At 37.0% G+C, this 248036-nt stretch overlaps 3 protein-coding genes across 7 annotated transcripts; 2 read left to right on the top strand and 1 right to left on the bottom strand.

The window, feature by feature from the left end:
* The first annotated feature begins 1918 nt into the window (after positions 1-1918).
* LOC140141977 (protein lifeguard 2-like) lies at positions 1919-20012 on the top strand. Its single transcript, XM_072163872.1, has 9 exons — positions 1919-1963; positions 4800-5048; positions 5760-5970; positions 6407-6460; positions 7302-7392; positions 8041-8078; positions 9875-10061; positions 10778-10825; positions 14570-20012. Exons 2-9 carry the CDS (start codon positions 4832-4834, stop codon positions 14720-14722), a joined length of 999 nt encoding a protein of 332 aa, XP_072019973.1. The 5' UTR covers positions 1919-1963; positions 4800-4831; the 3' UTR covers positions 14723-20012.
* A 6792-nt stretch (positions 20013-26804) lies between these two features.
* LOC140141976 (uncharacterized) lies at positions 26805-52236 on the bottom strand. Of its 5 annotated transcripts, none has more exons than XM_072163871.1 (18): positions 51856-52236; positions 48474-48538; positions 47672-47810; positions 45087-45215; positions 43868-43918; positions 43162-43287; positions 42719-42841; positions 41801-42011; positions 39260-39547; positions 37722-37821; positions 36079-36898; positions 34678-34727; positions 33758-33810; positions 32843-32922; positions 32254-32355; positions 31222-31414; positions 30114-30795; positions 26805-29442 (listed from the first exon to the last, which is right to left on the bottom strand). In XM_072163871.1, the coding sequence occupies exons 1-18, from the start codon at positions 51943-51945 to the stop codon at positions 29367-29369; spliced, it is 3378 nt and encodes a 1125-aa protein (XP_072019972.1). In that variant the 5' UTR covers positions 51946-52236; the 3' UTR covers positions 26805-29366. The 5 variants fall into 5 exon arrangements, with proteins under 5 accessions (XP_072019972.1, XP_072019969.1, XP_072019970.1 ...); XM_072163868.1 differs by having other exon boundaries at positions 26805-29439; positions 48474-48549; positions 51868-52236; XM_072163869.1 differs by having other exon boundaries at positions 45087-45212; positions 48474-48549; positions 51868-52236.
* A 7150-nt stretch (positions 52237-59386) lies between these two features.
* Positions 59387-207288, top strand: LOC140141985 (ras-related protein Rab-27A-like). The gene is made up of 5 exons (XM_072163883.1): positions 59387-59522; positions 141746-141952; positions 169394-169476; positions 199287-199514; positions 206914-207288. Exons 2-5 carry the CDS (start codon positions 141776-141778, stop codon positions 207119-207121), a joined length of 696 nt encoding a protein of 231 aa, XP_072019984.1. The 5' UTR covers positions 59387-59522; positions 141746-141775; the 3' UTR covers positions 207122-207288.
* Positions 207289-248036: the final 40748 nt, after the last annotated feature.

Below are 248036 nucleotides of genomic sequence, written 5' to 3'. Positions count from 1 at the left end.
AAACAGGCAATGTTACCTTGTTTTTATGTTTGTTTGGACGCTATGACGTCAAAATGACGTCATCGTCAAGTGTCCCATATTACCTGCATGTGCAGGTAATATGGGACACTGTGTTATCTCTATGGTGAAATCAAAAAGTTCAGAAAATCACTCTTTTGTTCTAAAAACATTTTTGTTACATGATTTTGAATGTTAAATGCAAATTTCTACAAGAAAATTCAATTTTCTAAATAGTTTTGCTTTTCGCATTGACAATGCACACAATTTCCTATGTGTCCCATATTACCTGCACCCATTCAGTTGAAAATCAGAGAAAATAATCATTTATAAAAGGAAAGTGCCACATGTCAGTGGAATTTTACCTGCTGATAAGCTTAACCCATCACCTAAAGATCATAAAAAATGACAAATGCCCCCTCAGTACCAGAGTTTTTGGATACACAATCATAAAATGTGACGTCATTGATTTTATATCAGGCCAAAAAAACGACATAATTGTTTGGGCAATTTCACTCTTTTTGGCATTGATTTCCAAGAGTTTGATACACAGACTCCAAAACTGCATTTCTAAAAGCACAATTGATGTCTCTAAACACTTAACAAATCAACTTAAAGTGTTTACCTTCTCTAAGCTACTTTTTGTTAAAATGAAAACAGGTGTCCCATATTACCTGCTGTCCCATATTACCTGCACCTACCCTATATGCCTAGGCTGGGCCTACATTGATCAATCATTCAGTCATCATGCCTGATGCAAAAAAGAAAAAATTCACAATTTCAGGGCCCTTTTTGCATCACTCGGACCCCTTACCAGTGTTTGTGAACGGTCCCTTTATGACTCCAATGAGTAAGGGGCTAGGCCTATAGGCCTATATCATATTCTTCGGAGGGTTTCGGGGTCGATCGAATTTTTAGACATAGGGGGGTTATAATTTTTAACCCCCAAAATAGGGGGGTTATAGAATTATAAGGGCTGGTGACTCAAAATTTCTATGCGCTGCACGCATTTTTAACTTAACAATTAAAATGTGCGCACAATGTTTCGTTAGGCCTATAGGCTATAGGCTAATGCAAAATTTTTGCCTTCTTTACACTTACGATCGAAATTTGAACACACTCTGCACTCTGCGCCTTTCAAAACTTTGTTCCGGCAATGAGTAATTTGTCTTGAGTCTGTGTAGGCAGAAGGAAGGGGGGTCATAAAAAATTTCGACCCAAGATAGGGGGGGGTCGTAAATAAATTTAGACTGTGACTGGGGTCATAAAATTTGACTCCAGTCACCGACATATTCAGGACCCCCCGCCTCTTTCCAAAGAAAATGACATCCCGATAGATAAAATCGCTTGCCCCCCCCCCTCTCGGCCGGCCAAAAAATCTTCGCCCCCCTTACACTTACTGTTTTCCTAAGCCTTTTTAGAGCATTTTATTTTTGCGCCCCATGAATGTGTGCCAAAAATCGCTTGCCTCCCTCTCGGCTGGCCAAAATTGCTTGCCCCCCCCTTCGGCTCGCCAAAATTTCTTGCCCCCCCCCCCAAATTTTACCCTCCCCCAGGGCTCATAATCATTACACATATGACATATTTCTGGTTTCTTTTTTAGGACATGAAGGGGGGATAAAAAATTGACCATAAAAAGGGGGGTCAAAAAAATCCACCCTTTTTTAGGGAGGGATCAAACAAATGTTGATGTCTGAGCTGAGGTTCCAACTTTTCCAACCCAGCTTTTCCACCCCTGCTTTTCCACCCCCTTCCCCCCGCTTCTCCCTCCCTCCTTCCCCCTCCCCTCCCCCCTAAAGTATTATTTATGAACAATCCCTAAATCACAAAATTATTTCGCGACCCTTTCATTCTCATATGCACACACCATTATGAATTGCATACATGTTTTGGTTTCTGGGAATGCGAATACTGTGATGATGTCATTGCCAAAGCAATTCCGGGAAGGACGTCGCCTAGATTTTCTGTGAGTATGAGATCCGGTATGAGATCTGTGTGTTTTTCAGTGTTTTTATGCTTTTTCAACAACTTAATTTTTTTGAGAAAATCATGAATATGTTTTAGTTTACATATACATAGAAATCACTTACATAGAATCTTTTAGCAAATAGCTATCGGCGTGTCATGTGTGTAGAATTTTAGTAAGCTTATCCACCACCATCATCTTTAATACTTTCAATTTTAATCATATCATGGCATTGATTTGCTCTGTATTTGCTGAGTGAGAGTCATATGCTGAGAATCATCATACAGTTACAGGTAAATCCAGTAATTCTTGGCCAAGCTGGAATATGCATGTTGCGTTCATGTAGCAATACTAACTAAAAAGTGTGTTTAAAAGTATTATTCAGATTAGAACTAGCCCCGTTCCACAAACCGTGACGCCTCTCGATGTAGACACAATACCCGGGACTGTCACCCTGAAATTACCAGAAAGTACGTCCCCGGTACCCGGGACTATACCAGGGACTGTACCCGGGATGTACAATCAGTCGTCCCGGTAGCGGGCCATGATACCGTTATGTAGCCGGGCTGTTACCCGAGTGTTACTGCTGATTTCATAGTGGGGAAATCAGCGACGTTGAAACCCGGCTGCCATGGGCGGGGACAGTACCGGGGGTTTCACCCACAATTTGTGCCCCGGTACCCGGGGCATAGCGGGGATTATTAAAATTTCCTTTGGTAATCTCCCCCGCTACGTCCCCGCTGTGCCCGGGTCCCTGGTAGCCGGGCTTGCAATTGACGGAAGCATTACAAATTAAGCGTACTGCTAGCCGTCCAGCGCGTATTATTTTGCACATGGTCCAATGCACGCGCTTGACGTCGCGCGCACGTATACGCGATGGTTAATTTGTAAAAGGAAATCTGAATAATACTTTATGCAACGTGTAAGGCGCATGTTTACTGTTATCATATGTCTGTGTCCGTGTGTGTTTATCGCGGAGCCACTAGCATTCATAGTGTTCCAGTTTGGCCAAGAACTACTTAATTTACATGTAGCTCGAGATGCTATCTGAAATTACAGGTCTACATTTACAAACTGACATTTTCTTTACTGTACTTTTCTTCATGGAACATGCATGTTGCGTCCATGATTTCAGCTAGACTAGCTAGGAGCTGCATGTCAAAAACCATGGCGCAATATATAGAAAAGTTGGTACCGTAAATGTTATTACAATGTATATTGCGTTTAAATAGTCTTGTGACTTCTACATTGTCTAGCTCAGCTCAGCAATGCGACCTTGATGATTATGACAATGATGACGATGATGACCATTTCTATTTATCATGTTGATCGTGTTCATTCAAGTGATCGAGAATTGAATATTAAATGGACATATTTAATTGTACAACAGTAATTAACAAAATGGAGATACGCACACACAGTCTATTGTAATTTGTGTTAACTTCAGGGCTTGACATAAGCAGGAGCAAGGGACAAATTTACCCCTGCTAAAAGGCAAAATGCTCCTGGTTCTGAAACAGAACTGAGTGTATTTGTATAGACCAGGGACAATATTTACACAAATACACCCAAAATTGCTCCTGGATCTGAAATCCTTATTTCAAGCCCTGGTTAACTTTGCCCCACTTTTCAACAGCATAGCATTGGCTTGTATCTATAGGGCGCTTGCACGAAAGGTTAAAAGGTTGATAAAAATGACCTGCATTGAGAGTCAGTCAAGTGTGGTGGAGGACAAACAAACTATTATTATCCTCTGTGAATCTTTGGCACATTATTCAAACCCATGCTTTGTAAGGAATATTAGCACTCTGTAGGTGATATTTCATTTTCATGTGCTCCAATATCGTTGTTGTGCCTCCAGGGCTAGTGACCCGTGGCGTACATGAAACCTCCCTATAATCTAGCTGACATCCGAGATACCAAGGGACCGTTCACAAATACTTGTAATGGGGGGGCTGATGCAAAAAGAAAAATTCACATTTTTTTCAGCCCCCCCCCCTTCAGACCTAAATCATGGCATGTACATTAGGAACCAAGGGAGAACAGTGCCAGTGCATTGATTGGTCACCCCAGGTTAAATAAGAACTAAATAAATAATATATGAATGAAAATTGAAAGTGAAACTTCATATGTGTATACATGTACACTAAGGCGAAAACTATTTGGCAAAACTTTTATTTGCCTATATTATAATGTGTTAAAAATGAAAGTAGCATACATTGCTTAATATTGTGAAACCGATGCTACATGTTCATGTATAAATCAGGTAGAATAAGAGGTAAACTGTTTGGGCAAATGGGCACCCTGTATATTCACCTCCCCATTGCCTCAAAATACTTATTTTGTCCCCCCCCCCAAAAAAATTTTTTTTTAAACAATTAGGCACCATACAATAATAATCATTAAAAAAAATAAGATGTTGATCCACAACCCTCAGCACACTTTACAGGTTGTCGCCAAGCACTACAGCCCCAATGATGGTCAGAGTTTCTGCGAAGTACATTTTGTATTTTGTGACACAATGCCCAGCCAGGATTGCCAAAAAATATAAGCCCAAGTCGTGGGTAATAGCCGTGAAATGTCGCCCAAATAGCCAAGCTTGGCTTTTTTACCAAATATGTATGAGACAGATTTTCTATTTTTATAGCCTTAGAATTCCGGACCTAAGGGTAATTTTGGATACTGGGCCATATTGAAACAGATAGCATTCCAATAATAAAAGTCTTCAAACATTCATAATTTGCAGTCTCTTTCTATCGCTTGGATACCTTGCCTGAGGATGATATCTTTCACAATAATAGCTTTATTATGTCTCTTTTTCTTTTCAATTTCATAGATAAAATTATAATACGAATATAGCTGATCACCATGTCAAATCCACAAGCACCACCGCCATATTCAGAAGCTACAGGACCAGGGTATCCTCCACAAGGGGGTTACCCTCCACCAGGTGGTTACCCACCGCAACAAGGAGGCTACCCGCCACCTCCCGATGGACAGTTTCAGGGTTATCCTCCTCAGCAGGGCCAAGTCTACAATGATCCAGCATATGCTCCAGGAACAGCACCACCTAGTGTTGGCTATGGTATGTAAAAAGAAATAATAAAACAGTGTAATTTAGATTTAGGGCTCAACCGATATGGCATTTGTCTACCAATCCAATATCCGATATCGATTTTATAATATCCGGTAAATATTGGTAAAAAAATTATTTTAAATATTGTTTTCAATGTTTTCGGTGACTTTGGAGAACCACTGGACCTATTCTGAAGTGCTAAGATTATTAGGATCATTCACAGTCAATTTGAAAAAAAAATCTGTTATAATTTGCAGTGGTTTTCCATTTATACTATGTGATAGATGAAGAGGTAAATATTAGTTTGGGCTTTGTGGTTTGCATATTAAGGATAACAAACTGTAATTTTTTCGTAATTTTTTTTAATTTCAAAAAATTAGTGCTGTATTTTTCTGGAATCTGCAACTCACAATCACCTGCTCCCACAAACTGAGCACTAAGTTGACAGGACACTGTAGAAGATACAGTCCATTAGTCATGAAGAAAATAAATAGAAAACAAAAGAAATTAAGGAGAAATATTGATTTTTGAAGACCAGGGCAAGAAGCCATCCTAACAAGTTTGGTATGAAGTTTAAAGGGTATAAAATAAGGATTGCAAATCTGGAATATCTCAGAAGTTATTTTGCCAACTTCACGCTCATTTTGTGAGAGCTGGTCATAGTGAGTTAAGTCTTTCTGGTTCTCTGAACCCTCAATATATCTTCATGTTTTCATATAGTTGGTACATCCCCATATCCTCAAGGAGGAGTGGCACCAGAGCCTTCATCAACAACCCCCATGGCAAGAGGAGGAGATGAGGAAGAAGGCTTCACTACAGGTGATATGTCGACTGATAAAAACATTCGCAGAGTTTTCATTCGGAAAGTCTACACAATACTTACAGTGCAACTTCTGGTAACAGTTGGAATCGTTTGTCTTTTCTTTTTCCAGTAAGTTTCCTAATTCTATTTCTAACGACCAATAATTAGGCAAACTTTTCCCTGAAACAGACCTAAAGAAAGATAGACAGGATGTTGTTATATAAGGGTAATTTGCCAGAAGATCATTGTGAAATCACTTGAAAATCCAGGATGCTCCAAATAAACAGGCCTTATGAATGGACATGTTTGATCAGCCAGGAGACCACAAAATCTAGGCCAGGAGAGCCACAAAATGAGCTCTAAATTGTATTATTCTGATGTCTTTCAACACCAATGGCAATCTTTTTAACTGTAAGAATTGCACTTCCATGTTACAAATTGCTGTGTTACAATTATAAATTGAGTTTAGGTCCCCAATTTTTAAAATAAGTAAGAGCATATATACTGAACCCTCTCCAGATATTCTCATGACAAGGTTAAATATTTTTCTTTCTCATCTTTCTAGTGACGGGACAAGAAACTTTGTTCAGCAGAACCAGGGTGTCTATTGGGCATCATAGTAAGTATAATCTGTTATTAATGACAGTCTTTCTTCATCAACTATTATTTACCTACAGATCTCTGTAACAGTTTTTTTTTAGCATTGCAGATCAAAATGGTATGTCAAGCCATATTAGCACACAAAGTGAAGGCCACTTTTTAATTCAGGCAATACATGGTTATACAATAGTATAAACAAAAATTAATATACACAACATTTCCTACTCACTACAGTCACATCAATCATAAACCGTGCAACTTAGGCTCACCAAATTGATCCTGTACAAAGGGGTTTGAACCAGTCTTTGATTTTGTGGCACATTGAGAAGTGGACAAGGATTTAGTTTCTTTTATGATCTTTGGCATTCCCAGGGCATTGAAAAGTACTGGAGTGTGCTGGCACCATGCTGTTCCCAGAAAAAAATCAGAGCTGCAGAAAATAAATTGGGTTCAATTCTTGATTTGCCTTTACTAAAAATATAGGCTACAAGTTAGTTCCCTAGAATTAGTTTTCTGACTGACAAGCCTTATATTAAGTATGCCTGGACCTATAGTTTGTAGTGTAAAATATTGGACACACCAGGAGCCAAAACTGGGCAACCATGGGGTAAAAAAAGCCTGGGTGGCTGCTTCATATAATCCTTGCTGACTGAAAAAAGTATGAAATCCCTGACAATATGACATTCATACTTTGAACTCACAGAAAAATTTTGATAAAGACTCAAAAGTTCTCAGAGATAAAATATATCATATTCCTGGCATACTATTGTGATTTAAAAAATACCTCCCCCTTCCTTTGCTGCTTATCTCATTCAGAGAAAATAAACTTAATTTGTGTTTCTTTTTTTCTCTCCCATCAGCGCCATTTTCCTGGCGACTTACATTGCCTTGGCATGCTGCCCATCAGTTCGACGCAAATTCCCTGGTAACTTCATTGCTCTTATCGTATTTGTAAGTATCATGATCAAAATGTTACCTATATATTTATCAAAATTTTAACAATATATGTGACATGATCTGGTCTATGGACACCAAAGGATGCATTTTTGAAAATTGAGTTACTGTAATTATTACCTTATACAAACTTTAAGCTAGCATATACTGAAAAACCAAAGGTCTACCATACTTGGTTCTAAAGTTATGAAGTTTTGTGATGTCTATTTTCTTATGTATTTTATTGGTTTTTATTCCATATTTTTTGCCCTTATTTCAATTTCAAATTTGCTGCCCTCTGGTCTCCATGGACCAGATTGTGTCACATATTATGTTTACATATACTGGAATCCTATATTTATAAATACAGCCCTTTATATATGTTGCCACCTTGGGATTTGGTTGCTGTAAAAAATGGCCAAGGATGTTAAAACATTTACTTTGTGACATTTTTAAGAACAGTACAGTTTTGAATAAAACAATTTTAAACCATGTGTCTAAGTTAATTGAATGATATTATAGATTGTTCTTCATAAAGCTTTACTTTGTTGCTCACAACTAACATGAGAGGGGCTCTGATTTGAGCTAAAAATTATATATGCTACCAAGTTGAAATAGTAAATATTTTGACACTTCTGTTACATTTGATGTGATATTTTGTTGCAGACATTGGCTTTATCCTACCTTGCGGGAACCATAACAAGGTGAGTAAAGCTTAAGGGTTTGCAGTGGCGTAGCTGGGATTTTTTCCATGGGGGGAGGGGCAAGCCTGTATGGGGCGGGGGCCCAAATCCACCAAACAAAAATTTTGCCGCCCCTTCCTCAACAGCCCAAAAAGGTTGACCCAATAAAAAGGATTATAGGCGCTAGCGCCCTAAAAGCAACACATTTTGATATATATATATATATATATAGTACCATTTTTCCCCTCCTCTCCCTCTCTCTTCCCTTTTTTCCTCTCTCTCTCCTTTTTCCTCTTTTTTCCTTGTGCTAGGGGGCGGGGGCCCAAACAGGCAATTTTTGCCAGGGGGAAATTCCCCCCCTGCCCCCCTGGCGGCTACGCCACTGAGGGTTTGTGTGTTTGTTTGAAAGCAGTTAGATGATACCATATCCTGATTGTGCATACAATACCATTATTCAAACATTTACTTAAAGAGCTTGAAATGTCACTCTATGGGTCTTTATAATGCTGACAGCTAAGCCAGTTAAATATTCTGTTTACTGGTTTCTTCAACTGTAACATCAGGTTTTTTCACTGTATAGTGTAGTGTGTAGTGTGTAGAGAGAGGTATAGGAAGCAAGATTCTGAAAACATAATAATGGTCGAAATCAGTGTAAGAGTCTGACACTATTAGCATTTTAAAAGTAGATTTGACCAGGCCATTGCAACTCATATACCAGCGCAATACAAAAATGTGTGGACACTGTCGGCTTCCCCTGTGTATTATCTGCTGGTGCCATTATCACGTGACTGAAGAAAAATGCTGCTGCCACCACAGAATTAGAGACAGAGAACCGGGACTCGACCGCCATCTTGATATAATATGAATATATAATTACAGAAAAATGCTGCTGCCACCAACGATAGCTAGCGAACGGAATCTCAAGTCCATCGCACTACGTGCTCTATATTCTTCGTCCATGATTTGACTAAAGAATTTGAAGAAGAATTAGAAGATTCAAGGGCTTCACAAAATAGAGTAGTGCATGCATTGCACCTGAGACGAATATAATTTAAGTTATATTCATCTTAGATAGCACCACCTATATAAAGAACACCAACCCAGCAGCTATCAGGACTCAAAACTATCAACTTGTAACTTTACGCTTATTTGGAGAGAGCAGGTTACATACAAAGAGTTAAGATGCAATATAAACCATTGCCTGCCGTAAGTAAATTGGCTGCCTTGTGTTGTTCATTATCAATAATGTTTATTAATAATAGTAATCATCTGAAGTTTTTACATTTGTGACCAGCTCCAACAAAACCGGGAACAAGTCGCCAGACATGTCTTTGAGTTATATGCCATTAAAGATGACATTCCCATCAAAAAATTAAATTTTGGAATTCTTAATTTCATGGTATTTGAGTGTGGGACTAAGTGGACTTTCAAATCCTTGAAAGTACTTATTAAAAAGAGGTTTATTTAATCAATAAATAACAGTTGAACTATGATAATCCCTATTCAATCCTGTGTAAGGCAGGAAACTAATTGGCCCATTACTCAGAATAGCAATTTGGCAATAATATCAAGGTATCATTTACAAAATTGTCCATATCTTGAAGAGTATTTATGCTATTTATATAATTTTGGTATCATTTTAAAGCTTATTGTCTAGTGCTCCTATTTTTATTCAAATCACGAAATATCCAAAAATGCAACTTGTTCCTGGTTTTGTCAGAGCAGGTCACATATTCATTGCAAGTGGTTAAGGCAGCATACATCTAGTATTTTGTTTGTGTATTTTTATTGAATGTTTCATTTTGATTGACTCACAGTTACTACGCGGATGGTGCTGGTCGATCAGTCCTGGTGTGCCTTGCCATCACAGCAGGTGTTACTATTGGAGTAACCATCTTCTCAATACAAACCAGATTTGATTTTACTAAGTGTGGTGGATTCCTGTTTGTTGCCAGCTGGGGACTCTTTCTCTTTGGGTTCATTGCTATCTTCACCTACAGTAATGTAAGTTGCCATCATTTAGAGGTTAATTATTTATTTATTTATTTATTCTTTCTTTATTGAGGGTTATACTGCTTCAGTGACAAGCACTGCTTTTCAAGCAGGCCCTCATTGTATAGGCCTACATGTTATAGTTATAAAATATATTACGATACACAATATTTACAAAATATCATACAGCATTTACAATGTTTTTACAATATATTACAAATAATTCATTGCTGCGCATCAGTTGTTCTGAGGGTATTGTGAAAAATCTAAACATTTTGCTTTGTGACCATCCAAGGAAAATATTTAGATTTTTCACAATACACAAAAATAACTGATGCAAATTTCTTAACCTTCACTTTTTATGTTTTTAATTCCATCTGCATCACATTTTCTTCCTTTGAATTTGAAAAGCTGCTAGGAAATTTTTGTCTCAAAAACTTAATTGGAAAAATAATTTGAAATCAAGAAACATACTTCAGTATCATTTCAGTCACATGAAAAAATTAGGCATGAGAATTTTCAGGCTTTGCCTGAATTCAGGCAGTTTTGTTGTCCAATTTTACACATTTTTATTTATTTTCAGCCTGTTTTGTGCCTTGTAAGGTCAAATTCACATGCTTTTTCAGGCAAAATAGCCATTCGCATGCCTGAAAAATTATCAGAAGATTTTGTGTATTTTAATCATAAATGTAACTTCATTGTGATTTATCTTGTGATTTTAATTTCAGATCCTGTACACCATCTATGGTTGGTTGGCTGCCGTTCTTTTCACTATGGTAAGCTTTTATCCTTTTTATATTGCATGTTTGTCAACAGTAGCAATAATTTAGTAGACCAATGTCCAAAGCAAACAGAGAAAGATTAGCGATAGGGAAAATAACCAAGATAGCTCCATCAGTTAGCATTTTACTTTAATGTTATGTCACTTGCCAATGCATAAATAAGTCCCTGCATTTGTGTCTAGTTAAGCTGAATTTATACTCGAGTGCCGAGCGATTGTGATGCACCGCTTTTGAAAAAAAATGCAGTGATTTATAGTGCGCTACGCACAGGCACAACGCCTAGACGTTGATCCAAAAACCTCAGCACACTTTACAGGTTGTCGCTGACCACTACGGCCCCACATCATGTGCAATTACCAAATTTTGCAATGCATCGCTTGTCGCTTTTTCATTTATACTTATCACGGCGTAGCGATTGCAGATGACAATTAAAATATTCTAAACTAGCGGGATACCCGCGCTTCGCGCGGGTCCCCGCTAGATGAGTAAATGGGAGCGATCACTAAAACAGGAGGAATTACTGAAAAGTAGAATCATTGAAAAAGTAAATTTTATTTTTCTAAACCTGCCCCTTCTGGCAGTTCCATTTAGCTTCTTTCTTTCTTTCAGTTTCTTCTACATGGGCCTAGTTTGTTCCCATTTAAAAAAATTGCTATTTAGTTAGTGATTTTCCGTTTCCATGTATTTATTTATTTAGGCCTAACCGAATTCCCATTATGTTCCAAATCTGTCCTTTCTTACGTTTCCCTTTTAGCTTCTTTTTTATGCTGCTTAGCTTGCGATTTCCCGTTTCCATGTTATTTATTTAATTCTGTTCTCATTATTTTAGCTTCTTTTTTCTTATATTTCCTGATTGATTTTAATCTGATTTTAGCTTTTTTTTCTTACGTTTGCTGATTAGTTTTTGCTCACGTTTCATTTAGTTACTGTAACCTTTTCAGTTTCTTCTACATAGATCTATTTTGTTCCAATAAATATATGCTGTTATTTTCCGTTTCCATGTTATTTATTTATTGATGTTATTTATTATTATTTATTATTTTATAAATCTACCCTTTCTTACGTTTGTCCTTTTAGCTTTGGCTTTTTTCTACATATTTTGTTCCCAGTTTTCATATTTCCTGCTTAGCGTGTGATTTCCCATTTGCATTTAATTATGTTCTCATTATTTTAGCTTCCTTTTGGCTTTTTTCTACATATTTTGTTCCCAGTTTTCATATTTCCTGCTTAGCGTGTGATTTCCCATTTGCATTTAATTATGTTCTCATCCTTTTCTCATGAAGTATTTTTCTCAGGCACGGAAGTTGGCCTATGCATATGCGCCCCGTGCGTGCGCGTCACATTCCTTGTACGCCAACGCACTAACGCCAACGCACTGCCAGTTAGTTAACGATACGCGCTACCACTGAGTTTCGACAATAAAGAAGCCGGGAAAAAACACCCGGTTTTAACCATATTTCTTGACCGTTTTCAACCAAATGCATTTCCGTATATATTCCTCAATCTCCGTATGAATTTGGCTGTAAAACTAAACGACGTTTCATAGGCCTAGAATAAATAATGAAATTGTACACTGACTGCCTCCACCTCGGGTCTCCTGATTCACGCGTCGTAGCCTTAATCTCTTGGCTGTCAACCTCGATGCAGTGGCGGAAAATGGGGCGCGTAGCTCTGCGCTGCTGCCAGTTAGTTACGGTACGCGCTATCACTGAGTTTTGACAACAAAAAATCCCGGGAAAAACCCCGGTTTTAACCCCAGGTTTTAACCATATTTTCACTGATTTTGAGGCCAATTCTTGGTCTTGACCGTTTTCAACCAAATAAAGTGCAATGCGTTCCCCGTATATACCTCAATCTCCCGTTGGCTGTAAAACTAACTGACGATTCATAGGCCTAGAATAAATAATAAAATTCGCGCGACGTAGCCTTAATCTCTTGGCTGCCAACTTCGGTGCAGTGGCGGAAAATGGGGTGCGTAGCTCTGCGTAGGGGCGAACAGCTCGTAAGATCATTATTAAAGTACGCGATGTTGTGCATCTAGATAGCCTGAATCATTTCTTGGCCACCTCGCAGTTGGCAGAAAACAGGGCAATGTTGCTCTGCGTATGTTTTTTTAATGGAAATATTATTACTCGGTTCACACTGTCCTTATTACCCACAATGCCACTGCATGCGATTTTGCATAGCAACACGACAGTTTTTTATGTTATTCTCTTAGTTACCATCAATTTTTGCAAAAACGAATGTCCGATGGAAAAATGGCAATATGTACCCGATCAATATACCACTAAATCAAAGCCGAAAGTCTAGGCAATTCGGAGAACACTCGCGCACAAGATGGGCAACCTTCCTTTTATTTATATAGATGCCACAAAATATTTATTGCTATTTATTGCAATAATTATTGCTGTGAATCAATTCATCACCGAAAGTTAATAATCGAGAAAGGTAATTAATAAGCAAAATAATAGATCCAGTTGATAGAAAATGATTGGTTGATGCATTTACATGTCAAGCGATATTGCTCGAAAGTTGAAACTCCCCAAAGCAACATCGTTTTTGCCTTGGCGATTTGTATCAATTGATTGGCTTGCTTGACGCTTTGAAAATGAAAGTAAACACTGAGCATGCATGAGAATCGCTTTTCTGCAAAAGCGATTGAGTATAAATTTAACTTTACTCTTATGTGACAAAAATGAGTTACAATGCTCAACAAAAGTGTTGGCACACTTTGAATAGCATTACATAACTGTCAATGCTCAGCATGCTGGTCATAGATTTCAACATAAAAAGTTCAAGTTTTGAGATATTTTTTCAAAATATCAAGAGCTATCTCAAGAACCAATGAAGCAATACTGGGCTTGTTTGTATTCATTTTAATGCATTTGTCATGCCGATTACAAATATGGTCATGAAAATGTACAATTATGAAACTTGTGAATTTTTAAAGAAAATTTTCAACTTGTCGTCTGCGGTCGACACTCGTGTGGCGAGAGTTAATCTTGCCATGTTGCTCATTTACACCTAGTTGTATCTAATATTGATTGCATTGGTAGGGATGAAAGAGGGATGGTAGGGTAGGGACAAGTTTAGGCTTGACACCAAAGAAAGCATCATTTATAGCAGAGATATACCCATGGTATAATGCAAGTCAGAGGATGTTTAAAGACATTCCCACAACCCAATGGGGTTTCTGACCTTGTATGTCTGGCTTTTGTACATGTGTGGTATAGTTGATCATGCCTTGCATTGGGATTGTGTGCAAATATCTGGTGTTTTCATCCTATTATTTAACATTCAAAACATCGAGACTTAGGAATAAAATTAATGCAGTGGGACAATATGAATGTTTCCTGTAAGAAAATCAAATATCAGTCCTAAGTCTCAACTATTAGCTCGTTGGCTGCAGTTTTAAAAATACCATTTTGTGTGTGTGGCAATGGGGACTTTGCCTTTAAAATTAGGTTATATTGATCAAATTTCCCAATCATAGTGCATTGTAGGAATGCCTTTAAGCCTCCTCTGAATGCAAGTTTTCTGTAGGTAGATTGTAGAAAGTAGTTCATTGACTCCTTCCCAACTGTACCACTGTAGCATTCATATTTAAAAAAAGTTGCTTTACCCCGAGTTGAGATCAACAAGAATTAATTATTTCTTTATAATACTAGTCCTTAGCTATTCCCTAGATGACTTCGGATAAACATTAATTCACGATACTTTAATTTGTTAACTTTGCAGTTCCTTGCGTACGACACTCAACTGCTAATTGGAGGGCGTCGATATCAGCTCAGTGAAGAAGAATACATATTTGGAGCAATGAATCTCTACATCGATGTCGTATATCTGTTTCTCATAATACTCTCACTTTTCGGTGGTGGAAGAGGTGGATAGACTGGGGGCGCTTTTCAGCATTATGTAATTATTCCAGTGGACAGATAAATGTGACCTGGCTCCACAAAACCTGAAACAAGTTGTCAGATGTGTTGTCATGTTGTCAGATTGAAAAGATGGCATTCCTAAAGACGTACAATTTTCAAAGTTTGTGTTCTTATTGTTATTGTGTGTGGTCAAGTTCAAATGGACTATTCAAGTTGAAATCCATACTCCCCCATAGAAGACATGACTTTAATCTACCACACATGGAGTGTGAATTTCAAATTGGGTTACCTGGTGAATGTGTGACTCCATTTGAAATCTACACCCCCTGTGTGGGAGATTATGGTCATGTCTTTCATAGGGGTGTATGGATTTTAAGTGGAATAGTGCAATACTTAAAAAATATATTTCAATGTGTTTATTTCATCACTAATAAAAACAAATTGTTGTTAGGTAGGAAAAACTGCCAATATGTCATTGGCCCCTGAACATGTTTAAAGCAAAACCTCCTAAGTAACCTCTCGGCATTTTTGTTTTAAACATGTTCAAGGGCCACAAGTACATACGACGAAATGTTGATTGACTTTTATCACCATGCACTTGTGTATCATATAGATGTCTAATTGGTTTTATTTCTCAAAATACTTGTAGCACGAGGTGTAAATTTGCAAGTATCAGTTACAAAATTACTATAACTCAAAAATTGAACATGCTATAAACAGGGTTTTTGTGTTCCTTATACCTTCCTTTTGTATCAAAATCTGTATCATAACCTGAGAATGTCAAAAATACAACTTGTCATTGGTTTTGTCCGACCAGGTGTTTTTTAATGTAAAAGAGAATTATCTTTTCTATTCTAGTGCTATGTATATGAAATAATGAATGTTTTAAAATCAATTAAGTAGATAGAATTGTTCAGTTTTGGTGATTGTGTATTACATAGATGGGTTTGATTGTTTTAAGTGTGACTATACTCATGATGTGAATATACTCAGATTTAATGTTAAAACTTTTAAATTAAAAACTACTTAGTTTTATTATTGTGTTAGGCATAGACCATCCCCTATGATACTTTTGGATCTGATCATTAGTGCAAATTTAAGTATGAATTGGGCAGTTCCAGTTGAAATCCATACACCTGTATGATAGACATGACCTTAATCTCCCATACAGGGGGTGTAGATTCAAATGGAGTCACTCATTCAGGTAATCCCATTTGAAATTACCTCTCCCTGTGTGGAAGATTAAGGACATGTCTTCCATAGGGTGTATGGATTTCAACTGGAACAGTGCATTATCAATGCTTGGGTAAACCCATGGATAGAACATTTATTTCTGAGGTAGATGTTATACAAAAATAATTTTTAAAAACATCCCAGTGGTTTTTTTAGCTTTAACAAAGGGGAAATAAGCTGATAATTTGGAAGTAGTGTGTTACTAACATCAAAGTTTTGATTGCAATATTAAGACATTTCTAGTACATCTATAAAATTCATCATGCTTGGATATCAAGGGGTTAGGCAGCCAGCCGTGTAGGGGGTGTTTTACACACCCAAATTTGTAAATACACACCCAGTTTTTGTCCACATGGCCTATACTTTGTACACAAATCTAAAATTTACACAGCCAAACCTTCAAATCCTTCCTAAGAACCTGTTGGATATATAAATTACTGCCACATTCTGAACACATTGGGCATGTAGTGTGCAATATGGCAGTCTATAGTTGCTTTAGCGCATTGTAGTGGGGTTAGGGGACCACTTATAAGGGTGACCTTCACCTTGTTGGAAAAATTTATCGACATGTTGACAATGTGTAAAAGTACGCCCAAGACTTGGTCAAGAATATCAGTGAAGTTGAATAAACAATCATACATGTAATATACCACAGTAAATAACACAGTAAATGCAAAGAATGATGTAAGCTTTATTGCAGTGAAGCTACCTACTAAACGTAAGACATGGTAATTTTTAATTAATTTCAGCACTATTTCGTAAGTATCAGATGTCATCTGACAGTCCTGATAAACTTATTCAAGGAGTATCGTGTGTCATAGTTAAATAATGTTGATAAATGTTGTAATCCAAATTTTATGTTGACATCCGCAACTTTTTTGCATGTCAATGACAGCACTAACGATTACAGGTATAAATTCCATTGGCTTTCTGACTCAAAAACTATGGTGCAAAGAAGTCATATACTTCAATTATTATTGTAAGACCAATTAGTGTAGTTTATATTATAATTATGTACTGAGACTTAATTCTAAGATTTTCCAAAGCAAGTTTAATTATTGTGAAAGAAGCACTGTCTGATTTGAAAGTTAACCAGTGGCTACTTTTTATGATACTATTTCCCATGTAATCATATTCATTTGAATCACTGGCTACAATTGTGACATTTTTATAATACAATTTTGAGTATGACCCGTTAAGAAACATCCTTATCAGGTGGAAAATTGCTATGTCTCTTTGCAAGTATTTCTTTTATCTCATTCTACGCAATCATTTTATCAACTTATCAAGACAAATATTGGCTAAACAGCAATAGCAGGAATATTGCTGCTGATTATCAGGGCCTCAGTTTCGTTCCAGCTTGCGAGAATCAAAAACATCGGAGTCGCTTTACTTACTGCATGATTCAATGAAAGAAGTTGATTCTCACAACAAATTTTACGAGAATCATTACGAGAGTCGATTCAGTGATTCTCGTCGAATCTGAGGCCCTGATTATCATATCGGTATGCCAGATGTAATGGTAATATGTTATTCAAAATAAATTCTTATGTTCAGAACCACCTTGTTAACATTGAATATTTCAATTTTTTTAAAGTTTAAAATTCTCATAGTGACTCCTGTATTGTGACGGGAAAGTGTACATCATGCCAACAATCAGACCATGCTCCTAAGGAAAACATGATCTATATATTCAAAGTATGATTCTCTCGTCTATATATATACAATATCATTTTTCCCAGTGTAATACAAGAATGCATGTGAATAAAATATTGATATATTTTGTAAATAATTGAATTTCAAATGTGTAACTTAAAAATATACAACTATGAGGCTGCAAAGTTAAAATATTCATATGACTTTGCATCTAGTAGTTTAGATAAGATCAAAGTAGTTTTAAAAATGTTGTCTTTCCCTTTATGTTATTTAGTAATATCCAGAATTTCTGACCAATCAGGAGACATAATTTATAAAGCAAATGTAATCATTGACTGATGGATTGATTATTTTATTGATTGATCATCAATTTATATATTGACTAATCAATTGATTAATGACATACATACAGATAGATTTATGATATTGGTGACATATATCATCAACTCGCAAGTTTTGTACAGTTATCAACATACCAAATGTATCCAGAATTGGTCAGGGAATCAAAAGATTTTATATGCTTAAAACTATTATTCAGAAGTGTAGATGTAAGTTTGTAGAATTCTTTTTGTACACCCTACCACCTCATCCACTCAGTTGACTTATAGAATGATTCATATTTGTGCACTATCACTCAGTGGTGGCAACAAGGGGACTTTGGGGAGGGTATTTCCTCTTTGTCCCCCTTTCAAGCCAAACAAATCGCTAAAAATCCACTATTTTGGGCCATAATCACTGGCAATCATTCCGCGTGCAATTGTTTCAAGAATTGGGGGGGGCATTATGTATCCTTAGCCCTGGGCGCCACAACCCCTTGCTATGCCACCGCCGGCGTCTAAGATATTCTCGGGTGGGGGTAGGGGCGCCAATTTTGTTTCTTGCCCTGGGCACTACCAACACTAGTTACGCCACTGCACTAGTATGACTGGTATGTGATCAATGTGAGGTTTGCAGACACAAGTGACATGGAATATCAACATGGATGGTGGTAGGGTATTTAATAAACAGCCAAATTTCATTTATAGAGCTTAAATGTTTTTTCTCAACCTGTATATATACTATAGTATATTTTTTACGGTGTTTATTTATTTACTATTATTTCGCCAAACTGTAGTAAAGGGTAATACGTAGATGTTGTGTTGTAATACTTATTGAATCATTCTCGAAAGTTATCATGTGTAAAACTATCTAGTTGTATCTTCTAAAACAAATAATTTCTACTTTCCATCATTGTTATACTAAGGCATATACACATGCAGGTGTTTTTTTTAAGCGTGTGAATGATATAAATTGAATTATTATGAAATCAATTACAACATAGATTCCACAAGTATTGATTAAGACACCTGTTTCATTGAAGTGTGATGCTATAAGGCAGTATGGAACAGTGTTTCATGTGGGCAAATTTGTTGTGTATTTTGATACATACATGTACCTCCTTTACCTCCATAACACTTTGAGTGTGATGATGCAGTCATTTAAGTGACAATAAATAAAATAAAAAGGCAAAATCAGTTATTCCCTTCCAACTAGAGCTAGCAACAAATGAAGAATGAACGTTATAGAGGCTGTGTGTTGTTTGCTATTGGTATTTAAAAGAAAAGTCAACCGAAATTTTTTTTTTTTAACTTTTGTTCGTTGTATACAATTGAGGTATCAAAATGCGCATGACAAATTTGCTAGAGAACTCTTATTTAGGGGATAAACATTAGGAATTTTTGTTTTTAATCCACTTCTATAAAATATTGGACCTGCCTGTCGTCTATCACACGGTAGAGGATAGTTAAAACAATACTTCCTATCATTTATTCTCATTCTTAGTCAGTTAATTATTATTTTGATAACTAAAACTAGTTTTATTTAGGAAAAAATAAGTAACTAAACTTATGGTCATGAAAACTCCCCTTATTCTAAAATGAACGAAGCCCGTTTCATTCAGTTGCTGGTACTGCATGGCGTATTAGTAACGGTATTACGCACTATGCTTACAACACGCTACTTGCGCCCAGCTAGTGCTCACCTCAACAAGCGTGTTTTCAGCTCTTACAAGCTGGAGCACTCCCACTGACTATGAATTTCTGTTTGAATGTTAATACAGACCTTATATCAATTGCAAGTGTCACACTTCTTTTTGTGCAAGATATAATTTGCTTTGTAAAGGCTAACATGACTTCAATGGATAAATAGTGCTGCCTTTGTCTCTCCATGCTTAAGAATTAGTGTACTTTAGTGTTATTTGTAGTTTTAATTGGTTGATTATCATGTTGTGCCACTATAATTGCCATGCTATTTTATTATACTAACATGCTAGAGCAAACTTACCAAATGTAAAACTATAAATTTAATAGTAGCTCTGTGTAAGAAACCAAAATGTATGAATTAAAATAAAAAAGTGATTGTGAAGGTGAATCAAACATTTGTGAACATTCTTGTGATGTTTGTTTGTTTGTTGTTTTTGTTTTGGTCAAGTTTTTACTCAAAATACTGAAGTGGAAGATAGAGGTAGTCGGCCATTTTCCATACTAGCACCAAAAGATCCGAATACCAGGGCCTAAGTCTTGTAACAGCAGGTCTCGCCGTTTGAGGTGAGTGATTGCTCTCGCTTGCCACCGCTTGCCCAAACTCGCTTTCAATATTTGTATTGATTTGAAGTAAGCGCGAAGATAATGGCGGGCTTTACGTGTTTACAGTGCTGGCATTATAACCATTGATCGCTGTAAACTGCAACTGTTAAATTTGGGTATTTTTCTGTAAAAGAACTACGGTGTTGTTAATATTGAAGGACATTTGACGAATGGGGTATCAAAATGCGTGTAAATAAATCATCCTTCTCTCTATGTTGAAATATTGTGAAAACAATTATTTGTTCTGAATCTATAGGCATATTTATAACAGCTGAGTTACTTTTTGTGCAGACTTTACATAAATACCGTTTTAAGACCAAAGCTCTACTTAATTATACCAAAATAAGTGGGATAATGGTATTTATCATACCACTAAGGGAAACATCAAAGAACACCGCTAACCTGATATATTTTCGTATCTAGTCAGTGACTGCGTATTTTACGCTTTATATCTAGTCAGTGAGAGCGTAATGCGCAAGCACGATACGCGTATGCGGCGAAGTACGCGTATAAAGGCAATTCGCGTAAAATGGGCGTGTAAAATGCACGCGATACCGTAATACGCGGAACAGTCATCTAATTTTGTAATGTTTTTCCTATTTGGCAACAATTAAAATGATTAAAAACGTAATTATTTCAACATTTAGAATGACTTAGTGGTATGATAAATTTGTTATTAGGTTCAGCGTCGATATGGTACGGAAATTATCGTGCGCTCATGTCATACTGGGTTCAGCCTTCGGCTTCACCCAGTATGACACTTCGCGCACGATAATTTCCCGTACCATACCTCCGCTTCATCTAATAACTAATAGTATCACCCCCATGTTATGCGCGGCTGCTTTGTCATCGTGCAAAACTATAAGACTCCGATCACAACCACCTAGAGATGCGGTTAGCTACATTTAATGGCCACACTACATGGAGGGTAGTACACTGTGTCTAAGATATAGCCTACACTATTGTATGAGAATTTGGCCCCAGAATAACTAAAATATTAATGGGTGGTGTATCTTATTGTAAACCTATCCAGTTTGTTGTCAGGTTTTAATAAAAGTATAGCCTTTCCATATTTTGTACCCAACACATTCCAACTACAGGTGATTTGCCTTATTGGGACACCAAATAGAAAGTGCATTGAATTTTATACACCGCACAAAAAAGTGACATAAGCAAAGAATCCGGGATTTTTTTACAAATTTTGGAAGTAGATTCTGTAATGTTGAAATCAGAACAAACGCCTACAATCTTGAAAATAGTCTTGGAACGCTTGTGTGTAAAGATCGGAAAACCGTCACCCCCTCTCCCCCGTTCAATGTTGAGAAATGCCAATGTCTTCAGCGGTTTCCCAATGTGTTCCAACATTGATTGATGTGGAGAGGGAAGGGTAAATCATTGTTGTATATGTCATGTTTGTTCCCATGCACAATATACATCATTTCCATGATCATAAGAAATTCTGCAAGGAATTTCAACAGTGTGCCAAGCGTTAAATACTTTTTTCCCAAGATTGTAGTTACAGACGCTGGCACAGATAAACTTGGGGAGTAATACTAATTGCGTCAATGTCGATTGTGTCTGACATCATCCTGGAGGCGCATGGCAAGCACAGGCTGAAAAAATGTTTTTTTCCCTGCAAGCAATCCAGAATTTCCCTCCAGCTTTACCAAATTTCCCTCCAGTATGACAATTTCCCTTATGTATTTCTTTATTTTTTGGTCAAAACCAAAATTTCCCGCAATGAGCTTCCCAGATTGCCCATTTTTTCCTGCCATGATGGCAAGATTCTGCTCTCCAAGGATGCCACATGTATCCTGACCCAGATCCAATAAGGTCAAGCAGCAACGAGTTTCTATTTTGAGTGACAGGTTACGAGATACAATATTCCGAGTTCATCTCTGCCCACGACTTTATAACCAAAATATTTCATTGTCAGTATGGGAACAAATGGTTGATAATTATGTCAGGTCAGTGGGTGGCAAAATAAGTTTTTATCTGGAAATAACATTGGGCTATTCCAGTTGCAATCCATACACGCCTATGGAAGAAATGACAAAATCTCACACATAGGGGGTGTATATTTCAAATGGATCACCAATTCAGGTAGCTCCATTTGAAATTCATACTTCTTGTGTGGAAGATTAAGGTCATGTTTTCCATAGGGGTGTATGAATTTCAACTGGTATAGCCCATTCTTTAAATCCTTCATTCATTTTGAAAATAAATGGTGCAACAAACAAAGGTAGTCAATACATTTTAAAGTTTTTATTTCTTTTTAAATTGTTGCTGTACATTATCATATTTCATTTTGAGAAACAAATTATTACAAAACCTACATTATTTGCTGTGCAAAGCAGTATGAAGTGGTTCTTCTACTACAGTATTTCTTTCAAATACTTTATTACTGATTCAACCCACAAAGAAAGGCTACATTACATGTATTGTGTAAGCCAATATTTTTGGAGTCGAGACAGTTTTGCGATTTGAAGCAAAAGTAACATTCAGCAATTGGATCATTTTGCGGTTGCTCAATCTTGCCACACAGTGCAATGCATTATTGAACATTTGTATCCTGCTCTGACAAAATGAGTATAAAGTTGACAAAATAACTTTCTGAGATATTCCCGATTTGAAATCTTTATTTTACACCCCATACCAAACTTGTTAGGATGGGGTGGCTCCTTGCTTTGGTCTTCAAAACTTTCCTCCAATATTTCTTGTTTTCTAATGAATTTTGCCATGTCTTATATACTGCCCTGATGCAATTATACTCATATAGTGAGAGCAGGTCACTTAAGTTTGCTGTTGTGGCTGGATTTGCAAAATTCACACAAATTAAACCTTTGTGCAATTAACAACATGAACAGTATGTCCAGAGCTTGAAGACTGTGACATGTCCACAGAGATTAGAGTTGGGGAGTCTGTACTCAAATGGATGCAAATATCTGCATCTCCAGATTTTTTTTCAAATATTTCAATAAGAGAGAAAAATGAGATGAGGTGATATATCCCCTAGCCTTTCCAAATGTTCGAAGCACAAGCCCAGGGCCATCTGGCCAAGGGCAGTTTGATTTTCAGGAAATTTAGCAAACATTTTACCTACTTACATCCCAGACTCAGTAACACAGTTAAACATACTGGTTGAAACTGACTCGTTCAAGTCTTTGGTAATTTGCCTTTAAAAAAGGATCCAAATATCTGAGTTCACAACTATATAGAGAGCTGTAAATCAAATTCAGTATTTAACAAAAGTCAAACATAATTGAGAATGGGCTATTCAAATTGCATTTCATACACCCCCAGAGGAAAACATGATATTAAACTTCCACTGAGGGAGTGTGAATCTCAAATGGGGTTATCTAAATTTGAAAATAAGGGGGCGTATGGATATCAACTGGAATAGCCTAATGTTTGACACTGCCAAACGCTTGAATGGGCCCTTTCTACCATGTCTGGAACAATATGTAATACAAAATCTGTTACATAAAACATATTGTTATGCGATGGCAGATATTTTAACAGAGCCATTACCTCTACAATACCTCTCGTCCAGTTAAAATCCACACACCCGCTATGGAAGACATGACCTTCAAATCTACACCCTGTATGGAAGATAAAGGTCATGTCTTCATAGACGGTGTATAGATTTCAAATGGAATCGCCCACTGTGTCTGTTACTTTTTTGAATACTATTTGCAACATTTGAGAATACTAGCATTCCAATACAAATAAATTTTAATAATAAATCTATGGGACCTCTAAATGCACTGCCAAGTCGGTTGTAAAATTGGGTTTTCGACATCATCACCTTTTTGAAAGATATCTTTGTTATGGAATTAAAAGAGGAATTGTATACTGTTTCAAATTTGATTACACTTTATTCTTTTCCAGCCATTGACAGATACTATTCAATTTTGAACAAGACTTGAACAGGGAACCTTGGTTATCTGAACTGTTAACCTCAAGTATTAAATAATTTGAAATCTATTCCAAATTGCATGTTATCCATGGGGCATAGACCATGCTACCCATGGAGGCATAGACCGAGTACCGCCCTGTTGATTTCTCAAGAAATACCAGACGTCTGGCTGGTATCAACAAAGTTATGATAAACCCTGTAAACACAGGAATCACAAACATGTCACAATTGAACTCATGAGTAAGTGGTTTTGATACTACTGTAGTTGTTTGACTGAGTGGTTCACAACACCAGACCTGGGATTTTAAACAGCGACAAGATCTTATTTTCCATCTTCAAATTCCTAAAAGGATATCATACTAGCATTTAAAAATCACTAGTGATCAAACGCTGGAAGGCCGGGTTTTCAAAATCGCTACTAGCGTTCAGTTGTGACTAGCGACAAAGTTGCCTTCAAGTAAACTGTTGCGATTTGACGCTAGGTCATGCTTAGCACCTTATCCATCAGATATCTGCATTGCTTTTCCAAAAAACGCTGCTTTGCTAGCGATTGCTAAGTACATGTATGATATGGCCTTTATTTGAGTACATAGCAGGGGTTCAATTTTGTCACATTTTGCATCACTAATGCATGTAGCCAGAATCAAGTGATGTGTCTAACTTGCTGTATGCAAATGGCAAGTAAGCGAATCTCACAATTCAAGTTTAGGAGAATCAATCAAACCAAATTTGAATTCCTGTCTGGATCTCATTATTCTCTGCAAAAGCTAAAAATATGAAAAAAATTACAATTTTGTGTGTGAAAGTTATTTAAAAAAACCACAAACAACAATGCCCTTCTGTCATGATAATACATGGATAAATAATCCAACTCACAACAATGTCTTTGGTTGTATTAAATTAAGTATCTTGATTCTTTTAACAAAAGATCAAAATTTGGGAAATAAAAAAGAAGAAAAAAGAATATCTACGCATAGAAAAGTCATTAAAATACAAGAAAATCAAACACTTTGTCGTCTGAGAATGTACACATTTGCAAAAACAGATTTACATACATACAACACCTATTTATGGTCACAAAATAGACCAAATCTGTGCACCATGGAAAATTATCTACACTATAATGAAAATGAAAAAGTGTGAGTAAACATAATATTTTTTTCATATTCCAAAAATATAGATATATTTCCAATTCTTACATGCTCAATCTGCAATAACATTGGGTTATTCTAGTTGAAATCCATATACCCCCTGTGGAAGACATGACCTTGGTCTTCCACACAGGGTGTGAATTTTGAATTCCCAATGGGTGATGCCATTTGGTATCTAAACCCTGTGTGGGAAATTAAGGTAATGTCTTCCATAGGGTGTATGAATTTCAACTGTAATAGCACATTACACATACATAATATGCACACAAAATTGATGTGTATTTATATCACAGCTATTAAAATGGGTTCCCAACTGGCCATGTCAAATGGCATAGTCAGGCCTGAGGACACTAGAGTACTTGGGGTGCTCATATTGCATGCCAAAAGTGTTGGTAAAGATAGGACCAATTATTCTCCATCTTTTATACAGTAAATGAAACAGTTGCACTTGTCAATAGTATTGAATACACTAATTGTTGGAAGTTTTCATAAATTTAGATTTAAAGAAATGGAGGGCCTATAGTTTGTCAGGCTTTGCTGTTTGAAATTTGCAGGGGAGTTTTTAATTGCTCTCCTTGAGAGCACAAGGAGAGCATTTTTATTGTACTGTATATATGTGTTTTTTATTGTTGCAACAAAGGTAGGCAAGCAATAAAAAGCTCTCCTCGGCTTTATTTGAGGGGAGTGATGGGGAGCAATCACTCTAGCTCTCCTCACACGGCAAAGTCTGGTTTGTAGTTTGCTCCGCTTATGCGGCGAAAATATAACTCATGACATGAATTGATATAGAATGGCATACACACAGTTGGGCACCATCACTTACGCAAGTTGCACATGAAGAAATGTGTGACTGGCGTTATGTGAATTTACTAGAGCTTAAGTTGGAATTTTAGTGCCACACACAGTAACAAAATCCGAATATTTGTCACCAATTTAAAATATAAGCTGAACAAACTTTACATAAAGTTGCTACCAATATTATGTTTCAATGTTCCACTGCCTTAAGTGTGCAGAATGTATTAAACATTACCACTTATTTATTTCTGATGTTCATCAAAAATAGCAGTGCTTTGTTCTTATACGTCTAGCCCTATTTTGCTGTTGAAATTCCCAGGATTTATCCTATGTTGCATTTTGATGTGGAAGTCATGTCCATAATCACTGGAAACTGATGGGAACCAATCATTTTGATACAACCTGTATTTTTACAAGAATGAGCAATGTCTCGCCACATTACCAGCTGTGACTTTATTTGAACATCCATCATAGGTAAGATAACATTACTTTCCAAGTTTGATATTAGGGACCGTTCACAAACACTTGTTAGGGGGAGCCTGATGCAAAAAGGGGGGCCCAGAGAAGTTTTGACCCAACTAAGGGGAGGCCTGAAAAAAATGCCCACACATTTTCCTGTGAAAATTGAGTTTATATGCTTTTCTATGGGGTTGACCCATAATTTTCATGTCAAAAGGGGGGCCTGAAATTTTTGAGGTCTGTAAGGGGGGGCCCAAAATTTTCGTGATGAAATTTTTTTGCATCAGCCCCCTAACAAGTGTTTGTGAATGGTCCCTTAGTGTAAAAAAGGTCATGTGTGATGTGATCAAGGTAAATGACTCTAATGTCAAAAACTGAAATTCTTAATATCCCCAATATACAGGCATTTTATCAGATGCAGAAACCATTAAGAAACAAAAGAATTTGAGCACACAATAACTCAAAAATCAATATTAGTGAGATTAGACTCATTGCCCTTGATCACATCACATGTGTACAACCACTGTCTTATCTTGGATTTTGAAACAGCATAATACAACACAAAATACAAAAATTGGTTAAGATGCCAGTCAGTTGCTGTATGAGCCAGCTTGAGAAACCACTACCCCAATTTGACACCGTAAAAATGCTACAAAGTTTAAGAAAATAGCTATAATTGGAGATCTGACATTCTTACACTAAAATGACAATTTATGCATCAATCCGTTGTGATCACTGCATAGTGTTGAATATCACCCTCTATAAACCATCCTCATCCCTTTGTAGTGTTTTTACAATGAAAAGACACTTTTTTCATTGGTCACTACTCAAAGCATTTCACATGTTATGTAGGGATGGTTTGTAGTACTCAGTTATTCAACATGATGCAAAAACCACTATAGTCCGTCAACTCAGAAGTACAAAGTAAATATGTGGCATCGGGTCAATGCTTTGCGTCACACGTGTAGCGTGTTAAAAAATGTGACGCTTAAAGTACAAATTGTGCAGCAATTGGCATTCCAAAGAAGCATTTACACACCATTGCACTGAAATAATTATTCTTATACCTCCAATTTCCAAGGTCTATTTACTTTATACTTCTGAGTTGACTGACTATAGTACATATTTCTCCACACTCAAGTACACATCATCAATTTCAACTTTACCAATTGACCTTTTCGGTAAATCCCGTAATTCTTTGCGGTTAGACCAGATATGTTGTCTTGACGTCACGCTGATGGCAGATGTGCATATCGTTTAGCGAACACTGTTACTGCACATTGCAAGTCGGCATGACGTCAAATTACGACATCTCAGGTCCAAATGCGAGGAATTATGGGATTTACCAAAAAGGTCAACTGAATTGAAGGTACCCATTGCACAAAGAGCATTTTTCATTTACAAAGTAACTTTTAACTTTGTTCTATCTGCAAGATATAACAAAAATTGTGCTGCGTTCATTAGTCGGATCCAGCTACAGCGATATACAAAGATGTCATGCCCCTGACATAGTCATACTCGAAAGAGGCCAGGATATAGTTTGATGTTTTGCTTACGACAAACCCAAGCCAGCAAGTTTTCTGCAGCGATTGCTTCTGCAGTAAAAATGTGCCATGGGGACAACTGGTCGAATAAATCATCAAACCCCGAACGAAGCCAATCATATGAGCTCAAAATTGCATCAGGGAACTGAAAGAGGTTATACCAGAAGAGAACAGACTTACCCATGCGTATTGCTGTGGTAAATCCACCATATTAGAGTGTCAGACATGGAGGCAAAACCCAACATTAAATGATAATTTGCATCTGTATTGATAAGTGCTACAAAGGTTTGCGAAATAACCAGGTATACTATAGTAGGAATTCCAGTTGAATGAAAGCAGTTTTTAACAGCTGTACTCGATCCAACCATGATCGTATATCGCATATTTCAAACCACTGACGCCTAGACACAATATTAGATACAATGCTAACTAATCACAAATGCGTTGGCATGGTTGGATTCACTTCCCCGTTACTCATGCACAGTCGCACACACTGGCGTAGCTGTTGAAAGCTGCGTTCATTCAATTGAAATTCCTACTATAATAGCCCTCCATGAGTGACATTCAAACATGGCAGAGTCTCATCTCTTTGGACCTAACCTCTGGTTGCATCAGACTACATACTGACCCTAAACTGAATCTCTACATTGATCACATATGAAGATATGCACATTTCAACGGGACTCTGATGTGGTGCTGAATACCTATAGCTCCATTTCATTCTGTCCACACCAATATGCGAGTCTAACCCATCTCTATTCCATCCCTTATATTCAAATACTAGGAATACGCTGTCTTCTGTACCAAGTCTTTTGCACCAAACAGGTGCATGCATCCGTTTCACGAGGCGTATACCTGTGAAGATACATCATGTCACTTTGAGAAAAAACACCTTCTGATATAGGATATCAACACGTCTATTTTATACTCTGTGTGCTAGCCATAGGCTTCAACGGGAGATATTTTCTCAAAATATCAAGAGCTATCTCAAGAACCCCTCCAATTCATTTTTTATGCTGATTCCAAATATGGTCATGAAAATGTGCAAATCTGAAATTTTTTTAATTAAAAAAAAGGTTTGTAACTTGTTGTTGAAACCCGCTTGGAGAGAGTTAACCATACAGACATGTGCTTCACCTGTGTAGATACAACATTCCATCTCATTCTTCATAAAACCTGCTATGTAGATGTCCCTGTTAGGTCACAGTATTTGCACCGAGGCAGATCTTGAGGTGGTACATTGACTTTGAGTTGGGATACCGATTCCTCGTCATCATCAATCACTCAGATCCATGTTATCATCACTGAAGGCTTGGTCTATAGCACTCATGTCCTGTGATCGTGAACCTCTACTGTGGGAATAGAAATGGTTAAACCAATGTTTAGTTTTATCTGGACTGAAAAATTTCATAATGCACAAGTCTGTATACCTTTCTCGAGTAAGCAATTTAGATACTCATTTTTATTGCATCTTTAAATGTAATGATGAGAAGTATATAAATGTATACATTTTCAGAAAGGAAATGATGCAAGGAATCCAACTAGCATAACAGATTCCTTTTTGAGAAAATCTCAAAATTTGATTTTACTCAAGGAAGATAACAGACTATAGCACATCTCTCTCACTCACACAGTCACACATCTGAACAATTTAAGCATACTCTATTTCTCCTCTATGCAGGCATGAAAGCGGCAATACAAAAACACTGAAAGTGACAAGCTCTTGCGGGCGGCAGTGAAAATATATTAGGAACTTGTCCGGGGAATAGGCTACGGCAGGGATTAATCACCCTGTAACAAAAGTTTGCTCTTTTTATGCTGAAATACATCAATTCCGGAAACGTTATAACAATTTAATGGGAAACACAAATTTCCGTGGAAACTTTTCATGCCTTTCTTTGTCTCGCTCCGATATCCCTTACCTCTTGATCTGCATGTCTGTCTGTTCTCCTGAACTTTCTAACGTTTTGATTAAAAATTTTTATTCTCAATTTCACCTTTGAATATAAAGAATCATACCAACCTGTGTCTGTGTTTCTTGCCACCACTCTCATAACCCATGGGCCCACTGTCATCTGACTGTCCAAACAACCCTCTCATCTTGGCTATTCTCTCCATCAAATCCTCTCGTGGTGCCTCGTCAAACATCCCTCCACCGCCTTCCTCTTCCTCCTCCGTCTCCATGGCGTCACTACGCCTCCTACCATAATTATCATCATCTCCGGCACGAGGATCATAATCCTCAGAGTCTGTGATTGGAATGGCGGGATCATACTCTTCAGAGTCATCAATAGGTGCTGCTGGATCATATTCTTCTTCCTCAGGATCTGGGGGTGTCTTAGGCCCCCTACGGTGTGGCTCTGCTTGCTGTGCTTGTGCATTTTTAAGGTACCTCTCAACAATATTGTTAACCCCTGAACTGGGTTGAGGAGGTGAAGGAGGATGAGTCCGTAGTGGAGGTACTGAGGAATGTCTTGACGAAGGTTCTGTTACAGAAGTTTTAGTCTGTTTCAGACCATTTTGAGGATGTTCACTGTTCCTTTCTTGATCAGAGTCTTTATTCAAAAGATCAAGTCCTGGTATAACAAAATCCTTATGTACATCAAATTGAGTCTCTTCACTCCTGCTTGACGGCTTTTCACCGGAATCTGTTTTCTTGCCATCGACTTCTGTCTTTCCATTACTTGCATCCTCTTTTGTATCATCTGAGAAGAAAAGGAAGGCAATACATTTAATTTTTTATCTCATAATAAATCATAAATATTATAGAGATGCCATGCCATGTTGCCCCAAAATAGGCTATACATACACCCCTATGGAAGACATGATCTTATTCTTCCACACAAAATTTCCTGAAAACTGGCATTTCTGATAATATATCAGAAAGTAGTCCTGGTTTACAATTCTATTTATCATTTTCCCCAAAGGCCCTGTAACACTGGCTGCTAGTTTACAACATGGCCATACGCAAACTAGTCTTTTTAATTCGGTCTTTAATTATATTGATAACTACAATGTATGCTGTGATCACAATGACATACCAAATATGTACACGGTTAAACTATTCAAATTTCAAAGTTGCCATGCAACTGCAGCATATTTCTACTTTTTAAACCTGCTTCATCACTTGCCTGTCTTTGCATCAGTAGTCTTTCCATCAGTTGTTGTCTCTGATTGTTTTATGACAGTGGCGTCTGGTTGCGCTTCACCTTCCTCATCCTTCTTTGGCACCTCACTCTCTTGCATTAGAAATATAGACTTAAGTTTGTTGTAGAGGTAGTCTGCTTTTTTACGTACTCGATCGCTTGACTTGTATTTTCGAATCTGAAAGAAAAGACAAGTTGCATCAAAATCCACCTAGTAATATTTCTTATACCCAGAATTACATGATTTGCAGATTGCACATGACCTTTGACCTAATGGACCTAACACTTGGGTCTTCCTTGAAGAATTATTTTGATTCCAGGTTGTGAACATTTATGTAGAAATGAATATCAGTGGGCTATTCCAGTGAAATTCACATTCCCTGTGTGAAAGATTAAGATCATATCTCCTGGGTGTATGGAAAACCACATAAATTGGATAGTATCTCCTTTCAGCCACTGATGTTTGGTTTACAGCAATGATTTTCAGATAAATTTACTTGGCATGATGTCTACTCCGACTGATGGAGCACTACTATTTCAAATTGAATTATGAGGATATTGTGAGTGGAAAACTTTATTTAATCTATAGACGTCACCACTAAAAAGACACCCCTACCCTAAAGTTTGTTTGGCTTATAATAGGGGAAAATACATTGTGTATTGATATAGAATGATGTGTACGCAAATGGGACGCAGCACTTACGCTAGTTGAGCGTTGCATAATTGGTGCATGTTATGTGAAGTGAATTTATGTGAGCGTGTTGTGACTTTGTTGACGTGCAGTTTAGCTGAATAATTTGCATCTATTATAAGGCGAACAAACTTTAGCAAGTTGCCCTACATAGATTGAACCACGCATCATGCATTACCACTCTGACATACTCTCTCTACATCTGATGGATTTGACCCCTTGTCATATTGTAACTTTTAACTGCATCACCATCTCATTCTTTTCAAGAGTCCAAATCTCTTTTCATTACTTTTACACTGACACTCAAATATATTCCTGCAACTTACTCTTTTAATCGTCTGTACAAAGTCTGTGTTCTTCTTGAGTAATCCTGGTGTTAATTCAAGGTTCTCAATGTTTGTCATGATGTCTACACATTTTGTTGGGTCCTAAAAGACATACCAAGCAAAGACAAATGTTAGTAAACACTTTTTTCCATTTAAGGCTAAAAAATCAATGTGTCTGTTTCACAAAGATTGAATTTTATTTATCTATTTTATTTATTTATTTAAGAATGAAAATCAAGATATTTTTATCTTTTGCTTTTGAAATCCTTAAATCACCAAACGGGATTCCTGATGTCTATAGAAAAAGAAATGTCTCTTTTTCCTTTTTCTGGCCTTTTATTTGTATCTAATGTAACATTTCAAGTAACACTGGTGGTATCAGATATCCAAAAATGTGAAACAGGCTTCCCAATCATTAAATATCATAAACAACAGCTTTGTTTCATACACATGTTTGTGTCTTGATCTAGCTAGATGAGGACAACATGGCGACAAATATTTCCGAATTGTATGCTAATTAAAGTTTTAGAGTTTTCAGTACCATTATTTTACAATTACAAAAAAGAAAATGTTCAGAAAAATGACTTACAGGGCTTTCTAATGATAATGATTTCTTCAGTTGGAAGTGAAGCTGCTCTAGTGCCACCTCAGCACTGTCTGCCTTCTCCACTGAAAAATAAAAGTGTCAAGAAAGGTTATAGGTAGAAGAGGTACAGATTTTGCCAGATAATTTTGGAAGCAGGCTCCTTACCTTTGTTGGTAGTTGTGTGAGATGCTGAGATATAAAAATTCTGCATCTTCAATACCTTGCACAATCAATGCTTTGTTTATTTAATTTGTTCAATGTATTTTACTGTTCTCCCATGATGCCCAAGGTAGCATATACAGACAGTCTACAGCAGATTTCTATTTGAGTGCAACACTATTGTATGTGGCACATACAATAGTGTTGCGCTCTACACTAATTTCTATTTGAGTGCAACACTATCGTTTGTGGCACTTACAACATCTAAATCAGTAAATAATTCATCTATTTATTAACTTTAATACCATTTATATAGTTTATATTATCAAAATTAAATTGCTTTACATTCTCATTTTATGGCTACATGGAAACAAACAGCTATGCAAAACACAAATATGCTCCTCCTGAAAAATTGTCCAAACTGCACTTACAATAGTGTAGCACTCTGCCGACAAAATAATAATTAAAAAAATAATAATAATAATTCCAATGCAGTAAAGGAGAGAGCAAATAATCATTTTTGTTTTTATATTTGCTTTCACTGGGAATTGGAATGAATGAAAGGAGATTGATACAGCGCATAAGAAAGTCTTGCAAGCGCTTTCCAAAATAATAACATGAAATACAAAGGATCTTCCAACTGATTTTTACCACCTTGTTATTGAAGGAAATCATACAGTGACCTTAAGCAGAGGAAATTAGACAAAGCTCCTTTTTCAAGTGAACAGAAAACACTTTTGAGCATAAAAATCCACTTACGTTTTTTCTTCAATAATGCTCTCTTCTTCTCCAGTTTCTCCAGCCTTTCTAACCTGTAATCAACATGAGATTCATACATTTTATTCATTTCTTTCTTTAGACTTCTTTTAATACACAATATAATATTTTTAACAAAAAACATTAAACCAAACAGTCTGTGACTCAAATGACATGGTTATTCCATATTACTGTAACAGCTCCCCCAACATAGAGGCTATTACGAGTACATACAAATTGAGAACAGGTGTACAGTCATGATGGCATGAAAACAGCTAGGATAGGTCACAATCATATGTTATTACTATTTTTGGCCTTGGCAAGGCAATGATGTCAACGCAATGAGGCAGCTATTTCGCATGCATATCTTTAAACATGTGCATATTCGCTGTCGTAGTACACGTTAGAGGTGTATGAGCCCAGGCTAACGTGCACTACGACAGCGAAGGCCTCTTTAAACATGTGCATACATTGCATGTTCGACCAACGGGTTGAGCTGCCCCAGTGGTATTACTACCTCGCCAAGGTGAAAAATAGAATATAAAATTGTGTTGAAAAAATGTGCCAGCAATTTTTATTAGCACCTCATGTATGTTCTCCTTTTTGATGATAAAATGCATATGTGACACAATCTGCTCCATGGGGGCCAAAGGAAGCATTTTTGAAAATTGAGTTACTATAATTATTATCTTAGTAGTAACATTAGGCTATCATATACTGAAAACACCAAAGGTCTAGCATATTTGGTTCTAAAGTTATGAGGTTTTGTGATGTGTATTTTCTTAAGTATTTTATTGTTTTTGTACTCCATATTCTTGCCTTTATCTCAATTTCAAATTTGCCGCCTTTGGCCCCCATGGACCAGATCGTGTCACATATAATACATCAATTGGATTCATTTCATTTACAGACTTAAGACTTACTCTTTCTTTCTCTCTGCCTCTTCCTTCTCTTTCTTTTCCCTTTCTCTTTTCTGTAAGAAAAGTAACAATTTAATTAATGAGGATTTAGATAGGCCTACATGTAGTTAACAAATGTGATCATCAACCACAGAAGTGTTGTAATGTTGGCATTTTCACTTTTTGAGATATTGGACAGAAAAATAAGCTTTACACTTATCTCGTATATTACATGTCCCTGTTGCTTGCTTGAAAGGTAGAAAAAAAATCAATAAATGCATTGGGAAATTCCTTGCTTACTATTGTTTTTAAGATGTTCAATGGACAATATCTCACTACTCTATGTTTGGTATTAACCTGTTCCCATCACACCTGTTTACTGAACAAGAGTTCACTGAGCCATTCAATTTCCATGCCTCAAACACTCCGTCCCAGTGCAACCCAATACAGCCATGCCATCGTACAATTCTGGGCATTTTTAACAAATTAAATTGCACAGAATAAGCATGTATTTTATTTGATGATTATAATTCTAAGTTGTCTAGTTGTGAGAATATTAAAACTAAAATAGTGGTGGCTATGCAAACTATGTTTGATAGAAGTGAATTCTGATTGAAATATTGGGCTGAAATCCATATGCCCCATATGGCCTTTAATCTTCCACAATGGGGTGTGGATTTCAAATGGAGTCACTCATTCAGGTAACCCCATTTGAAATTCACACTCCCTGTGTGGAAGACTAACCCTAAATGCCTAAGGGCTTTTTGGCAACAGGAAGGGAAAAGAAGGAAGGGAGGAATAAAGAGAGAAAACAAAGAAAGAAGTTGTTTGCTCTGGGTGGGATTCGAACCCGAGACCCCTCACATGCCAAGCACTGGGTTGGCGCCACTTTGCAACGGGTCTTGAGCTTTCCTGGCCAGCAAAACCGTGCCTATATATTACTTAGGGCGATTGCGTCATCACACCATGTGGGATGCATGCACGAACAGCACATATATCAAGTAATACTTTGTAGTACACAGTCCTCTTAGGGTTAAGGAAGCTTGTAGTACACAGTCCTGTTGGGGTTAAGGAAGCCTATATTGAGTTTGATTGTAGTAATCTAACCCTAACCGCCTAAGGCCTTTTTGGCGACGGGAAGGGAAAGAAGGAAGGAATAAAGCGAGAAAACAAAGAAAGAAGATGTTTGCTCTGGGTGGGATTTGAACCCGAGACCCCTCGCATGGCAAGCACTGGGTCAGCGACACTTTGTCACGAAACCGTGCCTATATCACTTAGGGCGATTGCGTCATCACACCACGTGGGATGCACACACAAACAGCACATATATCAAGTAGTACTTTGTAGTACACAGTCCTGTTAGGGTTAAGGAAATGTTTTCCATAGCGGGTGTATGGATTTCAACTGGAATATTCCAATACTCACCTCTGCCTCTTCGTGTTTCTTCTTGTCCTTTTCTTCTCTTTTCCTTTTCTCTTCCTGTTTCCTATTCTCCTCGTCTTCCTTCTTCTTAGCTGCAGCTTCTTGCTTTTTCTTCCTTTCTTCAAGTTCCTTTTTCTTCTCTTCCACTTTCTTTTTCCGTTTCTCTTCCTTTAATCGTTCTTTTTCCTCTTGCTTTTTCTTCTCCTTTTCCAATCGTTTCTTGTCCTTTTCCTTTTCTTTTTCTTCTTTTTTGCGAGCTTTGTCTGCCTTCTTCTCTGTTGAGTCCTGCTCACCCTCCTTCTCTGACCCACCACCTGTTTCCATGGCTTCCTCTTTCACCGCATCTTCATCTTTACTCTTTTCTGATACCGCTTTGTCCTCCATTTTAGATTCTTCTTTTACTTTGGGTTCATCTTTCACAGGTTTTGTCTTTGCTTTTGATTTATTTGGCTCTTCTTTTGATGACTTCTCCTTTTTCTCTTCTGGTTTTGATTTTGCTGGTTTTGTTTTCTCTTTTTTAACCTTAGGAGTCTTCTTTTCAGTTTTTGAGGTATCAATCACCAACTCGGCCTCACTTTCATCTGAGTCTACTTCTTTCTTTTCTTCTTTTACTTTCTTCGTTTTCTCTTTCTTTTCTTCTTTTTTCTTGCTCTTCTCCAATTTTTCCTTCTCTTCATCCTCTTTCTCCTTTTCTCTCATCAATTTCAGTTCATTTTCTTCCTCTTTCTGTTTGGCTGCTTCGATTTCTTTCTTCCTGGCCTCATTTTTCTTGCGGATTTTGGCCAAGATGTCCTCCCCATCACTGCTTGAGTCAGTTGATAAACTGAAAAGAAGAAATTCAAACAATTTGAGGATGGTGCAACTTATGAAAATGAACAGAAATATTCCTTGATGTGACTGTTCTTGTACTTTGTATTGATTATTGGTAATTCATAACCTCATGAATATATGCAATGCATCAAACATGCTTTTATGACAACCATCCTAAAAACATGCATAAAAGACAACCATCCTTTTTAGTGATTGTATTTCTGATTAGTATTTTTTTCTCAATATTTGTAATTTTCCTATAATCATGAAATAACAGTCCTGGTAAGCCCAAATTAAGTCTTGGTTCCGGATAAATTCAGGTTAACCAGGACTCATATTTTTTCCCAATCTGAGCCTTGGTAACAAAGCTGTTAATTTAACTCTTGCTTTCCATAAACCTTAACTAATGCCCAAAGGTTGTACATTTTTGTATGTTTAATTAAATAAACAAGTTCTGGTACAGATCCATTAGAAAAGAAGAGATAGAAAAATATAGAAAAGAAACCACACATTGGCTAAAAGAAGGCATCTGGATCAGGAGCAGGGGCAAGAACACTATGAACAAGGACGAGGGGGCATACAAATTGGACAGAATCTATGACCAGATCATCTCAAAATGGCAACCTACAAATGTGGCAACACCATCACAGCCACCAAAGAACAAAAAACACTACAGCCATTGCAGAGTGAACAAGGTTCCTGATAGGAACTGGAATATATCTAGTGAGTACTTTCATTTCTATTGGATCTGTACCAGAACTTGTTTATTTAATTTGACTTTGAACGATCCTGATGAATCTCATCAATAAGGTTATTTGTTTGTTTGCTCTTTTTACCTAAAACTGTCCTCACTGTCTGCACCTTTCTTGGCTGGTTTACTCTTGGCTGGTTTCTTCCTAGCAGACGAACTCTTTGGTGTGGATCTTGGTTTCTTCTCTGTAAATAAAATAAAGCCAAGTAATAACATTATTATGTTTTGATGAATCCAAGTGTGTGAAAATATTGGATCCAACACATAATAATGATAAAATTGGATGTTTTACACCCAATATTTATTGGTCTTGCTATAAGTTTTAAAATATTGGACTCGACTAAGTCTTGTCCAATATTTTAAAACTCATAGCTCGACCAATAAATATGGGCTCAATTGACCTAATTTTATGTCAAAATTGGCAGTCTTGTCTTCTACATAACTACATCAAACTTGAGATTGTTGGCACTTGAAACAGGTTCATATTTTTCTCATAACCTCATAAACCAGACAAAATCAGACCACCTACCTTTCTCTGAGGAGTAGATTCAAAGTTACTACTCAGGCCTTGGGAGGTTAAATCGCAGGTGAGCTATTCATCACTCTCTTAGGAAGTGTTGGAAAGCTATTAGGAGAGTGATTCAAAATGACTTAATATTTTTCATAAAACACACTTCCCATGACAGAAGGTGATGACTGACTCTCGCTTGTATCAAAACCCAAAGCCTGTTGACTACTGTTACCAAATTCTGGGCTTCAATTCCTGGAAGTGTAACCCTAGGGACACTACTGACCAAATTATTGGGCTCTAAGAACTATTTTAATTGGTTAAAAAAGGGGCTTTATCATGTATTGAGCCAATCAGAGATATGGTACTGTAAGAATGGTCAGTAGGGCTTTTAAGGGATTAAGCTTAAATTCCCTAAAAGCTTGATTCTGAATGGACACTCATATGATTATATCACATAATTGACCAATCAGCGGCATTGTAAGAAAGGTAGTAGTGCGGACTAGTGCCCATGGTGTTTTAATGGGTATTGAGTACAGAATTCTGAGACAAACTTAGCTTGAATCAGGAACTAAATGGGTTTAAACTAAAACACATTCAAATTAACTATTATCACATAAATTTGAAATTATAAGTAAAACAAATAAACAAATGGAAACAAATAAACAAAAAACAACTGAATTAAAATGGACAATAACAGGGACAAAGAAAACAAAAATATTCAAAACAAACTGTCTGTGAAAAACATAAAATGTACATTTAAATAGACTCAAATAAAGTTAACAGATATTTGGGAGAGGGGGAAGAAAGCTAGTCAAAGTGATATCATAATGAGAGGAGACATAAGGACACTTTCTTTTCAAGACCATACATAAATTGATTTTTGTAAATGAAATACGAAAGTGTATGATCTTGCAGAAAAAGTGGGGTTACCTTTAAGTATATAGAACACGAAATGGTGAATAATTTCATTCAGTATTAGTAATTATTAGTAATAGGAATGTGCTCATATAATTTACGTTACATACAAATTCTGAAGGAAAAATAAATAGTAGAAATTTTAAATTTCATCCCTGGAAATTTATGCTGTTTCATCCAATCCCCTGGGTTCCTACCTTTCGGGGTTTTGGACGATGTAGACGGAGTTCTCTTTTTTCTTGGTGTCGTACCATCCTCTGCATCTTTAAAATGAACATCTTCTTCATCAGGCTTTGGATGACTATGCTTTGCATGTCTGACAATTGCCTCTCCGCTTTCTTTATCGATCACGGCGCTCCCGCTGCAACCATTTTTGCGTTTCTGGCACCTGAGGTTGATTTTTGTTCCGGTGTCGTTATTTCTGATGTAAATGAAGCCCTCTATAAACCATCCTGTGCTATTTCTTACAAGCCAGACCTCACGGGCTTTGGGTGGAAAAATCAGACGGGTGTAACAGTGTGTTAATACATGCAAAGGGGATCAAATCAAGCAGATTAAGTTGTTGGTTGCCAAAAGCAATTTGAGATCTGGTCAAAAATTTTGTGTTTTCTATCATCGAATTAATTGAATACTTTTAACTCCCGATATGATATCATAATAATGGTTAACTTGTTCAACTTATATATGACCTTTTTTTCTTCACCAAAACATTTTCATCCTGAGTAAGATTTGTGAATCCTTGAGTGCATGCTAAGCAGGAGGATTCCTGTTTCTTGTCTTTGTCCTGTATAAAGAATTTCACTAATCCTGATATCAATAATCATACCGTCATGCCGGAGCGACAGTGTGATGCAAGCTTGCCACCACAGCGTCATGACAGTCTGACAGGGGTGTAAGAGCCCTAATTTGCTTTTAACCTACAACTTGTTCTACTTGATCATATCACACAAATCTGAGAGGGAATTGAAGATGAAAAACAACATCAACCTTAAGTATGACATGAGACAATATGTGTGAAGAATGGTAGTGGTTTAGTATGTCTTTGACATGCTTATTTTGTAATAAGGTTGGGTTGGGAGAGCCTGAACTCTGCCATGTTTATGTGTTACTCATGAAAGGGAAGAAGAGTAATTTTTGGTTGGAATGTTTCGCTAAGTGGTCAGCACACACTTGTAATGATTTTTTTAAAGATACCAAATATTACTACAGTTTTGGGCTTCACTGAAAATGCCACAGGAAAAATGTAGATTTGTTTCCCATGAATACTGATTGCCCATGCATCACATAGGATACACAGAATCCAATCTATCCAAGTTTAACCTTTGTTTAATTTGAAATGTGACAGGTATTCTATCAAAATATTTAAAACTTCTCTCTACCAGGGAAGTTCAGCACTTGCTGACATGTATATCAACATTTTTATTGCTGAAAATGACAGGATTACATCCATGTCAAACTAATACGAGCTAATATTTTATGACATGATTCAATTTGCAACTCAAAACCCCACTTCTGTTTAATAAATTGAATGGGAGTGCACCAAACTGAATGACTAAAACAGAAATTTCACACTTTTTAAAGATTAATATTGTCTTTGCATTCCAGAAAGCTACCATGCAAAATAAATGCAAATACCACAAAGGTTCGCCTAATGGCGCTATGCAGTGTATGGGCTACAAAACAAAACATTAGTGGAATTTTAAGCACCACCTAAAAGTGCAACCCGTAAAATTCCCACCAGCAAGTAAGGACACAGAACCTTAATTCTTATTTTGATTTTAGAGTAGGGAGCTCTCTATTTGCACATGAAATTTACCCCAAGGCAAAGGAGTCCAAGTGCACCATTAGGCGAATCTTTAGGGTATATTCTTTGTTTATGGTATAAAAATGTAATAACAACCTGTCAAAACTGTAAAAAACTTAATTACATGATACTATGCACAAGTTATAATGTACAAGGCAATTGCAGACACGAAGGCATAAAACAAACGAAGGCATAAAACAATCCAGATGAATTAGAGAGAATTGGGAGAAGCAGACAGATTTACATACTAGACACATTAACTCACATAACATAGACGAACTCACACAAACATATAGACTAATGCACACAAACATAAAATAATTCATACAAACATAGAGACTAAATACACACAAGTATAGACTAACTCACATAACATAGACTAACTTACACAAATAGACTTAACTCATACAAATATAGACATGCACACAAACATAGACTAATGCATATATACATAGACTAATGCATACAAGCATAGACTCCAAAAAATAAGTCCATGTGTTATATCACCACAAATTGAGGAAATAAACATGCATCTATTGCACCAATTAATTATAATTAAGCAATTATGTTTCACCTCATTAATGCAACAAGGTAAGAATCCAGGTTATATTGACCGCTGCCAGCTTGATTTTGTCATCCCAAATTCATGATACAAAGAAATTATTGTTCCAAAAAGCCTCCACATATGAAGCAAGGTTCTATATGTAGCTCACAACATGACCCCACCAAAGATTAGGTCACAAGACTGTTCAATTATCATTATCAAAACTGGAAACTTTGCACCAACAGAAAAATTCACAATTGTAATATCGATTTCCTGGAAATGCATAGTTAACACGCCAATTACTTTGTTCCATTAAGATTGATGATTTTTTTTCTGGCATTATCTTACTGCATTGCTTTAGGCTCCTAAACACCATGCCATACATCTTACCATTCTTAAGTGGAGCTTTTGTTTTACTCTTCTTTTCCTCCTCATCACTATCTCCTTCGTCTTTGTCTTCATCATCGCTGTCTGACGCAGCTTTTGACTTCCGTCCCCGCTTTTTAGGGGGTGTCTTCTTCTTTTTCTTCTTGGTCTTCCGACTCCCAAAGTCTTCATCACTGCTTTCTTCTTGGTCTGAGCTTTCAGACGGTTCCACAGGCTAAAAGAGAAAATTGTATAATTTTTTTAAAATCATAAATGCCCATCATTTCCTCAGGGACAGAGTTTTGAAAAAACCTGGTGTGCTGCAAACTGCACACCTGGTTAAGCTGAGGTGTGCTTTTGATGTGCGATTCTGAGTGGTGATTCCTTTGATATTGGGATCTCAACAAATAGCATTGAGGTTTTTCCTGCACACCATACACCAAATCTTCTCAACCATTGCGATGCCATCCTTAGTAACAGCATCGTAACCATAAACATGCAAGAGATTCCACTCTTTATATGTTTTAAGTTTCACTGCGTTTGGCATTTTGTTAAAGAGTAAAATGATAATGTGAAAACTTACAATGAATGCTTTATTTATACGCTCCACGCTCACGCAATAGCCCACAGCAAAAGCACAATTTATTAATAAGAATATATTGTGCTGTTGGTGGATGTCAACAAACTTTCTGGCCATTATAATGCAGTAGGTATGAAAGAGAATCTCAGACAGCAACTGAACGTCGAAATTTTGCTTTGGAAAGGACCCGGGGCAATGATACTTTTGCTAGAATTGGCCACGGGTCACAGGGAAATACCTACCGAAGGTTGACTCGTTAATCTTCGACAAAATCCGGATGTAGTAAACTACAAACTTCATTCATAAAAATGCATGTACAGCCATCGAAAACATACCGAAAATACATAGTTAACAAAACGTACCTCAGATTCCTGGTCACCATCACTGTCTGAACTGCCCACTTTGGATTTCTTGCCTTTCCCCTTTGCACCAGAAGGACGTCCTCTCTTCTTCTTACCGGTAGACTTCTTATCAGGAACAAACTCCTACAAGCAAAATGAAAAAAAAACCCACAAATTTAGCCAACAAATATAAAAAAATAACCATGAAATTTGGAAGTTTATCCTCAGTTGGAGAGTAAAAGGTCAAGTGAGTCCATGGATTTGAAATTAGGTTTGGGTGAGCAAGGTCCTTGATTAAATGGGAAAAAACAACAACTACATATTGAAAGATTAAAAAAAAATTTCAACTGCATAATGACAGAAAAGCAAGCAAAAATGACTTACTATCATCTTAACTTAATTTGTGCAAGTTCTTGTAATCTACTGATTCTAATTTAAATTCCAATATAGGGAGGATGACTTACATCACTACTGCTTTCCTGTTCTTCAGATGAAGGTTCTGCATCATCATAATCACTCTCATCCTCCTCCTCTTCTGATTCTACCTTGGAGCTTGCCTGAGAGCCCCTCCTTGCTTTCTTGCCTCCCTTCTATAACACAAAACATTTCGGGTTACTTAAAAAAATTGTAAGTTTCTTTCTAATATAAAATGGTAATAAGTACCATATTCCACCTAATTGACAAGGCTTAAGTCAGGTACTTTCAGGGAGCACTATTAAAAGAATGAAGTCAAAATTGGGAAATTACAGTCATATAAACATTAAAAATACACTGTATCTGAAGTCAAAATTTAAGCATTGCTTATTTAGGGTTGCCCAATCTTTGCTTTGCCCCTCCCTATTTTAAAAATGCCACTTCCTGGCTCTAGTTCTAGAAACACTATCTCAAATATTACTCTTTCAAACATAAGTGAAAAACCTTTAAAATTGGCAAGTGGCAAGGAATTGTGAAATATTTTGTCAAAATATAAAATATTTTTTTGAAGTTATCAACAGGTTTGTTAATAAAATAATTTGGCGAACAATCTGACCCTTCCAGCTAGCACTTACCCTACCAGAAACACAATCATTTTTGTCCAGCTTCATGAATTCAGTTTCCAAGTCATCCTTTTTTCAAAAACTGCAGAGAACTGTAATTATTTAGGCTAATTAAGATTGAATTATAACCTACCTTTGCATCCCCACTTGCTTTTCTTTTCCTCTTTGGGGTTGCCTTCTTTTGCTGCAAAAAACAAGTATGAATAACATTACTTCTTATGACATCCTATACCTAATTTTCAGTGCTTACATCAGAGAGCCCCAAGAGAATGATTATGCCATGTTTGTGTGTTGCTCATGGATGCCTGGACGGTAAAATAGTGAACCTTTGGATTATTTTGTCATGAATCTGGTGAACTTTGATTAACAGTGTGTGCTTGATTGCGTTCTGAATTCTCTTGGTCGGGCTGACGGCACAAAAGGGAAATAGCCTCGCAAAACCAGTGTACGCACTTGTAGTTCCCCTTCGTTGAGCTGCGCACACTTGTGTAAAGAGGACAATGTTCCCGGATGTCCAACCGAGTGAATGCAATGCACTGTGATCATAATGCACATTAACTGCTAAATGCACAATACCATTGTAACACTCAAGCTTTACTCTCACCATGGGAGTGTCGACTGCAGACGACAAGTTTCAATTTTTTTTTTAATTCAAAAATATCAAAATTGTAAATTTTCATGACCATGTTTAGAATCAGGAAGACAAATACATTCAAATGAGTACAAACAAGCCTAGACTTATTCCAATCAGCCGTCTACACTTCGCATATACTGTGTATGCTTCGTAGTGACGACTGATTATCTTACAGCCAATATCATGACGGACTTCTGAAAACTATTCAATGCGATTCAGTTGTGCGCCGTAGCGCGACTGACTAGCGGCGCTCACAGTAACGCGTGTCGCTGTACCCGCGCCGCTGTGACAAGATCGCGCTCTGAACTTCTAAAAACAACAATCTCGGTCAAAAGGTCAATTTGGACACAACTGCGCATGCTCTATGCCACAGGAATCCTGTTGCAAAATCCGTCACTTTTTTTCCACGTAGTTTTCTCAGTCGTCAATCCAGACGGTTGACGACTGAGGGCAGCAGTCTAAAACAAGCCTAGTATTGGTTCAGTGTTTTTTGTGCTACATTTATTTTCACGGTTTTCACGTTCCAAGCTTCTACCACGAAAATAACAATGTGCAAATATATTCTTTTGTGTATAGGCCAATGTAAGGAAGCTTGGAATCGCAAATTTAATAACAAGCCTTAGAAAACAGTACAAAATTGGTAGAGCGCAAAAAAATTAATCGCATGAAATTTACACTTTTACAGTATACTTAAGTTGGAAGAGAAATGTCTCCTCACCTTTGCTGCCTTCTTGGTTTTGGTTGCCAAGGGTACATCTTCAGAGGACTCTGATTTCTGGTCTCCGTCCTCCTCCTCCTCCTCTTCAATCACTTCAACCTCCTCTTCCTCTTCTGTACTGCCTCCCTGCTAGATGAAGAACAACAAGCCATGGTCAAAATCAAACTCATCACCCCAATCATAATCCTTACTAATCTCTTATTCCTAAACCTAGTCCTCACCTTAAGGGTTTTCCGTCGTCACCCGATTCGACTCGACTATTGCGCCTCTTTTCAACGCGTGCGTACTCCGCGTCGTGCTCGCCGTTGCGCTGCAGACATCGCAGAAAACGATGCGTGTTGTGCGTGTCAATGCTATTTTTAAGCGCCGGCGATAATCAGGGCCACAAAATAAAGAAAACAATGTTTGCTGAGCGCAAGAAAAGTGGCCGCTTAAATATAACATGTAGGCCTACCAACCAAATTTTGCCAGCGTGCTTCCACTGATAACGGACCTAGACCCCTCCCCAAAGTAGGCTTACGACAGTAGGGTCCAATGGTATGAAGTTATAGGCCTACCCAACAAACACAGAATCAATTTTTTTTATTTAAACATTAGGCCTAAACGAGTGTTGGATAAATTGGTTAATTCGTTTTAATAATATTTTGGCCTAAATGTTGGGTAACCACTACCGGTATATTATAGGCCTATTATTAAAGGTTATACGTTTGTAGAACGTTTCATAATAGAGAGCTTGCGAAATGACGTTACTTTAACTCTAACTTTAACGTCTAGAGGATTATAGAGCATTATGTATTCAAAACCACCTTGGTTTTGAATACATAATCCTCTAGACGTTAAAGTTAAAGTAACTTCATTTCGCAAGCTCTCTAATGAAACGCACCACATGGCAAGTTTATAATCCAACATTTAAATCTTTAAGGGGGTACTACACCCCTGTGGTCAATTTGTGACTATTTTTGCATTTTTCTCAAAAAAAATAACACACTGGTAACAAAAGTTATGTATATTATTGGGGCAAAAGAATCCAATTACTACACTGAAATTTCAGTGACTCAAGACAAGCGGTTCAGTATAATATGATAGGAAATGAGGTACATCCTAGCGGTACCTTATTTCTTACCATAAATAACGAACCGCTTGTCTTGGGTCACTGAAATTCCAGTGTAGTAATTGGATTTCTTGCCCCTATAATATACATAACTTTTGTTACCACTGTGTTATTAGTTTTTGAGAAAATGCAAAATAGCCAAATTTATCGAGGGGTGTAGTACCCCTATAAAGCATTTTGTGTTTTGGGTAAAGACCTAGGCCTACTACGTGCACTGAATTCATACTGCATGCGATATAGACAACACCATCAAAACTATTCAATTTCAAAAAAATGTGTCATACATTTACAAAAATAATATCATAGCCTAATAGGCAAAATGTTTTTCTACAGCTATAGGCAACCCAGTGTTTAACTTTGCTTTAATTGAACTGCTTTGTGATATGAATCCACCTCGAGATAATTCCGTATTACTATTATATAGTTTTTGTGACCAAAAAAGTTTTCCTCTCGGTAAACGGCACTAAGCATGCTAAGTAGGCCTATGCCTATAATAATTGTAGTCCTATTATAGTCAAACACTTCCGGCCATGGTGTCAAACGCTTCGCTTTAACATGTTTAATAAATCCTCTTTTTGGTCGATCGAGTCAGGTGAACATGGTGAAAGCTGAAAATTCCTCACTTTGTGTAACTTACTAACTTGATAACTCTTTGGTCCAATATCTTTGCAGATTGCAGAATGGGAGTCTTTCTTACACCCGTTTATGACCAAAATACACCAAATTAGTAAGAATATTAAGGCATGAAATCTTAATAATCGACATCATTAGAATAATTGTTCCCATTATGGTAACTTCTTAGGTAACTTTTTTTACAGTGAAAACTTTCCTGCGTAAACAGACAATTCCTTTTTTGTGGCCATATGCGTAAACGAACGCTTATCCGGCATCAGATCGCGCGTGTATACCAGCGCGTTGGTACGCACTTTTCAAAATATCCATGTACGCAATTAACTACGCATGGTGTCGCAGAAAAATGCATTTTTGACCTATTTTGGTCAATTTACGCATAAACAAGGTCCGGTACCCCAATTTTTTTTTACGCGATTTACAGAGCTTTTTATTTTTCATAACATATATAAAATTTAAATAATTTGATTGATACAATTTTTTTCTACAACGCAAAAGGTTGTCTATTTTGAGAAAATTGCTGATTTTGCCATTGAAGTGTACAGAGAATTTTGGAAATGTACACCTCTTTTAAAACGGCTGTAGCTCAAAAGTGAGGTCCGGCACCCCACGTTGTTTTTTTTTTCTGATTTATTATCTACACATATAAATGTACAAAATATGTCAATTAAAAAAAATTTGATCGAATGGTTTAGTTACGACGGTAAACCCTTAACTGTTAATCTTAATCATACCCTTTTTGGGATTTGTAAGAGTTTGATCAGCATTTTTTGACTTATTCTAAAAAGTATTAGGGGGGAACTTATAAGTTGTGGACCGTATATGTAGTGGACCGTATACTTACAGCTGCTTGGAAAGTTACTGTAGGGTTATTTTCTATCTCCCATAAGCCTTGGTTGAATGATGCGTACAATTTCTTGGGTTTGCCGTACTTCTCTTTGTTCTCTTCATATGGGTAGATGTCTCTGGTATACATAAAAGCCCTGAACAAAGAAACAATAAGTAAAACACATGACCAATTACAACAGTTCTGATGTTAATTATTTCAGTTTAAAACTGATTCAAATGACCAGATAAGTGTGAATGTTTTGAGTGTGTTCAAATTAAGTTCCTTTTCATGGATTACATTATAATTATCCTAAACTGACCGAATATATTCTAAGGCAAAGTTTCTATTTTATATTAAGCACAGGCATGAGAATGGCCTAAAACAGACTGAAAAAAATAGTAAAAATGCGTAAATTTGGACAACAAAACTGACTGAATTCAGGCAAAAGCCTGAATTCATCAAGACTTTTCATGGCTTTCATCAAGAAAATGTGCAGAATCCAGAATTTTCTTCACAAGTCGAATTTGAAGGCAATCAACCAAAATGACCAAATAATGAAAAGATTTTATAGTACCCTCTTGACTTAATAAAGCCTTCCTAGGAACTAGGCATTTTATCTAACTTTTGTAGATTCTACATGTCTATGATTTAATTGCTCAACCAAACTGATTGATTTTTTAAATATTTATTTGAAGGAATAGGGTGTGCATGTGTATATGTGAAGGAGGTGGTTAAAACATTCACAAAAATCACTGTTTGCATAAATGTGATTAGATTGATAAATGTAGCTTAAAATATATACGGTACTGGTACTTACGTTTCATGGGTTCCAAAAAAGAAGATGGGCAGCTTATTAGCTGGAGGCTCTTTACCCCCTCTGCAGTGTCGTTGACCTGCAATGGGAATAGAGGTTGAACACAGTGAAAAACAGCTCAGTAGACAATCAGTTTACAGAAAGGCTCTTTAGGGATATTCTGGAATTTTGCCAGTAAAATAGATTTCAAATTTGATATCCGTAACTGAAAATAAAAAAGCTGGTCTCAGAAATTGTCCTAAAAGTTATGATGTTGGAAACTTGTAATGACTGCATAAAATCGATGTGCATGCATGAAATGAGCAGATCATATCCATTAGTACCAGACTTGAGTCCTGTTTATCAGGGACAGTCTGTGTAGCTCAGTGGTTAGAGCACTCGACCGACAAGCAAGAGGTCTGGGGCAGGGGTAGCGTTAACCCCCGATCGGGGGTGAATGACCCCTAAATTAAAAAAATATTAATTTTTCACCCTCTATATTGGGAATATGTGCAAGTTCAGGGGTGAACTCTGACCCTCTACTTTTGGACCTTACTCCTACCCCTGACTACACTGCAAAATATCTTTCACCCCCGAGATTAAATTTTCATCCCATGTATTTGGATTTTCTGCAAGCTCGGGAGTGAAAAACACGGGAAAACAACCCCCGACTTTAGAGCCTTAATGCTACCCCTGGTCTGGGGTTCAAGTCCCCACACAGGCAGGTATGTTTGGAGTTTTTACTCTAGTATATCTGTCCCTATGTATGTCATGTTTCCATTTGTAAATTCATGTTTAATTGTGCTAGAGCCTGAATCGGGAGATCGATTGATTTGCCCAGCATGCTTGGCTTTTCCCAAACACTAGGTATGAAAGGCAAACCTCAGTTAACACATTTGCTAGTCAGCCAAATTGGCCCAAACCAGGGCCCAAACACAATACATGTATATTTTACATAGAAAATTAAAAGAACAGATTTTTCAAGGAAACCTACATAAATATGTTGTCTATACTTCACTTGACCCAAATATATGATTTATTTTTGTTCCACATAGAAAAGCTGCTCTATCATGAGACTATGCGGTTTTGTTTTTTAATTGATGCATTAAAAGTTGGCTGAATATTTTTGATGAAAGTCAACCTTTGACAAGATGTAACATTGCTCATTGTTGCTACGGAAAGTGCAATGACAAAAAGGTTTTCAGTTTTGGCTTTCTTTACTCAAGAGCTTTAATTTGATATAAAATGATGTGGTTTTAAGGCAAATTTGAATTCACCTTTCATACCTACATTTACATGATCAAAAATGACGTCATTTAATTAAATATGAGTGGCGCTGTTTACAATCTGTCGTATTTGGATAGCGATCTACCTTACAGTTCTTCATTTCTTTTAATTGCAGGAGCTCTGTTAATCACTCTCCGAGTTTACTAAGGTGCTCAACAAGGAGCTCAATCTTTTAATATCTGTATAATAACATAGGGATTCCAGTAGTGAGGTGCTCAGTCCTGGAATGTTGTTAAGCCCGTGAGAGCTGTAGGAGCTCTGGTGCAAGCAAGCTCCTTAGAAAAGAAGGTCTGACCTTATTTCAGGATACGATCAGATTTATGTTCATGAAATTCAGTACGGTACAGTTTTGCAAGTGTAGAGAAGACTGACAAAGGACTGAGTACACTACACACGAATGAACTACCCCCATTCACGCTGTACAAAGTTAGAAATAAAGGAGCCAGTTAGCACGCCAGGCACCATTAAGCATGCAAAGTGCATAGCATCAGAATTTTGGTGATCCCCGTTATCTTTTTTACCGTGTGAGGCAGCATTGTGCTGCTCATTAAATATTCATGAACCCGACACGTCACATACATGTGGTCTCATTCGGCCGATCAGAGTCGTCAGAATTGACCCGACGTGGTTTTATGAATGAATTTATGACCTTACAGCACAATCAAACTTCTTACCAAGTCTAAATTATGCAAATTTCCTAGCACTGCCCCACCCACGCACTGACTGCATGACATCACGTGCACAGAACTGACGAATCATGTGCGTAGGATCGGTGAAATTTGTGTAAAATTTGGTAAAAAACACCACATCATGCATATTGTTCATCTTCGTTGAAAAACTGGATTCTCCAAAGTAAAATCCATCATGACCACTTGAAATAAGCTTTCAGTTAAGTCAGAAAAAATATACCATGACCAACAAAAAATTATAACCAATATTACAGATATGAAATTTTAGTAGATCTTCAGTCATCAAAATTTTTGCAAGCCAATCAATGAACACGACAACCTTCATGGGTAATGTAGATCCGACCACGAAAAGCAAAGTACGTCTAACCTGATTGGTTAAAAAACTACTTTCACAATTGCTAAGCCAGTCACCGTGCTCAATTCTGAACAACCACGCATGCACATGGAGGTGATTTCCTGGTGGTGTTTCAGCGATTGTGTATAAATTCAACTTGACAACTCATCTTGCAGCTGCAAGGACAATACACGGAGACAATCACTGACACTACAACAATGAATATATTAATGGCGTGTTTATGACATGCATCGGATGGATTTACGATCGAGGTAAGGTTTTCGGCCTGTCCCTGCGTGAATATTCTCATTTTTCTTCAAAAGATGCTAGCGATGACCAGTTTTTTGCGGACACTTTGATATAAACAAGAAACTTTCGAACATCATAGGATAGAAACGATAGCTGTACAATTGTCAAAAATATACATTTTGATAAAGGCCTACAATTATGTGCACAAAATCTTTGTTGGTCCATACATTGGCAATGCCAATGGCTTGGGATGGATGCGGATATTCATGGACATGGGTTGAGTCTAGACTCGCTGAGTCTCATGGACGCCGTTCCTATGTCCATCAGACTCGTATTTCCCATTTTGGATGTCAATGGGAAATACACACTTAACGATTTATACGCCGGTTAGAAACTTGAAAAAAAATCTTTAAAATTTCATCAATGTATATAAAAGTGGTACCAACCGTATTGTGCTTGCTAATTTAAGACTCGGTTGAAACAAAATTAAGGATCGAAAGCATTTTAGTGTCCAAAAGGCAAAATTATCGTCAAAGTTCTGCGAAATCGGCACCCTTGCGAAGGGTTCAGAATTGAATCGAAGCGAAAATATCCGATCTTTGCGATCAAAAACACAAAATTACAACTTTAAACATACTATTGGCAAAAGACATTATTACCAAACAATATAGAATAGAAAATTTGACATCATTTTCTCAAAATATTGAAAAAATTTGCTCACTAGACATCGAAAAAGTACGCAATCCAATTCCCGTTCAAACGCTGGGAAACTGAAAGTGCGATAATCGTGACTAGTTGAGTCTCTCACCTCTCACTCACTTGTTTGTCGTTTCTTATCAACTATCATCAAGTTACTTACCCTTGCTGGCCAGTAGGGCCATCCTTTCATCTTGGCGAATACTTTGTCGCCTAATTTGTACTGCCGCTTTTCAGACATCTTGATTCATCAATGTGAAATCGAATCGAAAACAACGTCCAACACGGTAAGCTTACTTAAAATTTGCACTACGCGCTTTTCGCCGAATTTAAACGAGGTCTAAAAGGATGTTCACAAGTATCTATTGGCTAAAATGATAAAACGACTAATAGACTGATTTACTCCGCACGCATAAAGTACGATATCATGAACGTATAAATTTATTTCAGTGCATTTCAGGCCTTGTTTTATGCCTCATCCACTCACACGACTTCGCCAAATGTAAGCGCCATTTTGGTGACCTCGCTTGACCTAGGCCGAAATTGGACGCGGATTGCCCAAATGATGGCGCTATTTTAATAAACGGAACGGTGGGACTGGGAACGGTCACACAAAAAGTACCCTCTCCCTCCTGAAAGGGCATTCGGTGAGAGCACATTTTTTGGGTCATTGGGTGAGAGCATGATGTTTGGCATTCGGTGAGAGCAAAATGTACAAAATATGGGGCCATTGGTGAGAGATGGACCGTTTGGACATGGGGGCATAGTATGAACTTTTTCAAAACTTCCGGTCCGAGGCCTATAAAGGCTCAAGTTGTGCATGGTGAGACTGAGCCAACACTAGTTCTTTTTTTCACGGCAGTGAAATGATGCCACTTGCACCCACATCTCATATGCACAGTTTATCCCTTACATACCCTGTGTCTTGAATATCTATATACGGCCCACCAACCATGTGCTTTAAGAGGCTAGGAAATATTTCCTAATATCTCATACCGTAGTTTGTATGCCTTTATCTCAATCTTGCCCAACATGACAACTTACTATTAGCACTTAACCTAGCCAAGAGTCTATCCAGCGTAGGAATTTTTTAGCCTTTTTTAGAAACATGTTTGTAATTGGCTTATAGCCATCACATGCTGACAATACACATAACTGATTGGTTAATCAAAACTAGCAGGTCGAGGTCAGGCCTCATCACAAAAGGCCTCATCATTCTGTATAGAAAACTGTGTAGCATGTTATTTACTTCAGATAAAGTTCAATATAACTACATTGCACAAAACTAAGTCCATTATCTATAGTTAATTAAATGTTTATTGACTCTTGTAATAACCCATGTGTAGGGCCTATAAACCTGTATAATATTGACAAAGACAAATATCCCTGACACCCTGACCCTGACAAAAGTTAGCAATGAGTTAATAAAAATTCCTTTAAAAAAGGAATGGGCACCCAATGTGAGCTTGGTCGTGATATGGTGAATTTCATGGTCTTTATCTCTTGCAAACCTGGTGACACCTCATTACAGAAATCAGACCCGTTGATAGGTTGTAAGAGGGGATAGCCTTTTCCAGGCACGAATTGGGCTACTTTGCAACGCAATAAAAACCTAAATGCAAAATGAGATCCTGTAGGTGGCTCCCGAGCCGAGGTGGCTTAAAAAACTAAATGCAAAATGAGCTTTTTAAAAAATATTGTTTTCCAGAGTCAAGACGCAGGTCTAAGCCTCATATCACTTATTTATTGTCGAATAAGTGCAGGGTAGGTTAGATATGAATATTAAATGTTAGATCAAAGTACATTTACTATACACTTGATCCGTGAACTTGCCTTTTTAAAGACAAATTCTTGTTTGGTTTTAAATGGCTTTGTTATTAATTATCGGTTAAATGCACTCGAGCAATGAAAACGCATGCCTTTACTTTAATTTCTATTACGGTTACTTAGGGGATCTAGAATGAGCGTTTATGGCGTTTCGACAGTATTTTTTGTGGGACATGAGAGCACCTCAGACGTATCGAATTGCATTCTGAATACGAAGCATATCTTTCTGATATCAAATATCAAATTTTTTGAAATTCACGATATAGGCCTAATACAAATTTTATGACAAATTATTAAAATTTGATATTTTTCAAATTTTTGATATATAACAGTCCTCGAAATAAATTTTATAAATCTAATGATATATTCTTAAAGTTATGTAGCTGGGAGGAAAAGCCGACAATCAATTGAAAATTTTGACCTTTTATATTGAAGATATGGATTTTTTTTCCAAAAAGACCTAATTTTTTTTGGTGTTTTGGAAAAAAAATTCATATCTTCAACACGAAATGTCAAAATGTTCAATTGATCGTCGGCTTTTCATCCCATCTACATACACTTTAAGTATAAATCATCAGATTTATAAAGTTTACTTCGAGTACTGTTAAATATCAAAATATCAATTTTAATCATTTGCCATAAAATGTGTATTACATTGCGAATTTCAAAAAATCAAAATTATTTGATATCAGAAGGACATTCTTCGTATTCAGAATGCAATTCGATATGTCTGATGTGCTCTAATGTCCCACAATAAATACTGTCCAAACGTTCATACCCCTTCCCTTAAAGGCTAATTTAAAAAATCTGGCTTTGTTACACTCAGGAAACTGTTAAATTAAAAAAACTGCCGTTAAAACCGCGTTTTTTCAGCTGCGCCAAAAACACTGAAACCTGAAGGGTTCTTTGGCGTTCTTTGGGTAGGCCTATGACATGTTTCCAAAAACATGTTTCCATATGTGGTCTTTGGGTGACAGCGATGCTGAAAAAGGCTACATACGTGTCATCTCCAAAGTTTGAGTGCCCGTTTTCGTTTGTTTCGTTTATTTATTTGTTCGTTTATTTATTTGTTCATTTGTTTGTTTGTTAGTTCATTAATGGTTTATACAGGCAGAGTCTTGTTTAAACTTTGTGGGCATTTCTAAAGTCATTGTTCAGTGGCGTAGCGTCATATAGGGGCACGTGCCCCTTCCAATCTATTGCCAAAAATGGCTCAGTTGTGCCCACTTCCAATCATAGTCGGTGCCACCCCTTCAATATGATGACCCATGCTACGCCACTGTCATAGTTGAACAGACATGCTATGATACTAAAATTTGATCGATCAAGCCAATAATAAATATTTAGCTTTAAGCATCCAATTTCACTCATTATTAATGTTTTGGATCTAATATTTTCACACAAGCATAAACATCCCAACCTTACCTAACGGCATATCATCCATCCCAACCCTACCTAGCATCCCAACCATCACAGCCCTACCTAGCATCCCAACCTAGCATCCCAACCATCCCAACCCTACCTAGTATCCCAACCATCCCAACCCTATCTAGCATCCCAACCATCCCAACCCTACCTGTCATCTCAACCATCCCAACCCTACCTAGCATCCCAACCATCGCAACCCCTATCATCCCAACCACCCCAACCCTACCTATCATCCTATTAAACCATCCCAGCCCTATACCTAGCATCCCAACCATCCCAACCCTACCTATAGCATCCTAACTATCACAACCCTACCTAGCATCCCAACCCTACCTATCATCCCAACCATCCAAACCCTACCTAACATCCCAACCGTCCCAACCCTACCTAGCACCCAACCATCCCAGCCCTACCTAGCATCCCAACCATCCCAACCCAACCTACCATCCCAACCCTACCTAACATCCCAACCCTACCTAGCATCCCAACCCTACCTAGCATCCCAACCATCCCAACCCTACAAAGCATCCCAACCATCCCAACCCTACATATCATCCCAACCATCCAACTCCTACCTATCATCCCGACCGTCCCAATCCTACCTATCATCCCGACCGTCCCAATCCTACCTAGCATCCCAGCCATCACAACCCTACCTAGCATCCCAACCATCCCAACCCTACCTAGCATCTAGCATCCCAACCCAACCTAGCATTCCAACCATTCCAACCATTCCAACCCTACCTAGCATCCCAACCAACCCTACCTAGCATTCTAACCCTACCTAGCATCCCATACATCCCAGCCCTACCTAGCATCCCAACCATCCCAACCCTACAAAGCATCCCAACCATCCCAACCCTACAAATCATCCCAACCATCACAATCCTACCTATCATCCCGACCCTACCTATCATCCCAAACATCCCAGCCCTACCTTGCATCCCAACCATCCCAATCCTACCTAGCATATAACCATCCCAACCCTACCTGGCCTCCCATACATCCCAAACCTACCTAGCATCCATCCCAATGATCCAAACCATCCCAACCCTATCTAGCATCCCAACCCTACATAGCATCCAACCCTACCTAGCATCCCAACCAGCCCTACCTAGCATCCCAACCCTACCTAGCATCCCATACATCCCAATCCTACCTATCATCCCAACCATCCAAATCCTACCTATCATCCCGACCCTACCTATCATCCCAAACATCCCAGCACTACCTTGCATCCCAACCATCCCAATCCTACCTAGCATCCCAACCATCCCGAACCCTACCTGGCCTCCCATACATCCCAACCTTACCTAGCATCCCAACCATCCCAGCACTACCTAGCTAGCATCCCAACCATCCCAACCCTACCTAGCATCCCAACCATCCCAACCCTACCTAGCATCCCAACCATCCCAATCCTACCTAACATCCCAACCATCCCAACCCTGCCTAGCATCCCAACCATCCCAATCCTACATATCATCCCGACCGTCCCAATCATACCTAGCCATCCCAGCCATCACAACCCTACCTAGCATCCCAACCATCCCAACCCTACCTAGCATCCCAACCCAACCTAGCATTCCAACCATTCCAACCCTACCTAGCATCCCAACCAACCCTACCTAGCATTCTAACTCTACCTAGCATCCCATACATCCCAGCCCTACCTAGCATCCCAACCATCCCAACCCTACAAAGCATCCCAACCATCCCAACCCTACCTATCATCCCAACCATCCCAACCCTACAAATCATCCCAACCATCACAATCCTACATATCATCCCGACCCTACCTAGCATCCCAACCAGCCCTACCTAGCATCCCAACCCTACCTAGCATCCCATACATCCCAATCCTACCTATCATCCCAACCATCCAAATCCTACCTATCATCCCGACCCTACCTATCATCCCAAACATCCCAGCACTACCTTGCATCCCAACCATCCCAATCCTACCTAGCATCCCAACCATCCCAACCCTACCTGGCCTCCCATACATCCCAAACCTTACCTAGCATCCCAACCATCCCAACACTACCTAGCTAGCATCCCAACCATCCCAACCCTACCTATCATCCCAACCATCCCAACCCTACCTAGCATCCCAACCATCCCAATCCTACCTATCATCCCAACCATCCCAACCCTACCTAGCATCCCAACCATCCCAATCCTACCTAGCATCCCAACCATCCCAACCCTACCTAGCATCCCAACCCTACCTAGCATCCCAACCATCCCAATCCTACATAACATCCCAACCATCCCAACCCTGCCTAGCATCCCAACCATCCCAACCATACATATCATCCCAACCATCCTAGCCCTACATAGCATCCCATACATCCCAACCATACCTATCATCCCAACCATCCCAACCATACCTATCATCCCAACCATCCCAGCCCTACTAGCATCTCATACATCCCAACCATACCTATCATCCCAACCATACCTATCATCCCAACCATCCCAAACATACCTATCATCCCAACCATCCCAACCATCCCAACCATACCTATCATCCCAACCATACCTATCATCCCAACCATCCCAACCATACCTATCATCCCAACCATCCCAAACAGGCTATCATCCCAACCATCCCAACCATACCTATCATCTTAACCATCCCAGCCCTACCTAGCATCTCAAGCATCCCAACCCTACCTAGCATCCCAACCATCCCAACCCTACCTATAGCAACCTAACCATCCCAACCCTACCTAGCACCCCAATCATCCCAACCCTACCTAGCACCCCAACCATCCCAACCCTACCTAGCATCCCAACCTTACCTATCATCCCAACCATCCCAACCCTACCTAGCATCCCAACCTTACCTAGCATCCCAACCCTATCAAGCATCCCAACCATCCCAACCCTACCTAGCATCTCATCCATCCCAATTATATCTTCCATCCCAACCATCCCAATCTACCAACCATCCCAACCCAACCTAGCTTCCCAACCAACCCTACCTATCATCCCAACCATCCAACCCCTACCTATCATCCCAACCATCTAGCATCCCAACCATCCCAGCCCTACCTAGCATCCCAACCCTACATAGCATTCCAAACACCCCACCCCCATCTATAGCATCTCAACCATCCGCCCTACCTGTGACCCTACCTAGCATCCCAACCATCCCAACCCTACCTAGCACCCCAACCATCCTATCACTACCTATATCGTACCTTCATATACTTCCACCGGGGTTGTGCAATGTGTACCCTGGGTGATGAATTATAGGGGGGGGGGGAGCGGGAGTTTTAAAGATTTTTGGCAATTCAAAAGGGGACAAAGATTTTTGACAGGCCAAAAGGAAGAGGGGCAATCGATTTTTGGAACAGATTATGTGGGCACCATTTCAAAAGTAAAAAGGTGTAGCAAAAATGTTATGAATAATGAAACGTTCAACAAATATTAATGTATAACGTTTTCTGCTCGCTGCACTTCCATCACATGATTAGACAATATTTCTGGATAAATTGGGTTCCCCAATGGACCCCCCCCCCCAATCTGGCATGTGTTGACAGAGGAGGGGGGGGAGGCACAACAATTTGTTGGCATGTCGAAAAGGGGAGGGAGTGGTCAGTTTGGGATGCTACAATAATTATGCCTACACAGGGTGTTGAATTATAGGGGGGGGGGGTGGCAGGCTAAAGGGCAGAGGGGCAAACATTTTTGGCTTGTCAAGAGGGGGACAAGCGATTTGTTTGGCACAGATGCTTTGGGCATCATTCCTATATTTATGTCCCGGGATTACGTCCTTAAAAGGTGTAAAAACACTTCGAATATGCACAATGCGCTTCCAAAAAATCTTGCATGTATAAGGGGCGGGGGTGCGTTGAAAGGGTTTTAGTCGTGTCATCGCAGACCAAGGTTTTGGCCTCGTCAAGAGGGGGGGGGGGGGCAAAGATTTGTTGGCACGGGCAATAAGCCAAGGAAGGGACTAATCACATCACATTTAACAATTTGACCTCACGTTTCAATTTCATTTTGAAAAATAATGAAAAAATGGGGTCATTCAGTGAAAGATTATCAGGAATTTTCTCTAAATGTATAAGGGGGGGGGATTTTTGGTGACAGGAACTTGGATGAGAGGGAGTTCAGAAAAACAAAAAAGGGGATCATTGGGTGAGAGGAAGTTGAAAAATTAATGGGGTCAATGTGTCCGCACATCCCCGTCCCCCATTTTTAGCGAGTCCCAATCATGTCACTTTCTGTTCCAAGAGGAAGAGTTAAGAGTATTAAACAGTAATTCAATGGCTCCAAGTACGACCGATGACAAAAAACATAGGTCCAAACATCTTTGCAAAACACTTCAGCTGACCAATCAATTATCTATCATAGCGCCCTCTATCCGTACAGGTGTGATGCTGTTACCACCTGTTTAGGGATTTTCTTCTCCTTCCGCTGTCCTCTTTTCTGTGTAATGTTTACGTGCTGTAGACCAGGACACCGCTAGCATTATCGCTAGCTAAAGTTGCACCAAATATCAAAGCTGTGGAATTATATAGCCGTTGGAATTTATCTAATTGCTGTCATGTAAGTTGTGTTATATAAACATACTAGGGTAGGACTACCAATTATCGGACACTTAAGCAATTTGCTCAATATTTAAAAAACTGAAGAATATTTTCCCAACTATAGAACATCCACGTAATGACCAAAGGCAGCCCTAAATGTAACATACAATTTGAATTGATGAGACAAGCCATTATAGATATATGGATTGAAAACCACATTGAGGCATCTTGCCAGTTATCGGACGCCTATGCCAGTTATCGGACACTACGCAGCCAGTTACCGGACACCCGCAAAACTAACGGCACACATCTATTTTTTCAACTCAACCCAATGCAGTTAAGTTTGTGTCTATTCCTTCATGATTGTGGGTTATATTTGGACATTGTCTGATACTTCACGGTGGCATTTTCCCCACCGCAAACCACATTTAGGTACAATGTAGGCCTATACATTGTAGGCGCATCAACTATTTTAATCATAACATTATAATATAACTTAAACTTAACATCAAACCCTATTTGCGTTCTCAACTAAGCTAAAATAAGCTAAAATACACCAAACATAGTGCAACATGTTAATTGACATACAGCGCCCGGCTGGCTGGCAACTGTTTATATATGAAGGCCAGAGGGTGTCCGTAATTGGGCATGCGCAAATTTTACAAGCCAATTATCGGACACTTCATTCAGCCGAAGCGTTGTTAGCAACCGGTCATGTCAGATGTTGCTGCAGAAACTACACAGTTTTACAAACATAATAATAAAAATATATCAGTTTTAGTAAATTATGAAAAGCTCAAGACCCACACAAATTGGTCATGCCGAATTACGCTACCTCATAAGTAACATGTTTTTAATAATAAAGAGGCATACTCAGTCCATTCACGCTCGTATTTGCGAAATAATAATAAATGGAACCAGCTGCAAGGCAGCCATTTATGCAGGAAGTATCCGTTCTTTCATTTGATGCGATATAAATTCACGCTGACTTGAAGAAACAACTCCACATGGTCCAAACCATGTAATCGTCCGATAACTGGCATTGTCCGATAATTGGTAGTCCTACCCTATGTGGAGATATTTTTAGGCATTGCTATCATGCATAACATGGTAAAATTGGCTAACATGTTGTGCAATAAAACAGTGCCAAATTATGCATGCTGCATTATAGATGCTTTGAATATATGAGATGCATGTATAAAACTGCAGCATGCATGCAGCTAGAACAGGAATAAATGTCAAATGACAGCTAGCTGTGACACGAGAGTTTAATGTCACAATAAGAGGAGCCAGGCCAGGGGATGAGATGATCGAGCCCCGGCGGTTGGACTTGGTGACTCGCCATTTTCTTCGGAAGGGGCCGGGGGTCATATACCTGAGTCATTTATTATGACCCCCCATAGGCTGAAGTTGTTTGTATGTCCCCTATTTGAGACTCGGAGTATGCAAAATTTTATTGTAAGGAATATTCTATGTATTCCTAAACCGTGTGACTTTGGGATGATATGAAAATTAAGTGACCTCCACTTGAGGTACCGTAGTGTTTATTCCTAGCTATTTAAGTAAAAAGAGACACATGTAGCAGCCGACAAGTGCATTGTTTCCTCACATCGTTTGATGGAATAACATTGTTGTACATTGCGTTGTTTATATTGCATTGACCGATTATTTTCCCGGGTTATTTTCATGATTTTGTAATGCGCATCAACAGAAGATTTCTTGGGTTTTCTGTGTCATAATTGGTTCCTTTTTTGTATCAATTCAACAATGACGACATTTTATTATGAGCAACTCTGCAAAGGATTCATATGAATTTCAGCTTCTGTACATTGTAAAATTGAAGGGGTTCGTGCATTTATTTGGACCCATGGTCAATTTCGACTTGTAATTTAAAACCGTCCAAAACAAAAAAGGTGTGAGCAATTTTTGTCAACGTGTTAAGGGGTACTACACCCCTGGCCAATTTTGTGCCTATTTTTGCATTTTTCTCAAAAATTATAGCGCATTGGTGACAAATAAGATATGTATATTAAAGGGCAAGGACTACAACTACTGCACTGAAAATTCAGCAACTCAAGGCAAGTAGTTATTGATTTATTGATCAAATATTGGTTTTCCTCATTTTTGACTGTAACTCCACAACTGTTGTTTGTGCTGAAATAAAATTTCCACTGCAGTAGTTGTAGTCCTTGCCCCTATATACATATCTTACTTGTCACCAATGCGCTATAATTTTTGAGAAAAATGCAAAAATAGGCAGAAAATTGGGCAGGGGTGTAGTACCCCTTAAGGGGGGGTAGGTGCGTATACAGAACTTCAGCAACCGTGGGGTGCAAATTTCTTGGTGAGCTAAGAGAGGATCATGAAACATATAACATAATTATTAAAACTTTATATAAATGGAACAAATTCGCACTTGAGTGCCTAAATTTGCTTTTTTAATGGTCATGAGATTAATTTTGTCAAAATCACAAGCACACAGGCATTATTCTTCTCTTTTTCTCCAATTTCTCTTCTCTTTATTTTAAGCAATTTTTGGCATGCCATTTGGAAATTTTACCCACCGGTTAATTTTTGCAGGAATTATTGTATAATATAGTTTGCTTTAATATTAAATCACAATCTACTATGTTTATTATATGATTGCATTCACTGTTCAGAGGTTGTTGAGCTGAGATCCTGATTCATTAAAAGGTGGCTGTCATTTTTGCAGAATAGAGAGGGGGTGGAGGTGGGGGGAATTGGAGGTAGTACCAATATTTCAGTGATCAGAGTCTTAGGTTTGTGTGAGCCCCATTGGAACTTGAACACTTTACATTTGTATGACCCCCCCCCCCCTTCACACATCAACAAATAAATTCTAAGTGCTGCAAATGATGAAGCGAGACCCTAGGTCACAAGTTTTTAGATTTTTTTGAAGGCATAAGTGCAAAATCCATTTCTAAAAGCTTTACAACACTTACAATTTAGGGTTAGTAACTTTTTTGAATCGCCTCCCTATTTTAGTTTAAGTCTAAGTATTGGGGGGGGGGGGGGCACCATTGGGGGTTAAATGCACCTTGAAAACTTTCAGGTCTGATCATAATGGTGATCATCATGCTGAAATCAGCAAGAGGAAGCATAATTTCCTACCTGTGTTTGTGGGGGTGGGGAGGTGTGTGGTTTTGTTGTGCTATCTACTGAAGATAGCATAAAGGAAGTACCACAGTAGTTTAGGTATAAATTGATTTATATCAATGTTTCTCTGACCTGCCTGTGTGTGTGGGTGTATTGGGGGAGGCTATGGGGATTTTTTTTTTGGGGGTGGGGTGGGGGTGATCTTGGGTCTGAACCTGAATTTTTGATTACATTTGTTTTGATAAGATTTCACAGAGATTATGGAGAATTAAAATTTGAGCATTATTATTAGAGTTCCCCCTGACACAAAATGAAAGAGAAAATAGGCCCCCTCCCCCACCGACACAAAATGAAAGAGGAAATGCCTCCTTGACAAAAAATTTAAGAAAATCAGGAAGGCAAAGAAAAGGAAAAGGGCAAAGGAGCAAGTTTGCCACCATAATTCACTCTGATCATGGGCCAAAATAATGTAAAATATACCAACCAAATTTGTGCACACTACACACGCACATGGTCCCAATGTTAAGCCCATTTTGTTTTAAGATCAGAAACTTTGCTTGTACAGTCTCTCTAAAATAATATAACCGGGAATGTTTTTGTATCCCCCTCCCCCAGCTAAGAAAGCTGGCATGTACAACCCTGACCCTAGCCAAATAAACGCCCCATGTGTGTGTGCTACATTGTAACACAAAAGATATTTAGGCAAGAAATCTGTGTTTCAAATGCACAGGAACTGTGATCTTGGCTGGTGTTACTAGATATCTAAATACTGAAAGAATTATAACTTCTTAAAATCACTAGACTATGAAGGTCATCAATTATCATTTATAAGTGGTTTTTGAATTGAGTTATTTGTTGGTCATCTGAAGGTTATTTTTTTATTCAGTGTATAGAAAAGAATGGCATTTAACAATGAAACAGAAATTATATATGATAATAGTAGGCTACTCAGTTTACATGATAATTGATACTAAAACCCGGGGATAAAACAGAACTTTCTATATTTACATAGCATTTTAAAAGACAACAACATTTGAGAATAATGATCGTTTTTCTTAGTATACAATAACATGTAAATGATATTAGAGAGCTGAAATCTGATGATAAATCAACTTAGAGGTAGGGGTACATGGTAAAAAAAATTGCAAAAAGATAACTCTGCAAGATTGTCTGATTAGTTGTGGCCTGGGTTGTGGCACATTTTGTGGCATTCAAAAAGGTTGTTTTAACTTGTTTGGTACTGAGAAGGGATGTACTATCAACTTCAACTCAGTCCTGTGGCATTTATTTTATTTCAATGTACAATGTGTTACATTTCCGGTTACATCCTTAGTGCATTGTACAGTAAGTAAGTAAGTCAAAGCCTGTATGTGTACATAGACAGATGGAAACCAAGTATGTGATATTTACACAACATGCAATGTCAACAAGTATCTGTCTAGGATAATCAGTCTATCAAGTTGTCAGGTTATCTGGAGGTTACTTCCAGGATCTGTGACCAAAAACAAATACCATGCATGTACAACTACCATACCATACGTATGTAATTAAGTAATGTGGGTGGTTGAGGGTGTGTGTGTGTGGGGGAGGGTACAGACATTTACTTCATTTAAACCTGCAAAAAGAGGATTTGTTATTTAGTGTGGAAGACATTTTTTTGTGGTATTTGCATAGTACCAGCAGTGGTGTAGCCAGTGGGCAAGTGGACAGCTGCCTCCCCCTGTGGGAGTGGGGGGGGGGTGCATATTTAAAACACCTTGCTAAATAAAACCTTGTGACCTATTTGAATCTATGACCAATTTTAGGCACTACTTTCACTAGTTAATTTGACCTGAAGTGTGCAATGGTGTACAACCCGTCAGTCTGAAACACTGTCAGTCCGAACCAACGTCAGTACCCTAACACTAACCATAACCCTAACCCTAAAAATTCGGACTGACAGTGGTTCGGACTGACGGTGTTTCAGACTGACAGTGTTTTGGACTGATGGGGAGACCCTGTGCAATGCTATGCCCGATGCTGCTCCTACTCAGTACAAAAAGCATAACACATTGGAATTAGATCATGGATGCCATTATCATGTAGGCCTATTCTTGACTGATTAATGATCAACTTTGTGTAATTATCTGCCGTCCAAAGGCCTGACATCGCTACTTGATTGCAATCTATTAGGAAATTATCAGCATTCAAAAGAAACAAATAAAGCTGCTAATTATATTTAGCAAACAGTATGGCTTTAATCATTTAGGAATAAAAGCTGTGACTTGCGTCCCTAGATCAGGGAAGCCCACGCATTGATAAGGCAGTTGTATGGTCTCATTTGTAACATCACACAAGCCTACAGTTTTATCATTGGCTGTTTTTGCTTAAAATTCTTTTTGTGAGCAAATATTTTGTGTCAACATATGACTGCCCAGGGGCATTGCATTTTCTAAATGATTTTGTTCATTTTATTTTCAAAATAAAATTCCCATTTGAATGATAAACTTACCTTCATCATCCATTTGGAATGACTTGAATGTAAGCTCTCAAAGTAAATTGCATACTTTCAAACATATTTCTGGATAAATTGTACACGGCGAGTAAAATTTTGACTTAATAAGTTACACAACATCAGCTCTTCAAGTTGTACAATGAACATCTCAATTGTTTTAATGTCCCGAAGCTGTTAAATGACAGTAGCTTGTTTTTCATATGATCAACCCAAAGAAGATATGTTACTCTTCCCAGAATCCTTTGCAAGATTATACATCACCTTATTTCTTCAAATGACACTCCCATTAATTTGTACAGGTTCCCTTTGATTTATTTTGAGAATAGACTGGCTAAACATGGATCGATAGTCAAAAAATAAACATATTTTGCAAGATCTGGATGTGCTCTGTTCATGAGTTACATTTTGTCAGTATCAATAGCAGCAAATCAGTACCGGAAATATAACTGGAAGCAATGCATTGTAGGAAGTGTAAGATATGTTCTCTGTGATCAATGAATGCAACTCAAATATTGCAGTGTATCAATATCTACACCCACTGTTCAAATGAATTATATGTAATCCCTAAATGCAATTAAGTAACCAGCAGATGTAATTTACATGCAATCAATAGCCTGTTGAATTATCAAGCACAGATCCTGAAAAGAAATTATATATGGATCTGTGCTGAGGCAATCCAGGGTTACAACTAAATAAAAGAGTTCTCAATTTTCTATTAGACGATTTAAATAAGTTTCTGTTTTTCAATGTTTTTGTAAATTAAAAAAAATAGCAAAAAAGTTAAATTGAGAATGAAAGCAATATATTTTCATATAATTATAAATTCAGTTTGACATGTTCTGGAAACCTTGCAAATTGTGCATGTATTGTCATAAATTATGCCTTCCTTTCAACAAACCATAGCTATGCCCCTGCTTCCCATGTTGGTTAAATGCTTTGAAAGTCACAATGGTTTTTAAAAAGTAAAAATCAAGCTGTCTCACAATACATCTAGAAGGATTTGAGGAAAAATATCAGAAATTTCAGTAGATTAGCTATAAAACTTTTATTATTAAGAGTTTTGGTCATGATTTTGCCATTACATTTTGTTTTCAAAATACATCATACAAGTGCAAAATTATGCATCTTTGCTAGATGAAATCAGTCAGAATTGATTAGAAAGTTGACACTATGGTTGGCGGGATGGTTGGCTATTTGGAGACAAATATTATGTTCATCATGTTATGCATATATATTACATTTTTAGACCATGATTAATGAATTATCTGTGTACGACCAAACTTGACACCCTACTAGCTATAACAATATGGTGAGAAATTGAGTGGGTGTGCAGGTTTGATGCTAGTGAAAAGAGTGAGAAAGAGAGAATATTTATTAAACCGGACACAGGGTAGCTGATTGTTGGCTAGTTATGTGGGTGGATTGCCTTGAATAGTGGAAGATTAGTTCGGCTAATGGATTTCAATTTATTTTCAAGTGATACTATCGGACTTAAGAGTAGTAAAGTTGGCTCTGGAATGGCAGACATTTGGCTTTTCTAATTGAAATTCACACACCCCCTATGGAAGACGTGACTTATGATTTCCAACACAGGGAGTGTGATTTCAAATGGGATTACCTGAATGGCTGACTCCATTTAAAATTTACACCCCCTGTGTGGGAGAAAAGATCTTTCCATAGAGTGATTCTTGCAGGGATCAACATAAACTCTTACTTAAATGTCCTTGTTTTTTTTAGAATGATGATTTTCACTGCATTCAGGGGAAAGAGTGTAGCTATTTCAATGGGTATTTTACATGTGAAACAAGCTTAATTGCCAACATTCCTGAAAAATGAAATCTTGTTTTGAAGAATTATGACAAATATAATTTTGGTCCATCCTGCTTGGTTTTTAAAATGTTTGAATGTTATTCAGAGAGATAAGGTTACACATGCACAAACATGTAAAAAAAAGTCGAAACATCAGCTATTTGAATGTGAAAAGTATTGTGAAAAGTTCTGGAGTGGATAATCATGCAACCCTTCTTCACAAAGATTAAGAGTATTAAAGTAAGTGAAATATTTGTAAAATGAATGTTAAGGGGTACTACACCCTCGATAATGTGTGTCTATTTTTGCATTTTTCTCAAAAACTAATAACACAGTGGTAACAAAAGTTATGTATATATAGTTATGTATATTATAGGGGCAAGGACTCCAATTACTACACTGGAATTTCAGTGACCCAAGACAAGTGGTTTGTAATTTATGATAAGAAATAAGGTACCGCTAGCACGCACTACTTTTCCTATCATATATACTGAACCGCTTGTCTTGAGTCACTGAAATTTCAGTGTAGTAATTGGATTCCTTGCCCCAATAATATACATAATTTTTATTACCAGTGTGTTATTATTTTTTGAGAAAAATGCAAAAATAGTCACAAATTTACCACAGGGGTGTAGTACCCCCTTAATGAACCAACATGCTCATAAATTCCTAATAGCAAAAATCTGTTATGCACAAACGATTCCTGCTTTTACATTGTACATGTTGGCTACATTGTACATTTAATAGCATGTGGGTGCTGTGCAAAGCATAAACTTTGCAGTAAAAAAATTGCCTATGTCTTCGTGTATCAAATTTTATGGAAATGATTCATTGATTTTACTCAATAGTCTGGTGCCAAGGCACTTCAGAAATATAGAGCATGACATATTCTTGCCTAAATTAGCACATTATTGCAATTTTATGCTTGATATAATCACATGTAAATTGGTGTGTGTTGTACTATGGAGCCTAGCAGTGCATTAAAATGCTAGTTGTTGTGTATGCAACCTGCAGGTAATATACAAGGGAATAAAATGGGGTGAAATGTATCTGTCTGAGAAATGGAGCTATTATTGATAGCTCACTAAGTTATTCTTTTTATTGTGTCTACTTTATACGACCCAGTCACAATTGTGCAAACCTTGCATCTGCACATATTTGCCCTGGATGTGATCTTTTAGTTGACTCTACATATGTAGGGTGTACATTTGTGTGTGGGGGTGCAACTGTGTGTGTTTGCAAATGAGGACACACACAAGACCTTACATTTAAACCGTGGACCTACCTGCAAACAAGCACTGTCCTCTGTCCGCAGAAATGTAGGCCGCAATTGCACACTGAATGCATTTAAAAAACAAACTAACAGTTGGTAGGCATATTTTGTAATGTTCATACTGAAGCAGAGTAAAACAAATGCAGGCATGGAATCTGAAATTATTTCCCCTTAGAAAACTTAGGACATAAATGTTTTTACATGTTTTTATCTGAATTAGTTGTATTATTATTATGAGAATATGGGCTGTTAAAAACCCCTCAAATCCATGAGTTTCCATAATATAAACATAAATATAAGTCGACAAATTGCCGCAAAAAGCGGAAATTTACATAATTTGGGGACTTTTTGCCTCAAAACTGGGGGGGCAAACTGGGGGGAATGCGACTTCAGTAGCGCTGCCACTGAATATAAAATAATATAAATCAACAACATTAACAAATTTTTGTGCAGATTGTGTTATTTATACACACAATTTTCTTTTTCATTTAAATCTTTTAAAATAGATTTTTGCCCTTAGTAGTGCTTTTGAAATAAATGTTCTTTTCCTAAAAAGTGTTTTAGTACTATTCTAATGATTGTGAAAGCTCAATTCAGTAGTTAAAATTGTTGGCTGAGTTTCCTGATTTATTTGATTGATTAGTTTGGTATGGGTTCAATCATGTGAAGTGGTAAGTAAATGTTTGAATGCCACACTACTGTACATGGAGCTTAACTGTGCCTCTATATATAATTTATCCGAACTATTTGCTCAGCAGTTGACCTGCCTGGTTTGTATTATACTAATTTGGTTTAATAAAGTTTCAGAATGGCATTTTAGTGTCAGGTGGTCAACTACGTGTAGACATTTGTACATGTAAGTTAAAATTCGACTTTGAAGGCCTGAAGTGAAGCAGTACTAGAAATTATCCAAATTCACATCTATTTGGGCTATAATTTATATTAAAAGCTAATTAGGCAAGTACATGTTTTGGCTGCGGCCTTTATAATCGGATCCGACTGACCGTCCCTACCCCTTGAAGGGGATGGACAGTTAAACAATATTATATTTTGCCGAAATGAATCACCATGATGCAAAATATGTAGTGTAAATTTGACATTTGTATGCAAACATTTAAAATCGTCTACAGTAGATAGCATTTTAGTTTTAGATCGCTTTATGATAATGATTATGTTGTGATGAACATCCAGAGCATATATCTTATATGAAGTGTCTGCTTCATGCATGTTTAGAATAACAAACAAACAAACAAAAAGAAACAATTTAACAAAATATGCTCTAGATGATGTTTCAGAATCTGAGCTTTGTCACAAAGACCTTCCCTTTAGCTTTTTAAATGGTAAAGGTGGTGAACCTGTATATAAACAGTAAACGGAATACCCATCTCTCTTTTATTGGTGATTGGGCTAGACTCCTCCATGTAATGTTACTATAGGTGGATAGCTACACCTCCACAGCAAGTTTGTTACTTTCCCAGCATAAAAGCTACCCATTTATAAACCTACATAGGTAGAAAGGTAAAGTATCTTACTCAAGGACACAACATGCATGGCCATGGTGGGGCTAGAATCCACAATCTCTGTATCATGAGGCCTGTGCTCTACTGCCAAATCACACATTATTGTACATTAGCATATACAGTGAAATATGCACCAACATCACTACCACTTTTGAAGTGAAAAAGTATGGAAACTACCAAATTCTGTAGTAAAAGTCAGGGATGTGATAATAGGGGATCATATTCATTCAACAAGTGGGTCAAATATGATTTGATGTGAAGATGAGTTACATCATTGCAATTCATTAGTCATTTCTTTTACAGTTACAGCAATACATTATTTCATCATAAATGTATCTCTGGAATCATAAAATCTAATCTTAATTGGATTTTCATTATTTAATGTACAATCAATAAATGAAAAGAAATAGTAAAAGATAAATGACCCATATTTCCAGGGCATAATATAACCAGTATCACATCACATTTTGCTACACAATCTAGCCAAATTGGTATGCAATCACACAAATATGGCATTGCTATACATAACTATTACTATACAAATTAAACTTTGTCATAATTTTGCTATGTAAAATTCTGACACAAAATTATGCCCTGCATATTTGTGATTAGTAACATCACCAACACATTGTGAAGCATGAAACATTTGAGTGCATTATATCTTGTGAAATATGCGAGTGACATGGATTCACAAAATCTTATTATTATTTTGATACAAATTAACCTACAGAAATGGGCTATTCCAGTTGAAATCCATACTACCCCTGCGAAAGAATTTGGAAATATCTTCCACAGAGGGAGTATGTTTTTTTCAAATATAATTGGTCAGAATTAATCACTTTGAAACTCATACTCCCCTGTATTATGGCGTTACCTATATCTTCCACAACTGGAGTGAGTATTTCAAATGGAAGTTACCCAATTGTGTATTCTATTCAAAATTGATACTCCCTCTGTGGAATACTTAAGTTAAATCTTCCACCAGGGTAGTGTGGATTTTAAATTTAATAGCCCATTGCAACAGTTGCTGGGAAACAGTGTGCATAAATTATAATTATAGGTTAATGAAGAAAATTGTATTATCAAATATAAGCTGCCTATATTATAAGGAATTTTCTGGGGGCATTTTGAAAAGCAACACTTCGTAATATAGATTGCAACATTTGCAGGAAAGCTGTAGGTTGATGATGAGTTATAGGAAATTTATATTGTCAAAAATAGGGTATGTATTATTATTTCATATTTCCTTCAGTCGTATGTATGGGATGCAACAGGATGTGTAAAGAGCTCTGTCTCATGGATATGTTGCTATTGATAAGAGAGATGGATGAGATGGCTGCCATATTGAACTACCTCTGATAGCACTGTGGATGAAGAAGAACTACCTCTGATAGAACTGTGGATGATGAAGAACTACCTCTGATAGCACTGTGGATGAAGAACTACCTCTGATAGCACTGTGGATGAAGAAGAACTACCTCTGATAGCACTGTGGATGATGTAGAACTACCTCTGATAGCACTGTGGATGAAGTAGAACTACCTCTGATAGCACTGTGGATGAAGAAGAACTACCTCTGATAGCACTGTGGATGAAGTAGAACTACCTCTGATAGCACTGTGGATGAACAAGAACTACCTCTAATAGCACTGTGGATGAAGTAGAACTACCTCTGATAGCGCTTTGGATGAAGTAGAACTACCTCTGATAGCACTGTGGATAAAGTAGAACTACCTCTGATAGCACTGTGGATGAAGTAGAACTACCTCTGATAGCACTGTGGATGAAGAAGAACTACCTCTGATAGCACTGTGGATGAAGTAGAACTACCTCTGATAGCACTGTGGATGAAGAGGAACTACCTCTGATAGCACTGTGAATGAAGAAGAACTACCTCTGATAGCACTGTGGATGAAGAGAACTACCTCTGATAGCACTGTGGATGAAGAACTACCTCTGATAGCACTGTGGATGAAGAAGAACTACCTCTGAGAGCGCTGTGGATGAAGAAGAACTACCTCTGATAGCACTGTGGATGAAGAAGAACTACCTCTGATAGCGCTGTGGATGAAGAAGAACTACCTCTGATAGCACTGTGGATGAAGAAGAACTACCTCTGATAGCGCTGTGGATGAAGAAGAACTACCTCTGATAGCACTGTGGATGAAGAAGAACTACCTCTGATAGCACTCTGGATGAAGCAAAACTACTCCTGATAGCACTGTTGATGAAGTAAAACTACCTCTGATAGCATTGTGAATGAAGTTAGCACTGTGGATGAAGAAGAACTACCTCTGATAGCACTGTGGATGAAGAAGAACTACCTCTGATAGCACTGTGGATGAAGAAGAACTACCTCTGATAGAACTGTGGATGAAGTAGAACTACCTCTGATAGCACTGTGGATGAAGTAGAACTACCTCTGATAGCACTGTGGATGAAGAAGAACTACCTCTGATAGCGCTGTGGATGAAGAAGAACTACCTCTGATAGCACTGTGGATGAAGAAGAACTACCTCTGATAGCGCTGTGGATGAAGAAGAACTACCTCTGATAGTACTGTGGATGAAGAAGAACTACCTCTGATAGCGCTGTGGATGAAGAAGAACTACCTCTGATAGTGCTGTGGATGAAGTAGAACTACCTCTGATATTTGTTTCTTTAGTATTTCATTCAGAAAAATATTTGAGTTGAAAATATTTATTGTGTCATAGTGTGGGAGCAAACTCTTGGATGATCAATTCAATATGTTACAAAAGAGCAGAAAATAACCAGGATCAGTTTTACAAAATGCATATATTACTTCACACCCACTGTATGTATATATTGCCTGTTATATTGACTCTTCAAATCAGCTGTATTATTTGCATTAGTAATATTACCATAGTTTTAAATTCCCAATCTTAAGTTATAAATTTGACAAACAGACCATATTGAAGAGATTGAATGCGTAGGATTGATATAATTAGGATGAGGGTAAATAGATTTCAATGTTATTGTTATAATAATAACTGCACATTGTTTGAATACAACTTGTTATTTCTCTACATGTGGGTGTCGAATGCAGATGATAAGTTTTAATTCAAAAATTTTGGAATTGTATTATGTTCATGGCCATATTTGGAATCGGCATGAAAAATGCATTAAAATGAATACAAATAAGCCTTGTTTTGGTTTAGTTGTTCTTAAGGTAGGTTTTGATATTTTGAGGAAATGTCTCAAAACTTGGGGACTTGTTATGTTGCAGCCTGTGGCTAGCAAGCAGAGCAATATATTCCAATGGCATACATATCTGTAATGATTCTAAAGCCCACACGTTGGCCATTGCAAGAATCACAGACTAATATTTTCAGAATTTGATTGGTAAATAAAACTAGCAGTCGTACTGCATGCTAAAAGGATGCTTCGTAGCCAACATGCACTATCCCCTGTACGACATGATCCAAAAAGTGAGCCAAGTAAACTGGAATTGATCCTAAGCATGTCTATGTCATGAGGCAGGCAATGTATGGATTTATTCACACAATGTGCATACTCTAGATGCTGATTGGTTGTGTTCTTCTGGTAAATTCGTATTGATCAATGAGCCCACCTGTGGGGATCATCTTGGCTCAGATTTGGTTGAAAATCAGTGTTTTTCGATGAGTGTAATAGAATTGGGTTGAGGCATAGCCTATCAAACATTGATGAAACACAGATGCTAGCTATAATTGAATCTCATGTGACCCAAGTTGGCTTTTTTTATTGTCAGAATTTTTGTGTTTTGTTTTCTTTTGTGTGTGCTTGATTCATAAATATAATTCACATGCATGTTATTATAAATGAAGATAACATTATATATGAGTTATATGAGTATATATTTCAGCAAAATACAAACACTGTATGAAAAAGAACAAATTACAGAATATGGCGCTAGGGGCTGTGGAAATAAAGTAAAATAAACTCAAGATTGAGAAGCTTGGTGAGCCACTTTTACGCAAACCTGTATTTTACCTCATCAATTAGTATTTTTACCTCATCAAAGAACAAGTATTGAATATAGGTTTATAATTTTAACATACAAAACAGCACAATACAAAATAAGACTGCATTGAAATTGATTTAAGAACCACTTTAGGCAATTGAATGTGTCTGAAATGTGCTGCAGAATCTACAATCAATTTTCATCATTTTAAAACAAAAATACACATTTTATCAGGTTCTATTCGCTACTTGCATGGTTCGCCATTATGCACTATGTGGGTGGGAGAGCCTCGAACTGGCAGCATACATGAAAGGAAGAATTATGTAACCTTACACAGAATGTTATATAACTGGTTCAATTCCCATTCATGTATGCTGCCAGTTTGAAGCTCTCCCTGCACATACATGTAGTGCATATAATGGCAGAACCATGCAAGTAGCGAATGTTATAAACATCTCAAAAAAAGTAACTGACCCCCCTTAAATAATGACCATTATTCAAAAACGGGTGATTGTATTACAAATCTGTAAAATGCGTTGGAAGTGGAATTTATTTCTGCACATTTTGACACCTCATTTGTAGCAATTGACTAAATATTGACGTCACAGCGTACATTTAAATCAATGTAGCCCAAGATCTAAAAGTTGCAGTAAATTCTATTGATTTTGCATTCAGTGTAATGGAATGAAATCTGTGTAATGATATTTGAGTGTTTTTGTATTGTAAAAAATTGTATGTAAGTGCAACTTTCAAATCTGGACCTCACTACATTAAATTAGCCGGTGTTTTATTGTTTTCTAGGCTATCGTATCAAATGAGGTGTCAGAATGCGCAGAAATAAATTCTGCTTCCAACGCATTTTTCAGATTTGCAACACAATAGCCCATTTTTGAATAATGGCCATTGTTTAAGGGGGGTTAGTTACTTTTTTTGAGATGTTTAGTTGGGCCAGACAAGCAATATAATGTAGACTTCTACAATATTAATGTACTATTATGTTTAGCCAGACAAGACAAACACTATATTGTATGCTACAATATATGTTGTACAAGACAAGCATTATATTGCATTGGTATTTGATTTTGCAAGGTAGAAGTATCTACTGTCAGGTAGCGTGGACTTGCTCTATCAATTTAACATGAAGTACCTGGTATTCATTGTTGATTACAAATAAAGTCGGGTTTCAGTTTGCATCACAATTTGTGACCAGTTATAGCAACAGGTATAGACAAGTAATTTTGAAGTTTGTAATTTTATGTATTGGTAGACAAGAACAAGTTTTAAAATGGTACAATTGTAGTTTACATTGTGAGAAAATATGAGGAAAATGGTTTACATTGCGACGATATGAAGAAAAACAAGTGAATTTTATTACTATTTTCTTTGTATTTTGCAAATTATAATCACTTAATACATCTTGGAACTAGTCTGGCCAACTGTAGGTACCATTTGCTGCTTAAACAGCTTTTTAACTGCTGTGTTTTTGCAGCCACCTATTTTTAACCCATCCTTGAAACTTGAGTCATAAAAACGTCTGATGTTTTTTTGCTGGAGCTGCATGCAGCTGCTATATCATGGTTGAACAGTGTGGGCGACTTTTTTCAGCATTCTATAGTTACATAGGCATTATGCATAGTAACATTAGGTATTTACAGAATACATGGTTGCACATTTTTTGGCTTTCGTACTTATTATTACTATGCGTACAAAAAGCCATACATTCTGCATCACACGTTTGTATAATTCCCAATGTACTATGGGAAAAGTGGATAATTGACGATTTTGGTTTGACTTTTTACCCATTTGTGTAATTAGGTGTAACATATTCATTTCATTAACCGCCCAGGGTCATTTTAGGTGGGCGCTTATTTTTTATGTTGTTTACATAATTGTATGTACATGTATGTGAAAATGGCTCAAAATATTCATCCATCATCATCAGCAGGCTTATATATCAGACCGTGATCCAGATTGGCATAGGCAGTTCTATAATATCACAGTTTGTTTGTTGTCAAGTTACTGGGTGGGCACTTACAGGGCCATGGGCGGTTAATGGAACAAATATGGCAATTGTAATGAGGTATTTTCATTTTGCTTGATCATGCATGTCACATATTATCAAGTGAACTTTGGCAACATTCTTCTAGACAAAAGGGGTTTAAATTACACACACATAGTAATAGCTTTAGTTGCATTTCATCAGTAATTGACTGGGTAATTGTTATTCATATAAACATACTTTTATTGCCACAAGTTCTATCTGTATGCAGTGGCATATCCCGGGGGCATATCCAGCCTTTTGGTGTGGGGCAAGGACAAATGTTTGTCCCATTTGTAAATTTTCATCCTGTTTTTAGCAATTTCTATGACATTTTACTCTTTACCATCCCCATTTTTATTAACCCTGTATAATTTCTATGGGGAACTATTTTCCCTTCTGGCTACGCTATTGTCTCTATGTTCGAGATAAAATGAAAAATCCTGCAAACAAGATGTGCTCTCATATCAGACATTGTCATGCATTTATTGTATTTCAGAATATATTACTTGCTTTGTGTTTATTGAAAACTCCCATTTAAATTGGCTGTATCTATATTTTAGGTCTACAGGGTGCGCACCTGTAAATACACCACTATAATATCAGGGATTTAGAGCAAGAAAGGCCTTTCTGCAATAGCTGCCAGGTGTCATGTGTGTACAATATAGAATGCAGAAATGGTCAAATTGTCTTTAGGGCAGCTATTGTAGATAGGCCTTTCTTGCACAAAACCCTCGATATAACAAGAACAATTGAAAAGGCAAAATACCAGATTGAAATGTCATATTTGCAGCTTGCGAGTTATCAGATCATTTCTACCTTTATCTCAGTGAAGGAACAGATTTTATCATCTAAAGTAGCATTTAAAAACATTAGTTCAATAGCATTTTCATAAGAATAGAACATCTTGATTTTCTACAGATCTGTTGCTTTCAGCTACACTCCCAGTCGATGAACATGGGGCTATTCCAGTTGAAATCCATACTCCTTTAGATGGTAGTGCATTTGGCAGAATGTTGCCAAATATTTTTGAAACTGACAGAACACACAAAATATTTGACTGTTACACATTGGGCTATTCCAGATGAAATCCATATGCCCCATGGAAGACATGACCTATAATATAATACACAGGGAGTGTGAATTTCAAATAGGGATACCTGAATGGGTGACTCCATTTCTTCTTCTTCCTATATACATGCATACCTCAAATTGAGTATTGTCGGACAGGCTTAACATGCACAGTTTTTTTTACCTATGCACTATCCTGGAACCTGAAATTTACACCTCTGTAAGAGATTAAGATCATGTCTTCCATAGGAGGTGTATAGATTTCAACAGGAATAACACATCAATTGTTGATGAGGATGTAGAAAACTGGGACAAATGATAATAAACACATTCCACTCCTTTTTTAACCTTGTGTGTGTGTTTTACTTGGGTATAGAGATCAACACATAAACACACATTGCCTATATAATGCTATGTATGTGTAGTTAGCTGTCTACTGAAGATAGCAATTAAAATTCCTGAGCAGAAAACCACCTGTTATGCCTATATGGATGCTATGGTGTCAAATGTCATGCATGATGAGCACTGCTATTTTTTGTAATGGTTTATATTCATGAATTCAATGAAATCAATGTTTTTACAGATATTTGAAAATTTTGGAGACATATGAAAACAATGTAAATAAAAACATGAAACAATTCTCAAAAATAAAAGTGCATAAGAACAGCCTAAATGCTGTGTAGTGCATGAAATGAGACTCAATTTCTACAAACTAGCAATTTGATGGCCCAATTTGAGTTTTTTTTTTAATGTTTCACTGCAATTTGTCACCATTCCTTATGGTTATGTTAGAAATTGTGTGACCATTTTGGTGATTGGTAAATTTACCTATGATTTGGGCTGAAAATATTGGCAAACCTATTTACATGTATATCAAGTAGACCTCTTATATCCAGGTGATATAAAGGGAGAGCGTTGCTCAGTTTTTAGAATTCTCGCTTCTGACATATGAGGTCCCAGGTTCTATTCCCAGCTGTGGAAACTTGCTGGGATATTGACCTGGAAAAATAAAGTCTGAATTTAATTGGCAATATGGGTAGATTAAATTCAACATTTTTCAGGCATATCTAATTTTAGTTATACGTCCTCCATCTGCACTTGATGTTTGATGTTTGAGGTTTGATGTGATTGTGTTTTCAAATTTTGATGGAATTAAAATCATATGAATATGAGAAATATACATTAATTTCCATCAACAGTACTTTCCCATGAGAACTACCTGCCGATTGGTCAGAATGGACATTGTTTCATTTATTGTACCAGTCAGTGAAGAGTCATTTAAAATGAATGGGGTGAAATATTTTCAAAACTGTATTCTTATTAGCTATTCAACTGAATATCTCTTGTCATCAACCAATCAAAGTTGTTGTTAGAAAGGCAGTAGTGCTCAGGGGGTTAATTACGGTAATTGAAAAATTATGGCAATTACCGTGGAATCTTGTCAGGGTTCATACTACATGTTATGTATGTTCATGTATACAATGAAATTACAAGTAATTGCATTGATACCGTAAAATAATTTAATGCTATACACGGAACACTGAGCAAGCTGAATTCAATGCAAGCATGCATAGCATGATATGGGAAAATGCGTATGTATAGGACTGTATAGGAGGATATTTTAGTAGTGTTAATTTTCATGAATTTTGTATTTTATAGCAGTTTTTGGGTTTGTTTTATCCAGTTTTAAAGACCTACATATTCAACCGCACTAGTCAAAAATACCTTATTCTATAAAATCAGGGTGTCCACTTCCTATTCACTCTATTATAAAAATCAGAATTTTAGGGTGTCCAAATTAAAAATAGGGTGTCCAAATGACACCTGGACACCCCTCTGGCTAATGCCTTGAGCTAACACCAAGCTACCTCTGAGGTAGTTTCGTGTTAGTTCCTGTCTGAACAAGTATCATGTTAACTATTAAATAAACACGAAGCTTAACACAGGAAATTTAGCACAGAGAAATCTCTGTGGTGCGCCTAACACAGACCAATCGTTCCATTTTAGCATCTGTGTGAACAAGATTCCGTGGTAAGCTTGACCTTGTGGATACAACTCTTACAATTTCGCAGTGTTTTAAATTTTCTTTTGCAATAAATTCACAAGAAATTATCTCTGTTTCTCACCGAGAATGAGCATGATGAAAGAAGAAGCACCAAAAAACGTAAACTGGTCAAAAGAAGAAACAGAAGCACTGATAAGTGTCTGGAAAGACGAAGAAATTGAATGGAGAAGAAAACAATGTCAGCTAAAAAAACATATTATGCAGGACATAATTGCCCTGAAACTAAGAGACGACGGCTTCCGCAGCGTACTTGTAGGTAAATAGCAAATGGCCCTATTTTCCTATTTTTACCACAAAGCAAAGACTGAGCCGTGCAGCTAACACAGACTACTTAAGAGTTACAGTCCATGAGAAAGGATCGTGTGGACAAGTATCTGTGTCAACCTTGCACTACCTCCATATTACGGTAACACGGAGGTATAAGCTCTCCTGTGATCATGCCTATTGGGCTCTTAAATTAAAAGGGGGCGCCTAACCCTAGTTAACAACCCCTTGATAGATCGACATACCTTAACCAGCACCTCGCAAATGTTTTTTCTAATCCCTTGACAACCTAACAATAGGGATGAACTTGCCTATTAGTCCTTCACAAGTGGTGCATGTACCAGGTAAAATGTGTACTGCATAGTGCACAGTACATACATAACATATGGATTGTAAAACAGGTTAGCCATCTTTTACCAGAATTCTATGGCAGATGACTCTTGCAAATCAAATTAAATATCTCTAAAAATATGATATCCTTATTTGATAATTTGCATCAGTGTATTTGGTGGGGAAATTTGTGGGGAAAATGGTCACCAAATTAATACAGGATTTAATTTAGGTTTGTGCTAGCTAACTGCATAAAAATATTACCCAAAAGAGTAAACTCAGTGATTGATTTGGGGGAAAATAAGGGAATAAACCCTTTCAGATTCAAATTAAATCGGTCTTGTCAGTAAAATTAGAAATCTAAAATTAGATTTTTCTGACTTACGGCTTTTACTTGATCACTTTCACTTGATTTGTATATGTATAAAGCGAGCAGGCAGCAGTGAGGGTTTACCTACTACTGCATACATATACCTGATTTATGCATTGTGTACGAGCTATCAAGAAAACGGCTATATTATAGATCCGGATATACATACTTGGTGGTGAATGTAAATTAAACTGCATGTATGTAATATAAGCGGGGACCAAGCGTGGGATTACTATTAGGCCATAGAAAAAATATATCTTGTTTCCTGCTGCATTATATGTTTTTAGACCTGTATGAATTTCATTGCATTATTTTCGCATTAACTACATTGAAATTTAATGTTCCACAAAAATTTCCATGTTTGCAGTGCATAATGTGTAGAAAAAATAATAAAATAATGGATTTTTTTGCTCATGGTAAAATTTGATGTGGCTACCAAAGTCGTCAGGATCTGCAGAAAACAGGAAACAAAGAGTAGACTTTGATTGGCCTGACTGATAATATGAGATGCATTTATATGATGAGTTTTCCATATGGTGGTGTTTGTTGGTACCTACCATCTCAATTAGATGGACGCATTATTATGGATCTTAAGGGAACGGATAGCAATGTTTGCACACTTATTTTTTGTGGGACATTAGAGCACATCAGAGATATTAAATTGCATTTTGAATACGTGAATGTCCTTCTGATATCAAATAATTTTTATTTTTTTAAATTTGCGATATAATATAAATTTTATGGCAAATTATTAAAAATTGATATATTTTTTTATTTTTGATATTTAACAGTCCTTGAAGTAAGCTTGATAAATCTAATAATGTACTTAAGGGATCTACAATGAGCGTTTATTATGTTTCGACAGTATTTTTTAGGGACATGAGAGCACCTCAGACCTATCGAATTGCATTCTGAATACGAAGCATGTCTTTCTGATATCAAATAATTTTCATTTTTTGAAAATCACAATATAATACAAATTTTATGACAAATTATAAAAATTTGATATTTTCAAATTTTTGATATATAGCAGTCCTCGAAGTAAATTATATAAATCTAATGACATATTCTTAAAGTGTATGTAGCAGGAGGAAAAGCCGACGGTCAATTGAAAATTTTGACCTTTCATATTGAAGATATGGATTTTTTCCCAAAAAGACCTAATTTTTTGGGTGTTTTGGGGAAAAAATCCATATCTTCAATACGAAAAGGTCAAAATTTTCAATTGATCGTCGGGCTTTTCATCCCACCTACATACACTTTAAGTATAAATCATCAGATTTATAAAGTTAACATCAAGTACTGTTAAATATCAAAAATATCAATTTTAATGATTTGCCATAAAATGTGTATTAAATTGCGAATTTCAAAAATCTAAATTATTTGATATCAGAATGACATTTTTCGTATTCAGAATGCAATTCGATATGTCTGATGTGCTCTAATGTCCCACAATAAATACTGTCCAAAACGTTCATACCCCAGCCCTTAAAGTGTATGTAGCTGGGTGGAAAAGCTGTCCATCATATGAAAATTTTGAACTTCATATTGAAGATATAAATTTTTTCCCCAAAAGACCTAAAAACTGGAATTTAGTGTTGTCTTGTAACAAACTTTACCCCTAAACAGGATTGTATTTGATGGTACCACTAATGTAGTAGAGATTTTTGATAAAATACACACTTTGTTACATGTTTTTTTAAACATTTTCTAATACTTTTAATGTTTGGATGGTGGTCCTGATGCAAATCAGAATTGGTTATAAATTACCTTTAATTATTTCACAGAAGACATTAAATATTAACACAAATGAATAACTGCAAAATATGTTTGTGTGTTAAACATGGGCATACATAAATCATTCTATTACTGCCAACGTCCATTATTCAAAATTGCATACTGTGGTTTGTCCAAACACAGAATTTTTTCAGAGGGGCATGGGGGAGGGGGGCGGCAAAGAGAATTGCGTAAGATTGATGCGAAAATTGGACATTTTCATAATTTGGGGTTTTACTGGAGGGAGGGGGTGGGTAACTGGGGAAGAAAGAAAAATATTTTGGGAAATGCTTCCTTTTACCCCTGTAGTTCCACCACTGAATTTGCTCTAATTATATCTGGTATGCAGTAAACCATGCACATTCTACACGAAACATTATTTGAGGTATGTTACACGGGCCAAATCTTTAACTTATGATGTAAAGAAGTTTTAAAAAAAAAAAAAAAAAGTTATATTTACTCTTAAAATTTAGTCTAATGCGTACATGATGTTCATAACACTGTATGTACGGTACATGATGAGCAGGATTTCCCAATACATCAAGATCACCAGGCTGCAAAATAACTGAAGGCACAGAAGGCAATTGCAATTGCCTGCATATTGAGTATTGTATACAGTCTACTAGAGACCATTCGCAACCAGTCAAAGTCCCTGTGTTTTGTATGCTGTGAATTCTTGCATCTTCATGATTGTTTGATCGTGCATGTTTAACAATCATGCCAGCATTGCGTGCCTTCACGTATATGTGATAGAGTTTTGCCGGGAGTTTTGCGTGTCTACGCGAAAGATCATAAAAATACACGGTACATGCGTAGGAAATCGCCTGTCGCATTTCATGGAACAAATTAACAATTGGCCCTCATTATATTGGGTGTTGCTGAGACTTTGACTGTTTGTAGTTCATTTGGTCTATAAATCTCTTGTCCATGATTGTATGCATGGATGTAACTACGTACATGTACAAAATTTCAATAAAAAGAAGAGCAACTTTACAGCCTTCAATAATGTTTCCTAGACTTGTCTCCACTTGTTCCTAAATTTGCTAAGTTTGTATTACAAATGTAGAATATCAAAAGACAATGAAGCAAATATAACCTAAGTTTAAACTCCTGCCAAAACATGCCAGTGTAATATGTAAATGCCATCAAATGCAAGAGTCACTCATGAAAATACCACCAAAAAAAATCCATGCAGATTTTTATTATTTTTAACGATAAATATTCATATCACAAAACTGCTGATTCATGTTAATGGTATTCAGCAATGTATGAAATAATTTGGCAGAAAAGTTGAAATTGAATAGTAGACTCCGACTCATTCTGCTTGATTGCATTACTTGTAGGATTTACTTTTAGCAAAGTAGTCTGTAACATAGACTAGTAGTGTTTATTGAGATGAAAAGTAGGCTGTGATAGAGACTTATAAAACATGTATGCTTTAATAACAGACTGTGTCATAGACTAGCAAAACCTATTATTAGATATAAGGATTTCCCCACAAGGAAGCTGGGAGGCCAATTTCATCTTGAAAATGGTTTCCGCAAATCACATAATATTGACTGGATTTCAAGTAGAGTTGTAAGCGAGCAAGAGAAAAAGATGAAAATAAGAGGAGAATTTCTCTTTAGAATATATGTAAGCTTGCAGGGTATTTTATTATTAAATAGATTGATGCTCTTATATGAGGTTTGTCAAAATGAGGACTTCATGTTTAGGGTAAATTTAGGTAAATGGCAGAGGGTTGTACAAGAAAGCTCAGCTTTTTCAATACATGTCACTAGGTAATGTAATTTTCAAACAATTTTCTTGTCGAAATTGGGTCTGTGCATTTGTTTTAAGTTCTGTGTTATATTTATCTTTTCCAGCTTGCATGGAACATACATTGTACATTCAGGGTTCTGGTATAGAGTCAATATTTTTATAAGGAAAGGTAAAACTTTGGTGTAATGAAAATGTCATCAAACTATTTTTGCCTCCCAGTGCCATGTGGGGCATAACTATTAGACTGAATCCTTTGGACCACTGCACGTATGTTATTATTGTGTGAAAATAATGTTTGCTACTGAATTTCAAAACAGAACATTCAAAAAGTACTGGACTCAAGAAAATATTACTGCCTAATTTTGATAGGGAACCATAGCGCAACTTTTGATTAAACTCAAATCGATGTGATTTTTCAATTCTAATTTAGATTGATGGAAGGAAAAAGGAAAGGAAAGAAACAAGTAGACCTGTCAAAATGAGTTCAATCAATTAAGACCAGAATGGGATCACTCTATTTGGTTTTTAAATGTCCCTACTTCATATGCAACCAGAGCCTGAACTTAAATTAGGTCTATTTCAAAGTAATCGATTTCCTGATGTCCCATTTTCAAATCTACATTTTTATTTGTACTATTTTGTAGTTTCAAAATATTTTTTAAGCAGAGCAAATTTCAACTTCCTTCATCATTTCTTATTTACCAAACATGAAAATTCAGTGACCTTTGAAAATAAGAAAATATTATGCAAGAATCGTTTTCAACAGTTTGTGAGTCGCCCCAACATATCACGGTACCCAGCTATGAGGGGGCGAGACAAAATCTATATGTTTATTGGATTTGCCACATTCATGTAGCCAACACGATATAAAGCTGGAAAGGAAAAGGTTTTTGTATTGAACTTTGGCGACTAGTAAATTAAGTCTACTTACAATAGTGTTTCTTGTTATTTCAGACTTGCCTTACTTGATCTAAATTCTTGAAATTTATAAAAAGGTCTGTGACTTGAAGGTGGACAATTGTTAAAAGAGAGTAGTTCATGTAAGAAAGGATGGTAGAGAGACACACACAGAAAGACAAATATAAAGAAAAACATTCATGCAGTGCTCAATTGACTGAGATTTATTTATAACATTCGGCTGAAGCGGTTAAACCCAATAGTACTCAGAGGCTACTATAAAAGGGAATCTACCCAGATAAGATGGGAAGAGGTCCGGTTTTTACACTTGTCATGTTAAAGGCATACATGTCAGCATACTTCAGAATAACTGCATAAAATTGCTAAATCCTATAACACAACTTTTCACTGCAAAGTACATGTACTTGTCTATCTAAAAAAGCAAGATGGCCTAATTGTCTGACAAAATAGCTGCCAATGAGGATAACTAAAAACACATTGCCCACCTTTAACACCTGATTGCGTGTAGTAAAGTACATTTTTGTACCAAATTATTTTCATAAAAACAATACAAAATGGGATAAATTTGACTCTTTTGTGCAAAATTGTAGATCAATAAAAAGTGGAATTGATGATCGTAGGTATTATAATGCAAGGTACATTTGAAATAGAATTATTCATAAGTTTTAACTAATGACAAAGGTTCATGAAATAAAATTGTCATGAATTTTAGTAAGCTTAAAATCCCAAGAGATGCAGCTGTTGACGCTTAAGCTGACACCTAAATGGTACGGTGACAACGGACTGCATTCATTATCGTACCATCATCACATCTATATTGGGGTCAATTACCTTATAAGAGTGAAATGATGTCAGCAAAAGGTATTAGGTTTCAAATTGTATTAAAAAATTGGTCACAATAATGAGAAAAATGCGATTCTGTACCATTTTATATGGAAGCCAATAAGCATATAATCAGTCTATTAAAAAAAGTCAGGTAGTCTATATATGTGGACTGGTTTCTCAAAGCATGGCTAGGTCATGCTTCCTCAGCCATCAGGCTTGAGCCCAATTTCACATTGTACATCAGCCAGAAAGATAAATCAATAAAATGGATGGTAGGGCTGCTGGCTTAGGAAGTCAGACCACTAGCCAAGCTTAAAAATTGGATTGATTGAGCCCATTATGTTTGTCGAGCTATGAGTTTTAAAATATTGGACGAGACGTAGTCGAGTCCAATATTTTAAAACTCATAGCAAGACCAATAAATATTGGGTGTAAAGCATCCAATTTTATCATTATATATGTTTTGGATCCAATAATTTCACACACTTGGATTCATCAAAACATAATAATGTGAGATATCGGATTTGATTTGATATAATAATGCCAAATGAGACAATTTGAAATTGGAGTTATTAGGGTGAAAAAAGGTGTCCTGAAAACCAAAATTGCGGTATATAGTAAATCACAAATTGTGGCTTCGCATTTATTTAATGTCAAATCAGTACAGAGTAGGCTGTAAAAAAAAGGTAAGGTTTAGGAAAATTATGTAATAATTTCTACAGGATTGATTTCATATATTGCTTATAATACCAAATGTAGGCAAAAATCTTATGAACAATTTTGTCATTCAATATTTGCTTGAAAATATCATGTTTTCTGGATTTCTGAAATACAAAATGTAGCAAAAAAAGTCCCAAAATGTGTGGCCAACAAGAAAAAAACTTGATTTTAGTGTGAGGGGGCAAAGCCAAATTTTGTCCCCATTGTCAATTTTTTGTCCTGTTTTTAGTAATTTTACAGGACACTTTAATCTTTGCTGTCCCTTTTTTATCCTTGAAATGTTCAGTTTTCCCCCTCTCCCAGTCCCCCTGGTTGCGCCCTGTCAGCAATTGCTAAAATCACACATCCATTCCTTAGCATACTTGTTCCAATAGGAACTTTTATAAGCCAATTTTTTTTCATTATCTTTTGCCTACATGTATGTATGGGTGCTGGTCGATCATTGTCTGGGCCTTGGGCCAGGCTAAAATTAAAGGCCCTATTATAAAGTACAACATTTCAATTGGAAAAAATTGGAAAAAAAATTGTAAAAATGCTAGAATGATGATATTAAAAATCAAAATACTAAATAAAGTAAAAATCAGTACTGAAACATAGAGTCAAAAAATTATTTAAAAAAAAAAAAAGATAAGATTTTAATAATTACATACCCAGTAAGTACTACTTTAATCCATCATGTTTTCATGCTGATATGAGACATAGCCATGTTATTGCAAGCCATTAAGTCGTCTATAGAAAGGCATTGATCTAAATTTAGATGACAAAATAGGAATCTGTAGGTGGTGTCATGCTGGGTTCTTAGAATTATCACATCATATGCGAGGATATGATGTCTGAAATGACATCAGGGTTTTTGTCTGGCTAATGATTAGTACCACTTCAGTTAAGAAGTATATATTGACTTCAGGTAGGTAGGTTTGTAGGTAGGTTTCTAGGATTTTCTTTTTTTTATAATGTCTCTCTTTTCCTCACTCAAGCAAAGTATACTGCTGACTGAGCAATAGAGTTTACATATATTTTTTTGTGTGTGTCTGCAAAGAATTTTTGATAAGAATTTTTCTATCTTTGATTTTGGATGAAAGAATTACTTTATTTTCCAAATTCTTCTGCTCTTCATGATATTTACTGTATCTAGTAAGTAGCATGTGTGCTATCTTCAGTAGATAGTATGTGTACTTTCTTCAGTAGATAGCAGGTGTGCTTTTTTCAGTAGATAGCAGGTGTGTTATTTTCAACTGATGTGTACTATTTTGGTAGATTGCACTTGAGCTATCTTCAGTAGATAGCATGTGTGTTATCTTCATATGGCACTTGAACTATCTTCAGTAGATAACATGTGTTATATACTTCATTAATATATTCTTGGTTAAAAGTGGATCACATGACCAAAAATAGTTCTACCATCAGTACTCCTATCCGTAAATAGTACCTCTAAGCCGTAAATAGTATTTTCAATGTCCCGGATGAGCCGTAAATAGTACCTCCAATCCGTAAATAGTACTTTTGACCATGCCTTCCGCGTGCGCGCATTCGATGCGACGGAACAGTTCACGCACGCAAAACTGCCATAGCGTGATTTCGCGCTGCTGTAATTGGTTAGCCCGATTTTAGCCTATTCGATTTTTTGAAGGGCAAAATATAGGTTGTGCTTAAATTGGGATAGAAGCTGGAAGTCAAAACGTCAAATAATTTTCTTTTAACCAATCAATGAACAAAGAACATATTAATTAAGTATATAAAAAAATATATACTGCCTTTATTGAAGTTCTGGTTAAAACTATGGTCCTCGTTGACATCAATTAATACTATTTTCCTTCGGGCTGCGCCCTCAGGAAAAATAGTACTATTGATCTCACCTCGGGCCCATAGTTTTAACCAGAACCTCTCATGGCAGTATATATTTGTATACTATCTTCAGTAGATAGCATATGTGTTATCTTCATATGGCACACACTTGGCCTTCAGTAGATAACATTGTGCTATCTTCAGTAGATTTATGTTGTATCTTAAATAGATAGCATTGGTGTTATTTTCAGTAGATAACATGTGTGTTATCTTCAGTAGATAGCATGTGTGTTATCTTCAGTAGATAGCATGTGTGTTATCTTCAGTAGATTGTATTTGAACTATCTTTTATATAGATAGCATATGTGTTATACAATTGGAAGTGAATACCTATGGAACATAAAAACACAATTTGTTATTGATTCAATGGTACCAAATATATAGCATGTATGATGTGAAAGAATTCATGCATACACAAATACATCATGCATGTGCATTGATGCTTCCACCTGTACATTGTTAGCTCATTAATTGCTCGATAACACATTCATTATGTATTAAAAACCACATTGACCTAAATGCCAAGCTACCTTCTATTGTTATCATGATTATGGTCAATTTTAATATTTGTGGTTGCAATTTTATGCATGTCACCTTCACATAACCTTTTATTTTATGTGTCAATTTTGCAGCCAGAGGCATAAAATAAACAAATAAAAAATGGTTAAGTGCTGTTTTATTTGCTTGTGTTGCCCTAAATAATGTGGCTATATATAATAGCTAAACTAATTTCTGGAATTCCAAGCTGACCTCACAATTTTTAGGAATTTGAATTATATTTAGATTTTGAAATTAACATTTTTTGTAAAGATCTCTCTAAATGTGGAGCAGTGCTTGGATTTAATTTTCAAAAGTGTCAAGCTAATTTTCCAGCATTTTAAAAATATGATTATTGTCCTCTGCAAAAATTCTTACATAGTAACACAGCTGCATGATATGTAAAACCCCATGAAAGGTATTTATACATTTAATGTCAATTGGTAGTTGGTATATAGATATCAGTGATGGATCGAAGATTAGAAATTTGTGCAGATTTGTTTTTACCTCCCCCCGATGCTCGCTGCCCTGATATAAGCCCCGATGCTGGCTGCCCTGATATAAGAATTTTTGATCACTTTTGTCAAATGTTGCTCCTTAAATGTTGCCTTGTCCTCCCCCTAAAAATCCTGTGAATGTTCTGACTGTATCTCAAAATCATATTTAATGAAATTGTGGCTTATTTTGTTGGATCATACCGCATTAATTTTTGATCCATTATAGGCCAGGCTAGGCAGGCAGCGTAATCAAACCGAGACATCAAGTCTGTAATTCTTATTAAGAAATTTATTTATAAATAAAATATTACCACAAGAAACCACAATTTTTCTAGTGCGTTTGGTTTTCATTAAAAATTACTCAAACTGAGCAGTCCAAATTTGATATCAATTGACAATGTTCATTTTAAGTTATAGATAAAAAATTATGAATGTATCATGGTATTATGTGGAACATTGAGTTGAAGTCAAAATTAGTACACATATGAAGAAGACCATTATTGAGACCTGTACCCACAAAATGACTGGAAAGAGATGTGGTCCATTGAACATACCACAAATCAATAGACATGACAGAACCCAAAGGTGTATCCTGAGGAGATACTGACTTTGAACACCAAGTGCTAGGGCCGCTACAGACTCTGAGTATTTGATATAAATAATCTATTCCCATTCTACGGATATTTAAATTCGAATGAATGTTTGATGATGTGAGATAATATGGTATGTAGAATTATGTAAATTACTGGAAATGGAAATAGAATGGGAATATATTAAATAATGAAGACATGTAATACCAAATATTCTATGCTCACTAAAAAGTCTGTAGCAACCCTAACCCTTCACATGTCATACATCTTTTAAAGCCCTAGATCGGGAGAATAAATTTGTGGCCATGTTGTTGGAAATGAAATTTAGTGATTTTCCCATCTTTGTGGGAACAGGTCTCATTTCTGTTCATATGATAACATTTCTAGTGATCTTTGAAGCCACAATGTATGCTCTTTTTCCAGACTAAATTTTATGGCATATTTGCAATGTTTACACAGTTGTTCCAACTGGAAACAGCCAACTTTGTTGTTTTAGTAGGTGAACATTAAAAATTGCTTATGCAAATTTGGGCCTTTTTAATACATCTTTGCATTTTAAACGATATTTTATATGTCAAAATCAGCTGTTTAAGGTGAAAAACCTGGGAAATAACGACATGGCTGTTTAATCATAGTGATCTGTGTATTGGGCTATTCCAGTTGAAATCCATATCCCCCTATGGAAGACATGATCTTTATCTGTCACACAGGGGTGTAGATTTCAAATAGATCCCCCCATTCAGGTACTCCATTTGAAATTCACACTCCCTGTGTGGAAGATTAAGGTCATGTCTTCTATAGGGGTGTATGAATTTCAACTGGGATAGCCCATTTATTAAACTCGCTAAAAAAGTGTGCACTCGTGCCTGTAAGTAAAAATGCGGAGTAGTGTTGATGTGCAACCATGTGCTTTGTTTTGTCACTGCATATTTAGTAAATGTTATATCATCGATGCATAGACCATGGATTCTTATAATGTTGATGGCTTATGTTCGGAATGCTCTCAAGTGTTTAGTGGAAACGGCTGTTAAGTAAGGATGAATGTAAGACATGGCTAAGACGGCAGTAAAACACTTGTGTTTATGCTCCATTTAATGTGGATAGTTGTTAAAAGATAAGGGAAATAAAACCAATGAGAAAATAATCTAATTTTAAAATTTCTTGTTAAATTGCATCTACCCATTCTACCACACCATATTGCACTTATGTGGGATTAATGGTTACTTATAGAGAGCATCATGAAAGAATCTAAAACAGGTGTATTTGAAGTCACCAAGGCTCGGGTTTCTTGTAGAATGTATGTGGCTTTTTGAAAAGATCTCTCCAGGAAGTCCCAGAATCCTTTGCAGTCGATGCGCACATCATAACTATATTATTACTGTGTACGTTGTTACTGCTTAATAATGATAATGCGGATCGGTGTGGCATATTTAAGGTTACTTTTGTATCTAGGCTTTCAGGAATTTCCTATATGGTCTATTGTATTGCTCTTATTAGAAGTAACATTTGTAAGAATATTAATTTTAGCAACATATTGCACCAGGTTTGTAATTAAGCATTGATTGCTATCAGCAGAAGATAGCTTTTAAGCTATCTGCAGTACATAGCATATTTGCTAATGCCAGTAGTTATTGTATGTTATCTGTAGTAGATAGCATACGTGTGTGCTATCTTTGGTTGGTAGCATATTAGCCATCCTCAGTAAATAGCATGCATGCTATCTGCAGTAGATAACATTTATACTGTTCAGTAAGTAGCATGTGTGCTATCTTCAGTAGATAGCATGTGTGCTATCTTCAGTAGATAACATATGTGCTATCTTCAGTAGATATCATGTATGTTATCTTCAGTAGATAGCTTGTGTGCTATCTTCAGTAAATAGCACGTGCGCTATCTTCGGTAGATAGCATGAATGCTATGTTTAGTAGATATCATGTGTGCTATCTTTGGTAGATGGCATACATGCTATCTTTGGTAGATAGCATGTGTGCTATCTTTAGTAGTTAGCATGTGTGCTATCTTGTCAGATAGCATGTGTGTTATCTTCAGCAGATAGCATGTGTGCTATCTTCAGTAAATAGCATGTGTACTATCTTCAGTAGATAGCATATGTGCTATCTTCGGTAGATGGCATGCATGCTATGTTTAGTACATATCATGTGTGCTATCTTTGGTAGATAGCATGCATGCTATCTTTGGTAGATAGCATGTGTGCTATCTGTAGTAGATAGCATGTGTGCCATCTTCAGTAGATAGCATGTGTGCCATCTTCAGTAGATAGCATGTGTACTATCTTCAGTAGATAGCATATGTGCTATCTTCGGTAGATAGCATGCATGCTATGTTTAGTACATATCATGTGTGCTATCTTTAGTACATATCATGTGTGCTATCTTTGGTAGATATCATGTGTGCTATCTTTGGTAGATAGCATGTGTGCTATCTTCAGTAGATAGCATGTGTTCCATCTTCAGTAAATAGCTTGTGTGCTATCTTCAGTAAATAGCATGTATACTATCTTCAGAGATAGCATGTGTGCTATCTTCAGTAGATAGCATGCATGCTATGTTTAGTAGATATCATGTGTGCTATCTTTGGTAGATAGCATGCATGCTATCTTTGGTAGATAGCATGTGTGCTATCTGTAGTAGATAGCATGTGTGCCATCTTCAGTAGATAGCATGTGTGCCATCTTCAGTAGATAGCAGGTGTGTGCCATCTTCAGTAGATAGCTTGTGTGCTATCTTCAGTAAATATGCTGCTATCATTGGTAGATGGCATGCATGCTATCTTTGGTACAAAAGCATGTGAGCTATCTTCAGTAGATAGCATGTCTGCTATCTTCAGTAAATAGCATGTATACTATCTTCAGTAGATAGCATGTCAGCTATCTTCAGTGGATGGCTTGTGTGCTATTTTATAGTTCCTGTTACCATTATGTGGTTTGCCAATGGGAGATGAAAATAGACTTCTAAAGAAAAAGAATACAACAATATACCATGCAACATACCCTCAATTGTATTATCACACATGAATGGTAGCATTTTGAAATATTATGAAACGCAACCTTACCTGTACTTTACAAATTCAATATGGTATTAATTTTATGTAATTTCACTTGAATTGGTACCAAGGTTTATAATTAGTCTGTGTATTCATTCAGCTGTGCATGTATTACTAATATCTCCTTTCCAAGAGCAACCAAGTGGAAAATAATATTACATCACAATATTTACTGCTAGACACTTAAGTGTCTTTGGATGTATGTAGCTGTAGGTGTGTTCATACACTGTAAACCACAATATTTATGCAACACCAAAATTTTGCAATTTAAAAAGAGTCTTAATTTTTGTGGTATGTATATTTGTGAAATTGATTCATTTTTTAAAAGCCTATATGAAATAGAAATATCTGCAAGCATGAAATTTAATGATTTAGCAAACCCATGTCACTTTCGCTATCTGTGAAATTTTTATACATGTGAATATTTCATGCTTTACAGTATGCTATTGACCTCTCTCTCTCTGACTCTTTCTCTCTCTACCTCTCTTTCTACATTAGAGCGGTATTATTGATAGTTGATGTGGGCAGTTACACACAGATAATTTAAAGGATTTTGTAGATAATTTAACAAATGTTTCCTTTCCTAGCATCACTGAACTTTAATAACATTCCAACAAATTATACCTAAAGTCAGCTGCGCTCATTTTGAGAAATGGACCAATTATGCTTTATAGGCTGTTTATGTATCTAAAATAATATAGTTAAATTTTCAAACACAGACTATCATTGAAACACTTTCATACGCAGGCTATCATTAAAGCCTTTTCAATAAATTGGTCAATCTCATTTACTTGAAAATGTTAGCTGGAACAGGTTACATATTATATTGCAATTTACTGAATATGATAATGACCTTGACAGACTGATCACTTCCCATAATGCATTTCTTTCAATTCAATTTTCTGTACTGATTTGCTGTCTAGTGCAACGTGGGTCGATAGTGAGAAAAAGTACCTGAACAGATCACATCCAGATCTTTTTTCTTGACTATCGAGCCATGTTTAGCCAGTTCAATTCTCAACATGAAAACAAAGGGACCTGTACAAATTAATATGAGGGTCATTTGATGTAATGAGGTGATGCATCATGTTGCAAAGGATTCTGGGAAGTGTAAGATATCCTCTCTGATCGCTAAATTGTGTTGACGATGACGGCTGCCATGTTTGACATTGCGGTGTTTACAAATTATGTGATTATAAAGTTCTGAAAAATTAGAAATCAGGAAAACTATTAGTCTTCCAGTTTTGACGTAATCTTGAAAATATAATGGCCACAAACACGGCTGGCTCAGTGACTAGATTCAGGTATGGTGGATGTATAGCATCGTAAGTAGCCTTAATTGAACATAAGCAGTTCTGGCTTTAAGCCCTCAGCATGTACATGTAGGCTTACTGATAAGTAGATTGTACAATAACGGATTCCATGTCTAGGAATTTTCTCTATTACTAGAGCATAAAATTTGATAATACGGTGTGAATTCAATGCTTAGGTTAATTTATTCGGGCCATGTCAAGTTAAAATTTCATGATGAATTTAAAATCCAATCAGAAAGTAATATATTCTTTATGGTTATATTGTTATGGTGTCAATTCCCCTCCATAGTAACATTCACCAGGGCCATATCAAGTTATCTGCCAGGGAGAATTTAAAATCCAAACCAAAAAATAATATAGAAATCTTTTTGTTCTCACAAAGCTGTGCCAGTCGCAAAATTTGTGAACATTTTCCCGCACACAAACATTTCATGGTTTTCATTATATTGATGATATGGTGTCAATTTCACTCCATGGTAACACAGACTAGGGCCATATCAAGTCAAAATATCACAGGGAATTTAAAAATCCAAATTAAAAGTAATAATCTTTCATTATCCCAAATTTGTGCCAGTCGCAAAATTTGTGAACATTTTATAGCTTCAGTATAGTATTGATGATAGGGTGTCAATTACACTCAGTGGTAACACTAACTAGGGCCATATCAAGTCAAAATATCATGGGGAATTTAAAAATCCAAATTAAAAGCTATACTATATCTTTCATTATCACACAATTAAATTTTTGCCAGTCGCGAAATTTGTGAACATTTTTCTGCGTGCAAGTATTTTATAGCTTCAGTATAGTATTGATGATATGGTGTCATTTACACTCTATGGTAACACTAACTAGGGCCTCATCAAGTCAAAATATCATGGGGAATTTAAAATCCAAATTAAAAGCTATAATACATATCTTTCATTATCACAAAATTAAATTTGTGCCAGTCGCGAAATTTGTGAACATTTTTCTGTGCGCAAGTATTTTATAGCTTCAGTCTAGTATTGATGACATGGTGTCACTTACACTCCATGGTAACACTAACTAGGGCCATATCAAGTCAAAATACCAGAAGGAATTTCAAACCTCGGCAAGGGGAGAAAGTGATAGTTGGAGCTATATAGAAAAGCAGTGTGATATAATAAAATTACATCAGTTTTTATTAGCAGAGTAAAGCTCTCATACGTGTCTGTGTATGTGAGTGCCAATGACCTGTACTATGGCAATAGTAATAGTATTGATATAGTAAAATGAGACACTTTATAATCAAGTTATTTTCTACATACTTTGAAGTAAAATATAAATCTTTTAAATAAAAATAAATTTTTGAAATATAAATTTTTTATGGATAATTTGAACAAATTTTCAAGTCAACTCTTCATTTAAAAAAAAAATTAAATTTTCAATTTTGTTATACGGAACCCGACCTCTAAATTTTCGAATTGAATTGAATTGAATTATACGGAACTGGACCTCTAAATTTTCAATTTTGTTATACCGAACCTGACCAATATGATTGTTTCATACACTCCTATCAGAGCCTCCATTAGTAAATTACTAGCCGTGCATAAATATTGTATAATTGCACGGGCGCGCACTCCGCGTAGTACTCGCGGTGCTTTCGGATGCGTTCATTTTTCTTGCTGGTGAATGCATTTATATTTGCTTGCCTTTTCCAACATTTTTAGTGACAATTTTGTTATAAAAATAGCAAAAATCATGAAATTATTTTTTGTGTATGAAATACATTGTAGGTTTTGGGGCTTGTGCATTAGACGCATCAACATCTCAGTACGCATGCATTATTTTGTATAATTTCACTCCCAACAAGTGATGGGCATTTATTAACCTATAATTAGTGGATAGGCCTCCATGTAATGTAGAAAGCATCATGAAAAAAATAGTCAACTTACCTTTAATTTACTCATTGAAACCTGAAGTTTTATTTTCAGAAATGTTAATATGCTCATTTAACATAAACATAATTTTTAGGTTTCAGTCAGAATTTGTTTCAGATGATGATACATTTGTTTTGTTTTGTAATTTGTAAAAACTGTCATGATACCAAGAAAGCAATACCGTATAATTCCATCTACAACCATATGCCTCTAAATGAGAGTTTATTGACAAAAGAGACGAGAGGCAGATACCCTCCACAAAAACATAAATAGATTGGCCCTGCAATAACACATGTTTGTACAACCACCTGTATCAGTAATATAGTTGCTCAAATGCCAAAAAATATTTTTGTGGAGGGTGCCTGTCTCTTTCGTTAAAAAAACAACCACTCATTTAGAGACATATATGCTTATAGATAGAATTCTGCAGTATGGTATATTTTTTATAATTAGTGGAATTCTTTCTGGATGGAATTCTGCAGTATGGTATATTTTTTATAATTAGTGGAATATTCTTTCTGGATGGAATTCTGCAGTATGGTATATTTTTATAATTAGTGGAATTCTTTCTGGATGGAATTCTGCAGTATGGTATATTTTTATAATTAGTGGAATTCTTTCTGGATGGAATTCTGCAGTATGGTATATTTTATAATTAGTGGAATATTCTTTCTGGATGGAATTCTGCAGTATGGTTTATTTTTATAATTAGTTGAATTCTTTCTGGATGGAATTCTGCAGTATGGTATATTTTTATAATTAGTTGAATTCTTTCTGGATGGAATTCTGCAGTATGGTATATTTTTATAATTAGTTGAATTCTTTCTGGATGGAATTCTGCAGTATGGTATATTTTTATAATTAGTTGAATTCTTTCTGGATGGAATTCTGCAGTATGGTATATTTTTATAATTAGTTGAATTCTTTCTGGATGGAATTCTGCAGTATGGTATATTTTTATAATTAGTGGAATTCTTTCTGGATGGAATTCTGCAGTATGGTATATTTTTATAATTAGTTGAATTCTTTCTGGATGGAATTCTGCAGTATGGTATATTTTTATAATTAGTTGAATTCTTTCTGGATGGAATTCTGCAGTATGGTATATTTTTATAATTAGTTGAATTCTTTCTGGATGGAATTCTGCAGTATGGTATATTTTATAATTAGTGGAATATTCTTTCTGGATGGAATTCTGCAGTATGGTATATTTTATAATTAGTGGAATATTCTTTTTGGATGGAATTCTGCAGTATGGTATATTTTATAATTAGTGGAATATTCTTTTTGGATGGAATTCTGCAGTATGGTATATTTTTATAATTAGTGGAATTCTTTCTGGATGGAATTCTGCAGTATGGTATATTTTATAATTAGTGGAATATTCTTTTTGGATGGAATTCTGCAGTATGGTATATTTTATAATTAGTGGAATATTCTTTTTGGATGGAATTCTGCAGTATGGTATATTTTTATAATTAGTGGAATTCTTTCTGGATGGAATTCTGCAGTATGGTATATTTTATAATTAGTGGAATATTCTTTCTGGATGGAATTCTGCAGTATGGTATATTTTTATAATTAGTGGAATTCTTTCTGGATGGAATTCTGCAGTATGGTATATTTTTATAATTAGTGGAATTCTTTCTGGATGGAATTCTGCAGTATGGTATATTTTTATAATTAGTGGAATTCTTTCTGGATGGAATTCTGCAGTATGGTATATTTTATAATTAGTGGAATTCTTTCTGGATGGAATTCTGCAGTATGGTATATTTTTATAATTAGTGGAATTCTTTCTGGATGGAATTCTGCAGTATGGTATATTTTTATAATTAGTGGAATTCTTTCTGGATGGAATTCTGCAGTATGGTATATTTTTATAATTAGTGGAATTCTTTCTGGATGGAATTCTGCAGTATGGTATATTTTTATAATTAGTGGAATTCTTTCTGGATGGAATTCTGCAGTATGGTATATTTTTTATAATTAGTGGAATTCTTTCTGGATGGAATTCTGCAGTATGGTATATTTTGATAATTATTGGAATATTCTTTCTGCAAAACATGTCATACCATTACCATTGTGGTCTTGTGAACATCACTGCCATATATTTGCGGATTATACCAAATATCTTCCAGCAGTAGGAAATGTTTTTCCCATGCATTATAAAATTAGCAGGATGCTTGCGTACTAAATATTGTCATGCTTGACAGTCTTGTGAGCTACCTAGGTTGTACGGACGACATGCACATATTAATTGTGTCAATGCCCAGTAAATTGAGTCAAGTGTACATGTGCTTGTGTACATGCGCTTGTGTGTATGTAATATTGTAGAAATATCTGCTCTTTTATGTGTTAGTTAAAAATAAAATAAATTCAGTGAAGCGAGTTATTGTTTTATCAGTTGGAAAATATCTGATATGATTTTTGCAAATGATGGTGGAGGGAATCTTTGTTTGCCCAAAAAGAATATTAATAAATAATTTAAAGCAGAATTGAATACACTTAACAGAATTAATACAAATCTAACCAAACTGAAGATTATATTTTATGCACCAAAGGTAATAAACCAAGTGTCTGTGGTAATTGTTTGCTGACATTGGGCTATTCCAGATGAAATCCATACACCCCCTATGGAAGACATGACCTTAATCTTCCACACAGGGAGTGTGCATTTCCGCATTTCCGATGGGGATTTTTAAATAGGTGACTCCATTTGAAATCTATACACCCCATGTGTGGGAGATTAAGGTCATGTCTTCCATAGGGGGTGTATTGATTCAAATGGAATAGCCCGTTGCAGTTACTGTGAAAACAATTCCTGGAAAGCCATGACATTAAATAAAGGCTTGCGCTATAAATAGCAAAAATAAGATTGACTTGCTTATTACTGCAAACTTAGAAATACTGTTATTTCATCCATTTCTTAATCATGCTTGGTGCATAAGCCTTGACCATACTGACTAACCATTATTCATAACATCATGAATATATGCGATGCATGAGACCCAATCAAACTTATTTGTTTGCCAAAATATGAACCTGCTTTTGCCGTTACTAATAAACAACAGTGGACCTCAGCGTAACATTAATGTCTTCTAACCTCTAAATAACCAACATGTTTGCATACTTCCGATATAAGTCATATCTTCAGTAGATAGCATACATCCTTATATTTGATACCTTTCACTATACTGATTGTTGCTATCTTCAGTAGATAGCATACATCCTTATATTTGACACCCTTTTACTGTACTGATTATTGCCATCTTCAGTAGATAGCATACATCCTTATATTTGACACCCTTTTACTGTGCTGATTATTGCTATCTTCAGTAGATAGCATACATCCTTATATTTGATACCTTTTACTATACTGATTGTTGCTTTCTTCAGTAGATAGCATACATCCTTATATTTGACACCCTTTTACTGTGCTGATTATTGCTATTTTCAGTAGATAGCATACATCCTTATATTTGATACCTTTTACTATACTGATTGTTGCTTTCTTCAGTAGATAGCATACATCCTTATATTTGACACCCTTTTACTGTGCTGATTATTGCTATCTTCAGTAGATAGCATGCATCCTTATATTTGATACTTTTACTATACTGATTGTTGCTTTCTTCAGTAGATAGCATACATCCTTATATTTGACACCCTTTCACTATACTGATTGTTGCTATTTTCAGTAGATATCATACATCCTTATATTTGACGCCCTTTCACTATACCGATTGTTGCTATCTTCAGTAGATAGCATACATCCTTATATTTGACGCCCTTTTACTATACTGATCCTACTCTCAACATTGTCAATAATATTTTTAAAGGCCAATATCTCAATTTCCAATTTTATAATACCATAACTTACGAACATAATATCTTCGCTTAGGAATGTCAGATTTCATTGGGGAAACGGCATTGTGGAGCAAAATATCACTATATTTAAGATGCGTAAAACACTCAAAATTGATAACCTGCCCAAAAGTGTCTCTTTTTAATATACCACGTCACATACATATTTATAATTGCATTACATGTAGGTAATAGGTCACCTGTTGCTAAAGTTGCATGTATAAGTGACATTAATTTGAGAGATTCTTTAATTACTAATTATCACTACAAATACATATCTAAAATGTCAACAGATCTAGAGTAAATATAGTACGACAAGTAGGACCTGTTTTTTCTTGCTTACCTATACTCAGATTGTGATTGTGCGAGAACGATAAACCGCGAAAGTCCACTAACCCACACGATGCAGTCATGGACATTTGTGATCTTCCTTGTGCCATTAGCGATACATTAGTGATAAGAATCTGAGTTGATAAGAAAAACAGATCCTTGTCGGACTAAGTAAAACATCTAATTTTGAAATATTATTACTATAATAGATCTTATGTTGAGATATTATTTTTGATAAGATTCATCTTGATAGGATTCATCCTTGTATTTTTTTTTAATCAGCTGATAAATCGCTTCATATAGTGTGGTAATAGAGGAATTATATGAAACATATGATCAACCTGAATAATAAATTTGTGTTAACCCCCTGAGCAATACCTGCCGATCTAACATTGCCTCTGATTGGTCAATTACATGATATCTTCACTTTAATCACCAATCAGAATGAAGCTTTGCAAATAATTCACCCCAATTACCCTAAGACAGAGAAATTTAAGAAAAACAATCGGACGCAAAATTGGCATGCATATTGGCAATCGGACACGACAACCATTTATTGACTTTTGTTTAGGACCCGCACCAAGTACCTACACTCTCAGCCGTACTATAGCAAAATATATCATAGGAGATTCTCTAATCGAGCGAACAATACCCAACCCAAGACTCTAGCGATACAACGACCAAAGGCGCAGAGAAATCTCATTTTGGACACTCTCAGCCGTACTATAGCAAAATATATAATAGGAGATTCTCCACCCGAAGCCAATACCCAACCCAAGACTCTAGCGATACAACGACCAAAGGCCGCCACCGAAGCTCAAATTCTGAGCGTTTGACCCCGAACCCTTGGATCAATAAATCAAATATAATGGCTGGAAACTCAACAATAAATTACGGTACTGGTGCATACAGGTCAGACGCTCCCGAGTGTACCAATTCTCGAGACTCTCAACAGGTGATTGCCCTGAAGTTACAAAGGATAAAGTATTAATGTTAGCATTCTATGACATGTACATATATCATAATAAATAAATACAGAAAGATAATTCAAAACCCCACCTTATTTTATTTTGCTTACTGTGTGAAGTCTTTGACCCTATAAAAGAAAGCATATTCTATTAACACTGTCTTTGAAGACACCTGTGCCAGCATGTAACAATATGATTCTCAATTCCTGTAAATATTCAGAAATATATAAGTTTGGTGACTTACTTCCCTCTTGAACTGTTATCCTACATACATTGGTTAATACAGAATAAATATATAAATTATTTGTAGCATTTCGATGGCTTACTTCCCTCTTGAAATGTTATCCTACATTGGTTAATACAGGACAAATATATAAAAATTTTATGTAGCAACATATTGAACACATGATCTATTCGACAGTGTACATTGTACTTTGAAGATCTGAGAAAGGGAAAATAATTGTAAGTCACATGTAATTCTAATGATTGGCGTCAACACTCCATTCCTTCCTCCGTAACTATATGAATCATAATTCTTGATTTTTAAACTTGCAGACAGTTGAATGCTTTACTTAGCTATTTAACACACTACTATGTAGTAGATGAATGTACGTAAGTAGAAAAAAATTTTCTGCTGTTAAACGGGTCATTACTTATGACTGTCACACACAATTATATTTAAAACTCCTTCTCACACGCTCATAAAGGGAGCGGTGGGTGGGAAAATTTGTGTTGTTGTCGAGTCCGATACAAAACCAACAGTGAATAAATCATCACCTAATCACGCCCGAAACCCGCGAAGGCGACAAATCCCATTGGTTCCCGATAGAGACAATCAACACAAATATCGGCATGACAATGATTGACCTCTGACCCGGTAAACAATAACAAGGATCGCCCAATTTCTCAGCGGTGGTAAATGAGTTTAACTGGTTGCACGGTGTTAAACTTTATTTTTTTGTGTGGTGAAATTATTCTAACAATGTTGCTGATTGGGCCAATTGATTATTAAGACTCAGTACACCGGTCGATCTTACCGTTTCCGATGTTGATTAAGATACTTCTTGCATCGATCCCGAGATGCGGAAAAAACCAATAGTCATTTTGTCCCACATAAATGAATAAATAACAAAAAAACCCGATCCCCGAGTGGACTCACCCATTCGGTGACGTCACCACGATAATCATCCCTTATCCTCCTTGGTTTCTAGATGAGATAGACGTGTGGATTTTTCTTTACCAACGCTAAGTATCATTACGAACCAAAGGACGAGATATACAGTTTGTTTGTTACACTGAGGTAAAAACCAACCAGTATAGTACGATCCAAAAACTTAGCTTGTATGTGTGTTTCCGTTCAGATACGGGACACACGTTTTCAAAATAGCCGCCTTAGGGCGCCATTTTATTTTTGTTCTCACGTAAAACAACTATAGCAGACTAGTAAGTTACAATAGATGTTTGTACAGTACTGTGTATACATGTATGGTGAGTGATTATCGCTATGTTTATGGTGTGCTCTATCGTTATATCTTTCAGTGCGGCGTCTGATGACGAGTTACTGCTAAGAGTTCGTGGGTTTCGAAGGACCAGCCTGACAAATCTATACCAAAAGGTTTTCAGTTTTTCATCCCTTTGTTTATATATTTTTATATCATACCACTACATCAGCGACAGCCACTGTGCGTGTGGGTCTTTTTATTGGGCTTGAGCTTGTGTTCGGGGGTAGTGCTGTACGCTCCCGATTACTACAATGTCCAGGCCTTGTCAATCATGCCCTTCCTTGTGGCAGAGTGGGACCCGCATCCACTCTGCTACACCCACAGGGATTGCTCTAAATCAAATAAGTGTGCTTCCTTTTGCATAGGCTTATCGGACATCCACTTCGAGGATTTAGAAAGTAGCGCTTCGTTTAGGTCTTCGACACAGACAGAAGGCGAAGACTAAGAAACAGAAGCCTACAGGTAAGATTGATATGGTAGGTACTAGCGCGGCGGCAAGGGCCACGCTAAGGTAACCTCTGGGCCTCCGGTCCCGGGCAAGCAGGCGGACCCTCCGGGGACTGCTAGCGAGCCCGAAGGCCTAGCAGCCAGCGAAAGCACTGACTTAACGTCTAAGCTAGTAGCAGGCAGCAGGGCGGTACTTGCCCCAACAGGCGAGTACCAGTCTACCAGTGAGATCTCTAGCGAGTTTCTTGCAGGTGGACACCCGTCTATTGCTGGCGAACGAGCGGGTCTAGCACCCGCGGAAGTAGCCGGCGACGGACAGTATGCCAAGGGTACCCGGGCTTGCCTGGGTTGAATCCTAGCATACAGCGTGCAGCGGACTTGCCTCGGCCGGTCTGTAGCACGCAGCGTGCCAGTGGAAGCCCGGGCTTGCCTGGGTTGATCCACGGCACGCAGCACGCTTTTCGTTCCCCGCAAGGGTCGAATGAAAACGTGCATGGGTTTAGCAGAGACGATACCGGGGCTAACGCTTCGGGTGTAGTCTTAGCAGAACCAACTGGGGTTGTCACACGGCAGCGTTCCATGGTGGGACCGCCGAGTGATTCCCTGGGCCTTGGAATGGCTGCCGGCTGTCCTCCGGGACTGGCTAGCGGCTATCCCGGGGTTGGGCTCGCAGTCTCTCACGGGACAGCGACCCAAGTGCAAACAGTGGCAGCTACCGGGACGAGCTCCGGCTTGACTTCAGTGGTGGCCACGATGCACGCGCCCATAGCTGCCGTGAGTGGTCCGCCACACACAGCGACCTTGGGCGAGGCTCAAGAGGTTAGAGTAGGTAGTTTGAACAGCCTGGCTGATCAACAACCCACTTATGTCCTCGAGAGCCAGCGGAGCGTGGGTGATCCATTACAGTCAATGGGTCAATTACCCTCTTATGATCGATCACTATCTATTCAGCGGAGCATGGCTCCATTGATTGATACTGCCTATTCAGGTAGCGAGGTGACTGATCGAGGGTATACACGCTCAGCTACCCGTGATACTAGGCAAGCTCCTTTTAGCCAAGGGACAGCCAGTATAGCGGGTACCCATACACACGGCTTGATCCTCTAGCGGGGAACGCTGTGAGGCATGGGTACAGTGGTGCGCGGCCGGGAGCCCTACCGGGCACCTACGCTACAACCACGCAGGTACCGCAGTACTTTCGTCCTGGTTACCACAGTCTCTGTGGCAACAGGGGAGGCGGTACTGGTACTACTGTTCCATGGGGTTTCCCTGGTGGCGGATCCTTTCAGGGTCAGCTACCAACAGGGTATGCCCCGTGGTATCCGCCGCAGGGTGGTTTCTTCCACGGTCTAGCACCGTGGCAAGTGCCGCCTAGCGTTGGGCAAGCAGTACCACCAGTTGTTACCCAACCCGGCGGCGAGTGGCTAACCCTGATACAGCTCAGGGTAGGCCGCACACTGCTATGGCTAGGGCGACAGCAGCGAGAGCGTCAGGATCCCGGGTGCTATAGCTAGCATCTCGGGGTCTAGCGGAGTACTCCCTCTTCTGCTGGTGTTCAGTTGGCTAGCCACACGGTGGCGACACCTCCTGTCCACCTTCAGATGCCCGTCGTCAGATCTCTTCCTCATCAGAGAGTGAGTCAGAGTCTGAAGGCGAGGGAAAGGAGTCGGAAGATGAAACCAGTAGCGACTCACAGTCTGATGGGACTGCGCAGCTAGCTTCAGGTATCCTTCCCCGCTTCCCGTGAGGAACTCGCTAGCAATGGTCTGCCTGCGGACACCGCTGAGGTGATGAGCCGTGTGGCCCAAGGTTTGGGCCTGGCTTTCTCTCAGGAGGAGTCCGTTCAGGAGGACCAGGGCATCTTTCAGTAGGATGCCCAGCTAGCGCGTCCACACAAGGGTCGCCCGCACTTGCATTCCCGGCGGACCTCAAGGGTAGGTTTCGTGGGGCTGTCAGGCTCGCTGGAGCTTCGACGCCGCGTGCTTGCACGCTTCCACTGCGTGTCTCGCAGGCGGACTACGGAACCTACCTCAGGGTCCCTGGCATGGATCCAGACGTGGCCCAGCGCCTGCCGCTAGCGGCCAAGGCGCGCGGGTCGTTCTCCCCCAGTGGGAGGAGGAGCTAAAGCTCATCGATAAGCGAGCACGCCGCTTATCAGAGTCTCTAGCGTCGCTACCACGCTTGCCGAGCACCTCGGTAGGAAGGTAGCGAGCGACCACGGGCAACGTCGAACTCTTCCGCGAGGTTAATCTGTTAGCGGTGCTAACAGCTAACCTCAACGAGAGTTCTATGGGCCTAGCCCATAGGGTGTCATCTCGCCGCCGGGAGCGTGCCTGTCTGTCCCTCCAGTCAACTTACGGCTCGACTTTGCTGAAGCAATGAAGAAGTCAGACTCGGTGGGACAGGGGCTACTTTTGGACAGGCCTTTGCGCTACGGTGGAGGACCGGGCGAAAGAGGCCACCAATGAGAGCACTCTGAAGAAGTCAGAGGCTGCCCTGACCAAGGGAAGGGCAGTAAGAAGAAGAAGCACAAGAAGAAGAAGTCTTCTAAGCGTTCTTCAGCGCCAGCTCCGGCTTCAGCAGGACGCCAGCACCACAGACTACACCCGAGCCGAGGCTACTCCAGCACCTCCCAAAAAATCTGGGAAGCGCAAGAGTAGTGCTGGATCGTATGGCAAGCCCCCTAAGAAGAGCCGTTCTTCTAAGGGTGGCAAACCAGATCGGTCCTGAGGGCACGGCGGTCGACAGTCCATGCCGGCAGGTTTGGACTTCCCACAGGATTCCCCTGTGGGCGGCCGCTGTTGCATTACGCCCAGAGATGGCATGCCATCTCACCGGGCGCCTGGGTATTGTCAGTGGTCAGTGGGGGTTACAGGCTGGAATTTACCAGCCACCCCTCGTGGCGCCTGCACGATTCAGAGGTCCACGGTAGTGCCGCCAGACGGCCCCCAGCGTCGGGCACTACTGTCAGAGGTCACTCAGCTTCTAACGGCAAGCGATTGTCCCGGTCTACCCCCCTTTCACCAAGGGGTTTTGGAGCACTTTTTTCTGGCTCCAAAGAAGACCGGCGCCTGGAGGCCCATTCTGACCCTCAAGCCGTTGAACGAGTTCATCAGGCCCAAGAGGTTCAGAATGGAGACTCTCGCTTCGGTGCTAGCCTGCCCCATCAAGGGTATGTGGGCGGCATCGCTAGATCTCTCGGACGCATATCTGCATGTTCCGATCGCACCTCAAGATCAGAGGTTTCTACGCTTCAAGGTACAGGGTCAAACTTACCAGTTTCGATGCCTGCCATTCGGCTTGTCCACCTCCCCAGAGTGTTTACACTCCTGGTCAGGGCGGTGGCAGCGTACCTGAAGCGCAGGGGAGTCAACATGTGTTGCTACCTGGACGATTGGTTCATTTACGGACGCACCCCACTGGAGACACAGTGTCTCGTGGAGTTAGTAGTCCGTGCGGTGCGGGACCTGGGATTTCTGATCAACGCCAAGAAATCCAATTTGGTCCCGACGCAGACACCACTATTCTTAGGGGCCCAGATCAACCTCAAGGAGGGGATCGCGGCGCCCTCACCCGAGAGGGTGACGAACATGGCGAGGTGCGCCCGACTCTTGGCCGAGTCAGAGGGAGCACCCGCTGTGGCATGGATGAAGGTTTTGGGCCTTATGGCCAGTATGGTAGACCTCGCACCGCACTGCCGCTTTCACATGAGGCCTATACAACTACACCTTCTAGCCTTTTACAGGCCCAGTCGTCACCCAATATCCCTCGCGGTTCCGATGTCGGAGATCGCGCGAGAGGAACTCTGGTGGTGGACCCATCAGCCCAATTTGACTCAAGGTGTCAGGTTCCCTGCACCAGCGGTGCGTCACGTAGTGACGACCGACGCGTCAAAGCTGGGCTGGGGGGGCCACATCCACGAGGACTCAGTCTCGGGCCTATGGTCGGCCACGGAGACGGAGTTCCATATCAACCTTCTCGAACTTTGGGCAGTGGAGAGAACTCTCCAGCATTTCGAGCAGGTGACCGGGGGATCTCGTATCGTTGTCCAAACGGGCAACACAACCGTGGTGGCCTACCTCACAGACAAGGGGGCACCAGGTCACCACGGTTGTGCCTGCACGCACTACGCCTGATAGGGTGGTGCAAGGCCAGGCAGATTACGCTGAGAGCGATGCACATAGCGGAGTCACCAACATCCTCGCGGACGATCTGTCACGAGGAAAGGTGTCGGGACCTACAGAATGGTCCCTTGCTCCGCAGGTCGCCCAGACGATCTTCGAGGTGATGTACCACCCCTCGATAGATTTGTTCGCATCTCATCGCAATCATCAGCTGCCGGTGTACTGCTCGAGGGTCGCAGACCCACAGGCATTCGCCGTGGGCGCTCTGTCCGTAGACTGGGAGGAATGACTGCTTACGCTTTCCCCGATCTCATTGCTCGCAAGGGTGGTGACCAAGATCGGGAGGGAGGATTGCAACGTCATTCTGATAGCACCGTTCTGGCCGAAACACCTGTGGTTTCGACCGATGGTGGATCTACTAGCGGCACAGCCGCGAGTACTCCCCCGAGTTACCGTCTACTCCGGATGCCCGGAGGAGAGGTACCAAGTCTACCACTAGAGCACCTGCAGTTAGCTGCATGGCCCTTATCAGGAACGTCGCGGCGGAGGGAGGCTTTTCATCAGAAGCTGCTTCTCTCATCGCCGGGGTAGACGAGAGTCTACCCTCCGTGCGTATAGTCAGCGTTTGGCTCCCTACTACGCATGGTGCGATGAGAGAAATACATCTCCCACTAGAGCCCCTGTGCCTCTAGTGGCAGATTTTCTGACAGAAAAGTTCAGGTCAGGACTTCAGCAGGCAACGATAGCCAACTATAAGTCAGCCATTCTCTCGATTCATCGGGGATTTGAAGACGGGTCGACTATTCAGATGGGTCCCTAAGTCTTCTTCTCGACGGTATGTTCAACGAGCGCCCGCCGGAAAGGAAGGTGGTCCCTCCATGGGACCTCAACACAGTCTTGGAGTATATTAAGGGTCCCCTTTTGAGCCCCTGTCAAAAGCGACCCTTAAATACGCACTCTTAAGGCGGCCTTTCTTCTGGCGTTGGCTTCGGGACGGCGCTGCTCAGAGTTGCACGCAGTCTCGAAGTCAGCCTCCGTATTTACTAACAACGGAGCGACGCTGTTTCTTCGCCCGGATTTCCTTGCAAAAAATGAGCGAAGTACATTCCGACACTCGCCCTCTTCCTACCCAGTATTGGGCAGGGTTCATCAATAGTCGAAGACAGGTTGTGGTGCCCGTGAGGGCGCTTACAGCACTACCTTGGCCGAACACAAACCTTAAGAGGGGCTCATGACCGCTTATTTATCACTCACGCAGAACCGCACGGTCCAGCCGCTAAACAGACTCTGGCACGGTGGCTGGTCCAGGTGTTGGTGGACTCGGGGGCGGCAAAAGACGCTCGCCCCAAGGCCCACTCAACCAGATCTATCTCATCTTTGTGGGCCTACCATAGGGGGGTCCCCATTGAAGAGATTTGTCAGGCTGTGTCTTGGAAGAACCCGTCGTCCTTTTCCACGGTTTACTACAAAAACGTAAACCAACGACCAGGCGATAAGTTCTCCAGGGCTATTCTCGGAGATAATATGGTGGTTGGGTATCAGGTGTTTTATGGACAATCAGAATTCCAACATGGTAAGAACCAGTGTTTCTATTCTTAACCACTGCACTTTCAGTTCAGGGTTTTTGTCTGTTCACGTAGTCTTTCTGTTTCCCGGCCTTGAGGGGGGGAAATAGTTTGACCTCGCGATTACCATGCTACCCACTCTCCCGATCCTTATCAGATGCTGGCCAATCTTGTACCTCCATCCGTCGGTTACTTGCTAGATCGATCTTTCAGATGTTGATGCAAGAAGTATCTTAATCAACATCGGAAGCGGTAAGATCGACCGGTGTACTGAGTCTAGTCCCAAACAAAAATGTTTGGTAGACTCATAACCGTGCGATCTTACCTTTCCGATGTTGATTATCCCGACCCCGCCGCCCCTACAAGTTTGGCCGGTAGGGGCTGCCCAAGTCGGATAAGGGATGATTATCGTGTGTGACGTCACCGAATGGGTGAGTCCACTCGGGGGATCGGGGGGTTTTTTGTTATTTATTCATTTATGTGGGACAAAATGACTATTGGTTTTTCCGCATCTCGGGATCGATGCAAGAAGTATCTTAATCAACATCGGAAAGGTAAGATCGCACCGGTTATGAGTCTACCAAACATTTTGTTTGGGACTAAACTTCTTTTTGGCCAATCGGCAGGTAGTTCTCATGGGGTTAAAAAATACAATCTAAAATGCCATCAAATTTTGAGATGTTTTGAGTGTTGTTATCTCCAGTTGATAGCATTCATCGTTGTGTTTATATTAGCAGGTCAGCTGATGATGTGATTATAAGTGACATCAAGTAGTATTAATATTATGAGATCATTGATTAATAATGATAAGTTTAATGATGAATTTGCATAAACTGATAGGTCTCCTTGTGATTTGATTATTATAAGTGGCATTAATATGAGATATATGATCAATTAGTGTCTCAAAGCCCAATCGCGCGTTCGTTTTTCTTAGCACGTCCATGTCAGCTGAAACGGCATATTCATTTTTTATTTTTCCAAAAAGTTTTTTTTATAGTTTTTTTTTAGACAAATTTGGAAGAAAAATTACTTGATTCGTTATGTCCATTGTTTAGGTATAAAACAATTGATGTTTGTTCTTCAATTGTGTAAATCAACCACAATTTCATACTGTGTACTTTTGAACACTCGAAAATGACATCTTAGTTCATAATTTTGTTTTAAAAAATCTAATAAAAAAATCTAAAAAAACACCTCATTCCGCATTTGTTTTTGAAACTGCTATGGGCTTTGAGACATAGCATTATTTTTTTTAGCCTAATACTAAATGAGTACTAAAATACAATTTAAAATGTTAACTGACATGTAGTAAATAATCATTTGATATCATTACAATTTTCATTTTATCTTTTGTCCTTTTATTTGGGTTATCGGGAATCAGCATGAAAAATGCATTGAAATGAGTACAAACAAGAATAGTATTGGTTCAGTGGTTTTTAAGACAGCTCTTGATATTTTGAGAAAATATTCAAAACGTGGACTTTTTATGTTGAAGCCTGTGACCAATATGCAGAATATTAATGTTTAAAATCTTTGATTAACAAGTAATGCCAAGTCAGTAATGAAAATGCAGTCTATTGTGTTTTAACTGCTCAGCAAAATAGACTTATCATGATATTATTACTATCTTCAGTAGATAGCATTCATCCTTGTATTTGCATTTAACGGAGGCCACCTGCCCACTTTATGATGTGATTATATGTGACATTAATATGAGATATACGATCAACTAATAATACTAAATTAGTAGTAACAATACACTCTAAAATGTTAATTGGTCTGTAGTAAAAGAGTAAATTTTGTGATATTATTACTATCTTCAGTAGATAGCAGTCATCCTTTTATTTGTATTAACTGATAGGTCACCCAATGATTATGATTGCATGTGTCCTTAAATAGCATTAATAAATCTAATAAATCTTTAATTAACTGATAATACTAAACTAGTAATAAGGCCAAAAAAAGGTTGGTCTCAAAGCTCACAAGTGGTTTCAGTTTCAGTTTTATTTCATCCATTCAATTATAAACAGAATACAAAGAAAAATAATTTCTTTTTGCAAAATAGTGACGAACATTGAAAACAAGTGCGAAATGCGATTTTTTTTATTTTTTATTACTGACTTGGTATTTTTATCGTATTTTGAGAAAAAAATCTGATTTTCGCCGAATTTTTCCGGAAAAAGTTTTTAAAAAATTTGATATAAAAAAAAAAATCTGCATTTCTTTTTTTTTTTTCAAATCGCGCAATTTTACAAATGCGTGTGCGAGCTTTGAGACAAACCTTTTTTTTTCTTAAATATGCAATATGAAACATGAAGTGGTCCATATTAAAACATTTTTCATCTTATTCTGTTTAAAAAATAACTTTCTTCAGAAGGTGGTAAACATTTGTGTACCGTATTCGTTCCAATAAGGGTATTTTCAATTTGCTTAAGGGTACCATTAATGTTGAAGTGACGGATAGACGTTGATACAATGAAATGGATGGGGGATTAGACATACATAAATTTGTCTCTAATAAACGCCCCTTACAAAAAAATTAGGTAAACCATATAATAAATAAGTGCCCACCCAAAATGACTTTGTTAAGCGCCCTGGGCGCTTATTAGAATGAATATTAGAATGAATATGGTACATTAGCTTTATAATAAACTGATAACTAATGGAATGTGAGAGCATGGTTTAGTGGTTAGAGTTCTTGCTACAGAAGAGCCATACATGTAGCTTTCCAAAAGAGTAGGGTATTAACCTCTGACTCTCCATACCCATCCCAGTGTTCTAATGGACCACAATGGAAATCATGTTCACAAGAGGCTTTCTTTGGTGATACAGGGTTGCCAAAACTGGAACAAGTCAAATCAAATCAAAGTTTTCAGACATTCAAGCATTTTGTCCATTGTTTCCGATATAGATGCAAAGAAAGAAACTCTGTGGATAATTAGATTTTCCATCCATAGACATCTGCATTTGAATACATTATAGATTCATATATTGATCTGTAGATTGTAAACTTACATTTGACCTTTTAGCAGTTTTGAACGTTTCACCTTTTAAAGTAAAAAAACACTGTAAACACTTTTGACGTGGTATTAGCTCAAGAAACAATTTTAGCCTTTTACTCTAGTTTAACCAGGAGGATATACAAACTACATAGTAGTACGTCATGTTGCTATGTCATATTGACATCATCCATCGTAAACGGCAGGTGATTATTAAATCAATCTTCATCTAGCAGACTGTGTGTGTTCGCTTTGCCGTCTACAGAAGCTACAATGGAGATGACCTGTGAAATTACAACTAGTAGTCAGGCAGACACTCGCCAGGCTCACTGTGACGTAATGATATTCGCTGGCTTGCTACTTGTTGTGTTGCTCTGTTAAAGGGTACTTAAGATTTGTAGGACACCTAACCAAAACATTTGGTAGTTTGCAGACGATGGTGGACTACATTATTCAATGTGGCAACAGCCAAAAGCGTAAACAAAACAGACAATATGACGGCAACACTGCCTGCACGATGGACGCAATTATTTTTTTCCCGGAGCCAAGATCCTGGCCGGGTGGCCCCATTACAGAAAAAAAATGCACAAAATATATTTCCCAGTGCAATATATACATTTTCACATGAAAATAAATAATTTTAAATTTAAAGAAAAAGAAGAAGAACAATTTTAATCATCGCCGGGATGGGAATCGATCTCGGGACCCTTTATGTATGCGGCGAGATCCATAGATCCGCAACCACTACACCACGTAAACTCACTGATACACGTAGGGGAAATTTTAAGTAGTATCCTAACATATCGTGCGTTATTCATACAAAAAATTCAAAAAACAGTACTTACAATGAGGTTCACTGGCGAACCTCAACGGATTTAGACTGACAAAATAGTGCTTAATAACATACGTACAGTTTTGGAATAATTTGAGACATTTTTGTGTTTACGTGTAAAACCAATGACAACGTCAAAATTGAGCCAATCTTGGCCGGCCCCCCCTGGTAGTTTGCTAATAGGGTGGTTAGTTGCATAGATAAATTTAGCTACTTGAGGATTTGCTTGCTGTGCCCGAAACATGGCTTCTTGCAAATGCCAAGACCAGGCATGAGAATTTTCAGTTTTAAAACTGAATTCAGTCAAAATTTCCGCAATTTTATTTAATTTCAGCCTGTTTTGGTACTTTTTGCCAAATTTCACATGTATTTTCAGGTTTTTTAGGAAAGTGTGGTCTCATGCCTGCAAGACATAGTAGTGTGTGTGTTAATTAAATTACAAGGCTTCTCATTATTAGTATTAATTAACAGTTCAGTAATTATACTTGTTTATCTTATATATATCAATATTTATGAGTCTGTAAAGGTGACACAGTCATTACAATGCGTAAAATTGGTAATCCATTGGTTATAAAGAAACAAAATTCAATCCGGTGTTCTTATGTATTAAGGTGATTTTTTCTAGATATAAAAAAATCATCATCCAAGTTTTGAGGGTTTGATGCTTTTTGGTTGCCTTGTCCAACTTGTTCACAGTTGATATTGATTTGCTATTAGTGGGTAAAATTCACAATTTGTACTCTGATTTATTCTATGAGGTCTATTTTGGTCGTTAAAGGGGCATTTCATGATCTATAGCCTCATCCCCCACTTTTCTCAAAAACAGTTGAGATTTTCATACAACTGGAAACCTTGGGCCACATAATGTTTGTGTGCAAAAAAATTGTGTAGATTAATTCGCTTAGCAAAAATATTGTCAACTTTGTATTTATGTTCTGTTAACAGAACAAACTTACAACACTGACAGTAGCTTGATTTGCTTGATTCCACCTGTATAATATATATTTTTTTAGAAAAAATACAATTTTAATGTTTTTTTAAAATTTTCCCTTAAAAAATTGAAAAACTGACCGGCTAGTAAATTACAAAGCGCTTAATCATGCGATGTACAAATACGGTAGTTGGGTGGGTGTAAATTGTTTGTTCACCTAGGATACACATACCAGAGAGTCATTATAGTGTGCAGTTCATACCATGTCACATACAGAGGTCCACTTTAACATTAGTAACCGCATTATTTGTGTTCATGTTTTTTGCAAATACTAGTAAATAAGTTTGATTTGGTCTCATGCATTTTGTACATATTTATGAGGTTGTGAATATAAGATTTATAATTTTGATTATGACATGACTTACTACCGTACTTCTTTTTATTGACAAATTTTACCTGTCTGTATTTTATGTATCTAGGATACATGTGTGATCGGTTATTACACTCACTACATGTTTTATGGATGAGCTGTGGATACATTCAAAGAATACTGACATCATACAATACAATGTGGGATTGAGCCAATTTTAATACAGGCTGTATCAAAATGATAGGTACCCATCAGTTGTGATGGTTATCGAAAATCCTGCTTCTTCCAAATGCAACTCGTGGTCTTCTTGAAATGACCCTAATTTAGTATATGACTGTTTGTGAAATAAATCAACAAATTGGGCTTTTCCATTTAAAATCCACACTACCCCTGTGGAAGATTAAGCTAAAGTTTGCCACAGAGGGAGTATCAAATTTGAATAGAAGACACAATTGGGTAACTTCCACTTGTAATACTCATTCCAGTTGTGGAAGATATAGGTAAAGCCATAATACAGGGGGAGTATGGGTTTCAAAATGATTACCTCTGAACAATTTGAAAAACCTATTCCCCCTATGGAAGATATTTCTAAAATCTTCCACAGGGGTAGTGTGGATTTCAACTGGAATAGCCCATTGTGTGGATGTTGGAAACTCTACTGGAAACTGATGGGTACCAATCATTTTGATACAGTCTGTATAACAGCGGTTATGTTGCTACCTACTGAGGACAGCTCTTGTGGACATTGAACCTTTGAGTTGTAGCAAATGTGCGGGCATTTAATGGATACCAATCATTTTGATACAGTCTGTATAACAGTGGTAATGTTGCTATCTACTGAAGACAGCTCTAGTGGACATTGAACCTTTGAGTTGTAGCAAATGTGCAGGCATTTAATGGGTACCAATCATTTTGATACAGTCTGTATAACAGTGGTAATGTTGCTATCTACTGAAGACAGCGCTTGTGGACATTGAACCTTTGACTTGTAGCAAATGTGCGGGCATTTAATGGGTACCAATTATTTTGATACAGTCTGTATAACAGTGGTAATGTTGCTATCTACTGAAGACAGCTCTAGTGGACATTGAACCTTTGAATGGTAGCAAATGTGGGGGCATTTAATGGGTACCAATCATTTTGATACAGTCTGTATAACAGTGGTAATGTTGCTATCTACTGAAGACAGCTCTAGTGGACATTGAACCTTTGAATGGTAGCAAATGTGGGGGCATTTAATGGGTACCAATCATTTTGATACAGTCTGTATAATAGTGGTAATGTTGCTATCAACTGAAGACAGCTCTAGTGGACATTGAACCTGTGAATGGTAGGGTAGCAAATGTGGGGGCATTTAATGGGTACCAATCATTTTGATACAGTCTGTATAACAGTGGCAATGTTGCTATCTACTGAAGACAGCTCTTGTGGACATTGAACCTTTGAGTTGCAGTAAATGTGGGGGCATTTAATGGGTACCAATCATTTTGATACAGTCTGTATAACAGTGGTAATGTTGCTATCTACTGAAGACAGCTCTTATGGACATTGAACCTTTGAATGGTAGCAAATGTGGGGGCATTTAATGGGTACCAATCATTTTGATACAGTCTGTATAACAGTGGTAATGTTGCTATCTACTGAAGACAGCTCTAGTGGACATTAAACCTGTGAATTGTAGCAAATGTGGGGGCATTTAATGGGTACCAATCATTTTGATACAGGCTGTATAACAGTGGTAATGTTGTTATCTACTGAAGACAGCTCTTGTGGACATTGAACCTTTGAGTTGTAGCAAATGTGCGGGCATTTACCTCTCTGTCAATTGTTCTATTCTGTGCAACACAATCATGAATAGAAAAAGATAGGAAAAAATAAACCTTCCCCCTGGAATTGTGGAAATAACAAAAACTGTAACATTCCATGTTTAAGAACATTTTGCATTTTTGGATAACTACAAATTAGGTATTGGTAATGTGATTGACTGTGTCATCTATCTTGATTGATTTTCACAAAGCCCAGAGAATTAGCGCCAATCCGGCTTGAAATGTGTGTGACGGGGGATATTCACCCTGAATTGTCAAAAAGTGGCTGAAAAGAATAAAAAATGGGTAATTTTGACAAAAGGTGGGGGATACATCCCCCTTTCCCTCGGGATTGACGCCCATAGCACAGAGTACATTTGTAACCGACTAGATATAAACTGTCATGTCATTGTAACAATTTGACATCAATTTGTGAGGAAGATCTTCTGTTTTTCCACGCTATTAGCTTGAAATGACCTCATGCTCAGAATGGTCCTTAGAGGAATATAAGCAATCTATAGGTTCAGTCATGCAGTAGCAGATACCATGCTGTAACATGTAGAGTTGGGTAAAATAAGAGTGTTTGCTTGTCAGTCAGATTAAAAATAAATTTAAAAAAGAAAAAGAAAAAAATCTTAGCCAAAACGTATTATAATTGATTCCATAATACATTGGAGTGGTGAGAAAAGGTTAAAGAGCATTGACCCTCTGAACCTGTCTGAATTAGTATTATCGATCTCTTCCTAACTACGTAGTGTGGAATCAGTGAGCCCGTCAATTGATATTCAACAACTCTTGGCAACTTCTGTTTGAGACCCCACTACATTCACAAGGCGTGTACTCAGCCGTGAAAAATTTTATTGTTTCAAATGGGGTGTCATTGTAAAGGGGAGTATTGTAGCTATCCATTGATATGCAACACAATATGAATATGTCACAAATAATTTGAGATACAGATGCTTGAAATAACTTTCCAAACTTTTGTTGAGGAGTTTATAATAGCTTAATTAACTTAATTGAAAAAAATGGTTGTGTTAGTTACAAAACAGAAATTTTGATTTACTATTGTATTATGCTAGATCCCCATAGAGCTCCATGGTTATATGCTCGGAATACAGTGTAGTAAATGCTTCAACAAATTCATAAGTGTAGGAAATGTTTTTCTTTCTATTTACTGGATTATATAAGCTTAAAATTGATTGGAAACCTTACTGGCAGTTATTACTATAAATATTATTTTACACTGCAGTTTTATGACAGAATCCGAATTAAAAAATGGACAGATATGATATATAGTTCGGCTTTAGGCTATGTACGTAACTGATAGTACTACCTTGTATGCAATATATAGTTTGGCTTGTTAAATCTTGTCATACCCAACATGATTTGTTTTGTTATAATTGGCAATTATGAGGTGATCAAACCAAAGCAAAATCAATTTTCATTTTCTTTTATTTAGTTTGCAGACTTGCAGTAGTCCCAAAATACAAATGGGCTATCCCATTTGAAAACTGCACCCCCTTGAAGTGAAGATGTTTCAATCAAATTCAACTCCAGATCCAACATCCAAAAAATGATGTGGAAGATTTGAAATTCCAAATAATTATTTTTTTATGTTTCTGTGTTTTTTATTTTTACAAGAAATCATACAAAAAAGAATTACATTGGAATCACACACACACACACAAAAATCACAAAGATCACAATTTACAAAATATTTGCACAAATTTAACATCTATGATACCATACCATTCAGCATGAAATACTGAAAAAACCCATAACATACCTATTATAATAGATCATGCAGTCATCAATAATTTATCAAATAAATTTTAAATTCCAAACAAAATTGCAAATATTAATGTCAAATGATCAGTGCAAAGTAGGTTGGATATGAACATTATAAGTTTTAGGTTAGATTCAATTTCATAGGATTTATTATTTTTATAATATTGCTTGTAACAAAATCTTTTTCATTCATTTTTGTTTGAAAATGTGATTTTTTTTCTGGATTTCTCAAGTAACTAAATGAAATGCAGTAAATATGTTCCAAAAGCTTAAGGGTAGACGAGGTATTGTTGGTCGAAGCAACCTAAAAATCGATTTTCATTATCTAGATCAATATAATTATTGAAAAATAACACCTTGATGTTTTGCAAAAGTTCATTCTACAAATTGTATACTTTGCAAACTTGCTTAATTTATTGTTGTTAATGAGTTATGTACGTTTTACAAAAGTGTTGTTGTTTCAGCCCTCTTTACAACGTAACTCAAGAACCGCAGTACCTGTAAAAGTATATCTGTGATATTTTAATTCTTCTACACACTCGCTATGAATTGAGCAATGCAGTTTTTGCCAAAGCTCACTACCATTCGTAAGATGCTGTGAACTACCAAATCACAACAGTTTAAAATAATTAATAACCTTAATGGACGTGGCTGATTGGAAACAGACTTGTTTCTTTTAGCCTTATGTAGTTTCTGTAGTTTGAGGTTCATGTTTCCATATCACTATGGACCACAATGGCCTCATCCCAATGGTATAGTTCAATAACCTCAATTAAACAATCATAATGCAAAATTTGACCTCACGTTGCAGAGTATGAGTTTTAATACCCAAATTTTCAAAGGTCATTCAATGAATGTACAAATGTATTAGGGGTAAAGAACTGTGCTCCTGATAGATGAGCATGTTGTGAATCCTAGTATATGAATCCATTTTGTGATGACTTGTGATGATCAATTTGTAGATTGCCATATCAGCATAGGTATGAATCATGGCTGACTGATGAATTACAAGCACGTTATTGGAAATAAGAGCCATAGAGAGAGGAGATTTGAAATCTTTAAAGGAATCGTTTTGCTTTTTCAATTCAGTTTCCAATGTAACTTGAAATTGATTCTTTTTAAAATCATTGTGTGGTATTTTCTTACCAAAAGGAAATCATAAAGTAAAATTAAAGGAATATACAGTGTTAGACACGCCACTAGTCCGAAAATGAAAACCACTGCGCTAGTCCGAATTTGGAAAACACTTCTTCAGTCCGACACTGCGCTAGTCCAAAACTGAAAACCATGGCACTAGTCCAAAACTGAAAACTACAGCGCTACTTCGAATCTGAAAAACACTGCGCTAGTCCTGAATATCAGACTAGCACAGTGTTTCCCAAATTCGGACTAGCGCAGTGTTTTTCAAATTCGGACTAGCGCAATGGTTTTCAGTTTCGGCCTAGCGCAGTGTTTTTTAGATTCGGACTAGAGCAGTGTTGGACTGAAGGAGTGTTTTCCAGAACACTGCGCTAGTCCGAATATCAGACTAGCACAGTGTTTCCCAAATTCGGACTAGCGCAGTGGTTTTCAATTTTGGACTTGCGCAGTGGTTTTCATTTTCGGACTAGCGGTGTGGCAGAGTGTATTTTAGATTCGGACTAGCGGCGTGTCGGACTGGTGCAGTGCATTTCAGATTCGGACTAGCGGCGTGTCGGACTAGCGGAGTGTCGGACTAGCGGCGTGTCGGACTAACGCCCTGTACCCGGGATAATAATGCATCGTTATAATGAAGTATAAACTATAGTCCACAATGTGAATCATCCATATCTCATCTCCAAATTGCAAGGTTGTGATACCATATCATATGAAGCCTGCCAATGTGTGACTGATTTTAAAGTATAAACTATACCACAACATTGACATTATATGAATCATTAAGACCGTAGACAGTGATGTGTTCATCTTATGAGGCCTGTCAATTTGTTACCAACCACAACATGAATTATATGCAATTTCAAGTTGGTAACATCCAGTGTGTTAGCTAGCCACCCATCAACATCTCATTTTGGAGGGCAGTTTGCTTCTGGGACAGGCAAAATGATTCTGTGCGGACAATGATACTAGATTATAAAAATAATGCTTTAATAAGTTCTGTGAACTCAAAAGAAGACCAGACTAATAATCCAAGGCTATAGCATGCTATTTGAACTGACTGAAACTCCAGAAGGGGCTGAATTTTGGTTTGTTTTCAGGATCAAATTTTGGACAGGTAGGTTTGGTAAAAGAGACAGGCACTTGTCAAATCCAACTTAAAAGACCCTGGTAACATAATTTCTTGATGTCTGCATATTTAGTACTGAATAAAGTATAAAATGCAAACAGACCGCAAAGTGAATCATTCATCTCCAAGATGATGAACTTTGTAAATTTCTAACCAAGCAAATTATAAAATTTAGGCCAGCCTGTGAGTCACCTGTTTCCAATATTGCTTGCATTATGTGATTGATGACTGCTTGGTCATTTGGCTATACAGGGTGATCAATTAGTAGCTAGGGTGGTAATAGGGTTTTCATTATGTCAAAATCAGTCTTAATCATTTGGTGCAGGTGTTGAGGTGCAATAAAGATTTAGTTTTTACACCTGCAAATTAGTTTCAAATATGACCTTCGGGTGATTGTATGCAAGGGCTCACACTGTATATTCACATCCAAGGTTATGCGGAAGTATCAGAAAACGTTAAAATGGCTTCTTCATCTTTGAAATTATAGGTCCTGGACAGTGGTATAGATTTCTCTTTGACAAAATGGGGGGGTGAGATTAGAAAACAGTATTAAATTGAAGTAATGTGAATCCAGCTCCTTTTGGTGACAGAATAAATTTGTGGTAAAAATAAGCACAGGAAATTTTTTGCCATATTGGAGAAAAATTGTGAAATTTGGTGCATTTGAAAGGACATCACTTCCCTCCATATAAATGACATACAAACATGGCAGAGTGCATCCTCTTTGGGTATTGTCTCTTTGGATGTTGTGGAGAAGTGAGATGAATACCGTACTAACTCTATTAAGCTATAATTATATTCCATCGCTGAGTGATGAACGAGCGATTGGTATTTGACCAATAAGGTAGAGCGCTTTTCCCAACGCAACAAAAAGCGCTCTACCTCATTAGCTAAAAGCCTATCGCTATCGCTCAGCAATGTAGTATAAATTCAGCTTTAAACACCCAGGGGCGCTGTATTTTTCAAAAGGCGGCATTTATTAGAAGTCATTTTTACAGTGATAAATCGCAAAAAAAATTGTTAGGTAAGCTTAAAAATCATGGAAATTTCTGCATTTTTTAAACATCTTTGTTGGAAAAAAATATGATGGGGGCGTTTAATAGACGGGGGGACTAAGTAATAGAATAAATACGGTATGTGTTTTTACCAAAAACACTTTACAAGACATCCTTGTGAAAAGGACAGCAATGATACAACTGTAATTGCTGCAAACATTCTTATATTTTTTTTCCATTAGTATCAGTGACAATCCTTCCCACTTGCACTGCCAGCAGGCATTGCCCTGCAATCTTGAAAGTAAGTTAAAGGCACTTAATCAGAAAATCATTGAAAATCATTTATTAAATTTTTTATTATGACTATAAATGTACTAACATACCATGCACATGTTTATGACTGAACACAACCTAATAAGCAGTCCAGTTAGCTCAATCAATGTGTTCAACTATGGTGCGAGAGGTTGCAGGTTTGAACCCTGTAGTGGTTAGCGACAACCTGTAAAATGTGCTGAGGCTTGTGGATCAACGTCTAGACGTTGTTCCTGTGTGTAGTGCATTATAAATTACTGCGCTTTTTTAAAAAACATAATAGTCAATGTAAGAGGAGTTTAGTCTGTTTGTCTATATGGGCATGTACATGTATAGCTAAACGCAATTGAATGGAGTTTCAAATTTATTTATTTATTATTTTCATATGAATAAACATCTACTGATAATTTTATTGACTTATTTGTCACTTTTAAACCATTCCTAAGATTTTTAATCCTTTGCAGGGATCACTAATACCGGGGCCTTTAATTGTACATCTTATAATGCAATAGAGGCTGTCAGCATTTTTCAAGTGTGACACTTGACAATAGTGTTTTTATACATGATTCGTACCCACAAGCTCCTCATTCACTTGCTTGATATGATTGACCTCTATAGATTGACTGACTGCTGGTTTTGCTCTATACCCAATTCACCTGTTGTTCATGCCCTGAAACTTTTAACAGAGTTCACTATAGTTTGTTCGGTTTATATATTGTGGAAATTATTTGGTTTTTGTTACTGCGTGCGTCCCCACACACATTCGCGTAAGTGAGCACCAGTCACATATTACGCAACACACAACTAGTGTAAGCATTGTGCCAAACTGCATGCCATTCTATTTCAATACATGGTGTTATGAGTCTTATTTTATCTGCCTAATATAAGTCGAACAAACTTTAATAACCACAAGATGGCTACTGTGACATCACACTGACGGCTTCTATTCTGGAAAATTTTAATCCAGTTTTGTTATCTAGAATGTGCCTCTCATTTTACAAATTGGATTTTCATTCCAGCAGGTTGCTGTTATGAGTTGTTGACTTAGGAATGATGTTACATTTCATCTTACATCGTTATGCCTTACGATGTATTTAAACTCAATTTTGATATTTATTTTGAAGGTCATCATGCAGTTATTCTTTAGCGCTGATGTTCCAATACTTGTGTGAATAATACTCATCAGGAAATGTCAAGAACTTCAAATGACAGGAATATAGGTATGACATCTTGTGTGCTATTTGCCGCAGTATTTATCAGCTGCGGTAAAACATTGAGAAAAACAAAGCCCCGGAAAAGAACATAAAACAGAGAGCCGGAAATAATATTGTAGAATGCTATGAAAATGCTGGTAGTAGCGGAAATCGTGTCAGACTATAATATGCTGGCATTCGGCATTCAGTTATTAACTGCAAAAGAACTTGTTATGTGTTTGCATTTTATGTACCATAAAATTCCATCTACAAATGTACAAGCATATATCCTCTAAATGAATGTTTTTTTGACAAAAGAGACAAAGACAGACACTGAGACACCCTCCACAAAAACATTACATTAGATTGGGTTTTGCAATAATACATGATTGTACAGCCACCTGTATCAGTAATATAGTTGCTCAAACTCCAAATAATGTTTTGTTGAGGGTGTCTACCTTTCATAGTAATTATCAGGGCTCATCATAAGCGCTAGCAGTAACTTTGCCCCTGATAAACGTGCAAAGGAGCAATTTTCAACAAAAGGTTGCCACTGGTTTTGAAGTTCTTATTTTGGCCTGGTAAGGATCCTGGGTAATGATGTCATTTAAAATAACACAGAAGACTGAACAACAAAAGGATAATTTCCAAGGGTGATTACCTCTATAATCTCTATAAATTAATATATTAAATGACAATATAAGTACTTTTGTATCCTTTTAATTTTACTGATACTGTGATCATGAGATTATATGGATGGCATCACAGACTACTTTCCTATCTATCTATAATGACATCATGACACATTGAGCGTGTTTATAGTGAGCCAGATTATCCGGTATTTGGCGTATAATAGCGTACAAGTACTGCAAAATAAATTGTTATTACAGTATAAATCTTTCCATATACAGCCACTATAAACATGCTCTATGATGACATGGGCAGACAGATTAGGTTTGAATGCATCAGTACTTCTGTATCATTTGTGACTTTGATCAGTTTCAAATATAACGGTATTCCAATCCACTAAGCTGTCAAACGATGAGTTCCCTTCATAATCTGTCTCCATCTTTGTATTAAATGACAATATAATGTACTATATGCAGTATTTGAGGTCAGTGCTGCCAAATGCCAGGTACTGGTACTCACTTTACTGGTATAACAAAACCTTGGCGCAGTCCATGCTCTGTTACAAATGGGTTTGTCCCTTGACATTTGCCGTTGCGGTATATATACTCATCCGCCTACTGAATGTTGCATTTTATTATGCTGATATTACTGAATTTTACATTTCACATTGTTTGGTGAAATAACCTCATACGTTTTATTTGATCTTGTTGGCAGGTTTTATTAAGAAGGGTTTAAGATAAATAGAATCGGATTACTGTTGCGGAATTGCATCTTTTATGGATTTAAAAGATTTATGATGGCACATTTATATTTAATGAAGTTGAACTTTACCAAAATGCAGAGTAGCAACAAAGATGAATGTATATTTGGTAGCAACCTGTCTAAAAGGTAAATGTGGCTTTTTAAAGGGAAGAGGGTGAAAGAAAAGATGATGGTGTTGATGGTGGAAGATGATGCTGTTGATTTAGGATATACATGTAGAGCAACTGTGGTGGTAATGTTGCTGATGACATGGTGGTGATAAATGTGGCTTTTTAAAGGGAAGAGGGTGAAAGAGAAGATGATGATGGTGTTGATTTTCCCGTAAAAAAAATCCCAGTGGAATTCCCCCTGGGGGGGTCAAAGTGAAATTTTCGTTTTTTGGCCACAGATTCCATATTACTTACAACTTTTTACGGAAAAATCAGTGGAGGTGTGCAGGAACATGACTCAACATGTGAGTATACTTCTATTGGGAAAAATGAAGTGATTTGCGAAAAAACAGGAAAAACCAACTTTTAATGTGATTGGTCAGAAGCCAATAGCAACTGCTTGGTTACCATGGCAACGGTGTTATTATTTATTCATAACATGGCCAACATATCCCTACATAAGCACAAACTCACTTGAGATTGTATCATGAAAGGTTTTGGAGATATTTGCAAAAATGTTGGAATTCATGATTTCCCTAAACCTTGCCTTTCGAACCACCTTAACTGTAATTTTATTATTATTTGTAAGTTTTTGATGTGTCTGATGACCGGCGTCAGTATTGTATTCTCAGTTAGATTGCCTTTTGGCAACTTAACTGAGTATCCTGGACTGGTAGATGTTGATGTAGATGTAGATTGAGTGGTCATTTTCACGCTGGGTTTATTTTTCATGCTTTTTGCATTCAAAGTAGCTATAATAGTAACGCTTGAATATATTTCTTTTCTATATAGAACAATGAAAGGAAGCTTAGAATTGAAAATACAAATAAAAATAATTCAAAATTGGCAGAGCAAAAAGAAATAGTTCAGAATTGGCAGAGCACAAAAAATGAATTGTTTATAAATAAAAATAAATTGCTGTGGGCAAGAAATAATATCTTGTATTGGGCTTCTCATCTTCTCTGCTTTATCATACTAGTATGAATAGTGAACTATAAAAGCTTCAAATAGATAAAGTGATCATCCAGATATTTTCTTGATATCGTTTCTCATTTATGGAGGATTGTTGTGAGTATTTGGATGTGTTTTTGGAATGTTATGGTAAAATAGGTCTATCTATTGTATTTTTATTGACTTTTTCTTTTTCTTTATGTACCATTTTATATTTAATATGTGACACGATCAAGGGAAATGAGTCGGATGTCGCTAATATTGATTTTGAGATATTGGCAAAGAAAGTGTTTAAATTCTTTTGTTTTATACTGTTTTCATCGATTGATAAATTGACATAACTTCCTAACGAAAAGTCGTATTAACATGGGGTTTTCAGTTTCTGAAATCTCTAAATGTCCTCTTAAGAAATGTATATAAAACTCATTTTCGACCAGGGTCGACATGTGACTCATTCCCCTTGATCATGTCACATATAGGCATACATAAAATAATATATTTGAAATCTTAGTAAAAATTGTGACATCCAATGTGTGAAGCAATTCTTGTTGAAATTATTACTGTCTTCAGTATAGATAGCTCAAAAACTACAATTTTCTGCAATTTTCTTTTTACAAATAGATACCAGATTTTTTGGGCAACATTTTTAAAATGGAGACTCCTTTCGTAGGCTGACTTAGAGCATAATTTTAATTAAAACCCATGCTAAAGGGAAAAACATTATTTGCCTTCTTTTTAGGCTACAATATGTTGAAAAAAATAACCATTAGAATTGGATTGAGGTACTTGAGATGTGACAATATTATTGCTACTGATAGCAAAGAACAAGCGTATAAGAATTCTCTTCCATACTGTGTCAAATCAGTATTACTGCCATATGATTCTGCTTAAGAAAACTTCACATATTTTCAGCAGGCTGCTATCCCCTATGTGATATTAAGTATATGTAAACATAGCTGGATTGAAACTACTTGTTTTAGACTAACAGTGCTTATTTTGTGTCAGTTATATGTAGCTACAGTTATTGGTGCAACTGAGGCATGCTAAGGTGATCCTAACTCAATGACTCAACAATTTTCTTGATTTTGATTCTTCAATTTTGAAAATTTGGTAAAATGAATTATTGAAAGTAGCATATTGAAGAAAGTAATGAATACTAACTAGAGGATATATGGAAGTCATTCCTCAGGTTATCTTGTTGTTCTTGAAATAAGTAGTCTGACTATACCTTTCTGCCCAAGAAAAAGTTGAAAAATATGTAGTGTTATTGCAATGATACCCGGGGGGGGGGGGGTGGTACTCAAGTTTAGTTTGGGTAGGGGTGTGCCACTGAGAATTTGAAAGTGGCCCAAAAAGCCGAAAATGGCAAAATGCTACCCATGTTTGTGGCACGTCCCTGTATGGTCATTTGAACTGAGTACCCCTGGGTAAAAATATTCCATGGACTCTGAATATAGAAAATGAAATGTAAAGAATAAAATAAAAGTGGGCGATTTGGTCGACATATTGATAAAAACTGCTGTATCAGTGTCACCTTAATCTTAGAATTGTAACTTGAACAGATAAAAGTAAATATTGGCAATCTACACTGCAAGTATTTGATCAGTATTTATGCACCAGGTAATATACTTGGCTTGATTTTATGTTTTCATGAGTTACAAGTGCTGAATATTTGAACTAGCATACTGTATATAGTGATGGGATAGTTACCATGTTATTTCTGAGATGCTAGAGACTGACTTGTAGGGACATGTATACTTTTTTAAACCACTTTAATTTGCAGGGTATCATTTTCTTTTTTCAAAATTTTGTGTGCAGCCATGATTTGCAGTTTATGGGCACTGCTGGCCCAATTATCAGTCTATAAGAACTATTTTGATTGGTTACAAAGAGGGCTACATCATATATTGAGCCAATCAGAGATATGGTAGGAATAGTTAGTACATGTAAGGCTGGAGAGCCGGGATGTAAGCTTAAAATCGCAAAGAGAGCATTAACCTATAAGGACTCTGTAAGGAAAGCAGAAGTATCATAATGCATGGGGTTAAATCAGGGCTGTAGTAAGGTCGAAAATATTGGGGCAGCCATGAAGAAATTTAAGTGGCCAAAATTAGGTTTTGGGTCCAAAGTGATATGATGGCAGGTAGCGGGGTTTAGGGGCACTGGTCATTGACCAGGGGGTATCATGCATGACCAAAGATTCACGTAAAAAGGGTCTTTTTGCATGATTAGGCACTTTACACAATTTTTACTTTTTTACACCTTCACTGAGATCACTTACTGGGCCTTTAAAACAAAGTCAAAGTTGTAAATATCAAAATCTGACACCAGGATCTCTCAAATGCTCATCTGACTAACTTGCATGTGATTAACATCTTTATATTTTCTAGTTCATACTTTACTGCCGCTTGTTGCTTTGCCGCTCTGCCGACAATTTTGATTCACTGTGCAGTCGCACCATAAACACTAGCGGTGGCCAGCGGCAAGCTGATATATAGATCACTCCACAGCTTTGCCCAAGTGGCTGCAACGCTAGGGGTTCAACTCAAGTCAACTTCGGAGCGGTGCTGCTCTGACATATGAGAACAAGGTACGATTTTTGGTGATGCTGACTAAGCGGCAACATTGGCTTTCATAGTCATTTTGCTGCTGCTGCTGCTGAACAGTGTGCAAGCTGCATGATGAAGCGTCACGCCGCTCAGCGGCAAGGAGCTGCAAGCAGCGGAAAGTATGAAACCAGCATAACGCCAGTACTCATAAAAAAATTTATGGCATTGTCGGGATGCAGTTCTTTAACCCCAATTATGACCTTTGAATGTGTTGGGTTCAAAAACTCATACTTTCACAACATGAGGTCATATTGTGAGATGATCTTTAAATTTCCAACTGTGCCATTGGGGATGAGACTACTCTGGCTTATGTGACTTTATGGCAAATCATAGATGTGATGTGGAATATATAGATCTTGCATTAAATTCAGTGTGCACTTCTATCTTATTTATAAGCCCTTGTCACATTTTGCAACTCTTTGTAACAAAAAAAAAAGGAAAAAAAGTGGAAAACTGGAACAAGGTGGTGGAAATTTGATTGGGTTACACTGTCCATGTGCAGAATAACACATGAGTGCGTTCTCTCAGTTGTCTGTATGTTATTATGGCAGACTTAAAGGTTACATTCATGATGTACAGGATAGATCAATAGTCTTCAAGGTTTTAGTTTACATAGATGTGAAAAGCTATTGCATTTGGCTGAATGTTGCCAAATATTTGTGAGACTTTGACAGAACACACACATTATTTGCCTTTACACATTGGGCTAATCCAGTTGAAATCCATATGCACCCTATGGACGACACAACCTTAATCTTCCACACAGGGAGTGTGAATTTCAAATGGGGTTACCTGAATGGGTACTAGTAACTCCCAATTGAAATCTACACTCCTGTGTGGGAGATTAAGATCATGTCTTCCATAGGGGGTGTATGGATTTCAACTAGAATAGCTTACTGCATTTGGCAAAATGTAGCCAAACATTTGTGAGACTTTCACAGAACACACAAAATATTTGTCCTTAAATTTACACGTTATCTGCTGGACTTGACACTTGATATCAAGGGTTGGATCTGTGTGTGTTCTTTTAGAAAGGTTCTTTGTCCCCTAAAGCAAGATTGCATTGGACATGTTGGGAAACTACATTAATGTGGTCAATCTGTCCTGGCTGATATTCATCGTAAGATTGTAATGATGGTGTTATTGGAATTTGTATTGGTTTTGTGTTAGTGGTGGTTGATTGCTTTTGGAAAGTAGTTAACCAGAATTTATCAATCATGACAAGCTACATGTATGGTGCTGTTTAGTTAAATTGTATTACATATTTGCATGTCAATAAACTAATTTTCATATTTCTCATAAGGCACCGCCGCTCTGTGTATCTGTGGGTACTCGTGCCGGGACTCGTGCTTGTCTGCGAACTTCGAGGAAAAAAATCTCATTTTGCGATGTAAAACACCCCTATTGATTTCACTAATTTTTTGTCTTTCAACAATGCCCCCTTTTTTGCTATCACCTTTCTAAAGGAAACACGTAGGACACATATGATGCACAGCGGCACCCATGGTTGTATATGTTGTATAATTGATGTGATATAATATGCGACAAACGGAATAATGAAACTGAGATGATTTGTGCGTGGGATTTGTAAATGAAGACCACCTTTTGTTCAATTTCACTAACAAGTGGTATATGAAAAATGACACATTTCTGTATCCGAAAATACCTGCTAATTTCACGAAATATCTGACGAGCATGAGTACCCCGCAGATACACAGAGAACTGGGGCTGCACCACCCCAGGGCGCACCACCCCGGGCACACCACTATCAAAACACAGATTAATTCAAAACTTCTTGAGTTGATAAAGCAAGATGAACTGTGGTGCTATATCAAAGTTTTTGTTCTCATTTACTTAAGATTGATGTAAGAAATGTATATAACCTGTTGCAGTTGTATCGGAGGACATTTGTAAAGGAGAAATGTACAGCATACCCAGAAAACAAAATATATTTGGGTTAAAGAAGACAAGAAATCAGAAATTTGATAAAATGTCTTAGGATATTAAGTATGTTTACCTAATGATGGATATCATTCCAAAATTATGGGACACAACGAAAAGTAAGATAATCACCTAAAACTACCAGTTTTCCATACTCTGTAGTATTTATTCCATTAGTATTCTTTCCAGAGTCTATGGTTAAAGTGTCCAGTATTCGTTTCACAGATAGAAAATATAGAGCTCACAGATTATGTGGTATACCAGTGCAGGTGTTTTCTATAGTGGCCTATGGGTTGTTGGTTAAGCCTCAATTAAACAGAATCTTAATGTGCATGTTTTATTTAGTAGTCCAAAACAGGTGGAAATAGAGGAAAGTATTACCTGGAAAATTGTGTGTAAATTTTGAATGAATTAATATTGTTGAGATTGCTTCCATCTCTCCCTGAGACATATAAACAAGTGAGTCCATTCAACTGAGACAAGTGTGCATTAAGTCAGCCTATTACACAACCTGCACATCTTAACACCCAATACAAACTGTCCCGGGTCTGATCTCCCCCGACGAGCATGGATGAAGTTTAACAAACTATGCACTGAATTTGGGTGTTTCATTGCCAACATGGGGAGATGGCTGTCAGAGCCCAGCCTGTCAATACATACACATGTAGCTGTGTAGCAGACGGCCAACCATGTCATCTCTGAGTGCCTGCTCCATCACCCACCAAATGGAGCCCAGGGCCTGACAGACTTAGCTGCCCAATACTAAACTTGACTATACCTCTTGGTTTCTAATGTTCATTCACAAGAAGGTGGATGTAGTGTCAATACTGAAAGACAAAGTAAGATGCTTCTGCTAAGTTGATATGAGATGAGAGATGACAAGAGCAAGTCACTGTGGCAGCAAGTTGGCGGGTGTATACTGTGCGATGAAATTTCGTACAAGAAGAGATAACAGGTGCCATGTGTGTGGATAGTGGATGTGATGGGAAGGATATTTATTTTCATCAAAAGAAATATGACAATCTTAACATGTATGTTGGCAAATTATTAACTTGTGATTTTCCCCATGGGAAATTACAAAAAAAGTTTTCATCATAAAAGCCCAATTTCAAAGTAAGGAAGTTCTACATTGTGCACAGACCAAACTTACCTGCATAGACAAGTATGATTACTCTTATAAGGCTAACTTGTGCCGGAGCAATGCTTACAGACTGAAAAATGCCTGGCCATCTCTTTTTCCTTAGCGTTTGGATCAGACTTCCCTAAATTAACGTGTTGCAAGAGTTTGCTACCCCTATCGCTGTACAACCTGGCATCTAGATTTTTACTCATGTAAAGTATTCCCCTTCCTCAAAACAAAAACAAACAATGAGCATCAAAGCAATATATAGCACACTACCAGATTCCTACTGCCGCTGACCCCAGAGCTACTTTGTGACTACTCTAGAGAACCCATGCAGTACCCACACAGTTACTCTATGGTATCAGTCGCTGCACAGCAGTGTACCTCTGAGGCAGCCGCAATAGGAATCTGTTAGTGTAGCCATGGCTTGATGAAGCTCAAACTGCATGGCTGTGATTGTGTATTTGCTTGAAAGGAGGTTGAAAATTCTGAATTATGTTTGCTCATTCAGTAGTTGGGGATGATAAGTGTATGTTGTAGGTTGAAGCAACATTCAACAGGATGTATGTATAATTCATTCTGTAAACTGTATAAAAGATGATGATGTGAGATACAGCTATACACTGCTTGTGTTCAAATGAATCACATATACTCAATTTCTTGTAAGATATCAATTTTAAGACTTTATGAAATCATTTTAAACAAGTGTAAATAATAGTGGTTCTTGTAGATTTGCACATTTTGGGCCTCGAGGCAATACTGGAATGTGGTTCATTGAAAAACATTTTGTACTGTAAAGTTATTTTTTTATTTTTTCCCTGGTCGAGGGACGCACACCGACATCGCCTGGCTAATAATTATTGGGTGCAGCAGAGACATTAAAATGAATACACGGATCGATACACGTGAATTGCTATGCACGATTTTGATATCAGACGAAAATCTTCGGATACTGGGTTAGAAAATGTTGAATATCTCCGTAAATGAATTTTTCTCAAGAAACCAGATGTGGTCTCATACACTTGAAAATACGTGTTGAACAGATATTATAGTCGTTAGCGTTAGCGCTTTGAAAATTGGCCGTGTGCTTTGAACTCAAAATTTGACCAAAACTCTCAATTTTATATTGCGTTGGTCCTGTAGGCCTATGGACTACAGCGCAGCGCAGCAGGCTATAGCGGCACTCACTCAAGTGGAGACAGTATATTAACCATTGACCGCAATGTCGTATACAAGCTTGCTCACACAGCGAAAATCAATTACCCGCCTATTGTCATAGCCTTAGTCAGGTCACTTCGCTAATAATATGCATCTCATAAGGTCCGAATAAAATAGCCATGTGTGGCTGTGGATTCAACCTACCATGGCGATTTCTACTATGAAGATATCGGGGCGATGTCACTGTGGGACGCGCTGGTGCAGTGATTGGTGATCGCGTAGAAGTGGCGAGGTCTCCTCTCCTTATTATGCTCACAGATGACCAATCACCCACAGAACAGAATGGTGGTAACTACCATGGAGGATGAGGCTATTAATTTCTCATTCATCAAAACAGAATATGTGACCATCCAGCACAACTGAGCCCTGAAGTCACCAATCATCATTTTTGAGATATTCAACCAAAATATTCTGCTTGAAATTAGCTTTAAAATGATATATCATGTCTATAGTACTTGACATTTAAGTAGTGAAAAATCAATAAAACAGTCAATAAATCCTTCGTTTCCTATTGTTTATTGTTAAGTTCAATGGAGCATATCTCAATAGTGGCACTGGCGACATCCGGGCTCAGTTGTGGTGGATGGTCACATATATTCAAGCCTAAAATTTCACTTGGATTATGAGACAAATATGAGCTTGAATTTAATCTATTTTGATAGGAAAGTGGAATGGGAATGCTTATGAAATTGTCAACCTGGTCACACACCTTTAACATACTTAAAATACAGAGCGTCCCTGAAAGAACTGTATCGTTGGAATAGTGGATTTTGTACTGAACTGTTTTTGAAATACAAGAATTTTACGAAATACCTCAATACCCAAACAATTAAGTTTCGGAAGATATAGTTCTTTCAAGGACACCCTGTATGATCTCAAATTGTGGAGTATGACATTTTGTACCCCACACATTCAAAGAATATTAGCTGAAAGTGCAAATATATTAGGGTTAAAGAACTGTCGTGATGAATGAATATGTTTGGCATCCTAGCTTAACCCTCTCTACGCAGGTGTCATCTGCAGACAACAAGTTTCAAATTTTCTTTAGAAATCCACAAAAATTACAGAAGTGGTCATTGACAAGACCATATTTGGAATCAGCATGAAAAATAGATTAAAATAAGTACAAACAAGCCTGGTATTGGTTCAGTGGTTCTTGGGATAACTTTTGATATTTTGAGAAAATATCTCAAGATTTGGACTTTTTATGTTGAAGTCTATATATATAGCCTGCACGCAAATCATTAAAGTAGGTGTGTAGTAATTGCCAGCTGCATACATGCATGTATTCTCTAGGAGATTCTAAATGTCGGAAGACATTTAAGAGGCCTGTACAAGAAGAAAGAGCAAGTCTACTTTGGAGTAGACCTTTTTAAATCAATTTTGGAAACGTTCATTTCGTATACGACCATCCTTATGCTTGTGATGATCTGGAATGTTATTTATAAACTGGGTCATCATAAACAAATGGCAGCTGTCTTCAGAAAATTTCGATTTGAAACCGTCTATGAAAAAGAAAAATTGAGTTTTCCCTGGACAAGGAACCTATAGGCCTACTGCTAATTGTCTTGTTGTAACCCGAATGAAACTCAGGGAGCTGATCCTGTTTGCGAAGATCAATTGTGGAACGTCTAAGGTGTGTGCTTCTATAAGCAGCAAAGTTCCTTGTTTTGGTTTATGGAATGATATGGCGCCATAGTGGTCGGCGACAACCTGTTAAGTATGCTGAGGCTTGTAAATCAATGTCTAGGCATTGTGCCTGTGCGTAGCGCAGTATAAATCACTGCAATTTATTTTTTATTTATTAGTTTTACCTCAGGTTTTTGTTCCTCAAATTTGTGTGCTGATCAGACTTCAGTAACACAGAAAATGTTGACGTCATGTTGAATTTAAATTATTGATTCAGACATGACAACATTATCTACAGGACAGCACTATACACAGACGATAGATCACGTCAGTTGGCCAAAAGGTTCAACACCTATAATCTTCACACGTACATAAATGTTAACATACCCTATGCGATAGTTGGCTATTTGATCTGTCAAAACAACCTGTTCCCTTATGTCTACTACAGGACATCTTGATTTAACACTGCAAACATGTCATTCCCACCAGACCTGATTGGAAATCCAGTAATGTCAGGTCTGGGGAACACTGGAATAGGGTTGCATGGGCAAGTGATGATAGTCGTAATCTCCAATAAAGGGTTTACTTTACCGCACAAATCACACTTTTCGTACCCCTTCAAATGCAAAGTGAAAAGTCCAGCATGTACAAAATCTTAAAAATGTATGCATTCATATATTCAATGATTTGATATAGAAAAACCCGATATTTTCATCTGGTCGTGATAGATGACAAAAATATACCCTTCTTATTATGAGAATGAATCATGGTATTTATGGCAGTGGCTAGTGGTGGCACAAGTCAGTATAAATAGTATTGAGTAGTAAAGTTTTTTGGTCTACATCCCCCACCCACTTTTTAGATTCTTGAGTATCCTGGTAAAAACAAATTAGGGTTAACAATTCAGTGAAATTGAAATACATGTTTTTTCCAAAAACACCTAAAAATGTTCTTTTGGAAAAAAAAGTATATTTTCAATACGAAAGGTCAAAATTTTCAAATGATGGATGGCTTTTCCTCCCAGCTACATATCATTATATTTATTAAGTTTACTAATTTGCCATAAAATGTGTATAATATCACAATTTAAAAAAAATCAAAATTATTTGATATCAGAAGGCCGGACAATGGACATTCCTCGTATTCAGAATTCAATTTGGTGTGTCTGATCATAGACCATCACATTATTAGATGGTCTATGGTCTGATGTGCTCTCACGTCCCACAAAAATTACTGTGCAAACGTTGCTATCCATTCCTTATAATGTTGTGTCAGGAAGTTGCTTCTCCCTATCCACCCACCATTTGTTTAATCAAGGCATTATGCTGTCAACTTCAAGCAGGAAATGAATCTCAATCATTTCTACATTTTATGATTTGTATCATAGTGCTGAAATAGAAATTTCCTTTTTTATTTGACAATCTTTCTTTTGCAAATTAAGAGATGAACTGAATCTTTTCCGTCAACTTTAATCATGGTTTCTTTTTCAGAAGTATTTCAAATATTGATATAGCCGTGTTTATAAATTTATAATATCTCTTGTATATGAATTAGCCTCAAATATACCACTGATATGTAATTATAACAGAATTTCATGTCTAACGTTATATTTAAACGATTAATTATTCGTCTTATTGGATACTACTCAACATCCCTTAGAGAAACCATCCTTAATGGTAAACACAGTAAAAATCAAAGAAGTTCACCAACAGGTACATTGAAGAGAACAGCTGCACAGACCCTGGAAGAGACAGTTGCTTTCACTGCAACTTTAGCCAACATTAGCACCCTGTTATTACAGGCACAGTGAAGAGAACTGCAGTGCAGCACAGATCTTGGAGAAGACAGTTGCTATCACTGCATGAAGAACTGTAGCCGACATGTGCACCCTGTTATTATGTAATAAAAATTGGGTGAGGCCAGGCTCATCCAATGTATGGGTGAAAATGGCCAGAAAGACATGCCGTTCTTCTCTGCAAGCAATTGTAGTCCAACATTGCTCATGCAACAGTTGGCTGTAATACCAATTAGGTTAAATGAAAACAGGATGTAATTTGGTAATCTACAAGCCACAATATTAAATTCTAACTCCATGCTGGTTGGTGGGAATTTCCATAACCTGACCACTTTTTCTGACTACCTTTTCTTGGTTGGTAGTGGTTGGAAGATTAATATTTTTTGGTGCAATCTTGGAATGGTGTTGGGTGTGAGGTGTGATAGCAGAGGAAGATAACATAGGAGCTGTCAAAGCCTTGCAGTATAGTAAGTAAAGCTAATGCAAACCCACCATCACCATACCATTGTGAAGCTTGGAACACTACCTGGCACCCATCATGTATGACTCTCGCACATTTTAAGCATTGTATGATGGACGCGTAGTTGACACTTTTACAGCAGCCCGCCAGCACTCCAATGGCAGCCCCCATGAGTGTGTCAAATTTCTGATTCCTAGCATTTTGGGTTTATTCAGGCTCTGTAGCATGCAAAAGATAACCAGCCACATTGAGTCCTGGGATTGAGTCGGAGTCATAATGATAGTCTCCTGTTGAGTAGACATGAATATGGCTTGAATTCCGTCAGTGGTGGTAGAGTAAAGTAGAAGTGAAACAGTTTTGTGCTGAATAAAAGTGGTACGGGTGCGGGTAGATTTTTCTCACATCAAAAAATCATCAAAAAAATCACTGATATAAGGTTTTCAACAAAAGCAGTTTTTGGCGGGATGCTTGGGTAGGATGAGCATCCCGCTAAAAACTGCTTTTGTTGCACCCCCTTGATGGTTTTTTTTATGTGTTCTCAAAATTGCTCTAGTGGATGTAAGGGGTTTTGAAACTAAGCTCTTCATATATTGATAACTTATTTCTTGCAATAAGTCTCAATACATCTCAAACTGGCATCTGCATATATATGATCAAACCCATAATCATTTCCTAGTACTACTTGAATGAAGTGCAAACATAATGGGTGATCCTTTCTAGTAAACTCATCAAATGATTCAACAATAGTGTAACTTTTTCTGTTGAACTCAGCTTATAAGGTACATGTAGATGTGGAAATGCTATAGTTTTGAACTGTTGCTTCTCAACCAATCGAAGAGCATCAGCAATTGTCCCTCGAAGTTTCTTTTTATTGTCAGTCACCAGTAGGTGAAGGATGTGGTGTGGATGTTGCAAGTTCCCTGCTCCAGTTAACACAATACCGTTGGCTACATTCCTCTCTCCTTGAATTTTAGCATTTTGGTATTCCGCTTCAACGCCATCTCCAGCTGCCTGCAATATTCTCAATGAATCGCCCTCTGCAATGTCTGTAACCGATGACCTGAAGACAACTGCAACATCAGTATTTTCTTTAGTAATATCACCCTGTAGAATTTGAAGGTGCACACATTGACTTGAACCTTCTTGTATTGGTATATATGCATCAAAACTTCTGATTTGCTTTGAGTTGGTGATATCTGTGCTACCGGTTGCCATTTTGGTTTTATGCTTTTGTTTCCTTACTCACAGTGGTAGTGAATATGACATACATTAGTTACTGGCTCACGCTTGGTTTGCATATGTGTAAGCAACACATTGACCTTGTGTTGTGATCATTTTGATAGCATGAATCAGTTGACCTGGCAACGATCGATTTTGACGTCACACTACGACAGCAAATTATGTTGGGATTTCCCATTTGTGACTTTCAACAATTTTTGGAGTCAATTATAGGTTAGTTTCCACTTGTTCAAGCTTCAACAATTTTTCAAGTCAAGGTTAGTTTTACGTTATTTGACATTCTTGCTCAGTGACCTGTTTAATATGTATAAGTTGTTGGTCCTGTTGATAGGTTGCTTTCCCGCTTGTTTTCATGTATACGAGAAGCTGGACTTGAAACATGCTCAAAAGGGGTGGGGGTGGGGTAGAAGATTGTTGCATGTGCAAGAATCAGAGAATCAATTGAGATTCTTGCAGTGGTGTAAGTAGGGGATGTGATGCCCAGTGCCAAAAATGCATATTGGCCGCCCCTCAATTCTTAAAACAACTTGTGTGCGTAAATATGCACAAAAAAATGACCATTTGTACTGTAATGTGTACGAAGCGCAGAAAATTTGAGACTTTCATCACTTGGAAAGGCACAAAATTGATGCTGAATTGGTTAATTTATCGCCCCCAAGATGGCGCCCAGGGTATGTGCCCCCCTCGCTATACCACTGGAATCTTGCTAAAGAATTTCAAAAAGCTTGGGATTCCAGAGTGATTCTCCTCCTTTTACATCATGTAATCACACAAAACTTCAATAAAAATCTACTTGGATTCTCACAAATGTATTCTCGAGAATCTGTGCTAGAACTGATTCTCAGATTCTTGCCATATTACTAGCCCTGTAAAATTGGATATAAATATTGTGTATTTATCATAAAGAAACTAAATTAGTAAAATCATTTGTAAATCTTCATTATTTCTTTGTTGTAAATGATCAGCCTTTATCTGTCTTTATTTTATTTGGGTTTTCAGTCAAACTAAAAGCAGTTTCATTTTTATCCTCTAATATCTTTGCCTTAGAATTATCAGGCAACATTGTGCTGCAAATTCTAGCCAAATAGGACCAACTTTTCATGCTGCAAACAACAATGATTGAACACTTTTTGAACATATAATCCCAAAATAGATTTTAGATACAAATTACTCATATTTGTGGGTGTGGTTGTTTGTGCACAAACTTGCCCCTTGCATCTCATTTCACAAAGTTTTTCAGGTAAAAATCTCCTCAGTTAGCAAAACTTTTGCAGTGCAGTGCGGGGGCAAGCAACAAAGTCCATGACTCGGTTGATACACATACAATCAGTTATTTATGTTAGATCACTTGATACTTGTAACACTTGTCACAAGATCTCTAATGTCCTTTTGCTCATTGACCCTCTCCATGCTGGTGTCGACTGCAGACGACATGTTTCAAATTTTCTTTAAGAATTCAAAAATTTCAGAATTGTTCAATTTCATGAACATTTTTGAAATCAGCATAAAAAATACATTAAAATGAGTACAAACAAGTCTAGTGTTGGTTGTGTGATTCTGAGATAACTCTTGATATTTTAAGAAAATATCTCAAAACTTGGGACTTTTCTGTTGAAGCCTATGGCTTGCATGAAGAAGAGCATTAACACTTTCTTCTATTCCTTATTTTGGCATGTAACTGGCAAACATGGCTTGTTATCCCACGAAGTTTCATGCTAGTCACATAGCGTACAAAGTGCATCTGGTGTAGGTGCTGTAACTATGTACATATATCCCATAGGGAGAGAAACTACTGGGAACTACATACTCTTGGAAACCATACTGGTTATGCTCGCTGCTTGCTGTGCTTGCTACTTGAGGGGCTAGTTCTAAATACTCTCCACTTCTAAATACTCTCCGCTTCGCTGATCACCCCCCCCCCCCAATCGCGAGCAGTCTTTGATAAAGACTAGAAGACGTACATGACCTTATCTTCCACACAGGTGGTGTAGATTTAAAATGGAGTCGCCCATTCAGGTAATCCCATTTGCAATTCACATTCTCTGTGTGTCAGATGGTAAGGTCATGTCTTCCATGGGGGTTTATGGATTTCAACTGGAATAGCCTGCTACCCAATAAGGGCTGCATTGCCATCTTTGAACCACCAAAGACATCAAAATTTTGAGGATGGTAGATATAGAATTGATAATGCGAAGACACTTTAAAACTGATTAAAATTCTTTGCAATATAAACAAGATAAGATGTTCCACCCAAGAGGTCCAGATAGTTTATATGCAATTAAAGAAATAAACAAATGTTTTGGAGCTAGATTATTGTTTTCAGTGTGAACTAAGTGGTTTTTGATGTTGCACTTTTAGGGCCCTAAGTCATTTCTAAAGTCAGTAGCATTGGTGACTTGATCTTATTTATAAAACTCAAATCAGATTACTTCACCTTGATGTAAACGCCTCAATAGAAAGATCCTTCATGCAACAAATGCAAAGCGTCATTGTTATATAATGCCATTTTCAATTGAAGCAGTACTTATCGCTAAGATTTCGACCATTAGTGTCATTTGAGACATCTGTGCTGACCTCAGATGCCTCTTGCCATTGAACAGTTGGATCCACCTTGACCATTAGTGTGGCATTTGAGACTTATTTGTTAACCTCAGATGTCCCTTGTTCTTGTACAGTTCTATCCCCCTTGACCATTAGTTTGTGATTTAAGACATATGTGTTAACCTCAGATGCCCGTTGCCCTTGTACAGTTCTGTCCTCTCTTGACCCAATGGTTTGTGATTTGAAACATCTGTTTTAACCTCAGATGCCCCGTGCCCTTGTACAGTTCTATCCCCCTTGACCATTAGTGTGGCATTTGAGACATACATGTATGTGTAAACCTCAGATGCCCCGTGCCCTTGTACAGTTCTGTCTTCAGGGGAGGGGGCAAATTTCATGGATGAAAATGGGGATGGCAGAATGTAAAGTGTCATTAAAATGACTATAAATGGGACCAAAAATTGAAAAATGGGGATGGAAAATTTGGCTTTGCCTCCTCACATAAAAAAAGCTGGCTATGCTGCTAAGGATGGGGTAGCTAATATCACTAGGATCCATATCAGGCTCATCTATCAGGGCATAATTCATTAACCCCAAACATTTCATACTATTCAACTTGAGGTCAAATTTTGCACTATAATTATTTTGTTAAGGTTATTGAACTATGCCATTGGGATGAGGCCATTGTGGTCCATAGTGTATAGCTTGTTCTCATGAGATCCATCGCTCCAACCCAATACTAACTTATACATTTTAAATGTAATATATTATGGGCTGATGGATTTTTCAACTCAATCTATAGAAACTAACCGCTAAAAAAAGGTAAATGCGTTGGTTGGTTAGACAATGAGACGTTGATACATATCACTTTAGCTTCAATGCCAAGGTCACTTGTACTAAAGAGAAATATAAACCGCATGAGAGGAATCAAACGGCAAAATATCAAGGATTGTGTCGCCACACGTACTGTTGCCATGGGAACCGAGACATCTATATCAAGTAGTAAGATGGATTATTTAATGTATAAGTGTGCCCCATACACAGTAACACAGTTAGGTGTTTCATGTTAGTGGGCATTTGAAATTAATGATTGCTTGAAATTAATGTGATCGTTATTGATCTCTTGATTTCTTCCTTGTGGCAAGTAAAATCTAGTTCTTCATAGCGTTATTGCATATGCAATATGATCTTAAGAGAGGGTATCAAAATTAGTAATGACTTTAGCTTGATTTCACTAAACACTTCATATTTCTATCACCTATTGTTAGAAAAGTATTCGAAGGTTACACCTCATAGAAACAAAGGGATTACATACAATTTACAGAATACCGACATATTTCTCCCTATATCTGCAAACTAGAATGTCTCAATTTTAGTAGTCATCATAAAAACAAATGGATTTGGCGACAAAAACAACAACAACAACTCCGTTTAGACAGGCTTTTCAAGTTTTTTTTCTCTGAAATATGAATATTTGCAAACTTAACTAGAATTTCTCATTTTGCTAGATTCTATTTGCTGTGATTCAGTAGCTTTTGGCCTAACAGAAATTTCTCATTTTGCTAGATTCTATTTGCTGTGATTCAGTAGCTTTTGGCCTAACAGAAATATAGCCACCCACCTGCATGTACATCTTTTGAATATAATGAACGCAAAAGCCAAAAGCCGCAAAATACTATTTGTAGCTGGCATTAGAGGCATTAGTTTACCCATCTTGTGCCAGACAGCATAACCTAAAGCAGACAGTTTGTCACATTTTCTATATTAGCATTAGCAAATCTCCAGTTTTGGTCAATTAGAGAAAGCTTCTAGAATTTCTCTATTTCTAGGCATGGTAGGAAAAAGTAAATTTCTCCTGTTTGTAAGAATATGTGTACATGTATTTGCATTGGTAGAATGTAGTATAAAGTTACCGCTGGAAAGTCTGCCATATGGGAAAAAGTCGTCTGAAGTTTTGTAAAGTAACATCTTGCATCAAGGGAACACAGTGTGTGCACTGAATGATTGAAAAATGGGGAGATTGTAAATAAGATATTTGCTCTGGAAAGTATAGTTCAAAGTGTCCACTCTGATGTGTGACACCATCTGATGCACTCAGACCAAAGTTGGACATTTTGAATTTTATTTTGAAATTTATTAGCATTACTAATTGGCTCAGTACCAGTATGAAAATTTTATATGCCAATTTTCATATTATTTTTTATTGTTTATTGCTCCTTAATTTTGCCTACATGTCAATTTAATTATTGCTAATTTTGGTCTGATTGGATCAGATCATGTCACATAATAAGGTATTTAAATACCAAAAAGTTCCTTCTCCATAGACCTAATCTCCATAGTTAGACCAGATCTAAAGTTGGACTTGGTCTAACTTGTTTTGTGCATATAGACCCTAAGGTCTAGTGTACTTAGTTCTAAAGTTCTAAAGTTTTGTGTGATGTCTATTTGCTTATTCTTTTTTACTCCATATTTTTGCCTTTATCTCAATTTCAAATTTGCCGCCTTTTGGCCTCTATGGCTCAGATCATGTCACATCAGTAAAGACCACTTGACATGTACATCATTGTTTATCAACAAAGGTGAAAGACTGGTCTATTGATATGATTGAAGGAACCGCTACACTGTTCAATGGATTTCTTGTACTATATGAAACGTGGTGGTTGATTTAAAATGCATGTGCCCTGAGCAAACTACGACGCATTCGCACACTGCAGGACAAAAAACAATGAAAATTGCCATAATTTGCTCGCATACTGCCGGGCAATGACGTCACATGTCAAGTTGTCTATAGATATGGTTTCAATCAAACTAACCAACATTGTCTTTTGTTTTCTTTCTCCATACAGACTGAGCATTGAGGGTGGCATCACAGTGTTATGATGGGGGACTCTACCACACAGTCAACTGGTGGGGAGTATGATTTCCTGATCAAATTTTTAGCACTAGGTGACTCCGGTGTAGGCAAAACCAGTTTTCTCTATCAGTATACAGATGGCACATTCAACTCTAAGTTTATATCTACAGTAGGAATTGATTTCAGGGAAAAAAGAGTGGTGAGTAAGAAACATTTTTTAATCTCCAGGGTTAAAATTCAAGTGCAAATCCATGACCATAGTCTTACACAAAGATTTATGTGAATCAAAGTCGCTTTGCCAGAATCAAGTAATTCCCACAAAATTTCTTATAATGAAAGACAGAGATAAAAAGACGAGTTCGAATCGGTCGTCAGGGCAAAGGTGTGCCGTGATACGGTGATTGGTTGCCGACCTGCGCAGTATGGCATTTTATGTCTAGTTGTCAGAATTTCAGACGCGAAGTAGTCTTTTTATCTCTGTCTTTCATTATGGTCTCCACTGCTGTCGGTTTGATTCTGCTCACTTCGTACAAACCATCTGCCAATGATATCATAACCCCTTTTTGATTGGCTGAAGTCTCTCACATGACGTTATCAAACAGAAATTGAAACAAGGCTTTCAATACAATACTTAATATTCAAGAGTCATGAACATTGGTGACCAGAATCATGCATATCGATCACATACCATAGAGCCCTATTTTCAGTATCAAACTCAGACACTGCAAAAGTTTGCAGATGTACCGTTGGTCGTTAATCTTTAGCCAATCAGAAACATTGTCATTTGTTAAAATTGTCAAACTGTTTGTGTGGATTGCGTACAATGAGCAGAATCAAACTGGTGGAGAATAAAATTTGATTCGCTAGAATCAAGATTGATTTTCATAATGTGTAACAAACTCTAGCCTTCAATCTGATTCTTCATCAATCCTGATAGTCAGGCATTGCAGGTTTAACTTTTCACCAAGTCGTGCCTGTCTGTCAGCCAACCTCAAACATAGTGTGTTTGTGATGTAAGGCATGATATTACCATCACTTTTTCAATCAAGGAATGATAAGCTCCCGCCCTCCCATGTCTCTTGTTTTCTCCATCTGTATTTATTTCTTTCACACACACTCTCTCACGCTTTCTCCATCCTGCAGTTGTTTTTCTCAATTTCCTTTTCTGCCAACTTTCATTTCTCATAATAAATTGTTAATTAAATCACTCTGAAGGTAACCTTGGGATTATTATTATTATTTGATTCCAGATTACACATTTGTACTCCTATTATTAAATTATTTTCCGTTTTATGGAATATTAGCCTTTGATGGACAGGATGCAATGATATAATCAGGATTGGTAATTCAAGTGTGGACAGTTTCATTTAGAGTGCACTTGAGTTTATCTGATCTACTCTCAGAGATGTGATAAAAAGCAAGATGTGTTCTTATCAGTAGGTTCTTTCTTGGTTTACAAATGAAACTCCCCCAAAAAAAACCCCATGTTATTGGTTTTTGACAGCACCAGATTAGCTGAGACCCAGTCCCTACTGGTATTTTTTCGTCATCATGTCATAATTTCTCGTTTATGATACAATTAAAATGAATGATGAGAGCATTTACACGGTCAGCACCTCGTCATTGTGTCATAATCATGTAGATTTATTCGCTATCGTAGTGTGGCGGCAAACTTGATTGTTGCCAGATCAACTGGTTCACACTATCTACAATGTATGTTCGGAACCCCGATCAAAATGATCGCAACATAAACTTATTGGGATGATAATAGGTATGCAAACCAAGCGTGAACCAGTAAACAAGGTATGACATATTCACTACAATGGCGAATATACACATCACAGCAATTAAGAAGTCCAGTGATGGAAAATATCATCATTCGCGGATTACCCGAGCTGATGACATTGAACGGACACATGATACTAATTTTGTAATACGATTATTCACAATCGCAATCGACAGGGAAAAAACACATTCATGTGGACCAACTGGATTTAAACTACAGGAAAATAAAAATTGTAGCCACACCAACAACAATTATTGGTCTTCTCTTATGTATCAGTGCAAATCACCTTGTTCAAGTACAATGTATGTGTAATCTTTAAACTGCATCTTCATCTTCCCTCCACACCCATCATTCAACGCGCAAGGTACTGATAACAATGTGACTGCCTGACTTTTACATTGTGAAAGTGGGAGTGGTGAGTGGGATGATGTTACGTGTGTAATAAGCTCCTTTAAAAGTTCACCTGGTACAACCGTGATTCTGGCAGAAGGTTACATATTAGAAGCAATTCAAAATGATATAAAACAACTTTTACTACATTGAGAAAAGTGAATTTTAAACAAAGTCCTCACAACTTACATTGTGGAGGTTGGTGGCCTGCAACCAGCATCCACTACTGGTCTTCGATGCTGATGTTAGATTTGGTTGTAGCGGAGATCATATCCACAGAAATGCCCACTTGATCTTAGTCATGGCATTGTTTTAATTAAAGAAGAAATATTTATGTAGGTTGAGCCCAGAAGTTGAGGATATTACATTCAGTCCTGTAGGCACTACTTACATTTTCCATATCTTGATCGATCAAGAATCTTTTCATTGCACCTACTACACATTACAAAATTTCTCATATATTTCTTATATAGATTTGCCTCGGATACTTATGTAATCAATAATGTTCACCCTGTAGACTTATATTCTGGAGCAAAGGTGAAAACATATTGCAATTTTCATTATGTGTAGCATTTATTTCATTATTACACTACACTCGGTTTCAGAGAACGGCAGTCCCTTGTTCAGATTGACGCGAGCGCCCTGTTAATGAGGGACATACACAGAGCTTTGTTTGCGCTGACTTGATGCGTAATCGACCAATCAGATTATTGCAACTGTTGTTATGATTGTCAGACCATTGAATCAGCCAATTAAAACCTGACTTCCATGTTTAAGCCTGCATGCTCTCAAAATGTAAACTGCTGCATTCTTCTTTTGCAGAAACTAGCTCCGTGCTCAGTAGTACCATGATGATACTCGCGCTTCGCACTTGCCGCATACTTCACGGCACAAGCGCTTCACGCTTGCAATCGGAGCATCACGATCAGTGGGAAATGAGCCAGTTCTAATTTCATTGTGTGCATTTAAAGGTGGGTGGTCAGATGCTGTTTTCTACCTTGCATTGAGACCATCACGCAAACATTCTGATTTCAAGTTTAGAGTGAAATTGCTCCAGCAATTTGAATTCTACAAGCAAAAATCACATGGAACAGAACACAACTTTGGGGGGGGGGGGTGTGTATTACAAATTAACATGTTTTTGTTTATACCGCTTAGCGCCTAAATGAAACACATGCTTAATACAGTTTCACAGGAGTCAGGAGAAAAATCTTAGCTTTCACCTGATGCCAAAATCTGTATTTTGATGAGGTGAAGTGGGGATGAGGTTGTCAATGGGTCATCCACCTTTAAGTATCACCTTTAGATGATGAGAGAGAAACCATCTGACATACAGCTTGGATGTACAGGTGTTTGGCTTGTGATTCCTCCATTGCTGGTTTCAGCTTCAAGGGTCACTTTATTCATTCAAAGAAACTGGGATTGAGAGAGAAGCATTGACTTGAAATTGAATTTTAAATTGGAAGTTTAAGGGAACAAAGCGACAGATCGATGAAGCCATATAAATGTAACTAGTTTTGTTTCACAGCTGATCCCTCCTTATCTGTCTGTAACAAAACTGGAAATGGGCCAAAATAGGATCAGTTTTGTTTAAAGGAGGATAGTCTGATTAACAACCTCATCCCCACTTTTGTTACCTTCCCGGGGTTACCTTGTGAAATGTTAGAGCTGAAAGATGTTTTGCTTAGATTTTGAAGACCTTCAAATGCACATGTTTGTCTCTTGTGTCCTAATTAATTGGAATACTGGCATGAAACTTCACAGGTGTGTAGGGGGGGGGGGGGGTAATAAGACTTCATAGATTATGTTGGTTTGTTCCTTAAGATAATAATGTGTTAGTTGAGTGCAAGAACGGTGTAAGTACTTTGTTATTAAAATGCACCTTCTTGCACTTGATTTTGAATAGTCTTGAGATGGATATGCCATAAATAAGCTGATATGACGCTGTTGTTTTACCTTGGAGGGTACTATTCTGCTTACTTGGCTATTCTTGTTGCTATTCTGATTACTTGGCTATCTACTGGGTCGCCAAACCATTTCAGCCTCGGAATCGCGGGTCAAATTATCGAGAAGTCGTCTAATTTTTCTCTTAACAATTAGTTTCTAAGTTGCAGGAGCCAATGTTTGATAAGTCACCCAATTTTTTTATAACCATTGGTTTCTATGGAACAGGAAATCACCACAAATAAATTGCAGGGAAAATCTTCAAACGTCACCCAATTGGGCTACCGAACCATGGGTTTGGCAACTCTGCTTATCTACTCATAACACTCAAGCACAGTTTATAAACAACACCAAGTGGACCATGTTGCAGCATCATGATCAATCATGAATCTGTATTCATTATACCCACAGTCGACACTACCCACTTGAACAATATCTTCTATAGACTCATCTCAGTAGCACTTGTGATCAATAATGTTCACCTATAGACCTAGATTTCATGTTGTATTTTAGCCCAGGCTTGCTAGATAATTGGAAGGATATTAATATAGCCACTGGCTACAAACCTGCTAGTTAGAATATTGTCTAGAACTAATTTGACATGGATGGTCCACAAATGTGATTATAAGTGCAATGTAGACAATGAGCTAAGAGTCTGAACATTAATGTTATAAATACTTTTGATGCATCGATGTGTAATAGGAAGATAGCCACAGGCTATTAAGTACGGCGTTAAGCCATGTTGAAAAAGATCATGTGCTGTTTAATTGGATTTCTAACTAGATGAGGACAATTAAACTAAGCCAGTAACATGTTACAGGCTTTTCAAATGTGACTTGAAGTGTAGATATATTTGATTTGATTTGATTTGATTTGATTTTATTCAGTATCTCCATATTGCACATACAACAATACAAGGTAAATAGATATAAAATGCATTAAGATAAATAACATATAATACACATAAAAACAAAGCAAGGAGATATCACAGGATAGCCCTTTAAGCCCAAAGGCTTATTTCCGAAGGGGTCCTTTATACATAGAAGGGCAAAAGGCATAAAAACATACAAAAACATACAAATAAATATATATATATACAAGTGAATATTAAAAGTTTTAAAAAAAAAAGTATTTAAACATGATCAAAATCATTATAAACTAAATTTGGTTTAAAAAGATGAGATTTTACAGACTTTTTGAAACTTGGTTTATTAGAAATTGATTTGATTGCACTTGGTAAGTTGGCCCAATCCTGAATGGCATTATAATAAAAAGAGCCAGAAGTGATGGTAGTGGATTTTGGAACACCAAAATTTTGAGCACTGTTTCTAGCACTGTATTGGTGCACGTTTGAAACTCTGGTAAAATTTGAACTAAGATAGTCTGGGCCAACTTCATTAAAAATATCAAAAACATGGTTCAACCTGAGTTGTTTTGCCCTATTTTGTATGTTAAGGAAATTAAGATCTTTAAAATCATCTTCTGTAATATGATTCATATTCTCTTAATATGTGGTATAAGAATTGAATAAAATAGCAGTGGAATATATAAAAGTTGACTTTATAACATGAGAAAGTAACCAGATGGTATTATACATTGTAGCTTTGAGGCAAACTCTGACATTACTCACAATTAAAGCCAATTAGTCTATAATAGGCTTTAGAAAAGTTCAGCTTAATTTGTATTTGTGTATGCACAGTTCTGCAGAATAATATTGCATAAATGCTGAACTATGAATGCTCTCTATTGTACATGTTCATATATAGCTGGAAAATTTGAATGCTATCTACTGTAGATAGCTTATTTATGCTACAATCTGAAGGCTGTCTACTGTAAATATTGCTTGAATGTAGTTGTAAGTGCTGAATGCTATCAGATAGCTTATATAGTTTGATCAGCTCGTAATCGGCAGTAATAGTTCTGCTACGCCGAAAATGGACCCATGTTAAGTGTGATATAGTTGGCCTATCTGATCGATTTTGTGTATGTTAAATACATGTAGATAGAGTATTGGACTTTGAATTCAGAATTTGTCATACTTCTGGTGAAATGTCACAAAATATATTGATATTAGTCTGTGATGTTATAAGGCCCGCTGATTACGGAGCTGATCAAACTGTAGTTATAAGTGACATATTATGAAATGCTGTCTACTGTAGATAGCTTTTGTATAATTATAAGTGCTATACTATAAATGCTGTCTACTGTAGATAGCTTATCTGTAGTTGTAAGTGTTATACTATAAATGCTGTCTACTGTAGATAGCTTTTGTATAATTATAAGTGCTATACTATAAATGCTGTCTACTGTAGATAGCTTATCTGTAGTTTTAAGTGTTATACTATAAATGCTGTCTACTGTAGATAGCTTATGTGTAATTATAAGTGCTATACTATAAATGCTACTGTAGATAGCTTATCTGTAGTTGTAAGTGTTATACTATAAATGCTGTCTACTGTAGATAGCTTACAATGTATCTGTAGTTGTAAGTGTTATACTATAAATGCTGTCTACTGCAGATAGCTCATGTATAATTATAAGTGATATACTATAAATGCTGTCCACTGTAGATAACTTATGTGTAATTATTAGTGTTGTACTATAAATGCTGTAAGGGGGTACTACACCCCTGCCCAATTTTGTGCCTATTTTTTTGCATTTTTCTCCAAAATTATAGCACATTGGTAACAAGTAAGACTTGTATATTATAGGGGCAAGGACTACAACTACTGCACTGGAAATTTTATTTCAGCACAGACAACAGTTGTGGAGTTACAGTCAAAAATGAGGAAAACCAATATTTGATCAATAAATCAATAACTACTTGCCTTGAGATGCTGAATTTTCAGTGCAGTAGTTGTAGTCCTTGCCCCTATAATATACATATCTTACTTGTCACCAATGTGCTATAATTTTGAGAAAATGCAAAATAAACAAAATTGGCCAGAAATGTAGTACCTAAATGTCTAATTATAAGTGCCATACAATAAATGCTATCTGCTGTAGATAGCTTACATGTATAATCATGTATAATAATAATTATTTTGCTATACTATAAATGCTGTCTACTGTAGATAGGTTATGTGATGTGTACCTAACTTGTGGATGCCAAATTATGAAAGCTATCTACTGAAGACAGTTTATGTGGACACTGTCATCACTGACCATTGTAGCCATTTTCTTTCATGTGTTGTAGAATATAAAATGGTTATCACAAGTCTTTCGTAATTCCAGATCATGTGTTGTGCACAGTGACTGCCCCATAAAAAAGTGGTGGGACAGGTGATACCAATGTGCATATTAATGGGATGCTTAGGTGATGATATTTAAAGGTAGTTCATCCAGTTCATTAGGATATCACCTTTATTTTAATGCTCTGCATCTTAGCCATAGACTTCAACATAAACTTCCCAAGTTTTGAGATATTTTTCAAAAATATCAAAAGCCTTCTGAAGAACCACTGCACTAATACTAGAGTTGTTTGTACTCATTTTAATGGATTTTTCATATATTATACATATGTTCATGGAAAGGTTAAATTCTGAATTTTTTGAATTAAAAAAAATTGAAACTTGTCGGCTGCAGTCGACACTCGCATGGAGAGAATTTTAAAAATGGGCAAAGGATTCTGATATATAAGGATCAGGAGGAGGGATTTGGAGCTCTTCCAAAGACAGCTGAAAATTCTGAAGAATGCTGCAAACAAGTAATTACAGTGTCTTCTTCATAGCTTTAAAATTGTTGTGCACATTTTTATTTGGGTCCATATTCATAACTTTCATAGCATAAGGTCTGCATTTGGTACTCTCTCTTTTTCTCTCCCCCTTTCTCTCTTCAAAAATGGAATGAACACACTGCAGAGTGCATGCAAATACTGATCGCTTTAACACACACATTACAGGCTTGCATGTGCTCGTACACACATGACTTGTACAGCAAAATTGGTTCAAACTGCAGCATGCTGTATTCCATTATGATGCAATGTAAAACATTCAATTACCGGTAATGAGGTGCCCTCATTCAAACCTCATTACTAGAGTACTTATGACTATAGGGACTGCTGCTCAAATTGATTGCTCTATACCCAGTTTTGCCAGAAGTGTAATGGTATGTGTGGTGTCTAACAAAGTGGCATTCTTAAACACTTGAAAATCTACCATTAATTTCCTTGGTTTCTGGTGGCGAAATATAAGAAACCATGTCACACGATGGCAGCTGGTGTGATATTGCCTATGGTTGTGAAGGGATGATCAAGTTTATTTTGGGTTAAGTCCTTTTTTTGAAATTGGATCCCATCATATAACTTCAGCATAGTCCTTGATGTTCCAAATAGACGTAATGGTATATCCAGTGTTATTTGAGATGACATAATGCACAAGAATAGTTAAACTAAACTAAACTTTTAGGCGACCAGAAATAAACACTGTGCTCTGCAGGTGGATACACCTTTCACATAGATTGCTCAATTCAATCAAGTTTTTTCAATATCTAAAATAACCGTAAATTATCACAAAAATCTTTAAATAGTTTTTTTTTCATTCACTTATGTTTTTGACATTGCCAGGTTGCCAAATATAGGTTTTCCACAGGTTTTATTGGTGTCTATTGTTTTGTTTTTGATGGATGATGCTTCTCAAGACCATTAATTCAAAAAATTGATTACCGAACCTCTGTCAGCATTGAGCATTTTGAGATATGGAGTGTCAAAGTTCATACAGAGGTCAAATTTAAAGGTTACTTTCTTTGATTATAGGGTCTAGAAAAAGTGACCTATTCTGGAGTTCTGAGAAAAATGTTAAACAAGAAATGCCAAATATTGGGATTCTGGGAATAAATGTTTATGGCTTTGAGGGTAATACAAGAATATATTGCATGAGCTTAAAGATATTGTACAAGTCCCAGACATGAGCTTTTACTGAGAAGTGACATATGATGGTGCTGTGAACATAGTGATGTGCGGTGGCGATACAATATTTGAAACAATATTGCATCTGGGTACTTAGCAAAAGCTCTACAATACACAGTTTTGTTGCATCGCTCAAAAGCCTGATATAAATAATATCTCTTTTATTTAGGCTTATAGTAGGCTCTCAAAGTCAGTCAAATTAGGTGGCTTAACTGTGCATAGGGCAATACTGTAAAACATACCTGAATGTGATGTAGGTATGCTAAACGCATCTCCACTTTAAAATCATAAACTAGATGTAAGCTAATGTACACAATGAAGTGGCGGAGCATGATTTGAATGGATTGGAATGATTTGACATGTTATATTATTATCATGCATGAATGTTGTAGTGGTTGGGTAGTGCATAGAACCTTTACTAGCAGAAAGGACAAATATTTATCTTGGGAGTTGACTGTATGGAGTAGCTTGAGATACTTGATCTGAAATTACACATTCACAATCTTGATATTTTCTTACTGTATTTCTCTAACAAAACCATAAGTCGGTAAACATATAACGTTGATGTTTGTTAGAAGCTTATAAGATCCATAATTAACATTTTCACCACTTCCCTAAGGAAACTGGTTTTGTTTGAAGGATGTCAAAGTCATCTTCATAGCCATCTTATTTTAAAATTCAGTATCAACTCATCTTACAATGAGTACAAGTTGAGAATGAGAACCGCTCCCGTTCGAAAATCGTGATGCCCTGAGAAGGGTCAGAGTTGTCACTGGCGATGTTTTGTGTTTTATGGAAGGGCATAGCTGGGGTGACTTGTTTAGGAAAAAAAAAAGTTTGTCTCAAAGCTCACAAGTGGTTTGAAAATAAATGCAAAATGAGATTTTTTTTATTCCCAACTTGGTATTTTTATGGTATTTTGAGAAAAAAAAATCGAATTTGTCCGGAAAAAACTATATTTTTTTTTTAAATAAAATAAATTTCAGCATTTCTTTTTTTTTTTCAAATTGTGTGATTTTACAAATGAGCGGGCAAGCTTTGAGACAAACCTTTTTTGCCCCATCAGAAGGGGAATGCAAAGCAGTCTGAGGACATCATTGATCATTGGGTTGTTCCCTATAAAAGTGACCTACCTTTTACATGCATCCATCCCACTTTGACATGTGATACAATACTGTCATAAGTGTAGCTGTCCTAATCATTATATCTCTAAATCACATTACTACCAGCATTTTAATCTAATTAGCAAATCAATATTTTAATCATGAAATATATATTTGCTAAGTACTTAAGTATGGAAATTAAGTGGTATTGATTTGAAATCCTGTGATATCTAATGACAGAGGAGTATTTACCCTCATCAATTTAAGTGCAGATGCAGTTCAGGTCAGGTTTGCCAAACCGGCGATTTAGTAGCCCGATTGGGCGACTTTTGAAGATTTTCCTGTAACTTTTTACTATTTTCTTGTCCCATAGAAACCAATGGTTAAGTAGAATTTGGGTGATTTTTAACAGTGGCTCCCAGTACTTCCTGTAGCTTCCTGTCCTATAGAAACCAATGGTTAAGAAAAAAATCAGAGACTATTTGACCGGGGATTCTGGTTGAAATTTTGGGCAACTCTGTTTCTGGTGGTAAGAACTACATGCAGATGCATATTTTGTGGTCATGCAGAGAGCAATGTTGCCACAGAACTACCAAACCCATGATATGGTAGCTCCAATGGTGGCTTTTGATGATTTTCACCCCAACCTGTTAGACTACCCATAGAAACTAATGGGTTTTAAAAGAAAAACATTTGATGCCTTTTTGGGCAATGGCCACCATAATATTGGGACTGTTGTCCCTATTTGTGGCAGTTTCCTGTTCCATAAAACCAAATGTTAAGGAAAAATTTGTGTGACCTTAGGATGATTTGACTTACATTTGAGGCGTAGAATTGTTGTCAACCCTGGTTTGTCATATTCAGCCAATGTGTGCAAATTTAAAGGCCATTCAGCAGACAACTGTATGTACCAAAATACTGAAAATTATATACAAATTGCTTTCTGCTTAAAGTTGTGAAAAAGGTAGTATAAGAAATTGGGTTCTGTCATCAATCATTGTTGGGTCCTGCAAGTTGGTAATTTTCATTGAATATTTGACTGAGTTCTATTTTGAATTACTTTTAGGTCTTACTTTTTGGTAAGCATCACAAAATGCTAATTCTTAACCATTGCCCTAATCGTAACTCTCCCCAAACCTCAATGATAACCCTAAACGTTAATTAACCTAAACCCTAATCCTAACCCTAACCCTAATCATAATTCTAAATCCTAAACCTTAACCATAAACCCTATCCTTAACCCTAACCCTTAACTCTTAACAATGGTCCTAATCCTAACCCTACACTCTAACCCTAAACCTACACCTGAACCTTTGAATTTTGTGAATATGCTTCTGTACCCCTTTTACATGTATGGAAATCATTCATTCATTCATTATTCATTCATTAAAGGTTTATTACACAATTGTCATAGCAGTATAAAAACTGAAATGCAACAATTTTACAAAAGTACACACATATAAAATATTAAAATACATAAGTATAAATGCTAAAATACAATGTACATATAAATACAGCAAAAACATGAAGAAAAAGCAAATTACATAGTAAAACATCCACACATTCATTTTCACCCATTCATCCACATGTACACCCCCACACACACCCCTGCATCCCATATCCACTCATAAACTATCACTACCACAAGATCACCCCCACTGACCTTACACACCACTTATTCAAAATCTTTCTCTACTCATGCACTAGTGACTACATACTCAAACTCCTTCTCGGCACACACATACTTTCATAAATGGATTACTTGACATACTAAGATCATATTAAATGAGAGAAACAGAAAATTTATTGCACATAATGTTTATAAAATTTGGTGGATATGTGAGTGAAAATGCAAATAGCCTTGTAAAATAATTAAAAAGCTAGAAACTAGGAGTCTTTTTATTCCACATATTGGCCATGTACACCAGAGGGCTTTTCTGACAACGCAATGTTCTACACCTTGGTACCGACAATTGGTCAGAATTTCTTAGAACTCTGCCATGAATGGTGCTCTTCTTTGGCGGTACCCAACTATGGAAACGCTCAGATTTGAAAAGCGAGTTGAAAAACTTCAAACATTGTTGCTCACGTCTCTCATACATGGTTGGCAACTTACAAAGCTCAAGTGCCTCATCATAGGTTGTATACTGCTTGCCAACAATGATCCTACATGCTCTCTTCTGGATTCGTTCCCAAAGCGGCACTTTCGTCGATGGTCAGACCAGGGTGCCACACAGGGCAGCATACTCAGCTAATGGGCGTCTTAACCCAGAAAAGATAGTAATAAGATCATCTGTTGGCAAGTTGAAGCGTTTGAGAAGTTTAAGCATATACAGTCTACCATTTGCTTTTTTTAGCACTTCAGTGACATGGTTACCCCATTTCAGATCAGAACTTACATGGACACCAAGTATTTTTGCAGCTGAAACAGACTGAAGGGGAACATTAGCAATCATAAGTGGTTGGTCAATTGGGTTGTTTCTCAAGAATGACACTTTCATAGAATGACACTTTAAAGGGTTAAGCTTCATGTGGTTTTTCACCGCCCAATCCTGGAATTTGTCAAGATGAGTCTGCATGTTAGATGCATCATTACGTGCTCTCGTCTCAACCAAAGTTAAATCATCGACATATTTCAATGTCGTAATGGAATTGTCCATAGCGGCATCATTAACTACTGTGACAAAACCAAGTGGGCCAATGCGTGTGCCTTGAGGCACACCACCTTTCAACTTAACCCAATCACTATTTTGACCACGGTACCTATAACACTCTGTTCTCTACCATCAAGAAAACTGGCAATCCATGTCACTACTGAGGGACGTATACCAAGGGATATAAATTTATTGATGAGCACATTGTGGTTTACTAAATCGAAAGCTTTGCTGAAATCAGTGATAACAACCGAGCTCAAGTGACCGGGTTTGTCAGAATTCATGATCAGAGTATCCATTAATTTCACCAGATAATGTGTGGTGGAAACACCTTTGCGGTTCCCGTATTGATTGGGATCTATAGATTTCTCTAAGTCCTCTAACAACCACTTTGCCATAAAACCCTCTGCAACTTTGGCAAAGTGGTCAGTTAGAGAGACTGGTCTCAGTTTATCCCAAGTAGCGGGTTTAGACTTTGGAATCGGGACTACAACAGCCCTCTTCCACTGGGGTGGTACTGAACCTTCAAAGTATGATTGATTGAGGATTTCGGCCAGGGGTTTACTAAGTTCATAGGAGAACTCTCTAATGAGCCTGGCAGAAATACCATCTGGACCACCGGCTTTACCAATTTTTATTTTCTTCAGCATTTCATAAACCTCGTAATCCAAATTAGATCAAAGAATCTCCCTTTACTTTTTTCATTAAAATGCCTGGACAAATATCCTAGTTTTCTTCATTTAGAAGAAAAAAGATCAAAACAAATTATTACAATGCTTTTCTCAGCGTTACGTTTACCCAAGCATGGATTTAGGCCGACATCTTGCCATATAATAGACCCTATCAGATAATACATACATAATAGATCAGCTAAGGGTAAGCATGGTAAGCCATCAATGCAGTCTGATGAATTATGATGCAGCCAGTGTTTATGTTTTGCATGTCTGAGATGGTACTAAATGCAAGTATTAGGTATCAACATGGACAAATGATATCTATATTCTGATCAGCTCGTAATCAGCCGGACTCATAACATCGTGGATTGATATAGAATAGCATACAAACAGCTGGGCACAACACCTATGTGAACCGCGCTGTACGTATTGCGTAAAGTGTGCTTTTTTGAATTTACACAGGTGTAAGTTGGGACTGTTTTGACGTGTACAGTAACAAGCCGAATAATTCTCGCCTATTACTAGCTGATCATAGTATAAGGAAAAAGATTGTGCAGAACTTTTTTCATAGATTGTGTGTATGAAACTTTGCAAGAACATTTGTTGATTATTGCATCATTTTTGCACAGATAGTGGTGTATTGCAAGGTCCTAAAATGCCTCTGTCATGAGCATGATGAGGCATACTGTTTTTGTAATGTCCACCTGTCTAGCCCTGTACCTTCACCTGTACCTCCACCTGTACCTCCACCTGTCCATCCAGATGCTGTATCTGGGAGGGCGGGTTAGTGCAGTCACAGATACAGGGTGTCCCAGAATGATCTGTACCGGGAAAGATGGAATTTTTTAGGTATGAAGGGCATGTTGAATGGTCATATTGTTTTGCATTTTAAGTTCTACATATAGTTAGCTTTCTCAGATTTTTAGTTTTTAAAATTTGACGTTTCTAGTAGAAGTTATAGAAGATTGCGTAAAAATGATGAATTCTAAGTTTTGACAACGCAACCTATTTTGAAAATCTGTAACATTACTAACCGTTCAGCACAAAGTTATTTGGAAAAAGTTATGCAGGTATTTTAGTTGTGCCCTGTTCATATTTCCACTAAATAGCCGATATCTATCTATTATTTATGACGTTACTGAAGCAATCATTATATGGAATTAAGGATTTGTGGCCTAATCCAATTCTCTCTTTGGCGGTAGTTTTAAATATAGTTATTGTGGTGTGAGGTCCATGTCATTTGAAATGCTTGCAGAGATCGAATTGGTTGTGGTACAGAAAAGTCGGCTCCTCAATTTACTGTACAGCAGCGTGGATTTCTTTCAAAAACTTACTGGCAAACCGGCAGCTATGTTGAGACGCAAAGAAGATTCATTAGACGATAGTGTATAACGTAAAGAAGTTTCATTAGACGATAGTGTATAACGTAAAGAAGTTTGACGAGCACGGAACTGTCAGGAATCGGCAGAGTGAAGCTTCAGGTGCTCGTAAGACTGTAAGAACTAGAGCGAACATTGCAGCTGTCCGGCAAGCTTTAAGGCGCAACCCCAACAGTAGTTGTCGTCGAAATGCTGTGCCAAACATCCCACGTTCTTCATTTCATCGTATCATGCCATTTTTCAAAGGTATGCGAGTCGTTTTTCATCGATTTTACATTATTGCATGCCACGCCAAAACAAATAAAGGTAGCATGCTGAAATTAACAGAATAGGTAGGAGACATATCCAACATTATAATGCTGGTATCAAAAATAGATACACTGCCCGTCTTCTATTTTTAGTTATTTTTGCAAACACGGTACAAATCATTCTGGGACACCCTGTATTGGAACAGTCTTCTCACTCGCTTCTCACCACTGTGGCCCGGGTTCAATTCCCCGCGGTGCCACATGTGAGTTTGGTCTCCGGGTGCTCTGGTTGCTCTGGTTTTCATCCTGCTTCTAAAATCAGACCTCTTCCCATATCCTTGTTCCGTCATATCTGGAGGCATCCCTTGAATGTAATAGCCTCAGAGCACTATTGGGTTTAGCCTGGCTTCGGCCGAATGTTATAAATAAATATCTCTTGAATGATCAACTTTAGAAATTCTAGGTTTAGTAAGGCCTTTGTTAGAAACCAGGCTACTTTTTCAAGGGTGTAATTTGCATATTTGTTAGTATGAAAATGAGCTCATTTGCATATAATTTTCAAATATGTTTTTTTTCAAAAATATTTCTTTCAAATGTTTTTTTTTAAATTGTTTTAAAAACAATTTTCACATTTTTACAACAACATGGATCAAGGTATTGTGATCAATGGGTTGCGTTGCAAGCCACAAAAATTTCTATTTTAAATATTGTTTGTGATGTAGGGTAACTAACATACATTAATATCAGATTGAGTTTAACTTTAAAAAAAACTGCACAGGTTTTGCATAAATAACAAAGAGGGTGGGTTTGCAAAACATCTGTCAACACTTGCAATGATGTCTGCTGCTAATATTAATCTATTATTTGGATTCAAACTGCATGGATAAAATGTTTCTTTCATTGAAAACGTCCCAAACACATTAAAGTCCTTGACCGATTGGATACAGAGTTAAATAAACACATTCAAATCAAATCAAATATAATTATTGATCAAAATGGGAATAAAATGTGTCAAATTATTGAACCAAATGTCAAATTATGACTACTTATGATCCCATGCGAAAATGAATTCATTGGTTGTTGGAACTGCAGCTGTTTATAAATTTGATAAGCAAATAAATATTTTTATGAAATTCAAATTATACTTTGATAATATTAATAGCTTCTTTGGGGAGGAATTTGTTGCCAATCAATTTGGCTCAATGGTGATGGACTACAGTGATTTGGAACAAGCATGTTGATCCGAGTTTGCAGGAGGTACATTGTGGGTGTACTTTTAAGTATGAGTCCACATTGTGGGCGTATTTCAACACTGTTGGGGTACCCCCAGAATGAAGACATCTGCAAATGGCATTTTAGGGCCTCTAGAGGGGGTAGGGGGTAGGTATTAAATATACCGTCAGAGTGACACACTGTGTATGCCACCATCAGCCACTATAGGTCTAGGAGTATCAACATAATTATGGTTTCATACCCCCACAATGTATGTTCATACCTATTTATACCCCCCACAATGTTGTGTTGTACCAATAAACATACAACATACACAAACCCTATGGGGTACCCCCACAATGTAGCTCTTGCGGGTATGTATGTGTGTTTTATAATCATGGACAGAATTAAAGAGACTAGTTTCTTTTTAATTCTGTCTTTGATTATAATAGTTAAATTTGCCATTTGCACGGATCCGCCATCTTGCTACCTCCTACAAACGCATGTGCAAAATGTCCATTTTTAGGTCGTCTGAAGGAAAAGACCATATGCCATCACAAGTCGTGTGTCTGTCTATTCCTCCGTCCGTCCATCAACAATTTGGTCTCATATGAACAGTTCAAATCCTATTTAAACCAAACTATGGTCATAGCCTATTTGGTAGCTTTGGTCGCTACTGGTAAAAAAATACCCCTTTTCTGTGATATTTGTTAACACGCATGTTTACTAACTTTTGTGTTGAGTTGGGGGCTGGGCCTTAAACATAGCTATGACCCATAGGTTTTAATGTGTACCGTAACTGTTTACATGGATAAAAGAAATTGCAAACAGTTGAAAACAGTTCAACTCATAGTATATTCTACCATACAGTATTAAGTAAAATTGAGCACCAACCGCCAGCCTTTATGAAAGAAACTCTACCTGTATGCTGACTATGCAGTATCCCGATTGGAAAAATAACCATGCTACAACAGTTTCAAATATCTCTTTTCCTTTCTATGGTAACATTACACCATTCTATTATCATGCATGACTGAGATTCACTATCAATTTATCCAGTTTTTTTGCCTGATTAAAAAAATGTAGCTGAGGCAATGGGGAAAAAATTCTATTCTATGGGTGGACCGACTTTACAAGTCGGTCAGGATTTTCTAATTTTAATCTAGAAAAGGCTAAATGACCCTATCAAATCACTGAAAGCTTGAAAATCTGAAAACATTTTCACAAAAAAAAATTGAAAATTGTCTGCATTTTTATCAAAAATCAATCAATTGAGCCAAAAAACAGCTAAAAAAATTAAAACATATTTCCCAAAATGCAAAATCTGGTTTGGTCAGACCCGTAGAAGAGTTTTTTTTGTCACTTGAGTTTTAAAAAAGCTGAACAATTACATGTATACTAAATAACGTAACATGGGAAAGCAGTAATTACATTGTGGAAGGTAGAAGTAAAGTAATGATTAACTGAACAAATTAAGAATTTTTATTTTGAACAGCAAGGGAAGAGTTAAAAAAAATAAAATGTGACAAATATTTGCTATTAGGTTCTATTGGTGTTACCTTGGTAACTGCATGGTCCAAATTTGATGGAATTTGCATCCTATTTAGAATAGTAGATTGTTGGTTAAAACAGAAAATGCTTACTTTTGTCACCTTAAAAATATTGTAATATCAACTTATATTGCCTGGGTGGATTTCAGTAACATTTACAATGCTTTGTAGGTCCTTAAACCCATTGTTTGTCCAGACCCGTTTTTATAGCTCTAACATATTTATAATCTTAGAAAAAATATGTTTGAACAGATACTCTAGTTCACAAGTTCATCTTACCATAGTGCAGATATGAGTCACCGGAAACTAAGAATTATAATAGTGTTGTCTCCATCTTTCATATACCCCCTTCCCCTTTCCCCACCAATCAATGTTTTGAGATATGGTGAAGATGAGCACATTGTACATTACAGCATTGTACATTTCTAATTAGGCCTTCAAGGGCTTGGATAGCGACATTTGCACATTATTTTTGTGGGACCTGAGAGCACATCAGACACACCAAATTGCATTCTGAATAAGAATGTGAATGTAGCTGTGATGAAAAGCCATCCATCATTAGTCAGTCTGTTTGTTAAGGACTCCATAAAAGAGGTGTTGCCAGAGTGTAGGGGCTAAGTATTTCCATCTGAGTTTTTTTTTTTTTAACCAAATGACCTAAATGCCTTAAATTGTATTAATTTTATTTGCCAATTTTCAAAGTCGTGAAAAATAACCAAGTCAAAATATACATGCATGTTGATATCAATCATCAGGTCCTTGGGGGTATTTATCTTTGCTCTTTTTAACACTGCACCCAATTCCTTTCCACAGGCTCAATCAAAGTGACAAAAAAATCAATAGTCTTGCTTAAAATGCGTCTTCATGACTCTCAAAATGTCAAGAAAATTTTGTAAGTTGGACCAGTTTCATGCTAATCAATTTTCTTATTCTTTTTACAGGATGTCACTATATTTCATGTTTTATTACTGATTAAGGGATGAAATCAAAACTCGACCGGCAGTCGGCCGCCGCTTTCGGGCGGTTCCGTCCGGTTGGAGCCGGTTTCTATTGTTCTAAACAACGGAACACAGTTCAACCGCCGGTAACCTGAGTTTTGCTTTCATCCCTAAAGGTCTTTTTTGTACATAAATGGCCGGCTCAACACACTTGAATTTGTGCAAGTTAGGTGGTCAGAGGTTTGTCAAATGAAAATCTATTAAGATGTCAACATTTCCATAAAAGGAGGAATCTCATTATGGCATTGATCACATTCAATGAAATCTATGAATCCATTTGAATTCTTCACACATCAGTGAATTGGACAAAGAGACTCTGTCACTTCCCCAGTACTCAGGAGGGGGTTGCGGAATTTTCAAAATGTGGACCTTCCACCCAAAAACATAGCTTGAATGGTAAATCCTAGCGCAAAAGGTTACACCCTCATGGGGGATACAATAACAGCACCTGAAGACTTCCTATATTATACTATAGCAGCACAATATTAGAAAACTGGGTCATAAACCTACATACATGATCCTGGAGGGGATAAAAGTGCAGTCATTTGGTAAAATTGATGAAAATGTCAAACATAATTTTCCACTTGGTGTTGTAAAACCCTTGCGGCATTGTGAGATTTTTTTCAAGTTAGCCGCAATTTAAGAAGAAAACACGATTTTGCTGGCATTTGTATAATGATAGACACCCACTCTTAGTTGAAGACTGTGTTTGTCATGTTTTGTCCTTTTTGACAGTTATTAATGGATTTCAATCCCCTCCAGGTTGACAATAACAAATGGTGATAAAGTGAATGTATTGCTGTCCTATTTTATTGAAAAACCTTTGATTACTTTATTCTTGAAATTCATGTGATATATCCTGTCAAGTTCCATCCACAGACATATAATACACCTGTATTCACCTGTATTCACCTGTTCTTCGGGCTCTGGAAATAGGGTTGTTGCCCTGTGATGCCCACCCAATTTCATCCTATTATTCACTGCATGATAACTTAGCTATATGCCATGGAAAATACTTTAATTGGAAACTTGTTGCCAGAGACATCCAACTCCAAATGTAAATGTGTTGAACTTCTTGGCTAGAGCTTTATCCACTGCTGTCTTGAAGCAATTCATTGTTGGAGCATTTACTGTCTCGTTTGGCAGGTCATTCCAGGTGTTTACTACTCTGTTGGAGAAGGAGTGCTCTCTAAGTCTAAGTCTTGAGTGCTGCTTCATGATATTGAGGCTATGTCCTCTGGTCACCGATGTGTGGCTTGTCATTTCAAACATGGCTTCTTTGGCTACATCATTAATCCCATGCATGATCTTGTAAGTCTAGATCATGTCGCCTCTAAAACGTCTGTAAGCCATAATGTAGAACAATTTAAAACTTATTCACACGAGCAATAGTAAAATTTCACTTACGAGTGGAATTTTCGTGCCTCATCCGAGGTCACTTCTTCAGCACTGAGTTGGCGTAGTACTGGAAGACGTACCGCTACTCGGGACACGTGATCTGGGCAATGAACCCAAACCACTTGACCCGAGTAGCCTCTTGTAGGCGGCTGGTAGGGGGTGGCGTCCCTGATCTTTGTTGAGGTCCGGTTCGGAGGCTGCGATGTACACCGCTTCCTTAACCCCTCGCTGAAACCACCTGGCATCGCTGTCCAACACCTTGACCTCTCCAGGGTCAAAGGAGTGTCTAGCAGATTTCATATGTCCTCCAACCGGCGAGGGCTCTCTTTTGTGTTCGGAAACCCTTTTTCCGAGAGCTCTTTCAGTCTCACCTATATATTGTGAAGGACAGTCTTTACCTTGGATTTGATAAATGGCCCCCGTACGGTCCAGTGTCTTTACTTTATCCTTGGGCGACACCACCATACTCCTGATGGTGTTCGAGGGTTTGACATGAACAGTTACACCAGCACTCCTGATTTTCCTGTTAATCGCTTCAGTCACTCCTTGAACGTAGGGTAACGAGACGTGACCTTTGGAGGGGGTGTCACGCCTGCGAGGTTTGGGGTCCCGTTTCCTGCTACTCGGCGCAGTCCAGGTCCATTTGGTGTATCCGCATATGGACAGTGACTTCTTGACATGATCTAATTCTTTTTCAAGAAGAGTGCTGTCAGATGACAAAGTTTTTGCGCGGTGAGTCAGAGTTCTAATCACTCCTAGCTTGTGTTCCAATGGCTGGTGACTGGAGAAATTTAAGTACTGGTCAGTGTGGGTACTTTTGCGATAGACACTAAAGACCAGCTTACCGTCAGGAGCACGAGTGATGAGGGTGTCAAGCATCGCGAGTGCATTGTTACTTTCAAGTTCAACCGTGAATTTGATGGATGGGTGTACAGAGTTCAGATGTTGAGTGAACGTATCTACCTCAGCTGTAAGCCAGTGTAGGGAGTCTCAATTCTCTCAATCTTTCTTCATAAGACTTATCTTTCAACCTCTAGCAGTCTAGCTAGGTTACAGTCTTGTTCTCTTCATTTGATTACAGTCTTGCTGTCTTCATTAGATAGCAGTCCTGGTATTTTCTGCCCTGCTATTAGATTGTATTGATATTTTCATTAACAATATTATACAGTCTTTCTATCTTCATAGAAAGCTGACCTACTATCTTCAGTAAATAGCTGCATTACTTTCTTCTTTAGATAGCAGTATTGATATCTTCATAAGAAAGCTGGCCTATCTTCAGTAGACAGCTGCATTGTTATCTTCATGAGATAACAGTCTTGTTATCTTCATAAGAAAGCAGTATTATCTTCGTAAGAAAGCTGGCCTACTATTTTCAGTAGACAGCTGCATTGCTATCTTCATGAGATAACAGTTTTGCTAGCTTCATAAGAAAGCAGTATTGATATCTTCATAAGAAAGCTGGCCTACTATCTCAGTAGACAGCTGCATTGCTATCCTTATGAGATAACAGTTTTGCTAGCTTCATAAGAAAGCAGCATTGTGATCTTCATAAGAAAGCTGGCCTACTATCTTCAGTAGACAGCTGCATTGCTATCTTCATTAGATTGTAGTAATGTTATCTTCATTAGTTAGCAATATCGTTATATTTATAATATATCAGTATTGCTATACAGTTGTGTTATCTTTATAAGATAGCAGGCTTGCTATCTTCATTTGCTTGCAGTTTTGCTATTTCCATTAGGCCAAAAAAAAGTCTGTCTCTGACACCCGCGCGCATTGCCATGTGAATTCCAATTTAGCGCATAGTAGTACGTGTTGGCGGTAATTTGTTGTTGTTGATATTTTCAGTATTGCATCGCGATCTAAAGAAAGTGTCTTTCTTTTTTTGCAGTTTGGTTGTTGTTTTTTGTACATATTTAGCCATGATTTTAAGAGTTATAATTTAAAAAAAGGAACATATTTTACTCCAAAACTGGGCATTACATATTAAAGTGTGTGCAGAGGTAACTATGTTTCTGTTCTTGAATACTACAAAGTACATAAACATGTGCCTTGACTGTCATTTTTTTAATCGCATATCGCATAGCTCATTTTCTAAAAAAAAGAAGAGAAAAAAGCATAGCACTTAAAGTTTTTGACCAAATATTTTCTTTTCTTGCTATCTTTAATAGATATGAATATTTATTTAGCTTGAGAAACATCTCATTTACTTCATCACATCACACTTACTTCCTTTGCTTGTTATCACAATATTCAGTTGAATTTGTTAAATCGTATTTGTAACACTTGAATTATTTAACATCTTGTCAGCAAGTGTAATGTATAATTTCATCGCGTGAATTTGTAAAACGGAAGTTGTATAATAAAAACTGACCCAGTAAAATAGCAAATATATAACTTTCAAATATCCTGTTGACAAGTTTTGCTCAATACTTGCCAGTCATGGTTGAAAAAATATTTTAGTTTTAAATGGAGATTAAATTCAAGTATTTCTATTACATTTTAATTATGATGTTCTTTTACAACAATGATAAAACTATATGATATTAGTAATAATTGCCAGAAAGCTTTATATCCATTCTAAGCCGAAATAATGAGGTAAAATGAAAGAAAAATATCACAATTATGATAATAACCAAAATTGCTGTTTTCCTACACATAAAAAAACCAAAACCAAATAAAATAAAGAATTGGTACATTGGAACATACATTATAAAAATTGCAATAAAAAAATCAGGTTTTGGCTTTGTATAAATGTGTAAATTTGAAGGCAATTGTTGTAAATGTGGTGTGAAGGCATACGTATATGTGACCATCCACCACAACTGAGCCCGGATGTCTCCAGTGCCACTATTGAGATATGCTCCATTGAACTTAACAATAAGCAATAGGAAACAAAGGATTTATTGACCGCTTTATTGATTTTTCACTACTTAAATGTCAAGTACTATAGACATGATATACATCATTTTAAAGCTAATTTCAAGCAGAATATTTTGGTTGAATATCTCAAAAATGATGATTGGCGACTTCAGGGCTCAGTTGTGCTGGATGGTCACATATATGAACATGTTCATGTTTGCATACCTTACTACCGGAGGATAAGGGGTGTGCAGCGTGGAGCATTTTTGGGATATCTAGTGAACTAAAATTGGCAAAAAAATTCAATTTTTTTTCAAATTTGAGGTAATTGTCAGAGTTTGAGGCTCACAGAACTTGAGCATTATCCAAATATGGGTCTTAAGGAATTGCTGGAGACCCTGAAAAAGGGAGTGAACCTCCCCCCTCTGGGTCACTTACCTCATGTGATCAACTTAATACATACTACACAATTAAAAAAACCAGAGGTGTCCCCATTCAAATTACCACATGACAGTAAGTTTGAATCCTGTCTGAGTGTAGTGCTATTATTAATTAGTCCCTTCAAGTTGTTTTTAAAGCTGATCCAATTTTCTGACACTGTGGAAATTGCGGCTTTTAGATTAAACTTTCTCCACTCGGATTCCCATTGTGGTTTCCCTATTCAAATAATGTACAAAATTAAAAACTGACAGAACTTTTCATTTGTGTGATTTTATTTGAAGTCTTCAGGGAAATTGCATTCAAGTGAGTAGAAACAGTGGTCCTCCAGGTAGACCTCAAATTGTGTGAGATATCATAACATTTAGTGATTTTTTGAGAAGGACGTATTAATGCAAAACTGTATAGGTTGAGGCATATTGTATCACGGAAGTGCATTAAAGCCTTACCTATAGAAAGTATAGAGAAGCTGCCTTATTTTTTGGGATAGTTTGAACATGTTGAATGCAGAGAAGATAATACACTTCCCAGAATGCATTTCGGGAAGCCATGTTCATAAGCTGCATATTCTATCAGCGACTGCTATACCTTGTTTAGGATTTTCAAAAGAAGTACCTGCGTGTGCAACCATGACTGTTTCAAAATAGCCCGCCAAAGTCATGCAAGTAACTCTGAGGTCTTGCATTGAATTGGATTGAATGAGGAAACGGGAACCAGCGCCTTTTGTTAGTCGCACATGATACGTGCAGGCCCGTACCGAGGATTTATTTTGGGGGGGTGCTGAATTTGAAAAAGTAGACTTTTTTTTCAAAAATTTTGACCTTTTTGGACTGGAGGGGGCGGAATTTGACATTTTGGGTGATAAAAGGCATAAAAACCCTCAATTTTTTCACTCGCTACGCCAGCAAATGGGACTTTTGGGGTTTAAAAAGTGGACTTTTTGGGCCTTTGGCATTTGCTATCTAGTGCAACATGACAAAATGTGCCTCAATGAACAGCACATCAAAATATTGCAAAATATGTTTATTTCTTGACTAATGTTTAGCCAGTCTTTTCTCAAAAAGAAAGGAAAGGGAACCTGTACTTAATAGGAGTGTCATTTAATGAAATTAGGTAATGCATCATGCTGCAAAGGATTCTGGGATGGGTGAGATATCTTTCCTGATTTAAATGGAGTAGCTAAGTTACATGCCTAGGTGCAGTTCTTTCACACTTGGTGATGCAAGTGTTCTGTGTATTATACGAACAGAAACAGGTCACCCCATGGTCACAAGATGTGGATTGCCTGTTGCTAAAAAAGTGCTTACATTTTCTGCCTCTCATAATTTTGACACCTTTAGGTTTGGTTTCTTTATTATAAATTATAATTAAATTGGATCCAGATGTAATGTGTGCTCGCAGTCCAAATTGGGGCTTGAGTTCAGGCTTATATTCACTTTTAATTGCATTTGGGCTTGGCACAGATATGGACATTATTTGAATTTGACTTGTCATGGACTTGGACTTGGTCCAGGGACTCAAGTGGATGGGATTTTCGGGGACTTGGACTCAAATCCTACAGATTTGGACTTGACTTGAACTTTAATTAAACTTGAATTTGGATGAGGTAAACTGACTCAACTCCAACACTGATATTATTGATTTAGGCCGACTGCATTCGGTGTTGTCCATGTGAATTTTATTGGACACAGCTACAAATTGTGAGCTTTAATTAAATATGGCCTACATAGATACTCAAACTGAAGAATGTGCATGCAGCGGCAAACTAGACACATTAATTTGTTGACTGTATAGCCAATACCAATAATATGATACAAGAATTTTTAAAGTAGCAAGAAACAGCAGTGATATTTTTATGTATGCCTCCACCGCTAGGTTAGCTGTTTCTGCAATGTACGTACGTACGTAAGTACGTACCTCCGGATGCTGTATCTTGTGAACAGATAGACTGATTGACTTGATACTAAAAGCACCCTACATCATCTGCTATCTACTTCTGACATGTCTGATAGAGCAATACTTCATCTGCTATCTACTGCTGATAGCACACTACTTCATCCTCTAGAGTTTGTTATGCCTCCACCGCAAGGCATACTGTTTTTGCACTGTACGTACATACCTCAGGATGCTGTATCACGTGAATGGATTGGTGGATTGACTTCAGATTTTCAGGATAGGTGGGGCATGGTCAGAAACTCTGGCTACTTCGTTTTAGGTGGTGTTCCAAGGTCAGACATATAGTGAGGTCAAATGTCATTTATGGAATCCAAAATGCCAGGGGGGGGGCAGCCAAGATTGGCTCAATTTTGACGTCGTCATTGGTTTTACACGTAAACACAAAAATGTCTCAAATTATTCCAAAACTGTACGTATGTTATTAAGCACTATTTTATCAGTCTAAATCCGTTGAGGTTCGCCAGTGAACCTCATTGTAAGTACTGTTTTTTTGATTTTTTTTGTATGAATAACGCTCGATATGTTACGATATATACTGAAAATTTCCCCTACGTGTATCAATGAGTTTACGTGGTGTAGTGGTTACGGATCTCGCCTCCCACGCAGAGGGTCCCGAGATCGATTCCCATCCCCGGCGATGATTAAAAAATTTTCTTCTTCTTTTTTCTTTGAATTTAAAATTATTTATTTTCATGTGAAAATGTATATATTGCACTGGGAAATATATTTTGTGCATTTTTTTTCTGTAATGGGGCCACCCGGAAAAAAGAGAAAAAAACGGATCTTGGCTCCGGGAAAAATAATTAAGTCCATCGTGCAGGCAGTGTTGCCGTCATATTGTCTGTTTTGTTTACGCTTTTGGCTGTTGCCACATTGAATAATGTAGTCCACCGTCGTCTGCAAAATGCAACCAAACTTGGATTGTAGCTGCATTATGGGTACCTTCATGTATTGGTGGTATCCAAGGTCACATATGGAGGTCAAAGGTCATTTGAGGTTATCTTTGTTTGCCAGTCATACAGTTTGACATTTTATAATACATTTAGCTGTTATAATGTCTTTCCGAATTTCAATTGCCCCAAAGTGGAGGCATCCTAATCAACGTCGTGCATCGAAAACCGCAACATTTCTAGTTTGCAATAAAAATGCAAATTATGAATGCTGTACAAACATCTACCTGAAAGTTACTTTGGGCTATTCCAGTTGAAATCCATACCCCCTATGGAAGACATGACCTTAATCTCCCATACAGGGAGTGTGAATTTCAAATGGGGTTACCTGAATGGGTGACTCCATTTGAAATCTACACCTCCTGTGCAGGAGATTAGAGTCATGTTTTCTATAGGGGTATATGGATTTCAACTGGAATAGCCGTATGTATCAAGAGACTTGTTGTTTGAATGCAGCTTTTGCATATAATTATCTGCCTTTCATATGATGTGAGATGCTTGCTTTGGTAAAATTAGAACCATATGTTTACCTATAAAATATTAAATTTTAAAAATGGGAATTGTTGTGTTATAAATGGAATATTTTCATTATAGATTCTATTTCATAGTATAGTTTGATATATATAGTTTGCTATACTTGAATACAAATAGGTTTTTTTTATTAAATGTTCTTAAAATAACTAATAGAGGGAAGAAAACAGAACTCTTCACACTGAAATACTGACATTTAGCTGACATGAATGCCATTGTTGTATTTAGCTTGTATTTAAATGAGCATGGCTCTGTCATGAGTGATGTGATGTTGTATTGTTTGTTTGTTTGTTTACCCAGGTTGGTCCGTTAGGGACACATGCTAATCCATGGGAAATCCATGGACCGTTCCAAGCTCATACTATAAAAAAAAGCACAAGCCTGTATAGCCAGTGTAGGCTAATAAAATGCATGCTGGCCTAGATAGCTTTGATAAACAAAGCAAGAAATGGAAGAAAATAGCAAGGAAAAGAAGAAAGAGAGAAGGCCAAACACAATTGTACAATTTTACTCTTAGCCCTTACTTCGTGAGAAAGGAAACTGGAATTCCAATCTCTTGCATAAGCTCAATGAAGTTCATTTGTCATGATTTTTGTCATCACTAGGATATTACGGGTAGTTTTTGTTAATTTCTTATTTTGTTCTTACTTTTTCCTCCCAGATACACAGACCAAAAGGGGCAGACACAATGACAAGAGGTCAAAGGGTACATCTTCAACTCTGGGATACAGCAGGACAAGAAAGGTTAGTTCAGAGATATCAAAGTTGTCAAAATCCACATGAAGTTTGCTTTTCTAAAAGGATGATCTTGTTGATCATTTCTGGTGAAGTTTCTCAACAGTGGCTATCAGTGTTTTAACAAGTCACCAGAAGCTTGAGTCACAATTCCTGTATGATCAATTATTGGTCAATTCACAAGTTAAGTGGAGTCACTGACTGATTGGTTTGAGATGAGTCAAGTCAGACCTGCTGGTTGTGTCATCAAGAGTCAATCACTATACCATTTTCGACCCTGATGTGGCAGTGACATCAATGCATCGAGGCAGCTGTTTGGAGCATGCATCTATGCAGCATCTTAAGTGTGTGCATGTGTATGCCAAAGCATTGAGTGAACACTAGCAATATTAGGCTGCGTCCCAATATGAAATGCGCACTGACATCACTGCCGCATCTGGGTGAACTGAAAATGATGTAGTAGTCTGTTCAGTTTGGTGACTTGACTCAAGTCAGTTGTCTTATCAACTTGAGTCAAGTAAGCAAAATATGTCATGATAGTCACCCTGACACAATTCGACTTGTTACGGCATGACTAATTGTTCTGTTCATAATGCAGGGAATATAAAGAAAACAAGATTTTCACAAAAAGTTTCCTTTGTGTTTCTTAAGAGGGATGAACATTTTCTAAGTAGATGAAATGTTTGCTGGCTGCATATAAACTGGCTTCAAAAAGAAACTTATAATTTTTCACAAGGTCATATCTTAAAATCCTGTCCATAAAAATGAACAAAAATTACACACAGGATTACTTCAATACTCTACTCTAAACATATGTCAGTAACCAAGCAGTTGTCAAACTGACACAACTGTAAAATGCACTGTCACGGAACAGCTTCCGGGACCATATTCTGATGATATTCACAGGCTAATAATTGGAACCCAGCAAAATAAATCTGTGAGGATGCGTGCAAGGAAGGGGCTGATTCTGCTTTTCACACACTTTCTTCAAGAAACAGGTCTTGTTCCACACTATTCCATTTACTCACAGATTTCTTGTGTTGGGTGCTAATTATTGGGCTGTGAATGTGGTCTAGGAAGCTGTTCCATGTCGGTGCATTTTGCTGTTGTGTCAGTTGGGCAACTGTTTGGTTACTGACCAGTGTTTAGAGTACGTAAGTATTGAAGTAATCCTGTGTGCAATTTTTGTTCATTTTATGGACAGGATTTTAAGATATGACCTTGTGAAAAATGATAAGTTTCTTTTTGAGGCCAGTTTATCATAAAATTTTGTGTCAAAACTAAATTTTATTAACAACTTCATGAGTATGTTATAGTCAATGTAAGTTGTGAATGAATACTACTGTTTCACACAGAAATCAGAACATTGCAAATTGTGAAATTTCTATCCTTAGGAATTGTATTGGTTAAATTGCTTGCAATAATAAAAACGATTTGCGTTCCAGGAAATGTTTATAATGGTCTACTATAGCGCTAATGGCTTGTTGTGATAAGCATGCCAGTCAATTCTCTCTGGGACAAAATGGCCGACGGTACTCCAGTTCACAAAATGGAAATGTGTTTTAATGAGGGATGTCCGCATTCTATAGGGATTTTTTAATGGGGTCATCTTGAACCATTCATGTTGGTCATTATCGTTCTCAATTTATGAGCATATTGGTTGTGAAATTAAGTGTTCCCTGAATAAGACTTTCTTTCTGTCAGAGGATAAATGGTGGTTGTCGTTCTTCTTGAAGAAGAAGGGCTCTTTTAATGGAGGAAGAGGCTTGATTGTGTTGGGTCATTCTGATTAAAATTATTGAAAGGGTTTTGATGTGTACTGCCTGTGTAAATCTGCAATGGCTGAAATTTTGATGGAGTGAGTTAGTCTTTTGAGTGTACACAAGCCTTGACTTGAGTGAGTGAGTGAGTGAGTGAGTGAGTGAGTGAGTCTTTTGAGTGTAAGTGAGCCTTGACTTAAGTGAATGAGTAAGTGAGTGTTTTGAGTGTACACGAGCCATGACTTGAGTGAGTGAGTAAGTGAGTGTTTTGAGTGTACGCGGGCCTTGATTTGAATGAATGAGTAAATGAGTGAGTGAGTTAGTAATCCAGTGAGTGAGTGATTGAGTGAAAGCGTGAGTTACTTAGCACTCATTGTCATACTCATTGCTAGAGTTGATTGTATTACAATATATGTAAATTTATATCATTAAAAATGTATTGGCATATATTTTTTGTGTTTGTGACTCAATTAAGCAAGAAGAGAACAATGATGTAAAAAGTAAATGGTCAGATATACATGTAGAGAACTTGTATACATTGTGTGTACAACGGAGCACATTAATATAACTTGAATGATAATAAGCTTACCTAAAAAACTTTGGCAACGTTATCCTCCTGTTGCTTGATCAAGTCACATGTTACATCAGTAAGGAGACAATTAGTAGCATCTTAATATGTGTGTTAGGAGTATCAGTTTACCAGCAGGGAATACCTTAATTAAATATCTGGATAGTATAAAAGCGTTTTTATAATTTTTGAGGCATTGAATTACCCAGGATACAAGTTCAGGTTTTTCATAATTTTTACCGGTTTGTTTGCATTAAATTAGAGCATGTCATAATTAAATTGGCTAATAAAAGCTCTTGAAACAATATATGTGACCATCCACCACAACTGAGCCAGGATGTCGCCAGTGCCACTATTGAGATATGCTCCATTGAACTTAACAATAAACAATAGGAAACAAAGGATTTATTGACTGTTTTATTGATTTTTCACTACTTAAATGTCAAGTACTATAGACATGATATACATCATTTTAAAGCTAATTTCATGCAGAATATTTTGGTTGAATAGTCAAAAATGATGATTGGCGACTTCAGGGCTCAGTTGTGCTGGATGGTCACATATATGCAACATGTATGAAGGCAACTATCTCTACATTGTGTGGATTTTTCAGATGTGTTTGTATCAAAGAATAACCTGAGACAGAATTAAAAAGACTGGTTTATGTCTGACGTCACTGTCAATCAAACTCCCCATGATTCGTCTGGTGTCTTCATTGGAGAAAAGGAATCGCAGAAAATGGCGAAAAGTTATGGGAAATTTTGGATTGTTACTAAAGACATCCAAAATATGTATTTTTGTGGCAGTGGCACTAAGGTCTGAAATTTGACCAGAATTTTTCTGTGATGGACTTATTTTTGTGCATTGAAAAGAAAAAACGATCATACCATGGATGTTTTATTCCGTACAGAATTGTAAGTGTAACAATTATTTGATTGCAATTGCAACTTACCAAACATAGTTTGCAGTCCAATAATTTTGTATGATAAAACACAGTGAATGTGGAGGTAACCCTTTAAGACGTTATCCAACTTGCAATAGGTAAAATTATTCTGTTTTTGTTACTGCAAGCGTACATTCAATTATTGCAACTACATGTATGCATTCCATGCAGGTACCAGTACATTATCCGTACAGTATCTTGAGGTAAATAAGCCATGCCGGCATCTGACATTTACAAATGATTTAAAAATATAACCAGAGGCCATTTTGAATGTTCAGCGGATTGTTTGTGTTCCGTACCAACGGGGAAAATCTCAACTAGTCGTAAGTTGGTTATCCTGCTGCGAAATTGCCCACCAGTTTTGATTATTTGCGTCTCGAACATGGATCTCACATGTTAGTGCCTATGGTCATTAGATTATGGAATGTTTTTCAATTTTTGGTTGGGTATAATTGTATCTTCCGTATTGCGCTTTTGTAGCACGGCTTTAACCAAGATACACCTGTTGTATACATTAGATGCACATATGAGTATCCTCACACTTGTGCATGACAATTGCAAAACAAATCTTTGTGAGTCTACAAAAAACAACACTCAAAGACACAGTTAAAGCAATTCAAGGTCACATAAACCAATTTATTCACCATTTTTGAATATGAATTTATAACTGATTGCGGTATAAATGGTCAATATCCAGTGTAGATGAACATATGACGATAGGGTGTTGAGGGGAAAAGTATTTGGCTAAAAAACTTAGTTACACAATTATTAGGATGAGAATTCGCTGACGAAGTGATGTCATCATCGGATTAACTACCATAGCAATAGATGATTACAATTTTTGAATAGATTGCCCCACACTACAAAATTCATGCGCTACCTATGCATTGAACCATAGTTGTCAAAAAAATGCTGATCACTCACACCTTTAAGAAATGATCGGTATTGTATTCAATCTATGATTTCAGACATACACAGGTGATGAGTGCAACCTGCGTGTAGTGCAGGGCGATCTATTTAAAAATTGTATTCATCTATTGCTGTGGTAGTTAAGCGAATACTTTGGTGATTATTTTATATGGAAAAAGAATTTGTAAGGAGATGTTGTCTGAAAATGCAATGAAGTAAACCATTAATTGACACAGGCAACAATATTTTGCTTGACCAAACTCATTCTCCAAGCAAAGCATAACAGGACTATGCATATGAACCTCATGCACATTCTCAGGGCATTAATTATGGGGTGGTATATATTTGCATGCTTTCCATGTTCCAGTCATAACTGTATAGTAGATCTATCAGTCTACATGTCTTTAGGGTAGAGATATAATTAAACTATAAAACATGATAAAACTGCAATATTTGCTGCTAGTCTGTAAGTAATGTTGAAGTGTCATGCAATTTTTTGATGTACGAGCCAATTTCTGTAATTATTAATTAAACTGATATTATCAGGTGTATAACTTACGCAAGAAAATATATTATCGTGAGATATCATGATCTCATATGTACCGCAGTTATTTTAATTAACCCCATACCAGCTAGGTGATATGTGCGTGGGGTAAAGGGAATACATTGCCCCTAATTATCCACCCACTCATACCTAAGACGTGGAAATGAGGCTAATTGACTCATTTTACAGAGGATATCTTAATGATAATGATTTGTTAAAATAAACAATTTGTCACCTGGGGTATATATTAGTGAAGATATCGTACCCTTCCCAGAATCCTTTGCAATGTGATATATCCCCTCATCTCATCAAATGACATTCCTATAATACTTTGTACATGTTCCCTTTATTTTCATTTTGAGAATAAACTGGGTAAACATGGGTGGATAGTTAAATTAATCATGTTGCAAGATCTGGATGTGTTCTGGTCGTTGAGGTATATCGAGCCATGTTACACTGGATAGAAATCAGTACAGAAAATTGAAATAGAAATGCGTTGTGGGAGGTGTAAGATATCTTGTCGCTAGGGCTATATGAAGAGCTACTGAACCAACATCGTAAAAGTTGAAATTTTCAGGGTACTTTAATTTGAGCTTTTCCCTCAGCACTGCTATCGTGAAAATAAAAATGTGTAAATAATTTCTTTTTATGTAAAACTCAAAATTGGGAATTTAAGAAGAAGCAAAATACTTCAAAAATAGGTATGATCAGATATTAGAAAATCAATATTGTATATGAGATTTGTATTTTTATAATAGAGAAAAGTTATTTTGGTTTAGCTCCAGGGGTCGCATTTAAGGAGTTTGCGCGTCCAGGGACTCCTTATTTTTTTATTTTGCCCATTTTGGACTCCTTAAATCTCAAGTTGAATGTGACCAAAGGGTCCGATAAAAACTGTATGGACTCCTTAATTCCACGATGCACAGAGGCATAAATCATCAATTAAAAATAAGAAAATAAAAGATCAGTAAATCTTTTGAATCACCATAGGCCAACAACACTAATAATTTCACTGGAATATTTGACAAGTTCTGAAATTTAGAATTTCGGACAGATGGACTCCTTAAATTCTCATCGGACCCCTTAAATGATGGTTTTAGCATGTACCAAAGGGTCCAGAAAAATTAAATTGGACCCTTGATTTTTTGTGCTCGCGCTACCCCTGTTTAGCTCTAATACTATACTAAGTTGTATTGCCATAATAATATGGTTTCTGTGTATACATTTTCAAAAGTTTTCTCCTGTTATATTTCAATATAGTAATTTTATTTTTATCTTGATTTTATGTAGTAGTATTGGGCGATCATATTTGGCTGATAAATCATTTGTTTCATACTGCTGAGTGCATTAAAGAATGAAAACCAGTCATAAATTACCTATATGTTATACAGCTGCTGTGTAACTTTATATGGGGAATAATATGGGAGTGGTCTTCGGAAGACAACTATAAAACATGGTATGACTAAAGGGATGTACAATATTTTTCCAGTAAAAGAAATTTCAATTTTGACATCCTTAAGGGCTGGGGTATGAACGTTTGGACAGTATTTATTTTGGGACATTTGTTACGAGTCGTACTTGACTCAAGGCCAAAATCACCTTTTACCCGAACTCACACGAATGCACAACACAAATACACTGTTCGTTTAAGCTAACAAAATCTAAGTCTTTAATTGAAAGCAAGTTTCCTTTGGTACAATATAATGACTACAAATGCACATATACATTAATCAAATATAATCACTCTTTATCTATTTTGTACTTAGCCAGCATTCTTCTTCTTGGTGATCATAAAGTTCTTGTAATGTTCTGGACGACTGATGTAATATATCCCTATTCACTTGTCCTGCGACAATCAGCGAAGTCCTTTGTACACTTGCATTGATAACTCCTTGCGTACAAAATCCTTACACGAAAATGGTGTTCTCCAAACACGTTTACAACTCCTCGCGCACTTCTCCTATACTAAACTCCTTGCGCCGCCCTCCTATGCTAAACTCCTTGCGCCGTTCTCCTATGCTAAACTCCTTGCGCAGTTCTCCAAATTTAACTCCTTGCGCTGCTTTCTCCAAACTTGGTGCTATTTCCACCTTTCACACAATATCTTCAGGAAGCAGGACTGCGATGCAGTTGTCCCCACTTATTTTGACAGTTGCGTTGAATCAAAATACCAGACTTCAGCAAGTCGACAGAAGAATATATTTCCTTTCTCGGAAGAATAACGTTCTTTGACATATTCTAGATCTTCTCCGACAACACTGGTAAATAGTAGCACTTTGACTACATAAAATATTTCTGGTTTGTAATTTCCTTTCCTTCAAGGAATTGGACTGTAAGCATAGCCCAGATCAACACTATCAACTGTGTATCATTGTTTACATTTTCTTATTATATACCAAGCTTGGGAAAAACCCCATTCTATTCTGGGCCATTTACTGCCTTCACATTATGCTCAATCTGGGGAATTCCAAAGTCTTAATTATAACATTAACCTTTCACATGACATCACTTCCTGAGGGGAAATCCCATTACATCACTTTCAGGGGGTTTCCAATATTCCAAATTAGATATGATTCAACTTGTTTTGCTCAACTTGAGAGGGGAATTCCCCTAAAATGTCATCACTCATGTAACTTTGTAAACAAAGATAAATCATCAAATTAAATTACTCAGGGCACATCACACATTAGAGCACATCAGCCATATCGAATTGCATTCTGAATACGAAGAAAGTCATTCTGATATCAAATGATTTTGATTTTTTGAAATTAGCAATTTAATACACATTTTATGGCAAATCATTAAAATTGATATTTTTGATATTTAACAGTACTTGAAGTAAACTTTATAAATCTGATGATTTATCGTAAAGTGTATGTAGGTGGGATGAAAAGCCGACGATCAATTGACAATTTTGACCTTTTCGTATTGAAGATATGGATTTTTTTCCCAAAACACCAAAAAAAATTAGGTCTTTTTGGGAAAAAATCCGTATCTTCAATATGAAAGGTCAAAATTTTAAATTGACCATCGGCTTTTCCTCCCTGCTACATACACTTTAAGAATATATGATTAGATTTATATAATTTACTTTTTGTATATAAAAAGTGTAACAAATATGAAATTATATCGTGAATTTCAAAAAATGAAAATTATTTGATATCAAAAAGACATGCTTCGTATTCAGAATGCAATTCGATAGGTCTGAGGTGCTCTTATGTCCCACAAAAAATACTGTCGAAACGCAATAAACGCTCATTTTAGATCCCTTAAATAAAACCAAAAACCAAACCTTAAATATTGTCACACCAAAAAGTTTCACAAGTTCAATTCTAGGAGAAAGGCCAAGAGTATATAAAAAAATACCTGTGTATGAAAGCACACACCATAAGACATGAGGGTGCTCTATTTTACTTGACAAAAAATATAGATATATCTCCTGTTCCCCATGTGCATTTAATTTATGCTGTGCATTTGCTCGAGCAAAATTGCAGAAGTTGATTTTTTTTTACATTTTAATGAAATTTGGCCGTAAAATCAATGTTCAATGTTCAATTTTGTTTCTGATCGCACCGCAACTCCGAAATTGTAATGCTAGATGTAGCCTATTTTCCAGCTAAACATAAGTCTGAACACTTCCAAGGTCAGAATACCCAAAATTGGTGTTGTTCAAATTATTAAAAAAAAAAAAATGCATACCGCATTAGATTTCAAGCTCCCATGGGACATCAAATCTATTCTTTTTTTTCACGGAGTGAACATTTCCCCACTTGAACCCATATCTCATATGCACAGTTTATCCCTTACATACACTGTGTGTTAAATATCTATTGTAGCCCATCAACCTTGTGGTTAAGAGACTAGGAAATAATTCCTAATGTCTCATACCCAGGTTTGTATCCCTTTATCTAATCCTGCCCCACATGACAAGGACTTTTTAGCACATATTATCTTGTATTGAGACAATGGCAGCCAGGACTATTTTTGTACCTTTTTTTCTAAGCATGTTTACTATTGGTTTGAGCCATCACATGATTATAATAGGCTTTACTGATTGGTGGGTAAGGTTAATGCTATTGTTTATTTTGTGATAAGGCTGAGCATATTACTGCATATATGAAAAATACACTGCTATTTTGATACGGGCGATTTACTCAATTCCTTCCAACTGACAACATTTAATTCCTGTTATCTACCCAGTAATGTTTGCTTATCTTAATTGGATCCCTAATAATTATTGACCAAGGTTATTATCTGCATGGTATGATAGTGTAATTGATTTGAAAGTTTGTATTTCAATGAGTTTCTTGCTGGATGGAGCTCAAGTTATATAAGCCAGAGTCAGGATGTAGGTATCATTTATATGCCTCAAATCACTAATTTATAGTAAGATCAGTGCCGAGTAGGTTAGATATGAAAATGGAAAGTTAGAACAAATTACTATACACCTGATCCGTGAATTGTGTCTTTTTGAAAGACTCTTCTTGTTTGGCCTAAAGAATATATAGATTAAACTGTTTCTAGAGAAATTCAGGGAACCTTCTTTTCTCCAGACTGACTTTAATGTAAATGGCTGCATTAACTTGAACAATGTTTGCTGTTTTTATTTTAGAATCTCGTAGTTTGACTGGAAACGAGAAATGTTAGAACAAGCGATTCATGTTCACAATCCCAAACTAACCGGCGTCTCTCTCCGTCAGTCCGAAACATCGTCAGTCCGAACCACCGCTAGTACCGAATTTTTATGGTTAGGGTTACGTTTAAGGTTAGGTTTAGGTTTAGGGTAAGCGTTAGGTAAGCTTAAAATTCGGTGTAGCGGTGTTTCGGACTGACGGGTTTCGTACTGAAGGGGTGTACCATCTAACTTGTACCATAATGCTTCTCTCAACAATATAAGTCTTGTTACCTATTCCAACCCATATCCTACTTTTAATCCTGTCCTCAATCAACCTTTACTACATGTTGTCCTTCTCTCCCTGACCCTTTTGCCAGAGAAAGAGAAAATCTTTCCAATTTTATTGTTTCCAAGTCTTCTTTTGACCCGATACAAAATGTCATTTAATATCAAGGAGTTGTGGAGCTGTGTTTACATAACCGGCAATCAAATTTGCAACCCGGGTTTGCAACAGTCAAACCAACCGTATGATTGAACTGCTATAACTGGTGGGCAGTGTTACCATATTTACTGTTTTTGGGTCCAATATATATATATGTAGCAAAGATAACAAAAACATGGTTTCATTCCACTGAAATGGATTAAGGATTAAAACCGGGTGGTGGGGGGGGGGGGTGGTGGCACTTAACACAAATGACCATATGGGTATGTTCCCTTGGAAACCCCCTTTTTTGGACCGTGCAGATCTGAAAGACCCCTGAATTTGACCAAAATAGAGCACTGAAAGACCCCTGATTTTGAAACATTTCAGCTCTATTCAGTCTGTTTATCTACAAACCTGATGAATCTATTCAGTCATTTACTTGTGCAGGTCATTTTAAAAATCCTGAAAAAAAGACATTTTAAAGTCATGATATTGTGTTAATCCTTAAAGCTTTAAAAATTACTTGGATAGAATATTAGGTTGCAGTACCGTCAAAATGTCAAGCATGATTTATGAGGTTTTGATACCCAAGTCCAAAGATCACAAAGCTGCTTTATACACGGCCCTTTGAGGATCTATATCTATCCGAAACTGCAATATCCATCAAGGCACAGAGTCACAGAGTCCATGTGTAATCTGTACATCTTGTTTTGATGCACATCAGAGTTCCTTCTCACTTGTTTGCTGATGTAGCACATGTAATTTGTTTATATGGAATCGAGGCAGGGCTAGCAGTAGGTTTTCAAAAAAGGGGTCACAAATTGAAATTTGTTCAATATAATGGATCCAAACAATAGAAATAAGGGGTTCAAACGACCATTTAGCAACCTCTCCATGATTTACTTACTGCATTAGGTTTTTCAACCTCTAAATGATAATTTTGTGTACCAAAATCTTCAAGAATGTGTCCATGACTCTATGGCGCAAGTTAGTGCTACCCAGAAGACAGGTTCTGATTGGCAAATTGAATCATGTCATGAAATTTCAGCACCTGAACAAGCTGCATTGCATCATGTGACCCCGATTCTTTTTATGCAATAAAAGAAGTGTGTGCAGCAGCAAGTGTGAAGGGACCTTGCTGACAAGGGTAATCTGTCATGAATTGCCACTCAGCATTACCCTTATGAATGGATGCATTGATATGGGTTCAAGTCTATGTGGATCTGAACTAATCTAGATTTGGTTCACGGTATAGATGATCTTGATGAAATTTAGGGAATGAAGGTATATTTATGTGCTGGTCACCTCACCATGGTTAGTTGCACATACTTTGTCAGTGGCGTAGCCAGGACTTTTTCAGAGGGGGGCAAGGCAAATTTCTAGGGGGAAAAACAAAAATGGTCAAAAATGGGCCCTTGCCCTCCATTGGCTATATCACTATACCCCGTGGGTCATTATAGAAATGTCCACATGGTGCTCTCTAGCAGATTTCTTTATCTGTACAATTATTCTCACCCAGTACAACTGCACTTTGGTGTATAATGTTGTACATACGCAAGAAGAAAAAGGTCATTGTCACATATAGGTGTTTACCAATAGGGGTGCCAAGTCTATGTGGATCCGAACCAATCTAGATTTGGCTCACTGTGTAGATAACCTTGATGAAATTTAGGTCATTGTCACTTCATAAGTAATAGGTGTAATACAAATAATGTTGTAGAGGTGATTTATGTTTCATGGATAATGAAACAGCAATTTGATGTGTTGTATGATCATTTATATGTGTCAAGTTTGCCTTGTACACTGACTTTGGGTAAATGAGGCTCCTACTTTTAACGAGCACTTGTCATTTATTATCATTATGTACTTGATGACTGAATGTGGTAATGGGGAAAATGTATGAGCTGTAGGTAGTACTTGTCTGTGGGGATCAGAGAAGGTTTTAAACATTGAATTAATAGCAGCAATTAACTATCTGCACAGAAAACTGCTACTCATTAGAAAAGTGCACTAAATATTAAAATATCTTCAGAAGATGTACTCGTACATATGAAAAGTGTTATCTTCAGTAGAAAGCAGTTGTGAAGACAGTTACAATAAGTTGCTGTGTTCAGTAGAAAGCAACTATGGGAAAAATGCAAACACAGTCCATGCTTAGACAGCAATAAAATGCTATCTTCATTAGATAGCAATCAGTAAAATTATGAGACTGCCGTAGAGCCATCACAGTGAAATCTCAATAAACAAAAATTAAATTAAATGTTATAAAGGTGTCATAAATACATTTTGGTTTTGGTCAAAACATTTCTAATGACAATTAAATGTGGGGTTAAATAAAGGTCATGAAAACAGCTAAAAATGTTATATAATTACAACAACATTCTAAAATGTCAAAATGCTGGTGCAAAATGTTTATTGGCAAATAATTTTTCAAAATATTATGTCTACACTAAACATATGGTTTGCTTCCAAGTTTTTACAAATGATTCCTGAAATGTTTTGTACCTTTTGTATAACCTAAACATTTTCTGTCAAAAGTTTTGTGTTTACTGGGATTCTCACTGCAGATGAAAGCAACTTCTACAGCAGTCATACAAAGAAAGCAATGTTAGGAAAATGTCATCCTTCAGTCACCCCTCCTCCCCTCCTCGCCGTCTCTGAAAATCTGGCTATGCTAATAGCAAAATGTGTCAGGAAGCGAGAAAATTGTCTTGTACTACCATTTCAATAGTATTTGATCAGCCTTTGAGTGTACCTTTGATATATTGTATTGTAGTAAATAGTAAAATTGGCCACCCTGTATGTGTAGTGGGTATTTGGTATTACTGTAGTAGTATTACTGTGGTAATATGAAGTAATAAGACACAGCAGAAACTGGATCTTGCTGACAGATGTTATAGCTTTCAGGGATCTCAACGTAAGATGAGGTTATATCTACTATAAATGCTAGTTGATGAGAAAGCTCATTGCTTTGTTGAGTCATACGTGTGGATACATCTACTAATACTAGTTGATGAGAAAGCTCATTGCTCTGTCGCAGTCCTGCTTGTGGATGCATCTGCTACAGTTTTTATAAGAGAAGAATGGCACTTGTTTACATTTTGAGAGCATGCAGAGCGTAAACACAGAAGTGGGGTTCTGACAATCATAGCAACAGACCGATAATCTGATTGGCGAATCTGCGTCAAATTGTTGGTTGGCGCAGATCTGCGCCATTGAAGTGAACACAAAGCTCTGTGTATGTTGCTCATTAACAGGGCGCTTGGGTTAATCTGAGCAAGGGACTGCCGTTCTTCTCTGAAACCCAGTGTGATACTATATAGTTGATGAGAAAGCTCATTGCTTTGTTGCAGCACTAAATGTGGATGCATCTACTAATACCAGTCGAGAAAGCTCATTGCTTTGCCACAGTCCTAACATAACATGAGGATTGATGAGAAAGCTCATCACTTTGTCACAGTCCTACCCATGGCAGATATACCCATGGCAGATAATCTGTTGAATTTTGCATTTGAATATGTAGGCACCTCAATAATTTAGACTGGGTATGTTGCATTGCTTCAAACAAGATGCTTTAATTATGAATTGTGAAATGTATCCATAATTAAGAGTATTCCATTGTGAGACACATTCACAGAATGTGAATTACAATACACTACTCAGTCACAAAAAGAATCTCTATGTTAAACTTTATGTTAGGCTAATGTTTAAAAAATGTGCAATATGCAGATGTGCTTTATTTGCAATTGAATGTCTCATTCAGCTTTTTCGGAGTTGTGTAACTTTTTGTTTTGCTTACTTAAGGGATCTAAAATGAGCGTTTATTGCTTTTCGACAGTATTTTTTGTGTGACATGACAGCACCTCATACCTATCGAATTGCATTCTGAATACGAAGCATGTCTTTCTGATATCAAATAATTGTCATTTTTGAAAATCACAATATAATACAAATTTTATGACAAATTATAAAAATTTGATATTTTTCAAATTTTGATATATAACAGTCCTCGAAGTAAATTATATAAATCTAATGATATATTCTTAAAGTGTATGTAGCAGGGAGGAAAAGCCGACGGTCAATTGAAAATTTTGACCTTTCATATTGAAGATATGGATTTTTTCCCAAAAAGACCTAATTTATTTTTTTGGTGTTTTGGGAAAAAATCCATATCTTCAATACTGAAAGGTCAAAATTTTCAATTGATCGTCGGCTTTTCATCCCACCTACATACACTTTAAGTATAAATCATCAGATTTATAAAGTTTACTTCAAGTACTGTTAAATATCAAAAATATCAATTTTAATGATTTGCCATAAAATGTGTATTAAATTGCGAATTTCAAAAATCAAAATTATTTGATATCAGAATGACATTCTTCGTATTCAGAATGCAATTCGATATGTCTGATGTGCTCTAATGTCCCAAAATAAATACTGTCCAAACGTTCATACCCCAGCCCTTAAATAAATACTGTCCAGCTGCCCTTAAGGGCTGGGGTATGAACGTTTGGACAGTATTTATTTTGGGACATCAGAGCACATCAGACATATCGATTGCATTCTGAATACGAAGAATGTCATTCTGATATCAAATAATTTTGATTTTTGAAATTAGCAATTTAATACACATTTTATGGCAAATCATTAAAAATTGATATTTTTGATATTTAACAGTACTTGAAGTAAACTTTATAAATCTGATGATTTATACTTAAAGTGTATGTAGGTGGGATGAAAAGCCGACGATCAATTGAAAATTTCAAACTTTCGTATTGAAGATATGGATTTTTTTCCCAAAACATCAAAAAAAATTAGGTCTTTTGGGAAAAAAATCCATATTTTCAATATGAAAGGTCAAAATTTTCAATTGACCGTCGGCTTTTCCTCCCTGCTACATACACTTTAAGAATATATCATTAGATTTATATAATTTACTTAGAGGACTGTTATATATCAAAATTTGAAAAATATCAAATTTTATAATTTGTCATAAAATTTGTATTATATTGTGATTTTCAAAAATTTGATATCAGAAAGACATGCTTCAGTATTCAGAATGCAATTCGATAGGTCCGAGGTGCTCTCATGTCCCACAAAAATACTGTCGAAACGCAATAATACGCCCATTTTAGATCCCTTAATAGTGGCCTGAAGGAAGCTACTCCATTATGACAAAATTAATCATGCAGCCTATCTCTTGCCCATGTTGCATACTGAAGGATGTGCCTCTGAAAAGAGCTGTTTAATTATGAAGATGTGAATGACCAAGTAGGTCGCTCCCTTCTGACAATGGTATCTCAGAAAGGTTGTTTAATAATAACTATTAAAAATATTGGACTACACATACCTATTTATAAAAAAGAGCTAGCGTTGAAATGTTTGTTCAATTATAAAGATGCAAAGGATTAAAATAGACTATTGTCTATGGAATAGATTCTGAACTTCTGAAAGGCAGCAAGAACATGGCACCCAGTTCTCTGAAAAAGATGTGGCAGAATAAAAATTGGGATAATTTGGAATATGCAATAAATTACTAAAACTGTCACAAAAATTGTTGCATTTATAATTGAATATTGGTTTAATGCATACATTATTGTATCTAAATGCTATTTTTGTAACCAGGAAAGCTAAAAAACCCTAATAATATTGAACAAATAGTTTTAACTTACAGAAAATGTCTGACATTTGCTCAGATCATGGATGCTCAGATTTACTCATTAGTTCCCAGAGAGACAACATTTTATACAAGTATATATATGGCTTATAGGATTAGTACTGTGCCTCTATAACTTAAGTGTTTAATTGAATGGCTTAGGTGAAGTGTCTTGTTCATATCTGTAGAGGTATATCTTGATTGAAGTACATTTGTGATGCTATTGAGTAGTGTGATTGATAAGATGTGGAGAACATTGTTTTCAAAATATACGCAAATCAAGTGTGCAGTAGCTTAAACATTGCAACTAATTCATTTCAAAAGCAGGTATTTTAATTGTAAAAGGCACAGTGGCAGCGCCACGGGGGGCATGAGGGGGAAAATGCCCCCAGTCAGAACTCTTGCCCCCCTGTTGTCCCCCAGTAAAAACCCAAAATTACGAAAATTACCACTTTTTGCTGCAATTTTGCGCAATTTTCCCCCTCACTGCACCCCCCAGCAGAAAAAAATTCCTGGCGCCGCCACTGAAAAGACAGTTTCTGGAAAATACGGTAGTTTAAGAGTGTTTAACCAAATTGGAAGTCAAAATGGGATTTCAAGTTCAAAATTAAATATGGTGGATGTCAGCCTCATATCGTTTGATAGCCTGGCATTAAGTAAATTGGTCTTTCTGACATGTTGTTGAATACCATATCAGTTTATATGACTTCATATGAGGTCAAATGATTAAACCGGGATGTAAATCATGCAAACTCAATTGCATGGTGTCAATTACCCCTGGGAGAAGAGACGAGGAGTTCACCATATATTTTTATCTCCAGTCATTCAAGCGCCAATCTGGCTTGAAATGTGGAGGGACAATCAGCCTGAATTGTCCAAAAGTTGCTAAAAAGAACAAAAAAGGGTCATTTTGCCGAAAGCTGGTGGACACGTCCCCAATCCCCCTTCCCCATGGATTGACGCCCATGTCTCCAGATAATCGCATGATTTTGGGTGTCGTCTATCAGGCTGTAGACGACCCCACTTCATCATGAATGTTGATAACGCATAACACGCTCATAGAGGTACATTGTATGCGTAGATTAGTGCAGAATATGTGCACGCGCTAGTAGTACGCGCAACAAAAGATGTGAAGTTGTAAATAAGTTTAGTTCATTTAGAAAAAGGGGAGTTTTTATGACGGTAACTTAATTTTTGATTTGAAATATAGTTTACAGTTATTAAAATCATATTTAACTGATTAAGAATGAGAACAAACGATAGGAATTTTTATTTTGACAATCCTCTACCTATGATACACGACAGGCAGGTCCACTACTCATAATATTGGACCTGTCTGTCGTCTATCACACGGTAGAGGATGGTCAAAATAAAAATTCTCTAATTCATTATCAACTGTATGTCCATATAGCAGTCTGTCTGACCACACGCATGATGGATTACATGTGTCATATTTTTCTCATACTTTTTGATGGATCATCCAATAATAAATATATCATGAAAGATTAAAAATAGAATTTGTGAAGATTGCTTGCATTTACGCTTATTGTTTTTGTATTTACGTGGGTGTCTTGCACAATGGTGTGATTTCTATGAGCTCAGAAGAAACACACAGATCAGGGAAGATATCCAGCACTTCCCATAATGCATTTCTCCCAGTTTAATTTCCTGTACTGATTTATTATCTAGTTCAACATGGGTCGATAGTGACTAGTTATACCTTACTGAACAGATCTTATCCATATCTGGCAAAATATTATTATTATTTCTTGACTATCAACTCACATTTAGCCAGTCTGTTCTGAAAATGAAAATAAAGGGAACCTGTAAAAAGTAAAAGTAGTGATCATGTATCAAATTTTTAAGTATTCTGGAAATGGTAAGATATCCTCTCTGCCCAGCAAACACACAATGTTTTTGAAACATTTTTAACAGGTTATATTTTTGAGTTTTGATAAAGACATTATAATAACATTAAATGTCACGTTATATAAAGGTGATGAAAATGTCTTTAAACGTTTTGTATGAAAACACACTACAAAAATATGTTTCAAATGTTTTCAAAATCTTATTGTAAAAATATTGTTTTTGCAAGCATTTTTTGCAAAATATTTTGTTAACACTTTAATAACATTTTGTTAGAATATTTGTAGCAAGTTACCAAAAAACGTTTTTGAATATTATGACAATGTTTTATAACCTTTATACACACTTTATATAACCCAACATTTAAACATTTTCTGAAAACTTTTTCTAACCTTTTGCAAATGATATCGAAAATGTTTTGTGTTTGCTGGTTAATCAAACATCAGAAGTTGATTCAATGCCTTCCCATTTAAACAAAATACAACAAATAAAAAGTGCTTACAAAGTTGAAATATTTTTTAATCAATGATACCGCCACATTAATTTACGCTTGTGTAACAGCAGGTGTCAGTTTCAATTATTATCTAATATCAGTTAATTGAAGCACTAATTTGGATTTTACTCATGCTCAGGAGTTTCTACCTTGAGCTATCATAAACTGACAGGAATTAGCTTACAGGAAATATTAGTTAATTATTAAGTCCACATGAATTTTTTAAACAAAAACAAGGAAATTTGATGTATCATTGTGATATAATTTACATTTATGATACTGTTAGCTTGGCAACTGCTTCAGATAGTTACGATCGTCTATTTTGATTTTAACACCGTGAAGTGAGATGTTGAGACATGGTGTTCTGTGTGAGATGGCACTTTATAACAAACAGTTGGTCTGATCTGTTTACATGCAATTTTTACCTTATTTGGAAGACAAAAAAAAATTGAGTAAAGTTCATAATTTGTTTTTGTTGTATTTTTGGAGTTTCCCTACTTCCCAGCAAACACAAAACGTTTTGCAGAAAACGTTTGAAAATTGGGTTATATAAAAAGTTTGAAAGGTTTTAATAACATTAGAAAATTTTTGAAAACTTAAATCAAAACATTCTTACATAATGTTATTAAAGTGTTCACAAAATATTTGCCAAAAACCATTCTGCAATAACATTTGGCAACTTTTTAAAAATGTTGTTGTTAGTGATTTTGCATATAAACGTTTTGAAAATGTTTTCAGGACCTTTATATAACCCGAAATTTAAATATTATTAAAATGAAACCACAATACGTTTATAACCCGTTTATAATGGCTTAAAAGCATTTTTGTGTTTGTTGGGTTGTATGCCAATTAAACTTGTCGCCAGAGCATCTTATCCAAAGATCAAAATATTTTGGTTGATCAGTGCTAAGCAGTGCCCAAGAGATTCTGCACTAACCAGTATTTTTCCCTTGTCGTTGTGCCTTGTCATGCCAGGCTTACATGTATATTTGGTCTGATTCTGTTAGGTAATCATATCTAGGTCATCCATCTTCTTGAATGTCTTCGTTTTGTATAATTCCTGTAATCATAATCTGATCCCAAAAATCACATCTGAATCTTACTCTTGTTTAAAGATAAAGTAAATGACTGATCCTTTTAAAAGTGGTGAATTGATTTATGTTTGCAAAATGTATCACATGATGCAGGGAGTGTCTTTTGAAATTTGCAGGAAAGCATTAAATAGCTCTTCTGGAGCCTTCAAGGAGAGCTGTTTAGAGCATTTACAATAGAGTGTAAGGAGAGAATGGTCAGCTATGGAGAGCTAAAAATCACTCTCCTATGTCAGATTTAAGGAGAGCAGTAGAGAGTGATTGCTCTCTCGCTCTCCTCAAAAGGCAATCCCTGCATTATGGTATTATAAAGTAACTTTAATTTTATAGTGAAAACTGCAGAAAATTGATTAGCATTCTGAGAGCCAGTCAAGGGTGTTCGTCCTTTGCACAAATCTGCCATCTTGCCACCAAAACAAGGTCTTCCCTGCAAGCGCATGTGCAAAATGTGCATTTTTGTTTCTCACTCTTTTCTAGCAATGCGCCAGAAAGCTTTTGCAAAGCGTACACGATAATTAAAGCTTGCGTTTGACAGATGACGCAGACACATCATGCACTTTGCTGGTAGAACCTTGTTTTGAAATGACCGTGCAATCGGCGAATAGTGTAATTGAATATACAAACTGACTCAGATGTGCTATGACCACTGTATCTTGATTATATTTAGAGGGATATGATCAGGTTTGTACTTTGTAGCAATAACAAGACACAGTAATATCAACGCATATCAACAAAACAACACAGATTAGAGGACCAGATTTTCTTGGATAACATGTAAAATACGTGTAATTGCCTTCAAATGTCCCATGACTGCCATTTTCACCCTAGGCAGTGTCACACTGCAATTAACCTTTTGAGCATGGTTTCACTAATATCTGCCATTATTTTGGTTAAATCCAATTTCTGTTCACATTTTTGCAAGGTGCCATCTGATAGTGATGCCCTTTTAGGCTTTAGTCACGTAGTAGTGTGGACAATGTAATGCCCAAAGGTTGTGTTAGCAAATACTTTAAGATACATTTTGAGGAGCTCTTCTGGTACAGTATGTTTGTATTATAGTTTAGTTGTAGAATTCATCATTCTGGTTTATGTGCTTTTCACTATCTTGCTGTAAAGTTATGGAATAATCACCCAAATTATGGGTTACAAACATAAAAATGGTCAAGCTTACTGCTTTGCGTCGTAAAGGTCACCTTTCCAGATTTAGTATTGACCACCTCAAGTGTTTAATACAAACTAATCAATTTGGTATTACTGGTAAGCTTAAATATGCTGAATAATCTTTCCAAATTATGTGAAAAGGATCAGTTGAAAAAAAGTGCAAGCATTTCAAGCTATTTTACCACAAAAAGGTTTTTGTTTTGTTTTTGCTCTTCACTTTTTGCAAACCATCGAAAAAAAAATTAGGCCAACCTTTTTGGGCTGTTGAAGGAGCAAAATTCACCTTTTCTCCAGCTCCCTCACTCCGGGTAGGAGCAGCCCCTGGTACACCACTGATGATTGCAATTTATTCATTCTTAGATGAAGGGGAATCTGTTCACTATGACCAGGATTTGGACTTGCACCCTAGTTATCTATAGCCAGAAATTTAATTTGCTATTCTGAAACCTTTGTGTGTACAGTATGTTGTGAAGCAATAAAATAATTTTTTCATCGAAAATATCAGAAATTGTAGCTGAAGTCAAGGACATTTTAGCATAATTTATAAAAATATGCTTTTAATTGGTTATATGGAAGTAAGCTTATGAAGAATAAGAAATAAATTCAGCAATACTTCGAAAAGCCACATGCTTGAACCATATTTTGTATGTGTCTCAAATTATCAAAAAATGAAAGCAATTATTGTAAAAGCTAAAATAGCAGATGACACACTACTTCATCCACTACCGTAAAACCCCGTCTACAAGGATATACCTAAGAAACGCCCTCAATAAACTTGTTGCTTGTTGTATTTGGAGTTTGAGCAAATATATACTGGCACTGGGTGGCTATGCATTCCATCTAAGTATGTTGTAACACCAATCAATTGTATTGACATAATAACGACTGTTTTCAGTATATCAGGATCGTATAGCTCAATTGATAGAGCGTCAGACTTTGGAACTGAAGACATGCTGAGAGAGCATGGTCCGGGCACCGGTTCCGTTTTTCATTCTCGTTTAATTTTAACTTTTTGACATGTTCTTTTTATCTTTCTTCAAATCTACCTTTCTACTTTTAATTTTAGGTGCGTTTTTTTTTTTTTTAGTTTTTTTATAGTTTTTTTAGTAATTTTGTGGTTTTATAGAAACTAGTAAAAGCATTTATTCTAAATAATAGCGAAACCCACGGTTAGACAGATGTGTTGTAACTACTTGTCTGTCCTCGTCTTTGCAATAAAAACCTATGTTGCACCTTTGTGCCATCCCAATTCTTGAGGTAGGGTGCGTTTTTGGCTTAAGCACGATTTTGTTTCTACTTGAAATGAAATCAAAATAAATATTGTTCTGTTGCCACAATTGCAGTTTTTTCAATAAAAAAAAATAGATGAGGAATTCAGTATCGAAGTTACGTAATGTTACTATGTCAACGGGATCACGCGCTAGAGTAATGAACCACGATCGAAATGATCACCACATAAAGTATATGGCACTCGAAGGCATACCAAAGTAGCGTGATCCGGTAACCAAGAGAATTACGTAACCACTTGATGCTGAATAATAATTATTCCATATTTGAATCTATTGTCCCATCAAGAATAGAGTGTCTTCAAAAACTTCAATCAATTCATCTGACAAAGGAAACTATTCTGGTCAGTCAATTTTGTTTCGCTTGCACCTATTACATCACAGGCGTTGGTAGAGAAGGCACACTTCTCTTGTCTTCACCGAAGTAGTGATGTAAACACTATAACATGATTAATTACCATAGCTAGCAATGGACATACACTATTTTTTGTACACGACGAACCCATACTTAAGCGTAGCGTTCTACGTCTAATAATTAATCGGATTAACTACCATAGCAATTGATGAATACAATTTCAATATATAGCCCTGCACTTCATCGTTCACGTGGCACCTATGCATTAAACCATAGTTGTCAAAGAAATGCTAATCACTCGCCATGTAAGATTAGTATTTATGAAAAGAGTGGTATTCAATCTATGTTTGGTGACATACGCGGGTGATTAGTGCAATCTGCTTGATGGTAGTTATTGCGATTATTACGTCACTTGACAGCGAATTGTAGTATAAACGAATCCAACAAGCCAAGTGATGGTCAGAATTTATTCGGCCATTATACGCTGGTGAAGTTATGATGTCGGATTAATTACCATAGCAATAGGTGAAAACAATTTTGAACATATCGCTGCTGCGCTACAAGCAGGTTACACTCATCACCTGTACTGTGTATGTCTGCAATCATAGATTGAATACAATACTGGTCTTTTCACAGTACAGGTGATGAGTGTAACCTGCTTGTAGCGCAGCGCGATATGTTCAAAATTGTTTTCACCTATTGCTATGGTAGTTAATCCGATTATTACGTAACCGCCAGCGTATTGAAATAAAACAGGAGGATGTGAGTTCATAAGGGCAATGTCGGGATAGGTCACAATCGATGTGGAGAGATGAGAGGTCCGACCAACAGCCATAGCGATTCAACTAATTCCAGCGGACGGTCTGTGGCTAGTAAGGAATCGTCTTTGACCACATGCGCAGATCTGTCTCGTCAGGAAGATATTTAATATCCCGAATTTATAATAGGCCTATGCCTACCAGTTCCATCGTATAACCGATCTGCTAGAGAATATTTGTTACCATGTTTAATAAATTCAGTATTTATCGTATAATAAAATGTAGCCAAATGTATATTATGTGTCACACGGTTTTCTGCTGAACCACTAGCAGGCTATGTTACCACATCTATGACAATGACAAAGGTGAATTTTGATGATTTTTACGATCGTCCGGATGAGCAAATCACTGAATGGGTCTTTAGTTCCTCCTCTCCTTATCCTGCCAATATTATATGAATCAAAGAAAAATAAAGAAAAAATAAAATTAAACAAGAAAAAAAGACAAAGAAAAGAAACAATAAAAGAAAAACAATAGAATAAATTAAACTAAATATGAAAAAAATGATCACGAAAGGAGTCTTTAGAAAATGCAAGAAAATATAAATGAAAAGTTTGAACAATATTTTGTTTATAAAAGTTTGTGTGACCGTGATGAGGCTCGAACTCACCATCTTCCGATCTAAAGAACCAAAGTCTTATGCCTTGCCAAGTGAGCTATGCTCGTGAGATGCTAAATAAAGATAAAATAATACATTGTATACCTGCTTGTGTCGGTAAATGATTTGCTCAAATTCCATAATGATATAATATTGTGGAGGGCGCTAGCGTGAAATATGCTATCATCACAGTCGCTTCTATTCCTTATAGACGGGTTTCTACGGTATCTACTGCTGATAGCACACTACTTCATCTGCTATCTACTGCTGATAGCATTTTACTTAACCTGCTATCTACTGCTGATAGCATACTATATACTTCATGTATTATCTACTGAAAAATGACTTAAGCAATTATCGTAAAAGCTAAAAGCATCTAGAGCTTTAATAATAATTGTGATCATTTGGGTTGTTCAGTCGGTAACAGGTTGATTGTGTTAACACAATGAAAACAATGAAAGCTGTCAATAGCAGGTTACTAAATAAGAACGGATACAGATATAGCTTTGCTGGGAGGGTATAGTTTCAATTTTGATTTAGAATGAACTCATCAGGTGCTTACGGTTGATTGGTTAAAACAATACAAGTTGGCCTTTTGGGCAATAGATGTTTACTTAGCAATATGTTCAATGCTTATTGCTGTTATAGATGATGACTTGTTATAAGAGCTATTAGGTTTCTGTGATGTTTCTCTAATACTGAGCTTGGTTAGATTGGTATTTGGATCAGAGTCAGGGTTATGGTTGACATTAAGAGTCCGGTTTAGTGTTAAATTTCTACCTCGTACTACTGATAGCACTCTAATTGATCTGCTATCTACTACCAGTGGCGTAACTAGGGTTGGTAGCGCCCGGGGCAAGAAACAAAATTTGCGCCCTACACCCCCCAGACGCGGGCAATTCTTGAAACACTTTGCGCGCGGAGCGAGGGAAATTTTGGACAAGTAAGGCCTAGCACTAACTAATTTTGGTTACTAGAAGTTGAATATCAGTCTTAAAATGTTCTTTCAATTGATTTTGTGCTCAAATGCGCGCGAAGCGCGCGAAAATTTTGACTTTCATTGCTTGGAGGGGCGCAGAATCGATACTGAATTGGTCAATTTGGCGCCCCCCCTAAGGGTAGCGCCCGGGGCATGTTGCCCCCCTCTTCCCCCCGGTAGTTACGCCACTGTCTACTACTGATAACACTCTACTTCATCTGCTATTTACTGCTGATAGCATTCTGCTTTATCTGCTATCTACTGCTGATAGCACTCTACTTCATCTGCTATCTACTGCTGATAGCACTCTACTTTATCTGCTATCTACAGCTGATAGCACTCTACTTTATCTGCTATCTACTGCTGATAGCACTCTACTTCATCTGCTATCTACTGCTGATAGCACTCTACTTTATCTGCTATCTACAGCTGATAGCACTCTACTTTATCTGCTATCTACTGCTGATAGCACTCTACTTTATCTGCTATCTACTGCTGATAGCACTCTACTTTATCTGCTATCTACAGCTGATAACACTCTACTTTGTCTGCTTTCTACTGCTGATAGCAAACTACTTCATCTGCTATCTACTGCTGATAACACAATACTTCCTCTGATATCTACTGCTGATAGTATTCTGCTTCATCTGCTTTCTACTGCTGATAACACAATACTTCATCTGCTATTCACTGCTGATAGCATTCTGCTTCATGTGCTATCTACTACTGATAGCGCTCAACTTCATCTGCTTTCTACTGCTGATAGCAAACTACTTCATCAACTATCTACGGCTGATAGCACTCTACTTCACTTGCTATCTACTGCTGATAGCACTCTACTTCAGCTGCTTCCTACTGCTGATACACTCTAAGAAATAAAGGTTCTAAAAAGGTTCTAAAGTAGTCCTCTAAGGAGAAACCTACCGTATTTCGTCAAATAGTCGCCCCCTCAAATAAACGCCCCACCACTTTTTTTCAACCAAGATGTTTCAAAAATGCCGATATTTCCATGCTATCTTGTGTATTAAGCTTACCAAGTTGCCCACATGGTCGATAATAGCGTCAATAATTGGCGAAAATCTGGATTGGAACCCGGAAGTGAACCAGAAGTCAGTGTTTCTAGTTCATAGTTCATCATTTTAGTGTGAGTTTTAAGTTTACCTAATGATTTTAACGGGAATTATCGTTCTAAAATTGACCTTGAATAAACACCCGCCTTGGGAAAATGTAACACCCTACTTCATCTGCTATCTACTGCTGATAACACTCTACTTCATCTGCTTTCTACTGCTGATAGCACTTTATCTGCTTTCTACTGCTCATAACACAATACTTCATCTGCTTTCTACTGCTGACAGCATTCTACTTCATCTGCTATCTACAGCTGATAGCACTCTACTTCATCTGTTTTCTACTGCTGATAACACAAAACTTTGTCTGCTATCTACTGCTGATAACACAATACTTCATCTGCTATCTACTGCTGATAGCACTGTTCTTCATGTGCTTTCTACTGCTGATAGTGCACTACTTCATCTGCTATCTACTGCTGATAGCACACTACTTCATCTGCTATCTACTGCTGATAGCGCACTACTTCATCTGCTTTCTACTGCTGATAGCACACTACTTCATCTGCTATCTACTGCTGATAGCACACTACTTCATCTGCTATCTACTGCTGATAACACACTACTTCATCTGCTATCTACTGCTGATAGCACACTACTTCATCTGCTATCTACTGCTGATAGCACACTACTTCATCTGCTATCTACTGCTGATAACACACTACTTCATCTGCTATCTACTGCTGATAACACTGTTGCATCTATCTACTGCTCATTGCCCTCTGCATAATTTGATAGCTATCTACTGACGATAGCTCTATACATTGTCTGCTAAAGACTACTATCTGTCCAAATCATCATCCTTACAAAAAGACTATTTGCAAATATTGTCAGTATAATAACAAACTTCAGAAATTCCACATGTATATCTGGAGTAGTCAAATACATGTAGACTAAAATAGTGAATCATTTATAATAAAACATGTACTATTTCCTTCACTGAACATGGTAAATATGAATAAATAAATAAATAAATAAATAAATAAACAAGAATTTATGTAGCGCATAAAGCAAGGCATCAATGCACTGTACTCCAATCTGTCAGTGTTGCCTAAACATCTCACTACCAAGGTGTGGCTGATCAGCCTGACAGACAGACCATGGGAAACTGTATTGCATTTCAAGAGACCTAATTATCCAGGCATCCAGTAAAGCACCCAATATTGAGTATGTGTTGGTGATTTGTCTGAATCTGGCAATAAAATCACCCCCCCCCCCCAATTGGGTGTGAGGAAACTTGATTGAAAATCTATCCTGTGTTTTGTTGGTGATCAGCGGTGGTGCTCATACAACATATTTGTATGTATTTTATGCACTTCATGGGCTCAATGCTTCAAAAGTTGGCTTAACATCACATAAATGTGATGGCACCTAATTGCAAAAGCAGCCCACCCAATTTAAAGCAATAATATTTTCTGAAACAAAGCAGGCAATCTCCATGTAGCCCGGTTGGGTGACTAAATGGCATCACTGCCTAAGAATTAGCCTATAGCCTGTGTTATCAACACACCTTGAATTCAGCAGGTGTTTTCATCTTTAAGGTGATAGTGAATGGTTCAACCTACATCAGACTTGTTGACATGAATATTAGTTCATGAAGTAACTAATAAATATGTGTGTCTATGGATATATTTTGTATGTAGAATGTATTTGAAAGTTCATGTTAAGTTTCAACAATTTGATCAAAACATTGGGGCTTAATGGCTAAATTCACCAAAAAACAGCTGATTTCACGTGATTTTAACAAAATGCGGGGGCTTCAGCACCCAATGCCCCCCCCTGGACATGCCACTGAATATGGGAGCTTTCCCTTTAGAGACAATGTCAAATGTCACAGTGTGTGATCATAGCTCATTATTAATTGTCAAGTATCTATTTGTTCATTTGTCCATCTATCTATCCAAGCATCTAAATCTCCATCTATCCATCTATATCCTCCATCCAGCTAGAAAAGCATATGTCTATTCTAGGGAAGCATTTGTTGTTATTATTTATATACAAGTCTTGTGAGTATTATTAAGCTTTCAAAAGAGTGTTGTGCACCAAAATCAATATTTACCTTATTTTTTACCCCTCAGCACAAACTTACCTGTATTTGGAATATTAATATTCCTTTAAATGCCAAAGTCTGAACCAGCAGTTTGACCAATTCACAGATTCTCAGACAGAAAGGCACAAATGTTTACATAAGATAGGATGAAAATTGAAATCTAATTCCTGAAAATGATGATAACTCAACAAACAAGTGAGTCAGCTAGTGCTACCTTATGAAAGTCCATGTTAACCTGTATTTCTATAAATAAATCAAAATTTATTATAAATTAGTGCTACCTTATGACAGTCTATGTTCTGAAAATCCAGTTGGAACTGTTAACCTTTTTTTCTATAAATAGCTCAAAATGTATTATAACTTATAAGTACATTAAATATTATGACATTGTTTTGTGCAGGAATATTAGTGGAAATTGATCTTTGTTACATGTGCATATATTTTTTACACAAATGATCTTTACACACTTTTATATATAGTATAGGGTCTAAATCAAAATTAAAAAAAAACCCTTGTATTTTCTATGAATGTGACATGTCATATCAAAAGCAGACGCTTTTGGGCAGGGATCGTAAATGGAGAAATAGCCAAAAATCTGCCAGGGGGTGATTCTTTTCACAATTTGGGTTTGTTGCGAATTTGTGATGTTATTAATGTTTAAGATATTGTCGATGTCTGATAGTTTCAGACTGGAATATAACTGGCATCTTGTATTTTTTGAGACATTTTTCGAGGTAATTCCTACTCTCAACATTGTCAATAATATTTTTAAAGGCCGATATCTCAATTTCCAACTTTATAATACCATATCTTACGAACTCAATATCTTTGCTTAGGAATGTATGATTTCATTGGGGAAAACGGTGCATGTTGTGGAGCAAATTATCTCTATATTTATAATATATATAGGCCTATGTAAAAACATCAAAATTGATAACCTGCCCAAAAGTGTCTCCTTTTGACATGACACATCACACATGTCCTGTGAATGTATTTTATTGCCACAACATACAGGTAGTTTACTGGTCACTCAGTCTTTGTATGTTTTATGGAGTTTAAACTATAACATATGGTTTAACGTTTAGAAATGTATAATACACACACTGACTGGTGTTGTACTAGTTCAGGGCTTGCCAATGTGATGCGCTGGATGGATGCCAAATTCATTTGAATATGGGAGTGCCATGCACAATTTGAAAAAAATGTGTCAAGTAGTACCTAAAGCTGTGCTCAGGCCAGTACACAGGAATTATTGTTGGGGGAGGTGTGGCACTTCCAAAAAGTGGACTTTTTTTTAATGATAAGGGTCATTGTGCAGATTTTTTTTGTTGAAAGTGGATCTACACAACTCTAAAAATTCAAATTTTCCATTTGTTGGCTTTTTGAACACCTTAAATTCAGAATAATAAACCATGAAAATGGCAATATTGACTTTTACATTCTTAGAGTATCATTTCCATACTGTGTCGTGGTTGATGCTAAGTTGCCAAGTAATGGCAATATTTAAAATCGCCATTTATAAAATTGCTCTGTTAACCTAACAAACACAACAAATTTGGCCAATTCCATTTAGGTAAGTTTAATAAGTTGGAACATGTGCAAACAAATATGCCAAAAATCAGGTTTTGAAAAAAAACCACCAATTTTATATTATAAGAATGTTCATTATTAAAACACCACACTCTTGTCTATGCATACTGGTTTCATCCTTAGAGGTATATGATCATATCATAAGCAGATAAACAGGTCCAATATCTAGAGTAGTGGATGCACAGTCAGCACCAATTATAATATTGTAAGATGATAGGATATGATATTTTCAGATGTTTTAGAATGCATAGACTTCATACTTTGTCAAGTTTTATCTTTCAATAATAAATTTGTTCAACACATTTTGTAATCAGCAAGAATTGACTTTTGTAGAACAGCAGGGTCCACTCAACTCAGTTAAAAAAAGTCATTAAAAGTTAATAACATGTGATTTCCATAAAGAATAGATTCTTATTTGTTTTCCACAAAATATTAGTTTTCACATTATTATATGTTCCCTTTTCATTTTCAGCCAAGTATAAACAAAGAAAATTGCTATGTCATTTCAGCGCCTATTATTATCGTCCATGCGTGTATTATTATCTTGCTGATCGTTATTAATAAGATGCAAGACAAAAAGTGATATACACACAGTTTATACGTCACTGATTCATATATGATAAACATGCATGAGATGCGTCAGCCCTCACTCGATCGGTGAACTCTGAATAAAACTGGAGATCTCCGCCAATTTGTTGTGAACAGTCACAAATATTTCTTTTCTTGGTTTCAAGTTATCATGTACATAGTGAATTTATTGGCTTGTATAATAGTAAAAAAAATTAAGTGCAATATACAAGAGCCTCTAAATGCTCTAAACTTATAAATATTTTGCACTTGGTTCCTTTACCCATTTCATGATTACAAATTAATGTTCTTTATATTTTCAAGCTAATTTCATTTTCTTGCATGTTGTCAAATTCTTATCATACATGTCTCAATTTTCTCTCTATTCTCTTTTTGCAATCTCATTTCCTTTTCAGATTTCGTAGTTTGACAACAGCCTTCTTCCGTGACGCTATGGGCTTTCTTCTACTATTTGATCTTACCAGCGAGCAGTCGTTTCTCAACATCCGTAATTGGATGACACAACTACAGATGCACGCCTACTGCGAGAATCCCGACATTGTATTGTGCGGAAACAAATGCGATTTAGAAGACCAAAGAGTAGTATCGGATGAAAGAGCTAAGGAAATGGCGGAAAAATATGGGTAGGTATTAGCCTTTAGGTACATAATGTTACAAATTGGGCTAGTCCAGTTGAAATCCATACACCCTGTATGATAGACATGACTTTAATCTCCCACACAGGGGGTGTAGATTTCAAATGGTATCACCCATTCAGGTAACACCAGTTGAAATTCACACTCCCTGTGTGGAAGATTAAGGTCATGTTAAATATGAAAAATATAAAAAGTATCAAATTTTGATAAATTGCCATAAAATTTATTTGTAGTATACCGTGAATTTCAAAATATCAAAATTGTTTGATATCATCAGGACATTCCTCGTATTCAGAATACAATTTGGTATGTTTGATGTGCTCTCATGTCCCACAAAAAATACTGTGCAAATGTTGCGATCCAATTCCTTAATTTCCCTTTAAGCAATGGATAAATGTTTGATTAGCTCAGTTCAAGAAGAATCTGATTTACTCATCTGGAATCAATTTTTTCAGTTCATGTTCATAATATTTGAAAGCATAGCAACTTAGTTTTGTACAATTTTGAAAGAAAATGACATTTTTTTGTATAGAAGGGTTCACCACCTTTAAAATAGTGACACATACTATGTAAGTTTATTAACATGGCATCAATGCATACACAGTGGAATAAAGTATAAATAGAAGGAAAGTACAGGAACCGTTAACATGATAAAAACGTATCCACTTGACTATCTTGTGCTAGATTTGTTTTGTGTATTTGCTAAATGCTAAGGACTGTTTAGGTGTGAAATCGTTGAAATATGTGTAATGCTCAGTAGGTTTAGTTGGAAAAGTGGGTCAACCCTTTTATACTGTATACGCAAGTGAGAAGAAGATTCTGGAGTAGGTTTGTTACTTTAATTTCGAAAAAGGTTTATTTTTTGTGAGTTTGAAGTCATATGTATGCATGTTACTGATGTGTGCGTGCTAGAACTGACAGTTGAAGTGCTGAGTTGTTTTTATCTCGGACTCAAGCTTGAGTCTATTTCGGGAATGAATCGGAATAACATAAATGTGTTGTAACATATTTCACTATGTTCTTGGAATTGCTAAGGGGTTTTATAAATAGGAATGATAACATGGTCACTTGTTTATGCCCAAGGCAAAGATGATGGCGTAGATACTATCATGCCTGCAATTTTATTTTAAAACTTGTTCATATGTATGTGAAGTGTAAAGTACATATTATTCGAGCCATGCGTCGAGTGTAGTGTATGTCTTGTGAAGTGCTTCGATCTTTGGATGAGACGTGTGAATGTGTATAAATGTGTGAATATAGTAATGACAACAACAACATTGTAAATCAGCTGAATGTTACTTCATTCAATAATGTTCAGGCAACTTAACAACTTGCGCTACCAAGTACTGAAGTCACATGGTACTGAAAAAGCAAAGAAAGGATGCAAATCAGGATAAGGCTATTCCAGTTGAAATCCACACTACCCCTGTGGAAGATTTTGGAAATATCTTCCACGGGAGAGTATGTTTTTCAAATGTAATTGGTCAGGGTTAATCATTTTGAAACCCATACTCCCCCTGTATGGCTTTACCTTTATCTTCCACAGCTGAAGTGTTTCAAATGGAAGTAATTACCCAATTGTCAATTCTATTTGAAACTCATACTCCCACTGTGGTAGACTTGGGCTAAATCTTCCACAGGGGGAGTGCGGATTTCAAATGGAATAACCCATTTGTCAGTGTCTGCTCCTTGAATGTTTTTGAGATTTTCAACAAATTGCAGTTTTCTTTGTTACGAACCACTGATTGAAATGATCACAACATACACAAAGCCTATGGCATATCAAAATTCGGAACAGTTGTATGAGCCCAGGCTTGAACCAGTAACCAATGGTTACTAATATGTACTACGACAGGAAATATGCTAACCCCAGAAATCACAACAAATAACTGTGTACAAAATGGCAAGAGAACTAAACTGCAAATGGGCTATTCCAGTTGAAAGCCATACTCCCACAATGGGACCTTATCACAGGGTATGTATATTTCAAATGGATTCACCCATTCAAATGCACATAACCCCAATTGAAATTCACATTCCCTGTGTGTGAGATTAAGGTCATGTCTTCAAAATGGGGTGTATGGATTTCAGCTGGAATAGTCTAATGGACACAGCCTTTCCTTCTCAACTTTCATTTGCTGAATCCTCAAGTAATAATGCCAAGAGGGAAGAAGAATACCCATGGGCTTATATTATTTTTTTTGCACATCATAAATACATGGACCAGGCATGAGAACCATACTTGCTCTATATAACACAAAACATGACCATATTTGTCTGTGGCCTGCAGGCTTAAAACCCGATTTTGCAACCCACGCCTTCTTTTCTGTCTTCCAGTCGACCATGCCACTTTCTTTTGTGCATACCTATTAGATTTCACTTAAAGCCACACATTGAAAAAAGAGATGTGGAAAGGAGAGTATTACCAACCAGCAATTTGATAAAAGTAGATACCAGTTGTAGTCCAAATGATGCATATTATTGGATGCCTTGGGGAATGTTGGGCCATATTTGCCTTCAAGGGGAAATAAACCTACTCATGGTCTGGTCTGCTATTTTCTTGGGAAACAATGATTCCCTGTGTGGGTTTAAGATGTATGACCAGTATAAAGATGTATCTCTCATGACTGTCTTTGAACAAAATGCAAAGAAGTAAGGGATGATCATCATCACATCCTCCTAAGCTATTTTGCACGGAACTTTGCTGACCGCTAACTTTTGGATGCAGAGAGCACAGCACACTTGCACTTATCTTTGAAGTCTGCACTTACATAGGAAAAAGAAGAAACATTTGATTTGTGAAATTTGCATATCATTTTGGTTGTCTGCTGGACTACTTCATTGTCATTTGTGTATATCCCATGCTTTCTTTGGTGTGATTGGAGAAAGAAATATAATTGTTTATTTGAATACTAATTTCAATTGACTCTTCTTTTGCCAATACTGTAAGTGATACATTACAAAGGGTGCTTTCTGCATGTTTTTATTAGCCTTTTCTGTAAAACAGAGGGGAAGAACTGAATTCAAGTGGCGAGAACACCCACCCCAAATGGCTGATTCATTTATCTCCTGGAGAGTAAGTTCCACGCTCACTATACAGTCCGTCAACTCAGAAGTATAAAGTAAATAGACCTTGGAAACTGGAGATATGAGAATAATTATTTCAGTACAATGCGTGTGTAAACGCTTCTTTGGCGTGCCAACTGCGATTTGTACTTGCCGAGTGCACCACGCTATTGATGCGTCACATTTTTTAACATGCAGCACATGTGACGCAAAGCATTGACCCCCGATGCCACAGATTTGGTGTGTACTTCTAGGTTGAAGCAGTATAGTCCAATTTCTTGAGAGATTTTGTGGATCATCTCTTATCACCCATACACTATTTTATTACCATTATAATGGTAAGGTAAGTGTGTAATGTATCATACAATCAATGAAAATATTAACAGCTGATGACGGATAATCGCTGATGACAGATAATGGCTGATGTCTATGGCTACATGATACAATGATGTCAGTAGATTGGAAAACAAGTTGGTGATGTGATCAAAGAAAATCTGAAATCAGTTTTGCTTTCCCTTTTTGCTTGCTATAACTGTCCATACCATGGATTTTTGGATTTAGTTTGGATGAAGTGTTCAGCAAAATGTGGGTGTAGCATATAAGTGTCAAGCCTGGAGTCCTTTTCGTCATATAAGTTTGTGCATTTGGCAAATTTGAGCCAGCTTGAAACTCTTTTGAGCAAGGAATTAACTTGGCTTGTTGGTACAATAACTTTTATCAAAGCTTACTGAATTATGTAGGTTGCTTATGATACTGTGTATGTACAGAGCTGCATCCCCTAATGATTCTTAAGTGAGTTAAAATAGGATTGAGCCACTGTTGGCAGTAGTTTGTTTGAGTGTATGGAGGCCGTATGTGTGTGTGACATTGTGCATCATTCTGATGATATCCTCACTTTTGTGTGAGTGGTAAGGTAGTGAAAACCTAGGTGTGGGAAGTTCTCCATAGTTGAAGGTGTACAGGAATGTGCCACAGTTTTGGGTCCCGATTTTGGGTACCTATTCCATTGATTTCAGTAATTCAGTGGATACCATTGCAATGTGCCTTAAAAAGCACCAAATTTGTGTGCTTTGTATGAAATATTGGTATACTGGTGGCTTGTAAAAACAACAAAAAGTAGGTATAGAGAAAGTAAGAATCTGAAAGTCTGTCTGGCACATCCCCATACACAATTTGTCGAGAACCTCCCCCAGGTGAAAACTTTCAAGTGGTATATTGCTGTCCAGGTTTGCCAGTAGTTACCCGTATAGGTGTGGATGTTCTCTCTAAATGTACACCGAGTGGAAAGAGTGGAGAAAAAAGAGTGAGAGAGTGAAATGAAGGACAACCCCTTTTTGAGTGGAAAAATTTCACTCTAAAAGGATTGAAAAAAGTAGTCTGTATCTCAAAAGAGTGAATATTGCCTAAAGAAAATGCACTTTCTCGATCATTTTAGAGTGTTTTCCACTCAAAAACGGACTGTCCTTCGTTCAACTCCTTGAAAGAGTGGAAATTCACTCTTTCACATTTGGAGAGTTTTTAAAAGGTTATGCTGGATGTGCAAAGATAACAGCTGTGATAGTCTGTGAAATGTCTGTACAAATGTCATGGTTGCAATGTCTGCTTTTGTAGATTTGTATTTACAAGTCGACAGCTCTGTGTGTAAACTCTGGATTCCTTCAGACACAGAAGCAAACAAATGTATGTTTAGGAAGCCTAGGTAAGGAGCACTTGTTAGGATGATTGTCTAGATTTACAATTGCTTGTCAACAAACGAAGCTGCTTGTCTTTAGCAAAGCTTGCTTTCAATCAAAGCATTAAAATAACGGTACAAAAAAGTTCAAAGAAATTTAAAATTTCCTTGGCATCTTTCATAGAATTTAATTTTATATTACCCAATAATAGATTTTGATTTTATGTTTGTAAATAAAGGCTCATCATGTCAATTTGGTCAAAGTTAATGTTTATCTCAAAGGTGCTGAAAAAACAAACTCATGATATATAAATGCTTACAATATCCTACAAGATCCAGAATCGTGCATATAGTTGCAATGGTTAACTGTGCATGTAAGTACATATAGTGCGATATACTAAACTTTGAGGTGTAGCCATAGGAAGAATCTTGTAGGGTGGGAAGATAAATGAAACTTCTGTCCCAACCATCAGATCATTATCTCCTGTCTCCATATATTATTTTGGTTTCTACAGTTGTGCACTTTTATCTACCTTGTGATATAATTGACAATTTACCACTGATTTCAGGAAAGGTGGAAATAAAAGCAGAATTCAATGCATCAGAAATGGATATAGTGTCTTAAATGCTTAGCAATGAAAGTGTCAGTAGACCAATTCATTGTTTTGAAAATACCTTTGATCATCTAAAACTTTGAATTTAAAGTATCTCAATTTCATTGGTACCTTTTCACAGTGGCGTTTTTTGGAACCCAAGAGCACACCAGACATACCAAAGTGCATTCAAAATACGAGGAATATCCTTCTAATATTTTCAAATGTTTTTGATTTTTTTAATTTGCTATATAATACAAATTCTATGGCAAATTACTAAAAATTGACATTTTTGACCTTTAACAGCCCTCAAAGTCAAACAGTTAAACTCCTTTGGCAGACATGCAAGACACATTTCCACGTGGTTTTACTAAACAAAACACTACAATTGCTGTCAGTAAATATAAATGATTTTTGTGTAATTTTTGTTGTATTTGGAAACTTCATGCATATATCTTGAACATGTAAGGTCAGATTTTTCATGATGACGATCAGCTTTTCATCCCAACTACATAGCACTGGATTTGGAAAAACTTACTTGCTTCGGCAAAAATCATTTTGTTTAAGTTTGAAGACACTACACGATGAGTTTGAATGAGCCTCAAGAACTTTTTTGAATGACCCTTATAGGATTCATCTGTGCAAACATTTTGAATGACCCTCATAATAATGCATATACAATTATCAAAATGCTAAAGTTCTCAAGGGATTCTGCAAAGCGTGACCCTGAACTATTATCGTCTCCAAATTGTCACTATTTATTCTTGAGATGTGACCAAAGTACTGCAATTTGGTTGCGATCAATCTTCTGGCACACTGAACATTTGACATGCTCACCAAGTTGACTTCTGAAGTAAAATTCACATTGTATTGTCCCAAAATAGAAGAGAGATAGAATCTAGAAAATTTAATTTAAGGAGCCTTTTCAATTTAAAATTGAAAGACTTTTGTTTCAAAATCAGAGCTCATGCGACTTAAATCTGAATTTTTACATGTTTATATGAATTTTCCCCAAATTGTCTCATTTCTCCTCCATATTTTGGACCTTTTCTTATTTATTTATTTTTTATTAAATTTACATTGTAGCTAAACCCATGGCAAATTCAGATCTAGATCATTCCACCTCAATCTGGAAGTGGTTCAATTTCACATGTGCAGTACGGGTAGACATCATTGCTTGTCTTCAATATTCAGTGATGAATTTCATTGCACAACACTTCAATCACTCTCAAATCTTGAAGGCTTGCATTTATAACTGGGTACTTAGTTCCAAGGGGTGCATGCAAATCTACTTCATGTAATTGAAATTGAAGTGCAGAGTTTTAAAACTGAAGTTTAAAATGAAGTTTCTATGTGGATATATGTATTGAATGTTCAGAATAAGTGAATGTGAATGAATTAAAGATGGAATAATGTTTCCACCAGGCCAAAATAGAATGGAACTAAATTACGACAACATTTGTCAGTAGTTTTGATCTAGTCCTTGTGGATTTCATGTTAAAAAATACTTATTATATGCTTGATTTAAAATGGTTCCAAGTGGTTGATGAAAGTGTAACTTACAGTTTTATCTGTGTCACATGGTTGATAAATTGGAAATAATATGAAAATTTGATGAAGCATGATAGAAAAGATTGAGTTACTACAGGAACAATTTCAAAATGACAGAGATACAGGGTGTCCCAAATTGGTTTAGTTTTCATCTGTTTGAAAGAAGTTTCCATTGGATTTTCAAGTTGTATTTGACCGTGGGTAAACTATGGGTCACAGCCTAAATGTGATTCATTGCACTTCTTCAGAGGGTCACTATCATATTAAACACCAATCCATACCACCTAGAAAACAATAATAAAAGTTCTTAATTTGATGGGAAAAATTGTATATTTTTTATTTAACCCAAACAGGTTGGTTACCAGAAGTGCGCACAAAAGGCTCAACAGTTTAGGAAAAATGATATTAAGACAAATAATCACTATTTTCTCCTGATTTGATTTGATTTGATTCATAAAGGTTTATATTACCATTCTCTTTGTTTTATTTCTATTGATGCTTACAGATTACCATACTTTGAAACAAGTGCCAAGAATGGGAGTAACATCAGTAAAGCCATTGAGTGCCTGCTAGATAATGTCATGTTAAGAATGGAGAGAAGTATAGACAAGAGCCAATTTCCGGGCGTAGTCGATGCACACGGTCACGGCAATGGTAAGGGTATGCCCATGGAGGTGGACGAAGCTGGGGAACGCAGCAGCTGTATGTGCTAGCCCAAGGAGGGCGCTTTCTGCATGTATTTACTAGTCCAAAAGGGATTGAACTTTGTATGTAGTCCCATAATGGTGCAGTTCATAGCAGAGCATTCACCAGTGTATTGAGTTGGACAGGATGGTGGTATATTATGTTAACCCCATGAAAACTACCTGCTGATTGGCCAAAAAGAAGTTTTCATTATCGACTGGACCAATCAGCAACATTGTTAGAATAATTTCACCACGCAAAAAAAAATGGGGTGAATTAGTGATTAAAGTGAAGATATATCATGTAGTTGACCAATCAGGGACAATGTTAGATCGGCAGGTAGTGCTCAGGGGGTTAAAGATGATTATCCACAGTAAAATGAAGATGGTTTTTGGAAGTTCAAAGGCATATTTTACTGGAGGGTTGAAATTTGTCATGATTTATGAGAATCAGTTCTGATATTCACAAGTTGAATTGTTGCAAGAACTGATTCTTTGATTGTGACAAACTCACTTAATCTCTGATTTAAAGAATTGTTGCCTATAGGGATAAGCTGGTGGAAGGAAGGTGCAAGTGACGCCTTTACTAGAATATCTTGAACTTTGACCTTTAAACTTATCAACATGGTCTCATTAGAGCAGTTTGACTCATATGTCAACTTTGTGATGTAATGAAAGTGATCACATTACAGTGGCATATGACTGCTTGATCACTGATGTGAACAAGGGATAACACTTGCTGGCAGAAGAGAACGGCACTTGTTTAAATAAATTCAATTGTCTCGCAATCATAACCACAGACTGGTAATCTGATTGGCCGATTGTGTGTCAAAGTGTTGGCGCAGAGTGGCGCTCATTAAGGGAACCCAAAGCCCAGCGTATATCATTCATTAACTTGGCAAGAGAGTGCTATTCTTTTCTGAAAGCCAGTGTTGTGTGTTAACATATGACAACTAAAATATGTTAAATCCGGTAAGAATGACAAAACTGAGATGCGGTAATTTTGTCTGACAAGGTGGCAGTACCACAGTGCACACACAAACTAGCACATGTCAGAGGGCACAGGTTAAAACAGCTAGGTCTATGTTTATCAAACTGCACTATTTCGGGATACGTTGAGGCAAAAGTGGTAAATCCCATCATGACGCGAGGTCATAGGTCAAAGTTCGTTTTTGAGAGATGCAGAGGTAATGAAACAAGAAGTATTCACTGTGCCCTACAACTGTACATTTTATATATATTTAATTCAAAGAATTACAATGTACAATTTGGTACATATCTGACCCAGGGCCAGTTTCACAAAGAGTTATAATCAATCTTAAGTTTGATATTATAGGAGATCCTTGATAAATCAAGCTTAAGATCAAAGTTGTACTGGGCAATTACATCCATTGTAAATCTTTGTGAAACTATCCTTTAATCAAGTAAAACAAGGACAATGTCATCATGAGTCAATTTGAGATATTTGCATTCAAGTTGTTAAAAAGAGAATGTTGTTAGGTATGATCAAAATATTACAGAAAAAGCCAAAAATATACATGTACTTCCAAAATATTGGTGTCTTTAATATTATTGCTTGCTTGCTGGCCATAGGCTTCCACATAAAAAGTTTTGAGACATTTTCTCAAAATATCAAGAGCTATCATAAGAACCACTGAACCAATATTAGGTTTGTTTGTACTCATTTTAATGCATTTTTCAAGCTGATTCCAAATAGGATCATGAAAATTCTGAAATCTTTGCATTTAAATCAAATGAAACTTGTCATCTGCAGTCGAAACCCATGTGGAGTGTTAAATGAAACACAAATAATGATGTAAATGTAAATCTGCTCAGGACTCAAAAGAACAGTGATGACATTAGCCTCATTTTCCTTGATACGGTATCATTTATGATTGTCATAACTAATTGGGGCTATGCCATTAAGCAAGTGAATTAATATTTATATACTCTGTTCAACTTATAATATGGTCAAAACTATTTGTTTATTGTTTTGCTTGTGTAAATTCTTAGTGGTTGTCAATTTGACAGACCATAGGCTAAAGTAGCAAGTTCTCTGTGATTTAAAAGTCTGAATTCCGCGATTTTGCGTGGGTGGTGTTAAATACTAAATTCCGTGATTTTTGTGATGTAATGTCAATTCCGTGTTCACATTCTGTGATTGAAAATCACATTTCACAAATCAAAATTAAATATAAGCGTATGCCTACTCACCAATTTACAGATAATATACGATAATGGATAAGAACTTTTTAATTGAAATGCAAATCGCATACCGCACCGGAAATCACTAATTACAAAGGAAAATACCCGAGCTATTTATAGAATGGTGAATTAACATTCCTGCTACCGTAGTTGTGTACAATATGCGTGTACATCATGTTTGGTATGTTTTTTTAGAAAGGATGAAATGCCCTTGTGCTAGGTAGGCCTGCAGAATATGCGCACTGCTTAAAATCGGAATAAAAAGAAGTTACTTGCATGATATTTTTAGTTGTTTAAAGGTTGATATCTTTGAAGACAGATTTCATTTTCATTATTTTTACCTAACATTCTCATTGTTTTTTCTTCATTTTTATTTTTCTCAAGGAAAAACTTTTTTCCACATATTTCCTTGTTTTTCGTTTTTTCTTAAATTCAGTGGATTGTTGAGTGACACATAGAACTTGCTACTTTCCGGGGGGGGGGGGGCACTCAACACAAATGACCATACAGGTATGCTCCCCCGGTAAGACCCCCCTTTTGGGTTTCGCAGCTCCAAAAGACACCCTATATTTGACCAAAATAAAGCTCCGAAAGACCCTTGATTTTGATAATTTCAGCTCTAAAAGACCTAAAAATTGCTCATTCCTCATATTTCTTGTTTTTTCAGGCGATTTTCAACCAAAAAGCCAAGAAAGACCCTTGATTTTGACTTTTCGCAGCTCCAAAAGACCCCATTTTACTTGTTCACAGCCCGGTTCGCAGTTCCGAAAGACCCCCTCTTACCGGCACGCCGTCAGCTCCCAAAGACCCACCACCTCAAAATTCGGGAGCATACCCGCCAAAATTTTTGATGTGCCCCCCCCCCTTGCTACTTTACTATAGGCTGGTACAAGAAAGGAAAGTCAGAAAGTCTAGTTGTGTTACAGGCATGCATACAATACAGACATAGGTGCTAAGCCAAACTTTGTGTATCCTATTCATTATCAATCTACGAGTCCTGCCAATTCGCCGTCGAAGTGATGATGTAACAGGATTAATTACCATAGCAATAGATGAATACAATTTTTGAATAGATCGCACTGCCCATCAACATTCATGCAGTACCTATGCATTGAACCATGGATGTCAAAGAAATGTTGATCACTAGCACCTGTAAGATTAGTATCTTTGAAAAGAGCAGTATTGTATTCAATCTATGATTGCAGACATGCACAGGTGAAGAGTGCAACCTGCTTGTAGTGCAGGGCGATCTATTCAAAAATTGTATTCATCTATTGCTATGGTAGGTAATCCAGTTATTACATAACTTTGATGGCGAATTATGAGTCGAATAAAGTATAACACTCTGTAAACAGTTATTTAATGGTGGATCTATACAGTAACACTCCAAGTTGGTTAATAGTTAAAATTTAAACTATCTGACAATTCAAAGCTGGAAATTCCACTCATGTATAATCTGTAGCAAGGTTCCTTTTTTGTGTTAACCATGGCGGATATGCGCGCTACGTCAAGCGTGTGCATAGGACCTTGTGGAAAATAATATGCACTGGACGGTTAGCAGTAAAATATTTTAGAGAGTTTTTAGATGGTAACACTATACTTGTTTCACCTCGGGTTTGGTATTGATATAGGTGCACATTTCACTGATCAGAGTATCAAATTACGCTCTTACCTAATACGGCAAATCGTATGCACACTCGCATATGGACAGTTTGTCGGCACACATGGAGCACAACCATGTAAAATCACTCTCATCACTACCAAACTCAGTAGAAGAGCAAAGTATAGAACACAGGAAATTTGAGTATGCAAAGTACACATTAATTAAGTTCACTTGTAATGGCACAGCCCAAGTGAAAAAAAAACCTATGAAACTGTATAAATATGACTAAATGTTAACACAATGTCTAATTTTGAACCTGTAGATTTACTATGCTAGTTCAGTACTGCTCCCAAGCAACCTAAGTACTATGTAATACATAATAGAGTTTGCATGTCATCGAGGTTGTGTAGATACATGAAAGTGGATATTTTTACACTGGTTAAAAGCAGTCATCAAACTGATGATGATTTTTATAGTGTGCTGCACTGATATGATCTACAACACAATCATTTTTGCATATTGTTTCAGCAGTGATACAGGTGCTTTTCTAGTCTTCTTGACTTCCCTTTTTGATTACCTTAATTGTCATCATCATCATCACATACTGGCAAATATCACCCAACTATAAACCATCTGCATAGTATTATAAGACTACAGAGGGGGTGACGTTACTGATTTGGTAAGCCAATTTTGCAATAGTCAGTACACACTCAGCGGATCGCATGGGGCACTTTTACAGGTTATATAAGAATTGTTAATAAGATGTTACTTGGCATTATACAAAAACCATGACAATTTATGCCCCCAACAGATTACAGATCACTGTGGTTAAGGCACAGGTCTTGTAAACCTGAGGTCCTGGGTTCGATTCTTGGGCAGGATCACTTTTTCTGCTTGTCTCCTTTACTCTTTGTGATGGCGAACCTGGCAAAGTGAGAAAAACAAAATAAATGGCTCCAAATGATGGAGATATAAGTGTCTAACTTGCTTTCCAATAAAGGTTTGGAATCACAAAGATAAAGTATGCTACAAGATACAATACAGTTCTACTGGGCTTGAACCAGCGACCTCATGCATTCAAATTTGACAGCTAGCAGCTGCACTGGAAAATCACTGAACTCTGCTGCCATCAATGATACTTGGGGCCCTATAGTTTGCACCTTGATTTATAGTGTTTTTGTTTGTTTTATTTTGTTTACAAGATTAGTAACCTGCAGGCTCAGTGTTTTCTTTCATCAGCTCTGAGATGATCTGATCAATTTGTAGGCCTAATCCAATCATTTGTTCTGATGATTCAATTCTTTTATGTCATGGTTTGCTATTGCCTAAGTATGCAAACTGAGCCATTTAGTGAAAAATTTACTTTAACAGAATGTATCAAAACTAGTATAATACCATTGAATTCTTCCATATTGCTTCTTTCATATGTATTACCAAATATGTACTTGTTATACAACTCAACAATGGACATGAAACAAAACTAAAAATATACAGTGGGATGGTTTACCGTGGGTCCATTCCACTAAACTTTATGAAGCTTTGTAAGTCTCGAAATCGTTCGTAACCTAAGTTCCATTTCCCTAAACTTGGTTACGAATGGTATACTTCGTACTAGTAATAGATATTACGAACGGTTACTTGAGTTATGAAGGGTTAAACGTTTAGTGAAATGGACCCCTTTTCTTGTTTCAAGTATAGCACTTGCAGAAGGGGCATAATAAAGTGTTCACATATGAGTTGGTGTACTTAACAAGAGCTTGGATGCACATGCTACAGCACATTGAAAGCATGTCTGTGAAATTATTGCTTATTTGCACTTTGATCAGCTCAAAAGAGGCAGGAATGTTATGCCCTTGTTACTAGATCTACAAAGTATAGATTCACTTGTGTGCAATTTCTGTGTTTTTGATAAAATGTTTGTGCAAATTTAACATAGATACTGACACATGATAGGCATATCAACATTACAGATATCAATATGCAAGAATCAATATGAGAGAGATTGATATCAGTGTGTAGTATTGAGGCATGCCTATTTGAGAATGATCAAAGTGATTGTTATTTACATACCAAAGTTATTAAATTAGTATTTTGTCTTTATTGATTTTAAGATATGATGTAAGGGGGATATGGGGACATGATGCCACTGAAATGGACCTCATTTTTGCCTTTCTGGTTGGTATAAGGATGGTGTCTTTTTTGTGTGAAAATTGCATATTGGAATACAGATGGTTCATATTTGTCAAATATTCTCAAATTAATCAGGAAATGTCCCAATTATGTGAATCTTGAGCCAAAATTTCCCAAAACTTAAAAAACTTTTTAGATTTGTCAAATTCGGGGCCTAAGGTAAAGAAATGATTCCCATTTTTTTAAGTTGGTGATAATTGGTATAGTGTGATATCTCATAGGTGACGTCACAATTCATGCACTCTTTGATTCAATAACTCTTGTTTTTGTAAGTTATTTGTCAACTTTTCATTATCATTGAATGCTGACAGAACATCATGCAAAATGTTGTAAAATAGTATGAATAACGGTGAAAGTAAATATGTTGGTTTGAATCAGTATGGTGCAAAATTTGGAACCCAGTGTGCTGATTTGATTGTCATGAGCCAGTGCCCATCCAAATGCAGGACCTGTGCTACTGCCTGTATCATTGGACCATTCCAGTTGAAATCCTTACACCCCTTCCAAAGATGTGCCCTTATTTACTAATCTTCCAAAGAGGGAGTGTGAATTTCAAATGGGGTCACCTGATTGGGAGACTGTCTACACCCATTGTGTGGGACATTTATAGGTCATGTCTTCCATAGGGTGTATGAATTTCAACTGGAATAGTCCATTGTAGCTTGAAGTAAACTGCTTTGTATTATGTCTATGTACAAATCATGTATTATTACAGAACAACTATTTTGTCATCAGAAAAAATATATAATATGTACCAGCAAAAAATGAATATCAGCAGATTAGTAGATATGTCATAAAGCTTAACTATCTACACCACACACAGTGACAAAGTTCACAGTAATCATGTATTGTAAGTAGATAATTGAACTATCTCTTGTAACTATGAGATTGTAATTTGTATGTATTATTATATACTCATGTACTAAAAACAAACCCCCCATGTATAAATATTGCAACACAAGGTATACATGTATAATATATGATAGTGTTATATAACAGTGTATTTATTTTCCTTGTATTCAATCCATTTTACCAGCAATGATTTGTGTATATTTTGTTGTCTCTCAAAAAGTGCTTTCAAGCTGATTCTTTAGACCAAATTTTATAGTAAGTATATTGGATCTATTTAGAAGAGTGTGTAATAGGCTGTGGAAAATTAATTGTAGGGTTAGGATTCCCAATCGCTGAAAAGTATGGTCGGACGATCACTGAAATTTTTAGTTATTTCTTTTGCGGTATGGGACTCTGCTATTGTCCGTTAGTGTGCCATTAATTGATAAAATCACATATTCAAATTTGAAAATGGTTGACGGATGGTATAGATTGTTTTATATGAATGTAAACATGCAAATTTATTGGTTTTTGTAATATCTACCCTAATAAATGGGATCTCTACCAACTTTTTCCCCCCAGATCCCACAATATTTGTGCTACGGTCGGGGGAGCCCTATACCAAACAATTTATCTTCCACGACATAGGACTCATCATAGCAGCTAGTAGATTAGATGTGTTTAATTAAAATGATGGATATTATTTTAGTACATGAGCATATAACAAATTTGCTATGATATAAATTTATAATGTAATGTACAAAAAATGTATCAAGAAAAATGTACAGAATTTAAGTTGTGAATATACAACATGACTTGCACAATTTGAATTTAACTTAGTTTAAAAACACTTACTTTGATGTTGTGTATAGATCATTATATATTCAAATGTTTGTGAAACTCAAAATAGAAATACTACTCATCATGTGACCATGAATTATTTGGAAAAAATGAATTATATTGTACTATAGAAAATATAATGTAAATAGCTCATGTGATTTTGGTGTTAAAATTCTGGTGTATGTACTATAATGCCTTTATTGATATATAAAAGAGAAAACCTTGTTCTATATGCTTGGTATTTATTTAGCTCATTCATCATGTGCTATTGATGTAGTAATATGCATATGTTTAGCCTTTCTCATCTGATAATTGGTTGACTGTAACTTTGAAATAATTATTATCAAGCAAAGTGACTTATCAAATAAATGGATAAAGATGTAATTAATTCATCTAATTCCATTTAAATGCAGGTTTATATGAGTATAACAGTTTTCAGTTATTGTGTCTACCAAAGAAGTTTGATGCTTTCAAAATGTACACCCATTGTGTGTAGACTCGCATAACGCCAGGGTCATGCTATGCTACAGGACCCCACTTTTGTATTGATGCAGTGCATAATCTACATTGGCAAAAAAGTCCAAAATACATTAATAAAGAGTGTATATATAAATAACCCAACCTGCAAGTCATTTTGCGGGCATAAACTAACATTCTTTAATTATTACATGAAATACATAAAGTTATGGTCAATCAAGAGAATGAGATTAAAATTTTGTAACATATTTATTTATACATCATGTGTCTTTTGTTTACCAGTTCTAAACATATATTCTAAACAAATTATTTGGGCATTATAGCTTTGTAAATAACATGTGTTTTCTGTATAAAGATTATTTCATTGCAAATAGCTATAGGACCATGAAGGTGATGCCAACTGGGCCAGCTGTGTAAAAAGTTACTCCCTATATGTGGCTCCTAGGTTTCTCATTGCAAGTCAATTTATCTGGATATTTCTTCCTATAATGTAATAGACATATTTCACAACAGTAGATGCAGTTCAGAGGTTAATCCATTTCTATGAGCATATTGCATTGTGGGAAGGACTTTCGGTACAAATTGACTTTAAAAGGACAACCCCAAAATCCATGTATTGCAAAAAAAGCTATTACCGCAATAGATTATATAGTCTCAATATCACAAGAATTAAGAAGACCTGCAGAAGTGAGGGCAGTATTTTTGTCTCATTTTTGTCTCTGTTACTCCATCAATCACACTGGTATTCACACCTCTGTCAAAAGGGACACCCTCTCAAAATACCTATTGGCTGTACAGGGTCTTTTAGTTCCAATCAATTTTCTCCGCATAGGAAATACTAATTTGCTTTTGCTCTTATAATTATTGGAAGTTGATGAAAAATTAGAACTTACATTTTTTCCATTTAGTGGAACAGTATCTCCTTCATGTCAGAGGGTGTGAAATGGAACAGTCAAAACAGCCAATGCAATGAAGCAATTTAGTGCAAGCAACATCATGCTGACCAAAAGAAAAACAACCCATAGGTAAACATTTTCACCTCCATCATGGCAGAGTTCCACTTTCTCAGCTTTAATTCCCTGTGAAGCACCAGCACAAAATTGATGGCAAAACTGATTGGCCTACTCAGCATCACCTTCGATGGGCACCTGTTTATCAACTAATGTAGACTAGCATACTGCTGTACATCTTATTTCTGCAAAATGAACAACCAATCCCCTGATTTCTATTTGATCTGTATTCATTATGTAGAACTGTAGATAAGAGTTAAACTTGACTGAGACAGTTGTATAAACAAAGCAGCAGTATAATTGTCCTCTTCTTCCCTTTCATCCTATACTACCTCCCGCACCCTCACTTATGCCCTATGTATACTCGCATCATCATGTGAAACAATGTTTCTGAACCATTAAGGTATTTTTCAGGATGATCATCTGACTAGGGAACCATCGGGCCTTGCCACCGCTCGCCCAAACTCAATTTCTAGCGAGCGATTTTACACTCGCCATAGATACTAAATATCGCTCACTGCGAATCACCATTTTACCCAATTTGCATTCAAGTTTCAGCACATCAATATTATTCATTCGGTATATTGTAATGAATGAGCCTTAATTCCTGAAGGAGAGGTTATTCAACACCCCATAAGTATTTCATATTGGTATGAATGATCTGTCGCACTTAGAGAGTGATATGACCACTACATAGTACTATAGAGTGCATGGTTCGACTACTCACCTAGCATCATGCTAGCGAGCGATTGACCACTCGCTTTTAAAATCTAGACGGCAAGGCCTGAACCATATAATCAAATACCAAAATGTACTACCAACAACTTCTGTATCTGGTATGCCACGCACTCCTGTCATACACCTTATTTTGAGAAGAGCGCATACTTGGCAGGTTGTTATAGTGGCATTGTTGTAAAATTTAGCATTGATATAAGCATGGAAATAAGAGAATTCTCTTATTTCCATGATATAAGTCATTGCCTGACATTGATTTCTTATTATCAATCAGAAGCATGCAACACTGTCATATTGTAACTGAGTAGAACACAATTCAACTCTTTAGTAACCATAAATTAATCCCATGGTGAAAATTTTGTTTGGTCGGCTTGTAAAATCTGGTTCAAAAATCACCCCAGGTGTAATGTGCATGTGGAGTATACATTCAGGGAATAACATTGATCCCTCTCTTTTCTTGCACCCTCCATTTGACCATTTTATATACCTCAATGGTTCCCCCCAATAGGACAATACTACCAACCAAATATGTATGGTATATGTTTAGAGTACTAAATTTATATTGTCTTCTTTTGATAATTTTGTAGATATTTTATTGCTGTTACATTTTCAGTTGTAAGATTTGGGTGAATGTTTGTGATTATGAGTTGACAAAAACAAATGTGTATAATTAGCATGTTCAATTTAGTTGTCCAGATTTGCAGTATTTATTATGAGCATCTGGTGGTCCAAGTGATCAGTCAGTGGCAGATGGAAGCTGATAGAAAGCTACATGCTGTATCAGAATGATTGGTACCCATCAGTTTCAAGTGATTATGGACAGCACCTAATTTATAGATTAATAATTAGATAAATAGATTAATAATCACAATGGGATTCCATAACAACCGATTTTATATGCGGGTTCGCCGTCGGATATCAGGACCTGATGAAGTCGGAGCCACATCTGGCGAAAGCATGACCATTTTCACACAGTGACTGGTTGCACCAGTACTGTAGTCCACACATTGACCGGCGTGATATCCGACGGCACACCCGTATATAAAATCAGTTGTTGTAGATCAATGTTCTAAAACTTGTGGTCATATAAAGAGAATCCCATGTTGCATTAGGCATGAAACCAATAGGTACCAATTTCAATACATTTATGTATTTTTCCCATGCCATGTGACTATCATGTGACCAATCTGATATCAAGTGTGACTATCATGTGACCAATCTGATATAAAATGTGACTATCATGTGACAAGCTCATATCAAATGTCTAGTGGTTAAATGGATGCAACTCTAATGATTTAAAATTGCAAGTTTGTCATTTAATCAGTTATCTGTTAAAAGCTAGCGAATAGTTCTTACTTTTTGCCACCTTGAACCAATTACACCTTACATGTACATGTTTATTCTGATGTTATCAAGGGTGAGTATTCCTTTTCAGTTGTCTATTTATGATATATAATAGAATGTATAAACCCTCTCATAGTAGTTGTGGTTTTGTGTATAAAATGGGCACAGTTTATGTCACTAGGGACAATATGACATATGGACATGGTAACTAATTCTAACAAACAGTGAGCTATACCATTTGAAATCCATACTCCCTCTATGGAAGACATGGCATTAATCTTTCATGCAGGGAGTGTAAATTTCAAATGGGATTACCTGAATTGGTGACTGCATTTGAAATTCACACTCCCTGTGTGGGAGATTAAAGTCATGTCTTCCATAGAGGGTGTATGGATTGCAACTGGGATAGCTCGATATCATAGTAGATGTATTATTTTATGCAAGTATCTATTGTAGCAAGTTTTCAGTACTTCAGGAACATCATCTAAGTAACTGAAGAGTTTACCTCAACACTACACTATTTTTTCGCTCACCTGGAACGTTTTCACTAGCTCGACAAGCATCTTCAGCAGATGGTGATGCTGTGATGAAACCTTGTCTACATCATCACAGCATTATAGCATGATGTAGACAAGATATCATCACAGCATCACCATCTGCTGAAGACGCTTTGCTATTGCATTACAATATTGTGTTTGTAACAGATTTTGTAACTCCTGTTGTTAGGTTCTATAGTGTGTCTTGTCTCAAGTTGAGCATAACGCAATGTTGGATTTTGCAGTGGAAGATTCTAATCAGTGCATTTACGCAATTGAGTTGTCTGCGTATGGACAAATCGCCCTTCTATGCAGGTGTATATCCACCGCGGGATTAGGTTAGCACACATGATTCAAATCTGCCACTGTGAAATCCAACATGGCATTATTCTCAACTTGAGTTTCATTTTGCAATGTCTTTACAATCCATATATACTCTGATCAGCTCGTAATAGGCGGGACTCTTTACATTACTCAAATTGCGCTTTGTGTATTGCGTGACTGACACATGCTTTTGTGAATTTAAGTTTGGACATTTTTGACTTGCACAGTAACAAAAACCGAATAATTCTCACCTATTACGAGCTGATCAATGTTGTAAAACATTAAATGTGATGAAAAAAATAGTTTTGCTCGATCTGATTTCAACTACTAAACCAAAATGATCAAATGATTTCATGATCACAAATTTATTCTCAAAATATAATGTCAAATTTTGTTTTTGTTGTGATTATAATTGAAATATATACAGGTGCTTGCCATGTTGAAATGGAATCAGTCACTCACAAAATATTGATCTATACAGACAGGGATGTAAATCTTCTGGAAATTACCAGAATGCCAGATTTTTTTGCATTTCTGTAATTGGATGGTAATTTGTCATAAAAAGAGCCAAAAAAACTTAGGAAGGGGTGATACCCTGCAGCCAATTGCCCCGGACAAACCCCCCTAAAGCAAGATTGGGTTTGCTTCCAAATACCTCATATGATGCCCCTATACATACATGATCACAGCAAACACATTGGGATATTTTAGCCCACTACAAATATAGCCAATTCTTGTTTGAATGGTATTTTAATGTTACTTCTAGGAGTGTGGAATATTTAATAATTCCTAAAATTAGAGCCAAAAGTTTTGTTTCCTTGAATAATCAAATTCCTGTTTTTTCTCAACTACCTATTTTCATTAATCCAAACCCATGGCTTGAGTAATTAATGGCCCATCTGATGACCACCCTGACCTGATCCACAGAGTTATGGCTGATGAAAATACTGACATTTTGCAATCTAGGGAATGTTTTAGTCTCCATTTGCTATAATTATGGTTTGTAATGTTCTAGTAATCTCTTTGAATAATGTAAGCAGTGGAACAATTACATAAACATGGCTGCAAAAAGAAGACACAAATTAACTGGTAAATTGCAGCTTCAGACTGTAAGGAGTCAGACTTTCAGGGAAATTGAGGCCAAAGAAATGGAATTAAACTAGCTGCTTATTTTGTCAGTTTTCTCTGTTTCCTTATTTTCTGCCATTATTTAGGCCTACACGATAAGAGAACTTTTGGCCCTACATGTAATGATACCCTACCTTATATGTTTTGAACTTACATAGGATATAATGAATGGACTCAAATAATATGCATTATTCTGTTGGTAGTATAGTAGTTTACATAGATATTAAAAACAGATTTATCTTGCAATTTATTGGAATATGATTTGTATTATGAAATAAAAACAAACTGACCCAAAGCATGCTTGTAATGTCAAGTATAAAGAAACACATCAATGTTGAGTCATTTACTTTGTTGTCTTGAATGTTTTAAACAAGGATGTACTTGTCAGAGTCTTGGCTAGCAGTGATGTAGCTTGTGATACAATCATGGGAGTCTTCATTCAGCATAGAGTTTACAATGCTCGGTTAGTACACTGAGCTCAAAAAGAAACTTATAATTTTCACAACTTGTGAATCACAAGGTCATATCTTAAAATCCTGTCCATCAAAATAAACCAAAGTTATACACAGGATTACTTCAATACTCTACTCAAAACACAAGTCAGTAACCATGCAGTTGTCCAACTGTCACAACAGCAAAATGCACTGACACAGAACAGCTTCCTGGACCACTTTCACAGCCCAATATTTGGCACCCAGCATAACAAATCTGTAAAAATGCATACAAGATCCTTGCGCACATGAATAAATGGTGCTGCTTTCTGCTTTTCACACACTTTCTTCAAGAAACAGGTCTTGTTCCACACTATTCCACTTACTCTTTGGGAATTATCATGTGTGCAAGGATCTTGTACTCTTCTCACAGATTTCTTGTGCTGGGTGCCAATAATTGGGCTGTGAATGTGGTCCAGGAAGCTGTTCCATGTCAGTGCATTTTGCTGTTGTGTCAGTTTGATAACTGCTTGGTTACTGACATGTATTTAGAGTAGAGTATTGAAGTAAACCTGCATGTAATTTTGGTTCATTTTGATGTACAGGATTTTAAGATATCACCTTGTAATTCAAAAATTTATAAGTTTCTTTTTGAGCTCAGTTTAGATCATCGTAAATGGCGGGCAGGAACAGGAAGATCAGGGAAGCCAAAGAGATCAGACACAAAAAGCTACACTCAACTGGAACATAGCAGATCATCGTTAATGGCAGGCAGGTCGTATTCTAACACTAGACCACCCAATTAGATAGTCATGTGACTACACTGAATGAAGACTCTGTGATGATGTCACAAGCTACATCACTGCTAGCCAAGACTCTGAAAAAGGTATATTTGTCAGAAAATGTCAAAAATGACAAAGAGTCCAATATCAGTCTACGACGTACATGCTGTAAGGATATAAGTAAATTGTCACATGCCTAGATGCCCATGCCATGATTTAACCAGGATCCACAGGCCTAACCTGCGATTTAAGCTGTCGGTGAGTGTGTGCGCCGGACCACATGGCAAATTACGACCGACTGACAATTTGGACTTTTCAAATGGCGACTGTTCATTGCAGTGTGACCATGATAAAGCTGATGATAAAAACGGCCTTGATTACAGAATTGATTAAAACTAGGACAGTTTGCCATTTGGTGAGGAATTTAAACTATGCACAAAAGTATATGTAACACTTAAATAAGACCATTTTCCTACTGAAAATAACTTCATTCAAAGGATGGAGAAATGTGTTCTGCACATTTTGACACCTCACTGAATTCCATGACCTGATTTGAGCAACATACAGCAATTAACATGAAAAAGGAAAGATTTCAAAAATGACAAATCAAGCTATTCAAGCGATTTTCCGCCCCATTAAATGGGTTCATTTGGCATGATGATTTCAGTGGCTTTGCGTTGTTTGTCATTAGAAAGTTGGAAGGAAATTCAATGGCAATGTGCTATTCCAATACATCCTCCATGGAAGACATGACCTTAATCTTTCACACAGGGTGTTAGGGTATAACCCCCCTTTAAATGGACACAAATTGAAGGGATTCAATCATGTTTCACCGTTGTTCATCAGTTTAACAACTTGTGTCCGGCACGTCTGTGTGGTTTACTTCACTCTAGGAATTAGAGCTGCCCTCGCGAAGTAAACCATGCAGACGACGCAGACACATCGTTGTTAAACTGTAATGAACAATGGTGAAACATGATTGAATCCCTAATACCTTGTGTGTTAGTTCCTTAACGGATCTAAAATGAGCGTTTATTGCGTTTCGACAGTATTTTTTGTGGGACATGAGAGCACCTCAGACCTATAGAATTGCATTCTGAATACAAAGCATGTCTTTCTGATATCAAATAATTTTCATTTTTTGAAAATCACAATATAATACAAATTTTATGACAAATTATAAAAATTTGATATTTTTCAAATTTTGATATATAACAGTACTCGAAGTAAATTATATAAATCTAATGACAAGTGTATGTAGCAGGGAGGAAAAGCCCACGGTCAATTGAAAATTTTGACCTTTCATATTGAAGATATGGATTTTTTCCCCAAAAAGACCTAATTTTTTTGGTGTTTTGGGAAAAAAAACACCATATCTTTAATACGAAAGGTCAGAATTTTCAATTGATCGTCGGCTTTTCATCCCACCTACATACACTTTAAGTATAAATCATCAGATTTATAAAGTTTACTTCAAGTACTGTTAAATATCAAAAATATCAGTTTTTAATGATTTGCCATAAAATGTGTATTAAATTGCGAATTAAGTTATTTGATATCAGAATGACATTCTTCGTATTCAGAATGCAATTCGATATGTCTGATGTGCTCTAATGTCCCACAATAAATACTGTCCAAACGTTCATACCCCAGCCCTTAAGGAAATTTCCTCTGATTTAAGTTTAACATTAATACAATACTTTTAGTGCACAGTTTACTTCTGAGTTGAACTATCCTTCACTGGACTTTTTATCAATAAAACTACAGACCAAGTTAATTTTTCTTGACTGTGCCTTCAGACATTGCACTTTATTTTATATAATCTGCTTTTTACAAGTATGATACAAAATGAGTTATGGTAATTGATAAGATACGAAACACTGAATACAATGAAACAACATATTTTACTGTATGTGACATGATCTGGTCCACTGAAGCCAAACTTTACAATGGCAAACACCAAGATTTTATTGTAATATTGTTGTCCATAACCTAACATTTGAATCATTGAAAACTTCACCTCTAGTAATTCACCTTCGTAAAATCACAAAGTTCAATTCCTTGAGTTTTATATTGTTTTTCACTCCTTAAGGTCCGTTCATACTACCATCGCATTTGCGATGCGTTGCTTTGCGATGCCGATATATTGATTACTCTTTAACTGCAACTCAACGAATTTCCAAGTTAAAATGTATTTAACTTCATTGCGATATTGCAATGCAGTAGTTTCCAGTACGATGCAGTGCAGCATACAGGTAATTACAAGATGACTAGAAACCATCCCAAATTATATAACCTGTGAGGTACCCTTAAACCGATTAACCGAGCACAAATATATGTGATGTGATCAAGCATATAGCCAAATAAAGGAAATATTTCCTTTTGTTTCCTATTGTTTTGGAAACTCTTTAATTGCTCATATCTTTTGAACTGATTGTCCAATTTCAATGAGGGTTTTCAGCAAAATGTAGCTTTGCAAATGCTTGTTACAATCCAATAAAAAACTGGAAAATTGAATATGACTGACTTCAGACTGGGTTTGCTTGATTACACCACATATATGACACAATCTGGGCCATGGAGGCCAAAAGTGGCAAATTTTGAAATTGAGATAAGGGCAAATATATGGAGTAAAAAAGACATCACAAAACTTCATAACTTTAGAACCAAGTATGCTACACCTTGGGTGTTTTCAGTATATGATAGCTTTAATGTTTGTATGAGGGAATAACTATAACTCAATTTTCAAAAATGCCTCCTTTGGCCTCCATGGACCAGATCATGTCACATTTTTGCTTTGCCCTGCAAAAAGCTGATGTCAGTATAATACAAAAGGAATGTGGATAGGTATCTGGGAATTGTGAGAAATATAACCTGCAATCAGGGTTGCCAAAAGATTTCAGCCCGAATCGCGGGTCAAATAATCGAAAAGTCACTCAATTTTTCTCTTTACCATTGGTTTCTATGGGGCAGGAAACTATCGGAAGTCGCGGGAGCCAATGTTGAAAAGTTGCCCAAATTTTTTCTTAACCATTGGTTTCTATGAGACAGGAAATTGTCAAAAGTTGCGGGAGAAATCTTCAAAAGTTGCCCAATTGGGCTACCGAATCGCGGGTTTGGCAACCCTGACTAGCATCTTCATGGTGTTCCATAACTCGAGAATAAAGGTATTGTTGTGCATCTATTGTCTCATATAACACAGGCGACATCATCATTGTAAGTAGAACAACGAAGCAAAGCCGCTAAAAACATGACAGCGGCTAAAAACAATATGCTTTTCTCATTCTTAAACACTTCAATTCATATAAAAATATTAGGGCTCATATTGAAATACCCTACCACGCTTTCACACAAAAGAAGGCAGGATTCCCTCGCTAAGCGCGCCCTCAGGAAAGCTTGGTCATAAACGGATGGATTATATGCATCAGTGATACACCCTGCCCAGGATTTTAACAAAAGAAGGTTAGCACAGGAAAGCTGCAGGATGGCTTCCTGTGTAAGGGAATTTCAATATGAGCCCTTAATCAAATGTATACCAAATTTTAATCAAATTAAATCCTACATTTTACATACAAGGAATTACCTAGGGCTTAGAATCAATCAGTCCCATTGTTGCTATGCACCTCTGATTGGTTCAAATAATGATGCATATTCTGAACTGTGTTACTTTGTCATTGTGTCATATTACACAGCTTAGAACCAATAAGATTGCAGACACTTTCTCAAGTGGGAATTAGTACCAGCCATGTGAGTTTCCATGGTATATTTTAAAGTTTTCCATGAGCATCAATTACCTTGATTAATTAAAACATTCTCCCTTTCCTACATATGTCATGCGATCAAGCAAACTCAGTCGGAACTCGGAAATATTGATTTTGAGATATAACCAAACAAAGGAAATATTTCCTTTTGTTTCCTCTTGTTTTGGAAATTGCTCATATCATTGGAACTGTTTGTTCATTTTCAATGGGATTTCTGCAAAATGCAGCTTTGTAAATGCTTTTCACTATCCTATAAGAAACTGAAATTTTAATATTTCTGAGTTCCGACTGATTTTGCTTGATCGCATCATGGAAGTAAGAGACATGGAAGCTGGTCAAATACTACATCAAAGTGAGTATCATACTTGCCGCGATACTGAACAAAAGAAGTACAGGTGGAAGGGGAACAATTGAGTCAACGCATGGTCAACGTGTACCATGTCTAAAATCAAAGTTCCCGCTTAAAAATCAATAGCAGTACGAGGTCGTGTACTAAGTCCTGACAATGGGCTGTGTTATATTACCGCAGTGCATGACTAGTTTTATGAACACAAACCGAGTTTATAAAATCCCTACGTAATGATCAGAATGCTATCATTTTAATTTATTCAATTTTATTGAAGGTATGTAATTATGTGAAAACCTACCGATTAAATGTATATATATATGCTAGACTCTCAGATAGCAGTTTTAAAACAGAAAATGAATGAAATACAACTTATTTTACGCAGAATGTAAAAATAATACCCGACTCTGGAACATTTTGGTCAACAGCAATTTCGGGCATCCCCGGGCACACAAATAGATGCGAGATTAATTTTATAATGTAACGCATGTGCCAAGTGCGCATATCAATTTTTACGGCTAATTAGCGGTTTAGAAGTAAATGCATGATTTTTAATATTTTGAAGTTTAAGAAAATATGTAAGTATAGGGTAGAGATCGATATTTTGATTGGATTTCTGTAATTATGGATTACAAATCTAACACCCCTGTCACTTTTTTCCGAAAATAAACAACATACTTGAAACATAATCAAGAAAAACACGATTTTTACTCGTAATAATAAACCTGTAAATAAACGAACTGGCAATAAAGGCGGCAAGTCTGATCCACATCAAAGACACACTGACTACATTGTTAACACAATAGCTTGATACGTACCCTCTATAGAATGTTACGTAAATAATTCAATAGGTGTTGGATCGACCAACTTCCATGTCTCTTACTTCCATGATCGCATCACATATATTATGATCCACCTTTGCTTCTAATTTTGGATTGCAAAAACAGGTACCCAAAAGACTAGATGACCTGCATCAAGCCTCCAGCCTGAATTAAATTTAAAAAAAAAACGTTTTGGGGAAAAAATATGAAAGATACATGTTATAATCAATATACATGTTTTAATGCATGCACACACATCAAAAACTTACTGTGAAAGGGCTTTAACTTGACATCACAAAGCAATATATGACAGTAAACACAAGTTTAACAGTAGTATTTGGACCATGTGTATCTTAATTACATAATGCGACAGTTAAATCATATGACCAGATTCACAAAAAGCACAATTTCGGGGCAATGGTTTTTCACAAAACTGTGAGTGTCAAGGGCAAGAAAAACGATAAACACCCTCTGGGGATGTTGAAAAAGGTATAATTATAGGAAAGTCTAGTCCAACCAAAAAATAACTGAGAAAGTACCTCCGGAAACATGAAAAAACATGCAGACTAAGAATCAAATCTGCCGAATTTGGCACCCAGATCCAAACTGAATTAAAAAATCTTAAAGGAGAGATAACAGAACAGAATAATGTTATCAAAGATCTACAAAATCAAAACATGGCTCTTAAAGAAATTACCACAGATTTGTAGTTTTGATTAATCCCAACCAAATCAAACACTAGGATCAAAGTGTTTAACTGTATAGTTAATAATGTTCCCACAGTGAACATTCCAGTTTTGCTGAAACAATTTAGCAAACGAGCAGGACATTCTCCAGACCAAGTTCCATCAAGAAGTGCTGTGGAGATGATGTCCTGTGAACTTGGATCAATTTCTGTTTTACATGCAGCAGAAACATACTAGAAAATGACAATGTGACCATAGATTCAACGCAACAATGCAGGAAGGGACACATATAAATGTGTATCAGCATCTGTTGATAAACTTCCTGGCGGTACAGGTGAAGATTATGCCAACCGCATCTGCCAAACAGTACACTATATTGCAATAACCTACATTGTACTGCTGCTTCCATGATGAAGTGTCTTATGAAGACACAAGGATTGTGATAATTTCAAAAATCACCAATTCTATGAGTGACAGATGTGCATCTAACCATGCTGCACACCACACTGTAAAGAGTGAGTGGGGGAAGGAGATCAATGAGCTAAACTGTCACCTCCACCCCCTGGATTCCATAGCCACTGCGTGTACAGGAACTGAAGAGTTAAGAGGCCAACCAACTCTATGGAAAAGACTGCATCACAGTTGCACAATTCAAAAAGCTGAGATATAAGGATGGCAAGGGTGACCCTCAAGGCTTCACAACATTAATGGACAGGAATAATCTTCTAAGGAACATTCTTCCTTGTTATAGAGGAATCTGCCTACACATCCTCTTTCACAATGCAGGGGTTCTGATCAAGTATTATTATGTTTTCCTGAAAATGCTTCAAAGTGGAACATCCCTTGGTGGACTTAGATCGTCGTTACTGAAAGACTTGCAAGTCCTTGGCCTCATCAGGAAACATCTCAGTGGACCTTGGATGAAGATATTTAACACCAGCGCTGATAATGAAATTAACCATGTTGATGGAATCAACAAAATAAAAGTGTTGGTGTCTCTGAAGCAAATGAGTGCAAATCCTGGAGCCCTTTAGTAAACGTAATCAGACTTATTTGGTGGTGACATCGTAATGGATGAGACCATGATCTCTCTGTGGGCAGTAGAATCTCCAGAATTTGTTCCCCTAATAACGAATGGAGGGCATTGAGAACTATTCTGTAGCGATGTAGCGGTATTCTTTCAAGAATGTCTTGAAAGGGACCACATTTTGGAAGCCATGCTTCAATATAATGAGTATGACTCAGCAGCAGCCACCATTGACACCTTGTTTAGCTGCACTGTAACTATATGTCCAAAAAAACTGTCCTCGAACACTTGCCTGGTGGCAAATACTGGGAAGCCTCAGATGAAACACGCAAATTCACCAAAAGCACACCAAAACATAACAAGAACCCTAAGGGCTCATATTGAAATACCCTACCACGCTTTCACACAGAAAGAAGGCAGGATTCCCCTAGCTATGTGCGGGCCTCAGGAAAGCTCAGTCATAAAACGGATGGATTGTATGCATCAGTGATACACCCTGCCTTTTGAAGTGGTCTGGTGACAAGGATTATAATAAAAGTTTATCAAAGACTGGCAATTTTATTGATTGTTGAACTAACTGAACTATAATCAGCTCATCGCACAACCCAGGAAAGCGTGCTCCTAATTTAAGTGGCTAAAACGGCGAACGAGGATGGAGTGAGGCTTTGTAGAAAAGGGGTGACCGGCGCTCTCTGTGTGTCGTCTGCAGTGTGTCGTTGGAGTACAAACTTATTATCTGAAGATGGTAAGCCGGTATCTATTTTACTTTGTAGTTGTTTCACAGCAAGACTTACTTTCATGGATGTGCTGATCCATGTACGAGTCCGGGTATCTATTCAGGGCGAAGTTTTTTTCCCCAAAAACTCCCATACCAACACCCGGAAATTGAATGGTGTGCCCCCTTATAGGTTAATAATGTTTATCACTTTTTGTGACTGAATGAAATTCAGTGTACAACAAATTGCACATGAAGTCATACTGAGATTATGATGAGTCTGAGACGCATCAGCATCTCAGTACAAGTGCATTATTTTGTACAATTTCTCCTATTTCTTGCACAAGATAATGATCTAGTTGTCTAGTTAATATTATTTGGTCTTTTCCTCCTTTATTCCCAGAAGTACATGTACAAGAATGGAACACAACAAACCGGGCCTCTAATGGAGGTCCCATGTCACAAGTAACAGCAACATCAGTTCAACAGCCGCAGCAGCCCATGTCACAAGTAACAGCAACAGTACATGTTGGTGAAGAAACTGTAAAAGCTGAAGAGCCTAAGTTGCAAAAGGTTAGTTTTATATATCAATGACATTTTTCAATTATAGGTTAATAAACGCGTATCACTTGTTGGGAGTGAAATTGTACAAGCGGATACTTCCTACCGTTCATTCTAAAATGAACAAAACTTTTTTACAAATGTGTGTATATTGCAAGCATGTGCAAGTATAACAAAAAGAGAGTCATTGGGTGTAAGCCGATGAAAAAAGGGGGTCATCGGCTGGCAGATTTGCCTCAAAAAAGTGTGTCTATTGACAGGCACACGTACCAATATATGGGAGTGCCCCCCAGAGGTGATATAGTGTACAAAATATACAACATTGTATTGTTTTCATTTGGTTTAGGTGACCCAACATGGATGCAAACGAAAGCCGAAAACAAATCCATCAGGAGAAGCAGCAAGTGAGGAAGAGAAAAGCTGCCCTTGCGAAGTAAACCATGCAGACGACGCATCGTTGTTAATCGGTGATGAACAACGGTGAAACATGATTGAATCCCTAATCAAAATAACCCGACTGCTATGGGCTCAGATGACGCAGACGCATTGTTGTTAATCATTGATGAACAATGGTGAAACATGATTGAATCCCTAATCAAAATAACCTGACTGCTATGGGCTCAGGTGCAACTTTTAAAACGGCATCTTTTCTTACACTAGCCATTGTGACTGAATGCAATGATGTGTGCTATAAATTGGTCCACAGGGGTGAAACAAATAGGGCTATACATATCATTTTACATTTTTACATTTCGTAAAATATTTTTAAAAGTATTAGGGGGAACTGTATGTATGTATGTATGTATATTATGTAAGAATATTACTGCATGTTCTTCTGCAGGGTGCTTCCAGTGTACTTACTAACCATTCTGGATGATTCAGTACCCATTGAATGGAATACCCATAGCTTGGAGGAGTTCTTATTGGGTCATTGGACAAAATACATCAACAACACGAGAGAAATGTTAGCAAAGAACACGGACGCAGACGAGAAGATTATTGCTTTTGCTTAGTGGTGTTTGTCACAATATGGCAATGTCATTGCTTGCAATTTACAGGGTATGTCTATCCCTTGCAGTTCAGAAGTCTTCAAAATATAAAATTATGTACTTGCAGGGCTTCATTGGAAAATCTGAGCTTCAACATTGAAGGAGCTACCCTGCCTAAAGAAAGTTTTAATAATATAGTACTACTAACAGCAAAAGCTAAGGTAGCCAACATGGGCAAGTTGAAAGGGAGAGATGTTTTGAATCGCTTACAAAAAAAGGACTTCTGCAAGCACAATCATTCAGCCAAAGCTACAGAAAGCAAAAAGGTGAAACCAAAGAAAGACAAAAGAAGAGTCGAGCTGGGGTGGATGAATTATGATGGAATGGAATACAAACAAGTTAGATTGAAGTTGGGTGGTGGAACATGCCATATCAAAGTAAACCAAACATGTCAACAGAATGGTCTGATTGATTTAGGAAAGGAACTTTTTTTTCAGGGGTTTAAGATGGATGCATTTGATATGACAATGCAGGATTTTCAAGGAAGAACCATAATGGACTCTACAGTAAAAGAGATTTATAACAGCACTTGGTTGAAACTTTTGCCCCTGTATCTGTGTGCCAAAAGAAGGTGTGGTTATGATTGTGATTTATTCCCAAACAGAGACAGTACATACTGCATATAAATGAGAAGGGTGTACATGTTGAAGACAACATACGTTCCACAATGAGAAGACACTCTGATGAAAACTTTCAATAAGAATAGAAAGGCGTGACTTGGCATAACTCCTGTTTGAAATTAATTCAGCAGTTGAAGCCAGCAAATCTGCTGATTGTAAAGATAAAAGATGTGCTAAAAGGAATGCGGGTATTGCTGATAAGCAATATCCACTTCAAAATAGAAGATGGCACAGATCCTGGTGGGCCACTCCAAGAATTTGTTTGCTTTGAGATGGACCAGACACACGCTACAGAATGAATGAAAATGATCAGAAATTAAACATGTTCATTGGGAGGTTGATGACACCGTCTCTCATACATATCAATTGCCAAGGTTCCTTCACCCAATCCTTTACAAGTACATCACACTTGGTTTGGCAAATGTCAAGCCTGTGATAGATGAGGTTGTTGACTTTCACCTGAGACAGAAGTAAACAAAAGTCAGTGGGTTAACAAACCAAAGTGTGTACATGCAAGCAGATGCATCCTTTTCCATTGAGCATGAGATGGTGTATGTGCGTACGTGCAAGGAGGGAACATAGATGTCAAGTTTGTTGGTATTGTTGGTACTCCCAAAGCTGATGCCGATGGAATTTTGACAAGTCTGGAGAAGGCAGTAACGAATGGCATTGGCACAACACTGGGTGATATGGGGACCAAGTTGGCAGCAACCTGAACAGAACCACCCTGAAAGAAGCTTGCAAGGCCCTTGTTCCAACATGTGTGGGAGGCACTCGCTGGCTACCTCACACTTTGAGAGCGATGAACAATATGTGGGAGATATATCCTGCACTTGTGCAGCATTTGGATGAGGTAAAAGTCTAGGTTTTATAATAACATTAGACTCCTTTGTCAAAACAACTTACATCTCAAAAAATTTCAAGGAATTGAAAGACCAAATAACCAAGTCTATTCTCATGTCATCATACTTGATCTTTAATTCCAGACATGAGCCAAAATGGAATGTCCAAGAAGTCATTTAACAGTTTTCTGCCTGCCATGATGTATTTCCTCATTGTTTTTTGTATTTTCTGTTTGTAATTGTGTTTTCCCTTACCTGAGATCGGTATGGATCTCCGTTGATCTTGGGGTTATGTTTCTCTTCTTTTAGTTAATAAAGATGATTGAATAAAAAATGAGAAGGATTAAAGTAGGCCTAAACACCAAAAATATTAGAAAGTTGGAAAAGGAAACAGAAAGTGATACTGGCACGTGACAGAAAACTTCTGATCAACTCTCATTAGCCTAAACACACTAATATTTAACTATTCTCACCATTGGTTTACCTCCATTAAATCATGAAGGAAGACTGGGGTCCGCAAATGGAGATGGAACATGAAGTGGAAAAACAACTAATAGAAGACCTAAGAATAAATTGTCCAAATGCCAACAAGAAAGCCATCTTCAATCTTGAAAAAGCTTGTATTATGCCACTTATTCAAAAGAGATACAACGGATGTACCATGCTGGCAGATTCCATCACTGCTTACACCAAACTTCGTGAGGAGATTTGGAAGCAGATGAGCCATTCCATGTCAACTCCAGGGATGTGCACCGCAGCACCTCTTCAATTTTTTTCTTTTGCTGTGTGGTGATAGATATTGATGAGAAAGTAAAATCCTGAAAATTTGAGCTTCATACTCCATTTCGTTTTCCTTATTCTTCTACATCTACATGAGATTCGAAAGATGATTGGGAAATGAGGCAGATATGGATCATTCACAATACCAAAGTACAAGGGCATACATAAAGAAAAACTGTTCAGGTGCATGTTACATATGCAACGGTGAAGTATTTGCCGCATGTACACAATGCCTCATATTTTTATGCTTGAATCACCTGGTCCAAGATCTGTCCTGTGATTTTCACCGAGGTGGTAAGTGACTTGTATTGATTCCAGAATATTTTGACCCATACTCCAATACTTATGTTTGTCATTGATTTTATGGCAGATTCCCTGCTTTGCCCAAGCTGTGGACATTTAAAAGACAGCTCCTCTGTTCACTGTACATCATGGACCATTCCCTCTCACACAATTAAACACCGCCTTATTTTCAAGTACCATACTCTTTGGAAATTGGTCACAATATCAATTTGTAATTCAAATTCAAAATTATTCAATATGTTTAGCAACAGAGAATGTACAATGTATGCTGTGGTTGAATTCATTGACACAAATGAAGTGGAGCTCATTCCAACTTACTGGCTGTGTGATGACCAAGAAAAGGCAATGTGGTCTCCCTTTCGTTCTTCTGCAGCCATTTCCAAAGCTGTGAAAGTGATGTTTGGGAACAATTCGACATACGTGTGTTGTGCATTTGCAGTAAGTACATGTATGCATAAGTATTATTGTCAGTAGGATTCTCAAATAAATTATAGTCATAGTGGAACAACTGGCACGCATGCAACTATATGCAAACAATTCCATATGTACAGCATGTGGGGAAAAACACAAGGTTAGTTAAAAATAAATTGTATAGATTTGTTCACCATTTTCAAAAATTTATTTTTGCAAAAGGAATAATACAATATAAGAAGATTAAATACAAAAGTGGTCATGTAAAAAAGGGAGAATGTGGCAGTGAAGTTGCAGCTCACTCAGGTCAAGTGTGAATGTGATAAACTCCATCCAAATATCTGGGTCTTGGTAGACTCAATTCTATTCTAAGTTTGATAGCTCCAGGAAACTGACAACATGGAGCCCCTTATGATTGAAACAATCTTCCTCTTTGTATTACTCTGGCTTCTTCTGTGGACATTTTAAAGATCATTTATATACAATTTATATATTTTGATATTATGTACTTATTTAGAATTATCCTTGAACATTACAAATTTAAAGGAACTTATAATTAATTTTTAGTCTTTTAGTCTTTTATTTTAATAGAGACAATTTGTGTGGGAGAAGAGTGGAGCAGCTATCAGTCACTTCTATGTGAAATATGAGGAGTGGGTGTCTCCAAACACCAAGCCAGGAGGAGTGGGAGACCATAAAGGAACAAGATAGACAGGCATACATTGATGCAGTGAGGAGTGGGTTATCAGTTAAGGCCTCCAAACAACAAGCCAGGAGGAGTGGGATACCATAAAAGAACAAGATAGAGAGGGAGGCATATGTTGGTGCAGTCTCTGATGGGATATCAAGTCAAGAATCTGAAACATTTTAACAACAATAATACATACTAAGTAATTTATATTTAAAATAGACTTGGTGATTTATTAAAGCATTATTTGAAAATCATTATTAGTTAATAATTAACTAAGTAATTTATAAATATAAGGACTCAATTACAGCTCCATCAGCTTCAAATAGGGTATCGTCTTGTTTGTTAGTTAGTCTATTTTTTTTATTTTTAGTCTTTTATAAAATATCTGATCTATTTTATTTCAATACAGAGGCAATTTGTTCGCGAGTCTCGGAGGGATGGAGCTGATATCAGCCACTTCTATGTAAAATGTGAGGAGTGGGTGATGAGCAAAGGCTTTCAAACACCAATCCAGGAGGAGTGGGAACAAATTGTTCACAGAGTAGCTTATATTGGTGCAGTTACTTTTATATTTTTATTGTTAAATTAACTATTAAATTTATGTGCTCATGCATTTATGTTTTCAATATTATGTGCAAAGCCTTGAGATCTATTTGATATTATTATATGGTGATGTGTATCAAACAAATAAAAGGAGGAAAGTACTGCCAGCCAGGCACACAATGTTGTGCCCCAGTTTCCTCAGGACTTCATGGCATTCCCATTGCAATTGTTACCATAAGTTTGTAGTTGACATTGGAAATACAAAAAGTATTGCAAACCAAATTAATTTTCCCAAAGATCAAACAATGCGAAATGCAGAATTTGGTAACTTAAGACTTGATGAAAGAAAACATGGCAAATACTAGTCTGAACTGATAACAAGCGTACAGAGAAACGGCTAAGTATATGCAAAAGAAACTGCACCTGTCCAGCACCTGATGAAAATGATGAAATGAACGTATCGGTTTATAACACCCGATCAGCACCAGCAACATTAAGCAGATGTCCAGACACCGCACGCGAACATGAGGAAGAGAAAGTTGTCCAGACTAATGATGATGCTGACCAATGGCAGACGGAATCCAGGGAGGTCATAGTAATGATGGCAGTAGAAAGAAAAATAAGGCCTGGTCCATCAAGTCCAAGAAGGAACTGTACAGGGTGCTATGGAGACAAATTCAAAAAAGTTGCCTCCAAGGCAACTGTTTATGCTAACAGTATGGTTTAACAAGGGACTGTAATTCGCCTTGACAATTCCCATTTCGGAAACATATCGGACTAACAGCAAACTCATTCAAAACTTCAAACTTCTTGAAAAAGCTTGTATTATGCCACTTATTCAAAAGAGATACAACGGATGTACTATGCTGGCAGATTCCAACACGGCTTACACCAAAATTAATACCTGGCTGTCACATCAGATGATAATGTCATTATCTCCAATGGCATGTTGCCAATTGGCTTTGACTTCAAATGTCTAGATTTTTATTCCAAAATCCCTTCAAGTGGAGGTCAATGCATAGTAATATGTCTACTTTTGTTGTTTTAAAATACAACAGATTTTGTTACCAAATCACTACCATATGGCAGATAACCAACAAAAACAGAAGTAGCTAAAAAGATTAAAGATGGCCACATTGACAAGGTCATACTAAGACAGGGCAAGGACAAGACAGACACTTATTATAAAACCTCCCAAGGTCTGGTGAAAGCAGGCACAGACCTGTTCAAATCAACAGGAACAGAAGTTCATGTTGGTATCATCCTTACTTGGGAGAAAGGAACCCAAACGGAAGACAGGACAAGACAGACACTTAATATAGAACCTCCCAAGGTCTGGTGAAAGCAGTCACAGACCTGTTCGAATCAACAGGAGCAGAGGTTCATGTTGGTATCATCCCTACTTGGGAGAAAGTACCCAAAGACAGCACACTTGCGACGGAAATAACACCATTAAAGGTTACCAAAAAGGCAGTCCCTCAAGAAGATACAGAGGTGGAGAATGAGCAGAATCAGCAGGTGAATGAGCTGGGTGTTGAACAGCTACATCCAGAGCCTCCATCACCCAGTCCAAGGAAGCGCATTCCATATCAGCCGCACACAGCTTCTGCAAGTGGACTGTCAACGTCCAGCAGTTCTGCCAGTTCATCATCCACGGCCAGTCGTACCTACAGCAAAGATACATACACGGTATGCGGAATAAAATACAATAGCCGCGCAGACCTTGTTTTAGACCTGAATCAGATGCCACCAACACCATTGTAGCTGCTGGATCCATTCCCTCTGCGCCAGAATATACTACCTTTGTGACCGTTCTGGAGAACTGGCCATTCAAAAATGAGTTAAATCTAATTTTTTGGCATATTTGTAATGTTAACACATGTTTCAACTTACACCTATTTGGACAGAGTGAGAGACACACTGGTAGGATGTATATACCCAAAACTGTTTTAGTTGCATTTATGAAGCAGATTGTAAGGATAGGCAAGCTACAAGTTCAATGACCTGAAAGTACCAGTTCCTGATGATATAACCACATTTTGTCGAGTATATAACATATAACTTGCAATGCATGGGTGTGACAATGAAGAATCCATAGATCTACCACCTGCCGTATACACATTCAGTCCAGACTGAATTTGTTGTTCCCCCGTGAAAGCTGATTGCAAGGACAGGGGAGAGAGACACACTGGTAGAATGTATACCCAAAACTGTGTCTTAGTTGCATTTATGAAGCAGATTGTAAGGATAGGCAAGCTACAAGTTCAATGACCTGAAAGTACCAGTTCCTGATGATATAACTACACTTTAGGTTCTGCATCTTGATCATGTTGTAAAAACCATTGTTATTAATTATGAAGAGTGAGGATGTGGGGCGTGCTGGGTTCATGATTGCTTGTCGCACACTTGCTTTATTGATTCATTAGGTGACTGACCTGTATGGTTCGTCAGGCTTTCAGCTTTTGTATTCAATCATTTTTGGATTGCACATTAAGTCTGTTTATTATTTTTTTCTCTTTATATAACTTCTTAAGAGAAGCATGCGCGGGTTGGGTGGATTATCTGTTTGTTACTCAGTGAATCGATGACCTGGATGCTGACATGCAGTGGTGGACTTAGCAATGTTTGCATCTTGACTCTTCAAATGTTAGGTTCATTAATGTTCATTGTTTAATGTTTTGGGTTTTTTTTTTCAACTTTTTTCTACTGGGCGTCACACTCATCACGCTTTGCGTTTAGTGACGTCCACGTCTCATTTGCATATTATTTGAATAGCTTTTCCTAATTTGTATTATTATAATCATTTTTGTTATTATATATTTTGTATTGTACATTTTTGCTTGAGATGAAATAAACTATGAAACTATAACCACATTTTGTCGAGTATATAACATATTACTTGCAATGCATGGGTGTGACAATGAAGAATCCATAGATCTACCATCTGCCGTATACACATTCAGTCCAGACTGAATTTGTTGTTCCCCCGTGAAAGCTGATTGCAAGGACAGGGGAGAGAGACACACTGGTAGAATGTATACCCAAAACTGTGTCTTAGTTGCATTTATGAAGCAGATTGTAAGGATAGGCAAGCTACAAGTTCAATGACCTGAAAGTACCAGTTCCTGATGATATAACCACATTTTGTCGAGTATATAACATATAACTTGCAATGCATGGGTGTGACAATGAAGAATCCATAGATCTACCACCTGCCGTATACACATTCAGTCCAAAAGAATATTTTTAACATCCATTACCCAGGTTGATGAACCCCTGTCATCAAGGTACAATAACATTAGGTAGCACTTTCTTGGATAGCTGTTACTGTCCATATTTAGAAATTGAAACCAAAATTTCACACAACAAATCACACAAGTACATAAATTGGAAATCTACCACATTCACCAACGGCAGTGTTATTGGTGAATGTTTTGAGATATCTGTAAAAAATGTTTCAAAATAAATCAGGACATCACTTTTGACTTCTCCTGCAATATGACATCCTTGTGCTTACAAAACAGGACATCCAACAGTAAGTTTGGCCCTATATACCTCACAGAGAACCCCCGTATAGTTATCATGGTTACTAATAATGCTTACCGTCTCAACGATTTCATGCTAGAACCCTCAAGTATCACTTCTATTGAACGTCCACCTCCTCAATACAAAATGCATGCTTTGGACAAATTAACGCAAATCATTGCCTTGATATCAAGTATGTTTCCAACCATTCCATACCTGCCAACTTTTGAAAACTAGAAATAGGGACACTTGCGAAGCGGAGCGAGCGGAGCGTTCGCGACTACTGCCGGGGGTCCAGGGGCCCGCTTAAGGGCCCCTGGTGGGGGTTGAGGGGGCGAAGCCCCCCAAAGCCAGAGGATTTCTACACATTTTACACTACAGGAGACACCATTTCTGAGGGGAAATTACATTTAAATGGATTAAAAAATAAGGTTATTTTGACAAAACAAGCCTAGATAACAGCCTTGAAGAATATCTATTATATATCACGGCTGTTTGTTGTGATCATTTATTGGTTTTTCAAACAAAACATCATGTACCACCCAATTTTAGGCTTAAACAGCTAAAAGCGATATCATGTTAATGTATACATATGCTTTTTAGTCATTTCAACTTAAATTTTCCCCTCTTTTACAAAACTATTCACTTTTACAGCATTTTTTAAAGCTTTTCGGATATAAAATGTACCTATTTATGACAAAATTGGTGGCGCTATTTAGTTACTGAACATTATTCTTTCAAGCTTTTAATACAAACAGTTTCTTTTATTTTTTGATAAAATATGTTTATAAAATTTCTTTGCTACTTGTTTCACCTATTCCATCTGTTTTAAAGGCAGTATTGATCACCTAACCTTGCAAATTAATATAATATGATTTAGGATAAATAGCGCCATCTATAGTTTGTATTTAGTTAATAATGAAGCCAATTCTATATACATCAAACAACCGTGATATGCAATCTTTTTCAAGGCTGTTATCTTGACTTGTTTTTTCAAGATTATACCGTAAAATATGCAAATTAGGTACCTAAGCCCAGGCAATGTTAGCAGATTTAGCACCCCAAAAGACCACTTTTGACATAAAAACCTGTTTTAGACTTTTTTGAAAAAAATGCTTCCTTCATCCTAAAAAGTGGTTTCAAATGTTCAGTTTCATATACTTTTGTACATGAGAGACATTCTTCAAAGTTCTTTTTTTGCTTAATAACATGGCCTACATGTCTGAAATTGATATATATAATGCGCAATATAAAAATGATGATTCATCAAATTTTTGAAATGTTCAATATTTTTGGCCAAAAAAGCAAGTTATAGGCCCTAAATTACTTGCTATTCAAGGTTGGAAACCAGAGAAATATTGCAAAAAAAAAAAAAAAAAATTGCCAATTTATTTTACAACATTGATAAAGTTGTACATGTTAATTACTTTTGCTTCTATTGAACAGCTAGCAATGTATACTAATTCAATGTGTCCCTGACTGTTCAATAGAAGCAAAAGTAATCAAAATGTACAACTTTATCCAACTTTGTAAAAAACAATTGGCATTTAAAAAAAAAAAAGTAGCAGTATTTCTATGGTTTCCAACCTTCAATAACAAGTAATTTAGGGCCTATAACTTCATTTTTTGGCAAAAAATATTTTTTGAAAATTAAAAAAAAAAAAAAATTTTTTTTTTTTTTTTTTTTAGAAAATCAGGACTTCCTGATTTTATGACGTTTTCGGGGTCTAAAATCGGGATGTCCCGCCAAAATCGGGACACTTGGCAGGTATGCCATTCTGACCATGGACATGATACTAGTAAATACATCAATTGCTTCTGCCTACCCATACGTCATGACTATTGGGTACCTAATGTATTTCCCACTTTATGCAACAAGAACTCTTGATAAGTAATGATGTTGAGCTCAATCCTGGCCCCAATACTCAGACCAGTAACATTGATTACGAAACCAAAGATGATATTAAAGAAATAAATGGTCGGTTAGACAAATTCTAAAGATATAATACGAACTCAAATGAAGCTAAATCCAAATGGCATGAAAATTGAATCTGCCCATCATCGTATTGTGTATCACCACTCTTGTGTTGACCTATCAAGCCTTAACTGGGTTGAGGATATAGATTCACTGATTCCCAAACTGTATATCAGTTGTACATGTGATGTATCTGTGAAACAGATTGTAAGGACAGGGAAGAGAGACACATTGGCAGGATGTATATACCCAAAACTGTGTCTTAGTTGCATTTATGAAGCAGATTGCAAGGATAGAGGGGAGAGCGACACACTTTATACCTGGCTGTCACATCAGATGATAATGTCATCATCTCCAATGACAGTGTATGTTGCCAATTATACAGAGAAGTTATGATATGTAATAGGTACCAAAGAACTAAGGATGAAGTAAATAAAACATCAGGATATACAGCTGGCCAGCAGTAGATCATGGGCAGATAATATTTAACTTGAAACAAACACAGGCACTGTACAGGTAGAAGAAACCATGGTACTCATCGAGAATGATGACTTGAAGTTCAATCAACAAACATGTTCAGCATAGCCAAAAGGTATATATTGTGAGCAACTTGAGAACAAACTTTTGTATTAGTTCTTAAGAGGCAGATCCTGAAAAAACAAAGGATAACTCCTTCATCTCTACACTAATGGAGTATGCAGTGAAAGATGTCTGTAACGTCAAGAGCTTATGCAAGAGAAAGTTACACTTGAAGCATCTGATCCAAGAATTCTGATGGAAGCACTAAACCAAGAAGGGAAATATATGCTGAGAAGCAATCACCCATGTAAGGTGTAACAAGTGTTTCAAATATGTGCATCAGATGAAAATGTCATATTTTGAAAAGGCAGTGTGCACATTGCCAGTTATACAGACAAGTAATGATAGGCACAAAGCTGATTTAAAATAAACATGACAGGATATACAGCACGCCGGCTGATGGATAAGGGTGGAAAATCTGAAATCCCAGTCTTGAAATCTGAAGGCCAGACTTTTACCACTGCCAAGGAAAAGGCAGAGTGCTTCGCCTCCTACTTCAGTGACAAGTCAACCATTACTGAAACTGAAAATAGCAAGCAATTCCCTCACCTTCCTCCAAGGACGACCACCAAATGCTGATTGCTCCAGTGCGATTTTCTGGCCTAAGAAAGTAAGAAAACAGCTAAACAACTAAACTGAATATCAACAAAGCATCAAAGCAACTTGTCTTGGCCAATGAAATTGTTTTATTTCCATGTGGCATGTGCTCGCGGCTCGTATCACGTACATTGCTGGAGGCTTCAATAATGCTGCAAGCTAAGCAGCTCTTGGGTCTATGAATTTACTGAATGGGGAGGGGGACAATAGCCTTCGGGAAAGAGAAAAAAACACCTGCATTTATTTTTAACAAAATCTTGGGGAGCGTATTAAACTAAATAAAAGAAATTAAATAATTTCTGAAACGTAAATTAAATTATGTAATAATGTGTAAAAATATTATATCTTGGATTTATCCTAATTTATTTCTGACCATGGCCAAAGATGAATGATAATAGTGTGACCCAATTCCAAAATTTTCACCTATTAAATTAATTAGCCAAATGTGACAACGTGTGTGAAAGTGGTTGTAGTCATTGTATTGTTTTAAGGCTCTAGTCCCTGAGATATAAAAGAAAATTGAGGACCAGGAGCAAAATAGATCACAGGATCCAGCCGATCCACAGTCTACCGAAACCGATAAGGATGTCCCTTCAACCTCTGGTTCTACAACGGAGGCGACTGAGGAGGACACATCAATTGCAATTGTGGAACACATTCCTATGAAGGGTAAACAAAGCTGGGTATGGAGTTACTGTGGATTTCTATGTTGATGGTTGCACAGTTATTTTCCTTTTCAGAATGTATTTCAACTTTTAAGTTGAACTACATTTAAAAAACAAACATAGGCACTGTACAGGTAGAAGACACATTGGTCTTCATCAAGAATGATGATTGGAACAGACTCACCAATCAATAAACATGTTCAACACAACCAAAAGGTATATATTGCAAGTAACTGGAGAACAAACTTATGCATTAGATCTTAAGAGGCAGATTCTCTTAAAAACAAAGGGTAACTCCTTCATCTCTACACTGATGGAGTATGCAGTGAGAAGATGTCTGTAACATCACGAGCTTATGCAATAGAAAGTTACACTTGAAGCATCTGATCCAAGGATTCTGATGAAAGCACTAAACAACAGAACCACCCAAACCAAGAAGAGAAATTATATACACCAGAAGAGGCGGCACAAAACATCTCAAAATCAAAATGATCAGCACAACCTGGTGTAGCTATATGCGGTATTGGACCGCGTAAACTTAAAACACCTTCCAAATGAAGAACCTATCTTACCAGATGTTAGGATGTTGGGGCGTGACACCTGGTGGATTAAGAATGTATGAAATCTGAAATACAGGTAAACAAAAGTACTTCTTTTATCATATAAATCATTTTTTGCCACTGTCATTATCAAGACGTGATAACAAATTGAAATTACAAATACTATGTAATGGATGTAAATAAGGAATGTTACCAGCAGGGATGTTGCACCTGCATATGACTGTTCTTATAATCATAATTCAGAAGCAATCACACATGTAGAGTGTGTATTAAGTGCTTCAAACCAGTCCAATTCACGTATAGTAAACACGGCGTCAAGTGGTTCATCATCAGGCAGTAATGTTAGCTTTGTGAGACAACACGATCACAAGCAAACGCCATTCGGAACCTTGTAAACCCACCAGCCAATAGGCCCAATCATCAACAAAACCAACCTATACCAGTAAAGTTTTTTTTTTAAACTTCCGTGGTCGGGTACGCACTGGTGAATTGCGATCGCGTAAAAGTGACAAGGTCGCCTAATATGCGCAGAACAGACAACCAATGGGTCAACCGACTTGTTGTCAAGTGCGTTGATCAGCCAATCGGCGTGATTGCTTATCTTTTCTGTGTGTACGCTCGTGTACGCGATACGCACAGGCACGACCACGGAAGTTTAAAACAACAACTTTAATTGGGGGAGAGAAGGTTGTGCGTGAAGTAGAGCGTGATCATGAATTAGACCAAGGCCAGGAAGAACCAGCACCAGTTATACCAGTCATACAGCATCACAAATGTTGGGAGAGCAACACACACCGTGATAGTGTTCAAGTTTTGTATAGCAAAAATGCTATGTAAATGTTAGTTTGTATAACAGTTTTCAAATATTGTATAGCAGTTTGTGTAGATCGTCACCCTTCACAGAATTTTGAATGAAGCAAAATTTGTTGCTCAGACCCAGATTGCAGAGTATATGGATCGTGGTGATCCTGCTGATCTTCAAGGAAGCACATTGCAATCAGATGCGATAACAAAATTTCACCGACACTACCAGGGATTCCATGCTACATTGAAGGATGGTCGGCAGATAAGTATATAGGACTTGTAAAAGTAGAAGCTGGTGATGCTCAAAATTAACCAAATCGTTGAAGGCACACTTATCAAGTGAAAGATAATCATGCTTCGAAAGCACAGAGATGAATTACTGTGTGAGCTACATAGTTCCACCACAGCTGGTCATTTGGGTACTAACATCACACTGAAAGATTGCTATATATCTACTGACGTCTGATCATGTGTGTGATGATGTGACATTTGTAACTAAAGAAAGCAACCAGCACTGAAACCCTTATCCAAACCTACAGTTGGTGAACCCATGAGGGCCCCAAGGTTCGTTCACCATCACCAAAATGGGTACTACCCCCAGCTAGGTGGAAGGAACAAATTCCTGATAGGTTTGATGGAAAGATGCCCTGGAAAACTTACTGGGCACACTTTCGTTCACTTGGAGAATTAAATAAATGGACAGCTGAAGAGGCAGCAACACAGCTAGCATCTGCACTCCGGGAAAAGGCCATGTAAGTGATCTGGTGGAGGCTATGAGTTGCGACAAATCACAGAAAATGGCCCAGTTAGTCAACTCCCTGAAAAATACAATGGGGGATCAGGGGCCAACAAACCTTAAGTTCAACACACAACTGAAAGCATTTCAAGAGACTCTACTACCTTCAGCCGTTGCAAATTGGGATATGTTGTTTAAAACATCTTCGAAAGAGTCAACTGCAGACATGGCTTACAGATTCAACGTTTCCATGGGTCATGTAAGTGAATTACTGAATTCATCTCTTGTATACTGGCTAGCTCGTGATAAAATCCACAATTTCATGCCAAGTGTAATCAAGCAGACGTACAGATCATGTAGAGTCATCATAGACTGTCACAAGGCACCCTGCACAGGATTTTGAACGAAGCAAAATTTGTTGCTCAGACCCAGATTGCAGAGTATATGGAAGAAAGTGGTGATCTTGCTGATCTTCAAGGAAGCACACTGCATTCAGACACGACAACAAAATTTCACCGACACTACCAGGGATTCCAGGCTACATTGAAAGACGGTCGGCAGATAAGTATAGGACTTAGGAGCTAGTGATGCTGAAACTTAACTGAATGCATTTAAGAACACAGTGAGTGATCTGGCAGAGGCTATGAGTTGCAATGATCATGACAAATCACAGAAAATTACCCAGTTAGTCAACTCCCTGAATAATACAATGGGGGATCAGGGGCCAACAAACCCACAGTTCAATGCACAACTGAAAGCATTTCGAGAGATTCTACTACCTTCAGCCGTCGCAAACTGGGAAATGTTATTAACATCTTCGAAAGAGTCAACTGCATCCATGGCTTACAGATTCAACATTTCCATGGGTCATGTAAGTGAATTACTAAATTAATTGACTACTGATATTAGCAAAAAAACTCAAATTTCTTGTATACTGTCTAGCTCGTGATGAAATCCGCAATTTCATGCAAAGTGTAAGTAAGCAGGTGTACAGATCATGTAGGGTCATCATAGACTGTCACAGGGCACCCTGCACAGGATTTTGAATGAAGCAAAATTTGTTGCTCAGACCCAGATTGCAAAATATATGGAAGGTGGTGATCCTGCTGATCTACAAGGAAACACACTGCATTCAGACGCAATAACAAAATTTCACCGACACTACCAGGGATTCCAGGTTACATTGAAAGATGGTCGGCAGATAAATATAGGACTTGTAAAAGTAGAAGCTGGTGATGCTCAAACTTACCCGAATCGGATGAAGGCACACTTATCAAGTAAAAGATAGTCATGCCTCGCAAGTGCAGAGATGAAGTACTGTGTGAGCTACATAGTTCCACCACAGCTGGTCATTTGGGTACTAACAGGACACTTGCAAGAGTGAAAGATCGCTATATATCTGCTGACGTCCGATCATGTGTGTGACGATGTGACATTTGTAACTAAAGAAAGCAACCAGCACCGAAACCCTTATCCAAATTGACACAACCTACAGTTGGTGAACCCATGAGGGCCCCAAGGTTCGTTCACCATCACCAAAATGGGTACTACCCCCAGCTAGGGGGAAGGAACAAATGCCTGATAGGTTTGATGGAAAGATGCCCTGGAAAACTTACTGGGCACACTTTCGTTCACTTGGAGAATTAAATAAATGGACAGCTGAAGAGGCAGCAACACAGCTAGCATCTGCACTCTGGGAAAAGGCCATGTGAGTGATCTGACAGAGGCTATGAGTTGCTATGATCATTACAAATCACAGACACTATGTACCACAATAGCCTCATTCCAGTGGCATAGTTCAATAACCTCAATCAAACATATTTGGAAAGACTTTTTCATTCAGAAAATATATACTTATGCTATGATAAGGTCTATAATTTATAAATGTTGATTGTTTCAATGCAAAATGATGCGAGATCCTTGAAATTTACTGACGAAATGCAAAGGAACACCACTTCATGACACACGGCCCTATGCTTTCACATAATTAAATTACAATTTATTTCCAATAATTAATTCCTATTTCCTTACAATTTAGAGTTTACCAATCGCAAACTTCGACATAGAAGACAGTGTCTTGACGAACTACAAATATCGGAACCAAAAGACATAGCTACAGCACAAAACAGCCCAATCAAAACGAGATTCTCATGCACTGGCAAAATAATAAAGGTATGGTACTTTACCCTTCTTCTTTTTCCATAAAAATAATGAGTTTCTTACACAAAAAAATTCCCATTTCTACCAATTTGTTCACTTTGAAACAAGATATCAAATGTTTACTTCATGCAAATTTAACTACGAATTCAGTTCTGTCAATGTCCAGATCAACAGGTGGCATTTCCCAACCATCCATCTTGGCCTATTTACAAACTTGCCTCATCTAAGGGACTGTTCACAAACACTTGTTGGGGGGCTGATGCAAAAGGGGGGGCCCTGAAATTTTTGAGGTCTGTAAAGGGGAGGGGGGCAAATTTTCACGATGCCCACATCCTGTAGTGCAAATAAACAAAAATTGTATAATACTATGATTCAATACAGCTAGTATCTTGCACATAAAACTTATGTGGGTCATGTGACTCACCTACGTGAGTATTCATTTTGTCCACCAGGCGACCCCCTTTAACATGGGAGTCAAATGACTCACATATGTGACCATCCACCACGAAGTGGTAGTAAAGACGGCTCTAAGTCGTTTTCTGTTTATTGCAGATTTTGAAGGAATGCGCTTTCAGCTTTAAAATGACACCTCAACCAGCTTCATCGGACATCTGGAAGTGAAGTTATGGTTCATCAGAGGTCAAATTCCTGATATACTTTACATAGAAATCCATATACTGTTTTTGATTGTATCTCAAAATGGAAAATGCCGACTTTACGACCAGTTTGTGGTGGATGGGCACATATGATTGTTTAATTGAGGTTATTGAACTATGCCACTGGAATGAGGCTATCCAGTTAGTCAACTCCCTGAAAAATACAATGGGGAACAGAGGCAACAAACCCAAAGTTCAACACACAACTGAAAGCATTTTGAGAGACTCTACTACCTTCAGCCGTCGCAAACTGGGAAATGTTGTTAACATCTTTGAGTCATTGCAGACATGGGGAACTACTTCTGCAAACTGCACCTCTCTGAATTTTGCCACCGAGGCAGACAAAGTACTGAAGATCAATGAGGCAGATGTTGTTGCAGCAGGGAAGAACCAGTTTGCCTTTGGAACAGAGAGTGGGGCAGCACATCTCATAAGTACTACAGCAAAGGCATTGACTCAGTGTGGTTGCAACATGGCAGGTATGGGTGCAAATTGGCTCACCTATTAGGAAGAACTGAACGTGAAGACCCACCTGATATCATACCGAGCTAGGTTTAATATTCTGTTTCATAGTACGGCTGCAACCTACTCCTAGGTGTGTTACAATGGGGGATCAGGGGCCAACAAACCCAAAGTTCAACGCAGAAGTGACACTCTAATACTGACCATCAGCTGTCACAAAGTGGAAAATGTTGTCAACATCTTTGAAAGAGTCAATTGCTGACATGGGGAACTACTTCTGCAAAATGCACCTCTCTGAATTTTGGCACTGAGGCAGACAAAGTACTGAAGATCAATGAGGCAGATGTTGTTGCAGCAGGGAAGAACCAGTTTGCCTTTGGAACAGAGAATGGGGCAGCACATCTCATAAGGACTGCAACAAAGGCATTGACTCAGCGTGGTTGCGACATGGCACGTATGGGTGCAAATTGGCTCACCTATCTGATATCATAATGTTATTGGAAGCATGTACCGTCTGTGCTATTCACTTGTTATAATTTTATAATTTCACACCTGAAGATGGAAAATGCAGGCCTCACCGATGTATATTATCGCAGTGATAATGCAGGGTGTTATCATTCGTCAGCTATTATTC

The sequence above is a fragment of the Amphiura filiformis genome, chromosome 20 (genome assembly GCF_039555335.1).
Source record: "Amphiura filiformis chromosome 20, Afil_fr2py, whole genome shotgun sequence".
Lineage (NCBI taxonomy): Eukaryota > Metazoa > Echinodermata > Ophiuroidea > Amphilepidida > Amphiuridae > Amphiura > Amphiura filiformis.
Note: the sequence above shows the minus strand (reverse complement) of the source record. Positions and strands in the feature narration are given on the sequence as shown.

Coding starts and splice junctions, on each gene's coding strand:
- LOC140141985 (XM_072163883.1), top strand. CDS start 141,776: ATGATGGGGGACTCTACCACACAGTCAACTGGTGGGGAGTATGATTTC. Junction 141,953..169,393: donor ATTTCAGGGAAAAAAGAGTG/GTGAGTAAGAAA, acceptor TTTTCCTCCCAG/ATACACAGACCAAAAGGGGC. Junction 169,477..199,286: donor GATACAGCAGGACAAGAAAG/GTTAGTTCAGAG, acceptor TTTCCTTTTCAG/ATTTCGTAGTTTGACAACAG.
- LOC140141976 (XM_072163871.1), bottom strand. CDS start 51,945: ATGTCTGAAAAGCGGCAGTACAAATTAGGCGACAAAGTATTCGCCAAG. Junction 33,811..34,677: donor GAGGCAGAGAGAAAGAAAGA/GTAAGTCTTAAG, acceptor TGTTGATTACAG/GTTAGAAAGGCTGGAGAAAC. Junction 29,443..30,113: donor GGCAAGAAACACAGACACAG/GTTGGTATGATT, acceptor CTATTCCCACAG/TAGAGGTTCACGATCACAGG.
- LOC140141977 (XM_072163872.1), top strand. CDS start 4,832: ATGTCAAATCCACAAGCACCACCGCCATATTCAGAAGCTACAGGACCA. Junction 5,971..6,406: donor GTTTGTCTTTTCTTTTTCCA/GTAAGTTTCCTA, acceptor TCATCTTTCTAG/TGACGGGACAAGAAACTTTG. Junction 6,461..7,301: donor GGTGTCTATTGGGCATCATA/GTAAGTATAATC, acceptor CTCTCCCATCAG/CGCCATTTTCCTGGCGACTT.